Source organism: Rattus rattus, chromosome 1 (genome assembly GCF_011064425.1).
Source record: "Rattus rattus isolate New Zealand chromosome 1, Rrattus_CSIRO_v1, whole genome shotgun sequence".
Classification (NCBI taxonomy): Eukaryota; Metazoa; Chordata; class Mammalia; order Rodentia; family Muridae; genus Rattus; species Rattus rattus.
The window spans coordinates 180,558,151-180,846,508 of NC_046154.1; the positions used below are offsets into that span (position 1 = coordinate 180,558,151).

General features: G+C 36.5%; 1 protein-coding gene across 3 annotated transcripts; it reads left to right on the forward strand.

The window, feature by feature from the left end:
- Nucleotides 1-13,582: 13,582 nt before the first annotated feature.
- Nucleotides 13,583-222,608, forward strand: Mgat4c (MGAT4 family member C). 3 transcript variants are annotated; one of them, XM_032911855.1, is made up of 5 exons: nt 13,583-14,508; nt 186,425-186,474; nt 209,367-209,519; nt 216,471-216,618; nt 220,617-222,608. In XM_032911855.1, the coding sequence occupies exons 3-5, from the start codon at nt 209,373-209,375 to the stop codon at nt 221,756-221,758; spliced, it is 1,437 nt and encodes a 478-aa protein (XP_032767746.1). In that variant the 5' UTR covers nt 13,583-14,508; nt 186,425-186,474; nt 209,367-209,372; the 3' UTR covers nt 221,759-222,608. The 3 variants fall into 3 exon arrangements, with proteins under 3 accessions (XP_032767746.1, XP_032767764.1, XP_032767755.1); XM_032911873.1 differs by having other exon boundaries at nt 13,583-14,290; XM_032911864.1 differs by lacking the exon at nt 13,583-14,508 and adding an exon at nt 181,408-181,793.
- Nucleotides 222,609-288,358: the final 65,750 nt, after the last annotated feature.

A 288,358-nucleotide genomic window follows, 5' to 3' on the forward strand; every position in this document is an offset into this window, starting at 1 on the left:
GCCTTTCCTGCATTATCTGGTAACAGCCTCTAGTGGCCTAATTCTAAGACTTGGAGGACTGCACCTTTCTTTATGCTGTAGTAGTTCATTTCTGTTCAATTTCTTGTATATCCCTTACATCAGGGGGAAGCTTATAGATACTACCGTGCAAATGTTAACTACACTAACTTTCAAAAGTCTAGACTAGCCTTATGGGAAAATAGTCATTGGAGTGATTTTTGATTTTTTGTTTTTGTTTTTGTTTTAGGTTTTAAAGGTAACCATGGGGGTTGGGGATTTAGCTCAGTGGTAGAGCGCTTGCCTAGCAAGCGCAGGCCCTGGGTTCGGTCCCCAGCTCTGAAAAAAAAAAAAAAATTAAAGGTAACCATGTATTTCATTATATTAAAATTATTTTAGAACTTTTTTATGTTTGGGGACAGTTGCAACTTACCTCTTATATATTTTTGATGGGCTAGCAGATACAATCTAATATCACAATAAATCTGACCCTCTAGTCTGATCCTCTGAGTCTGAGTATTATATTTAGATATTCCAATTCCCACATTACATATTACATATAAAACCCATTTTACCATGTCTCCTATATGTAGCTTCCCTTACTTTTCATCATAACGAAAACTCTTCAGTTCATCCTGGTGTATGCCTATGAGGATATTCCTCATGTTCCTAAGTATACACTGTTAACAAATATGTATGCAAATATTCACATATTCCATTCTTCTAAGACTGCTGTCATTTATTTAATTCTTACCGACTACCATATACTAATGTAATCATTTAAATGAGGAGCTCCAATGACTTTCCCAAGGTCATGTGGTTGTTAAATGCCAACAACAGAACTTGAAGCCATATTATCTCACTAAAGCATCTTTTCCTTTGCCACGATTTTACAACACTTCTATGAGCCAAATTTTTCATGTTTCACTTGAAAATACAGTTGCCTTACCTATGAGAACCTGAATTCTTTGGCTAGAATAAAATCTTAGAACTTAACTTATACATTTTACATTTTAAAGCATCATATCCGAAATCAATAATTTTAAAAAAAACATTAAGAACTGGGCAATGTTAGAAAGTTGTAATACAAATGGAAGCATTTTCTTCATGACTGAGAGAACATAAAATCAATGGCGGATAATTAGTCAACTTTCTGCTTATCTTCCTTAATGAGATGCCTTGATACTTTAGTGTCAACCTCACCATTACAATCCACGGATGATATTTTGGCATTCTACACATGCTAAAGCCACCATAAAGAGTGTCACCAACTCTTAGTATGTCTCTAAAGTTTTCATGAAAATATTTACATTAGATTTATTCAGAAATTACGTAGATTATTAGGCACAGATGTCTGGCGTAGTCTGCCTTCCATGGAAAACACCTGCAGCAACAAGAGATAGGAGTTTTTCACAGCAATTCTTAGACCAGAGCAATTTATTTTTCAAATCAAGATACGTCTAATTTTTTTTTTGCTTATCTTTGTTCTTCATCTACTTCCACATTATAGACTGAGCAAACTGTTCTAGTTTTCAGACATATTTATTGGTTTCTATTTTATTTTAAATTTCACTCATGTACCCTTCCTTAAGTTATACTGATGTAATCTATATACAAAGTATATGTACTTAAAAGATCATATTTCAATAAAAAACCTATTAATTATCTTCTGAACACAAAAGTTCTTGGAAAATTTTAAATTATATTATTTCCTGAAATATTCACTTCTATGCCCATGTATGCCAAATTTATATTTGTATTTATACATGAGATTTTGCCATTACTTCATAACCTCAGGTTTCAAAAGTCTCACCTATATATCACATCTTAAAAGACAATTCTCTATGAAAATTGTACAACAGAACCGTTAAATATATTCCATTAGTCACAAGAAATGCAAGTATACTAAGGATAACTTTTAAGAAGAATCCTATATGAAAATTAAATTATAGAAATTGAAATATTTAAAAAAGGAAAAGATCTTACCAAAATATAACATACAACATTAACATATGTTTTTCCAATACCGACAGCAGGTGGATACTGCTTTCTGAATTGATTATTATGTAAATGGTGTGAAAAATAAGGACTTTAAAGTATATTGGCCATGATTTTAAGTTAATATACATATTATGTGCACTACACAAAACTTTCAAGTAATTATATTAGTCAATAACATCTGAGTGTTTAACCTTGGGATCCAAAGAAGACAGAATGTTCTCCTTATATCAGACAGTCAAAAAGGAGTGCATTTAATTAAAGAAGTAAATGAGATTCATGAAATAAAGATGGTCAGTTAGGGATGTAAATTGACAACTTTCGAAAGAGGATTCCAGAAGTTAGTCAGAGGATACGTTAGCAGAATAGAAACATATGCAAAGGACCCTTTGGGTTTTTTTTTTTGTTTTGTTTTGTTTTGTTTTATGTTGTTGGTTTTTTTTTTAATGTATGTGAGTAAACTGTCACTATTGTCATACACACCAGAGGAAATGGCTGTGAGCAACTATGTGGTTGCTGGAAATTGTATTCAGAACCTTTGGAAGATCAGCCAGTGCCTTTACTACTAAGCCATTGCTCTAGCCTTGAACCTGGGGGTTGTAAAATACAACATGCTCATAAGAGAAAGTAAGGCATTTGAAATATGTAGAGGTACGAAAACATCCAACAAAAATAAGAAAAGAAAAATGCATTAACATAATCCAGGTGCAAAATACGATCAGAGTATGTCATCAAACACGATAGCCAAATATTTAGGGAAAGACATGACACTAAATATGCTAAGTATGTCATCTGTGATGGAGAAGAGAGGAACAGTAAGGTCTGGAGGCTAATTCAAGGTTGAACTAGAGAGACTGGGGTCAGACAAATAACATAGGAGAATTCCCTTCTCTTTAAGAGTAGAGATGCTTAAAAGATTTCATGCAAAGCCTGAAGGAAGTGGGGGATATGTGCTAAGGAATTGCTTCATTTATATGACAGATTCCGTTCACTGACATTCTAATGCTCTTTCACACAGAACAAAACCCTAAAGTACAACACACTTCTGGCATGCTCTCAATTAATCATGAACTCTATTACATTTAATCAATCCAAGATGATTCACAAGGTACTCTAGTGTCTTGATATGCCTCTTGGTCCTGGTCGTGCATATTGAAAATCAATAGAGTACCATAGACACACAAGCTACAAAATATTGGCCTGAATCAGTCATGGTGTTATTATACATCTTAAAAGTTGCTTTTCTCAGGAAATTGTTTCTAATAGCTTGCTGAAATTTTATTAACTCAAGCAAGAAAGAGAAATATTTGACACTTTAGCCTTATAGGAAAACTTATGCTTGTTTTAACTCACTGATAACAAAATTGCTTCACATTTTTGTTTAATATTACAATTTTCTCCTTGACTAAGAGTCCCTGGAAACCAAAGTGTGAGTCTGTTTATACCTATATAAACAATATCTACTTATATAAGGTCATCAGTATTTGTCACTTAAATAGAAATACATACTAGTATTTGTTTATATATTAAATAATTGATATTTATCAATTCTTCAAATGATTTATACATTTTAATGATATAATATTCTCCACAAGAAAATACGAGAAATTTATTCATTATGTGTCTCAAATAGTGGTGTATATACACACACACAAATATATACATATATATGTATGCATATACATATATATATGTGTGTATGTATACATGTATATATAATTGTCCATCTGGTTCTGTTCAATACTTATGAGTGACTTAAAATACCATTGACTCAAGTCTTCTATGATGAAAAATAGTACTCTATGATTTTTCTTTATTTCAAAGATTATTCAGTAATATAGGTGACAAATTCATTCCTTATTTAAGAAAGTAGCAAGTGTAAATGATTATCTAAATAACTTATATAGTTTAATTCTCTTTTAGTCAAAATAATAAATCATGGGACCTAATCCAATCACTCTTCACACATAGAGATAGTAAGCAATTCTGTTTCTCATAGGTGACCAGTTTATTCCTTTTCCTGGTGTTAAGAAGTGTAGCACCTAGGCACTGTCAATAGGACAAAACAGCAACCAACAGATTGGGAAAAGATCTTTACCAATCCTACATCCGATACGGAGCTAATATCCAATATTTACAGAGAACTCAAGAAGTTAGACTCCAGAGAACCAAATAACCGTATTAAAAATAGGGTACAGAGCTAAACAAAGAATTCTCAAGTGAGCAATATCAAATGACTAAGAAGCACCTAAAGAAATGTTTAATATCCTTAGTCATCAGGGAAAAGCAAAACAACCATGAGATTCCACCTCACACCAGTCAGAATGGCTAAGATGAAACACTCAGGTAACAACAGATGCTGGCAAGGTTGTGGAGAAAGAGGAACACTCTTCTATTGTTGATGGGAGTACAAGCTGTTACAACCACTCTAGAAATCTACCAAGCAGTTCCTCAGATATTGAACGTAGTGCTACCTGAGGACCCAACTATACCTCTCCTGGGCATATACCCAAAAGATGCTCCAACATATAGCAAGGACATATGCTCCACTATGTTTACAGCATCCTTATTTATAATAGCCAGAAATGGAGAGAACCCAGATGTCTCTCAACAGAGGAATGGATACAGAAAATGTGGTACATTTACATAATGGAGTACTATTCAGCTATTAAAAACAATGACTTCATGAAATTCTTAGGCAAATGGATTGAACTAGAAAATATCATCCTGAGGGAGGTAACCCAACCACAAAAGAACATACATGGTATGCACTCACTGATAAGTGGATGTTACCCCAAAGGCTCGGAATACCCAAGATACAATTTACAGACCACATGAAGGTCAAGAAGAAGAAAGACAAAAGTGTGGATGTTTCAGTCCTTCTTAGAATGGGGAACAAAAATACTCACAGGAGGAATTATGGAGACAAAGTGTGGAGCAGAGAATGAGGGAAAGGCCATCCAGCGACTGCCACAGATGGGGATCCATCCCACATGCAGTCATCAAACACAGTCAAGATTGGCGAGGCCAACAGGTGCATGCTGACAGGAGCTTGATATAGCTGTCTCCTGAGAGGCTCTGCCAGAGCCTGACAAATACAGAGGCAAGTGCTCACATCCAATCATTGGACTGAGAACAGGTTCCCCAATGGAGGAGTCAGAGAAAGGATTGAGGTTTCTGAGTGGTTTGCAATCCCGTAGGGAAAACAACAATATCAACCAACCAGACTTCCCAGGGACTAGAAGACTAACTGAAGATTACACATGGAGGGACCCATGGCTCCAGCCACATATGTAGCAGAGGATGGGCCTTTTCAAGCATCAATGGGAAGAGAGTTCCTTAGTCCTGGAAAGGCTAGATGCCCCAGTGAAGGGGAATGCCAGAGTTGGGAGGTGGGAGGGTGGGGAGTACCCTCATGGAGGCAGGGGGTGGGGTTATGGGATGGGGGTTTCCAGAGACGATCACGTTTGAAATGCAAATAAAGAAAAGAAAAGAAAAAGAAGTGTGTGTAGTACCAATTATAAATCCTAAGAATGTCATTAGAGGACATACTGAATAACTTTTTAAAAATTATCTTAATTTTTTTATTGTCCAGTTATTTATTCCCCTCCTTGTCTGCCCTCCCACAGTTCCTCATTCTATTCCTCCTCCCCAGTCTACAAGAGGATGTCCCTACTCCCCCACTTTACCAGGCCTCTCCACTCCCTGGGGCCTCATGTCCCTTCAGGGTTAGGTGCTTCTCTCTTACTGAGGCCAGACCATACAGTACTCTGCCATATATGTTTTGGGGCCCTCATAGCAGCTATGCTGCCTGGTTGGTGGCTCAGTGTCTGAGAGATTTGGGGATCTAGGTTAGTTGAGACTGCTGGTCTTTCTATGGGGTCACTCTCCTCCACAACTTCTGCCAGCCTTTCCCCAATTCAACAACAGGGTCCCCGACTTCTGTCCATCAGTTGCCTGCATCTGTCTCAGTCAGCTGCTTGTTTAGCCTCTCTGAGGGCAACCATGCTAGGCTCTTGTCAGTAAGCACACCACAGCATCAGTAATAGTGTCAGGCCTTGGAGCCTCCCCTTGAGATGGATCCCAATTCGGGCCTGTCGCCGGACCTCCTGTGCCTCTGTCTCTTCTCCATTTTTGTCCCTGCAGTTCTTTTTAGACAGAAACAATTCCGGGTCAGAGTTGATTGGCAACTTGATTGTATTGTAAAGACCAGTAAAATGTTCCTTTGCTTCTGTCCGTGAAGGTGTTTCTATGGGAAGTCAAAAGGAGGGAAGATCCACCCAGATTACAGGCAACACCACACAGCAGACTAAGGAAGGGAAAGGAGGAGGAAGCCCATTACCTAGCCACTCACATTGCTTTATAGTAGCCCTGACGTGAGATGCTCTGCCACGCAACACACCCTCCCTGCTGGGATTCGATGATTCCATGAAATTGAGACATTTAAGTTAATTTCTCGTTCACATTTTTCTGAGTAATAAAGAACTGAACTGGGGGCAGGAAATGGAGACAAAGGAGGGGGATAAGTTTGGTTTACCTATACCTATGGCAGCATTGATTTCTAATTTTCTAAAAGCAGATTTAACTTTATTGTGGCCCAGTGACTGTAGCATATTAACCTTTAATTATGCATGTCTAGAGCATAGCAATGCTGATGAATAATAAAAAAATCTGCTTCAGAGATGTTCGGTTTTGTCTTACAAAATTTTTACTAAGGAAAGTGTTATTGTACCAACATTGCTGGGGAAAGAATTAAAGAAGTGAAGAAAGGAAGGAAGGAACAAAGAAGAATGGAAGGAAGAAAGGAAGGAAGGAAGGAAGAAAGGGAGGAAGGAAGAGACAAACTAGGTTATCCTTGGCTCTATTAAGTTCTTCCAAAAAAATTTGTTTGTGCTGTTTGGTTTTGATTTTGTTTTGATCATGATATTCCTGTTATCATCTTTGGTCTTTATTTTAGACTGAGAATATTACTACATTTTACACAGAGTAGAGATCTTTCTCCTTTTTTATTTTACAGGGATTTATATCTAACAGTTTGTATCGTTTCTTAGTAGAGACTATACATTTTTTTCCATTTTGATTAGTGTGAGAACTGTTAAAATTATGAAGATATCTGAGATTGGACTAAGGACATTTTCTATTATACAGTGACTATGGGATTTTGTGGTGCTGGGTTATTGTTTAAACTTTTAAAATAGGCATCAGAGGCTTCTGCTTTAAGTATTTTGTAGTTGTTCCTCACTTTGTAACTGTACTGGTAGTGTGTGTATGTGTGTATCTATGTGTGTATGTGTGTGCACATTTGTACATGTGATCAGGAGTGAGGGCACTCATGTGGGTATAAAGGACACTGCTTACTTCAGGGCAACCACAGTGTGAAAGACATAAAAAATTAGAGGGGTTGACTCCAATAATACCTTCAAGGGCACAGATTCGCCTGCCTAAGTTGTTCCCACAGGGGCCCACATAATGTTTCCTCCAATTCCCGAGAGCATGGTTTGTGATCCAATAAACTGTTAATGCTTGTGTTCTAGGCAACGATACCTGCCACACTCTAACACAGCACCAATTATCCCAGAAGGATAATTGTTACTTAGCTCCTTAAAAATCAACCAAAGAACCAACCAAACATTTTATATTTTCGATCTTGGAATCATAGCTCTACAGTAGTGCTGAATAACTGCAGGTGAAGTCTTCAATGGTGTGTGATCAATTATCGACTAATTGCAAAGAAGCGATCAGTTCGCAAATGCAAAGAATTATGTACTAAGGAAGGGTAAAACAAACTTTAAAAAAAATTACTCTAGTTTCATTCTGCTGAAGACAGGGAAGAACTAAGAAAAAGGCTGAAATAAAGTGAGACCTTGCAGCTGAAATACAACTGCTCTGATATGGTACGGTGACACAAAGATACAATTGTTAAACACAAATGTATCCGCATGCTGCATACACACAGAGACACTACATGTATAAATCAGTGTCTTCTCATTTAGAGAGAAAGAATCTGTATTGTGAATGTAGAACTGCACTTGACATAAAAAATGGCATCTATAATAAGAGCTGCTTTAAAAACCTTACCCTACCATGCAAAGATGTTGAGAAATTATACAAATAAATCAGACGATGTAAAAAATGCATAGAACAGCGAGAATCATTCCAAGTACAAAATAATCGCCCGCTGAGTTAGTGGTGGTGGTAACCAGGATGATGCTGATGATATCACTGTTTCATTTATTATTAAATTAATGCCAAGACTGCTTGTGATAATTGGATTGTACTAAATGCTTTAAATACTCTTCGGTTTTACAGGACTAGAATAGGTAAATAAGCATAAAGGTTACTACTATTTCTCAGTGTCTTTCACATGAAAATACCCAGGTGTCTGAAACAAGATTTCATTTTAAGCATAGTGGATTTTCCATGAATGGGCCATATCTTTTGTAGAATATAAAGTAATTTCAATTAAATAATTCTCCTTGAGTATAAATTTTGAACTTTTATTAGACTGATATCGCTATATTTTGTCAAGGCAGATAAAGAAAGCTATGATTTTATCAATTTTCAATAATATGACACATTACAGAACACCAATTGAGATGCAAAATAAAACATATTTTTTTTTGCCAGCAGAGCTTTCTTTCTTCTATATTTCTTTTCTTTTCTTTTCTTTTTATTTACCCTGTAGATTTTATTCCCCTCCAGGTATACCCTCTGACTGTTCTACATCCCATGCCTCCTCCTTCTTCTCTCCTCCTCTTCAGGAGGATGTCCCTAGCCGACCCACCACCCACCCCACCAGACCTCTAAAGTCCAGGGGGCCTCCAGTTTCTTCAGGGTTAGGCTCATCTTCTCTGATTGAACCCAGATCCAGCAATTCTCTGCTGTATAAGTGTTTGGGGCCTCATATTAGCTGGTGTACGCTGCCTGGATGGTGATCCAGTGTCTGAGAGATCTCGGGGGTCCATGTTAATTGAGACTGCTGGTCCTCCTACAGGGTTGCCCTCTTCCTCAGCTTCTTCTTAATTTCTACAAAATATATACTATAAATCAAATAAAATACACTTGATGATGGATGAGCATATAAACACAGGAGACATGCTTGCTCTAAGAACATGATAAGAGCAAGTCTGTGTATCTATGAAATTTCAGTTTTCATTATCACCTAAGACGCTCAAAACATACATTAAACAGGCTAAGTGTGCTGTCACCGTGTCCTATAACAGTGTGCTGAATCATTGAAATCGCATTGGATTCTGCCTTCAGATATGAGGATTTTCCTACCGTTTGCCACTCCTTTAAAGTTATTTCAATTTTTCTAAAATAAAACCTACTGACAGGTAAACACAGTAAGTATCTTTTTATTACCATTATCTGACAAGAAATGTGATGTGCCCCAATATTTCCAAGTGTTTCCAAAAAACTTATCTGCACCTAAAGAAAGATAACAATAATATACTGATACTCTAAACAAAAGAGATTTGGGATAGTCATAAAAAAATAAAAGTGGCTGTGGAAACTATTAATCACTACAAGGGGATTCAGGTGCTCTGAGTAAGTATATGCTCTTATTGAAAATATTATATCTAGAATTTACTAGCTGGGAAATGTGGTTGTTATATTTCTGTGAGGTGAAGCTGGTGCTGTTGGGGTTTCTTTGTTTCAATACTAACTTCGCGTTTTAAAGCAATTCCTTGTTCTGAAACAAAATTGCAGGAAAAAAAACAACTTTTGAGGAGAGAGGCTTCAGAAATTATTTATAATAAAACAATTGGAAATTGAATTGGATAGTCTTCAGTGTTTTAAATTTGCATATTTAAATATGCAAATAATTAGTTTTACTATTCTGACCTTGAGAAACCCCATACTTACATTTATACTTGTGCTATTCACATGGTTTCCATTTTATTATTAGCTAAAACAGGATTGCAATAAGCCCATTAGTGGCCAAATGACCAGAGCTGCCATCTTGTGGATAACCAGGTAATGGGCCAGTCTTTGCTTCAGCATGATGCAGAATGCTACAGTTTAATATTCCTAACTGTTCAAAGTGAGACTGGTTAAAGCAATTTAAAGCTCGTTTGATTTCCTAAGTTCTGCCTGTAAATTATCACCTGAAGGATACGCTCATCTCTTGCAAAGTTAGTATTAACCCAAACCTTATAATATGTAAGATGAGAAACCGTGTAGGATGGTTCCTCTAGTCTAATTAGCCTCCAGTGCTGATTTGTTTTGATAATATAAATAATTAGTTTAACCACAAAATTGATGTAACTGAAATAATTGTCAGGCAATTAAATACTGCAGCGATTTCAGCTCCTGGGAAATATATAGCATGAAGTTATGGTAATAAAACTGAGTGAAATGTACTTGCTTGTACTACAAAATTACATCGGTTTTCTAAGAAATAATTTAGAGCCTCCATATACTTTATATCATGACACACACACATAACACATTTACTAAAAATTAAAAGCCATGTTAATTCCTATAGTGGTTTTCCTTCTTAAGTGCTTTAAACTTAAAATAATTTATGTTCATTGGAACTCAACAGTGCTAAATGGCCGTCACAGCTGGAAGTCAAGAAGTATATTTTAAAGTGCAAAGTTTATCTTCTTTTGATCAAATCTAGCCTTTTTGAATTGCTGAAAGAACCTGTGTTACTATGGCCTGTGTTAATACTAAAATGAGTAATTAAGAAAATGACATGCAGTGAGTATTTTCTTTGCAAAGAACACACATTATTACTCCAGATCATGCGATTGATTTTCACATATGATCAATTATATCCTGGATTTACCTTAAACCCTGAGTATACATAGGTAATTATTTAAAATAAGCCATGGTGTTTATGGGCTGGAATCGTGGCTTAGCAAATAAGCGCTCGTTCTTGCAGAGGAGCGAATTTGGTCCTCATCACTCAAGTCAGCTTACAACTGCCTGTAATGTCAGCTCGGCTGATACCATTACCACTGTCCTCTTCTGGCATCTGTGAGCCCCACCCTATATATTCACCGACCCACACGCAAATACACAGACATTCAAGCAAGCACTCACCCGGGGAAACACACACAGGTAAACACACACATGCACATAGGAAACACGTTACTCCCTAATGTGTTAAAATGAAACTGTGGCCCAAAGGCTCATTTATTACAGCTTGATATTGATATTAAATATTTCCCTTCTGCTTTTCTGCTCTCCATTATTTCTCCTATCAGTTCAAATATAGTCTACTAATTTTACCAATTCACAGAAAACTTTTAAGGTGTAAAATTATTTTTCATGTAAGTGAACATTTCTGAAAATTTAACTCGTCATTTGGTTAAAATATTAAACCTTTGAAAAATATAGGCATTGAGATCTGAACCTAAACGTTATTAACTGTACATTTTGAGACACAAAATCTGTACACTGTACTTAGATATTCACCTATAGATGAACCATGTGCAGAATTAAGGAAACTGATGCAGAATGCCAATGGAGCACTGATAGTACACGGTCTCTAGTCTTTGCTTTGATCTATTTTAAGCCTATTTTAAGTTGCACTGAAATACTATAATAAATGAAAAGCAAAATAAGAAAAAATTATCATTTTTACTCACTTAATTACTGGAATCTACATTTATCATCCCACTTTCTAAATGCCAGATAGTATCTATTTTTTCACTTATCTATCTATGCCATTAAATATTTATTCCATTAGTATTTTATATAAAACATGAAGTATAGGAACATATTATACTTTATAAAGTATATTCTCAATGACATATCGCCCCAGCAGTAACAATACTGTATCTTTATCATTGGTCTACTAGAAATCCAGTTGATATTCCCATTGTCTGAAGTCATCCTTCTGATCTGCAATTCAATTTTATGTCACTCTGCATGGTATACAGACTTCCATCTACAATCTCGTGATTTTATGCAGAAGTAAATGAACAGTGTCTTCCACATTTGCTCAAAGTACACGTTAACAAATAGAATTTTTAATCTAGTTTCTTCTTAGGCTTGACTAAAGCCTTTGATTAAATCCAAAATAATCCTGGGAAGTGCAACAACTTTTAAGAAAAATAAAATCCCTTACAGTGAGTCACTATTTTAAACCCAGCTAATTTGTCATGGTACATTTTTTAGCTGAAATTTAAAAAGTTTAATGTGTTTCTTCTTCATTATTTTGAGAACACCAAGTTCACTTTTCATTTTATCTCTCGTACATGTAACACACTTGGTTCTGTATAACAAGTCTACATATTGCCTTAGCTGATTCCTGTATAATCTTTTCTATGGGCGATAGACTCATAGCTGTTCTTTATAATAGATGTTAATGGACTCGAGTTTATACAGACGGTAAACTATTGCCATGAATCTTGAACTCTATGCAGAAGCCATTACCCTGTAAAACAAACACAGGAGGAGTTAATCCTGTGGTCCTAGTAGTCAGAAACTAATGGGGCTGTAATCAATTTCTTCCTAGTCATTGTAAACTTTAAAAACTCTTATGGTTTAGATCCCCAGGTGGGTCAGGCTCTGAATAGCCATTCTTTTTGGAGGAGTTAGAGAAAGGGTTGAAAGAGCGAAAGGGGTTTACAATCCCATAAGAACAACAATTGCAACCAACCAGAGTTCCCAGGGACTAAAACACTACCCAAAGACTACACATAGACAGACCCAAAACTCCAGCTGCATATGTAGCAGAGGATGGCCTTGTTGGGTACCAATGGAAGGGAATGCCAAGGCTGGATCCCCCAGTGTAGGGGAATGTCAGGGCTGGGAGGCGAGAATGGGGGGGTGGTTGGGGAAGGGGAACAACCTTATAGAAAAAGGGGATTGGGGATGGGATAGGAGACTTATGGCCAGGAAACTGGGAAAAGGAATAACATTTGAAATGTTAATAAAAAAATCCAATAAAAATAAAGGAAAATAAATAAATAAATATTGTGCTGATTTAAACCATAAAAAACAATGTATTGTTGTTGGAAATGGCTTAGGTTATGAGGAGTATTTACCTGGAGTCCATCCTTCAGGAGGGAATGAAGCACAGCAGGCATCAATGGTATTCCCCCTCCCTGAAGGTGGGCGTGGATGAAGTGAATCTCCTTACTCTCTCCCTAGTACTCCTACTTGCTGTTTCCTGAACTGCAAGGCTTTCAAAGGGTTTGCCTTGAGATAAGGCAGCACTGGATTTAGTAGGTGCTTGGTCACTGAATAGCTCTGGTAATTCTTGCATCACACAATGATCCCTCTCACAGCTTCTTTGGGTGGATAAAGCTGATTGTAGTTTTGTCCTCCTGGCAGCAAGCTGCTATAACCAGCTTATACCACTATCCTCCTCTCCCACTGGACATGCGCCTGGGGAGAAACATAGGGCTTTTGTCAAGATAGTAAGACATGGATAATTAGTTCCCATTTGTGTTGAGAAAAAAAAAAAGAATAGTACTATATTGTAAGGTAGCTTTCAATTACTGAAATTGAATTGTCTAGAAATCCAGTGACTTTTAAATTACTCATTTTAAAAGCCAATATTTAATATCATCTTGTAATGTTATTGCCTTTTAGTATCACAGAATTTAAGATCTGCTGCACAAATTTTGAAGTTCTTGTTAAACATTCAGAGACTAAAATGCATTACCATTTTTCTTTTAATAAATACAGATTTTTGTGGACAAATTGATTGCTCAGTTATCTACATTACAGTTTTTCTTAACTTTCTTAAATTTAATTGTCTCATACTATAAAATCGATGCAGAGGATCCTTTAAAAAATTAAACTCCTAATGTGATTACTCTGATCATTTTCTTATCTATTTCTCCAGTGAATCCCCTTTTTAAAGTAACATTTAAAAAAATAAATGCACTTGAGGAATGAAATTCCTCACAAATCATAAATAATTAATTATACAAATAGGGCTTAGCCTACTTGGAGGGCAGCATTTTCAGTATCTCATCCTCCAATAACTTTTTTAGACTCTCCACGCTTCTTTTCAGCAGAAATAATAGCAAGAGAGAAGCGTTTCGCTTTTCAGCTGACAGTTTAGGGTTAAGATATGATTCCAGGTAACAGAAGCCAATGAGAGTACACCCAGTTGATGTTTGTGACATCATCTTCCAGTCGGAGTACACAGAACAGCTGAGGCAGCGTTCAGTTTCAGCCCGAGTGCTATTATGATGGATGTTTACATGTCTTCATTGAGAGCCAATTATCTTGCTTTTGTGTGAGGCCCAAGGATCACTCATGCTGCCAGGCTGCGCAGAGCACTGTTGGATCTAGCTGAACGAATTGTTTTTCTCTGTCTCCGGTAAGAGCCTGTTCCGTTTACCTTCTCATTCGAAACAGAGGTGGAGATGTCTAACGGAGAGAGGAGTGTAAAGACTGAGCAGGGTTACTAACCGGTGAGCTTTTAATCAAAGCAATGTTTAGCATCGTTAAAGAGAGGTAGAGATTTAACAGAGGGGATGGAAAAGAGCTGCTAATGTGTACCTGGCAAACTAATCCGTAGTAGGAAATGGATAGCAGGTATTTTAGCTTTTCTTTAGAAAAAGGAGAGTTAGTGGTACCACAGGACTGCTATGTTCTAAGTGTGTTTTAAATACTTATGTGTCTGAATACCGTTCTGCTTCATTTCTTCCTACTTTGTTAAAGGTAAAAGGATTTGAAGTAGTCAAGCCAATAGTGTTATATGTTTAAAATGATTTCCAAGTTCCTAATTGTTAAATGATAGTTCTTTGGGACAGTTTTGCTAAAGTTGTGCTTGGCCAACAAATAAAAGCATTTACTAAGTAACGAAAAGGGCTGTGTTTTGGGAATCAGCTTGAATCACTTTCTATGGAAACCTACCTTTTAACCAAAATGATATTGAGGAACAGGATAGAGAATTCTTCACCTGATATAAACTTTATTTCACTCACTGCTTTTGGGTGTCCGGGTCATAATGTGTTTGTGTATATATAGTTGTGAAGAGCTTTGTACGTTGCAATCTCAGTATTGATATTTTCACCTGAGGATCTCGTTTTTATGTTATAGCAAGACAGATAAGATTTCAGATACCGAACTGCTCTGGATATGTGATTTGACTCTAACAGGAATCTTTAAAAATAAAAGTGTTTAATTGCCTGGGAATGTTCGGAAGCTCCCCCAGAAAATTCAAAGAACACATTTAACTCTTCGGAGGTCTGTTATGATGGTGTAGATTTTTTAAGTTAAATGAGAGGGTTTTCTTTAGGAGAAAAAGACTGAATATGTGTAACTGAGTTTAACGTGCCTTTTATTTTAAAGAGTCTCTGTCACTTAGGTATAATAAACTTTTGGATAATGACTACTTCATTAGGTTTGATGGGCTTGTGCTCTGAATATATATTATTATTATTATTATCACCATCATCATCATCATCATCATCATCATCATCATCATCATAAAATATCTACCCTGTCTTTCTGAACCAGTAATTTTAATGGTTATAAATCAGGACCTGAGGTGTTCAAGTTGTGCTGAGAAGACAGCAGGGGGTTCTCATCAATGCCTCACTTCTCTCTCTCACCAGCCTGTTCCTGTTTGGCAGCTCTGGCCGTTACTCTTGTTCAATTTGTCTCCTTTATTCTACTCAAGCCTGAACAACTCTGAGCTTATAGTGTCCAAGGTGCATTAACACCATCTAAAGTAGGGGGCTTTTTGTCTCAGTTCAAACAATGTGGAATCAATTAAACTTCAAAAAGTTCCTAAGTGTCCACTGGGAGTTCTTCTTTCTTAGGGAAAGCCAGTGTTTGTCTATCCTGTGAGGTTCAAAAATCACTGAATTTGAAAAGATTCGAAATTAGGATTATAAAAGTTTCGGGCTGTGAATTCAGAGTGTAAGAATATATTATTTGGAAATGAAGATTGCCTTCCTCTCTTTTTCCTTAAGTTCTTTAAAACAGAACTGAATAGCCCACGAGTATGGGTGCTGTTTGGAAGCACTTATTTCCATATGCAATCAGTCTTGACTAAGAGACAGCATCACCTCCCTAACAATTAATTCTCCCAAAAGCTATTTGCATCCTTCTGTCCAGAGTTGACAGAGTCTCTCTCACTCAGTGAGTAGTCTAAACACTAAAGTTGTATTTTGCTGTGTGTGTGGGAGAGCGTTTATCTCAGTTTTAGCCCCTCTGGTCACAACTGCACTGTACTGGTTGAGATCGCTACGATAAGCAATGGGTATACCTAGGACGTGATTTGTCAGTCGATGCACTTCATTAACTGACGCCCTTGACGTTTTATTGCCTTATTTTTTTTTTCTTAAGAGAACGTATCAGTAGGATCACAGCAGTTGGCTTTCCTGCAAACTTCTGAGGACAATATCCCTGTGCAAGCAACATGGGTGAAAGATGTTATGTAGGTTACTAGGCTATGTTTTCCAAGAACAAATACTTGTTCTGTCTGACTTAGGACATTATTAGGACTTTATATTTTTGAATGTGTTTCTCTATTATCTCAAGGTCTTTACGTGTATCACACCAAGTTAATGGTCACAAAGGACTTAAAAAGAGCTAGAATGCATGGAGAGGAACAGGCAGTTTTCTGTGCATTCTGCATTTCCCAGATCCTAGGGAAGAGGAGTTATCACACTTGGAAATACTTCCTTTTGTTACAATTTATCTATTTTAAATATATACTCTCTTTTTTTATTCTTCTGTACACTTCAGTGCAAGTCTTGTCATCAGAATGTACAATACTGTTTAGTTTTCTAACTTTTCAGTTCAGGTACTCAAATAGACCATGAACATTAGGCTTTCTGGTCAACTCTTTACTTAAGCAAAATATAGATACTCTGTGGGTTTCTTAGTTTGATGTTGTAGTGTTTTGAAAACGTGCATATGCAAACACTAAACAGAATAATTGTGTGTTTCAAAATTTAACTTGTGTATTTTACGGAAAACGAACATTTGCTTTTAAAGCCGGTCTGTGATTAAAATATTGTACATCTAAAGAAACAGAAACTTGTAATTTATAGTAGGAATTGTAACTATGCTTCAAAGCTCATACATTCAGTAAACCAATAATAGATGGAAGGGACTTGGATTTACAAATATCAGATAATTGATCAACCAATCAATTCATCCATCACTCTCTTTTCACAGGGTTAGTTTTCTAACCAAGTGTGAACTCTTCTTCTACTCTGTGACAAGGACATTTCTATGTACATAGCATGTACAGTCGAGAAATCTAGAAGAAAATCATACATTTTCTTGCTTTTTATCTGACAAGGTTTTATTGCTAAAGTCCAAAATACATATTTATATTAAAATATGGTGAAGAAAGTTCTTAGAGCTGTCTAGAAAATGAGAGATAAAAGTTGAGGGATAGCCCTATTGATATTTTTTAAGCCACCTAAGTAAGGTACTGGAATCCAAAACAGATTTCTGAATCTTTTATTCAGATTTGTAAATGGATCTCTCAATTACTTTATAATAAGCATTTGACCCTACATGTTTTTAGTGCAATGTGGCAAAGTCCAAAACATTTAACATGGAAAGAATTGTTTAATCATCAGGAATCTCTGGCAAGGCGTTCCTGTGCTTATAAGATACTTCCAGACAAACTAGCCTTTTCATCCCCTGTTTTACAACAGAGCTCTTAGCAGTAAAATACATTGAGTTAATAGTTCTTTTGCTTTGAGTAGGGTTCAGTCACACCAATAGACAATAAAGCATTTGGGACCTTTTTCTTTTGTATTGATAAAAATGCACCTTTCAAGTGGTAGTGCCATTTCTAAAGTATAAAAAAGGAGACAATATGCAACTTAAAATCTATTTTTTCCATAGTGAGAATTCTATTAATATTAGTTCTTCAGATAATTTGATCTAACTCTAATATTTAATAGCTATCAAATTTGTTTGCAGATTTTAAAGAAAAAGATGTGTGAAATGCAACTTCATGAAAGAAAATCAGCCTATCCATAGGACTTATCAGTTGAAGAAACCGGTGTTGGATGGGACTGCTCAATTAGCCACTGAAGAGCCTTTATAACCATACGCATGTAAAATGTGGAATAATTCAAGCTTAAATTAAGCACAAAACATTCCACTTTAGGTAAAGAGTTCATATTTCAAAATAATAACCCTCATCATACTGCCTTTAACAAAGCCCATATGTGGAACATATGTAGAATTGAGTAACAAATTCAATAGCTAAGATTACGATTTTTAAATCTGCTTCTCACCCTAGATGGAGCATCATAGTACAGACTTTGAACTTTCAGAATTGAGTGAGTGATGAGGACTTTCTGGTTTCACTTTCAGAGAGAGTTTCCATGAGACCTGAGAGGGAAGGGAGTCTACTACAGAGGCATTACTGAGTTGGTGCTTTGCCAAAAAGTTTCAGGAGGCACCAGGCCTTGGAATAAATTATCTTCACCTAATAGCATCTCCAAGTTTATTTTTATAATGTTTGCGATGAAGGCAACATAAATTGAGGTCCAAGCACTCTTAGTGTCATATTCTACTGAAAAGAGAGAATTAGCTATTTTATGTGTTATTGTTTTTTTTTTTCAATCTAGGAGTCGGCTAAGGTAAGAAGGTCATCCTGGCCATAGTATTTACAAAAGTCGTGTTCTACTGATGTGAGAGAGCACCCTGCTAAATATTCGAGTGTGCATCCATGGCATTGTGTCTATGTGGGAAATCAGTATTCCTAGAACTGAGCAGAGAAATTCTGATGGCAAGTCAGTCATATGAAACAGTGGGCTGAAATGTGAGATAGAGCAGAATAAAAGATTTCCCATGATTGACAGGAGTATGTATAAATTAAGTTCCACGAACTTTCCTGGGTTTGAAATACAGGATATCCTCTAATCAGGTTAGGGAAGACTTCTGGTCAACCAAGCAAGAAAGTGACAGAGCGATCCTGCAGGCTTCTTTGTTTGCATTCACTGTGGTGAGAGGAGTTCTGCTGCCAGACAATTTGAGTAAAATTGCTTCTCTCGCTCATTTATATTGTTTAGGTTTTCACACAAAAATAAGGACGAAATGCCTACTCCTAGGATTGTTCTTAAAGTTGTACTCTTTAAGTTGTTTGTGCTAATTTTTAAATGCTGAGGATCCCAGGTACATGTAGTAAAAGCTCATTCGTGCCTCTTATTCATATTTTTACTGTTGGCTACATGCTCAGTAGCGTTTTGTGTGTATCTGTGAGTGTTCATATGTTGTGTGTATGTGAATCTTTCTCTTCTCTCCCCCTTCCCACCCCTCCCCTTCCCTCCCTCCCCGTCCCCTCTCCTTTTCCTGTACCCCACATCCCCGTCTTTCTCTATCTCTCTCTTCCCCCTTCACCCTGTGTGTATGCAGGGGGTTGACTATGAGGACTATGAGACCTATGAGGCCTTTTTAAATACTGATTTTACAACCATTTAACTCTTATATAGTATAATAATTCCTAATATTTGAACTAATTATACTAACTATACTGAAAGCAGGGATTTTAATGAACATTGGGAGTAGATAAAAGCTTCTTACTGTATATAAATACACTGATATGATTCTAAAATATATAAGTTAAGACCTGGATTATATGATATATCACATATACATAAAGTTTGAAATGAGTCAATTCTCACCTCAATTGAGTCTATTTATTTATATCACACTATTCTAATTTTCAAAAGCATATTGGTTCATGTAGATAATGAGGTCGATGAAATTAAGCTGATCTCTTTTTTTATTTCGAGCTGCTCCATATGTTAATAAACTTTTAGAGGAAGAATAAGAATTTTTACTTTTAAAAGGAGTTCATACATGCATGTGATATGTGTGCAGATTTTTCTTATTTCTTTTGTGTCAATGAAACATCTACAGGTATCCAAAACTTTTGTGAAGAGTGCCACAAATAGAGATAAAAATAGTCCTCTTTCATAAGTTTGTATCTTAGAGATACAGTGTGGTAAGGAAATTATAAAACATAAAAGAATCATCCAATATTTCAGTTGTTATTCTTTGTATCTTACAGCCCTGATTCAAACCTCCAATTATTTCAGGCTAGACAACACATAGAGTTTGAAGGTATGCACACAATGGCCATGAGTAAGTCTGCTCTGAAGCAGCTGTTGGATTAGAAGACAGGACAAAGTTGTATATAAATACTCATAATATATTGTGTTGCCAAAAGTACTGGGGGAACATAAATAATGAGTACATTATGTTTCCTTGAAAAATAAGAAGAGTTCTAAAAAACAAACTATTGAGTATTTAAAAACAATTAGAAAGATTATCTATGATACACAGTTTATGCTGAAGGGCATCTGATAAATACAAAGTAAAAACTATCAAGAAGAAACACAGTGGGTTCAGACAAAGCCTGCAGTGAAAAAAGAAAGGCATAAAGGGGAATTAAAAGTTAATGTCAATCTATCAAAATAGTTACTGAAGGTTTGCAAAGAAATGGCTGTATATAACTGGTTATAACTGGCCACAAGTGGCTTCTTGGCTGGAAGCTTGTTGGGCTCTTTGATTTCCAAATGCAATAGATAGTTTATGACAAAAATACCTTGCTATAATTTTGAACAAGTGAGAAACGTTTCCTAAAGGAGACCAGATGAAGAATTTTCTTGAAGTGTTTAACTTAATCTGATGTATCAGAGGAACAGGAAAAATTCAAAGAAGATTCTTCATTACAATTCAACTAATGTTATGAGTTGTCTCATCTTATAAATTTATTTGAAATTATGGGTGATAGCCAGTAGCATAGCTAAACACTCAAGAGAGGAGTATAAATTTACTTTGTGACACCGTGATAGGATGACCAAAAGCAACTTTGGAGAAAACCGTGTATTTGGCTTCTGGTGTTCATCACCAGGGAGCCAAGGGCAGAGACTCAAAACGTGGGCCTTGAGGCAGGAACTAAAGGAGAGACCATTGAGCAATTCTGTTCACTTCTTTGTCTTTATTGATTGTTCATCATGCTTTACTTTATAACTCAGGTCCATCTGCCCTGGATAGCCACCTCCTATACTGGGATAGACACTTCCAAATCAATCACAAATAAGAGAAATCTCACAGAATAATGTTGTGCTGGTAATTCCTCAATCAATGTTAAATATTCCCACTTGAATCATGTTAATATCAGGTTGACAAAAACTAACCGAAGGTCGTTTTCTTCTTAGTGTAGGTTTTTTTTTTTTAAATTGCCTTAGTAAGGTAAACCCAAACTTATGTAGGGAGTACAGAGAGTCTACGGCTGCTCTAAAGCATTTCAGTATGAGTTCATCAACTTATACACTAATGTTAGAATCAAATATACATTAGTATTTGACACCCAACAGCAGAAAAATAATATTAAGCATGATCTGTGGCTACCCATACATATAGTGTTTTATCACTGTGTAGGAAAAGACAGATAGAACAGTGGGAAGTTACAATGTTATACTAATAAAATACATATACTGGAGAGGATGGGACAGGTTAGCTCATGAAAAACCAAACCATTCTTCTTGGTTTGAGTAGTTTCTATTTGTTTGTTTCTTTTGTCATCTACGCATGTGGAAGTTTTATGAATTTAGAGGTGAGCATGTGGAGGGCAGATGTTGACATTCCATAAATGTTCCATATTGTACTTCACCTTGTTAGTTATTAATAATTATTTTAATAATAATTTCAATAATAATAATTTTACAAGCTTTATTTTTTAAAAAAAAGTCTATGACTAAATAACACCACATATCAAATTAGGTGAAGATATGGTGTACCAACTCAGTAACATTCTATGCAACTAGAACTAGCATACAGAATGCAAGCTGAGAAGATTAATCATCAATGTTACACTTTTAATATCAAAAATATTGTATATACTTACCTGCTATCTATACTACAAAATTAAATCTAAGACGACAATTAGCTTTACATATTCTTTTATATCTCCCATTTATTACCTGATTTACACCTTTCCTTTCACCCTTATTTTTCACTTTTCTTGTTCTCTTTTCTTCATGTTATAACGAACTCAAAGGTAAATGTCCATTTATATACATGTATTATTAGATTCTGCATATGAGTGAGAACATTTAGTTTCTTCCTTCTGAAACTGTGTGAACTTCACTTAAAATTACACATTCTGAATCTATGAATTTTCCTGAAAAAATTAACTTATTTTTCTATTTAACTGAATTGTGTGTGTTTACAAACACACAGGTACATCTGTGTATATTTATTAATTTACCAAATTGTGATGATGCATTTCTCTGAGTATGGAGTACTAGATTGATTATAATTGTTTCTATAGTAAAGAAAGTAGCAGTAAGCATTGGAGTGCAACTATCTTGTTATACAGAACTACCTGGGTATATTCCCAGGAGTGGAAGGGTAAGATCAGAAGTCAGTTCTAGTTTTCAGTTTTTGACAAATTCAAAGTTAACTGCCACAATAGCTGTATTAATTTGCAATCCCACAATGAATAAAAGTTCCTTTTATCTACATCTTTTTTAACATATGTTCTCAAGACTCATTGGAAATACCTTTCCTGAGGTGAAGTAGTATCTCGAAGTACTTTTAATTTACATTTCTCGATGACTAGGAACATTGAGCATTTTTGGAATGTTATTGCCACTTATGTTTGTTTTTGAAAACTATCAGTTTATTTGCCCATTCATTAACTAGAATTTTAATACTTCTGTGCTTAATTTCTTCAATTATTTCTATATTCTAGATATTAAACCTTGGTTGATAGAATTTCCCCCATTTGTTGGGCTCTCTGTTAATCTCTCTCTCTCTCTCTCTCTCTCTCTCTCTCTCTCTCTCTCTCTCTCTCAACACACACACACACACACACACACACACCACTCCTTCACTCCCTCTCTCTTCCTCTTCCCTTTCCCCCCTCTCTCTTCCCCCCCGGCTATTACAAGTTTCTCTACACCACCATACCCATATCACCCTGACAAACTCAAACTTTTGAAAGTGTAAGCAAAGTATGAAAGGCTGCAACAGAAAAGTTTTTAAAACTGAAGAAGGAGTAGACCTGAAGACAGAAAATGGGACAGACTACAAAGTAACATATTTGCTTGAAGCTATCTCTAATATCTGCCCATAGCTGTATGGTCCTAGGATAGCTTTGAATTCCAACCTAAGGTGTTTATACGAAGTGTTCTGTCAAAATGTTTAGCATCTATTAATGTTCCCTTCTAAATATGTGTGAATTACAGCATAGTTATAAAATACATGTATTTAAAATTTGACATTTGAAACATATAAACTCTAACAAAATATTGGCAATATACCTCTGTAAATCTTGTTATAGATATAGGGATGGAAACTTAGATTGCATAGATAGGAAAGACTATGAAGATGTAAGGAGTCTGCGATCGAAGTGGAGTTGGTGATCATAATACTTGAGGTACGTTATAACTGCAAGTGCTGTAACTGAAAATGTAACTGAGATTGAGGAGGTCAGACATAAGAAAGGCAAAAACAGACTCAAAACCTACGAACGAAGAAAACTGTACTTTAAATTGAAAGAAGGTAACTGGTGGCTTTGAAGTAGACTGAGATGCTAGATGGCCAGGTGTCCAGACGGAAATTGATAGTTAGGAATTGCAGTCATGTTCAGACAATTTAGAATTGAAAGGCAATAAAGACCTGCTAGAGAGAGCTGTCAAGTAATGATGCCTTCCAAGATGAAAAACTTTATTTGGTGGTCAGATGGGTAAAAAAGGAACATTAAAAATTCAGACAGGAGCTTATGTCAGTGATGTTAGCACATGGGAGGGAGCCCAAGACATCAGCATTGCCCTGGGTTCAATAAGCTACACGGAAAAAATCCAGGCTAGCCTGAGATACAAAATGATGTTCTCTTCAAGGAATAACCACAACAAAAGGTAGCATTAATTGTGAAACTTAATCTTCCTAACTTGTATTAATATATCTACAATGATGTTTCATGGAAGATCTCCTTACCTTTGCAAACTGTATCATAGGAAAAGGATTCCCTTATATCTACTAAAGATGGTGAAGATTATTTTACCCAGAGATGGCTTTATACTTAGGAGAATTACTCTGATTTAGTTCCAAGTCATTTCTTAGAACATAAACGAATATCACTTTTTATCTTCTTAAGCAGATAAACAAATTAGGCTTCTGATATTAAGACATAAACCTCACAGAAGGTCATGCAATGCTCAAGGTGTCATATAAAGCACTAGGTTAAATGTGTCGGGTTTTATTTTTATTTGTTTGTGTGTGTGTGTGTGTGTGTGTGCATGTGTGTGTGTGTGTGTGTGTGTGTGCGCGCGTGCGCGTGTGTGTGTCTATGTGTGTATGAGTGGTTCACCTGTGCATGTACACAAAAACATTGAATACAAAGCTTCCTATAACTTAAATTAGACAAATTAAGTGAAAGGAAAAAATAGACATATGATCAGTGTACATTTTCTGATCTATAAAGAAAAATTGAGCTGTAATGAAGATTTTATTGTAAAATGTAACTATATATCACAAGGTTTATCCTTGTAGGCATATGGTGATAAGAGTTCTTAAAATATTTGTTAGAGGAAATCACTTTCTTTACTTATTCTCTTCCTGATTTAGGAAAAGGCAGACCTCCTTTGAACAATTTAGAGAGAAGTAAAACATTATCTGTGCAATTTTCAAAGCAATGTGAAACCTGAACAAGGCAAGATACTCTTAGCCTAGCATCTGACTAAGAAGAAAAATTGTTATGAAGCATGACTGCAGAGAATGTGTGGTCACAGGGTGATCCTGAAACAAGGCCTTGGCATGGCTCTTTATGACAAACCATGGCCTCTCAGGAGTATAGGTCTGTTTTCAAAGCAATATTTGGTAGTCAGACTGAAATACCATCTCTAGACCCCATCAACAAAGCCAGGTACACTTAAAAAGTCAGGCAAGCACAGAACAAATAGAATCAAAGCAGGGTGTGGCTCAAAGTAAGACAGAACACAATATCTATGTATGGTTAATGGGACTAGTCAAGGAGAGTGAACTAAGAAACAGGAGTCTCATTTCCAGGCAGACTAAAATCAGAGCCTCATCCCAGAAAACTTGTACTAAAACTACATTGATACCAAATATGAGCCAACTGGGAGAAAAATGATCCACGACATTCTGCATAAAGATTCTGAAGAAATGTCACAGAACCTAAAGATTCTTTGCAAGCACTGGCTGGATTAGGAGCTCCACTAGAGAAAGGTGGACAACTGGTCTACTTCTACTCACCCTATCCTTTGGTATATTTGGTTGTAGTCTATAGTTTCAGTATTTGTTAAATGTATGTGCTTTAGAATCAGTTGGCTTGGTGATTATTTCTGATTTTCAATGTAATAATGTATCCATGAGGACAAAAAAAAGGAAAGAAGGAAGGAAGGAAGGAAGGAAGGAAGGAAGGAAGGAAGGAAAGAAGGAAGAAGACCTTCTTCAAGCTTCAGTTACCTCTTCAGAGGATTGCTGTAAGGACAAGAGATGACAATTGCAGCTAGTCCATAGATTCCATACTTCAACTGCTCACAAAACACAGCATTAAATATTGGTACATGCTCCCATGTTAGAGCATATCTGACACGTGTCCCAGTTCATAAATTACCATTAGTGACTTCTGTAGAACATTCTCAGCACCTCTTCCGTGGGGTCCAGAATGTGCTTTGGTATTCTGAGAGAACTTGAATGTTGCTCATCATTTATTTCAAATGATCGTTTCCTTCTCTGCATCTTCCATTAGACTCTAAGAGCAATATGTTTGGGAGATTTTGTAAGTTGCATCTACTACTTTTTCAGCAATATTAGCATTGAGTAGAAGCTCATTCAATGCAATTAAATGAAGTATATGGTGAGAGGCATACATCCTCTGGAAAGATTTCTTAAGTTGGGTGATAGTATAGTTAAACCTATAAATATAACTATATTTATAACTATATATAATATAACTATAAATAAAGTTCATTTCACAAGGTAGCAGTGAAACCCTCCCTCCGCTAATCTCTGTTCTCCTCCTGTCCCAGTAATATTGGTAGGAAATTTCATCTTAAAAGAATTTTCCTCTGCCTCACCTGCCATGGCACCATCACTTTGCTAAACATTTCTTTTTTCTTTTATTGGATATTTATTTATTTACATTTCAAATGTTATCTCCTTTCCCAGTTTCCCCCTCAGAAACCTGATATCCCTTCCCCTTCCCCCTGCTTCTATGAGGGTGCTCCCTCACCCACCTACCCACTCCATCCCACCTCCCTGCCCTGTCATTCCCCTACACTGGGTCATAGAGCCTTAACAGAACCAAAGGCTTCTCCTCCCATTGATGCCCAGCAAGGCCATCCTCTGCTAGATATTCGGATAGAACCACAGGGTTAGGATGGTGGTTTAGTCCTTGGGAACTCTGGGAGGAGGGGTCTGGTTGGTTGATATTTTTGTTGTTCTTATGGGGTTGTAAACTCCTTCAGTTTCTTCAGTCCTTTCTCTAACTCTTCCACTGGGGATCCTATTCTCAGTTCAATGGTTGACTGAGCGCATCTATGTCTGTGTTTGTCAGGCTCTGTCAGAGCCTCTAAGGAGACAGCCTGTATCAGTCTCCTGTCAGTGGGCACTTCTTGGCATCTGCAATATTGTCTGGGTTTGGTGTCTGTATATGGAATGGATTCTCTAGGTTGGGCAGTTTCTTGATGGCCTTTCCTTCAATCTCTGCTCTACATTTCTAAAAAACAATCAACAACTTATATTAAGCACCACAATCAAAGCGTGACATTGTAGAAGGTATAGCACATGTGTCAAGCTTGATTGACCATGACCATATGTTATGGTTTGGATGAACTGAAAAAGCTTCTTGTCGATTATTTAGTCCCTAATGATGATATTTTGGACCCTGGCTCATTGGTGCCTTCCTTTCTCATTGTTTCTTGACCCATGGGGTGAGGGTTCTACCCATGTTACCTGCAAAGAATGATCTACTTCACTATATGTCCGGAATCCATACAGCCAAAGGAACATCATGGGGAATTGTAATGAATCTGGAAATATTCTTCCTTTCAGTAAGAATATCTTACTTTCAGAAAGTTTATCTTACTTCCTTTAAGATGGTTTTTGTTTCAGGTGATTTGTCACAGCAAAGAAAATTTGGCTAGCATAACATGCCTCTCGCAAGGCTTTGGTAATGTTCATTTCCATAAATATCTCCTTTAGGTTTCTATTGGCTTAAGTAACTTCTCTTTGGGAAAAAATAATTTCCACAAGCAGCAATGTTTCTGGAGCCTGATTGGAATTTTAAAGAGAAAAAGAATCTGTATATATGAATTTAGAACTGTGGAGAGAGCTTTGAAAATTTTAACCATCCTTTTATTTATTTATTTACTTACTTATTTACTTATTTATTTTGCCCCAGATTCTTCTCAGTATATGGGGTGAGTGTTACTTTATAATAATAAATGAGCATAAATACATTTTTAAAATACCAGACATCTAACAGGACAGCTGTAAAAGCATAACTTAGTATTCAGAACAGTTATTCAGTCTCAGAGACAAAGATGAAGGTCATTAATATTATTAGGGTATATTCCTTTCTAGATTTTGTTGTTGTTGGTTTTCTTTTGTTTTGTTTTGAATGGGATTCTCTTCGGTGTTCCGTTGCCTGAGGCAATGTTTGTTTTACTTTATCTATAAAACGTTCCATGCTGACTCCCTACTGATTAATCATCGGGGGTCAGGATGGTCATCTACATCTATAAGTTGGTTTAACTGCTTGTCAAATATTAACTTATTATTTTACTCCTACCAAGGCAGCCTCAGTCTTAAAAGCTAGCAGAAGATTCTCCAGCTCAAGACAGCTGGGAGAGAGACGTGGATGAGATGACATAATAGTAAGAACTGAGTCTTGACCGTTGACACATTTTATTATCTAAACCAAGCGCGAACCCTCAGCAACTCTCGATGTGAAGTAATTAGACAGACGTGATTCATTGAGAGTCATCTTAGGGTATGTCTACCTGAAGGAACAACCACAGAATATTCTGAGAACCAGGATATAAGTAATTTTCAAAGTTTTCCATCTGAATCATTTCTTAGAAAAATGCTAGTATCAGAGAGTACCGGGAAGAGACAATTTTGATTGAGGAAATGTTTGAGTCAACAAGATAAACAGAAAGGTAGAGGCTGATGAGTTGCTACTGGCCTCTTTCTGTGCGCAAAACAATCACCCTAAAACCTGTCAGATGTTGTGATTGTGGATTTGTAGACCTGGATCTGGAATTATAAGCACTTTACAGTGACTAGATAAGTTAGGCAAACTACTTTTCGGAATACAGGCTTCTCCTACGTAGCTTTTATGAAGAGAAGACTGCTGATATCATTGGAGGCCATTGCAGCTGTTAATCTGCTTGAGAATGCAAAAATCCCAGAGAGGTTCCTGGCTTCTGTACTCTGAGCAGATCAACTCTGTTCTCTTGCACTGCGTTCCCAAGCTATGAGGAATGAACAGAGGCCTTGAAGTGACAGAAATTATGTGATGGTGGTGGTGCTGGTGCTGCTGCTGTTGCTTGTGGTGGTTGTGTGTGTGTGTGCGTGTGTGTAACATAGTATGCCAGAAACGAGATAAGACCACAGAAAGTTAAAATTCCATTGTTTTCTAAACAATGAGATTAAAATATTTTCAGCCTTATAAACCAAAGTCAATACTAATAAACTGAAATTACAGACAGGATGGAAACAGGAGTCCACATGAAGAAATTTAATGGAAGAGACAATGTGTGAAGCATGGGGAGATGAGGGAATTGGTATAAGGTCTCAGGGTTATTATATGGAGATGAAATATCAGAATATAAGTGAAACACCAGCAAGGATGCCCTCATTATCAGAATGAAAGTATGTTAACAGTTGCAAGAATGATGGAAGCTGAGACAACATCTTGTTTGCAATTGTAGACTTTACTTCTACTTAAAGACAGAGCCATGTGTTCCTTGGTTTTTACTTTGTTGACTCCATAACCAGGATTTTTTTTTTCATCTTTGCAGTGGAGTTGATGCTTTGATCAAATTTGGTTTGACCAACATACATTAGACTGTTTTCATTAACTCTTGTCACTTACAAAAACAATGATAAAAATTAGCTTCAACAGTGGGCAAGTTTACTTTGGCTTCACGATCCAGTCTTTGTAATCCTTAATCAGCTATGCCCAGTGATTAGGAGTCTCTGGAGAGTTATCTCAGGAGGCAAGTGTGACATAAAGCTATTCATATACTTTGGCCTGTTTGCCTGCATGTGAACAAAGAAGCAAGGTGAATGAGAATGGACGAAGAGGCAGAGAAGCCATTATTCTTTTCAAAGGCATATCTTGAGTGGCTTCACTCTACTCCACAAGTAACCACTTTTCACATTTTCCACTTCTCAATAGCACCACATTCTTCCGATCAAGTTCATAGTGTGTCGACTTTGAGAATCATTTAACATTCAATTAATTTTACTTGACAAACCCGGGACAGGAGAGATGAATTGGTGGCTTAAAAGCACTTGGTAGCTTTTCCGAGGACTGGTGATGGATTAATTTGTCAGTCCCCATAGTAGGCTTCTCCTAATAGCCTAGAACTGCAGCTCTAAAGAATCTGATGTCCTCTGCAGGCCTCTATGAATACTGCATTCATGCATGCACCAACATAGACACAGACATACATATGCACACACACTCACTCATACACACACACATACACACACACACACACGAGTAAAAGCAAAATTACAAAAATGACTAAAATAAAATGAGCTTGCTTGATAATATATCATGAAAGAGTACAGAATAACTCAGTAGTCCTTAATGATTCTCTCAGACACAACTGTGAACAGTTCAACCATAGGAATGGGGTAGAACAATGAAGGAAGGTGATTGGAAACTGGAAGGAAAACATCTGAAAAACTGAGAAATCAACCCAGGTAAATAGCAAGGATCTTTTCGATCCATTCCTTTCCCCAATTTTCATTAAACAACAACAACAACAACAACAACAACAACAACAACAACAACAACACCATGGACTAATTTTTTCAGGGTAAATTCTGATAAGAGTTAGGCAAATCTCTTATGTGGACCAGCTCTGGGTATTGCCAGGCTTCAGCGACAAAGCTGTCAGCATTGCCAGGCCCCAGTGTAGTAGCACGTGAGCAAGCATCTGGACTTGAAACTGGAGATTCAAGTGACATTTAGTTAACACTTTAGAAGAGCCATTCAAATCTGCGGTCGAAGAACAGCCTTAGATCCATGGCAACCGAACACTTTGCTGTTTGCTGGTAACTTTGTCTTTTGGGGAAGTAAACTCTATCCCTATAATGTGTCCCCCAACACCTATTAAAGGGGCATGACACACTCTGCGAAAATCTCAGAACTGAATTGTGCTGGTAAAGTTATGAAGTAACTGAACTGAACAATATAAAAGCTCACAATAACACAGGTCGAACTGTTAACAGAGAAAATGTGTAGAGAACCAACTGTTAAATGAGAGAAAATAAGATATGGGGAATTCGCTTTTGTATTCATAATAGTATAGTTTCTGTCAGGCAAAAATTGTCAAAGGATATCAAACTTAAGGCAAGATACTGGCTTAAGACAAAATTTATATATTGTAGAGTTTATCTTAGTCCTTGCAAGACAATATTTGTCATTTAATGGACAATTGGACCATAATTCTATTTTCAAATTTAGCACCAACAGTAAGGAGAAAACTGGTATTATAAATTCCAAATTTGATTCCCAGAGATCCTCTGTATTTTTGCCTAGAAAACTTAATATGAAATTAGTTATGGAGACAAATGAAACAAACTCTAAGATAAAATTTTATTAAAAAGTGAACAGAGAAAATTGAATCATCCAAAATCATAAAATGACATAAAAATGAGAAAATTATCAATGACATTAGATAATGTTTCTGATATGATTCAGCCTATAGAGGGGTTTAACTAAACATGCCACCTAATCCTAGATTTTATACCCAAAAGGTAAAACAAATCCCCTAAAGGATGCTTTCAGTCAATAAGTTAATCAGCCCAAAAGTTATTGAAGTTAAATTTTTACTATAGTTACATAAGAGGGCATTATTCATAAGCAATTCTTTTAAAATATGTAGTCTCATGGCATCTGAATCTTGGCTTGACAAGACTGTAGCAGCTGAACTTTGTTGTATAGTATTATCACGGGTTTGAAATAAATTTGAAATTATTTCCCAAACTGAATATTCTGGAATAAATAAAACATTATTATTTACTTTTTAATTCCTTTTAATACTTATACCATAAGGAGCATGTTAAGTTTACTCGTTGATAGAAATACAAGGGCAGACATGTATATGCTCACTTAAATATATGAAAGTATAAATACAAAAAAGTAGCCCCATGCACCTGGGTCAGGGTCTCAATATCTGAAAGACAAAAAATCTATTTAGGAATGACTAACTTTCCATAGTATTTGAATGGGAAAATGCACTTATAGACAATCATCTCATTCAATTTAATAGATATACTCCAAAGATTGGCCAAGCAATGCAAATAGTTTTAAAGGAGCACATATTCATCTTTGGAGGCAGTGGGTAAAATCTATAAACATTATAAAATAAAGTATTTTTTAAATTAAACTAAAGCAATATGAATTCACAGCTCTAGGCCTATACCTTATTTTCTCAAATTTACTCTCTTTATTACAAACTCTTTCTGTTGTTCCTTATATTGTAGCAGGGGCAACAATTATGCTCTCTAAAGATGTTTTGAAAGTTATTTCACCCCCATGGAGATATTTTAAGTTTACTGAAAAGTACATGAAATAAATAGAAAATATGATATTACTATTGTAATCTGTAATACTTCCTTTGAAAATTCATAGAGATAGACAGATACATCCTTAGAAACATTATACATATACATATACCTATACCTATACATACATAGAAATGCATACATAGAAATAAGAAAAAGGCTTTATTAACTCAATTAACTTAAGGCTTTAACTGATACTTGAAAGTTTCTAGCAAATTTTCTTTGTTCTTTTCTCTATAGACTTCCATGAAAAAAAAACCTCTCAGGTTATATCAAAGTCAGATTTATTGAGCCATCTAGAAGTGGTGACATTGGGCCATTGACTGTTTAGTTACTCCACTGAGAGTGTGTCAAGTGTCTGCCATGGTATGAATGACTCTGCTGGGATGAGAACACTTTGAAGAAGGGCATTCCTCTGGAACATTTCCTGCAGGGAAAGATGAACACACTACTATAAAACTATAAAAACAAGCAAAAGTTAAAAAATTACCCTTGGAAAGATGCCAAGTTTCATACTTTAACATTAAAAAAAAACCAAAAACCAAAAAACAAATTCCAACTGGGAGATTCAAACAGACGGCTTAGCATTTCCCATGACAACATGCATTACTTTTATTTGAAAAACTTATATTATTCTAAAGATAGTCCCAGAGCCCAAGACATTCACTAGAAATGAAGCATTTAGATTTTTATCATAACTCTAGAATTATGGAATTACTTACCTTTTTCCAAACCTTCACATTAATTATCTCTCTTGAAAGGTCCCATTCCTTGTCCAGTGGCCTTTTCATTAAATCATATTACCTTTCAAGTAGGGTTCATTATAATTCTCTCCCAGACTGAAAAGGCCACCTTAATTATGATCATAAATAATTCCATGTTTTATGTTGTGCTGGATGAAATATTGATTGTCGGGTAAAAAAGGCTTATCAATGTGAAGAGGGCATGTGTTATAGATGGTAGCCAGATGTTTATTGCCTTCCTTTTCCAGCATATTTTACTTTTGATTCAGTTATCAGACTAAAACCTACTGACTCCACAACTAGGTACACTGAATAGACATAGCTTCTATGGCCATGGACAATGCACACAGAACATTTGCAAAAGGAATTCATTTTTCTTTTATTAAAATTTGAGGTTGTGGTATGAAATACCTGGTCTTATGACACTAGGATGAGAAGACTTTGAAGAAGGGCATTGCCCTGGAACATTTCCTGCAGGGAAAGAAGAGAACACTATTATCAAAACAAACAAAAGTTAAAAATTGCCCATGGACAGATGCCAAGTGTCACACTTTAACATAAACAGATGGCAATTTCCATCTTTGGGAATTTAGAACTATAGAGTGTTTCATAAGAAATATAACACAAAGGGAAGGTCAAGGAATCATTACAATACCAACTTCCTAATTATATCATGGATGCAAAAATTCACAAAAAGTAAAAAAAAAAAAAAAAAAAAAAAAAATGCTATACTGTAGGCAAGCCATTGTATTTATTGACAGCTCACTGTTGATTCTAAAGAATAAAATCTATGTAAATGTAAATAATTCTGTATATTTCAAATGACTTTAACCCACAGACAAGTGAGATTCCTCATCCATAAATTGGACTTCCATTTGTAGGAAAATATGCAAATATATTGCTTTTCCTGTGTGATATAAACAACTCAATTTCTCTAAAATTCTTTGAAATAGATGTATTATACATTTCAGTTTTTACATATAGTGGAAATAAACATCTAAGGTTTACAACAGCAGCTCATATTTATTGTTTTTGTTAATTCAAGACGCTGGTTGTTTAAAGGTTTTAGAGTCGTTATAACCCTGTGATGCACATCTATTTTCTGAAACTAGGGTGTCTACCCACCAAATGAAATGTTTCCATTTCAATGTTTCAGTCAAAGTCAATGGTATGAATCCATCCCTGTGATATTTCTTCTAGCAAATTACCCTACTTAGTTTGTGCTTCACTGTTTTGCTGAAAATCTCATTTAAGACCATCACAAACACCATGGGACTTTCACAGTACTTTCTGGTCACCAGATAAAGCATTGTTAAGAGTTATATAGGACTCAGAAATACATTACTTAGTAGACAAACAGTCCATTTTAAAGGGTTCAAAGCCAGCCTTGTCTACATACCTGAGTTGCAGACTGGTCAAAGCAATATAAGTCTCTGTCTCAGAAATAAAAAGAATAATCAAGATGTAGATGGCTTCTTATTGACTTTTCTAAGTGCTTCTGTATACAATATGGAAAACACAAATTCCATGCTTTTCAGGTTGCAAAATAACACCATTCATGGATTAATTCTGATAGCTAATTTATCTATTGACTGCGAGCAATCAAAAACGATGTTTATCAAGTATACTTTAGAGTAACTGAATAAAGAGATAGTGTGATCTGAACAGAAACCATAGAAAAAGGAAAGGATTAGATGATGAATTGAACAGATTGTGTCAACAGAGCATAAATTATAAAATCGAGTAGATGGACTTGCGCAGATTTCATAGAAAAAACCCTGTTCTTAAAAAGAGAATATAACCTAAATTGTTGTTGTAAAAATATAAAAATGAAAATGCATTGTTTTCTTTTACCTTGCTAGGTCCTGCACTGTGGTGCCCCAAGATACCTGCTAGATATCTTGGCAGAAACACATCCCAACTCTGCAGTGGCCCAGTGTCTCTTGCCGCCACACACTTTCCTACACTCAAACCGTCACATAAAAGAACACACCACACAATAACCTTTGACCCAATTGGTAAGATACAATTGCCTACTTAAACATACAAAGCCCGGTACCATCCATCCTTTGAGAACATTAATAACAACCTGTGAAAACACAGCGGAATCTTTACGTCAGCCTCCATTGTCTTGCAATGGCTTCTCTGCCTCTCCTCTCCCCTCTTCTCCTCTCTGTTCCAGTCTCCTCCTCTTCCTTCAAACTTCTCTCCCGCCCATCCTTCCTTCTCCTCCAATGACAGGCCTCCTTCTATCCTGTACCTGCCCCTCACCTGTATTTTACAAATTCAATGGGGAGACATTTCTGGTGAAGTCACCTGATTCCTGACTAGGCAGCTGTCCTTGAGGCAGTGGAATTAGCATCAAAATACAGATAACTCCAGGGCAAACCACAACACTAAATGAAATGGATGTACTAGTCCCATAACAGAAAAAGAGGTGTGTGTGTGTGTGTGTGTGTGTGTGTGTGTGTGTGTGTGTGTGTGTGTGTGTGTACACGCATGCTCATATGCATGATTGTATGTATGTATTGTAGAAAACTGAAAAGAACAAATATTTTAAAAACCTGACGTAAAAAGAAGTAAAAATAAAGTCAGTTCAATTCCTGAGAGAAAGCAATAGAAATTAACAGAAACTGTATTTTGAAAAGATAGAAAAGTGTTTATAGTTGTCCATTATAATACCAGGTTCATGCTTAGGGACAAAATTTTTAGCAAAAAAGAGAGGTTCTTGGTGACTTCGGGAAAAGTATTTTCAGTACAGTAGTGTGGGAAGAATACAAATGAGAATTGCTTTAGGAATGAATTAGAGGTAAATTAAGAAAGACAAAAACTCAAGCTGCTAATGTGAAGGGAAAGTGCGAGTTCATTAGAGGGGACAACTGGTGCTAGCCAAGAATGCTACGGTGATACATGAGTTGCCAGGCATTCTGATGAGGTACTCAAGGACTGTCCGTGCAAGCCGGGACTTATGCTCGCACACACTGTTCACAGGACACAGATTGCTGCCTGCTTTGCATTTAGAATGATACTGAAACCACAGCCGCCTGCTGAGTCAGCAAAGTGTTTGTACTTGATGGAGAGTTTCTCTCAAGTATGGGTGCGGAGCGCAGTGTTAGACCAACAGCAATTCTTCAATAACTATCCATCCACAAGACACTCTTAAAATCCAGGCGTATAAATCTGGACTATCTTACCATTTTATGCAGTTCAATTCACGTCTGCGGGTTTTTTTGCTTGTAATTCCTTCTCAAAGTGCTGATCATATCAGTGTCAAATGAGAGTAAATCACTTTGAAATACCTCAATTTAAGCACATTATTTTCTAATATCCTTTATATGTTTTGTTACTGCAATGCTCACATGCATTTTTAATGAAAAGCTGAAAAAGTCAGTTTATTAAAAAGGATTTCTATATAATAAATCTATAAAGAAACTGTTGCCCCAGACGTTTTTCTTTAATATTATTATTGTTACCATGATATAACATTGTTTATGACATAACATTAAATTGAAGTTACTTAGTATTGCAAAAGATTAATCTATATAATTTCAGATAAGAATGATTGTTACAAGATTTATATAATGATTAGCTGAAGAAATAGCCCAGTGTTTAAGAACATTTGATGGTTTTGCATAGCATCGGTTTGGCTGTTGTTTCATTCATTAGTCCATGGTAGCTTATAACTGTGTATAGCTTCAGTTTCAGGCTATCCATCAACCTGATCTGGAATACCATACATGTATACAACGTTCATGCATGAATTCAGGCAAAGTACTCATAAATAAAAATAAAATAGCATAAATTTGTATAAAAACTGTTAGGATTTACTAAACTTTTACCAAATCATATAATACTGTTTAGTAAATAATAATAATTTTAATAATAAAACTATAAATAATAAAATTTAATAGTAAACCTGTATACATATTATATATATAATATTCAAAATGAATCACATACTTTTGAAGGAGTAGAATGAAAAGACTGCTTAACACCTTGATTTTGATGGAATTAAATAATATCCATAACATATACATCATTTACATAAGTGTAAATATGTATGTACACATACACATACACATACACATACACATACACATACACATACAAACTTTTATTTCGAGGAAATGTGAAAAATAATTTATCACAAAATCATGGCTCATCTCCCCCAAGTTATAGATGATTTGGATGTTGAGCATAGTTTCTAGAGAGACAGCCCAGAACTTGTGTCTCTTCTATTCCATCTTATGACGCAAGTTTGCTTCATAGCACACACAATTCATCGCTCACAATTACTTGTAAACTCAACTCCTATGATTCTTGCCACTGGGGATACCTGTTCATCGATGTATATATTCCCAGACACACATACACATAGTTACTATAACTAACTAACTAATTAACTAACTAACTAACTGAATGAATGAATTTTCAACTTTTATAAACAAGAGATCCCTAACCAAGTGAAAATGGCCTATTTTATATTTAAAATTTTATATTTAAAATGAATAAGATTAGTTTTGTTAAAATTCTTTCTTCTTAAAATACCTTTCTCTTAGCTAAAGTAAACGGAAATTGTATTGAGGATTATCAAAAAATCACCAAGAATAAGGCAACACTGCTGTAAATCTTAACAGTTTAGAAGATAAAATGTTCCATTCCTGTAGGGAAATGGTAGCACAAACCTCCTGGCACTCTGGATGCAAAGGCAAGCAGATCTCTGTGAGTTTGAGGCCAGCCTCGTCTACACAGCAAATTCTAGGATAACAAAGGTTACATAGAAAAATCCTGTATCAAAAAAAAAATTATTCTTGAAACACTTCTATACCATCACCTAACACTACACAATTTGAGTCCTGGTAATAAATTATGAGGAGTAAAGGAGTAATTTAATATGTCATTGACATCCAAGTGACTGCCAGCCTACAGCACTAGCTCTTCTTAAACATTCTGAGTAAAGATCAGTTGATTTGACACCATGTTTCTGGCTTCTTACTGAGGAAAGCTCTGAAGCATTACAGTAACTTAGTCCTTTGAAAACAGACTTGACTTTAAACCGTTTATGGAGAACGTTATTTTCCACAGGATGTAGCTTTCATTTCAAAACAACCTTCAATGCACAATGAGCATTATAATCATTAAAATCAAAATTCTTAAGATTGAGCTACATGTGATATGAATAAAACTGTATGAAAATTCTAACAGCGATTAACCGCTCCTGTTTAGACAGGATTGTGTATCACACCGCTATCTGGTATTAGCAGAGTCTACCTTTTGTTAAATCCTTATTTACCATTTGACATATGTTAGAGGTACCGCCATGCTCATAATATGGGATGAGAGTGTTTTTCTTCCCATGTAACATCAAAATGCATTTCACGGGACCCACTCACATATTTTCTGTACCACTAAATGATGACATTCCAAGACAAATCCTCACTTCCTCACTTGTGAAATTCATTTTCTCCTCTACTGGGCTGTGAATTCACTCACAATTTCCTCTTTGGTGAACACAAATGTCTACACACATATTCACTGACTTAATCACACATAAGCATGGGGCCAGTCTGTATGGAAGATTCCTTTTCACTAGATTGAAATGTCAAGTAGGAAAGAATAAAAATTGAAGAGTTAGGTTAAACATGTATAGTTTTTAAACAGTTCATCCATAACATAGCCTTCTGTTCTATTTTTAAAATGATCCACGTGTAATTTGTTTGTGTATTTGAACACTTGGTGCTTTTGTTTTTGAGGTGTTAGTACTTTTGGGGGAAAGTTGGACAAACTTTGAGAATACAGCTAACATATTAGAACTAGCAACTAGGGGAATCTTTGACAATACCTAACTCTGCTTCTGATCCAAGTTTCTGATTCTTGTTGGTACAGCATAAGATGCCCCTGCCAACATAGAATAATTCAATTAGCTTTAATGCCTTCCTTTATCACAGTGGACTGTATTATCTCATCCTATGAGCTCAAATGATCTTTTCTTACTTTAAATAATTTTTGTCAAGTATTTTAACAGTGACAAAACAGTGGTCAATACATTTTTCTGACGTAAGTGAAACTTTCCTTGTTCATATAAAAAAGATAGCCTAAAGTTCAGGGGAAAAAATATACATGATCTGAGACCAGATGACCAGGGCAAGTCATAAGCAAAGACATACTTGATCCTCTTGCTTAGAGAACTCCTACCAACTGGTTTGTTACAAAGCTGACCAGAGATGAGGGGTGAGGCTTATGTTAACATATTTGGAGAGCAATTTTTGAGTAGCTTTATGAATTTTGTGTTTCAATCACTGTTGAAAGAACATTGTTAGGAAAAGGGGATTTATCCATATAGAGAAATGGAGAAACTGGACCATCTTAGTGAAGCCAACAAACTTGAAGTTCCACAAGATTTTAAAGGTTTAACACCATAATTTCAAATAAAGGTATCCCTACAGAGGATTGCAGTTGTTATTAAAAACCTATTCATTTCCAAAACTGGATTATTATTTACCAATGAAACTATCTCTCAAGGAAAGCCTTTCTAAAAGTAAAAAAGAAAGTCAGATTGGCAGATGACTAGAAAGTCAAAACAAAACTCACTGGGTAGATATACACCCATATTAAACCCATTCTCATATATTTTAAGGTTGTGAAAATTCACACAAGAATTAAAATATTTTAATATAACTTTCCTAACACTGTCTGTTTTGGTTTAAGCATTGCTCTATTTCAGAAACAATATCTTGTCAGCATGTAAAAAATCATTTCTGCCAAAAAAACCACCTTGCAGAATGTTTTTAGATAGCCACTTTAGCGAGAAAGCCACTATTAGGGAGAAAAATCAGATTATATCTCCATAGATTTCTAACATGACAGATTTGATTACTGGACTATCAAAATTCTTAAAATTTCAGACATGCACATTCTGTTACAGATTTAATCCACCTTGACCAAATTTTGTGTTTCCTGAAGCATAAGAGGTGTTCATTCTTGTTGATGACCCCAAGAGCACACAATAAAAAAGAGGGAATTGGTCATCATGGAATGTATCTTTGACCAGGTAGAACATAAATTAGGAAGCAAGTTAGAAAGGAGGAATAGGGAAAGTATAGAGTCACCTGTTAAAGGTCAAATTTGCGGAGTATCTCTACTACCCAACTGAGGAAAATTATTAGTAAAAATTCTTTGCTTTTCCCTGAAATGCCAGAAGTGAATAATTTTTGGGTTAATCAGGGCTTTTCTCTGTGCAGAGATGAGAAAGTGCAGGGTGTTACATATTTTTATTCCTTTTCTGGTCAGAATGACTAGTGATACATTGTGAATATCAGCTTCTCCTTCCTAAATTCATACCTCATAATTAGACAACCTACACTGGGGACATTCTGTTTTTCCCCAAAGACAAAATTGAATTGAACTAGTTGCACTGAAAGTATTTATGAAAGCACTGTAATCTAAGCGGTAATGATGACTTTGAGTTAAAGGATGGATGGGATTGAAAAGGTCAAGAAAATCTACTTGACTTTCTGTAAACATTTGATAGCTTATTTATTTCATTTTCTTTTATTTCAAATGTCAAGACATTTCACATTTTTCATGGACGTTGTAGGCCACTTCATTACTGTCTGCTGTTGTCTGTTATTGCAAAAACACTAAATATCTCCCAGTATATAAAGGAGTTTATGAAAGTTAATTAAATGGAAGTGCTGAGCTTCGGACCTCACAAGGATGAAGGGTAAAAGCATCACCTACCATTCAAGAAATAGTCATGATTTTAGTGCTTCTTCTTACATTCAATGCACATGTATAAAATGCCCGTCAAATATAGGATATAAATAAAATCTACAAAGTCCATATCTTCCTGAATATTTTCCATCCTAGTATGTTCCAAGTAGCAAAGCCTTAGAGGATCACGGTCCTGTTTTCCTATGGGAATACAAATGGACACAATACAACAGGCAGGAGGGAGTATGGAGCCTGGAGTCCTTCCTGCTTGCAAAAGTGAATAATTTCATCTTCCTGACATTAAAATGTAATCTGTGAAGTCGCAGTTTGATGTTTTTGTATGCTGCTTTCCTACAAATTATTCATAACCATGCTTTGGGTATAAAGCCAAATGCTATTTTCTAACATGTGTATTACGTTCTGCAGTAAGTTTCCCAAGGTCCTTTCTGTGACTGCTCTTGACACCTGTTTCATTTCACTTTAGAATTCAACCCTTTACAAAAATGTATCCTTACAATACCTACATATCCCTTCACTTTTATGTAACTATGTGGTTCCTTCCTTTTCATTTCTTTAGGTTTTTTCATTTCAAAAACCTAATTATTGAAAAGAGACTTTACAACATTTGTCACTTCATTATATCTCAGTCCTAACAATGACATGTGCCACAACAAAAGCAAGTTGTGTATTTGTTTGAAATATAACCAGTGTAAATTTACAATGTAAACGAAACTCATACTTGAACTCAGTATTCTCAAATCCTGCTTGAATTTTAACATAATTCAGAATCACATATTCTGGTCCAAAAAGCATTTTAATACTTTTCATATTATTTCCATGTATTAAATACATAACTACAGGATCCTATTTATATAATTGGAGCATTTGATTCTGATAGCAAAGACAAAGTATTATTAAAATATTGTTACATTATTATAAACAGGATATTTTAAGCCTCACTTAATTTGGGTTTTATTGCTGTGATGAGACAACATGACCATGACAATTCTTATAAAGGAAAACATTTCCTTGAAGTTGGCTTATAGAGTCTTAGTTTCAGTCCTTTATTGTCCGGAGAGAAAAATGGCACCATGCAGACAGAAATGGAACTGGAACCGGAAATGAGATTTTTGTATCTTGATCTTCAGGAGCCAAAGGAGACTAGGTGCTAGCCACACTGGGAGTTGCATGAACATGTAAGACCTCAAAGTCCACCTCCACAGCGACATAACTCCACCAACAACACCACTCCTCCTAGTGGTGGCACTCACTGTGGGCAAGCATTCAAACACATGAATCTGTGGGCCATTGTTACTCAAATCACCACATTCTACTTGTAGCCCATTGACTTGTAGCCTTAACATAATACAAAAATGAATTCAATCTAACTTCTAAAGTCCCAATAATCTATAACAGTTTAAAACTTGTTTGTAAGTTTGAAATTCAAAATCTCTTTTGAGATTAATGCAATCTTTTAATTGAAATCCTCTGTGAAATCAAAGAGCAGATCACATATTTTCAATATAGAACAGCACAATTTTATATATATATATAAACCAGGGGGGTCATGTTACAGTGCCAGCAAAAAGCAGAACATGGCAGGTTCAGCCACATGGTTCTGGCTTTAGAGTCAAAGATAGAAGAAGGAGAAGGGAGGAAATACTGAAACAAAGCAAGATAGAAATTCAGCTGGACAAACCCCAAATTCTGCATCTCCATGTCTGATGTTAGAAGGATCTTTAGGTCTCCAACTCCATTCAGCTTTGGTGACTAAAACACACTTCTTTCCCTTGGGCTGGTTCCACTCCTTGTTTGAAGTTTTCCTCATGAGGTGTCCTATGGCTCTGACATCTCTAACCTCTTGGGGTCTCCAGGGCAATTTTGACTTCACCTTCACTGCTTCACACAGAGTCCTTATGGGCCTCCATGCACGAACACCCCTGTCAATTGCCAGGCCTTGTTGATGTTCATTAGTCCTTTAGGGAGATTCCAAAACTCCTCCTTCTGGCTGAACCCACCAAGTTCTGCTTTTTGCTGGCACCGTAAATGACCCCCTGGTTCAATTACTTCTTCACTAGCTTTCTGGTTATGATGATTTTCTCTACTCCTTAAGTGTTCCTGTCCTGGAACTTGTTCTGTATACCAGGCAGACCTTGAGTTCAGAGATCTTCATGCTTCTGTCTCCTGAATGCTGGGATAAAGGCATATACCACCAAATCTAGACCTAAACTGTTTTTTATTCCTTTTCACAAGATGGAAGCTTAACCGGGTAGGATCTTGCCCTGAGATCACCTCTCCTAATATCTTGAATCTGTTTATTTTCTCGAATACAGGATTTATCTCCATTCTATTTCTTGGTGCCCCTTTGTTCCTCAAAACATTCATTTTGTATTTTTCCTATTTAGCTTTCCATTTTCATCACAATGCTCCTCATTAGAGTGAACATTAATAACCACAAAATAGGGTCTATACTACACTGTTATATGATTTCTTCTACTGATGGAATCAACCCAAAACTCTTCACTTTAGCATTAAGCAGACATTTTGGAAAAGGGCAAGAAAAAAAAAAAACACATTCTTTGCCAAAAAATTCCCCACAAGAACAGTCGCAAGGCTGCATAATAAAAATCTCTGAAATCCCTTGAGGCAGGCCCACACAATTCAAATTGTCCTCAGCATCACTGGCTTCTATGCTTCTACTAGTATGACCCATTAAGTACTGCTTAAAGCATTCTACTACTTTGCTAACCCAAAGTCCCATTGTATTTCTTCAAACAAAAACTTGGCCAGGCAAAAACAAAAGAAAGCAAAAACAAACAAACAAACCAACAAAAAATACCTAAGTCCCTGGTACCAATTCCTTTCTTAGTTTTGGTTTTTATTGCTCTGAAGATACATCTAACCATGACAATTTTTATACAGGAAAAGATTCGCTTGGTTCTGGCTTACATGTTTAGAGATTTAGTCCATTATCATGGCAGGAAAAATGGTAGCATGCAAGCAGGCACTGTGTTGGTGATGGAGCTGAGAGTTCTGTCTCTTGATCAGCGGGAAGCTGAAGGAGATGTGTGCCACCCCAAGCATAACTTGAGCATATGAGACATCAAAGCCCACCTTCACAATGACATAATTTCTCCAACAAATCCACACCTTCTAATAATGCGACATCCTATGGCCAAACATACAAACCCATGAATTTATAGAGGCCATTCTTACTCAAACCAACACAAAGGCTAACCCTTAGACATTTATGTTGTAAGAAAAATTCATTCACAAAGTCATATACATTGACGTGTTTCTGTTAGTATGTTTCTATGTCTTATTAAGAGAAGAAATAACAATAGGAAAATTAACTATTATTTATAATCGTCTTAAACATTTGCCTTCTAATTGCTTCAGACCTTAATGTTCAAGTCGTTCACCAACTTATATGGAATTTTAGTTTTGCCTAGATGAAGGAAAAGCATCAAGATAATTATCTTCCCTTTCTAAATCTGCATGCATTTCATGATCCCTCCAGACATCTGAAGCTTCAAGTTCACATTCTCTTGACAATAGCTTTGATAATCCATGATAGCATTTGCTAGCTTGTGGAGATTAGTTCCCGGAGGAGGTAGTCAGTTGACAGGCTGGTTTTGTTAAGTTTGATTTTGCTGATCCTAACAAGAATTAATTTTCCAAGCTGTGTCGAATATGTAAATATGGGGTCGACACATCTAACTAAGCCTTCCTGCCTGAATGAGTTTTGTCCTGTTTAAAATTGGTCTTGGTAGACATAAAGAGAAACGCTAGAATGCATTGATATAAAATATTTACTTTTTAAAGTGTATTATCTTCCTCCCCCATCACATAGAGAACAATTCGATAATAATACAATGTCTGCTATTCTGTATCACAGAAATGTCTGTAAATGTGAGATTTCTTTTGGTTTCCCAAACCTCTAAACAGACTTGATGTGTTTTCCTTGAGCAGCTAAAAGCTCTAGAAATTACTCTTCGTTCCATAGGATTTTCTTCCTTAAAGCCAGTTTTCTGTTTAAATACACGTCTACCAAAAAAGTCACTTACTTTGTGCATTTGATATTTATTCTTTTAAAGATTTTAAATAAGGTGTCTTGAAATGATCACTCTTCACTACCAGGTCTGCATGCAGACAAAACTTAAAGTGACTGAGTATTTTACATTTTATCATTGTTTCTATACACATCAACTTTCCCCAAGGAACATTTAATCGATTATCTTTAGTGTAATTCTCACTTTCTATTAGATTTCTTTTTCTTTCTCTGTAGCGAGTCAATAGGCAGACGTGGTAGATCTGAATATGCAGTTTGAAAAGGAAACTAAAACAATGTGGCTGAAACCAAAACTATACCCCGTTCAGTCATCTCACACTAATGTCTGATGCAGTGTTTCATGCAGACAGAAATTCAATAAAAATCTGTGGAATTGAACAAGACGTACACGATGGTCATGGACAAGATCTCCTAAAATAAAAGCGACTATAACTCTAATGAGTTATAGTCTGATGAGAAAGGCATTTAAGGGATATCAAAATAAAATCACAGCACAAAAACTTATATGCAGCTCTATTCTAGTATCAAAACAGAAAAGGACCTTGCCTCATACCCTTTCTGAGCTGTATCCCTTTGGGTCTTCAATGGATTGGGAAAGACTAAACTGAAACATTTATTACAGCATCCCTTCCCTCCACCGAGCAGATAAAATTGATTCTACATCAAGGGAACTAGTCTTTGATATATGATATACTGAATTATTTTAAACACGAATGCTAAAGCACTAAACATACGGGCATTGAATTCAAATGTAGACTCATGTAGAGGAGTTATAATTTTTAGGCAATAAGATTCAAGATAATATACATGATCGTAACTATATTTAGCAAGGAATAAACCTTGAAAGAGTTGCATGAAAGTATGTTTTGAGATCATATAAATGCAGGTAACATTATACAAACTGAGCAGGTTGGAGTTCTGCCTTCTGGGGTGTGTGTGTGTGTGTGTGTGTGTGTGTGTGTGTGTGTGTGTGTGTGTGTGTGTGGTGTGTGTGCGTGTGTGTGTGTATGTGTGAGAGTGTGTGTGTGTGTGTGTGTGTGTGTGTGTGTCAGATGCATGCACGTGTGAAAGCACTGAAATCTGAAGCATAATTACAAAGCTGCCATACTGGATATAGCAAGGATTCACATACATGTAAGCCTAAATCACTGGAACACTGGAAAAGCAACAATATCTTCGTGGACCTTATGTCTGTCAGGGAATCCTTTTTAAAGCAGAAGAGTACTTCTGTCCTCACTGAAGTACTGTTGATATTTAGGGTGGGGAAGTGGCATAGGTGATGACCACATGACATTTTCCTCCCTCACTACTAAGTGCTACTTGAATTATGAGCTAAATGCTGTCTCAGTCATGGGAGTTTTAAAATGGAGTCTAAAGCAGGTGTACCTGGGTATAGAAGCTGCTTCTCAGCTGTGTCTGCCTGATGCAGCCTTTAAAAGGCAGTGGGAGTGTCAGGAGTTTTGGTGCAGGCGTCCTCAGATGAATATCACCCAAACTCAGAGAGGGATAACAGAATAGAAGACCACAATGCTGTGAAAATGCACCCAGCCTTAGATGCTTGAATATTCCAATCATGGAGTACAGATGCTTTTGAATTCATGAATTCATATTATTTCATGGGCAAACAAACAAGCTGAGAAGGCACCCGGGAGACTAAAGGTCTTGAAATACATAGGTGAGGATAAATTAGAGAAGACCATTTAACCTGTCCCTACATTAACATGATAAGATGAAACCCAAGGCATACATATCAGATGGCGAAAACCGAAATAAATGACATCAAAGTAGTGATAATATTGTTTCTGTGATGCTGAATGTATTCGACCTGTTTTATTTTCCACTATGACTGTGGTTATATTGACTGGTTACTTTTAAAAATTACCTGTGTTGATCTATATCTTGTAGTGGTGGTAGTGATGATGATGATGGTGGTAATAGTATTATGAGATCCTGGACATGTGACCTTGTGTAAATTAAGCAAGCACTTTGCCAGTGAGCAACATTCTTGCCCATACTTTGATTTTTTTTTAAGAAGGAAACAACCAACATAGTCAAAGCTAGACTAACTCATATATCTTATTATCTGATCCAACTTGATATATTTTTATTATTTTTCTAACATTTTTACTTTTATTTTAAATGGATTATTGTTCCACGTGATATGTCCTGATTATGATTGCTTCTCACTCTATTGCTACAACTTCCTCCCTAATTCCACGCTCATCTGGATCACTTCCCTTTGTCGTTATTCAAAACCAAAGACCTTTCTTAGATATAATAATGAAATGGAACAAAAGCTAACACATCAGGATAGAACACAGCAAATGGAAGGAAAAGAGCCCAGGAGAAGGCACAAGAAATAGATAAGTTTCAGGGACTACTCACTCACATAATTAGCAATCCCATATGAAAAACACTAAAATAGAGGTCATCATATATTCACAAAGGACCTGTAGGATAAAAGAGGAAAGTTGAAGTAAAATATAATAGAGATAAGATATTTTTAGAAAAGAAATTCAAATAAAACTATGACATAACAAGGAACTTTCAACAGTAGATTTTTTGAGGTCATTTTCTGTTGGTCAGCTTTTGGTAAGGATGTACCCTTCCCTTATGAGTATATTATTTACCCAATAAGACTCTCTTGAAGGAAATAAATTCTCATTTACAATTGGTTAGAATGAAATGAATTGGAAGGAGCTTCAGTGGAGGGATATGAGCATGTGTATACGTCCCTTTCATCTCTGGGACTCCATCTATTGCACACTACTGCATGCCTTGTGCATGCTGTCTCAGACTCTGTGAGTTTATATGTTCAATGACCCTGTTGATTTACAGGGCCTTTATAATCGGAAAGAATGATTTCTGTGCTCATGGTAGTTTGACAAATCTAAGCATAAACATTTGAAGCACATTAAAAATAACAAACATAACTTTATTCATTTGGCTGGTGGCAAGTGACAGCTAAATGTTCAGAGTTAGGCAGTCAAACTTCTTTACTATCTGCTGTTTAGTTTGAAAAAATCCCAGGAAGAATGGGTACCAAGGAAGCTGCTTGCCTTACGTTTTGACAGTTGGTCTGCAGAACTCAGGGGAGAGGCTGGAGCCTCAGGATTCCATTTTAGAGCATATTCCCTAGATCTAACTCTCCCTAACAAGGGCCCACTGTTTGAGCATTCTACCAACTCCCATTTGTACCAAACTTTTAACAGCTATATTTAAGCTATAGCCTAGCCATGTTCTTAAATGACGGAGACAGTTGATTAGAAGGCGATGAAAGAAACAGTAACAGGATAGGTCAATGTGCCTGTGATGATTGCACAAAGGATGCTACTGAAAAAAAGAAGAATTGGGGTGCTTATATGGGTGTTGTGGAGATATTGGCTACCATTTACAAACAAAGGAAGGAGAAAACAGAAGGTTATAGACAGGAAGTGGCTCTCTTTCTATGTTTGTTCTTGTGCCTTCACGTTGGGTTTTCCCCCTTCTATTTGTTGGTTGATTGTTGGTTGTTGGTTGGCTGGTAGGTTGGTTTTAACTCATTTCAATATGTTAGATTTTTCTTTTGTGTCATTTTATTTTATTATTAACTTTTCGATGCTGGTTTCTATTCTAATGCAAGACAGAAAAATTGTTGATCTGGATTGGAGAGGTAGAGGAAGGAGCTTACTGGGTAGGGTAGAGGATGATAAAACTGTGCCAGGATAAAATATGTGAGAAAAATATTTTTCCTAAAGGGGAAAAATAATAAAAAAGAAACTATGTTTGAAGAAAAATAAATACAACAATAAGAAGGAGGATGTGGTGGTTAAATGTGTCAATAATTAATTGGGCCAAATCTAGGAAAGGCCAGAGGATTGGCACTGTGGAAAGAAAGGATTTGAAAATTCTCAGTTTAATAATGAAAGCTATGCTTATCCAATAAGGGTCAAAGGAATCCAAAATTCTAAATTCATGCCACCCAAAATTTTAGGGAAGATTGGGGAGTTGATCCCCGTGGTCTGCTACTTATTGAGAAACTACTGGCATCCAGAAGCTGCTAAGAAAGAAGTGATGTTCTTTGAGGGTGGCTAGTGGTTTTCCCATGACACAATGAGCAGCTCCATACCTGGGCAAGTATAGGCAGCATCACTCGGAATTAGTGAGTTATTATCAATAAAATAGCTGATGAAGAAGAAGATAGAAAGAGGTGGAGGAGTAAAAGAAGCTCTGTCCTCAAGTTAGAAAGGGAATATTGGGGAGGTTGCTGTAGGAATTAGAAGGTAGAAAGGGACTGTGTTATATATTTCTATTAGATGTGTCTATAGTATTCTCAAATTAAAAAAAAAAGTAACAACTTCAAGGACAGAGCTACCCTGAGGGTGGTTTAGTCTGCCGAGTGTCTTGAGGTGGAACTTATCGGTAATCTAAAATCTTTCAATTATGTCTTCTTACTCAGGGAAGCAGAAGGTAATTGTCATGTGAGAGGGAGACCGGATGAAATGGAAGTCTAAGAGCAGGGAGAACGAGCTCGCTGCCTCAGAAAGAAGGAATCAGCGAGTTTGAGGAAAGAAAAAAGGTGGCGGAGTTGATAGAGATCTCATCTGCAAATGCTGATTCCCCACATCCCCACATAGTCTTACTCATATGGATAAAGATGAAGCATACAACAAGCCAGACAAATGCTTTCCCTGGCCTTGAAATATGGGCTTACATCTGAGGCCTTCCTCGGGTTACTGTTCTGCTAGGAGAAATCTCAACGTTTAATTGTTCTTTAAATCTCCACTTACAATCGAGAAAGTTTGCCTACCCAAAAATCATATCTTTCATGATATTTCTTGTAATTCTTTCCACCAACAGGACATGCATGTTTTCTTTTCTTTTCTTTTTTTTTTCCCGGAGCTGAGGACCGAATCCAGGGCCTTGCGCTTGCTAGGCAAGCGCTCTACCACTGAGCTAAATCCCGAACCCTCATGTTTTCCATTACACTTGAATGCCTGCAGTAATTGAGGGTAGGATGCTGCACGTTATAATGTCCATAGACTACCACACACACGAGATATTGTTCGCCTACTATCCTCACCAAACTCTTGCTTGGCTCATTTGAAAATTTGTTAAGTCTCCTCAAGCTTGCACAGTCTGGTGATATTTAGAAATACATGTTGTGGGGCTGAGAATACACCTCAATGGTCATGAAGCTGCTTCAGGCAGCTGAGTGGTGAGAATACTTTGTATCTCACTTAAGGCAGACATTACCGTGCACACAAAAGAGAACGGGAGATGGAACAGCTCATTCTCCAGTGTTAAATCACCTTGTAGCATGTATAGGTTTAGAAAGATTAAAAACTTAAATGTGAGAAAGGCTCAAGTATAATAAACCTTAAAAGTTCGTCTGTAGTTTAATCACTTCTGAAGAAATAATACGAATTATAATTCATCTTTCAGGTTACTGAGGTGTTCCATAATTGCCTCAAAGATGTTATTCAAACTTTAGCTTCAGACAAATATAAAGGCATAATTTAAGTGCAGAGAAGGACCTAGTAATACAACAATGTGAAAACAGGAGTGTTTTAAGAATGTCATTCAATGGGAGGGAAACAGAATAGAAAAATCTGTCACTTTTGATGGAGAACAGAGTATAATTAAATTTAATTTAGTCTTATTCGAGACCTCTGTTTCAATTTGATTTTCGCTTAACTAAAGCTCATTGTTTAGTTTAAAAGCAGGTAAATTTGGTTTTCTTCTCTGCACAAAGCAGCACTTCTGAGCACCACACCTGGCTCTTAAAGGCGTGTGTAGTTCCGTGTGGCAGTTCCACAGTGGCTTGATGCAAGTCCCATTTAATCTTAAAGAGGAGGACATTCGTTTCTACCCTTTTCACATGCAGACATACCACACACGAGCACACATGCAAATACACACCCTCAAAGTAGGCGTTGAGAGAAAAAGTAAAACGAGAGAAAGAAAAAAGAGAAAATTATTGTAATTGTGCTCACAAGGTTTGAACTATTCTGTAGATTGTACAATTAGTGGCACTCTGCTTAATGGCATAACATTATTGCAACACTGTATATATATATATATATATATATATATATATATATGAATGAAAATAGAGTGTGCAGACACCCCAGATATTACTAAATATTATTCCTTTACTCAGTGTGGATATAGGCAAGAAATGCTTATTAAAATTCATGATTGAAGAACATACACGTATAAAATATAGAACTTTTAACAGTAGAAAGGGTAGTAAGATGACAGACCCGAAACCCATACATCTATGGATTGCATTTAGCTTAAAATGTATTTATTCTCTTCTGATTGTTCTGCAGTTTATCATAGAGATGCCACACACATCAAAACTTTCTCATGGAGCATGATGTCTATTCTACAACTAATGATATAATGTGTGTCCCTCTAGTATTCAAAATGGAAGTAGCTCGTAAATTATTCGGAACATCATCAAAACAGAGAAAGGATATGTGTATGCAGTTGTGCCTAACTTCAGAGTCAGATGACTGGTTCAAACAGAAAGCAACTTTAGTAACTTATGCTCGTTGATGCTAAATGCTCATATATCCCATGCTGTTCTAGAGACATTGTCCCAGATGCTCCTACAATGCACCTGAGGTTTGTGTGATCATACTTAGAAGCTGATCTTGAGAATGTGGGTAAGCTCTAAGTATAGGACCAGTATATGTTGGAGTAAGTGTAGTTGGAACAAATCACAGAGGCAAAATGCTCTCTCTGGCCTTGCGAGGTATAAGAACAGTATAAGAACAGTCATCTACCAGTCAGGAAAACAGTGCTCACCAGACCTAATTAGCTTGTCCTGTGATTTTAGACTTCCTTCCAGTCTAGAACTATGAGTTTTGCTTTGGATTCCAGTTGCCTAGTTTATGTTGTGTATATAAGGAACATAAATGGATTAGAAAGAAAGAAACTAAATTCACCTTAAGTCTTTCAAAACTCTGAGGGAAGCAGACTTTAATTTAAAAAGAGAGAGAGAGAGAGAAAAGAAAACAGATAATGGCATGCATTCCAAAGAAAGTCATATTGGGCATACAATAGGAACTGTCACAACAAAGATAAAATGCATTAAAGGAAGGCTGATATTGATGTAAACTAAAGACAGAATAGCAATCCTCATCCAAACAAGAATTACTTACACTGAGACTATAAGACTTGTATTGATACTGACATGAGGCTCAGAGAGTTACACGCACAAAGCAGCTATCGCTCTCCCTAGCACAGAGAAGTTGGTTTGATGATTGGAGCTGAGTTCTTGGAGTTGAAAAATAAGAAAAATAAGGTGGAGCCTATAGTCTTTGAGAACAGGAGTCTCATATGGACCTCAGAGGATTATACAACGAGCTTACAGTTTATGTGGGATACTCAGATGTTCAAGGATGATTTTTATGAGAACAGAAAAGCAGGAAGACCACTCACAGTATAAAGAAGGTGGGATATTGATATTAGCCAGGTACACAGTGGTGGAGAAAACAGAATTTATTCTTTTTATTTTTAATTCAAGATAAAATTTTTCTATCATGCAACACATCCCTCTTTTCATTCCTCCCAGCTCTTCCCTCATCCCCACTTTCCCAGGTCTACATCTTTCTCTTTCCCTTCAGAAAAGAACACTCCTTTAAGAAACAACGAACAAACACAGCACAATGAGATACAGTAAGACAAAACTTAAAAAAAAAATCCCCTACATCAAAGCACCCAATAGAAGGAAATAAGTTCCAACCACAAGCAAAAGAGACAGAGACACAACTTTCTCACGTTACGAGTCCCACAGAAACAACAAGCCAACAGTCATAACGTACACAGAGGATCTGGGGCAGATCTGCAAAGGCCTCATGTCTGCTGGTTTCTTCGCTGAGCCTTTATGAATCCTGCTTACTTAATTACTTGGGTAATGTTCTGGTGTTTTGTAATCCCTCTGACTCCTAAAATCTCTCTTTCTCCTCTTCTGTGGTATTCGCCAAGCTCTGAGGTGCTCTGAGATGCTCTGAGGTGCTCTGAGGTGTGGGAGACATGCTTGGTTTTATTTTATTTTCATCTATACCAAATCAATGTTAATTTGAGTTTGTCTCCTTTACCTTTATTTTTTCAAAATTTGTTTTACTGCGGGCCAATCAATACAATAATCGTATGGATTTATGAATTGCCAAACATAATACCTAATTTAAAAATAAAATGTCCTGGTGTGAAACTCGATCACCATAAACTTTTAGAATTGTGATGATTCTTATGAATTTGGAAAAGATCAGACGCTTCCATTTCATAGGGCAAGAGCACAGTATAGTAATAGCCACAGTTTCTCCTCACTGTGAGGTTAAAGCCATTTTACTAAGTGTGAAAATATATGCTTTCATGACTGGTAGATGATTACAACATGCTCTTATCATTACAAATCTCTTTTGCCCCATGCATGCGAACCAATCAACATCCTGCGGTGACTCACAGTGGGGGAGTTCTTGACTAGCCAGAGGTGCATCCGTGGCAGTGGCTTTCACAGTAGGGTTGCCCTGCACAGGCAGAGCAGGAGCACTTCTTGGGAAGCAGTTTAAGGTCTCAAGCTCACCTTTGGAAAGACTATGGCAAACGCCTGTTTCTGTTCCCAATTGATCTGTCAATTTAAGTCACTGATACCAAAACAAAGGGAGGTAACGTTCTCAGGAAATCAAGTGTTAATGAGAACAATCTCCATTAGCTCCAAACTCTGTTGTCCTTCAGCCCACAAAGCTGTTGTTTATCTATTGAGCTAGTAAAGGAGAAGCCGTACTTTAAATTTATGGGGATGTATGCTTACCTGAATCCCCAGACACAGCACTGAATGTTTGCTTTCAAACACAGAGTCACCACAGTAATTTTTTTTTGATAATTTACTAAAACAAAAGCCTCATGGAATGGCGGTGGCCAACGTTTATATTAAACTGATTTTTCACACTTTTGGCAGCTAATCAAAGATCTCATATAACTATTTGCAATATGAATGGACTGGAGAGCCTTCTCAGTGGTTAAAGCATTGGCTTCTTTTCCAGATTACATGGGATCGATTTTCAACACCCACCTGCCAATTAACTCCAGTCCCGAGGTGTGCAATGCATTTGGACCTCAGGCATGTGGTTTCCATATAAGCATTTAGGAAAAAACCTTTACATATAATAATAGATAATGAAACATTGCATGATTAAAGTAGTATTTTGTAAAGAAAAATACGTTTTCAACCTTCTGTCACTATTGATCTTGGCTTCAGACACAAAACTGTCTGGAGATCACAGCTGTGATAATAATTGCACTTACAAACTTTATCAGGATCTCTGAAACATAATGATAAGAGTTTTTTGAAACAGGGTTATGATAGAGTGCTTACCTACCATGTGTAAGGCCATACGTTCAATTTCTAGCATCACAAGTAAATAAGGAAGAAAGCAAGCAAGTAAATAACAATAAAACATGAATTAAAACATAACAGACAAAATATTCTTCAAAAGGCTTAATAACACACCCACTACCCTTGTACGGAGCACATTAGAATGCACTTGAAGTTCTACCCAGAGCAATTAGATAACAAAAGGAGATTCAGGGGATACGAATTGGAGAGGAAAGAGTCAAAGTATCACTATGTGTGGATGATATGATAATATGCATAAGCAACCCCAAAATTCTACCAGAGAACTACACCTGGTAAACAACTTCAGCAAAGTGGCTCGATATAAAATTAAATCAAACAAATCAATGTTCTTCCCTTACACAGATGATAAACAGGCTAAGAAAGAAATTAGGGAAACAACACTCTTCACAATAGCCACAAATAATATGAAATGTCTTGGTGTGATTCTTACCAAGAAGTGAATGTTCTGTCTGACAGGAACTACACATTCTTGAAAAAAAGAAATGGCAGGAGACCTTAGAAGATGGAAAGATTTCCCCCAGGATTAGTAGGATTAACCAAAGCAATCTAAAATACAATGCAATCCCCATCAAAATTCCAACAAAATTCTTCACAGACATGGAAAGAGCAATTCTCAACTTCATATGGAAAAACAAAAACCCAGGATAGTTTAAACAATTGTCAACAATAAAGCTATAAGTTCTAAGTGAGTTTATTTTTCACTCTGATCATTTATTAGTTGCTAAAGTTGATATAATTTGTGAGTAATGAATCTATTATTCAAAAATGCCAAATGCATTGTTAGAATTAGGACAATCAGAGTTAAATTGATGCCAAATATTTTTATTCTGCAAAATGTAATTTTCCTCAGATTTTGGAGAATATAATTAGGATAAGGCAAATTTGCATCAAGCTAAATTTAAACAAAGTTTCCATATATTGTCATATGCAAGAGAAATCAATACATATACTGAAAACTCTGACAAGCAATTCCAAGGAATGGCTTCCAGCTCCCTGACAACGACATTCATATGTTATAAACCTGACAAGAGGCTTTAAAAAAAAATTATGTCTTAAGCGAGCTTGGGAAGACTTTACAAGTTTTCTTAAGTAAATGTTCCGGCAGACAGGAAAGAACACGTGAATTTTGATTCCAGGAATAATAAAGAGGTCAGAAACAGAAACAAAGTGCATAGCTCATAAAAATTTTAAATTATCACAACTAAAAATCCTTTATATTATCATGAATAAATACAAGATTTATAAAATACAAAGTAGTTTTTAGCAATTACCTGAATTTGACATAAATTGAGGGTCAAAATGTTAATATTTTTATTAACTTCAAACAGTATGTTCATTAGCCTGTGTGATAATTTTATAAATATATACATAGAAATTTATACATGGTTAATTTTGATGAGTTATAAATGTTCACTAAGTTTTCATTCTTAGAAAGGCAAAGCTCAAAGATCTTAGCACTGTTTTTCAAAACTATACACAATCTAATTCCTAATATATTTTTGTTTTATTGGGTAATTTTTTATTTGCACGCCAACTGTTACACCCTTTCCAGGTTTCCCGGACATAAGCCCCCTATCCCATCCCCCTCCCCTTCTTCTATACTGGTGTTTCTCTCCACATCCATCCCCCCTCCCCCTCTTCTGGACATTCCCCTGCACTGGGGAGGTCCATCCTTGGCAGGACCAAGGGCTTCTCCTTCCATTAGTACCCAACAAGGCCATCCTCTGCTACATATGCAACTGGAGCCATGGGTCTAACTTTTTAATTCTATATTAAGTGCATTCATTTATTGCATGCTTAAGAGAATTAAACAAATAACAATATTGAATTTACAAGGCGTAATGTCTGTGACATGTATTAGCTGATATTATTCTCGTTCTTTTTCATGTTCTTTCCTTTCTTCATCTATCTCTTTAACACAAGCATTAGTTCTATTATTTTAACTACTGTTTTCATCTAAACTTGGAAATTTATAATTGCTTCTCAGAATGCATACACGGAAAGGGTATTTTTGGCAGACCATGTCTAAGAACTTCATTTAAAGGTAATTGATCTTGTCCTCTTGCTCTCCCGTCCTCTGATGATCATTTCAAGGATTTATAAGGGCTACGTAAATTAAACAAGCAAACAAGGCTACCAGAATGACAAAACAACACAAAGAATAAGAAGAGTTTAAGCATTAACAAAATTCCCATCCTTTTCTCTTTGTTCTGTGCCTGTGAAGATGTTTTTCATATCCTATATTATTCTTTCCTTCAACTCAATGTAGATGTTACATTCTTAATAACCCCAATTAGCTGTAGCTAATTGCTGAGGCAAGAAGTCATCCAAGCCCACTGCATAGCTCTGGCCTGAGAAAGGATCAAAACTGTCACTGAGGTTTGTGTATCTCACATCCTAGTACCAAGCTGGACGCCATTGGTCAAGGTCCACTGGTATACAAAATTCAACTCATAACATTCCTTTTAATATTTCTAAAAAGCATTTTCTTTTCATTTCCTCATTAATAGCTATCTGTTCCATGAGAAGTTAACTGAAAATGGTGATTATGAGTTCTAGTTTTGTTGAGAGAGAAGGAAACTGAGGTGAAGTGAGCAGGGTTTATTTTTCAATATGTGTTTTCTTTCTATAGATTAGTGTTCTTTGCCAGATGCTAGAGCTGAATATCGGAAATGCCACTAAAAGAATTGGCGGGTAGCCTTTGAGGGAGAGGATGTCATTCTTCTATGATCGACTGACCGATTTTTAAGAAGTAATGCATTAAAAAATAAGACATCTATTAGTCCTCTAATCACAACTCATTTTGTTTGATTGTGTTTTTGTTTGTGGCTCCCCGGGTCAAGTGGTTTCTATCTGTTGCAAAGAAAAAAATTGATGGGGATGGAGACTACGATTACCTGTGTATAAAAGGACAAGTGTTTATAGCTTGTTTTAAGGGTTATGTTTGTTTACTAAGGTGGTATTTGTAGATTCTCGTCTTATAACAATGACTTTACTGGCACCGAATGGTTAGCTAGAATTGCGATCCCAACAGTGAATACTATGGCTATTCTCTCACAGGGAACCTTAGGGAACATTGAGAACCAGAAAGATGAATGATTGTAAGAGACAGAGACCAAGGAGGTAGCTGTGAGACTGGATCTTCCAGTAATATCAAAAGGTATATACAAAATAAAGGTATATCCATAAAGTTACACCGATCTAATCAGGAATGACACCAATGAACATCCCAAGCTTGATGCCGAAAATCCCACAAGGCTGAAAACCTACTTAAAGAATTATAAGCAATTAAGAAAAGCTGGGAACACATGAGGTGATCTCTCAGGAAAAAAATGTACCAAGTAGTTGTCCCGTGAGAAACAATTATCCCTGAAAACATACATGCAAGTAACATTAGATGGAATGAGCAAGTCACATTTAGGTATACATCAGTGTATACTTATATGCAGGCAATGATACTTGTTAAATGGCCACAAACTTGAATAAGAGCAGAGAGGTTATATGGGGCAAGAAGATGTTAAAGGCAAAAAGGAAAGGGAGGAATGTAATTATATTATAGATTTAAAAATAATGCTCAAAAATAGAAAGAACATGAAGTTGGAAGGGAGACAGGGTGGAGTTTCAAAGGGCAGATGGAGGAGTTAATCAATGGATATCAATATTCATAGTACAAATGTAAGAATTTCAAAGAATTATTGTATAATAGAAGGTTAAAAATATGGCACATATGCTCATCTCTGAATGCTTCTTTCCCTTCACGAAAAGTTGTTTCAATGAAGGTGAAGTAATGTAGATGGGGATGAAAAGAGTGAGGAAAAGAAAAAATAAAAAGAAAAGGATAGAAAAAAGAAAACAAAAATGAATGAGCATAAAGAGCCATTTTGAATTAATGAAACAAAATTGAAGGGAAAAGGAAAGAGAAATAGAAAAATACATAAAAAACCAACAAAATAAATAGAAGTCAATTTATTTCTACTTTATTATCACACACTGTCTCAGGGCTTTACTGCTGTGACCAGACGCCATGACCAAAGCATCTCTTATAAGGACATCATTTAATTGGGGCTGAATTAAAGGCTTGAGGTTCAGTCCATTATCATCGAGGTTCCAAAGTCAATCAAAAGACTGGCTTCCAGGTAGCTAAGATGTGGGTCATAAAACCCATGTCCTAAGTGACACACTTCCTCCAACAAGGTCAAACCTACTCCTATAAGGACCCACCTCCAAATAGATGTACTCCCTGGGACAAGGGTATTCCAACCACAAATATTTCTACCAAACTTCTAACAACATTTGAAGACTGACACCTAATGCTTCCTGTTAGCTTCTTATCTAGGTAAATCAGTTCTTTATCATTAACATATCACTGAATCTCAACTAATCCTAAACACCCAGTCCACAGTGGAAGTGAAAGCCCAATGGTTAAATTTGTGTCCACATCCAGTATAGTTTCTATATAGAGAGAAGAGCAGATTTTTAAGAATGTAAGTTTAGAAATGTATGTAAAGATTGTTTCTGACAAGTGCACCTCAGAACGTATTTCATTACCCAAACATGTTGTGTGTATTGAAAAATCCTTGCCTTTCTTCTTTATGGCAGGTATTCTGTTACTAGCAAATCAAAGTAAAGTCACAAATCCAATGACTAATGTCAAGAAATGATTTGCTTCTCCAGTAGTGCAAGTTAGTATGTGTATATGAACAAATGAGTGCATGTGTGTTTGTGTGTGTGTGTGTGTGTGTGTTTGTCTGTGTGTCTGTGTGTGTGTGCATGTGTATGTGTGTGGGCGTGTGCATATGTCTGTGTGTTTATATAGGAGTCTGTGTATGTATGCTCCCAGCAATATAATGCTACGCAATACATACATGTATATGTATGCATATTATAAAACTAAGATACAAGTGTAAAAAACTAAAAAACATACCACTGTTACAGCAGTCTGAAAAAAAAATCATATATATTTGTTAATCCCTTTTAATTATAAATTTTAATTTGATCATATTTTAAATCTTCTACTTGATACAATGAAATTTAAATATTTCATAATTTATGAGCAGATTATTTTGTACCTGATTTTATATGCTACCCTCCTGCTTCCTTTTTAAAAGTATTTCCACAAAAAAATTGTGTGGAACTCTTTGTACCTGTAGACATTTGTGCAGAACCAAAGAATTTATGGCATTTAATATTCATTCCTAGTGTTCTTTCAAGAGCTTCTCATTTATTCTTGATATGAAAACATCTTTTGAGATCTTTTGCAAACACGTTCATACATTTTACCATCATACAAGATTGGGTTTATTTAGGGAGCTAAGGCTATTCACATGTCCACCTTTTCTGAGATGAACAAAATGGTAATGTTTAAACACTTTTGTAAATCGATATCACAGAGATTAAGGAAAACTCTTCTTTTCAAATAAAGTTGGATGTGTTGATGCATGCTTTTAATTCCAGCACTAAGATAGGAGGCAGAGGTAGCAGGCTGTCCATAAGTTCAATGTCAAACTAGTTTATATGGAATTCTGGAACTCCCAGGTCGACAAAGTGAGAGCCTATCTCAGAGATGACTCAACAAATAAGAATACAAATGTAAGAACATAGTTTCTAGTGAATATGTGTAATAAAGATAAATATTATCTTTATTCAGGGAGAAAAGAAATTGAAACTATTTTTAATGCCAGGGAGTTGAGGTGGAAGTGGGTGAGTGGAGGGGGAGCATCCTCACAGAAGCAGGGGGAGGGAGTATGGGAGAGTGTGGAACCTGGAAAAGGGATAACATTTGAAATGTAAGTACATAAACTATCCAATAAAAAAAACTACAGTCAGAGAAAATATATGAACAATACAATATTTAATATAATTATGGAAATCACAAATATATAATATATTGGGTGCTTCTGACAGTTGAATATACTTTATAAATCAGTCCTTTTTTGTCAGAGCTGAGGACTGAACCAGGGCCTTGCACTTGCTAGGCAGGCACTGAGCTACCACTGAGCTAAGTCCCCAACCCCAAATCAGTTATTTTTTAATTTCAAAATATATTTGTAGTTTATCTGCATGTGTAATTTGCCTGCATTCTGTAGGTTTAAAGGCATTGAAGGTTCGAAGGCCAGTTACCAATAACGTATGGCTGCCCCAATAAAAAAATAAATAGTAAGTAGTTCCCTCTAGGAGTAAATTAACCAAGAACGAACACACATTGTAATATTTTATTCTTCTCCCTATGTCTGCTGTTGTATTCTGCCTGTCTATTGTATAAGTTTGAATATGTGCCAGCCTGAATGAAGTCTTGTGTTCTAAACCTGTGTTTGTGTTTCCGTGACTATGTCATTTCACTGTATGTCTATCCCCAAAAGAGGTCTATTGGTTTTTATTTATTGAAGAGAACAGAAAGGGTCACATGGAGAAGGAACGAAAGAGAGTTTATACAGTCTTTTACAGAGTTTTACAAGGGACTAAGCTACGGATTCCAACGGATTCTAATGAATGAGATAACAAACAGTGCTATGAGCATCCTTGTTAATCAAGAATTCTGTATGTTGGGTCCCACATTTTTGGTGGATATTCATGTATTTGTAAGTGCCACACATTCTTGCCTCGTGCCCACAGACATCAGATTCAATCAATAGGAGAAACAAGCAGTTGTTAGCAACTATTTGGAAACTGGAAACCTTACAAGGAGACCAAGCATTCCTAAACACTCACTCATCTCTCTGATTTTATGGGTAAATTATAAAACCTTTTTATATGTGAATCAATTTGATAGTTAAGCCATATGTTAAATTAGTCAATTGATTATGGGTAGTAAGCATATCATATGAAAATTCAGTATCACTTTGTGCATGTGGGTTTATGTAGAATAGAAACATTGATTTTAAAATATTAAGATATAAGCAGATGCTACACAAATGTTGGAAATTACATGAAATGTACAATTAATAGTAGAGTTGGTTATTCTTCCTCAATCTTCATATTAAAATATCTCATTTTGAAGAGACAATTTTATACAGTAGAATTTTTAAGATGATATTATTACTTTGAAGACATTCATTTAAAAGACTAGTACTTACAAGCCTAACAAATAAACATAAAATATGAAGTTTTCATTCTTAGTGGAACATTAATTTTGTATGAATTTTAAATTACTCATTCACCTTTGCTTTTTATGTTTCTAACTTCGCATAATAAAATGTTTTTGTATAATTTAAATGCCATCGTGGAGTATACATACTCAAACATTTTGAAATTTCAACTGTGAACATCAATTTTTCCTTCAAAAAATATCCTACATTTTTAAATGTAAATTTCAGCACTTTGATTTCTGTATAGCCAAGATTAGAGAATTAATATGTTAATATTAATATATAAGGTTAGGTATTCTGGGCTGTCTCTATTCTACAAATGCATATATACACAATTAAAACTAATAAAATTTTTAAAAATCAAATAAAAGTCTGACAGCAAAAGTTATTAAAAAATCATAGCAGTATAAAGACCCTTAAAATAATAGTGGTATATAACATTTTCACAAATGTAAGAAAAATATATCGTAGCTTTTCATAAAATAAATTCTGAAACTCTACCATGCTACTGCTTGGTATTTGTCAAGTAGAAACGTGTGTGCATTAAGTCAACCATACACTCTTCTGTAGGCTTTTTCTTGTTCATCCACACACTGGTACTCTCTCATATATCTTGAAAGTCATGTGGTGGTTTGAAAGAAATGGCACCATAGAATCATGAGTTGAAATAAAAGATTTCCAGTTGATGGAACTATTCATGAAGGATTACTGGGTGTGGCCTGTTGGAGGATTTATGTCACTGCCAGTGAGCTTTGAGGTTTCAAAAGCCCATACCTTTCTTAAGCTCACTCTTTCTCCCTCCCTTTCTCTGACCCTGTTTCTCTCTCTGTCTCTGTCTCTCTCTCCTTCAATTCTTTCTAAAAAATGAGAATTGAGCGAACCTTTTGAATATTCAGCTTTCACCTGAAATAAATAATATGAAGCAAAAGTAGAACGTCTTCTTCAGGAGCATGGCAGTTGCTGCTATTTTGCGAAACTCCTTTAACAACATTGCCATCCCAACAAAACCTGCCATTCCTCTTCCATTAGCGACAGCATTACCCATTAAGCCTAAGCCAAGTTTGGTGCCATCTATAGGCTTAGATATTTCATAGCCTATTTTTGAGAAGTTATTCATTGCATTTTTTCCTATGAAGTGAAGACTGGCAAAGACCTGCAAAGAGTAGCAAAGACCTGAGAAGCATTGCAAGGCATAGCAATGCAAGAGTGTCCTTTCACTCTCCATGAGGTTCTACTTATACGCTTTCCCAACATCGTAAGCCCTGTCATGCAAAACATCCTAGCATGTGTTTGTTTCATCAAAACATCCTCTCCCAAGGCAGCCTTTATTCATAGAACAAAGCTCATAGGAGTAATCAACCAATATCTGATTTGATATTATGACCATTCCATGAGATAGAATCCATACCTGACATAACTTGGTTGACCAGAAAATTAAGGCAAGATGGCTCAAGAACCTCAAAAGCAGACAAGCGAATAAAAACAAATACTATTGTTCTTTTAAAACAACAATTCAGTGACCACTAATAGACATTCCGCTATACTCATAGATCTATTTAATCAGAGAAACTCCTGTCTACACTACATGAGAACAAACACAGAGATCCACAGTAAGACATTATGTAGAGCATGAGAGAACTTAGAACATAGTCTTAAATGGGATGTGTCCATCAAATCCTTCTCACTGAGCTCCTACAACCTAGAAGAGCCACCGGGAATGTGGGACACCGAGACCTGGTCAAACTCATATGAATTCACAGAAAGGCTTAAGCAGTGAAGAAACTTATCAAAAAAGAAGCTGAAACAGCATTCATAGAACCTGCAAGTACCTGCATCAGGTCTTTTGAATATAAATTTGCGTATCAAGTTTAATATTTTTATGAGATTTTTGAGTGTCTAAAGAGAGTCTCTGGGGCTGGGGATTTAGCTCAGCGGTAGAGCGCTTACCTAGGAAGCACAAGGCCCTGGGTTCGGTCCCCAGCTCCGAAAAAAAAAAAAAAAAAAAAAAAAAAAAGAATAAAGAGAGTCTCTAAGATGCGTGCTTTCCCTTGGGCTATTTTCTTTTTTGTATAGTTTGTCTAATTCAATGTGTTAGTTTTTGTTTTATCTTTTATTTTATTGCATATATTTTATCTTTTATTATTATCCCTTAGAAACCTATTGTTTTTTTTTTAATTTTTTTTAATGAGAGACAAAAATGAGGTAGATCCAGATGGAAGGAACTGGGAGGAATGAAAGGAAATTATAACCAGAATACAATATGTGATAGAAAATTATTTTCAATAAAAGCCAAAAAATGGCAGGACATTCCATAACCCCCTTCTTCTGTTCTCTGTCTAAAGCTAGAACTTTGTGGTCAAAGCTGCCAAGTTTTGTTGCTTGCTGGATCTAGAACTTGGCTCCCTGTTCAATTATATTTTTATTCATTCTGTTTTTGACAGCGTTCTTCACTGCCTATGCATTTCTTAAGTTGGAAGCTTTGTTGGGTGGAATATTTCTCTGAGGTTGCATCTTTTATTTTATTTAGCTGCAATCCTGTCTTTAAACATTTTATCTCCTTGAGCACAGGACTTAGCTCCATTATATTTCTTGTTCCTTTTCCCCTCAAGATGTACAATTTGTATTCTACCTGCATTAGACTGACAACAAATAACTACATGAAAGACCAAACCAGGCTGTGTTTAAATCTCCTCTAACAATATTATTAATCCAAATTCTTCAATCTATCCCTATGCAGATGTATTTTTCTTTTGACAAGGGCAGAAACTATCCCCATTTGTTGCCAAAATGTCACAAGAACAAACTCTAAGCCACTTACTCATGTAATTCTCCTCTGAAACACCATAAGCCATGTCCCTAACTTCAAATCAACATTGGTGCCATTGTCTTCTATGGTCTTATGGCTGATCAGATACCACTTAAAGTGTTCAGCTGCTTTCCTAATTCAAAAGTTCACATCAAGCATCATGGTAAGGCCTTTCAATAGCAATACCCTGATTCCCGAGTAAAGCTTCTGTCTTAATCATGATCTATTGCTGTGAAGAGATGCTATGACCGTGGCAACTTTTATTAAAGAAAAGCATTGATTGGGCTGTCTTAACGTTTCAGAGGTGTAGTCCATTATTATGACAAGAATCATGGTGGTGTGCATTAATACATGATGCTGGAGAAGTCACTAACAGTTCTAAGTATGAATTGGCAGCTAGTAGGAAAGAGAGACACCCTTCCTGGCTTAAGGTTTTAAAACACAAAGTCTACCCTCTGTGACACACTTCCTCCAACAAGGCCACCTCTCGTAATTCCAAGCAGTACTGCTCCCTGATAACCAAGCATTCAAATATATTAGGCTATGAGCATAATTCTAATTGAAACGTCCACCACCAAGGCCATAAAAGGAAATGGTTTTGTAATGAAGTCTTAAAATTGTGAACAAGGATTTGAAACTGGGTAATGGGTAAAGATCGAAGATATATGAAGTATGTGACAAAAAAAATAACATGAAATGATGCTTGGGAGAGACATGAATGGCAAATAGAGTTTTGGTCTTGACTTGAGAAGACTCTGGCAACTTCTCCCACCTGAAATAAACTATATATACCATCTGAAACAGAGCACTTCCAAAAGTATGACCATAATGTTGCTGATGAAGACTGTGTAGCAGAAGAGAGTAGCATTACTACAAACTGGAAAATATCCTTATTATAAAATAGCAGTGAAGTCGATTCCACTGAGTTCTAGTGTTCTCCTACACGAAGGAGTTCTGAGTGACAAAATTGTGTTTTGAGCAATCTCAAGCAAAGGGTTAAGGTGTACATACTTCTTCCCTCACTAGTTTTGGAAGAAGTGAAAAAGGAAATACAAGCTAAACGTTTGTTGAGCAAGATATAAACAGAATTGAAGAATTGGCAAACTTACGCCCTGTTTAACTTTTAAAAAAAGAAAATCAGAATGGGAAAAATATCCCATTGTTGTGATAACACAAGGGCTAGGATTGGAACAATTAGTCCAACACTGATAAAACCTGGGGATTCAATATTCCTCTTATCTACACACACACACACGCACACACACACACACACACACACACACATGCCAACACACACACACACACACACACATGCACACACACACACATGAATTAAAGCACTAGAACCACTGGAAATAGTCTTTGCAAAATGGGATGGTAAGTCTTGACACAGCGTGATGGGCCTAGGTTCAGACCCCAGCAGAAGCAAGCACAGACAAGCATCCAGCTAAACAAAGAAAAAAAAATGAAAGCAGAAGTAAAGCAGGCCATAATGCTGGTATCTTGGAATCTTCCAGACATAGTATAGTGCATTCAATGGTTCACAAATGATAATGAGTTTATAGAGTTTCAACAGTCATAGGGTCATGACTAAGAGTCTGGTCTTTACCTACTTAGATTCAGAGAATGAAGCCACTTTACAGGTTTCAGAAGAATGATTTAAAACTGTAGTAGCTGGGAATAAACCTACTCTGAAACACAGAGTGGGGACCTTTGTTCAGAGGGGATAGGGCAGGCTGCCTATACATCAGACACGTAAGGCAAAGCAACCAGCCAAAGATCAGCATTTCTGAAACTTAAAAGCTAATAAAATTTGACTTGATTTCATGTTAGCCTTTGGAAATATCTTTTTCTTCTTGTGAATATCCGCCCGACGAAAAGAAGGTATATTTTATACCTATTTCATCATGGTATTTAAGGAACTCATGAGTTGTGTGTTTTTTAAACATGCAGAGATAGAATTTTACCTCAGTATAAATTGTACGTAGAGGCTTGCCCATTTCTGATTTAAGCAATATTTAGAGGAAACTGTGCAGTTGATAATGGAGCTGGTACAAGTAAAGACTGTAGGGTCTATTGAAATATGAATAATGTATTTTTGCATAGAAGACAGGCTTGAACTCTGTGGAGGGCACAATAAAATATACTAAGAAATGAATTATATTCCCTCCAAGAATGTCGTAGAGCCCCTAACTGATAATGCAGCGATATGAAGAGACAAGGCCTTTAGGGAGGTGATGATTCAGATGAAGTAGATTAAGAAATAGGTCCCAATCCAATAGAAATTGTATCCTATTGAAGGAAGGGACAAGAGCTCTCTTGTGCTGGATAAGATCTCTCATGCCTATAATCAAAGCACTCAAGAGGCTGAGCTGGGTAGATTGACATAAATTTAGGCCAGATCATATGACATAGTGAATTACAATACTGCCTGGGTTGTATAGTACAGTCTGCTCTTAAAAAAAGAAAAAAAGAGAGAGAAAGGAAATAATCAAAATATCCTATGCATATTGAATAGCTGTGAGGCACATCAAAATAAGTCATTCTGTAAGCCATAGAGAACAATCACCAAAAACGAATCCTGATCACATCTTAATAGTTAGATTTTAGATTCCAGAATTCTGAAAAACTAAATGTCTCCTATACAATGTACTTAGTTTCTGATATTTTGTGGTGTGATATCTCCTTGTATTTATATATATTTATTTTATATTTTAATAATACGAATATTAGGAGTAATATGACTATGAATTTAAATACATTAGAGAAAGGAGATGTGTTCTCTCTGTGTGTGTGTGTGTGTGTGTGTGAGAGAGAGAGAGAGAGAGAGAGAGAGAGAGAGAGAGAGAGAGAGAGAGAGAGAGAGAGTGTAGCCATTGGTAACTACACCACACATCTAAGCAAAAATTTGACCTGATGGGTTGACAATAGAACACAAAATTCTGTGAGTGGAGAATGAGGAGCCAACTGGGGCTTAGAAAGACTAGGTGTGCCTACAAAATCAGAAAATATTTCAGAATTCCGTGGCTATTATATTTCTCAAATAGTTGATGTCACCTCACAATTAAATTAATCCGACACAATTTTGTCCTTCAAAAGTATCTTTTTCTATTATTAATCATTTTATTTGTTTACATTTCAAATGTTATCCCGCTTCCCTGTCTACCCTCCACGAAACGCCCACCCCACCCTTTGTCTCTAAGAGTTTGCTCCTCCACCCACCCACTCTCCCCTCATCCCTCGAGCATCCTCTTTTCTGCGGCATCAAGCCTCCATAGAGTCATGCGCCGCCGCTCCTACTGATGCCAGATGAAGCAGCCCTCTGCTACATATGTAGCTGAAGTCATAGACTGATCCATGAAGGCTATTTAGTTGATGGTTTAGTCCCTGCGAACTCTGAGGGGTTCAGTTAATTGATACTGTTGTTCTTCCTGTGAGATTTTAAATCCACCTCAACTCCTTTAGCCCTTCCCCTAACTTTTCCATCGGGGTCACTGAGATCAGTCCAATGGTTGACTGTATCTGCATCAGACTTGACTTAGTCAGGGGCTGGCAGAATCTTTCAGAGGACAACCATACCAGGCTCCTGTTCACAAACATATCTTGTCATCAGGGTTTGGGATCTGCAGATAGGATGGATTGCAAAGTGGGGCGGTGTCTGGATGGCCTTTCCTTCAGCCTCCGCTCCTTTTTTGTCCCTGTATTTCCTTTAGACAGGGAGAATTCTGGATTAAAATATTTTAGATGAGTGGGTGGCCCCATCCCTCCGCTACGGGCCATGTCTATCCACTGGAGGTCTCTTCAGGTTGAATCTCCCTGCCGGTGGGTATTTCAGTTAATATCCCCATCAGGTGATAAGAACCTCCCGCATCCCTGGCTTCTGGACCTTCCTAGGAGTTCCCCAAGTTCCCATCCTCCACTGATACTTCTATTTGTTCTCCTGGCACTCTGTACTTCTCTCCTCTCTCTTCCCATACCTGGTCCTTCCTTCCTCTTTTTTTTTCCTTCATCTCTCCTCTCCCATCCTCGTCACTCTTTCTCTCTGCCTCCTGTGATTATTTTGTCCCTCGTTCTAAACGGGTTTGAAGCATGCACACTTTGCCCTTCCTTTCTGTTAAGCTTTACATGTCTGTGAGTTTTATTATGAGCATTCCAAGCTTTTGGGCTAATATCCACTTATCCGTGTGTACATCCCTTTGAGTCTGGGTTACCTCACTCAGGATGATATTTACCAATCACAATGGCTAAGATGGAGAGCTCAGGTGACAGCAGATACTGGGGAGGATGTAGAGAAAACCCTCCTTTGCTGGCGAGACTGTAAGCTGGTACAATCACCTTGGAAAGCAACCTAGTGGTTCCTCAGAAAATTGGCAATAGTTCTACCTGAAGGCCCAGCTCCTGGGCATATATTCAAAGATGATCCAACATATAACAACGACACATGCTCCACTATGTTCACAGTAGACTTTATTTATAATAGTCAGAAGCTGGAAACAGCCCAGGTGACTCTCAACAGAAGAATGGATACAGAAAATGCGGTACATTTACACAATGGAATGCTACTCAGCTATTAAGAATGAGGACTTCACGAACTTTATAGGCAAAATGGTTGGAACTGTGAGGAGAGGTCCATATAAGCTGTTAAGAGCAACTGGGACAACAAAACAAACAAGACAGGGGTTTGATTTTAATGCATTGGAGAATGACTTCATTGGCAGCACTCGAGTAATCAAGATCCTGCACACAACTGTATGAAGAAGGACCCACTTTTCTTTGTATGTTTGCCTTGAGGATTTTTTCAGGGGATAATAGAATGAGAAAGTAATCAGAGAGTGGGCAATCTGTTGAGAAAGACAACATTGACATAAGGATTGGAGGTAAGAAATAGATCAAATCAGCAGAGAACAAGTGTTTGTAATATGCAGTAATTACAAGGTTAAGATTTAGAAAATCAAAGGATGACTGATTGGTCCTCACACTGTAATAGTGAGTGACAGGGACTGTATGTCTTTTGTGCATGACATAAGACTCAGCAGCTCTCCATTTGCTTCTGGTGCTATTGTGTATTAGCTACTCATCTCCCCACAGGACCACTGAGAGCAGAGAAATTCACATTGAATTAGTGGCCTTTCGTATGATGAGCTCTGGAGAATATTTGTTCTTGTCTTCATGCTTGCAGCACAAGTACTTCTGTCTGTTAAGTCACCTCCACAGCCCCCTCTGTATATTTTATTGTATCATCATATGTACACAGTGACTTTATACCTATCATGTTGTAGAAATAATTATCAGAATCTCAAAACTCATCATTAAGTGTCTGTTTCTCAGGAATCATTACCAGTACCAACATTTTTGTTATGATCCCATAGAAAACACCTATCAAACTCAGACAGGATTCTCAAATTGTATTCTTTAGGAAGATTTATTCAGTTTGAGGTATTCAACTGACTAGGTCGTATTCATACACACAGATCAAGGATTAAATCAACTTTAATAGACAAAAATGTTAACACACATGTTTGTAGTAAATATTAATATCAGCAATCTCTAAAGTAGAGGCTGGATAAGTTGATATAATATACCACAATAATAACCACCAAATAATATTTACATACAAGTAAAATGTGAGCTCATTAAATCATCATAAATATAAGAGGATATTATACATGCTATTGAAAAGACAAAAGGAAATTATTACTAAAACATAAGCTGTGAGAATGTGACATGTGAAATTAGGGAAAATGAGTTACTTCCTAGAGCGATCAGTTGAGTGAATACTGCATGATTTTTCCATCATATAGTCTCAGTATTTAAAGATCTTCATGGTAGCAGGTTTTATTGTTACTTCAATACTAAAATCAACAGGACAACCCATCTATAATTTTGCTGAACTGATTATCAAAAAATACTGAAAGAAATTGAAGTTACAAATGGGTGTCGTATCCTAATTATTAAATAATACAGCATTTCTGTCATTTTTTTATGACAACAGAAGAGAAGTTCACACACACACACACACACACACACACAGAGAGAGAGAGGGTATTGAAAATATATCATCCACTCTAACAAAAGAAGATATTGATCATGTGATTTTTGTTAATTATTTTTAAACTTTTTTCCTTAACATATTTTGATTATTGAATTTTCCCCAATTTTTAAGACCTATGTAGAGAAAACTGATCATAAAAATTTGGACGTGAAGAATGACGATTCTACCACATATAATTAAAATTGTAATTATTGGGGGCTGTAGATAGCTGTGAGTTCAATAGCTAGGAGTGCTTGTTGATCTTGCTGTGGACCAGAATTCCAGTCTCAGCCCGGATGTCAGACAACTCACAAGTGCATGCAACTTCTTCAGCACAGGTGACCTACGCTCCCTTCTGATCTCCCTGCCCACGCTTTTTACACTTTTAAATAATGTTAATGATTTTATTCAATGATATTAGTTGTCACTACTACTAAATTATATACCATTTATTTCAAAGACATTGATGTCCTGATATTTCTAATGTTACCACTATAACCACCAAAAATTTTCTTGATTTGTGCTTTTGGAAATTCATTGTGGTTTTGATTTTTTTCTTCCAAGTCAGGCTGCTTCTCTCAATATCATTAAAGGGTTCAGCTGGCCATGAATGTATTGAAACTGAGGAAATTTAAATTTCCCTCATGAGATTTATTATTTTTATGAGAGTTTAGAAGAAGCAAAAAGTCGAATACATTTGTTATGAAAACCTGAGTTATTTGGATATAATGAGGTCTCTCTAAAATATTGAGTAAAGAGAAGGAAACCTAGAATTCTCGTTTTAACATTTTTTCAATGAAAAGGATAAAAGAAAATCATACCTACTCTGGAGGTAAAGAATATTTTATGTAAGTCAGCACAATGGGGAATGAGTGATTCCTAGCCTGAAGCAGAGAAGACTTGTTTGCATTATCCATTCTTCCTCCTCTACTTCTGACAGACATCCTGCTCAGTCTGGTGGACCTAGCTCCTTGAAAAACAATTTTGATGAACAGTCCTCAAAATTCATTCAACATTATTTATAAGTTTTATTGCTAAAATTTAATATCTATTATCTGTACCTTTAAATTTATGAACACTCATTCAAATATTTATTCAATAAGTTGCTATGTTTTTTCTGTGGTTATTCTTTATTTTAATAAACTCGAGTGAATTAAAAACAACATCCTATTCTTTTATCTTATACCGGAGTAAATATTGCAAAATTTAGAGCATTAAATGTGTTCCCCATAGTCTCATGATTCTTAACAGCAGTGAGCAAACCAATTGTTTCTGACTATTCAAATGCAAGTTTAAGCATGCAAGATAATTATTTTTCTTATTTAGAATAACTGGTGGTTACACACTTTGTCCTTTCTCCTGAACATTCAACATTTTGGATTCATTCCTCTGACACATATACTTGTGCTTGTTAAATGCATCCTCAGCTTCTATAGAGAAGGAACCAGAGAGGGAAGAAGTGTAACTCTTGTGATTGTTGCTTTGCCTTTATATGGTATGTATATTTTTTAGGCCGTGTGTTGCTGTCCATAGGTAAGGAAACATAATGGTTACATCTTAGAAAGAATTTTCACTTCTGTCTTGAAGCCTTTGTTTTCATCTACGATTCTGATATGAAAGTACGACATGCAGTTTCCAATTCTATTTTACCACTTGAAAATTCATCAACGGATTTGAGAGGCAACATCAATGTTTTTCCCTTAGGTTGGATGTCAAAATTGGTCATCTTCATCCTTATGCTCAGATGTGTTACACTCCTTTTGACAAACCTCTTCTCTAGCAGAAGTTGGGCAGAGAATTTACCCTAGATGAGATAAATCTCATCTCTACTGAAAGAAATATTGTAGTGAGGTATAAAGTAAAGCCTTGTGTCTGACTTTGAGTGAAATGGATCAGCAAACCATTTGCTATGTTTGGGCCAATCAAAGGAGACTGAGAAATTGTTTTGATACTGTACGAACTTTGAAGCGATGTTGTCTTTTTTAGAGAATCTGCAGTTGGTACTACATGAGAATTTGCAAGTGCGCCGTTCTTGGTCCTGAGACACTCCTGGCAAATCTGGAGTTTTTATTTTAAATTTTGTCTAGCCATGGTCAAAAGAGACTGAGACTCGTGTGGATTATCCGCTCTCCAAGAGCAGAGAGGTCAAGATAACTTTGGATTTTGGAACCTTTCTCCAGCTTCAATTAGCCTTATATAATGTTTGAATAAATGGGTTGAGCTATTTGGGTGTCAGTCTTTCCCAAGGAAGTTGAAATCCTCTTTCAGCACATGAAGATCGACCGCATTCTGGTGAGCTTGTCTCTATATAGAGTCATATATGACCTATATCAGTCAATAAACATAATTTAAAAGAAGCAGTTCCAGCCAGTTCTTTCCACAGCATAGCACCTACGTTATTTCAGTCTTACTGCAACTTGATGTTGATGGTTTGCTATCTGGCTTGAAAAGCATCAAAAACAAAACAAACCAAAAAACCAAAAAACCTACTCTTTTATTTTTCAAGGTAATTACCTCTCCAATTCCAAATCATCCAACAGGCTTTATCAAGATCACTCATTCTCAAGTCATGAGAAATCTCTGCAATGTAATACATATTGAATAAATAGACATATTTTATTTATTTATTTTAATTGGATATTTTTTATTTATATTTCAAATGTTATCCCTTTTCCAGGTTTCCCTTCTGGAAACCCCTTATCTCATTCCCCTTCCCCTGCTTCTATGATGGTGTTCCTCCTCCCATCTACTCACTTTCACCTCAATACTCTGGCATTGCCCTACACAGGGGAAATCAGCCTTCACATATCCAAGGGCTTCTCCTCCTATTGATGCCCGACAAGGCCATTCTCTGCCACATATATGGCTGGAGCCATGGGTCACTCCATCTGCACTCTAGCATCTGAGTGGAAAAAAGATTTTTAAACTAGAAGATGAAGGAACATTGATGTGAGGTAAAATAATACAACTCCCTTTTGTTGCAATTCCAATACTGTTCTCCTATTTTAAGCCCTCTGTAAGCAAAACATGAAGCAGGATTATTGAAATGAGATATTCATAATATTACATGTTTAGAGATGAAAAATATATTAAAATGGTTAATCTACTATTAGTAGCCAAAGATTGGATTTTGAGATGATGGAGACAGAAAAATAAAAGCACTAAATTTTAGGATGGTGATGGTAACAATCTTGTGTATTAGATGGTACCTCCATGGAATGGTTTTTCAGTCACTATATTTATTTATTTATTTGTTTGTTTCTTTATTTATTTATTTGTGTGTGTTATGAAATAGGGTATCACTATATGGTCCAATTTCCTGTCTTCGGACTAGTGATTATCCCTTTACCTCAGCCTCCTGAGTGATGGAATTATAAGTGTTAGACCATACATTTGGCTAAAAATGTTGTGTTCTTTTTCATTTTTATTTTGCTGAGGCAGAGTTTAAGACTGTAACCCTAACTAGGACAAAACTCACAGGATAGCCATGTTTTCCAGAAACTTCATATATAATCCAAATGTACCTTTAACTCCAAAAAATTTTCCTGCCTCAACCTCTAGAGTACTAACATTATAAATATGATTATACGGGTTAATGTAGTTGGAATTTTGGAAGTAGGCAGCAAATGAGTTTGTCAATACAAATATTAAGAACTATAATTATATTTGCCTATAGAAATATATAGTTTAGAGTATTAACTTCTTAACAATTGAAGCCTTATAATTCTCTATCTGCCAGAGCCTCTTGGGGGACAGCTATACCATGCTCCTGTCACCAAGCACTTCTTGGCATCAGCAATAGTGGCTGGGTTTGGTGTCTGCAAATAGGATGGATCCCTAGGTGGGGGCAGTCTCCATCTTAAAACTAGTTTGATGGTTGCAAACAAAACTATTGAATGTGAATTTCCGCAGACTGAAATCTAACTGAACAGCCATTCAGACGCCAATGTCTGCACACATATGGTCAGGAATCTCAAATTGAGAAAGGATAGTGCTGAAAGAAATTTTCACTTTAAGTGGTTGACTATAAACAAAAACGGTAACAATATGAATGTGAAGAATGAACAAGATGTTGTAAGGCAAGAAATGTCATTTTAATCTTCTAAGAACAGGAAAAGAAGCAAGGAGGAAAAATTCAACATTGGGCTGCTGTTAATAGTCTCATCATAACTGTGAGAACACAGGCTTTCAATCTAGAAGCATGGGAATTACAAAGACCCCATCCAGACAGTGTGGGCCATGTAAATTGTAAACTGCATAGTAATTCTTTCCATCTCTGCATGATGTATACTAATATTTTTTTTCTTTTTTTTTCGGGGCTGGGGACCAAACCCAGGGCCTTGCGCTTTCTAGGCAAGCGCTCTACCACTGAGCTAAATCCCCAACCCCGATGTATACTAATTCTGTACTCTTACATTGAAAGCTTAAAATGCATATTATATTCTCAAATTGCATATTATATATTAAATTCTTTTGTTGACTGTTTACATTCTCAAAGCATTACAAGTAAGTAAAAAATCTAAAAAGTTTTAGAAATATGGTTTCCACATATGAGTGTCTGAAAACCTTGTTAAGTGACTTATTTTATTTTATTTTATTATATGAGTACTCTGTAGCTGTCTTCAGACACACGAAGAGGGCATCAGATCCCTTTATGTAGATGGTTGTGAACCACCATGTAGTTGCTTGGAATTGAACTAAGGACCTCTGGAAGAGCAGTCAGTGCTCTTAACTGCTGAGCCATCTCTCCAGTCAAGCCATTAATTTCAAAAGGTTACATTTCTTGAAAGGCTAATTACAATACCATTATCTGTTCTTGTTTCATTTAATTTTTTTTGTTCTTTAATCCTATTTTATAGTCCAGTCTTCATCCCCTCCCAGTCTGTCCCCAAACTGTTCCCCAGCTCTGCATCCCATACCTCCCTCCCTGCCTCAAGGAGGATGTCTCCACCCCCCATATTCTCACCCCAAAAGACCTCCCCACTCCCTGGCGCCTCAAGTCTGTCAAGAATTATATGCATCTTCTCTCCCTGAGACCAGGCCAGGCGGGCCTCATCTGTATATGTGTCATGTCAGGAGCCTCATAACAGCTGGTTGTACGCTGCCTGGTTGATGGCTCAGTGAGAGATCTCAGGAGTCCAGGTCAGTTGAGACTGCTGGTCTTCCCATGGTGCACCCCTCCTCTTCAGCTTCCTCCAGCTTTTCCCCAATTCAACCACAGGGGTCAGTAGCTTCTGTTCATTGGTTGGGTGCTAGTATCTGCATCTGACTCTTTCAGCTGCTTGTTGGGCCTCTCAGAAGGTAGCTCGATCCTGTCTGCAAACACCACTGCATCAGTAATAGTTTCAGGCCTTGCGACCTCCCCTTGAGATGGATCCCAAGTTGGGCCTGTCACTACACCTCCTTTCCCTCAGGCTCTTCTCCACTTTCACCCTGCAGTTCTTTCAGACAGAAACAATTCTGGGTCAGATCTTTTGACTGTGGGATGGCAACCCCATCTCTCCACTTGATGTCCTGTCCCTCCACTGGAGGTGGACTCTACAAGTTACCCCTCTCTACTGTAGAGCGCTTCATCCAAGGTCCCTCCCTTTGAGTGTTGAAAATCTCTCACCTCCCAGGTCTCCTGTACATTCTAGAGGGTTCCCGGCCTCCTACCTCCCGAGGCTGCCTGTTTCCATTCTTTCAGCTGCCCCTCAGGGCTTCAGTCCTGTTCCCCTCCCCCACAAATACCTGATCATGTTAATTATATTTCCACTTTTTTCCTCCTGCTGGCTAAGGATAGTTTTTACAAAATTTCATTTCAGAATATACATACTTCGTACATTGTATGTTATATATAATGTATATCATATAATTATTATATAATAAATTATATTATTATTAAAGCATACACTAATATTAGTAAATATATTATCATGTTGAACAAAAGCTAATTTTTGGCAATATAGATATATCATTATATAAACTACCACAGGTATTTGGGTTTAATTCCCACTGATCCTTTGTTGGCAAACAATGACCATTTGAATAAAAATAAGTAAGTGCTGAATCTTAAGCCAATTATTCTATTATGAGTACTGTTGCTTTAGGTCTGATAATTACAAACCCCATAACAAATTTCTAAAAACACAATATTCTGGCACTACTGGTAGACTCAGTTTGTTCTAGTGATTACCCAAATGTACGTTAATGTTCACATATAATAAATATTGTTGCCCAACATGAAATTTGCTGAGATAGAGATAAGCTAAATGTTCACAGTAATAAAAATCACTATTAAGTGAAGGGTAAATGCGAGCTGCTGTAAGCAACGTGTGAACTGCTGATTAGTCTATTCTCTTCTTTACATAAGGAAGCAATTTAGGATCCCGATCACAATCCATCCCAGCCTGAGCTGCATGGCTCCAGCAGAACATTAGTGCTTCCATTAATGTAGATTTTGCTAGCTACTACTTTTTCTTCATGACAGTTTCATATTCACAACATTATAAGCATGGCCTTCTACACTTATAATTTTATGATTATATTTTAAAAGATAACGATGCTGTAATTTTATACCTAAAAGTCACCAATGACCCTAGTAATAGTAACACATTTAATCATTCATATTATTTATTAAAAATAGATGTAGACTAGACTAAGTCAAATTAACTTTGGTCTGGAACTCTCAGCATATTTTAGAGTGATCCAATTTTTTGTGTATTTAATCATCATTGACAGAATAAAATCGATTATGTCCTAGTGTGTAATTGAAAAAAATTATATTTATTCTATACAGGAACAATTGAAAATCTAACGCATACCTTAGCAAACACTGTGAGATTTACAGATGCTGGATAAACACTATAAATCAAAGTAAGTGGAACATACATTCTGTGTGGCATAAAAATGATGTTTGAGTTTGGACTGAATATGGATTTATCATGCACAATTATTGTAAAATAGTTTATTATGACTGTTTCCCACGTTAAAATATAAGAAACTGACAACATTATCTTTTAGAAACCTTACTCACACTCAATTAACTAACAAACAGCATTAGGTAATATTGCTAGCTAATATTTGTTAAGTAAACAATAAATAAAAGAAAATGTTGGGAATTACATTGATCTAAATCAATAGTGTTTTCAATAATATTAATTTGAAAATATTAGTAATTTTATAGATGAAAATATTTAAATTAGTAAAGAGACATTGTTCTTAAAACTAAGCAGTTGGTGAGAAAGTTTTTAAGAAAAATAGTGTGTGCTTTGAAGCAAAATGTGTAGCAAGAGTCAAGTGCTGTTCTTGGACTTGTAGTTATTTCAACTCATTTCATGTATAGTCACTTTGAGAGAAGGGAAAAACGAAGGACATATAGGAAAGCAGAAAATTATATACACAGAGTGATATGGGCACAGAAGTAAAGACCTAAGTTTATAAAGATGTCTGGTTTAACGGTCTTTCCTATTAACCAACATACCTTGCACCTTCTCAAGACACCCATTCTATTTATGAAATGATGCTCTCAAGTTGCTAGTATAGCCCCAAATAATCATTAGATATGAAAGAAAAAGGTTGCCAGCAGTGCGAATTTCTATAAAAACACAGATTCAAGACTGAAGAGATGGCTCTGTCATCAAATGCCAGCTACACAATCATGGAATTCTGAGTTCTGATCCCCAGAATACACATAAAAAATGTAAGAGACAGTTATGGTTGTAAGCCCAGCACTGGTAGATAATGCTAGGTAGATTCCTGAAGCTTATCACCTGTCAGTTTAGTCAAACTGAGGATTTGGAATCACCAAAAGGAATCAAAGAACCAAATTTCTCTTCCTGTGGAACATCCCTCCAATTCCTACATAAAACTTGACAGTGTGTTTCCTATTCCTTTGTATGTGTACACAAAATTTTGGTACACTTGATTATCCTTGTTTGTTCAAGCACACTCAGGTTTAACATTAAATGTTTTACATCGTTGGAAGTTTCTAGATCGCCTGAAAATTAGACAGCTAGTCACAAGAGCAAGATGCTCAAGCAATACATAAATCCACTAACTAATGATTGACAGGACTTCTGATGTGTGTAACACTTCAGAGAACAAATCCCTCAATTACTTCTTCTGAACTCTGGGATATATTTTGTACCAACTGAGAAATCAAGGGAATTCGCAGGGGAACACAATACTCTGGCTTGAGCAGCTACAAGTGGATTTATTCATTTTTGGGTTTTTTTTTTTCTGTTTACTGGCTTCATTCTCTTGGTCAAGGTTTGATTATCTTACCTAGGGTTGTACTGCTGTGAACAGACACCATAACCAAGGTTTTATCAAAGAACCGAAGGTGTCATGCTCTTGGGCCAAGCAATATTCAAACCACCACATTCCATTCCCTGCCCCAGTAGGCTCATTCAAACATATAAGTCTATGGGGGGGGTCATACCTAGACATAGCATAATGCAAAACACATTTAGTCCAACTTCAAAAGTCCCCATAGTCTATAGTAAGCTCAACAAAGTTAAAAATCCAAAGTTCAAAGTTTTTTCAGAAATTCATTCAGTCACTTAATTGAAGTCAATTAATTTGAAAGTCAAAAAAAAAAAAACAAAAAACAAAAAAACACAGGATATACATGACCCTTCTGAAATGTCATAGTAAGGAAATATCGGAGCAAAGGAAGACCAAAAGCCACCTGGGCAAACTCCAAACCACTCCACTAATAAATTTCATCCCAACTGCAATTTTTTACTTGCAAATTTTTATATCATTATTTGATTTTTTTAAACCGGGAGTCTTCATTTTTACAGCAGATATCCCAGTCCTTTATATCTTTCCTAAATTCTAAATTAGATAAACTCATTTTAGTTCAATTTATGTCTGTCTAATAAGACAATCCTCAGTGAGTCACCACTGTTGCTCTTTTGAAGAACAAATTCACTAAGATGTCCTAAGTCACTCTGCTGTTTTAGGTCCTACCTTCCTGGCCAATTAGCTTGTCTTGCTATCACTTTCTGTTCTAGTGGTGCCCTTTCTAATCCCCAAATGTATCCTCTCACTGTGAGATATAAAAGATGTCTGAGAACATCTCTATTTATAATACTCTGTTCATTGATCATTTACTGACCTGAGGACTCAGTCACTCACCCGGCAAAACTATCCCTATAACCACCAATACAGGCTCACAAAACCATATTTTTTTCCATAGACAGCATGGTTTTCATTAATAAGTAAACATAATAATATGATAATAAGTGAACGTAGCAAGACTCTCTCGCTGTGCTATATTATATCTCCTTGCCAAGCAGAGTTCCCTGGCATAGAATGCATATTCCATAATCATTTGTGGGTTGAATAGATCATTAGCAAGCAAGAAGTATGATTCTTAGCTTTCTGAGTTGTTTTATTTTCAACTTAAGGAACACGATTATCTTGGTGATGTTACTCTGCCAACCATTTACCAACGTCATCATGGCAACATAGAACCTGTAGCATAAACTTGGATCTTGTGGCAAGACAGAAAGCGAACAGAAAGCTCTCCAAAGCAAAGCAGCCTTTAAAATATCTTTAAGATATTTTGCATTTTTCCAAAAGGCTTGTTTTCTCTCAAAAGTGCCCCATATTCTTCTACCTCAGCATGTCTGCGAAACCCGCTTTCCCTCTTTGCTTTTGCAATGTTTGGTTAGCTGGCTGACTTACTGAGATTGATTTATTATGAAATACAATCTCAGTAAATGGGCATCCAGTGGTTTCAAGTTACATCTTATTCTATTTAGTTCAGTAACACTTTGTGGTATCAGATTAAGATCCTGCTTTATTTTTTTCTGAGTGGCATCCATTAAACTTTATCTTGTTCAGAGTGATCTGATTAGAACAGTGGGTTTTTTTTCTCCCAATGTACCACAGATTTGTTTTAACAATTTAAGAGATAAGTCTATTTATTTTGGGTAATGTGGCAAGTGGTGATGAGACAAGTATGTGTGAGACAGGCCTAATGATCTAAGAGCTTTGCCTCTTAAGGATGGCTTGTATTAATTTTCAGACTAGTTTGTCACAGAAAAAAAAAACGTTTTGTGGAGTGATTCTTGTAAGAACTAATGTGATGTCAATGAAGAAGACTACACAGTAAAGATGCTGGGTATTCGTTGATGATGCAGAAACAAGGAAAACAATGGTTGGCAGAATTTAGGTACCGCATACAGAAACTACATGCAAAATCTTGGTAGTCCAGGAATTAAATGTTTATAAAGTTCTTACTGAAAGACACATAACTAGGGCTCAATGCTCTTTCAAAGCCAGAATTAATACAAGCAGATAATAGATTTGAAGTCATCGAAATGAATACAATTATTGTGATTACTAAAAATAAAATATCTAGTAATCATTCAAAGTTCATTGTATGTATCTGTGGGAATCTAGGCAACATTTCATGAAGAATTTTCAGAGATATGTAAACCATTTCAGTATATAAAATGGTAAACAGGAATAATGTTTTTCAATTTTGAAAATAATGGTTTCCAGTTAATAAGAATATCTGACATTAGATTCTCATTTTACTGCACCATTAATTTTAGACCCAAGTATAATATTGTAAATGAATTTAATGCTGTTATGTTGGTCATCTTTCTGCCCCGTGATAAATTATCTGAGATGTTCTAAGTGAAAAGAGGAAGGTTATCTTGCTTCATTGTTTCATACTTCTTCACTTGGCTTTATTGCTCTGTGCCTATGATACAGAGTTGAAAAGCATAGATAGAATAGGAGGCTTCTGTATTCCATGGTGACTAAGAATTAAGAAAGAAAGGGTCCAGAGTCACAATATATCCTAAAAGAGTAAGCCACCAATAACCTAAATTCTTTCCCTTTGGCCTCATCTAATTTCCCAAACAGCACCATCAACAAGTCTGCAATATCTAGCACTCTGGGGACATTCAAGATTGAAATTATTACAGCATTAGGAATGTAATGTTTTTATTGTCAATAGCTACATAATTGTATTAATAATATTTTCTTTTTATATTTAGTATTCGTTATTTTCACTAGTTCATTTTTAATAAACGAGGCACTGACATTTTGAGCATTTTCACTATGCTCTTCACAAATTTTCAATAAATTACTAATTTAAACATTTTTCTATATGATAGGGTATACTTGTTATAGGTTATGATTGCAATGAGAAAAAAAAATCACTCAAAGTAATCAATATGCCTACCACCTCAGATACCATTTTAGTTAAAAAAACAGTTGAAAATTTCTCAGTGTTTTTATTTAATGTGCTTATTGTTAGTGACTATATTAACCAGACAGAGCAATAAATCTCACAGATATAGTTATGATTTGTCTGGATGACTGAGATATTGCATGACTTCACCTTCATAGACTGTTCCTTCCACCTTCTAACCTCTGTATCTAAGCTTCTACTTTATACCTCCTTGAATTTGGTTGTTTTAAATTGTGTGTATTCCTAGCAATATGTAGTATTTGGTCTTCTGTACCTGTTATATTTACTGCAGCATAATAGTTTTCTCTTCTATACAAATAGTTTCAAATAATAGGATTTCCTTCATTTGTAGGTCTACATAGTATTCTTGTGCAGTTTTATATTATATTTTCTTATTCATATTATGTAAGATTTATAGAATAAACTTTAACTTGCACACTGTGGATAGGACCATATTGAGCACAAAGGATTGACAGCTTTGTAACACATTGATTTCAAATATTCCAAAATGAATTATCATCTATGAAACTTATCATGCACTTTGAAATTCCAGTAGAATAAAGAAAATCGGTTGTTTTCATCATGCTGTTAATTTTCATTTTCATTCATGTTTATTTATCACTGCTTCTTGTGTGTGGGGGGAAGCCTTTCCAATTACTTAATGTTCTTTGATACCGATTATCAAAATTATGTGAGTGTTTTCATTGTTTTCCTAAGATACTCAAAAAGTATTTTTGTCTACTCACATAATAAGAATATGCATATATTAAAGTGTGAAGAACATGAAGGCAAATAACATTTTACTAAATTTACATTACATGCCATATTCTTTATGTATGGCTTTATTCTCATTTCAAGTGGAAGTCTTCCCTTGGATAAGTACCATTTTAAATTATCATATTTTAAATTTCAGAGGATATAATTGATTATAGTTTTTATATGAAATTACCCAATGGTCATTATGCATTTTCTTAGAATAATATATCATAAGTTTAAAAGGGGAAATGCAATCTCTCAATAAGTTGATCCACACTTCTTCAGCTAAGAAATATTAAAAATGTAAATGTTAAGAATTTCCCAATGTATATAAATTATTCATTCATTGAATACCCATAAGCATCCTGTGTGCCACAACTGCATGTGGATTTTTTCACTGATCTTTACCTATGAGTTTTGGAAATGGTACTCTCAATAATACAGTTTCAGAAATGCTTCCTCAGCATCTTGAGTGGTTCACACAGAAATCACAGACAAGGATATAGATGGGAAGAAGTGGGAAGGAATTTATGTAAATTGCCCCAATTACTTGCAGAACAACAAACTGAGCCCTTTCCTTGATAGTAGATCGATCTCGCTTTTGTGGAAAAACTATAATATTCACTCCAGTAATTAGGGATTATTTTTATAACATTGTTTTAGAACTTGCGAGCCAATGAGAGAAATTTTAATCTTTCAACCCATAATTATAAAACAGAAAATTGAAGATATCAAAATACTCTAGATTATATTCCCTCTACTCTGAAATCAGAACGTGCTCATATCCTGCCCTTACTTATCAATTTAAGTTATATTATCAGTTTCTTAACTATAATTTACATGTCTGTGCTTCGAAAATTCTTATGATACTTTTGTATCCATAAAATTAATATTAAAAATATCTTTAATAGTTTCATGAAAATATGAAACATATACCAATGGTTCTTTTAAAATTAGCAGTTGATGTTAAAATTATTCAAAACTCACAAATACTAAAATAAATATTAAAATGCGACTCCAATTTTAATAATTTTAAAATGCTACTCCAATTACTTCAAAGAACTCCTGAGAAGTTAAATAAATGCATATATACATACCCATACATATACACATGTACATGTGTGTACACATGCCTGTATAGCATGGAAAGTAGTTTTTAAAAAGTTAACATTTCTGAGTTTGCACTCAAATTTAATTAAATCATATAAAAAATAAATGTTAAATTTTTCGGCCAGAAATTAAATAACTAAGTAATAACATTTGTGCATTAATTGAGCCACGTTTTGGATGCTGGGGGAGGTAAGACTATGAATGTAAGTTGGCATTTATTCAGAATTCTTTAGAATTCAAAATAATAATATCAACACCCCCCTGAAAATGGTGGGAAGTGTACAAGTCAAAGTTTTTCCTACAGAGTTAGAAAATGGACTGGTTTATAAAAAATCCAGCATTGCAGTGAAATAAAAATATCCATTTACAAGTTGGGAAGTTTCTGATAGTTTTACCATTTGCTATAGTCAGAGATATATTCATATGTGTTATGACTATATGCCATATATATATATATATATATATATATTCACAGGTACATGATATCATGTGAATGTAGCCTTTTCTCGTAATTGGCATTTCAGTGTGCTTCCTAGAAATGTCATCGCTATTAACATATTTGAAATGGACATGTCCACAACTTGCTTTTTCCTAGTCTTTCATATGTGTAAAGACTGCAGACAGTTCTCAAGAACCCAAGCCCTGAACGTAAGGATTGTTACTGACTAATTATCCCTTCCTTTTGTACATACGCACTATCAAAATGATGTCCTATTCTATGGAACATAATATCCCATAAATTTGCATTTCTTTGGTTGGTGGTTTAGTGGGTGGGGGAGCACCCTCAGAGAAGCAGGGGGAACAGAAATGAGATAGAGGATTTGCAGAGGGGAAACCAGGAGAGGGGGTAACATTTGAAATGTAAACAAATAAAATATTCAACAAAAAAACGACATTTCTTGGAGAATAAAAGCTTTGCTGCAGTATACACTAACACTTAGCTGTTTTTCCTTTATCTGTCCATGGCTGAAATGTCCGTTAAAATATGTTGTCAAAATAAGTTTGTAACTCTTTCTTTTATAAATTTTATTTAATCTTTTTTTACAGTCCAGATTCTATCCCCCTCCCAGTCCACACTCTGACTGTTCCACAACCCATAGCCAGCCACCTCTCCACGGAGACGTCCCCACCCCTCCATCCCCCACTGCACCAGACCGCCCCACTCCCTGGGACCTCCAGTCTCTTAAGGGTTAGGTGCATGTTCTTTGACTGAGTCCAGACCTGGAAGTCCTCTGCTGTACATGTGTTGGTGGGGCCTCATCTCAGCTGGTATGTGCGGCCTGGTTGGTTGCCTAGTGTCTGAGAGATCTCAGAGGACCGGGTTAGTTGAGACTTCTGGTTGTCCTACAGGGTCGCCCTCCTCCTCAGCTTTTTCCGGCTTTTCCCTAATTCAACCAGAGGGGTCAGCAGCTTCTGTGCATTGGTTGTGTGTAAACATCTGCATCTTTCAGCTGCTTGTTGGACCTTTTGGAAGGCAGTCATGAAAGGCCCCTTTTTGTGAGCACACCATAGCATAGTAATAGTGTCAAGCCTTGGAGTCTCCCCTTGAGTTGGATCCCAATTTGGGCCTGTCGCCGGACCTCCCTTTCCTAAGGTTCTTCTCCATTTTTGTCCCTGTAGTTCTTTCAGATAGGAAAATTTATGGGTCAGAGGTTTTTTATTTTTTTTATTTATTTTTTATTTTTTTGTCTATGGGATGGCAACCCTGTCTCTCACTTGGTGCCCTGTCTTTCTGCTGGAGGTAGGCTCTACAATTCCCTCTGCCCACTCTAAAGTACTTCATCTGAGGTCCCTCCCTTTGAATCCTGAGTGACTTTGTACCTTCCATGCCTCTGGTACATTCTGAAGGGTCTCCCCACCTCCTACCTCCGGAGGTTGCCTATTTCCATTCTTTCTTCTGGCCCTCAGTCCTGTTTCACCAACCAAATACCAGATCATGTTCCCCTCTTCCCTGCCCCTGTCCCCTTTCTCACCCAGGTCCCTCCCTCCCTCCCCACTCCCGTGATTGCTCTCTTCTCCCTCCCAAGTGGGTTTGAGGATTCCTCATTTGGGCCCTTCAGCTTGTTATTCTTTTTGAGTTCTGTGGAAAACACAGAATACCCAGGTTATAATCCACAGAACTTAAAAAGGTTGTAACTCTTTATGAAGCACGTTTACTTTGTAGTGTTTATCAAATTACTTCAATCTGGTGAGACAGGAAACAGAATTATAAGATTCAATAAGCAGGTATATTTCACACCGACAGCAAGAATATCAGAACCCCAAATTCAATGGAAGCCGTCACTCAAAGCTTAGAATGTCTCTCATTGGTCATAATCTTACTACATGTGCCCCGTTGACACCATACGAGTGGCTGATTCAAGTATGACCACCTGGAAGGCAGCATAACATACTGGGATACGCAGAGGTCGGCCCATTTTTAGAAGAGAGTGGAAGAGCTCTGAGACTATCTCTATAAATCCTTCCATCAGGAGATGTCACAATCCCAACGCATCCTACAATGATTACGAAAACCATTCATGAGAAAGCAGAAGGACCTGTGCCACCTGGAGAGCCGACCTGTACTTCTCCTCTTCTTTAGATTACAGCAGAGTTGGGAGTTTACTGAAGAGTGCACGTCAAACACATAGGTCTTAGTGGGAAATTGCGCATTTGGTCTAAACAGGAATCTTTATGGACTGAATGTTGCCATTCAGTATGCTTTGTGCAAATATTCTCTGTTCAACATGTGGAGCATCATCAATGTAGTACCCAGGAAAAGGAATAATAAGGTGAATGTGTCAAGCCTTTAACTGCTGTAGTAGAAAATTTAGAGATAGTGGCTTATTGTGACCTTGTAACAAGATGTGTGTGATGAGACAGATACGGAAATTTTAGAAGATAGACACTGAATGTGTTTTGATTATAGGGTCATGTTCTTATAATTTACATCAGAAAAAATTTTATTGAAGATTTATATTTTAAGTACTTGTTCATTGTGTACTGATATATTAACTTGACAGTAGTTATTTTCCCGGAATGCTTCAGAAGTACATTTGAGATTTCCTACAGGAGCAGGCGACCTGGAGGGCCACATACTAGTTGGATTTACACGTGTTTGTATCAAGAGAGGGCAATTCATTTTGCTAGTCTTTGTTTTTTTCATGGGAAGAGGGCTGTTACTTTTTGTCATTCTCCTTCATGTTACAAACGTACACTGGGACAAAAAGCATTACCTCCATAATCAGGGGTGTAAAATGGGATTCGTGAAGTGGAAAATTTAACACTGTGTACTTGCAGGATCAGAACTCAGATTTCAGCAGAGTGTAAAGTGAGCTGAACTGCATTGGACTAAGCAAATCATTAACATGTAAAATTCCTGAAACACTTGGGAGTCACTTATGTGAAGGCCATTTGTACACAGAGATTTTTCTGTAAATTATGAAAAGGCTAGACCCTTAGTTTGTATTCATATTATGCAAAGACATATACATCAATGTATGTATGCTGGAGCTAGAATTATCCATGTTCATAATTCCCATTGTTTGCACTCAACCTGGTTGTAATGGCTGGTTTTGTGTGTCAACTTCATTCAAACTGGAGTTATCAGAGAAAAGAGCCTCCCCTGAAGAAATGCCTCCATGACATCCAGCTGTAAGACATTTTCTCAATTAAATCATATGGGAAGGGCCTAGCCCATTATGCGTTGTGTTATCCCTGGGCTGGTAGTCTTGGATTCTATAAGAAAGCAAGCTGAGCATGCTAGGGGAAGCAAGCCAGTGAGCAGCATTCCTCCATGGCTTCTCATCCACTCAGTCTATAAGTTCCTGCCCTGTGTGAATTCCAGTCCTGACTTTTTTTGGTGATGAACAGCAATGTGGATGTGTAAACTGAATAAGCCCTTTCCTCCCCAACTTGCTTCTTGATCATGATGTTTTGTGCAGGAATAAAAACTCTGACTATTCAAAAAAACACTAAATACTGAAGATTGCATGTTACTGCACAAATGGTTAACTTATCTCTGGGATATCTTTCAAGAGATTCTCTATCTTGGAAGAGGAACCCATATAACTAACTAAAACTATAAAGGTGATATTTTTTTCTTTTCAATTTCTTCCCAATACTCCTATGTTGAAAATTCAATCACCAGTATGACAGGATTAAGAGAAAGATCATATATAAAGAGATTTTAAGGTATGAAGGTGAACTTGGTATGTATTGTAAGATTATGTTCCTCATGAAAGGGCTCCAAAACACAGGTGTGCTCTCCTCTACTCTTCTACTCTGGCTGGATTCTACTTTGTGCACCTGGAAGTGCGTAGCTCCAAGCTCAATCTTAGAAATAGGGCTTTCTCTAAAATTTTATCACCTATTAGAAAGCTTGATTCTTAACTCAAAAAGACCCAATATAATTTCCTGCACATTATTGCACAGAGTACATAATTTATGAATTTTTAATTTTATGGGTTTTGTTTTGTTTTTGTTGTTGTTGTTTTTAGTTTTTTTTGGTTTTTTCTTTTTTGAAGCAAGAACACAATAGTGCTCAGATTCTGAATGCAAGCATTTCCCTTCCAGAATTTGTAAGCTTTGAAATAAAAAAATAAAATAAAATTAGAAAAGGAAAATAAAAAAAAGACTAGCTTGAGAAATAACATATATGAGGAAAAACACACATGATTTCTGATAAGCATCTAGGAATGTTAGGTGGAGGTGAATGAGGCATGCTCTTTGAGCACCAAGAAATGCTTCCTGGTCCTATAATTTTCTAATCCTCACGATATGTCCTTTACAGGCCTGAACTCACTTAGATGTGAGCTGTATAATTTAGGAGACATTTGCAGACATAGAGTAAACCTAATACTTAGGGAAGTTCAAGGGAGGGGATTGACTTTTTATTTAGGATATTTTCTAGTTGTTGTTTTTTTCCTAAATGGTCTCTTTAATTTTGTAGGTGTCAGATTTATAATCTATTTAAAATACGAGTCATGTGTAATTTTACCTTTAGAGAAATTATTCAATATCGATAGTGTGAATGTCTCTAAATTTTTTATTGCATAATATAATACCCTCAGATTTTGTCTAAGAATTATTTTCTATGATATCATCCCACAGGAGGTATCTATTTAAGCTTCTTTGCAGTTTCCTTTTTCTGGGTGATGTGTTACAATTTAAAATTAGACTTTGTACTTAAAAAAATTAAGATTTATTTATTCTCTCACTTTGTGTGGGGGTTGTGTGTGTGCATGTCTCGTGGTGGAGAACACATGGGCCAGGAGAAGCATGGCATAGTAAAGAACAACTTGTTAAGGTTTGTTCTCTCTGTCCACCATAAGAGGCCCAGGGATGAAACTCAGACTGTGAGGTTTGGCGCCAAGCTCCATTACTCACGGAACCATCTTTCTAGCCCCAGTCTTTGTGCCTTTATTTTTGGCTAAGTATAGAATGCTACGTTAGAAGAGTCATAGTGAAATGATTATGAAGATTGCAATAACCCACTCTAAGGTTGTCCTTTGTAAACTTTTAGGAGTGAACTCGCCTCACAATGGTATAATAAAATAAATTATGTATATATTCATGCATACATATGCATGCACATATATGCAATCAGGGAAGAAAAGGCTATCAGCTGATGAACTAGATGTTGTTGGAGAGAAGAGATTAGGTGGATATGGAGGGAAGAAGAGGAGGGTAAAGTGATACAACTATATTTAAATTAACATGTATAAAAAGATGAGTAAATATAAGAAATTATAATTTTATACAAAATCATAAAATATTTATAAGAAATAACTGATTTCAGAATCTAAACCACTAAATGAATTCTTTGGTCAATTATACTGGAATAATATGTAATTTCCTTTCCATGGTAATCTAAAATGAAATATGAAGGGCATATTTTTCTTTCTTGTGTTACAATTTAAAACTGAAAAATTAGTGTCATCACATCAATTTTTTGATGTGGATTCAATTAAAATACATAAATGTTAAGTACTTTAACATTAAATATTAATGTATCACTATTATGGGATATGAAATTATACTTAAGATTAATAATTTTATACTAAAATGCAGCCTCTAGTCTTTATTTATTTTAAAATCCAGAAACTGCAATTCACTTCTCTCACCTACATGAAATCTTACATCGGACTGTAAAATACCACGTTGAAGACCCTCCCATAGATCTCTCATATCAGAGTTAAACTTTTATTTTTCTTTTCTATAATTGCTCATAAAATGAGATAGAAGGCACAGCAGTGCTTGAGGAGAGATATAAAACCTTAACATTAATTTCCTTCAGATGAGATGATTGGTATGCAAGCTATCAGGCTACAAGCTTATCTCATTACAAGCCCACGGCTGGCTGTGTTTCATCATTTCTCAGATGCCATTAAGTTTAATAATAAGACTGCCTGTATTGTGTGTTAAAAAAATGTGTGTCAGTTCTCAATTCTGTATAATGGCGAAGTGTTTGTGAATATTTATTACCTCATCTTTAGTGCTCTTAACTCTGTTCTAAGTATCGAAGTTAATTGCCTTCGTGGCTTTAATTGCATTGTTCAGAGTGCATTCCGTTCTATCGTCTTCCTCTCCATGTGCTGAGATACTAGGAATTTGTAGATTTCTCTGAAAAGCAATAATTGGCAAGTGAAGTTTTGCACAGGCATATAATTGCTCCCTGAATTAAAGCACGGTGGGTTTACTTGGCCTCTTGCAGGGTCAATTAGCTCTATGCCCTTCAGTCTGGGAATACAAGCCAGCCCTCCTTGCTTTAAACAGTTACAGAGATACGAATTTACATGTACAATTCATTTAAAAACGTTTTTAGGCTAATTTTAAATGACATTAAGTGGAATGATACCAAAAACCTTTTTACAATGGTCAATTAGTCATTCAGTTTAATTCTTTTCAAATTAGTAATTCTATATGGAAAAATTGAATGTAGATTTTTACACTTATTGTTTAGAATCACACTCACTTGTTTTTACGTTGCTGGATCCCAGGAAACAATTTGTTTGTCAGTAAAGTTCTGAAGTAAAGACAAGAAGTTTTAAATGTCTTAGGAAACATTTTTACTGCTATGGTTCTTCCAGTAATCACTGAAAAATAGTCACTTTGTGATACATTAACATATATATTCTTCATGAGAATCATTGATATTAATACTAGTATACCCCAAAATTAATTACATAAATGATTAAGCTTCATATATCTATTTCTCATATTCCATGTGGATGATATATTTCTTGGTCCATTCACATTTATGAATGAAAGCTATAGTAATAGGAAGACTCATACACATATGTATTTATATATGTATATATATATGTATGTGTGTATACTATGTGTATATATGGACACACACATACATATATATGCATACATATTTATAAATATAATTAGATTCTGCTGTTTACCTTCTCACATTTTCCAGCCTCACAGTAATTAGTATCTGCTTCCCCCTTTCCAAGTAATAGTTGAGTGTAAGTTACTTTTTATTGTTGAATAAATACATTATATAATATATATTTCATAAATTATCAAGGCTTTATTACTGTAGGTATTACAAATACAAGAATATAAAGGATCCGAGTTTTTTTTCAATAGACCATTAGTTTAGTCTCTCTTATGAGTACTTTCCTTTTGGAAAATTTTCAATTTATACACTAGTGCAATTTCAAGTAAGATATTGTCAAGTATAAAACCAGTAAAAGTATGAGGAAATAGATATGAAATTACACACACACACACACACACACACACAATTTTATTGAAAAAATAACTAGGGTATATAAAAGAAAAATCATTTAAGGTAGATTTTTATAAATTTTAGATTCTGAACCTCAATTATAATTGATGATGTTAATAGATATTTTTGTTCACAAAAACAGTTATACAGGACATTGTCTTTCTCTCTCCCAATTCCTCCTAGATCATACCCATATCTCAACTGAGTCTATTGCCCAACTTCATGTTCTATCTCTATCACTCTTTCTCTCTCTCCTAGAAATTAACACGTCACAAAAAGTAACAAACAAGAGCAAACATTAGGACTGAAAAACGCTAAGGAACCACAAAAGGAAATAACCAAATAAAATCATGGGTTCTGTTTTGCATTGTTTAATAAATACTCCTAGGCATTAGATTATGAGTGAGGTTAATATTGCCAGAGACACTCCACTGAAGAAAATCCACTCTCTCCCAGCTAGTATCAATTGAAAATAGGACTAAATTTATTTTTTTAATTTATTTTTTATTGGATATTTTTTATTTACACTTCAAATGTTGTTCCCTTTCCTGGTTTCCTATCCATAAGCCCCCTATCCCATTCCCTTCCCCCTTTTTCAAGGGTGTTCCCCCTCCTCAACCATCCCCCTTATCCACCTCCCCACCCTGACATTCCCCTACACTGGTCCGGGGTAGAGTTTCCAGCCTTGGATGGACCAAGTGCTTCTCCTCCCATTGGTGCTCAACAAGGCCATGCTCTGCTACATATGCAGTGGGAGACATGGGTCAGTCTATGTGTAGTCTTTGGGTAGTGGGTTAGTTCCTGGGAGCTCTGGTTGGTTGGTATCGTTGTTCTTATGGGGATTCAAGCCCCTTCAGCTCCTTCTATCCTTTCTCTAACTCCTCCAATGGGGACCCTGTTCTCAGTTTAATTGTTTGCTGCTAGCATTCGCCTCTGTATTTATCACATTCTGGCAGAGTCTCTCAGGAGACAGCTATATCAGGCTTCTGTCAGCATGCACTACTTGGCTTCATCAATATCGTCTAGTTTGGGTGACTGTATAAATATGGGCTGGATCTCCATGTGTGAAAGTCTCTGAATGGCCATTTCTTCAGTCCAGGCTCTAAACTTTGTCTCTATATCCCCTCCTATGAATATTTTTGTTTCCACTTTTAAGAAGGACTGAAACATCTGCACTTTGGTCGTCTTTTTTCTTGTGGTCTGTGGATTGTACCTTGGGTAATTCGAGCTTTTCCACTGACTGAGATGTTCTGTTTGAACCTATGCAAGTGTACATGTGCCATCACAGTCTCTGAGAGTCCCTATTTGTGTCAGTCCTGTTGTGTCTGGAAGGTGTGCTTTCTTTGGATTTTAATCTTTGTTTACATTAGCATTGCAGAACGTATAGACCAGTAAGTAGTATGTATGAGAATAGAAGCACTGCAGTTGCTCCAGAAAAGCAAAACAGATACAAATTCTATCTAGGTACGATGTTTATTTAGAAAAATGCATCAGACACAAGCAATATGATATATCAAGATATAAATAAGAGGAGTCTAAAAGGAAAAAGAACCTTCCCTTTAAAGTATGGAGATCAGCTTTACTAAAAGTGAGAATTAGAGAACAATGGTAATCTCTCAAGTAGAGCATTCCCTATGAAGACTTCCAAACCATAGCGAGGGAGGTAAGTCAGTCCCAAAAGGGCATGCAAGGTACATACTCACTTATAGGTAGGTATTGCACAGACCCAAAGAAGTTAGCTAAGTAGGAAGGAAGGCCCAGGCAAAGAAGCATCATTGTCACTTAGAAGTAGTTTCCAGTATTTTCCAGCAAATAAAATCCTGCTGGCCGCAGCTATACTATAAGCCTAATAGAATAAAACCAACCGTACTATGTCTCCCTGTAAGTATCAATTTTAGAAGCATTCTCAGATCCTTTGTAGAGAAACCAAGGAAGGCAACATTTGTTCAGATACTGCTCCCCATTGATGCAATTCCATTATACGTCTTTTGTGCTTAGGAGAAAACTATATTCCTCACACACTGCTCCTACTATAAAAGGATGCCATAAAGCATATTCGCTCATCATTTAATCGGCTCTATCCTTTAAAAATGTACTTACCTTATTTTACATGTGTAAGTATTTTGCCTATTTGTATGTATGTTGTCCAGGTACATGCCTGGTGTCCATGCAGGTCAGAGCCCGCATGGTTGTGAACCATGTTGGTGCTGGAAATTGCCCCTGGGTTCTCTACAAGAAGAGCAAGTGCTCTTAACTCCTGACTGATCTCTCTGGTTCAGGCTCTATTATTTTTATATAAAAACATCTTTAGGTGCCACCTGGTGGTAATAACCTGATCCTAGGATTTTAGGATCCAATGTGTCCCTAGGTTTCTGAAGTCCCCTATTGGATACTCAGGGATTTTTTTGTTATGGCAGTAAATACTTTGGGAAAGTCTACTTTTGGCATGAATAGTACTGTTTCTAGCTTTTAGAATCACAAGTGTGTGTGTGTGTGTGTGTGTGTGTGTGTGTGTGTGTGTGCGCGTGTGCGCGCGCGCGTGCGCGTGCGCACTTGCAGCACCCATGTGGTGCTGAAGGGAAAGGGACAGATTTATTTCAACTTATACTTAGTGTCCATCATAAAGGAAAGAAGAAGACCATCTCAGGATAGATGGTGAGTACGAACAAAAGCAGAGAACATAGAGAGTCACTGCTTATTAGCTTGTACTCCATCTCTTCTTCAAATGGCTTCTTTAGAACACCAGGACAACTTGCCCATGGGTGGAAACTGCCCACAGTGGGTTAGGCCTTTCCTTAGTAGAGTGTGCTTTCTATGTACCTAAAGTAAGTAATTTCATTGTTGTTGTTGTTGTTGCTCTTGTTTTTCATCACTAGAGAGAAAGAGAGAGAGAGACAGAAACAGAAAGAAAAGAAAATTACCAGCAAATTAACAGGAATCACATTTCTTTTTGTTGTTGTTGTTGTTGATGTTGTTGTTGTTGTTTTTCAATCTCCAAGTCTGAACACAATTAATTTCCCGACATAGTAATCCATAATGAAACACAATTTCTAGAGAAAACACCTTCTGAACACCTGATTATCTCAGGAACATGAGTGTTTTCACAGAATTAAAATGTAATTAGGTCTAGGTTTGGCCAAATTCAGGAGAAGGATTTGAGAATTTGCTACCACGTAATTTATGTCTAATTGTTGGTAATTATGTTGTTTAGCTTCATGCACAACCCAATTTATTTTATTTTTGCAGGAGAGTCCGTGCCAATTATACTCTGGCCACAACTGTCAAGGCCATCAACAAATTAAATACTGATTGCTAAGGCTGCATGATAATGGCCTCTGAACAATTTGCATAAAGTAAGCAGGCTCTTAAGCCAGGAAAAAGCAAGTCTGTGGTGGATGTTGTATCTCCCTTGTCACTTCTAATTACACCCTAATAGCTAGTCTGGCCAGAATTTAATGCACAAGCTGGAGACGGATAGCCATATGAGTACTACAGGTCTATTTCTTACTCTGTTTAAAATATTTAGGGGCAATTTGAAATTCGTATGGCCTGAGAGAAAACGGAACACGATTTGGCATTGAAACGCATCTCAGTCGGCTGTTGCTCATCCTTTGCATTCCTTGGCTGAACTGAATCTTTCCTGGTTTTCTGCTATTGTTTTGTTTTGCTGCAAAACCTTCGGCTCCACAGCAGTCTTGCGAAGTGAAAAGCACGCATATAAAGTTCGGATTGTTTTATCGATTGAATATCATTTTTCATAAAATGCTCCTTAAAGTAGAAACCAATTTAGCATTTCCAAGGACTGGTTTTACAGTTTAACCTATGAGTATTTTAATGTGCTTCATGGTGAGGCAACTTCGATAACTTTGAATACAGGAAGCAAAACATAAAACCTCAAGTCAGCCCCCACTATAACGTTAATTATGCTGCTCTAGCTGATGGCGTACAATAAAGATATGTCGCTGGAAATATGCTACCCGTTGCAGTGGTGATATATAATACTGAGTCTCCCGATGAAAGGATTCCTCATAGTGAGCGTATTTAGGGTTATAATTCATTGGAACAATAGCTTTTAGTACCATCCAGTATATCACAAGAATGACAACTTTGTGATGAAATGTAATACATAATCCCCTCGGTCATACACTTCAATTTTCTTCTGACCTAAGGAACATTTCATCTCTATTTTAATAATAGTACCATTATTCTTTGTGTAGTAAGTAGGTCTGAGCTACACTTGAGGGTATAAGCAGCAATGTGGTTTTGATTAGGGAAACCTATCAGCATCTGCGGTGCACAGAGCTATCAGCGTCTGCAAAGGACAGGACATTTCTGGGAAAAGAAATACTTCACTTGGTTAGACAGAAGAGCATTTATTAGCACAGCCCATGGTGACTGTGTTAAAGCCCAGGAAGAAAAAAAAATATGGGTTGGAAGGCGTGCTATGGGCCAAGCTATGTCAGTCTTTGTTCACACTCATTTCTTCTTGCCTTAGTGGTCTCTTTAAGATACCTACAGTCACTTAGAGGCTTCCTGAAGTGGAAACCCCAGAGTAGAGCTCTATGATGCTCTTCATGTCTATCACTAGAATCTATTGACATAAATTATATGGGAGGCACTGAGTTAGAGGGTGAGTTCAAAATGCTCCCTGTGCTAGAAAGAGTACCATGGAAATGAACCACATAAATTATGATTGCAATGAGGTCCCAATCCTACTATCTTCTTGTGTCCCCACCTTCTTTCCAGTAGTAGTAGCAATATACTAGTATAAATTGGTCTTGCCTAAGAAAACTCTATTTTATGACCTTGGTGCATAGTATTCTTTTATGGATGATGCAGAGTAGTGGCAATCATTCTTAAGCTATGCTACTTCTGACTTATACTACTACCCTACTTTGCTATGCTTTGTGTAATACTTTCATGTAAAGAGTGCCTTGCTTCACATCTTGGAAAACTATCTGTATTGGTTCAAGAGTTAGAGACTATATCATTGACTGGATACTTTATTCAAGGAAAATTTATTTTTCATATTTCTAGAGAACAAGTGTAGTAGCCCACACACTTTGGGTTTCTGTGAGCATTTTTTCTGTCTTCAGGAGCGTAAATCTTGTTGGATTCTCAAGGAATTTGTTCTGTGCTTCAGTGGAGAGAAAGTGAACATTGATGTTTCATGATCTGAGATCTATATTTGTGATCTCATGTAATTTCTTCCTCACAAGCTTTATCTACAAATATAGTTGTATTAGAGGTGAGTATCTCAATGTATGGATACAGGAAATATCCTAGTTCAGTCATCTTAGAAACATTATCTTTTTATCATAAAAATAACTATAGCTTAAATTCCCATAGGTCTAAAACACACGCACTAAAATTCCTTTTCCTTTCCCAGCAGCATAATTATAAAATCATATCTATCTCTCTATATACAATTTTTATTGTATATCAACTGAGAATTATTAGATTAAAGGCACTTCTATTGTCTATTTATTGAAAATTCAGATAGCCAGTTATGGTGTGAAATACCTCAATTTTGGTTAAAGGTAGTGTTGACAAGCAAGTGAACATGTGAACTCTTTTATTTTTTCCCTTACTTCTTCCCTTATTTCTTCCTATATATTTTGGATATTAACTCTGTATTGGATATAGGATTAGCAAAGACTTTTTCCAATCTGTTGGTTGCCATTTTTTTCTATTGACAGTGTCCTTTGCCTTACACAAGCTTTTCAATGTTATGAGGTCCTATTTGCCAATTCTTGATTTTAGAGCATAAGCTATTGGTCTTCTGTTCAGGAAATTTTCCCCTGTGCTCACATGTTCGAAGCTCTTCCCCAACTTTGTCTTCTATTAGTTTAACTTTATCTGGTTTTATGTGGAGTTCCTTGATCCATTTCGAGCTTTTTTTTTTTTTTATTAACTTGAATATTTCTTATATACATTTCGAGTGTTATTCCCTTTCCGGTTTCCGGCAAACATCCCCCTCCCCTCCCTTTTCGTTGGGTGTTCCCCTCCCCACCCCTCCCCCATTGCGCCCCCCCCCAACAATCTAGTTCACTGGGGGTTCAGTCTTAGCAGGACCCAGGGCTTCCCTTCCACTGGTGCTCTTACTAGGATATTCATTGCTACCTATGAGGTCAGAGTCCAGGGTCAGTCCATGTATAGTCTTTAGGTAGTGGCTTAGTCCCTGGAAGCTCTGGTTGCTTGGCATTGTTGTACATATGGGGTCTCAAGCCCCTTCAAGCTCTTCCAGTTCTTTCTCTGATTCCTTCAACGGGGGTCCTATTCTCAGTTCAGTGGTTTGCTGCTGACATTCACCTCTGTATTTGCTGTATTCTGGCTGTGTCTCTCAGGAGCGATCTACACTTCTGCACTTAATTGCTTCATCCATCTTGTCTAATTGGGTGGCTGTATATATATGGGCCACATGTGGGGCAGGCTCTGAATGGTGTTCCTTCAGTCTCTGTTTTAATCTTTTGCCTCTCTTCCCTGCCAAAAGGGTATTCTTTTCCCTTTTAAAGAAGGAGTGAAGCATTCACATTTTGATCATCCGTCTTGAGTTTCATTTGTTCTAGGCATCTAGGGTAATTCAGGCATTTGGGCTAATAGCCACTTATCAATGAGTGCATACCATGTATGTCTTTCTGTGATTAGGTTAGCTCACTCAGGATGATATTTTCCAGTTCCAACCATTTGCCTACAAATTTCATAAACTCGTTGTTTTTGATAGCTGAGTAATATCATTTCGAGCTTTTTATAGGAGATAAGAATGGATCAATTTGCATTCTTTTCCATGCTGACCTCCAGTTGAACCAGCACCATTTGTTGAAAATGTTGTCCTTTCTTCCACTGAATGTTTTTAGCTCCTTTGTCAAAGGTCAAGTGACCATAGGTGTGTGTTTTCATTTCTGGGTCTTCTGTATTCCATTGATCTACCTGCCTATCTCTGTACCAATACCATGCAGTTTTTTATCACTATTGCTCTGTAGTACAGCTTGAGATCAGGGATGGTGATTTCCCTAGATGTTCTTTTATTGTTCAGAGTAGTTTTCAATACTCTTGACTTCTTATGAACAGTCTGAAGTTGAAATTGATTTTGTGAATTGTCTCTGATAATTGAGATAGAGTAGTATGACAAAGCTTATGATTTATATGTATTGAAGTTGATTTCCTTGTTTTTTTTCTGGAAAAAAAAGAGTGGTTCCTATCTGTTGATGGACAAGAAAAGTTCATTTACAGGTGAAAGTATTCAGAATCCTTAAAAATAATTGGGTACTAAAGAAATCATTTTTTCTTTTCTTTAATATGTTCAGAGGGTATCTGGCCAAAGAATGTAAATATATTTGCTAAGGATAATAATGTAAAATCCTAAAATAGTTTTTCACTATCATAAGTCTCATCAAGAATTCTTAAAAATTTTATGGTATGTTAAGAGTTGACAATGATGTATTGCAATAAATAAACTTGATTAAAAACAGGACTGGTTACATGACAAATGATGTTTTATAAGAGCTTGAATTTTATCCATTATGCTCTAAAGTCAACGAATAGTTTTAAGAAGGAGCTTGACAAAGTTATACTGCCAATCATCTCCATGAAAACAGTATAATAACTGATGAAGATACTTGCTCAAAACTTTAGAAGATAGAGAAGATATTATATATTAATATGTGATATTAAATGCTTAGGGCATTAAGAATAGGAAAAAGCATTTTCACTTCTTTTTCTTTTAAGATGTGGTCACTAAAATAAAACATGTTTCAAAAAGAAAAATAAAGGACATTGTACTAAATAAGAACAGGAGTCTATATTTATAAAAGCAGAAACAAGTTACTGACTTACTTAGAAGAATATAAAAAAGCCATTGAAAATTCCCAGTTTTACTTATAAGGGTATATCAGTTGTCTTTGTTCCTTGTGTAATCTCAGAGAGCAAAAATATGAAAATATAATATTGAGGGTCATGTATCTTGGGATACAGCTCAGTGAATCAGAACATTTCATATACAAGCATGAGGCTCTGAGTTGAAATCTTCAGCCTTCGTGAAAAACTCTACACATGGCTGCACATTCCTCTAACCCCTGATGTGAAAGTCAGAGACAGGAGGCAGTAAGAACTTGTTCTTCTAACCTTGCTAAAATCACTGCCTTCTAGTTCAGTGAGAGATTCTGTCTCCAAGTAGTATGGCAGAAGGCTTCTATAGAGGACACATGACATCTTTCTCCAAAGTTTCCACATGCATTTACCTGGGGGCACCTTTATATGCTCATGTCATGGAACATAATCATATACAATGTACAAAGTATGTAAATCGGTATGTAGATTTGGGTTCATGACAGAAATTTATACATCCCAATCTTATTGTAATCATAGCTAAGATAAAGATGCATAAAAGTCCAGCAAATAAAGTCATCTAATGATAGACTATTTTGTAACATATTTCACATTCATGGTGATTATATCAGATACTATTCTAAATATTAAGGATGGGAAACGTCTGTGTGGTTTAACAGCTTGCCTTGTCTGTTAGTATCATTTGTGTGTTGAGTAGCACATGTTTGAAGCCCTCAGGCCCATCTGTTGGTCCTAAAGTATATGATCTCATAATGCTCTATCTTCCTACATTTTTAATCTTCATAACACAAATAATAGCTGACATGTTTATAAATGCATTTACTTTGTATTTTCTGGAGTCAAATATGTAGTCAAATATGACAGTTAATATTTCGATTAACATCTAAACACAAGAACCAATCATTTTGGGGTACTATTTAATTGCTAAAGACATACAAGTTCTAAAGAAATGTATGAATACCATAACCATCAGAGTTCTTATTTGATTACTTTGTAGAATTTACTTAACACAAAAAAACAAACATAACCACAGAATCAAATTTCTTTCAAAGATTAACCACCTATGACAAACTGAATTCATATTCTTTGGCCTTGGTACAAAATTTTCACAGACATTTACTCAGTAAAATATTATTAATCATATCCCAGAAGTGACTTGGTTTATCAATAACATGTTAATTTAGTAGTTATTAATATAATACATATAAAAATAGATAATATATGCCTATGTTTACCTGACACTCAGGGATTAGATTGTTATGTCTTGTTATACATGGGACTTAGGGTTTAGTTTGTTTTATGCCTAACATATACATAATACTCAGATATTAAGTCTGCATCTGCAGAATGCTTAGTTCTTAAGGCTGATATATGCCTGATATTTAGATGCTGTTTTATCAAGGAGAGTACAAGCAATTTAATGAAATTCAAATTTTACTAGTCTCATACTAAATAATATAAGTGAAAGCATTATATCATTATATAGATTCTCAGTATAATTTTGTTATTATTAAAAAAGGAAAAAAGAAAAGTGCAAATGAAAAATTTTCAGAATCCCAGTATACTCCATTATTTCTTCTCTTTAGAGCTTTTTGTTTCCTTCTCATTACTCTCTCTCTCTCTCTCTCTCTCTCTCCCTCTCTCTCTCTCTCTCTCTCTCTCATAGTGCTTTTAGAATATTTCTAGGGTAATCACATGAGTCAGCATCACCTATATCCTTACAATAGAAGAACTGTCAGATTTCATCAATTGTCAGATAACATCCCACTTTAGAAACCTATTTTTGAAATGAAAACAAAAAATATCCAATTTTATTAATACTAAGTAATGGCATCACATTGATAAAAAGACCACTGTCACATGTTGAGAAGCAACTCTATATTTTGCTTCTAGAATTCTTAACTATTTACATGTTGGGTGAAACTTTAAATGGACCCAAATATATTCAGTGATGCAGACATTGTCTTGAAGAGCAGACTTTCACAATGTGAACTAAATGACAGCTTCATGTGGAAGAAAGTTTCTTTTAAGTTCAGCTGAAATACTTCATTGTAGACTAGCCTGTTATTAAATCTCTGCATGTGACAAATGGCTCTCCCTTAGCCATGCTGTCTCTCTACCGTCCATCCTCCCAACCTTGGATATCAGCTCTCTTTTTTGAATGCATTAGTCACTCATGAATAATGGCATAAAAGCTTAGCGATGCTCCAGACAGAGAGCCTTCTATTATACTTTCCTAACAACCATTAATATCTCTAACACTCAGCAGTTTTCTAATTTTCTTTTATAAAGGACAAGCTATAACTGCATGACAGAGTAGCATGAGGTCCAAAACTATTACTAGTTTCATTAGTGAAAGCGAGAAACAGAAAAGAAATGGAGAAAATGGGCTCTACCACAATCAGGCACAAAAAAAAAATGGATTAAAAATAAGAGGGGAGGAAAGGATATTTGAATTTAAAATACAAATTATAAAAAGCATAACAAATCATAAAATAATTTAATTTTTCTTCTAAATCTCTTAGATTATAAGGAATTTCTGGGATAGAGAATTCATATTGACTTTGGGGAACAACATCAAACTTATCTGATTTGTTTTCAATGAGTGGTCAGTAAACTCTGAAGTTCTTTCAAAAGAATAGAATATTAGTAACACTTTCATTGACAAGTAAGGACACAAAGTATTTTTTAAAATGGCATGATTTACATGAGCGATAACTAATTCCATGGGGAATATCACCCTCCCAGTTTCAGCATTTGCCAGTTGCTTTTGTTCTTTGTTGAGGGTGAGGACCCACAAGTTTTCCCTCTTCGTATTAACACATACATCAGTGCATCATTTTTAAAGTCCCGTTTAAACAGCCATGCTGATGTGATTTCATGGGTATCCTGACTGTCATTTCACCATACTTCCCGTTCCTCTTGCTCTTCACGATTTTTCTTCCTTTTCTTCTGCAATGAGCCCAGAGCCTTAGCTGCCAGAATCATGTTTAGGAAACAGAAAGGAGACATTTATCATTTATCTCTACATGGATCACAGTTTGTTGGAATTTTATTCTTTTTATTAGTAAAATTGCATAGACTAAGACAAAGATTCTGGTGAGAGAAAAGGCAATAAAAGGAATTTATACAATATCTGCAGCAAGTTAACTGATTGTAGCCTGAATTTCTCTTGTCAGCATTGATTAATTGACATTACTATGTGACTTTATTTAATAACTATGTAAATGAATGTGATATTTTATGTTAACATATTTAAAGAATTCTCTATGTTAGCATAGTTTTAAAATGTGTATTATGAGCTTTAAGCTTAAAGTTATTTTCCGAGTTCATTAAAGAGAGAAAAATGCTTCATTTGATATTTTGAAAAGTAGAAATCACTGGAATGAACAGGGAAAAAGATAATGGAAAAGGAAGGGCTGTACTGGACTTGGAGTACAGAGTATGGGCTAAAAAAGAAATATGGAGATGGATAATAACACTAAAGACTTGTCAAAAAAGATACATAAAAACTTATTACCATAGAAGCTTAGCAGCTCATTAAAGTAAGTAAATATATATGTGTGTATATATGTAAATACATATACATGTATTTATGTTTTACATACATACATGTGTATTCATATGTACATATACATATGTAAACAATATATATATATTTACACATATCTGACAAAATCAAAGCAGTAGGAAGCTTGACCTCTAATGGTTAGCTTCCCCTGTGCTGTGTGCTGCTATGCACGCTAACAGAAGAGAAGACTAATGATAGCTGGGAACCCTGCAAGCTATGGTATGGACTGACATGCCAAGATATAACCATACATACAATAGTGACAAAGACATTGGGAGAGTGTCTAACCAAACTGATTGTAACTAAGCTCCACTTTACACCAAGAAACACACATTTGGCATCATTTTTGGACAAAGAACCTAAGTGTAGACAGATTATCAGAGTTCATGATGTTATGTAGACATATAATTTCAACTAACTCTTAGTGACTTATTATGCCTATAGATCTGTTGTGTCTCCCAACTCTCATCTGAGAAGCTTATATTTGAAGGTGATAGTGATTTACCCAGAGATCCGAAACTGATTAAGGTGTAGAGAGAGACTCAAAGATGGCAGAATGTTTGGTTCCTAATTAAAAATATATATCCATCTCAAACTTGTCCCCAAGACTCAAAGATCATTGTGGAGTAGAGCAAGAAAAGAATATCAGCATCAAATGTGGAGAATAAATACAAGGAAACATTATCTCTGGACACAGTAGAAAAGCTGTACATGTTAACTGACAGTGCATATGACAGTGTATACAAAATTTGTCCATCCAGGCCAAACCTAGCAGGGAGGAGGGAGTTGGTCATATAATTCCAGAATTAACTGAGGAGTGACTGGCAATTACTAGCTACTGAAAGGAATGATCAATTCTCTCTAAGAGTGTAACCTTTGGTAAGTCAACCGCTCTCTAACTATGGATGCACATCCAGGAATATTTACGTGTCATCTACCATTCTTGAATTATTAAAAAAATTGGTACACAAAGTCGAACTGGTAGGGAAGGGTGTGATCTTGAAAGGGTAGTGGGAAATGAAATGAATATAATAAAAATTTTCATATGAACTTAACAAGTAAAATTAAATATAAAACAATGAATTTTTCTATGTGATTATATACATTCATTGTTAAGATTAATGGAAATTACAAACTCCAAATATCACCGAAATATAATACTAAATTTGTGAATTTAGTCAATATGTTAGAATATTGTATTTTTTTAAAAAATTTTCTCATGTTCTAGGTCGCCCTTTAACTTCATTTTATCTATTTAGTTTTTAATTGAATTTGTTATGTACTAACAGTCTTCATCCAATTTGCTATTGCATGTTCTAAATTATAAATGCTTTTATATCTCTGTTTGCATATTACAGTCTTAAATTATTCTATGTCTTATTTCAACTTTATACTATTATCTATTATATCTATGATTGAGCATGTATCATTTAAAAATCTTTGTACAAGCATTGCTCAAAATCAACCCATTATCAAAGGTTATCATTTAGACTGAGAAAATTATTTCCATTTTAGATTCAAGAAATTACTCCTCAGCACACTGTATTGTAGAAAACAGATTTTATATTTATTTATTTATTTATTTATTTAATGTAAAATCAAAGAGTATTTTATTCTGTAGAAGTCCAGCATGCTGGGGTCTCCCATTCCTAGATGGAGTTGAGATAACCAAGTGAGCTCACAGGCTAATTCTGGGGAGGGTTAGGTGTTAACAACCAGTAGTCCAATTGCCCTTCTTGCCAGCCCCTGTGAACTTGAAGGCAAAGTTGTTACAAAGCCCCCTGGTGATACCCTGATAGTAGCGGGGTTACTGGCTGATGTATCAAAGTTTAAGCAGTAAGCAGAACCAGGAGTTCTAGAGTCACAGTTTCAGTGGATCAACAGGGTGTGGCAGTCTCCCTGGAAGTCTTCTCTGCTGGGACCTTAACTACTGGTCTGTCTCGCTCCTGACAGGCTTAATGTGGGAGGGATTTGTTCACAACCTGATCCCATCCACCTTAACAGCCATAGGCATGGTCGTCATCATGGTATGAGGTCCTTTCCAGTGCAGTTCTAGAGTCTTGTGGTTTTGTTTCTTAATCTAGATGTTATCACCTGGTTCAAAGCAATGGAGGTTAGGGAGAGGAGTGGACTCATAAACCTAGCAGCTGGGAGGCCAGGGTTGCTACTGGACCCTATGAAGGGCTTCCAAGGATTTTAAAAACTCATGTTGACCATATTCAGCTAAGATATCAGACTGGAGGTTAGTCAGCATTTGAGGGGACCTCCTATATAGAATCTCAAAGGGGGAACCTAAAGTATAAGGGGATATTCCTAGCCCTATATAAGGCATAAGGTAGGAGAGATGCCCAGTCACCATCAATTTCAAGGGTTAATTTGGTCAAGGCCTCTTTCCATGTCTGATTGATCTTCTGTACCTGTTCTGAACTCTGGGTCTGATATGCACAATGTGATTTCTGATTGGTTCCCAGAACATGTGTTAGAGATTGAGTCACTTGAGAGATGAATGCTAGTCCATTGTCAGACCCAAGCAGGGTAGGCTAACCATACCTGGATATGATGTTTTCAAGAAGTTTCTTTGTCACTACATTGGCAGTCTCCTTCCTTGTAGGGTAGGCTTCTGCCCATCCTGAGAATGTACTTACAAAACTAGCAAATACTTATTTCCATATGTTCTTGGTTTTATTTCTATATAATCCAAACAGACCCTGGCCATTGACTCCTGATTCTGGTTCCTGGAATGGTTCCTTGATTGGGGCCTGAGGGATTCACAGCCTGGTTGGTGGCACAGTCTTAGATTACCTGATCAACTGAATTCCCTAACACAAATATTTTGTACCATGCCCCTCACAGCAATTCCTTCAGTTTTCATTGACCCAGGTATGAAGCTTGATGAATCTTATGGATGAGTTTTTAGCAAACTACTTAGGTAGGATGGTGCAGCCTTTAGATGTCAGCAACCATCTAGCTCTTCTGTAAACTCCTTGGCTTCTTGTCTGATCTCATTAGTCTCAGCAGTATATTCAGAGATGACTAGGAGTTCAGGGGTCAGCAACACTACCAGGATGTTGGCAGTGGAAGCTTGGGTGACCTTCCTTGCAGCTTTATCAGCTATCCTGTCTCTCTAGCTATTTCTGATGTTCCTTTCTGATGCCTGGAGAAATGGATTATGGCCACTTTGAGAAGAAGCCATAATGCCTCCAATAAAGCAAATATTCTTTCCTTATTTTTGATAAATTTTTCCTTCTGCAGTCAATAATCCTCTCAGTATATAGAGCCATGTACATGTGTCATCGCAAAGGTATGTCTGCTGTCAGTGTGGATGTTAGCTATGGCCCCCTTTGCCAGTTTTAAAGCCTGAGTTAGAGCCTTTATTTCAGCTTTCTAGGCTGACGTTCCTGGCAGCAAAGCAGTTGCCCAAATAACAGAGTCCAAGTCCACTACTGCTGCCCTGGCATACCTGACTCCATTCAGGAAAAAGCTGCTCCCATCTATGTAGTAGATACTTTCTGCTTCTAGCCAGGATATGTCAGTCAACAATGGCATGATGTTGTGCACATGCCCCAGAACTATAGAGCAATCACGTACTTCTGAGTATGGGTGAGGTTGCAGGGTGGAAGGGTTTAAGACAGATGCGAGAGGGATTCAAAAGTAGAGCCTGAAAGTGCACCAGTTTGGGTTGGGACAGCCCCAAATGGATGGATTCTTGAGGGTCCCCTCAATAGCATGGGGATTATGATAACAGGTTCCTGTCCCATGGTTATTTTTCCAACATCCCTGATGAGCAGGGCAGTATCAGCTATGATCCAGAGGTAGGCTGGTCAGTTTTGGGTCACTGGGTTCAGCTTCTTAGATAAATAAGTCACAGGCCTTTTCTAAGGTCACAAAGTTTGGGTGCGCACACCTTTTTGCTATCCTCTTTCTCTTATCCACATAGAGGTAGACAAGTTTGTGAATGTCTGGGAGATCCAAGGGCAGCTCCTCCAATAAAGCTTTTCTTAAAAGCCATGTCCATCTCAGGGGTCCATTCTCTTTTGTCTTTTTGGCCCCTGGTGGCCTCGCATATTAGTTTGGCTATCTCAGTGAACCCTAACATCCAAAGTCTACAATAACCACCAGATCCCAGAAATCCCTGTACTTGCCTTCAGGTTGATGGAATTGGGATGCTAAGGAAGGTTTATTTCCAGGCTTCCCACAGCATGTGTTGGCTAGCCTTCCTTGAATATGTACCCAGATAAGTGACCTCAAGTTGACAAAGATGGGCCTTCTTAGCAGACACTTGGTAGCCAAGTTGACTCAGCTTCTGTACCAGATCTCATATGGACTCCTGACCTGTCTTCAAATCTCATGCTTGCAATCAGAATGTCATCTGAATACTGGAGAATAGTTATTTGGGGGGTGGGCCTGCCAGTACTCACACAAGTCCTCCTCATGCAGTGTCCCTTTAAAGATGGTGGATAAGTTCTTGAGTTCTTCAGGCAGGCATATCTAAGTCAATTGTCCCTTGAAGCCTCTCTGCAAGTCTTGCCATTCAAAGGCAAATAAAGGCTTGCTTTTGGTTGCCAGAGGTAGGCTTCAAAGCCATTCAGTGGCTGAAGCTTCCAGAGGATGTCAGGGGCAGCATGGTTGGCAAAATCCATGTTTACAGCTGACTAGTGCTCTCTGGGTTCTGCATCAAAATGAGTGTAGTTCCTATAGGCTTCAAAAGGTGATGGTAGATATTCCCTGGCATACTCACTCTTTCGCTGCATCATCTGGATCACCTTCAATACATTTGTGGACCATCTGGTGGCCTCTTGGAACACCTCCCATTGGAATCTGACCTAGAGCTTCTTATTACATTCGGCTGTGTTAATATCTCATTTCCTTGAGTCAAAGGAAAGGCTGCATGAATACCAGTCTGGACAAGAATGGGCAGCCCCATTTGCTCCCAGAAAAAATCTCCAGGCAGCTCCCAGAATCCTCTCTCCTCTAAAGAACAGAAAGGAGTGGGCAAGACAGGGGTCTGAGACTGACCCTTCTTTAGAGGAAGAAGGGCGTGGAGTAGCACTTGGTGTGGGTGACCCCAAACCTCATAAACTGAACCTTTACCTTGCAAATGATGGGGAGATGGAATGTCCCCTCCTCAGATCATCCTACTTTATAGGTGGACCATTCATTCTTGCACAAGATGGTTAGTTTGTGTGACCAAACCCCTATACTAGAGTCTTCCTCAGCTTGGCAAAATACATTAAAATGGTTCAGGACCAAGCCCATTGGGGTGTTCTGTGTCTGTCCCATCCTAGAAATCAAAGAAAACTTTATATTGAAAGACAAAAAGCATGAACAGAATATGCACAGACAGACACAGAAGGGCATTCTCAGGAAAACAGAAACAACAACAAAACAAAACAAAACAAAACAAAACAAAACAAAATGTCTGTCCCAGATGGTCTTCCTTCATGCTCATGGGAGTACAACCAGTACAGAATTCAGAGAACTAGCAAAGTTCTCATACTTGTGGTAGGAGGTGGGGAGGGAGCATCCTCCACTGCCCCTGGTTAAGTGACAAAATATATGTCTACTTTGTCCCTTTAGATTAAACACTAAACAGAAACATAGAGACACCTGGGTGCCTAGATTTACCCATTGAAAAAATGCTCCACTACTTGGGTTAGGATTCCCAGTGAATCCCAGACAAGAGCCCCCAATGTAAGGGTCCACGATTTGCCAAAGAATGATACCCTGGACACAAATAGTATGTAAAAGTAAATAGTATTTTATTCTGCTGAAGTCCAGCATACTGGGGTCTCCCATTCCAAGACGGACCTCACATAAGCATAAGAAGAATTACTAGTTCAAGGAATAAACTGAGCCTATTACTATAATGAAATCTATAAATGTTGTCATATACATAGTCTCTACAAATTGTTACCTAATAAGACATATAACACTTGGATCTGTTTGAGAACTGAAAAAAATGGGATTAAATACTACCAATGTTTCATTTGTGTCTTAGTTCCAAGAAGACATTTTTGAATACTTTCTATGATTTAAAAATGTAGAACTCATGAGAGAGTTAGGTTATGAGTTCTTAGGTTGTGAGCTTAGCCTTTAATGGCTGAGCCATCTGTGCAGCTCAGGTTATAAGTTTTGTGGCATGAAATTTCTGAACTTAAGTGAATTTTATAATCCATTAATATGACATAAGAAAGATCACAGTCTAGTTAACAAGACTCCAATTGAATTCCACTAATATCATATCTCATACTTACTTCCATATAAAGCATATATTTAAAATCTTATAGCCAGCAAGAAATTGTTTACCAACTGTTCAATGAATCATTGATAGAAGCTTTAGGATAAAGATAAATAGTTCTTTCTATTTTCTGTATGACTGTCTATATTTTTAAATTTGAGTATCAGAATAAATATTTGCAGACCTTCCCATAATGGTATGTCTAAAATAATGTGATGTTGAGAGCTGTCCAGAGAGAGATTAAATTCTTAACATCAAAAGAAATTATGGAATTATCCCATTGATTTAAATCATTTTGCCATTAAGAATTTTAATGTCTTTAGCATTATCTATCCTGATTTAAAAACCTAACGGACAGTTTTATTCTTATAATTGAATTCAGCAGGGCACAGGATCAGTTATGCTTAAGATGAATACTAATTATTGCTGCTATAATAATGTGTCTAAACTTTAGCTATGTATCATGAAGCCTAATTGATTTAGAAATAACTTTGAGAGTTTTCTTAGTAATTATCTTCCACCCAGCTTCAGGACTGAAGATAAGCATTTCCTATATGTCAAGTCTTTATTTTAGTTTATTTAATTTTGTTTGCCTGTAAATTGTCAATAAACAGTTTAAGTAAGGTAATATAAATGAGTAAATTTAGATACTGATAAGACATACACATGACAATGGAATAGATCATAGAGCTCAGAAATTCACATATGTATATTAACCTAGTGTTTGCAAAGTTGTCAAAATCACATTGAAAAAAAAAGATAGCCTCTTTGGTAAATTGTATTGAAAATCCTGACTATGAAAATTTAGGAGAAAGAAATTAGACCACATTCCTCAAAATATAGGCAAATCAAATAAAAATTGAATAAAGATTTTAGTGTAAGAACTGAAATTTTGTAATTGCTAAGGGAAATAGGTAAATATAGATCTATAAAGAAGAACTTTCCGAAACAGTGATAAATATATAACTTTTGGTTGCTGTAGAATATCCTATTGTTGATGACTATCTATTACCTCAGTCATTATTCAGGTGTCTATATTTCAAGTGAAAAATAATGGCAATGGGAAATGTCTAAAATGTGTCTGCAAAATAATCAGAGAAAAAGTTGGAGAGGTCATTGTTTTCAGAACATTTAAAGGCAGTGATAGTAAGATAATGACCAGAAAGGACCAAATATTAAAAGATGTGTTGCTTACTAAAGACATTATAAAACACATTATATCTAGGTATTTCATTGGAACCTAGGCACAAACAGCTATGAACCTAACACCATGTACTATGTACGAGTTAATGAATATCTTTAGTCTTGAAATCAGCAGCAGAACCTGTAAATAGTATGGTTAGTATGTTGATAAGAAAAAACTTAGTTGTTAGGTCATTTTGATGATAACCACATATATTCAAACTAAATAAAGTTTTAGTTCAGTTTAGCAATTTGAATTAATGTGAGGAATAATTTAAATTTGGGGGATTCTTTATATTTAAAATGAATTCATTATATCTAATTATTAATATAAAATGTCATATTAAATATGGCTGTTGCAGTGTTCAATATTAACTCTTTTAAAGAACATTGGTTAGAACATTGGCTCTATAAGAATTTAATATAAAATGATAATCTTTTATTCTTGTGTACATTACCTGTATGATTTTTGTCAACTCAATTTTAAATAATGACAAAACTTTTCTCACTAGGGTATAATGTTTAAATAACCCTTTGGTATCTACTGAGAAATTTATTGATGTAAATTTCAAATTTAGTGATGCACAAATATTATTCTTCTAAATATATCTACCCCTAGATTATATGATTTCGGATGCAATCTTTGAACACACAATGTTATTTATACCACTGATATTCTACTATAAGCTATTTCACTGCATTTGTCATAGGAATAATTATTTTGATAATTCATCCCTCTCTTTATCTCTTTTTACTTTTTAATTTTGATTTCATTATGACCTAAAGAGTGCTGACAATAGGACAATATTTTAATTGGCTTAATGTCTTTACACTACCCTTAAACTAAATTAAAATGTACTTGTATATTTTAATTTTTGAAGACTTTTTTATAATTGGTTATCTTATTTATTTACATTTCAAATGTTATCCCCCTTCCTGGTCTCCCCTATGCAAAACCCCTATTGCGTCCTCCCTCCCCTTTGCCTCTAAGAGGGTACTTCCCCACCCACTCCAGCCTCATCCCTCTAGCATTCCCCTAAGCTGTGGCAACAAGCCTCTACAGGACCAAGGGCCTCCACTCCCACTGATGCCAGATGAGGCAATTTTCTGGTGAATATGTCGCTGTAGTCATAGACTCATCCGTGTACATTCTTTAGTTGGTGGGTTAGTCCCTATGGGGTTGCAATTGCCTTCAGCTCATTCAGTCCTTCCCCTAATTCCTCCATTGGGGTCCCGCGGCTCAGTTAGATGGTTGGCTCTGAGTATCTGCATCTATCGTTGTCGGATGCTGGCAGAGCCTCTTAAGGCTCCTGCCTGCAAACACTTTGTGCCATCACCAGTTGTGTCCAACAATAGTGTTGGGGTTTGGTGTCTGCCGATGGGTGGATCCCCATGTGTGATAGTCTCTGAATGGTCTTTTCTTCCTTCTGTGCTCCATTTTTGTCCCTGAGTTTTCTTGAGACAGTAACAATTCTTGGTTAAAGATTTTGAGCTGTATCAACTAGGGGTCATGCCTTTTTCTTGGAGGTGGTCTCTTCAGGTTCTATCTCCCATCTGTTGAGTAGTTCAGTTAATATCATCCCTATTGAATGAGAACCTCTCTTTCCTGGAGTCTGGGACTTTCTAATGGTTCCCCAAGTTCCACTTCCCCCACTATTTATTCTCCTGACTCTCTGGACTTCTCTCCTGTCTCTTCCCATACCTGTTTCTGTCCCCACTTTTTCCTTCTCTTCTAGGTCCCTCTCTTCTTCTACCTCCAGTGATTATTTTGTTTTCTCTTCTTAGTAGGATTAAGCAAAGCACTTTGATCTTCGTTGTTATTAACTTTCATATGGTCTACGAGTTGCATTGTGGGTATTCTGAGATTTTGAGCTAATATCCACAGTGACTACAAACAATGAATATCCTTTGGGTCTGAGTTGCCTGCAAAATACAAAAAGTCACCATTTTTAATAGCTGATTAGTACTCTATTGTGTAAATGTACCACATTTTCTGTATCCACTCTTCTGTTGAAGGACATCTGGGTTGTTTCCAGCTACTGGCTATTATAAATAAGGCTGCTATAAACATAGTGGAGCATGTGTCCTTGGAATATAGTGGAGCATCTTTTGGATATATGCCCAATAGTGCTATAGTTCGATCTTCAGTTAGAATTGTTTCCCGTTTTCTAAAGAATTGCCAGATTGTTTTCTAAAGTGGTTTTACCAGCTTGCAGTCTCACCAGCAGTGGAGGACTATACTGCTTTTCTACATTCTCACCAGCATCTGCTGTTGCCGGAATTTTTGATCTTAGCCATTCTTACTGGTATAAGGTGAAATCTCAGGGTCCTTTTGATTTCCATTTCCTGATTATTGAACATTTCTTTAAGTACTTCTCTGCCATTCAAGATTCCTCAGTTGAGAATTCTTCATTTTGCTCTGTATCCCATTATTAAATATTGTTCTTTGGTTCTCTGGAGTCTAACTTCTTTGTGTTCTTTGTATATTTTGGATATTAACCCTCTATCAAATGTAGATCTGGTAAAGATCATTTCCCAGTCTGTTGGGTGGCAGGTTGTCCCTTTGACAGTGTCCTTTGTCTCACAAAAGCTTTTCAATTTTATGAGGTCACATTTGTTAATTGTTGATCTCAGAGCCTGAGCCATTGGAGTTCTGTTCATGAAATTTTCCTCTGTGCAGATGTGTTTTCTTACTAAAAGCGTTCTGATTCTAGAACATCCCTGGCATTCTGATCTGTGCTAGGAGTAGATTTGGACTCTCTTATGGTCATGTGACTTATCTGTTCCAAACAAAATATGATTTGTTTTTAAGTCTTCCTATGACACAAGATAGCTGATAAAGAATTATGTGAAGACTGATATGCAACTCTACGAAAGAAGGATAGTGGGGAGTGGTTGGAAGGTTGAAGAGATTATGAGAGCTCATTGGCAGTAAAGAAAGACTTTATTCATTCCAAAAGAAATTGGTTAGACAGGCAGTTCTTGTCACACTTGCACACAGGTCAAAAGTCCAAAACAGATATAAGTTCAAAGGCCTACAAACAAATACATACAGGCTAGGTCCTAAAGATAAAGGCTTCTCAAGTGCATATTTTACAAAATCATAGACATATAACAGTGCTAAAATAGTTAAAAGATTACATCAAAGTTCATTATGGAGTTTTGGGATATCTGATGTCACCTATTTTGTGCTGTTATAGCCCTCTTTTTCAATCCCATGTCCTGCATCAGATAAATATTCATTGACTCATACCTGATAATTTTTAAGTGTCATATTTTCTGGATATAAATAGTGTTATCTACATATAATTTATAGGTACTTTCTAGAATATTCCTGGGGATTTGAAGTCGATTTCTCTAGATTACCTGTAATAAGATGGTAATATACAGCTGAAATCCAAGTAACTATTCTACCTCCATGGTGGCAGCCACTATGAAAGCCAGTGGCAACGGCTGAATACCCATATTGAACACTCTGAATTTGGACCTGTGAATCAGTCTAGTACATTAATCTTGTTATTAGTTACTTGGGATTTTGGATTGAAAGAAAAGAGATAAAAATAGAGATAAATATACAGAAACAAATGTGTATTGCACAGGACAGCAGGAAAACAAAAGTTTTCTCAGCAGTGTTTGTTGTAGGTTTCTCAAGAGAGTGCCTTGTATATTGAGAACGGCCTTCTAATTTATCTCTGTTACTGATGACCCTGACAAGTAGTTATTTCTATAAAGTAACCTTAGTATCCACTGGATCAACATGGGCTTAAAATCAAAGAAATCCCTTCCCAGTGTTGTTTCTAACATGCTTTATTTGATTTGACTATCCTATATAAACAAATCTATCATTAAAATCTTTAGTCATCAGGGAAATGCAAATCAAAACAACCCTGAGATTTCACCTCACACCAGTGAGAATGGCTAAGATCAAAAACTCAGGTGACAGCAAATGCTGGCGAGGATGCGGAGAAAGAGGAACACTCCTCCATTGTTGGTGGGGTTGCAGACTGGTACAACCATTCTGGAAATCAGTCTGGAGGTTTCTCAGAAAATTGGACATTGAACTGCCTGAGGATCCAGCTATACCTCTCTTGGGCATATACCCAAAAGATGCCCCAACATATAAAAAGACACATGCTCCACTATGTTCATCGCAGCCTTATTTATAATAGCCAGAAGCTGGAAAGAACCCAGATGCCCTTCAACAGAGGAATGGATACAGAAAATGTGGTACATCTACACAATGGAATATTACTCAGCTATCAAAAAAACAACGACTTTATGAAATTAGAGGCAAATGGTTGACCTGGAAAATATCATCCTGAGTGAGCTAACCCAATCACAGAAAGACATACATGGTATGCACTCACTGATAAGTGGTTATTAGCTCAAATGCTTGAATTACCCAAGTTGCCTAGAACAAATGAAACTCAAGACGGATGATCAAAATGTGAAGGCTTCACTCCTTCTTTAAAAGGGGAACAAGAATACCCTTGGCAGGGAAGAGAGAGGCAAAGATTAATACAGAGACTGAAGGAACACCCATTCAGAACCTGCCCCACATGTGGCCCATACATATAGAGCCACCCAATTAGACAAGATGGATGAAGCAAAGAAGTGCAGACCGACAGGAGCCGGATGTAGATCGCTCCTGAGAGACACAGCCAGAATACAGCAAATACAGAGGCGAATGCCAGCAGCAAACCACTGAACTGAGAACGGGACCCCCGTTGAAGGAATCAGAGAATGAACTGGAAGAGCTTGAAGGGGCTTGAGACCCCATATGTACAACAATGCCAAGCAACCAGAGCTTCCAGGGACTAAGCCACTACCTAAAGACTATACATGGACTGACCCTGGACTCTGACCTCATAGGTAGCAATGAATATCCTAGTAAGAGCACCAGTGGAAGGGGAAGCCCTGGGTCCCTAAGAAGACTGAACCCCAGTGAACTAGGACTGTCGGGGGGGGGGCGGCAATGGGGGAGGGTGGGGAGGGAACACCCATAAGGAAGGGGGGAAGGAAGGATGTTTGCCCGGAAACCGGAAAGGGAATAACACTTTAAATGTATATAAGAAGTACTCAAGTTAATAAAAAAAAAAAAAAAAAACAGTGTCATTATGCCTTATTTTAATTGAACTTTTGCTCCCTTTTAAATTCTCCATGGTTTTTCAAGGAAATATAAAATTTTGATATAGGAAAGCTTTAGCATTTTTAAACGTTGGTTTCCTGTTTTAAAACACACGCACGTTGTAGCCACATTAAGAAAATCATAGTGTCTTCAATTATTCCTATTCATGGTTTTGCTCATTTTACTATTCCATACTGCAGCAAGCATCTTCTCCTGAATTAATTGGAAGCTTAATAAAATCACCATGAGTAACTAGATCATCTGCTATGTTGATATTGCTGTAGCATAATGTTTACTTTCTTCATTTATATAATTAACTTAGATGAAACGCTTGTGCAGTGAAGCAGAGATGTTATGGATTAATTACTTATTTAATAGCCAGGATGAAATGTGTCATGTAAATTTTAAATATACAAATATAGGACTTTTTTTTTTGCATTGCTGAACTTAAAATAAACTTGTAAATTATGGATTATCACATAAGGTATATAATATTGAATAAATAATGACAAGAATGTAATTTCAGTAGATTTTTACTTATCAGGATTTTGAATGGAAGACACACATATTTCTATAGTGAAAATTATGGTATTATTAATTTTTCATAAAAGTATTTTATGAGGGCTTTTAGTAATAACAATATTAATGAGGATGATGAGGATATATGAAAACAGTACCTTTTGCTATAACTGACAATTGACATCCCTTAAATTATCAAAAGAACTATGTAACACTTTAAAAACATGTCTGACTTTCAGACAATGGGAGAATAACTCACAATTTTAAAAGGTAAAAATGCTTTAATGGTTTAACTGTGTATCGAATTTTGTGCAAGACCAAAGAGTCGAAAAATAGCCAAAAATAATTATTTCACTAATCATAAATGCATAGTCATTGCTTTTGAGAAGATACCTACAATAAGAAGTGAAATGAATAATATAAACATGAAATCCATTTCAATGATGTAGAAAAATCAGTCATATGTTTATCATATTTAAATACGGTTTGTTTTATTTACAACTATTTTCATATTTTAGAGACAAACTATTGTCTTTTGCTACTTTCTTTTAAATATTAGTGTATGTTTAATTGTAAATTTAAGGTTCTAGAAGTTGAGTTTTTTGAATAATTGTTTTTTGCTGTTGTAGATAAGCATACTACAATTGACAGCTTCTCTTTATATAAAATATCTGAGCCTGACATCATTAAATTTTCTCCTGGGGTACTATTGAGACACTGCCTTCAACATTTACCTAAGCTCCAATTCATATCATTCTAATATTTTTAAAAATAATTGTGCATGCAAATGTAAATTTGCCAAACATCTAAGAGGATAACATTTGGAGAAATGTCTGAGAAATTGTAGTAAGGCATATCATGAAATAATAAATTTAACAAAAATAATAAAACTGTGCGAAAAGATTCTTTTTTTAGCTTTCTGGGTTCCATCCTTTGTAAAATTCCAAGGATTCAAAGATGAAGTAAGATAACATTTCAGACTCATTTTACTAAAAGCTAGTCTTGCTGCAAATAGACATTTCATTTAATATTCTATATCTCCTTTGCCCATAACTTTTGTTCATAACTCATGAAAATTGTGACATTATTTTTGATTGAGCAAATTTGCTTTCCTTGAATTCTATTAAAATAGCTTATTTCATAATTACCACAATTTTCCATGAATAGCAGGAAATGTGTCTAGTTTCATCACTAAAATTTTTCTTTTCTATTCACAAGACAGGATGATCTTAGAATGGTATATTAACCATTTTATATCTTAATAAGATGGTATGAAAATGCTCAAGTATCCCCCAAAGCAGCTAATAATCATATTGTTTTCTAGTTATTTATGGTTTTAGTAATTGGCCAGCATGAACACAATACATTTATTTAATATTTTTTCATTTTATTTCATGTAAGTTTTCAATAATGAAGACTTACCAATTGAATATGTATATTCCCCTGCATTCTTCTGCTACAATGGACAAAATTCAAGATCTGACTCTCAGTTTAATTTTTCTAGATTTTATAAAAAGATATATATATATATATATATATATATATATATATATATAAAACTTGGGTGTTTCCATTAAGGTTCTTTGAAGTGAAAGAATTTTTATGCATTAGATTCTTTCACTGAACATTATTCTTTCTCTTCTTAACTTCTAGAGTCAATCCATGAAAATTAACAAATCCCCAAGGCATACAGTTATGTCTTTCTATCAACATAGCCACAAGAAAACATAGTCTGCCTTTCTCCATGTACATGTCACTTCAATCTATCCATGTGTTTTTCTAGAGCTTGAAAAAAACACCTTATCAGATCCCACCAGTAAGGTCCATTTCACACCCTGAATGGTGGAACTTCCAGTTGCAGTAGTCATAATGAAGACTTGCTTTTACAGCCAATGGAGGAACCAAGATTGTTATTCTGGGTTCAGTAACATTTATAGTAAGTGTTTACTGGGTATACATTCAGAATTAACCTTAAGGAACACGGGAGCCATATTAGAGGACGACAGTTTAGGAAAAGAACATTACATTGCTTTATTGAATTAATGGTATAATTGATAAGAAAGTTTTATTTCACATAGAACTTCAGATAATATGTGAAAAGTCACTGAAAAAGTCGAAAAGTTAATGTTACAGAACAAAATTGACTGTTAAATATCTCTTTATGTTTCTACTAGATCACCTATCTTTCCAATAAACAAAGTTTAGGGATTCCACCGTGTCTATGACATCCACACTCATGAACGTTTCCTGCAACTAGTACAAGCCAGTCTTAAATTTAATATAATAGTAGAATTTTGATTTTACTCTGATGCATGATAACTCAAAAATTTATATATTAGATGAACCAAGTAAAGGGTGGGGCATAACATTGAGTAGGTATTAACATGAGATACATGAGTCCCTGTTTTTGATAAACCATTTACTGCTAATAGTATACTCAGCATAATAACCAAGGGGTCAAATATATGAGCTACTCTTTATTTTTCTCCCATTTTTGTACTATGTATTACTGCAAAATCAATTTTTCTTGTTGTTAAGGTATTTACTTTATAAATGACATTAAAAGGTTTTTTTTTTTTATTACTGGTAGCCAATTTTTTTCCTAAATAGTGAACAGGTTAATACAAAAATAAATGATATATTTTAGGTAACAAGGCTTTCTAACATATTACATTTTAAAATAATGAAATTATGATTGACATTATTTTATTCTTGCTTTTTAAACTGTCTTTGGAAATCGTTGTGTATTTTATACTTAGAGTACACCTCAATTCAGATGAGCTTTGCTTCCAGAGTTCCTTACTTGTCATGTGACCGATGGCTACATAGAGGACTGTACACAAATGGCTCCTGAGGTGGAATCCCAGTTCTCTATAGGAGTTTACGATATGGGGTTCACAAAACAGCAGCCAGAGACACAAATATCACAATAAAATAAGAACGTAAAAGTGGCATCATCAGTAAAAGCCACCTCAGAATATGCCTCTGTAGCTATAAAATGTGTTAATTAGTGGCACTTAATTAAAAGAAAAGTGAAAAAATATTCTGATTTCTTTTGGATGCATAAAAAGAAGGGAGCTGGGCACAAGAATGTGTCAAGCAACTGGGACTGATGCACCTGTTGATTTTAAAATGAAATTGAAGGTATATTAAAAACTAACAAAATTTCTACCCATAATAGAATTATGTTTTTTCTTTTCCCGACTAGGAAATCTTTTTTCTTCTATTAGATATATTTCTTTACTTACATTTTAAATGTTATTCCCTTTTCCAATTCCCTGTCCATAAGTCCCCATCCTCTTCCCCTCCCCCATACGGGTGTTCCCCCATTCTTCCCCCTTACTGCCTCCTCCCACATTCCCCTGCACTGGGGGTTCAACCTTGGCATGACCAAGAGCTTCCCCTTCCACTGGTGCCCCAACAAGGCTATTCTCTGCTACCTATGCACTTGGAGCCCTGGGTCAGTCCATGTATAGTCTTTCGGTAGTGGTTTAATTCCTGGCAGCTCTGGTTGGTTGGCATTGTTGTTCTTATGGGGCGGCAAACCCCTTCAGCTCCTTCAATCCTTTCCCTAATTCCTCAATGGAGATCCTGTTCCCAGTACAATGGTTTGCTGCTAGCATTGACCTCTGTATTCGACATGCTCTGGATGTGTCTCTCAGGAGAAATCTATATCCGGTTCCTTTCAGCAGGCACTTTTTAGCTTCATCAATCTTATCTAGTGTTGGTGACTTTGATGCTAAAAACAAAAACAAACACACAAGCAACAACAATAAAACAACAAAAACACCAGTCTCATTCACTGCTGTCTGTTTCCTGTAGGTGAATGAATCATGATCTCTCTGCTTCTTGACTGGGAGAGAATCTTATTGTTCTGTTGCTAGGCATTCTACCACAATGGATTTTATCCCTTCTAGAATTATAAACCAAAAATCAATGCATTTTCTCTGTCACGTTTGTTTTGTATTATGTACACATGTGCATACAGTATGTAATATACATTACCACTTCATAAGGATACAAATATTTCAGTTATTTCATATCCTATATAATTATCATAGCCATCTTTTCTCTTTGTGTCAAGTAGAAGTTTCACTTCCAAATGATGCCCTTGAGTCTTCACTTTCTTTTAGAGCAAACTTATTCTTTCTAGATGAATCTCTAGACCCTTCTGGAAGAGTCATCCACTTCAGGAACTACATGGGTACTCCAAACCAATTTATCTCCCCAATCCTCAAGTTTTGATTGTGTTTGCTATCTTTGTGACATACTTATCATTAGCTAATATTGCTTCAAGCTACTCATTCCCCACAAACAAAATATAATGAAACCATATAGCAGAAACTATTTTTCTTTAACATATCCTAAACACTTACCTTGAAGGGAAGGATATCATAGCTATTTTGCAAATAATTTCTAGCTAATTAATTTTTCAGGCTTTCCAGAAGAAATATGAATAAAAATTGGGTAAAAAAATCTCACTTTATTACCTTTTACTAAGATACCTTATTTTCAAGCAGTTTCTATAGGGAAAGATGAACTCAGAAAGGACATTAAGCATATACGTAGTATTAAAAAGCTAAAATTATTCTAGAAGGAGAAGGAAGAGGAAACATTACAAAGTATTATTAGGGAATATTGAAATGTCATCTACCTTCAAGGTGAAAGAGATTTTGGTACTAAATGTTGCCATAAACCTGAAGCTCACTTTAATAGCTATTATCTCTGATTATAAGATTTGCCATGCATGAATAATATGCAGACTATTTTGCTTCTCAGTGGTCATTTTCTCCATTGCCTTTATAGGATATTTACCTGTTAACTATCCCAAGTATGGATTCTAATTTTGAACATGTGTAATGATACCATGTATTACCATTACCATATATGTGTATATAAATATATATATGTATATATATACATATATGTGTGTGTGTGTGTGCGCGCGCATATGAGTTTGATATTTTATAGTAGTAGCATTTGCCTGTAGTAATATTTGTCAAGTAGTTCCATTATGAAAATGACTGTTAATACACTTTCAGCCCCGGGTGGCCCTCATTTCTATTTAGAAGTAATTACAGAAAGATTGAAGAGATATTTTGCATTCCACTTGTGGTTGTCTTTTACTGAACTGAGTTAATATAACATGCTTCTGTGATTTTTAGCTTTTAAAGTATAGTCCCCTTGACAGTGTGTTCACAGAAATGTAAGTGTCAAACAAGTGGCCACTCTTGTTAAACTTTTGGATAGTGCTTTTTGTTTTAGTAGAGATTGAAAATCGAAGCTTAGGATTTAGACTTACCTTAACATGCACACTTAACTCCTTCTATTCACATTCACTCATATACGTATGAATATATATATATATATATATATATATGCATACACACATTATAATGAAAGTAAATATATGTATTTAAGTGTATATGTATCTATTTGTGTGTGTGTGTGTAACCAACAATTATTTTATCCATTTAACATATTTGAAAATGTTTGGTTTAAATATTCACAGGTGTGTTTGTTAACCTTAAAAATCTAAAAGCATACCTAACTTTATATATTTTTAAATTTGAGGAGAAAAATTTGTGTCAGAAGTCTTGTATCATGTATCCACTGATCATTTTAATATATACATGCAGCATAAAGAATGTTTACAATTAGTATTTCTTAAATCATTCTACTGTTTGTATCATCAAATAGATAACAATTATTTATTCTGAATACATGAAAAATAAAGTACCTTTACGATCTTAAATTCTAAAAAGGATGTTTTCTAAGAAACACTGTAGTCTCGCTGGCTTCTGCACATTCTGATTTTGTTGGGGTCATATCATTGTGCTCTCTCTGCAGTGCAGTGCTCTGTTAGCTGTAAAAGAGGATTCTATCTCGAGGTCCCTTTATACTTTGCAAGTCTTTCATGGCTATAGACTTTAAATGTTCCACAGCTTGGGAATATATATAAAAATTTGTTTTCAAAAGAAAATTATGTCATTTACTCTTTTTTTGTCTCCCACCCAGTCTTTTCCAGGTCTTTTCCCTCAGCCTCTTTCTTGACTCCCCTCTTCACCTCCTCTCATACCCCTAGAAAAGCTTCTCAGAAAGAAGAGCTAATGTAAGAACAAGATACATATTGAATCCACTTTCTCAAAACTATTAGTAAACAATACCAAAGTTGTGGTCCTTCAAATATTAAGATCAGGGTGTGGATTCACATGCACATACTTAAAATTTGGGGCACATGGCATAGGCCTTTAACACTAAGTGCAGATTGGATGATCATGGGAGCTTGATAGCCACTCAATTTTCTGAATTGGTGAGTGTTAAGATCTATGACTCTATCTCATAAAATATAGTGGAGAGCCACTGAGAAATACATTGAATGTCAACATCCAGCCTGTACAACCATGAGCCGACATAATTATGTATAGACATGTATACAAATAGAGAGAAACACACATGCACATACACACACATGCTATTTGACAGAAAAATTCTGGCTAGTTTGTTATTCTTAATGCTGTGCATTTGCCCAACAGTGACAGTTTGAATCATATGGTGCATAGCCTGACTCTATAGGCTGTTGTCTTTGTTGCACATACAAAATAAGAAAGGTCAACAGTTAATGACTTACCCAACTTTATTCAACTGAATACTAACTTGCATTGAAATAAATTTATTATAGTAGCATTTCCTTAATGACATATGAGAGAATTCCAAAATCCAAAAGTGTTTAGTCAATTTTAATTATGCATAGATATTTTACTTATTTAAAATAAACTACTTCATATAAATAAATTTATTGGAAATCCCCTAGTACCCAAATTACATTAATGTTAATGGCTCCATTAAGAAAACCTACTATTACCTTCTGTTGACTCTGGTACAGGTCAGAAGTGATGACCCATTTATTGAGTTATTTTTATTAAAATGTGGAAATCAATTATCTCAATATTTGTAACAATAACAGATAGCAAACTAGAAGTGCATAAGAAGTCATTAAATAATCTTTACTTTGCTAAAGAGTAGGCTGGTTGCAAAGATGAGGTGGAAAAATACTGACATAATTTTATAATCTGTGATATAAGTGAAGGAATAAGGTTTAGGATTACTCCAAATAAGAAATTTGATATATCATATCATTTGTGTCATATGCTTATGACAACATTACATCTCTGACATTACAGTATTACTTACATTGCAAATAAAAATATATACTGTATAATATGTTCAAGTATTTTACTGTGAAAGAGAATTTAGGCTCTTAATAGAAAAGCTTCTCTTTTACTCTCAGACCCTGTTCATCAATGGAAATGATCTTTGAATGTAGTTTCAGTTAGAGTTTTATTAGCTTTGTATAGTCATGTTTTTGTATTACTAATTCTACTATCCAACTCTTTCCAGACCTATTCCTCATTCTCCACCCACAGAATTTTGTGTTCTATTGTCAACCCATCAGGTCAAATTTTTGCTTGGATGTGTGGTATGAGTTACCAATGGCTACACCTCTCTCTCTCTCTCTCTCTCTCTCATCTCTCTCTCTCTCTCTCTCTCATTTATTTTTTCATTTACATTTCAAGTATTATCCCCTTCCTTGGTTCCCCTCCTGAAACCCCCCATCCCATCCCCCTTCTCCCTGCTTCTATGAGCATGCTCCCCTACTCATGCACCCATCGCTTCCCTTCTCCCTGTCCTGGCATTTCCCCAAACTAGGGCTCGAGCCATCACAGAAACAAGGGCTTCTCCTGCCATTGGAGCCCAGCAAGGTCATCCTCTGCTACAAATGTGGCTGGTGCTATGTGTCACTCCATGTACACTCTTTTGTTGGTGGTTTAGTCCTTGGGAGCTCTGGGGTATCTGGTTGGTTGATATTGTTATTCTGAAATGGTTGCAAACCCCTTAAGCTCCTTTAGTCCTTTCTTTTTTTTTAACATTTTTTTTTATTAACTTGAATATTTCTTATATACATTTCGAGTGTTATTCCCTTTCCCGGTTTCCGGGCAAACATCCCCCTAATCCCTCCGCTCCCCTTCCTTATGGGTGTTCCCCTACCCACCTCCCCCCATTGCCGCCCTCCCCCCAACAGTCTAGTTCACTGGGGGTTCAGTCTTAGCAGGACCCAGGGCTTCCCCTTCCACTGGTGCTCTTACTAGGATATTCATTGCTACCTATGAGGTCAGAGTCCAGGGTCAGTCCATGTATAGTCTTTAGGTAGTGGCTTAGCCCCTGGAAGCTCTGGTTGCTTGGCATTGTTGTACATATGGGGTCTCGAGCCCCTTCAAGCTCTTCCAGTTCTTTCTCTGATTCCTTCAACGGGGGTCCTATTCTCAGTTCAGTGGTTTGCTGCTGGCATTCACCTCTGTATTTGCTGTATTCTGGCTGTGTCTCTCAGGAGCGATCTACACTTCTGCACTTCTTTGTTTCATCCATCTTGTCTAATTGGGTGGCTGTATATATATGGGCCACATGTGGGGCAGGCTCTGAATGGGTGGCCCTTCAGTCTCTGTTTTAATCTTTGCCTCTCTCTTCCCTGCCAAGGGTATTCTTGTTCACCTTTTAAAGAAGGAGTGAAGCCTTCACATTTTGATCATCCGTCTTGAGTTTCATTTGTTCTAGGCATCTAGGGTAATTCAAGCATTTGGGCTAATAGCCACTTATCAATGAGTATACCATGTATGTCTTTCTGTGATTGGGTTAGGCCACCCAGGATGATATTTTCCAGTTCCAACCATTTGCCTCTGAATTTCCTTAAAGTCGTTGTTTTTGATAGCTGAGTAATATTCCATTGTGTAGATGTACCACATTTTCTGTATCCATTCCTCTGTTGAAGGGCATCTGGGTTCTTTCCAGCTTCTGGCTATTATAAATAAGGCTGCGATGAACATAGTGGAGCACGTTTAACTCCTCTATTGGGAAACCCATTTTCAGTCCAATGGTTGGCTGCAATCATCTGCCTCAGTATTTGTCAGGCTCTGGCAGAGCCTCTCAGGCGACAGCTATATCAAGGCCCTGTCAGCATGCACTTTAAGAGACTTCTTTCTACCTTTCCCAACAACCAACTAATTGCCCATAGGAGTAGGAATGGGATTCTGTGTCCACTTCTTATTTCACGCTAATACTCGCTGTGATGTGTCTTTGTACAGATTCTGTGTATGTTCTCACAATACCTGTAAGGTATATATACAGGCTATATCAAATACCTAATGTCCATTTACACCCCCTGATTTTCACACTCCTTCTACTCCCTCTTCTGCAATAACCTCTGAGGCTTTGGAGGAAGAGATTAACTTTTCGTAGTTACTTTTTATTGCTTTAATAAAACAGCGTGACCAAGGCAACTTATAAAATTAAGTGTTTAATTGGGCCTATAAGACCAGAAGATAGAGACCATGATGCCAAAGCAAAGGCATGCCGGCAGGAGCTCACACGGTAGAACACAAGTAGGGATGCAGAAAACACAGTGGGGATGGCAAGAGGATTTTGAAACCTCAAAGTCTGCCCTCAGTGAAACCTTTCCACCAATAATGTCACACAATGTTTAATCTTTCTCCAACAGCCCCACACATTAAATATTCAAACAAATGGGCCTACAAGGACTGTTCTCATTCCAACCACCACAAAAGCATAAAAGATCCATTTAAGCTTGCTCCCTCTTCTCTGTACCTTGCCAGTACTAATGGCCACTGTAAATAGAAAGCTCTCTCAGACAGGGGTTGAGTGTGTTGATCTAGAAGTTTAATAGTAAATCATTAGGAGTCAGTTTAACTCTATGTCCATTTAGTAAATTAGTTGTAGCAGCTTCTCCTGTAGGTTGACAAATATAGATATCAAGTGTCAGCCTAATACTAGTTTCAGAAAGGAGTTTCATTTTGTGATTTGGGACTAAATCCATGGAAAAATGGTTGATTAGTCACCTGACTTGCATGCCCCTATTGCAATTAGCATGACATTTGAACCCAGTCTTTCTTTTAGATATAAGTATTTAGAGATGTGCATGAATGATTATTGCTTTTCTCTATGGAAAAAGGAAGACAACTTCTGAACATTGTGGAATCTAGGTAGTAGAAATGAACCTCCAAGTTCATCATGGACTTGATTTCTGCAGGTTCATTGACAAAAGTGTTAGGTATCTTAAGTAATAGGGTTATGCCATCAAGTTTTTGAGAGAAATCAGGAATAAAGAGAGTATAATTACAATGTTTTGAGGTTACAGAAAATCCTTGTCCAATAACTCAAAAAAAATTAACCATTATTGACAATGAGATTTTCAATAGTTAGCTGTGATCGTATGGGAGAAACATTATTTTTATATTAGATAATAACTCCAGTTTATTTTATTTTTGTATTTTTATTGGATATATTTATTTACATTTCAAATGTTATTCCCTTTCCAAGTTTCCTGTCCATAAGCCCCTTATCCCCTCCCTCTTCCCCTTAAGGCTGCCCCCCATCTACCCCTCCTTACAATCCACCCTGACATTCCCCTGCAGTGGGGGTCCAACCTTGGCAGGACCAAGGACTTCCCCTTCCACTGGTACCCTACAAGGCTATTCTCTGCTACATATGCAGTTGGAGCCCTGGGTCAGTCCATGTATAGTCTTTCGGTAGTGGTTTAGTTCCTGGAAGCTCTGGTTGGTTGGCATTGTTGTTCTTATAGGGTTGCAAGACCCTTCAGTTCTTTCAATCCTTTCTCTAATTCCCCCAACAGAAGTCTTGTTCTCAGTTCAGTGGTTTGCTGCTAACATTCACGTCTGTATTTGACATGATCTGGTTCTGTCTCTGAGGAGAGATCTATTCCGGTTCCTGTCAGGATTCACTTCTTAGCTTCATCAATCTTATCTAGTTTTGGTGGCTGTATTTATATGGGCCACATGTGGGGCAGGCTCTGAATGGCCGTTCCTTCAGTCTCTGCTCTAATCTTAGCCTCCATATCCCCTCTTATGGATATTTTTCTATTATTTAAAACAGTTTTTTAGTGGATATTTTATTCATTTTTTAAAATTTTATTTTTCCTGGATATTTTTATTTTTCTTGGACATTTTATATATTTATATTTAAAATATTATCCGCTTTACCACCTCTCCTATAAAACTCCCACCCCCTGCTCCTATGAGGTTGCCCCAACCCCCACCCACTCACTCCTACCTCAAGACTCTAACATTCTCTTATGTTGGGGGAAATGAGCCTTCACAGGACCAAGGACTTTTCCTCCTATTGATTCTGAGCAATGCCATTCATCTGCTACATATGTGGCTAGAGTCATGGCTCATTTCATGTGTACACATTGCTTGGTAATTTAGTCCCTAGAAACTCTGGTGGGATCTGGTTGGTTGATATTGTTGTTCTTCCTATGGTGTTGCAAACCCCTTCAGCTCCTTCAGTCTTTTCTCTGACTCTTCCATTGGGGTCCCCTTGTTCAGTCCAATGGATAGGTATAGCCATCTTCATCTGTGTCAGTAAGGCTCTGACAGATCCTCTCATGAGAAACCCATATCTGGCTCCTGTTGGAAAGCACTTTTTGGCATCAGCAATAGTGACTGGATTTTGTGGCTGCCTAATGGGATGGATCCTCCACTAGGTGGATGACCTTTTCTTTAGTCCCTGCTCCACTCTTTGTTCCTGTATTTCCTTCTGTGAATATTTTGTTCTCCCTTCTATGAAGGACTGACGCATCCACATTTTGGTCTTCCTTCTTCTTGGGCTTCATGTGATCTGTGAGTTTTTTATTATGTATTCCAAGCTTTTGGGCTAATATTTACTTATCAATGAATGTATACCATATGTGTTCTTTTGTGAATGGGTTACTTCACTTAGGATGATATTTTCCAGTTCTATGCATTCGCCTAAGAATTTCATGATGTCACTGTTTTAATAGCTGACTAGTACTCCATTGTGTACCACATTTTCTGTATCCATTCCTCTATTGAAGGACATCTGGGTTCTTTCCAGCCTCTGGCTATTATAAATGAAGCTGTTATGAAGATAGGGCAGCATCTGTCCTTGTTATATATTGGAGTATCTTTTGGTTTTATGTTCAGAGTGCTATAGCTGGGTCTACAGGTAGTAATATGTCCAATTTTCTGAGTAACTGTCTGATTGATTTTCAGAGTGATTGTAGCAGCTTGCAATCCCACCAACAACGGAGGGTTGTTGTTCTTTCTACACATACTCACCAGCATCAATTGCCACCTGAGTTTAGGTCTTAGCCATTCTGACTAGAATGAGGTGTTATCTCAGGGTTGTTTTGATTTGCATTCCCCTGATTACTAAATATGTTGAACATTTCTTTATTTGCTTCTCAGCTATTCTGTAGTTGAAAATTCTTTGTTTAGCTCTGTACCACATTTTTAAGTATGATTATTTGATACTCTTGAGTCTAACTTCTTGAGTTTTCTGTATACATTAGATATTATCCATCTTTTGGATATAAGATTGGTAAAGACCTTTTCCGAATCTGTTGGTTGCCAATTTGTCCTATTTACAGTATCCTTTGCTTTACAGAAGCTTTGCAATTTTATGAGATTCCATTTGTAAATTCTTTTTCTTAGAGCAAAGCCATAGGTGTTCTGTTAAGGAAATTTTCCTCTGTGCCTCTGTGTTTGAGGCTCTTTGCCATTTTCCCTTCTATTAATTTCAATATACCTGGTTTTATGTGAAGGTCTATGTTCCACTTGGGCTTGAGCATGACATAAGGAGATAAAAATTGGACAATTTGCATTCTTCTCCATCCTGACCTCCAGTTAAACCAACACCAATTGTTGAAAATGCTGTCTTTTTTCCATTAGTTAATTTAAGCTCCTATGTCAAAGATCAAGTGACCATAGGTGTGTGGGTTCCTTTCTGGATCTTCAATTCTATTCCACTTATCTACTTGTCTGTGTCTGAACCAATACCATACGGTTTTTTATCCTGATTGCTCTTTAATACAACTTGAGGTCAAGGATGGTGAATCCCTTACTGTTGAGAAGTTTTTGCTGTCCTCTGTTTTCTGCTTTTTCAAATGAATTTGCAAATTACTATTTCTAACTCTATGAAGAACTGAGTTGGAATTTTGATGGGGATTACATTAAATCTGTAGATTACATTTTTACTATATTAATCCTACCAATTCATGAGCATTTGCGATCTTTCCACGTTCTGAGATCAATATCTTTCTTCAGAGACTTGAAGTTCTTGTCATACAGTTCTTTCACTTGTTGGGATAGAGTCATACCAATGTACTTTATAGTGTTAGTGGCTATTGTGAAGGGTGCAGTTTCCCCAATTTCTTTCTCAGCCTGTTTATCCTTTGAGTAGAGGAAGACTACTGCTTTGTTTCAGTGAATTATATATCCAGCTACTTTGCTGAAGTTGTTTATCAGCAGTAGGAGTTTTCTGGTGAAATTTTTGGGGTCACTTAAGTAGACTATCATATCATTTGCAAATAGTGATATTTTGACTTCTTCCTTTCCAATCTGTATATCCTTTTGACCTCTTTTTGTTGTCCAATTGCTCTGGTTAGGACTTCAAGTTCTATATTGAATAAGTTAGGGAGAGAGTGGGCAGCCTTGTCTAATCCCTGATTTTAGTGGGATTGCTTCAAGTTTCTTTCCGTTTCATTTGATATTGGCTACTGGTTTGCTGTATATTGCTTTTACTATGATTAGGTATGGACCTTGAATTCCTGCTCTTTCTAAGACTTTTAGCATGAAGGCATGTTGAATCTTGTCAGTTGCTTTCTCATCATCTAATGAAATCATCATGTTGTTTTTTTCTTTGAGTTTGTTTATATAGGTGATTGTGTTGCTGGATTCCCACATATTGAACCATCCTTGCATCTCTGCGATGAAGCCTACTTGAGCATGGTGTATGATCATTTTGAGGTGTTCTTGGATTTGTTTCTGTAAGAATTTTCTTTTCTTTTCTTTTTTTTCGGAGCTGGGGACCGAACCCAGGGCCTTGCGCTTGCTAGGCAAGCGCTTTACCACTGAGCTAAATCCCCAACCTCTGTAAGAATTTTATTGAATATTTTTGTGTCAATATTCATGAGGGAAGTTTGCCTGAAATTCTCTTTCTTTGTAGAGTTTTTTTTTTAATTTATATATTTTAATCCCATTATTCTCTTCCAAGTTCATCTAGATCCAATTGCTCCCTATCCTCCCACACCTAACTTTATGGTATTTCTCAAAAAAAGAGAAAAGAGAAAAATATCAATACTACAACAACAAAGTTTCATGTATGGGTACCCAATCCTAATTGAAAATTGATCTGGGCAGCAACTTATCTGCCTCAATGTTCTGGGTTCCCTAATGACAACTCTTATATTTTGATATGCCTAAAACAGCTCATTGACTGGGCCACTTCCTAACCTATATGTGGCTAATCCACCTCCCTCCAAAATTCCCTAAATTTACTAAATCCTGTATTGCATCTAAATCCTATGTCCATCTGAATCCAGTTGAACAACCCTCTTGGGACTCTATCCCCCCAGCCCTACATTGTTGCTGTGCTCTCTGTCCTGCACCTTCTCAGGCATGGCCTCTTTCCTCTCCTCCTCCCAGCATGGCAGATCTTATTCCTCCCCCTTTCTGGTCCCTCCCTCACCAGGGACTCCTAAAGTCCCACCTCTGTCTGCCATTCCCAGCCATTAGCTGCTGGCAACTTTATTTAAGAACCAGAATCAACTGGTGATTTGTTCCCAGAGTTTATTACATGCATAGGTATGGATTCTTGTGCCAACTATTTTGGGGGACCCAAATAAACATGTTACAAGGACCAACATATTCAAACCAAGAAAACAAAATCCAAACAGAAAACAAAACAAATACAACAAAACAAAAAGTATAACCAAATAGAAGCACATAAACAGCGAGGAAAAGCGACAAAAGTAAAATGCTCGGGAGAAGGCACACAAATAAGACACCTACTCACTCACATATTCAGGAATACCGTATAATGGGATTACGTTCGTATACTGGGTCTTATTTCTTCATGTCCTCCATCACCTCTGGCTCTTATAGTCTTTCTGCCTCATCTTTTGAAGCATTACTTGAGCTCTGACAGGAGGATTTTGATCGAGGCATCTTATTTAAGGCTGAATGTCTCAAGATCTCTCACCCTCTGCATAATGTCTGGTTGTGTTTCTGTATACTTGATCCCATCTGCTACAGTAAGAAGCTTCTCTGATGATGGGTAACCAAGGCAACAGTCTATGAATATAATAGACTCTCATGAGGAGTCATTCATCACAATCTTTTTGAACAGTGTTACTTTAGTTTATCCAAGGTCTCTGAGCTATCTAGCATCAGATTCTTGGTGAGAACCTATGCACAGTCAGAAATGGTTTCATTTCTTGTTGTGTAGTGAGTGTAGTGTCATATAGGGTAGTATATTGTCTCTTAGGTCATTGGTTGGTATTCCCACAAGCTTTGTACCGTCATTGTCCTAGAACATCTTCAAGGAAGTACTCCACTGTAGTTTTTTTTTTTTTTTTTTTGGTTTTTTTTTTCGGGGCTGGGGGCCGAACCCAGGGCCTTGCGCCTCCTAGGCAAGCCCCTTAACCACTCAGCTAAATCCCCCACCCCCCCCTGTAGTTTTAAGGTTTATGTTTGACTTAGTATTTACACTCCTCTTTGACAGTGTGCAGAGTACCTTCTTGTACACAAGCTCCACATCTCCATGTGTAAGAAGTTATGTAACTGTTGACTTCAGCAATCTGACCTTGCTGTCAGTTTGTAAAGAGCAACCTACAGTCCTCGCAACAGCCTCCGGTATTTGGGGATTTTCATATGCTCCTTTGGGGCAACAGCTAAAGGGTCAATTAAAGGTAAACAAAGGCTAGATCTGGAAGTTTTTTTAAGATGGCCAGCTGGGACTTTCCCCAGCATTATTAACAATTTAATTTAAATTACCTGTGTATGTGTAGTGTATATATTTTAGGAAGTTTGTACTTTGTGATTCTATACTACTCCTCCAATGACCCTTTATTTTCACTATCTCTATATTTCCTCCTTCAATGCCCTCTTTTCTTCTCCTCTCAACCTCATCCTTTCAATATAGTGCCGCCAATCTATCTGTAATTATTCTATTTTAGTTTCATTGTGAAATCCATCTGTGGTAACTCAATTTTAACTTTTTTCTTTATGAATCTCATCCAGTAGTAGGATTCCATATGAAATTTTAAAAATGTCTTTAATATTGCTCATCATTTCCCAGAATCCTCCTCTAGCCTCCCCTCTCCCACAGAGTTATAACTCTACCTGTTTTATGATTGCCTTTTAACCCTGTATACCGATATTAACCACAGTAGATTCTACCACCTGTCTGATTTCTATGGCCCTTCACTAATATCCTGACCTCTATGGGTGTTGCAAATGATATATACATATCTGAACTCTCACAGGTATCATCCACAGATCTATCTTTCTGAGTCTGGGTTAAACCATTCAGGATTATTGCTTCTATTTCTTCTAAGTCACTTTTCTCAGAAGATACTGACATGTTCCTCCTACATTTGGAGCAAAGACTTGTTTTCATTATTCTTGTTTGTATTTTGGTGATGGGACATGACATGTAAAATTAGCTTATTAGTTGTGCTTCTTGGTTTGGAAATGTAGTCTCTTCTTTATGATTGGACATTAGAAGCATTGTTTTCTGTTATTTCATTTGTTCAGTGATTTATCAGCTATAGTGGGCTTGAGCATCCATCTTTTGCAATTAAGAACTGAAGGTGTTAGTAGTAATGATTCTGTGCAAGCTAGATTAAGTTTCTAATCCTAAAGGAAGACCTCCTACGGTGCTAGAATATTCTCATATCCAAGTGGTGTTGAACAAGTTATTTAGTATTTTCCCAAGTAAAAGATGCTGGTAGAATTGAGAATCTAAGTCTAGTATCACTACTGGAAATAGTGTCGCTGGGGAGGTGGCAGACTGTGGGTCTTGGGAACTTGATTTTCAGCAGTGTCTAAGGGATGGATAGATTGCTGTTTTGCATATAGTGCTCTTCCTTGGAAATACAATCATAGGGCCACAGGGAGAATGGAAATGGTAGCTGGAGCTTAGTGTCTGCCTAAATCAGGAGCCAAGTATTCACAAAGACAGTGGATGTAGTTTTCATAGTGGATGTCAACTATAATTTTTGAAGCTTAAATCTTATATAATAAAGAACTTATAGAAGTTTAAGTTCAAAATTAATGTCTATATATGTTATATTATAAAACTACTGAAAAATTCTATATCAACCATAAATTCATTTATAAAGTCAAAGTATAGCAAATTTATTTAGTCATTTCTTTTCAACTAAAGAGAGCACTTAAACTTCAGGTCCACAAAGGTGAAATTTGAGGGTTCAGTTAGCATAGCAAATGAGAGCTCAGCACCAGAGATTTATTAGTACACTATCTGTACAGCCCAGAGCTCATTCTCTTCATAAGACTATGTGAAACATTGACTCTCCTTGTAATTTCTCTGTGAAACGTTACTCTTGATCTATTTCAAATGTAAAATCAGGTATGATTCAACTAAGGGGAATGTATATTATTTTTCAAGATCATTGCAGGAAATTGACCTTAAAAAATACTCTGAAGTGCCTGTCTGCTCTCCTAAGATAATGCATCACTCATAGAAATAAAGACACGCAAGCCAAGCATTTAAACTGCACAGATAAAGCATTTATCACTAATAGCTTACTCAAAGCAAGTGAATGTTTCTCATTAGGAGAAAAATTTCAGTTTAAAAAAAAAGAAATTATAATATCAGAACCATATAAGTTCTCAACCAAAAACTGAAAAACCCAAAAGAATAAATCTAAATCATTATAACCCAGATAATATGCACACACACACACAAACACACACACACACACACACACCCCACACACAAATGGTTACGTGTACACATATATTGTAAAATTTAGAATAATCTTTTAGACAATATTAAGTACTTAAGAATTTATAGGTGAAAGTGGGTTAAAAAAGAGAGTTTTAAAAACCTTTTACTGAAAACAAGGGAGACTTCAGCTATCACTTCATTAAATTTTAGCTATATGGAGGATTTTCTTATTGGTCATACCTTAAATCCAAATCAATTTCCTTCATGTTAGCAAAAATACACTTAAAGTAATATTTATAAAGCAGGTACAAAAAGAAATTATTTTGTGTATTGGCAAGAATGTTTATGTTGGGACTATTTACAGATTTTTCATTACAACCATTCGGTTGTTTTTGTTTGTTGTTCTTGATATCTTGTATACTAGGATATTCTCAATTATTCATTTAGAATAAAGCAAGGCCCTCTAATTCAACACATTAAATCTGATGTGAACTCACAGACACTTAGGCAGTATGCACATGGCCTGCTCAGGTATGCCTCAGATCCTCTGCCTAGATATTGTAGCTTCTAGTTTAGTGTTTTTATGAGAATCCTGAGGGAATGAGTGAGTCTGATTCTGGTGCCTTCTCTTGTGCTTTTTCCTTTACTGTTTGTTTGTCTTGTCCAACTCCTGTGTTTTATCTTTTGTATTTTTTATTATATTTTATTCTTCTTCTTTGGAAGCCTGTTTGTTTTCTAAGAGACAGGAAGGGAGTGGATCCGGATCAAAGGGGAGATGGGAATGAATTGGCAGGAGTAGAGAAGGAAAACTATAAGCAGTATATATTATGTGAGAAGAAAGCATTTTCATTAGAAGGAAAAACAATTTTATCACTGACTACTACTGAAGGGAAAAAAATCATAGTCGGTGAATATAATCCCTATCCCTCATAAAATATATACATCAACTTAGACTTGTGTCAAACACTGAATAATTAGGGAAAGTTCATATACTATGACCACTTGCCTTGAAATACCCTATTTAGCTGCACTAAAATGAGATGTTATACGTTTTATATTGGGTTCTGCCATGACCCACTTCTCTCAGTAGTGCATTATTAGCCAAGTATAAATGGTCTGAGGAGGGATGCGGTGTGACTCAGTGAACCAATCTGATTCCAACTGGGAGCAATAGAATATGTTATGTATGCTCAACTCAAAAGCATTGACAGTCTATTTAAGGAAGGAATCAGGCTTTTCATGTATCATAGAATTTACCTAAGTATTGTGGTATTCCAGTAGCCAAAACCATATAGGAACAAAAATATACATTTGTGACAAGATTATTCTCAGTATAAGAAGTGTGTTATATTTTCTAATTGTGTCTGATTAAGCCATTATTTATAGCCCATTTTATTTATTGAACTGAAATTTTAGTTTATAAACCAGTAATGTGGATGTTGATGGATGAAGATAATAGGAAAATGAACTCTGAGGTATTAACATTTTAAAAGAAGATTAACCTGTAGCTGCCATGTCTGTTTCCTTATTTCCTTCTTTTCAGAAATCTCTTGCTTGGCATTCTTTTAAATCCTCTTTGTTTCTTTCTTTCTTTTTTTTTTTTTACATTTTTGCTGCTATATTTTAAATTTTCATTATTTATTTATTATTATATTATTATTTATTATATTGAAAATAAATCTTCTTTTACACAATATATCCCAACCACAACTTCCCTTCCCTTCGCTCCTCTCACCTCCCCAGGTTCCTTCACCCCAAGATCCACTCCCTTTCTGTTTCCTCTTCTGAAAAGAGCAGACCTCCAATAAATGTCAAACGAACAGGCCAAAATAAGATGAAAAAATATACTAAAAATCATGGGACTTTCTTTCAAAATGGGTCCTATTCTTCCACATTTCATTTTTGAATTCTACTTGTCTAGAAGATTAACATGCTGAGGTGGGAGAAATTTAGACAATTTATTTGGGGATTTGTCCAAATATCCATATATCCATTTTCAATGTTACCATACTTTCAAAGGCATTTCAACAGTTAGAGTAAACCTGGTATAAAAAGGTGATGGGGCAGGGGAGGGTGGGTGAGGTAGTACCCTTGTGCAGGAAGGAGAAAGAAAGGGTTGGTTGGGGGGTTTCCAGAGAGGAAACCAGGAAGGGGGATATCATTTGAAATGTAAATAAACATAATAACCAATAAAATTATGTAACAATAATAATTTAGATAAAGAATTTCATCTGCAAACCATTTTTAAACGTTTGAGTCATGGTTACTAGCGGTGACGGCATGGGAAAAGAATGAATAATCCAGCATGTTTGGACTGAAGGAATCTCTGACCTGGTGCAGGTTTGTACTCTACGTGACCTGTCAGGGCTGAGTGTGTTAGAAATGAATATATGATCAACATTTCTTGAATAAGCACCTGCCTCATTTTTTTTCCATTTTTGGTCTACAAGAATATGACATCTAAAGTTCAAATGAATAAGGTATAGGTAAAATAAGGCATGCTAATTAGAGAGGAAAAAGGAATGGGTTTTAAGTGGTTCCCTGTGCCTGCTCTGACAAACTCATCAAAATGATTGGCTTAAAATAGCAGAAATGCGCTCTTCAGCACTCGTTAGGTTTTAAGTTAGTATTCCTCAAAGATTCACATGGTAATCTTTAACAAAGAGGGGCAATATTGGCTGATGATGTGGACCTTTAGGAAAGGAAGCTTTATAAGAACGATCTCGTAGTCATTAGATACCAGTACTTGAAAACCTGAGTGGAGTTGGTGGAATCTACGTGACAGAAGGAAAGAAACAACTTAATGAATTGTCTTCTGACCACCATAGTCTTGCCATTTACCCACCCAAACATGACCAGACATGTGTGTGCACACACACACACACATGCACACACACATGCACACACACACACATGCACACACACACATGCACACACACACATGCACACATACACACACACACACACACACACACACACACACACACACACACACACACTGAAATAAATTTGAAAAAGAAATTATAAGGACTTTCTTACCTTTGCTCCTTACCAGAGACCAAATCACTCTTTCTTTTGAGTGGATAAAATGGGAATAAAAGAGTAAAAGAGTGATCCCAGATGAGAGTTCCTACTATCTATTCTCTGTTCCCCAGTGTGCCTAGTAGCAGGCAATTGGTGAAACATTCAATTCAGTGAGAAATGGACTTCATATAAAGTTAGTTGCTTTAAACATTTATAGAATAACTTAAAGTTACTTAATCCAGTTCTCTCCGGAGACCAGAAATCCAAACAAGCTCAAGATTACCAATTGTTTATCCAATACCAAAGGGTCGGCCATGGAAACAAATACTAGGACAATTATGGCGACTGACCGTGCCAGTAGACCAGTACACCTACTGTAAGGAGATTATCTGTCCACAAAAAAAGATAGGAAATGAAAGTTTAGAAAGTAGAAGGTGAAACTGTGAAAAAGTTGGGGAATTAGAGATAAGACAGGGTAATATAATCATGATATTTTATATGAAATTCTCAAAGGATTAACATATTAACCAAAATATTACATATACTATTATAATATTTTAATTAATAATTTTTGTTGCTGGCTTATAGCAATCTTTATGTTCCCTTTCCTATGATGCTCCCTGAACATTATGATTGGGGCTTAATTAATAGTTAATATATTAATTGAGATCAGGCATCTATGGTGAATTTATTTCTACATTTTAATGAGTCTAGTTGTGGAGTGCTGTAATTATCTCTATCTGCTACAAAAGGAAGCTTCTTTGAAGAGGGGTTGAGTGCTACTCATAACTGTGCATATAAAAGTAAACATTTAAAATGCAGTTTAGGCATATTCTTGCCTAGGAGCCTGACAATAGTAGTCTCTTCTCAAGGTTCCATGTTCTCATTAGTCATGCATAGTAGGGTTAATTCAGCCCCAGGAATGAACTCCCTCTTATTGAAATGGTCTTGAATACATCTTTTTTTGGCTCTTGGGTATCCCAAGATAAAAGTGACACTACCTTTCCTTTAAGAATGAATACCATGCTTTGATGGTCACTGCCATAGCTCATGGATATTACAGCTAGATAAAACTCCTGATGATTTTTCTCTCTTGTCACCTTGTATAGTCCCTTTAGATGTTTTGAGAGCTAGTCCTCTGAGAATATACTTGTAGAACAGATTCAGATCGATTTTTCCATTGCTGTCTCTCAAGTGTGTGGTGTGTTCTGCAATATGGTCTTCCTTTTTATTCACGAAGGTATCAATGGTAACAATAATGGCCTATCTTGTGGTGAGGTTTCTTGCAAGACCCTGACAAACTATTGAAAATGAAGATTTCCCTGCCTATCTCTGGGATTTTAGTAAGTCTTTAAGAAACACTAATTATTGAGGATAAACTAAATTCTTATATAAATAGAAATATACTTAAAATTTCAAAACAGTGGATACTATTTTTGTATAAATTTAACTGTGTCATTTATCTTAAACAATAAAGCCTAAATTTGCTGTTATAGCAAAACTGAACATTCCTTTTGATTTCTATGTTAATATTCATGGTCCTTTATGATTGTCTTGTCTTTTAGCTTTTCATTTTATAACAGCATATGGCTTCTCTTCCACTAAATAATTTCTGCTCTGATAAAGTATGCTGACTAAATCTTTTAAATGAGATATAAGCAGTCACTATTCATAATTATCTTGTATCTCTTCTCTGCCATCTATGATTTATTAGGCAAACTGACAACCTAGATTTCAAGTTAGAAAAATCACTCATTCAAAGAATATTTTTCATCAGAAAAACATTTTGGGGAAATATTTCTGTTTCTTGACATATGAAAATCAGCAGGAGGTTTTCAATTTAGGAATTTAAGACATTAATTCCATTAATTTTTGTCTATAATGATAAATATATAAAGTACATTCTTCAAAGCGGCATGCACAGTTTCACTGAATTCCTAATCACTTCATGGTATGACAGGGATATATTTATTGTCTGAGGACTTATCTAGGTCATTTCTCTGTTACACATTCTTCATACTCTCCCCACCACTTTCAACTCACACAGCACTTACATGGTGATTATATTTTCTTCATTAATACATAGCTTTGGAGCTCCCACTGTGATTGAAGTCAGCTGAAATAAGTTGTTATGTGTGAAAAGAGTTTTTTATAGTCACATTTAAAATTTAAAAATAAATCATTTTATAAGGTAATTTTACAGTGGAAGTAATGGAATTTGATTTCTACTTTTGAATTAATCTAAATTTGATACATTTTTCAAATCAACTCATAATGTAGGAAAATGGTTTATGATGTTAACCTTGGCAAATAGGAACATGAAGAATCCCTGAGTATACATATCTTTGGGTCTTTCCGTGAAGATGTTTCCAGGAGAATTAACTCAAGGAAGATACATTTTCAGTGTGAAGGACACTATTCCATGCATTCAATAACATTGAAAAGACTCTATATAAAATGGGAAAAATTTAAACAGATAAATACCAAATCTTCTGCTTTTTCCTTTTGGTTTACTAGTTGTAAGTTGTCTCAGCTGAGCCTATGCCTACCACTATGGACTCTGCCGTACCTTCCATTCCATAAAGAACTGTGTCCTTTCAATCCATCAGATAAAATACATTATTTTACCTATCATTTGCTTCTTGTTAAATATGTTGTTGAAACAATTCGAGAAATAGCAAGGATAGTGAACATATGAACATGAAGAACCAGTCTATAGATAAGAAAAACTATGTGTTTTAAGACCTTTGACTCTGGATTATAGACTCTGGATTATAGGGCTCTGGATCGGATAATACTAGAATACAGAGGGTTCAGCATAAAGATTTATGCTGGCATGAGTGAGGCAGATCAGATGGGCGATGAAGGCAGTCAGGAAGGACCATGCTCAGAGTGTTGGGGTAGGAAACAGGGTCACAATTGGGAATTGGCCGATAGTTCATAAATTATTCAAAAAGATCATAAATATTCTAGCAAAGAACCTGGGTAGAGTCTGTCTGTGATCCGCATACAAAATAGAGGAAGTAGTTGAAAGTTGATCAAAAATTTACTAAGTTGTTTGTCAGAGAAGCTTTTGAGCCACCGTAAATTATGAACACAACTTCTACTAAGCTCTTTAGACAGAGACAGAGCAAGAGAAAAAAAAATGGGGTTGGGGATTAGCTCAGTGGTAGAGCGTTTGCCTAGCAAGTGCAAGGCCCTGGATTCGGTCCCCAGCTCAGAAAAAAAAAAGTAAAAAGAAAAAAGAAAAAAGAAAAAACACTGTATAAATCACATAGGAAAAATACTTAAGAGGGGCTTAAAATCAGAGTCAGGGTACACCTGGCAAAAGCAAATTTAACTTTAAAGGACAGTACATTAAATTATATATCCTACTTTTAGCGGGGACATTAGGAAAGATAACTTGAGGACAAAATTCTACCAGTGCTAAACTCCTACTTCTAAATGAGCAAACACATTTAAAAGGAGAAAACTTTTAAAGGAATTCCCTGTTTGTTTGTTTGCTTGTTTGCTTGTATTGTTTTGTTTTGTTTTATGTCTGTGGAAGTTTGTTTTTGCTAGGTTTAACAAAGAAAGCTTCCAAAGGCCACTCTAGGCACAAATAAATGACAGCATGCATACAGTGCAGAATTGATAGTCACCCAATACGCAAGTGTTCCAGTGTCATTGAAGCTCATGCTAAGATTGCAGAAAGCCACCGAGGTCACACAGTGTGTGACAAAGCTGCTTACATGCACCGAGGCCTCAACAGCCTAATATTTGAAGCTCTGGGTGTGAAACCTATGAACCCAGAATTTTCACTATCAGAGGACTGAGAATGTCTAACACAGAAAGTGGTAGGTGCGTAACGGGTGAAAGAGAGAAGTTGAATGTGCTGTGGGGGCTACATAAGCCTGAATAATGAAAACCAAATAAGGCTACCAAGGTTGCAATACATAAGACATGAACACACGAGAGGGTATTTATTTGCCTTGCTCTGTCACTGTCTCTCTGTCCTCCAACATCTCCCTTTTGGAAGAGGAATGCTGGTGCTCTAGCACTGTATATTAGATGGGCGAGGCTTATTTTATTGTATAGTGCCTCTCACTTAATGATTGCTTTAAGTTCAGAAGAGATTTTAGATAGCGTATGGCTTCTCATCCACTAAATAATTTGCTCTGATAAGGTAGGCTGACTAAGATTCTCTTCTGGACACCTAATTTGGAACACTGTCGACAATGTTAAGACTTTGGGGGCTCAGAGAGATACCTAAATATATATTTGTCCTTTGAGATGGTTATGAGAGTTTAGGGGCCAAAAGTGAAATTTTATCGCATAAAGTGACAAGTTTGGACCTCATGTGGCAAGGCAATAGACGTGCCACTGTCTATGTTACTTGTTGTTGTGATCAGATATAGAGAGGAGTCGAAGACACCAGGAGAACAGAGGCCACAGAGTAGCTTATAAGGGCTCAGAGACTGAAGCAGCAATCACGAAGCATGTATGTGTTTGTGCTAGGTCCTCTGCATAATAAGATCTATAGCTTGGTGTTCTTGCAGGATTTCGAACAATGCAAGTGGGGATGTCTGAACTATTTTGTGTGCTTTGGGACCTTTTTACTATTACTAAGTTGCCTCGCCAGAGCCTTAATATTTTTTTGCATAAATTACTTAGATATTGCAGTGTTTGAGTTCCCCGAGAGTCCTTCTCTGTTCTGAAGAGAAATAGAGCAGATATGGATTTGCAGGAAAGGGAAAACGTTTATGGTGGAGATTCGAGGTAGTGGAGGAAGAAGAAACTATGGTTGGGACATGATGTATGAGAGAAGAGTAAATGTAAAAATAAAATGAGAGAGAAAGAAGCAACTATTAGGATAGACATTTTTGTGTGTCGGGTGAAAGGGACTTAGGAAGAATTAGCTGTTTTTGAAACATTACTCCTAATTTGAGAAATACCCAGACCCAGAATACTGGACGGGAATAAACTGCAAGACAGATAGACAGCTGACCACCAGTATTCCTTATGTTCTGGCTCCTAGCCTTGCCCATATGCAATGAGTCCCAGTCTTTTGCAAGCGTCATGATGAACTTCATTTCGCCTTCCATGAAATGATGAATTTTTATTATCTCAACCTGTGAACCAAAGGAATTCTCCTCTTAATTATTCCCTCAGCTACGTGGTCACAACAACATAAGGTAACACATATCTTTGGCCCTACTCTATCTCTGGGTATGTCTTAGAGATTTTATTCCACCATTTAAAAAATATACAGGAAAAAAAAAAGTTCTCAGCCCCTTTCGATGTCCACTAAGAGAATTAGCTTCTAGGTAACTAAGGAGTAATGGTAAATCATTAATGTTCACATGTCCATTTTCCATATTATAGAAATTATCTAAATCATGTTTATGAACATTTAGTAGTCATTTTCCCTATTGCATTAAATACAATTCAATTATCTTGGAGTAGTATCATATCGTGATATCAAATAATGGATATTTTAGAGATTTTCGGGACAGTAGATAGAAAGTGTAACGAGTATTTACAGAAATAAAATCAGAAAGAATAGTTTCTAGATTATAGTTGAGAGATGAACGCAAATATCAGCACTAACAAAAATACCCTTCTAGGTACATAGTTCTCATCACAACACAAACGAAAACCTCTAAATGTTGACAGTGTCGTTTACAACAGTGGCAAGCATCTTAAGGAAGGTCAGCTAATTATCTATGTGGCAATTATCTAGAAATAGCATCCCTTTCACCTTCCTTTCTCTATTGAAACTCAGCAATTGAATTATCATTCTTGCAGATCATTAAGCCTGGAAAGAAACATAAAAAGCATTTACAGTCTTTTATCCCAGCAGTTTTACCTACACATCTAAATATGATTTACATCACTTTGAATCGATGCCCTGAGATGAAAATTAAGTATAATCTTAAGAAAAATCTATGTTTCTCTGTTATACAGATGTACAAAGAGAATAGTTGTGAGCAAAATAGTAGCACAGACCATATATCAACATAATTACTATATTTTTAAAGCTTTTCTGCAGTTTTATTTACAGATACTAAGAGTTGAATGTTGGTTACTAGAGGTATGGAGGAACAGGAATGGAGAATGAATAGGAGGGAGCTTCAGTGTGTATTAGGCTACAGTCATCATAATGTCAGATTACAGAATTAGCATTGGAACCAGAAACATCAAAATTCTTACAAATTTTGGAAATAGTGTTTAGATAATGACTGATACTGGATATGTGATAAAATTTATTTTAACTTTTTTTTTTCCGGAGCTGGGGACTGAACCCAGGGCCTTGCTATTTTAACTTTTTTATGCAAAATAATGGAATGAAAAGTCAATGATCATAACCTGACCAACACAAAATACTGATGTTTAAACCTAATGGAACAATTACAATATTTAGCTATACCTTTGCCCACAAGGAAATTATAATATATATCAAAATATAGAAATTCTACCTTTTGAATTTTCAGGAAAATGACACAAATAAAATTAAGAATATATGGAAGAAAATAAACTGCCAATAATATATAGACACTGCAAATTATCCAAAGGAAAAGCTACCATTTATTTGTTTGTTTGCTTGCTTTTATTTATTTTTTATTTTTTTACACTCCAGATTTTATTCCCTTCCCGGTCTATCCTCTGAATGTTCCACATCCCATGCCTCCTCCCCCTATCCCCATCTCCACGAGGATGTCCCTACCTCAGAGCCAACCCAAGAGAACGCTAAACTCCCTGGGGCCTCCAGTCTCTTGAGGGATAGGTGCTTCTTGTCTGACTGAACATAGATCTGGCAGTCCTCAGCTGTATATGTGTTGGGAGCCTCATCTCAGTTGGTGATCCAGTGTCTGAGAGATCTCGGGGTCCAGGTTAAATTGAGATTGTCGGTCCTCCTACAGGGTCACTTTCCTCCTCAGCTTCCTCCAGCTGTCCCCTAATTCAAACCAGATGGGTCAGCAGCTTCTGTTCCTTGGTTGGGTGCACATATCTGCATCTGACTCTTTCGGCTGCTTGTTGGGTCTTTTGGAGGGCAGTCATGATAGGTCCCTTTTTGTGAGTTCTCCATAGCCTCAGTAATAGTTTCAGCCTTTGGGACCTCAACTTGGGCTGGATTCCACTATGGGCCTGTCACTGGACCTTCTTTTCCTTGGGTTCTTCTCCATTTCCACCCCTGCGATTCTTTCTATCTCTCATTAGAATACAATAGGCTTCTAAGAGATAACCTAACCTGACAAAATAAAGTATAAGAGAAAACAAAAGCTGGGGCGGGAAAAGGTGATGAAAGAGAAGGAAGAGAGAAGAAAGCCCAAATAAAAGACGGAAGAATCAGAGACCGACTCATTCACATGCTCAAGAGGTTGATTCAAATACTAAACGGAAAGCTATTACATCTATGACGATGACCTGGAGCTGACTGACATAGGTTCTTTGCTTAGTGCTTCAGTCTCTGAGTTCATGTAAGCCTGGTTCTCCTGCTTTCTCCCTCCTTCTGGGTCTCACACTCTTTCTACCTCCTCTTCTGAAGGGTTCCCTGAGCTCTGAAGAAAGGGATTCATCTTTAAATGAAATATCTCATTTAGAGCCGTGAATTCCAAGGACTCTCCTCTTTCTCTGATAATATCTGACTGTGAGTTTCTGAATCTGTTCCCATCTGTATAGGAGGAAGCCTCTCTGATGATGAATAAATAAGGCAGTAATCTCCAAGTGTAGTAGACTATCATTTGGAATCATTTTATTGTTAATTTTTTTATATCAGTAGTATTTGGTTTTACCTTAGGCCTCTGGGTTACCTTGTCTCCTGCCCTGGGCCACTCAAGTAGTGCTGGGTAGGATTTTCATCTTATGAGGTGGGTCTTAGTTAAACCAGACGTGATTAGCCACCAGGGCTTGTTGCAGGCAAGACAGATAGCAGGGCAAAATTTTGTGTCTGTGTTGGTATTTATGTTTCTCATTTCAAAGCCTAAAGTACGTCTCCTTTCACCAAAGATACTAGAATGTAGGTGTGAAAAGTTCTGGAACTCAGGGGCATTTGAAAGGTGGTATGGATAACTGGAGCAGTGAAAACTTTGTAAAATATATGAAGGTGATTCTACTGAGGTATCTTTATAATGGGAGAGACAGAGTCCTAATTTACCATCTCTTGCCGTTAAGCAAGGTTTTCTGTTCCAGAACTTGGTTGTATTAAATTGAGTTTTAGGGGGAAATCCCCAAATACCCAGTCTGATGCCAAGACAATGGATTGCTTGCTTCAAACTGACAGTGGGGCCTCACTGCTGAGGGCAACACTTACATAATGCACTGAACATAGAGAAGTAGAACTGGTACCTACATAGAGCTTATGAATTACATTGCTTCTCTTAGGAAACACACACACACACACACACACACACACACAGAGAGAGGGGGGGGGGGGAGAGGGGAGAGGGAGGGAGAGAGAGAGAGAGAGAGAGAGAGAGAGAGAGAGAGAGAGAGTCAGAGTCACAAAGAGGCATTTAGAAAGTACAGAAAGAACTGTACCAACACAAAGTCTAATTGGCAGAGGTTCCTTTTTATTAGACAAAGTGCAAAATGAACAACCTTACCTTCTGTCTTACCAATTTTTTATTGAGATTACTTTCGAAATGAAATGTTAGCTATTTAAAAACACAAAGGTGTTTGCAGGTGAAGGTGGCATACTGGGGATAGATAACGTAAGCACTTCAAGGCAGACATTGGTTCTCTCTTGGTATGGGCCTGGAGTTTTCTATTGTAGGAAACTATTTTAAACGAATTCACCAAAAATTCCTCTTAAATAAGAGAAATGTTAGACTAATTTTCAATGAATGAGTAATGCTTAAATGCACCTTAGTTTCGTTCTTTACTAAGGACTAAAAACCCGACATGAATACTGAATTGAAGTATATGGAATCATGATAAGTAGACATGGTATAAATTTCTAGTCCTTTTGTTAATTTTAGAATTTATCTCTTTCAAACATTTCTACATATTAATTAATCTATTTGGCTAACTAAAACATAATACAAAATTTCACTATGATATTAAAGTAAGATGTAGGAAAGATATGACTAATAGAAAATAATTACTTTTTGCCTTGGGATGAAGATGTGTGGCAGTGATGTCTGCTCTAGTGGTACTCTGAGGAAAATGATGCTGTATTTTAACTTAGAATTACCTCTAAGGAGGAAAATTTTACATTGTCAATACCAATCACTCCTACTTTCTTCGATCCAATCACTCCATTCCAACATTTAGCAAATATGTTACCTAATGTCAGTATGTGCATTACTGGCTGACTTAAATGTAGTACATCCATGTAAGTTGAATTGTTTTATCATTTAAAATCATAAATAATCTTGTTATGAAACATATACAAAAATCTATCGACTAAAAACTATGACAAGTACATTCATTACATTTTTATAGGTATGTTAAAAGTCTAAGAACAATAGGGCTTATGGTTTCCTAGGTTCCATGATACCAGAGCAAAGCCACAATGGAAGGAACAGTTGAGAGTTCATATCTTAATCCACAAGCCAGAAGGAAGAGAGTGTACTGGGAATGCCAAATGCTTGGTAAAACCTTAAAGTCTGTCCCCTGGTGATACACCTCCTTCAACAAGGTCACACCTCCTAATCCTTACCATACAGTTCCACAATCTCAATACTAAATACTTGAACTTGTAAGCCTATAACAGTCTCATTTGAATCTGTCCTTTGGAGTTATTAACCATAATTCCATACCTGTTATTTCAAAAGGTTGCTATGTTATCTATGGAACAGTATTAAGTTTACAATATCAATAGTTTACAAATAAATAAGGGATACTGTCAGAGATTCCTAAATGGATGCATTGGTTGCTCTAGTATGGTCAACTATAAATGAGTTTAGAAGAGAACAGAAGGATAGACATTTAAAAGGGGTTATCTACTGGAAATTTGAGAAGTGAAGTCACAGAGGAAATGGTGTTATGGAAACATAAATATTAGACAGCCCTAGGTAAAAAATGTAAAGGGCTTCCATATAATTTAGAAAATCCACAGATTTATGGGAAGAATAATATGAGCATTTTAATTACATAATCACAAAAAAGGATCATCAGTGAAGCAGATTCCTAAGAAACCTAGGATATATTATAATACAAAATGAGAAGGACAGGGAGAATTGTGGGAGGGACAGAAGATTGCTTAGAGGCAACTTTGAAAGAACATATGAATTTCTTTTTGTTAAAATGCAGACAATAGATGAATAGAGACAAAAATGTAGATAATTTTAAATATAGTTGCCAGACAATATTAAAGGACGAGTCAAGGAAACCAGCATATTCCTCCAAAGTAATATGTTCTTGACATAAGACTTTAGCTACTATGTCTAATGAGCACATAATATACAGGGAAAGTAATTATAGTGCTAAAACCATAATCATCCGCTAAGAGAATGTTTGCTCTTTTGAAATTGCAACATGATATTATTATCTACAAAGTTCATGCTTAAAAATTTACATTTGAATTATAAAAATAAATAAATAAAACACCCTCACAATGTTTTAAGTTTATAATTTTAGGTCAGACTAGGTTCCCATCTATTCTCATATAAATAACACTTACAGACTGCAGGTTTGGTTTGCTTGGGAAACCTTTAAGAGTAACTCCTGGAGTTACTGTTAGATGAGGAAACAGTCCTGAAAATGCATAAAAATAAATGTGTTCCCTGCAAAGTTAGTGGAGTTTCTATAAGCCAGTGCTAAAACTTCCTAGAAACATACATTTTTTTTTTTTACTTATTCTGTTCACAGTGATCATTGTGGGTAAGAAAATTTGACTATAAATTTAAAAGTTAGGGTAATAGTAATGTATTCAACTTTTCTTCCTGATACTTTCAAGTATGGTGCTACAATTTGACCTGTCAGTTTGTCTGTCTGTTTGGTGGTTGGTTGGTTGGATTTTTTGCATACCACCTGGCAATGGAAAAGGTTTTACTCATGGCTTTACATTGACTTATTTTTATTTGAACACTAAGGGCTTGTGTGGTTAACCTGACAGAGTAGTGGTCTGCAAGGCAGGAACCATGAGGCTTTTTGACAGTTTTTCTGTGTATTTTTCCTGTCATATATCAAAGAAAAATGAAGACCCCCAAATTACTACAGGGTGACAGAAAATGCTTTACTTAACTTCCCACTTCAGAGGATGGTGTTAAAAAAAAATTCCTAATCCTATCTGTGATATGTGAGACTATGGCTTAGTGCCTTTGGGTTTCTCTCTGGGTAGTTATTATTAGATAAAGGCAGGCTACTTTCTCGCCCATAATGTCTTTGTGTGTCTGTCAAATGCCAGAGGCAGGTGCTCTCAGACTCCACGATGCTTCTGCAGCAGTACAGAAACATTGCGATGCATTTCAAGGACTCAGTGATGAGTGAAGAAATAAACAGAAACACACCTTTGTGTCAAAGAATGTTATTTTTCATTTTCCTCTACAATTCTATACTGTTGTCACCTTCCAGTAAAGCAGCATAAAGTAAGACTGATGTTGTAAATGTGTATTTCAATTTTTCAATACTTCTTTGAGATTGCTATTTCTTGTTTGTGCAATTCAAAGATCTCATACTCTAGACATGGTATACAGTGTCAGTTTTTGTTTAGTGCTGGCTGCATAGTTAGTCATTTTACATTCTGCCTTCCCTTACATTGGTCTAGTGCCACCAAATGTATGTTTGCTACATGTAAAACAAAAGTATCCAGAGGATTCCCATGAACTATGTTAGCTTTTAGAATCAGTGGAAAAAATGGTAACAACACATAACAATGTTCTTGTTAAATTTTTTCAGCAAGAACACGTTGAGGTTTTATTGTTTTACCTCACTGACTCAATTCTGGACAAATATTTAATATTTGGGAGTAATATTCCTGTTCTTTGTATTTTTGAAAAGAAATATCTGAGACAACACTTTTTTCTTGAGAAGCATTACTATTGACTCACCAATATTTCAATACTTTCAGACTAAAATATAGTTACATTTTAAATACACACACATACACATATATTTATAATTTTCTGTTTCTTCATATTCTATTTAACAAAAATATGCAAGATATATGTTTAACTTGTTTTATAAATTATTCCAACAATAAATCAGGTGAGCTGTCATATCTTTTGTTCTTCTATTTCTTTTTTTTCCATCTTTATTACATTGGGTATTTCTTATTTACATTTCAAATGTTATTCCCTTTCACGATTTCCAGGACAACATCTCTTTAACCCCTCCTCCTCCCCTTCTATGTAGATATTCCCCTCCACATCCTGCCCCCATTAGCACCCTGCAGCAACAATCCTGTTCACTGGGGAACCAGCCTTGGCAGGGCCAAGGGCTTCCCCTTCCACTGGTGCTCTTACTAGGCTATTCATTGCTACCTATGAATTAGAGCCCAGGGACAGTCCATGTCTTTGGGCAGTGGCTTAGTCCCTGGAAGCACTGGTTGGTTGGCATTGTTGTTCAAATAGGGGTCTCAAGCCCCTTCAGCTCTTTCTGTCCTTTTTCTGATTCCTTCAATGGGGGTCCTGTTCTCAGTTCAATGGTTTGTTGCTGGCATTCGACTATGTATTTGGCATATTCTGGCTGTGTCTCTCAGGAGAGATCTACATCCGGTTCCTGTCAGCCTGCCCTTCGTTGCTTCATCCATCTTATCTAGTTTGGTGGCTGTATATGTATGGGCCACATGTGGGGCAGGCTCTGAATGGGTGTTCCTTCAGTCTCTGTTCTAAACTTTGCCTCTCTATCCCATCCTAAGGGTATTCTTGTTCCCCTTTTAAAGAAGGAGTGAAGCATCTGCATTTTAGTCATCCTTCTTGAGTTTCATGTGTTCTGCGCATCTTGGGTAATTCGAGGATTTGGGCTAATATCCACTTATCAATGAGTGCATACCATGTGTGTTTTTCTGTGATTGGGTTACCTCACTCAGGATGATATTTTCCAGTTCCATCCATTTGCCTATGAATTTCAAAAGTCATTGTTTTTGATAGCTGAGTAATATTCCATTGTGTAGATGTACCACATTTTCTGTATCCATTCCTCTGTAGAAGGGCATCTAAATAAGGCTGCTATGAACAGAGTGGAGCATGTGCCTTTGTTGTATGTTGGAGTATCTTTTGGGTATATGCCCAAGAGAGGTATGGCTGGGTCCTCAGGTAGTTCAATGTCCAGTTTTCTGAGGAACCTCTAGACTGATTTCTAGTATGGTTGTACCAGTCTGCAATCCCACCAAAAATGGAGGAGAGATCCTCTTTCTCCACATCCTCGCCATCATCTGCTGTTGCCCGAGTTTTTGATTTAGCCATTCTGACTGGTGTGAGGTGGAATCTCAGAGTTATTTTGATTTGCATTTCCCTTATGACTAAAGATGTTGAAAATTTCTTTTTTTTTTCTTTTTTTCAGTGTGGAGGTGGGACTTTTTTTTTTTTAATTAACTTGAGTATTTCTTATTTACATTTCGAGTGTTATTCCCTTTGGTCCAGGCAAACATCCCCCTAATCCTTCCCCCTCCCCTTCTTTATGGGTGTTTCCCTCAGCCATTCGGCATTCCTCAGCTGTGAATTCTTTGCTTAGCCTTGAACCCTTTTTAATAGGGTGATTTGTCTCCCTGCAGTCTAACTTCTTGAATTCTTTGTATATTTTGGAAATAAGCCCTCTATCAGTTGTAGGATTGGTAAAGATCTTTTCCCAATCTCTTGGTTGCCATTTTGTCCTAACAGCAGTGTACTTTGCCTTACAGAAGCTTTGCAGTTTTATGAGATCCCATTTGTCAATTCTTGATCTTAGAACATAAGCCATTGGTGTTTTGTTCAGGAAATTTTCTCCAGTGCCCATCTGTTTGAGATTCTTCCCCATTTTTTCTTCTATTAGTTTGAGTGTATCTGGTTTGATGTGGAGGTCCTTGATCCACTTGGACTTAAGCTATGTACAGGGTGATAAGAATGGATCAATCTGCAATCTTCCACATGGTGACCTCCAGTTGAACCAACACCATTTGCTGAAAATGCTATCTTTTTTCCATTGGATGTTTTTGGCTTCTTTGACAAAAATCAAGAGACCATAGGTGTGTGGGTTCATTTCTGGGTCTTAATTCTATTCTACTGGTCCCTCTGCCTGTCTCTGTACCAATACCATACAGTTTTTATCACTATTATTCTGTAATACTGCTTGAGTTCAGGGATAGTGATTCCCCCGGAAGTACTTTTATTGTTGGGGATAGTTTTAGCTATCCTGTTTTTGTTTTTGTTTTTGTTTTTTTTTTTGTTATTCCAGATGAATTTGTAAATTGTTCTATCTAACTCTATGAAGAATTGGATTGGAATTTTTGATGGGGATTGCATTGAATCTGTAGATCACTTTTGGTAAAATGGCCATTTTTACTATATTAATCCTGCCCATCCATGAGCATGGGAGATCTTTCCATCTTCTGAGGTCTTCTTTAATTTCTTTCTTCAGAGGCTTGAAGTTCTTATCATATAGATCTTATACTTGCTTGGGTAAAATCACACTGAGGTATTTTATATTATTTGAGACTATTATGAAGGGTGTCATTTCCCTAATTTCTTTCTCGGGTTGTTTCTCTTCTGTGTAGAGGAAGGCTACTGATTTATTTGAGTTAACTTTATACTCAGCCACTTTGCTGAAGGTGTTTATCAGGTTTAGTAGTTCTCTGGTGGAACTTTTGTTGTCACTTAAATATACAATCACATCATCTGGAAATATTGATATTTTGGTTCTTCCTTTCCAATCTGTATCCCCTTGATCTCCTTTTGTTGTCTGATTGCTCTGGCTAGAACTTCAAGAACTATATTGAATAAGTAGGGAGAGAGTGGGCAGACTTGTCTAGTCCCTGATTTTAGTAGGATTTCTTTCCATTTAGTTTAATGTTAGTGACTGGTTTGCTGTATATTGCTTTTACTATGTTTAGGTATGGGCCTTGATTCCTGTTCTTTCCAGAACTTTTATCATGAACGGGTGTTGAATTTTGTCAAATGCTTTCTCAGCATCTAATGAAATGTTCATGTGGTTTTTATCTTTCGGTTTTTTTAAATAGTGGATTACGTTGATAGTTTTCCATATATTAAACCATCCATGCATGCCTGGGATGAAACCTATTTGATCATGATGGGTGATTGTTTTGATGTGTTCTTGGATTCAGTTTGCAAGAATTTTATTGAGTATTTTTGCGTCAATATTCATAAGGGAAATTGGTCTGAAGTTCTCTTTCTTTGTTGGGTCTGTGTGGTTTAGGTATAAGAGTAATTGTGGCTTCATAGAAGGAATTTGGTAGTGCTCCGTCTATTTCAATTTTGTGGAATAGTTTGGATAGTATTAGTATGAGGTCTTCTATGAAGGTCTGATGGAATTCTGCACTGAACCCATCTGGACTTGGACTCCTTTTGGTTGGGAGACTTAATGACTGCTTCTATTTCTTTAGGAGCATGGGGCTGTTTAAATGGTTTATCTGTTCCTTATTTAACTTTGGTACCTGGTAATTGTGTAGGAAATTGTCCATTTCCTGAAGATTTTCAAGTTTTGTTGAACATAGGCTTTTGTAGTAGGATCTGAAGATTTTTTTTAATTTCCCCTGATTCTGTTGTTATGTCTCCCTTTTCATTTCTGATTTTTTAAATTTGGATGCATTCTCTGTGTCCTCTCGTTAGTATGGCTAAGGGTTATCTATCTTGTTGATTTTTTTCAAAGAACCAGCTTTTGGTTCTGTTGATGCTTTGTATAGTCCCTTTTGTTTCTACTTGGTTGATTTCAGCTCTGGGTTTGATTATTTTCTGCCTTCTACTCCTCATGAGTGTTTTTGCTTCTTTTTGTTCTAGAACTTTTACGTGTGCTTTCAAGCTGCTGATATATGCTCTCTCCTATTTATTTACACCGGCACTCAGAACTATGAGTTTTCCTCTTAGCACAGCTTTCATTGTGTCCCATAAGTTTGGGTATGTTGTACCTTCATTTTCATTAAATTCTTAGAAGCCTTTGATTTCTTTCTTTATTCCTTCCTTGAACAGTTTATCATTGAGTAGAGCATTTTTCAACTTCCATGTATATGTGGGTGTTCTTTCCTTACTGTTATTGAAGACCAGCTTTAGCCCGTGGGGTTCTGATAGGACGCACGGTATTATTTCTATCTTTCTGTATCTGTTGAGGACTGTTTTAAAACCGAATATATGGTCAATTTTGGAGAAAGTACCTTGAGGTGGTGAGAAGAAGGTATATCTTTTTGTTTTAGGATAGAATATTCTATAAATATCTGTTAAGTCCATTTGGTTCATAAGTTCTGGAAGTCTATCTATGCCTCTGATTAATTTCTGTTTTGATTATCTGTCCATTGATGCAAGTGGAGTGTTGAAATCTCCTACTATTATTGTGTGAGGTGCAATGTGTGCTTTGAGCTTTAGTAATGTTTCTTTTATGTATGTAGGTGCCCTTGTATTTGGAGCATAGATATTTATGATTGAGAGTTCATCTTGGTGGATTTTTTCTTTGATGAATATGAAGTGTCGTTCCCTATATTTTTTGATGACTTTTGGTTGAAAATTGATTTTATTAGATATTAGAATTGCTACTCCAGCTTGCTTCTTCACACAATTTGCTTGGAAAGTTGTTTTCCAGCCTTTTACTCTGACATAGTGTCTGTCTTTGTCTCTGAGGTGTGTTTCCTGTAGGCAGCAAAATGTTGGGTCCTCATTGCATATCCAGTTTGTTAATCTGTGTCTTTTTATTGGGGAATTGAATCCACTGATGTTGAGAGATATTAAGGAATAGTGATTGTTGCTTCCTGTTGTCTTCGTATTTGGAGGTGAGATTATGGTTTTGTGCTTCTCTTTTCTTCATTTTGTTGCAAAATGATTAGTTTCTTGCTTTTTTAGGGTGTAGCTTGCTTCCTCGTGTTGGGCTTTACCATTTATTATCCTTTGTAGGGCTGGAATTTTAAAAAGATATTGCATAAATTTGGTTTTGTCATGGAATATCTTGGTTTCTTGGTCTATGTTAATTGAGAGTTTTGCTGGATACAGTAACCTGGGCTGGCATTTGTGTTCTCTTAGCATCTGTATAACATCAGTCCAGGATCTTCTGGCTTTCATAGTCTCTGATGAGAAATCTGGTGTAATTCTGATAGGTCTGCATTTCTATGTTACTTGACCTTTTTCCCTTACTGCTTTTAATATTCTTTCTTTGTTATGTGCATTTGCTGTATTCACTATTATGTGACAGGAGGATTTTCTTTTCTGGTCCAATCTATTTGGAGTTCTGTAGGCTTCTTCTAAGTTTATGGGTGTCTCTTTCTTTAGGTTAGGGTAGTGTCCTTCTGTGATTTTGTTGAAGATATTTACTGGTCCTTTGAGCTTGGACTCTTCACTCTCTTCTATACCTATTATCCTTAGGTTTGATCTTCTCATTGTGTCCTGGATTTCCTGTATGTTTTGGGCCAGTAGCTTTTTCCATTTTACATTATCTGTGACCATTGTGTCGATGATTTCTATGGAATCTTCTGCTTCTGAGATTCTCTCTTCTATCTCTTGCATTCTGTTGGTGATGCTTGTATCTATGGCTCCTTGTCTCTTCCTTTGGTTTTCTATATACAGGGTTGTCTCCCTTTGTGTTTTCTTTATTGCTTCTATTTCCATTTTCAATTCCTTCACCTGTTTGATTATGTTTTCCTGTAATTCTTTCAGGGATTTTTGTGCTTCTTCTCTATAGGCTTCTACTTGTTTATTTGTGTTTTCCTATATTTCTCTACTAAGGTAGTTCTTTATGTCTTTCTTGAAGTCCTCCATCATTATGATCAAATGTGATTTAAAATCTAGATCTTGCTTTTCTGTTTTGTTTGAATATCCAGTGTTTTCTTTTGTGGGAGATTTGGGCTCTGATGATGCCATGTATTCTTGGTTTCTGTTGCTTGGGTTCCTGCACTTGCTTCTTGCCATCCAGTTGTCTCTGGTGTTACCTTGTTTTGCTATTTCTAACAGTCTCTTGACCTTCCTCTAGGCCTGTGTGTAAGGAGTGCTCTATACGTGTTTTCCTTTTGTCAATTACGGGAACAGAATGTTCTGCTCTCAGGCATGTAGTCATTCCTGTCCACTGGCTTTCAGCTGTCCTTCTGGGCAGGAACCAGAAAGGCCTGCCCATACTTCTCCTAGGTCCCTGTGAGCAGGGGGCCCAGATGGCACTAGGTGTTTTCCTCTAGAGTCAGAAATGTGGGCAGAGTGTAGTCTCCTTTGGTTTCCTAGGTTTGTCTGCCCCTCTGACCGTCTAGCTCTCCCTCCCACGGGATTTGGGTACAGGGAGCTATTTGACTGGGTCCTTTCAGATCTGATCGCAGTCTGGACTACAGGGCTCCTGCAGCTTGACTGTCCCTATCTTCCTGTTCCCAGAGGCCCTATACAGTTTCCACTTGGGCCAAGGATCTGGGCAAAGGTGGGTAGAAGTGGCAGTCTCTCCTGCCCTCAGTCCCAGGAATGCCCACACGTCTAGGTGATCAGCTTTCTCTCCCATGGGCTTCGGGAGCAGGGAGCTGTGGGCTGGGATCAGCAAGGTTCAGGCACTAGCCAGAAACTGGAAATGTCTGGCCAGCGGAATTTTGCCTTTTTGTGTCCTGAGTCCACCAGGCAGGTCACTTGGAGCAGAAAAGTTGGTCTTGCCTCTGGTCTCAGGCCTGAAGTCTCTCCTCGGGACTGGCTTTCAGCTCTCCATTAGGGCAGCAACCAGAAGGGACTGCCCCTACTCCTGGGTCCCTGTGTGCAGGGGGCCCAGATGGTGCTAGGCATTTTCCTCTAGAGTCAGAAATGTGGGTAGAGAGTAGTTCCCTCTGGTTTCCCAGGCTTGTCTGCCCCTCTGAAGGTCCAGCTCTCCCTCCAACGGGATTTGTGTGCAGGGAGCTGTCTGACTGGGTCCACTCAGATCTGGGCGCAGTCTTGTTCTTCTATTTCTTTTCTTTTCTTTTCTTTCTTTCTTTTTTTTTTTTTAACTTGAGTATTTCTTATTTACATTTGAATGTTATTCCCTTTCCGGTTTCAGGCAAACATCCCTAACCTCCTCTCCCCTTCTTTATGGGTGTTCCCTCCCCATCCTCCCCCATTACCGCCCTCCCCCAACAATCCGTTCACTGGGGTTCAGTCTTATGGGACCAAGGGCTTCTTGTTCTTCTATTTCTTAATGCTGAATTTGATAGTCATTCCGGGTCATTAGGCTTTGAGAAATAGATTTTAGGTTAAATGTAGAAATATAGCAATTCTTTTGCCCATGTTTCTCAATGTGCCAATTAATGCAACTGCTTCTACTAACTCTAATGAGGAACACGATATCAATGACAACACTGCAAACTAATTACCACATTTATTTAACTAATAAATACTATATAATAAAATTTTAAATATGTGGCCATGAGGTTTTCAATAATGATACAATATTATATATTTAGTTCTCCATGAAGCCCTCAAGAAGAGAATGGGCTGAATATGAACTCATAAAACACAGTCATATTGCCTTAGAGTGTTCATCACAATACAGGAGTCTGGCAATATGGGGAGAGTATTTACAGAAATATGAGAGAAAGTACTGAGATACAGGCATGAACATTCAGGGGATAAATCACTTTATTTGAGGGCTAAAAGCACGATACATCAAAATATTTTCACTAAATTGGGACCAATTTTCAGAGCATATCACACTGAAGAGTTCAGAAGATGCATCGCTCCACATATGATAGAATACTTACTCAACTGCATTGCAAAATTAATGAGAAAAGACACAAGTTGAAGTATACTGTGTGTAAGAATGCTATGAACAATGAGATAATTTCAAATTTGTTTTGATTCCAAACAGACAAAACCAATGTGGCCATGTGGAGTTAACATGTGAACAGCTAAAGAGAACGTAATAAGTCTTGTTCAGAAAAGTGTCCTTAAAATGAATGGAGATGAGACGTTCATATTATATTATTTTATTTTTAAAATTATGATTTAGTTTAAGTACAAAGTAAAATATATACAATAAAATTATATCAACTGTATTACTTATGAAAAGGAATTAGTTGAGTAATGTCTAAAGTTAGAAAATGTTTGGACCAATAAATACAAGTCATAAGGTTAGCTACGGAGAAAAATTCCTAAAGCAAAATGGTGACAATATAAGCTTTGGGTGTAAAGTGGCAGACTGTTTAAAATGAAAATAATAGCATTTATGGATAGGAGTTTAAATAATACAAGGATGGGTAATTTTTCAAAAACACATATAAGATGTCAATAGGTTAAGACATAAATTAAATATTTAACAGTACAAAAAGAAATAGTATATCAGGAAGCATAGATTTTTTTCCCCTTATGGATTAATATACTTAAATAGTAGAATGGAGAAAAAAAATACATGAATAATTTGAAATATGTGTGTAGGGGTTGGGGATTTAGCTCATTGGTAGAGCACTTGCCTAGCAAGCGCAAGGCCCTGGGTTCGGTCCCCAGCTCCGGAAAAAAAAAAAAAAAAAAAAAAAAAAAAAAAAAAAAAAAAAAAAATATGTGTGTATACATATACATGAATATATATGAATGCATATATATATCAGGATTGTAGTTCAATCCTAAAATAATATTTACATTATGATTCAGTACTATTTATAAGAAACATAGAACAAATTATATAGCTTCTACAAATGAAATTTTATCATATTAAAATATAGATGCTATAGGATACAGGTTTAATGAAAATACAAAAAAAATTAAGAAGCTTTCAATGTGTATGATCATTCTAATTAAGCTTTTGCTCAAAGATATTTTACTGAACTTTCAATATCTCATTTTCAAACTTAGAGGCTTTCTTTCTTTGCTTCTACAAAGATGACTAAACTTTGGCTTAGGGTGTGTATAGTTCTCTTTAACTTGATTTTGTTGAATATTCATTAGAAATAATAGAAAATTATTCATTATCATGGCCCGATAGGCTTCTCTCCTGTCTACCCCCATACCTAATCCTGTGTCCCTTTCCTGCCTCCATCATCCCTCCCAGATCCCTCCCTCCCTTACCTCCCCATGATTATTTTGTTCCCCCTTCTAAGTGGGACCTCCTTACTGTTAAATTTCTTATGGTCTGTGGATTGCATCGTGTGTATTCTGTACTTTTTGGCTAATATCCACTTATCAGTTTGCACAGACCAAGCATGTTCTTTTGGGTCTGGGTTACCTCACTCAGGATGATATTTTCTAGTTCAATCCATTTGCTTGCAAAATTCCTGATGTTCTTGTTTTTAATGGCTGAATAGTATTTTATTTTGTGTAAATTATCTACAATTTCTGTATCTATTCTTGGGTTGAAGGACATCTGTTTTTTCCAGTTTTTGGTGGGGTTGTGACCACTACTTGGTTTGAGTTATTGTATGTGGATGCTGTCATCTTACAGAAAATTTATCCATGTGCAATTGATTGTAAGCATTTGTCCATCATCTCTTATAGAGTGTGACATTAAGGAATTTGTGAGTGCTAGAGAGGCATTCAGTCACCCAGTGGAATACAAACACAGTTATAATATTTAAAAAAGATAACTTATTCTCCTTTGGCCCATGGTTCCCAAAAGCAACACTTTCAACATCTCTAGAGTAGATGGTACAGTAGATGTATACCACCACGGCAACTGTGCATTGGTGTCCTATTTTTACTCGTGAGCTGCTAAACATGTAGGACTTCTGAATCAGTAGGTTTAGAATGCTGTTATTTATCAGGATAGATGAGAAAGTCAGTAAATGGATTTGGGGGCTTTCAACCACTTAATTGTACATAGAACCAGCAAATTGAGTGAGGCTAGTCATTAAAGTGAAGGTCAGTAGTCAGACACTATCAAGTCATATAAGAGCATGATAATTTTTAGGATTGAGGCCACTGTGAAAGGCCATATAGGTGAAGACTTTAATTAACTAACTAACACACAAAAGCCCTCCATTACTATGTCCGTGACACTAAAAGTCAATGAAAAAAGATACACTCAAATGAAGAAAACATCGGCTGAGTGTTCAGTGCAATTAATGACAAAGAACCAGAGAAATTTACAAGGTTGCAGAGCTCTTGAATAGAGTAACAAGACCAAGAGTAGGCACCAAGGAAAGGTCACAAGAAAGGAGAAGCTGAGCTAATTCATGAGTAAATTGAGATTGAACTTTCTTTCTATAATAAACACAATTATGAAAATGTAATTGTAGCCCATACTCTTTGATACCACTTATTCTAATATTCGTTAGTGACTATGTTCTTAAGAATAATCATTAATCTTATGAAAAAGTTTAGAATGTTCAAAAAGAATATAAAGACAATAATATATGTTAAAATTATTTTTCTATATAATGATTTAAGTTTCCTTGAGCTTATAGAAAAGCTTTTTCACTATTTCCCACACCAGTTTTAGTGTGTGTGTGTGTGTGTGTGTGTGTGTTTGTGTGTGTGTGTGTGTGTGTGTGTGTGTATAGAAGAAGTTATTTTCTGAAGAGCAGCTTTAATGACATTTTATATCATTTCCAATACTTTAAAATTGAAATCATTTTTTCACAGTATAGCATTTTCTTAACAGATTAAACGGCTTTCTTCTAGGTAATTTGTACTGAAATAACAATGTACCATTCGCCTCTTACAACTGTGATAGCTTTATTTTCTTTTCTCCCTGAAGATGGCTAAACTGTGGCTGATGTGTGTTACTATTAAACTCCTGTTAAGTCTATCTCACTCTTGACAAATAGATATACTTCGGATTGTCTCTGAAGAAATACAGTAAGACAAATGAGTTGTGTCTGCCAGTTTCTTTTGCAGTATAAACTTTTACTTTATTTCCTGTTACTCAAAGAAATCCTCCTTCTGGGAAAACAAAGACACATAGCAATGCTGAAAAGAATAACGGAAACTTCAAAGTGAAAAAAAACCTTAGAAATGATTGAACCCTAAGCTTTCATTGTGAAAATAGAGATATTGAGACCAATCAAAGTTTCTACCTATTCAAAGTTATTTCCAGTATTAAGAATGCTGATTTTATTTCTGGCTTGGATTCTAGTATTTGTTTTTGTATTGGTTTTGTTGTTGTTGTTGTTGCTGTTGTTGACATCATTGTTGTGTTGCTGTTGGTTTTGTATGTGTGTGTGTGTGTGTGTGTGTGTGTGTGTGTGTGTGTGTGTGTGTGTGTGTGTACACACTAAGGTCCCATGGTATGACCTTTACAAAAGATTCTCAGAAAGTGTCAATCCCTGATACGATGTGTTTCCAACAGAAACAATCCAGAATTACTGTGACACTAAGAGCTCCCACTGGAGCCCTAGACAGTATATTTCACAGGCTGCGATGTGCTGGAAAAATGTTCTCTTTCTCTGCTGATAGGGAAGCTTCTAGACTTAAGATTTTTTTTTAATGAAGATATAAAGGAAGCATTTCATTTTTCTTCCCTCTGGACTACATCCCCAGAGGCATGACCTACAGTCTGCCATAATCAGAAAGAACATGCTTCAGGACACCTCAGAAAAGTTTTAGGAGAAATGCTCCGGTTTGTTTAGAACATATCCCCCACGCCCTTTCCTCTCATCTCTTCATCAGCTTGACCTTTCAGGTTTTCTTTTTAAACTGAGTAAATGAGCAACATCTCAGTTTACACACTGTATTCATGGCAGGATTGCAAAATGTCAGACATGTTACAATTTTTCTTTTTTATTTAGACATTTTTATTTAATCTTTCTTTATCTGACCAGATTTTGTCCTCCACCCAGTCCACCATCTGATTGTTCCACATCTCATACCTCCTCTCCCCATCTCCACAAGGATGTCTCCCTCAACTCCCACCCCACCAATCCTCCCCACTCCCTGTAGGTTCCAGTTTCTTGAGGTTTAGCCGCATCTTCCAAACCCCACAGTCCTCTGCTGTATATGTGTTGGGAGCCTCATATCAGCTGGTATATGCTGCCTGGTTGGTGGCCTACTGTCTGAGAGATCTCAGGAGTCTAGGTTAGTTGAGATTGCTGGTCCCTCTTCCTCAGCTTCATCCAGCTTTTCCCTAATTCAAACACAGGGGTCAGCAGCTTCTGTCCATTGGTTGGGTGTAAATATCTGCATCTGACTCTTTCAGCTGCTTGTTGGGTCTTTTGGAGGGCAGTCATGATAGGTCCTTTTTGTGAGCACTCCATAGCCTCAGGAATAGTGTCAGGCCTTGGGGTCTCCCCTTGAGCTGGATCCCAATTTTACTTACTACCAGGCTTTATACTACTTGTAATAAGTACCTTCCATTGCCCTTGCCTCAAAACTCTCTTAGTAATATGTCTCCTGCGTTAATTAATTATGTCATACAAAAAACTTTCTCCGTGAAGTTTTGAGAAGTGATACATAGGTAATATCTGTATTTTTATTTTTTTACTACTTTAATTTAATTTTGGAAAATTTTTATACATATAATACATTTTTGTTATAGTCACAATACTCTACCCTTTCTAGTTATTTTAGTGCCACACCAACTACCTGTTTCCTCATAAAAGTTATACCAATATTATTATGTCAATTTATTTTATTTTTATCTACTTTTATTCTATAGAAAAAAGTTTTTATTTTCTGTAGGTTCTGATTATGGTTTCTCCTCTCCTAGGTTTTCCTAACAATCTCCCAGATTGTTCCTAACAATCTTTGTGTCCAAATCCACAAACTTTTTCTTACTCTCTTTAGAAAGCAGACGGGTATCTAAAATAATAAAATAAGATGGAACAAGAAGTAATGAACCAGACTAGAACAAAGCCAGAGAAAAAGCACAAAAAAACTCATGTAGTCACAGAGACAAACATGGTCCCATACAAAATTGGGAACCACCAAAACCTGTAAGGCTTAAAGGAAGAAAAACAAGACAAAATAAAATGAACAAACACACAAAGGAAAAACAATGCCCTTACGAAGAACTATGAGTAAAAGAACACCCAAAAATGTTACTGAAATATTACAAAAACGTTCATTTTCTGTCGGCCATCTACTCCTAGGCTTTCACCCTTCCTGTCCCTACAGTGGTTTGCATCCTATGAAGAGTGATAACCTATTGGAGAAAACTAATTTTTCATTTGAAAGTGATTATAAATGTGTTAGCTGTGTTACGTGTAGGTGCCAGAGACCAGTTCCAGCTGCATGGTTCATGTTTGGAGATCCAGAAGAGGAATCTGCCAAAATGAAGACACAGGCCACCTGTTGCCCTTCAGTGTCTAGGCATTGTGTCTATTAAAACACAAACCTGCTCATCTGTGATCAGTCACATTGTTGGTTATTTTATTTAAAAATATGGTATCATCAGTATTATAAATGCACCATCATTACAAAGAGCTGCTAATATTTTCCTTCCTCCTTCCTCATTCCTCCTTTCTCCTTTCTGCTTCCCCCCCACCCCTACCTCTGAGTCAGTCACTCCTTACCTCATTTTGCATTACAAAATACAACCACAGCAAGCCAAAACTCCATGTCTAGCCAGGCATGTCCTATAGACATGAGCACATCCCCAGCTGGTAAAGTGTGTTTACATAGTTATGCAAGGTGAAAGACAGATTAAATATTTGTGGGTATAGGTCTAGTCATCAAATAGCATTCCTCTTACATAATACATATTTTTCTTTTCTTTTCTTGGATATTTTCTTTATTTACATTTCAAATGTTATCACTTTTCCGGGTTTCCCTTTCTGAAGCCCCCTATCCCTTTGCCCCTGTCCCTACTTCTATGAGGGTGCTCCTGTAAACACCCGCCCACTCCCTCCTGCCTCCCATCCCTGGCATTCCCCTACACTGGGACATCTAGCCTTTACAGGACCTGGGGCCTCTCCTCCCGTTGATGACAAACAAGGCCATTTTCTGCTACATATGGGGCTGGAGTCATTGTTCACTCCATATGTACTCTTTGATTGGTAGTTTAGTCCTGGGGAGCACTGGGAAGTCTGGTTGGTTGATATTGTTCTTCTTCTTATGGGGTTACAAACCCCTTCAGCTCCTTAAGTCCTTTCTCTAACTCCTCCAATGGGGACCCCATTTTCAGTCCAATGATTAACTGCAAGCATCTGCCTCTGTATTTGTCAGGCTCTGGCATAGCCTCTTAGGAGACAGCTATATCAGGCTCCTGTCACCATGCACTTCTTGCCATCCACAATATTGTTTGGGTTTGGTGACTATGTATGGGATGAAACCCCAGGTGGGGCAGTTAATTGCAGGCAGAGATGTAATCATTGTACCAGCAGCCTTTCCTGATATGCACCTATCAATTCTTTATATCATCTTTTCTGGAACCATTTTTTAAGTCTCTACTGACCAGACATGACTTCCCTATTTTCTAAGACTCTGTTGATCAGACATTGTTTCCCCCTTTTTAAGTCTCTGTTGATCATACATAGCTTCCTCAGAACAGTTATGCAAGCAAGGCCCACTGCTCTCCACACCTGCCACTCAGTCTGACTGTTTCCCAAGGGAAATGATTACATGTCCCCCAAAGTACCTAAGGTTAATGGTCACATAAGGAGGAACGAAGGAGTCAAAAAGAGGAGAGGAAGGTTTTACCCTTCGAAAGAATATTGAGAGAAAGAAGCAACCACAGGGCTATCAGCCTGTATGATCTCAAGCTTTCCCATGATTGGCAAAGTGGAACTAAATATCGCTATAGAGAGCATAGCAAAATCAAGGAGACCTTGTATCACATACTAGGCAATAAGCATAGAGGCCACCAAATTTACTGTTGGCCATTGCCCATTGGGAAGGGTTTTCTGTAGTCCTTAGGAGAATGCACGGGGTCTCCCTGGACCTTTGTCTCAGTAGAGCACCATCAGTGAAGCACTCATAAGTGTTCCTTGCAGATGCTACATGGTCACTGTCAGTGGAAATTTGTGTTCACCTCTACTTTCACTGCTGGGACCCCATTAGCTCCACACCTGTAAAGTCCCTGTTCATGCTGCAAGTCTCTGTGCATTCATACATATGCTATGCCTGCTATAAATTTCTTCTTTATTTCATAATATAATGTTTCATCCTTTAATGTTATATGATTTATTCACATTACATTCCAGTCACAGGCCTCCCATCCTCTTCTCCTGAACTTAAAACTCCTTCACCCCTTACCCCTCCCTATCTCCTCAAAGGAGGCGAACCCCTCCTCACTTGGGTGCCATCCCACCAAGGAACATCTAGTCCCAGAAGCACTAAGTACCTCCTCTCCCACTGAGGTCCAACCAAGCATTTGAGTTAGGTGAAAGGAATCCAATGACAGGTAACACAGTCAGATACAGCCCCTGCTCCAATTGTTAGGGGACCCACAGGAAGACCAAGCTGAATCTGTGATAAATGTGGGGGGCACTTGGTCCAACCTCTGCATGCTCTTTGATTTGGGGATCGGCCTCTGTGAGCCCTCATCAGCTCAGATGAGTTGAGTTTGTATGTCTTCTTATGTCCTTGACCCTTTCTACTCTCTTAATTCTATTCCCTTCTCTTCAATAAGCCTCCTTGAACTCTACCTAATATATGGCTATGAGTCTCTGTATCTTTTTCCAAATGCTATGGATGCAGCTTCTGAGGACAAAGCATAGAAGAGTATTATTAACAGTGTCAGGGATTGGCTCTTTCACATTTTATTTATTCATTCTTCAGTTAAGGAATATTTAGATTGTTTCCAGTTTCTGACTATTACAAATAAAGCTGCTATGAATGTATTTGAGCAAGTGTCCTTCTGGTATAGTGGGGGTATCTATGGCTATATATCCAGGAGTGGTATAGCTGGGTCTCAAGGTAGAACTATTCCTGATTTTCTGAGGGACCACCATATTGATTTTTCAAGTGGTTTTAAAGTTTACACTTCTACTATCAATGGAGGAGTATTCCCCTTCCTCCACATCCTCACCAGCATGTACTATTACTTGATTTTTGATCTTAGGCATTCTGAGGGATATAAGGTGTAATCTCAGAGTTTTTATTTGCATCCCCTGATGACTACTGACATTGAACATTTCTTTGAGTTCCTCTTGGCCATTTTAGATTCCTCTGAGAATCCCCAGATTCATCTGAGATTCTGTATACCACTTTCACTGGGTTATTTGGTATGTTGTTGCCAAATTTCTTGATTTCTTTGTATATTATAGATATTATTCTTCTGTCAGATACACGGTTTTTGAAGATCTCCCATTCTGTAGACTGATTTTTTGTCCCTTTAATAACATCCTTAGCGTATAAAAATGCTTCTCAGTTTCACGAGGTCCCACTTATTATTTGTTGTTTGTAGTGCCTCAGCTTTTGGTGTGTACTCAGGAATTTGTCTCAAAGTCCAATGAGTTCAAGGCAGTTCCCAACATTCTCTTTTATTAAATTTAGGGTCTACAGTTTGTTGTTGAGGTCTTTGATCCACGTGGACTGGATTTTTGTTCAGGATGATAGATATGTGTCTATTTTCATTCTTCTACAATTAGATCAGAAGCATTCATTAAAGAAGCTTTCTTTTTTCCATTGTACGCTTTTGGTTACTTTATCAAAAAATCAAGCCTCCATAGGTGTGTGGGTTCATTTCTTAGTCTGTGATTTGATTCTATTGTTCAATGTGTCTATTTCTGTACCAACACAATGCAGTTTTTATCACTATTGCTCTGTAGTACAGCTGGAAGTCACGGATGATGATTCCTCCTGAAGTGGTTTTATTGTTCAGGATTGTTTTGGCTAACCTGGGTTTTTTTTTAATTCTTTGAGACTTGCAAGAGCAAGTGAATGGCCTATGAAAATATTTTGGAAGTTTTTGAGGGATTGACTTGAATCTTTAGATTGCTTTTGGTTTACTAATTCATTGAGAATGCTGGATAATGCATTTTCATTGTATATACACGCACAGTCTCCACTTACTCCTAACAGTGTGTTAATTTTATAGCCCATTATGTCCAATGTGTACTCAGTACATCCTTCAATGTGTCTCATTCCAGTAGAGCAGGGTTGGCATATGACGGGATACACTCTTAGGGTAAATTTTCTCACCCATTCTGAGCAGTTATCAATTGTCAATAGTTTCATCACGAGGGTTGTGACTTTGTGTCCACCTCATCATGCCGTGCTGAGATGTGTTCTACTTTCTTCTTGAACATCTCTTGTTCAAGAAGTTCTCTGTTCACAACTGCTTTGAGTTCGGGTGATCAGAAACTAAAAACTAATGTCATATGAACTATTAAAAATAATGGAATAAATATGAGATTTAAAATTAGTTACCTAATTTCAACCTAATAAACACTTTTTCTCCTATATATCACAGACTTTCAAACTAAAATCATTTTGATTATACTTATTTTCATTGTCCTCCAACGTCTCCATAGCAGTAAATAATGGCGGAGAAAATCATTACTCTTGCCTCACGCTGATTCGTGGGCAGAGCAGGCTTCTGCATATATTACCTGCAGTTTTTTCTTATCTTTCACTGTGGATGCTTTCTTAGTATTACCATATGTGCTTTCTTCATGGTGGATTGGTAAAATGGTTACAATAAAGTGTGTAAACCTCTGTTAACTTGCATTACAGAGAAATTATTTCTATTCACATCACCTGAATCTCATTGACCTTTCATATCTCTTCTCTAGAATAGTATGCAACTCAAATACTTAGAAAAATTGTTATTTAAATATACTATTTATAACCTTGATTATTATATAAATTATTTTAAAGACATTTCTCATACTGATAACATAAGCTTATTTTAACAATTAAATAAGTGAATTACCTTGCTTTTTTATAACACACTAGGAAACTAGCCTAATGAGAAAGCATATTACTTGTAATATATCTTTACTCCACAAATAAGACTTATTTTTCTCTCTATCTACTAGTTTTGCAAAAAATATACTTGTTATTTTTTTTAACAATGAATGTTTCAATAGGCAGAAAAATCTGGTTACCATGATTTATTGCCTAATTAATCCATGATTATTATAGTAAATGATAAGGAGTGTATGTTCTCTGCTTATCTTTGCAATGAGATAGAAACACAAGCCAGTAGAATGGTCCTTCAAGCATTTCCTATTGTATATGAAATAGAAATTACCTTATTACAAATGTTTAAGTCTTTTCTCTGATTTATTGAATATGAAAAATTTGTTGCCTAAGTGACTGTAAAGTTTCAACAGGAAATTCCTACAGCTGATAAACACTTACAGCCAAGTAGCTGAATACACAATTGCCTCACAAAAATAAGCAGCCCTCCAAATGTAGACATAACAGAGATGGAAAATCAGGGGAACTACCTACACAATTCCCTCAAATAATATAAACTCTCTTGGGTAACTCTACCCAAGCAATTGAAAGACTTGAATCATAAAAACTTCAAATCATTGATGTAAGAAATTGAAGAACATATCAGAAGATGGAAAGAACTCCCATGCTCATAGATTGGTAAGATTAATATAGTAAGAATGGCCATTTGAAACATCTAATGATCCAATGGAATCATCATCAAATTCTAACACAGTTCTTCACAGACCTTAAAATGATAATTCCAAGATACTATTGAAAACACAAGGCTCTAAGAAATACTATAGAAAAATGAGATTTCATAAAACCGAAAAGCTTCTGTAAGGTAAAGGACACTGTCATCAGGTCAAAAGGGAACCTACACATTGAGAAAAGATCTTTACCAATCCTATATCCAGTAGGAGACTAATAATATTCAATATATACAAAGTATTCAAAAAGTTAGACTCCAGAGAAACAAGTAAACTTGTTTAAAAAATGAGCAGTTAAACAAGCAATTCTCAACTGAAGACTTTCAAATGGCCGAGGGGCACCTAAAGAAATGTTCAACATACATTTGCATCAGGGAAATGCAAATCAAAGCAACCTTTAGATTCTGCCTCACACCAGTCAGAATGGCTAAGATCAAAAACTCAGATGACAGCAAGGATGTGGAGAAAGAACACTCTACCTTTGCTGGTGGGATTGCAAGCTGGTAAACCACTCTGGAAAAGAGTCTGGAGGTTTCTTAGAAAATTGGACATAGTAATATCTGAGGACCCAGCTATACCACTCCTGGGGATGTTTCCAAAAGATGCTCCAACATATAACACAGACACATGCTTCACTCTGTTCATAGCAGCCTTATTTATAATAGCTAAAGCTAGAAAGAACCCAGATGTCTCTCAACAGAGGAATGGATACAGAAAATGGGGTAAATTTCATAACGGAATCCTACTTAGTTACTAAAAACAATGAGTTCATGAAATTCTTAGGCAAATGGATGGAACTAGAAAATATCATCCTGAGTGAGGTAACCCAATCACAAAAAATGACACACAGTATGTACTCACCGATAAGTGGATCTTAGCCCAAAATCTCAGATTACCCAAGATACAGTCAACAGACCACATGAAGCTAAAGAAGAAGAATGATCAAAGTGCAGATGCTTCAGTCCTTCTTAGAAGAGGGAACAAAAATATTCATAGGAAGAGATATGGAGACAAAGTTTGGAACAGAGAACAAAGGAAAGGCCATCCAGAGACTGTCCCACCTGGGGATCCAGCCCACATACATACAGCCACCAAACCCAGACACTATTGTAGATGTCAAGAAAGGCATGGTGAGAGGAGCCTGATATAGCTGACTCCTGAGAGGCTTTGCCAGAGCATGACAAATATAAATGGGGATGCTCTCAGCGAACCACTGAACTGAGAACAGGGTCCCCGATGGAAGAGGTAAAGAAAGGATTGAAGAAGATGAAAAGATTTGCAACCCCATCAGAGCAACAATACCAACAAACCAGATTTCCCAGGGACTAAACCACTATCCAAAGAGTACACATGGGCAAACCCATAGCTTCAACTGCATAAGTAGCAGAGAATGTCCTTGTTGGGCATCAATGGGAGAAGAATCCCTCGGTCCTACAAAGGCTCAATGCCTCAATGTAGGGAAATATCAGGGCAGGGAGGCAGGAAGGGGTGGGGGTGTGTGTGGGAACACCCTCATAGAAGTAGGGGGAGGATGGATGGGATAGAGGGTTTATGGACATCAAACCAGGAAAGGGGATAACATCTGAAATGTAAATACAAAATATCCAATAAAAAAGTGGGGAAAAGAGGAATGCAAATTAATCCATATTTTATTACCTTGTACAAAGCTCAAGTTCAGCTAGATCAAGGACCTCCACATCAAACCAGATACACTGAAACTAACAGAAGAGAAAGTGGAGAAGAGCCTCACACACATGGGTACATGGGAAAATTTCCTGAACAGAATACCAATGCTTTATGCTCTAAGATCTACAGTTGACAAATGGCACCTTATAAAATTGCAAAACTTCTGTAAGGCAAAGGACACTGTCAATAGGACAAATCAGTAACCAAGGTACTGAGAAAAGATCTTTATCAGTCCTATATCAGATAGAGGGCTAATATCTAATATATACAAAGAACTCAAGAAGTCAGAATCCAGAGAATCAAATAACCCTATTAAACAATCGTGTTCAGAGCTAAACAAAGAATTCTCAACTGAGCAATATCGAATGGTTGAGAAGTACCTAAAGAAATGTTCCACATCCTTAGTCATCAGGGAAAGACAAACCAAAACAACCCTGAGATTGAACCTCACACCAGTCAGAATGGCTAAGATCAAATTAATCCATACTCATAACCAAGCAAAAAACTCAACATCAAATGAATCAAAACATGAACATAAAACGAGATACATACAACCTGACAGAGTATAAAACACGCATATTCTTGAACCCTTTGGCTCAGAAAGAGACTTTCTGAAGAGAAAGTACCCTTAGCAGAGTCAATAAGATCAACAACGAATAAAGGGGATCTCATGAAAATGAGAAGCTTCAGGAAAAATAAAAAAAAGACAAAACCACCGATGTTCAGATAAAGCAGTAGCCTACACAATGGGGAAGACTTGTTGTTGTTGCTGTTGTTGTTGCTGCTGTTGCTGTTGCTTTTTAAAATATTTTTTGTTTATTTTTTCCATTTTTAATTGGGTATTTCTTATTTATATTTCAAATATTATTCCCTTTCCTAGTTTCCTGTCCATCATCCCCCTAGTTCCTCCCCTTCCCCTTCTATAAGGATGTTCCCCTCCCCATCCACCACCCCTCACCACTACCTCACTGACAATCCCCTATACTGGGTGTCTAACTTTGGCAGGACCAAGGGCTTCTCCTTCAATTGGTGCCCAGCAAGGCCCTCCTTTGCTACCTATGCAGTTGGAGCACAGAGTCAGACTTTGGGTAAAGTCCCTGGGAGCTCTGGTTGCTTGGTATTGTTGTTTTAGGGCGTTCTAAGACCCTTCAGCTCTTTTAATCCTTTCTCTAATTCCTCCAGTGGGGGTCCCATTCTCAGTTCAGTGGTTTGTTGCTAGTATTTGCCTCTGTATTTGACATGTTCTGGCTGTGTCTCTCAGGAGAGATCTGAATCCAGTTCCTGTCAGCATGTACTTCTTAGCTTCGTCAATCTTATCTAGTTTTGGTGGCTGTGTATGTATGGGCCACATGTGGGGCAGGCTCTGAATGGCTGTTCCTTCAGTCTCAGCCTTTTTTTTTTTTAATAAACTCCACATCCTTCAAAGGGCTAATATCCAAATTTATAAAGGGCTTAAATTAGATATCAAAAAGTAACCTAATACAGTAGACACTTCCAAAACTATACACATATATGTAGTTGACCTAAACAAAGTTGCCAAATAGTATAGGAGACTGTTCCATCTGGCCATCTCTTGTCACCAAACAAAACTTCCAGTACTGGAACTGGGTTGCATATAATTGACTTGTGGGCCTAAGGTATCCTTGGGCCACATATTGCAGGGTGCTCTCCCTAAACTGACAGCAGGCTCCATTGCTCAAAATAACATCTATGTAACCCATTGAACATGGAGAAGTCAGGCTGGCACCTATATAGTGCCTTCCTCTCTAAATCCTAATGTCTTTGGGACAAGAAGTTACTCTGCTTGCTACCAAAAGAGAAAGACAAACACAAATTCAGCAATCAAAACATAAATGTTTTGATGTACAGTGTTGTCCTGCCTGCAAGATATGCTATAGCAATGGTGGCACAATTATTCTAGAAGTGACCAACTGGTCACTGATTTGACTTTGTGGCCCAGGCCACAAGATGGAACTGATACCCAATAGTGACTGAGTGACCAATAAGCATAAACTAGATAACCAATGGACATAGGGTAAATTAAACAAAATTTCTCTAAATTTAATTACTTAATTAAAAATAGCGATGCAATGAATCCTAATTATTTTCTGCCATGCTCTAAAATCAGTCACTTTTTCAACCAGCACAAGAGAATATGTTACAACAGTTGGGAACAAATACAGAGACTTGTAGGCAGGCATTAACCTGAGATTGAGAGACTTTCGAACACTCATCTTTATTTTCGAATTCTCCATCAAATCCTTCTCCTTTGCGCTCAGGGAACCCTGTGGAAAAGGAGGCAGAAAAAGTATAGGAGCCAGAGAGATAGGTAGACACCAAGAAAAGTGAGGTTCTCTAAATCATATGAACTCAGAGACTGATGTAGCATGCACCAAACCTGCAGGTTTCTGCATGAAATCCTCAGAGTATATATTAGTAAATCAAATTTAATGCTTTTATGGGATTCCTGAGTGGGTAAATGAGTAGATATCTTGTTTGTGTGCCTTCTCTTGGGCTCTTTTCTTTCTATGGGTTTTTCTGTCCAACTTCAATGTGATAATTTTTATGTTATTTTATTTTAATTTTGTTATATTTTATTATTACCTCTTAGAAGCCCATTATTCTCTAATGAGACATAGAAAGAGAGTGTATCCTAATGGGAGGGGTAGTTAGAAGGAATTCCGTGGAGTACAAGGAAAGGAAACCATAATTAGGATAGATTATGTGAGTTAAATAATCTACTTTAATTAAAAAAAGGAAAAATGTGTTGCTTATTTTGTACAGTAACCAAAAATGAAATTTAAAAAATCATAATGAGACCCATGTAATTGTTAAAAGCTGGAGTTCATTACTAGAGTTTAAGGTAATTCATGTAAATTACTACGACATGAAGTACTGCTTTTCCATTACAGAAAATGAGTACATTGTTCTGGGTTAAACAAATAACCAATTAATTGATGCCTAAACACTACAATAAAAGTGAGGAAGTATGGAGAGAGATTAAACAAAGAGAGATAGATAAAGGGAGACAAAGAGAGAAAGAGAGAGAAAGAGAGGAAGGCAGGGAAGGAGGGAGGAAGAAAGGGAGGGTGGGATGGTTTGTATCTGCTTGGCCCAGAGAGTGGCGCTATTAGAAGGAGTAGCCTTGTGGGAATAGACTTTGTCACTGTGGGCATGGACTTTAGTACCCTAGTCCTCCTCCCTAGGAGTGAGTATTCTGCTAGCAGCCAACCACCTGACTGAGCACGGGGACCCCAATGGAGGAGTTAGAGGAAGCACTGAAGGAGCTGAAAGGGATTGCAACTTCAAAGGAAGAAAACAATATCAGCTAACCAGACCCACCAGAGCTCCCAAGGACTAAACCACCAACCAGCTGCATGGACTGTAGCAGAGAATGGACTTATCTGGCATCAATGGGAGAGAAGGCCCTTGGTCCTGTGAAGGCTTGGTGCCCCAGTGTAGGGGAATTCTAGTGTGGAGAAGTAGGAGTAGCTGTGTGGGTAGGGTGGGGGAGTAGCCTCATAGAAGCATGGGAGAGGGGATGGGTTAGGGGGATTGGGAAGGGATATAACATTTAAAGTGTAAATAAACAAAATAACCAATTTCAAAAAAAAAAAAAAAAAAAAAAGGAGCTACCTTGGTCATGTGTCTGTTCACAGCAATAAAACCACTACGATAAAATTGGTACCAAGTACTCTGGGGTATTGCTGTGGTAGGCTTAACCCTGATTTTATTTGGAAGAATATGGATTTGGGGACTTTGGTATAGGAAAACCATGGAATGTTTTAAGTGGGGCTTAATGAGCCATTCTAGTAGGAATATGGAAGACTTTGTTGTTGTGATTTGAACTGTGCAGTCCTAGTCCAAGAGGTTTCAGTGGAGAAGAACTTCACTATGTGACTGTTTTTTGTAGTATTTTGGTGAAGAATGTGGCTGCTTTTTGCTCTTGGCTGAAGAGTCTGCCTGAAGCTAAGGTGGAGAAACTGATTAATTGCATTGACAAAGAAAGTCTCAGAAACGCCCATCATAGACATTTTTCTCAGGTTAAGTCACAAGAAGATCATTTTAAACAAGCATAGCAAGCTTAGAAGGGAAAAATATAAAATATATGGTTGTGGTATTAAAGGGGCTCCAGGAAGTGAAATGGAGGTGAATCCTGTGTTCAAGGATATTAAATTGAATTGGTGAAGTAGTGGTGACTTTGTGGTAAGATCCTAGGTCTAGACATTGCAGAACAAACCTTTAATCCCAGGAGTCAAAGCCAAGCAGATCTCTGAATTCAAGGAAAGCCTTGAACAAGCAGGTGCTAGGTGAAGAATAGCTTAAATCCATGCGTGGTGGTACAGGCCTCTAATTCCAGCATTACAGGAGACAGGCATGCAGATCTCTTGAGTTCAATGTCAATCGACAGACCAAGTTCCAGAACAGCCAAGCTTAAGCAGTGAAGGAATTGCAAAACAAACCTGGTGATAATATAATAGAAAAAGGGACAGCAGAACTCAACAGCTTTGGACATGTGGCTGTGACTTTAGAGTCAAGAATAGAAGTTTCTACTGCAATAGTTGATGCTGGTTAGATGGAGCTAAGAAATTAGTGGTGATTAAGAAGAGGCCAGCGTCACTGAGGTGAAATCTGGGAAGTGTTTTCTGAGAGCACAAGGAAGCTGTGCTCCAGAGGTAGCTAGGGTTGCACCTCATGCTGCAGCTGAACTTGATGTTTAAGAATCAAACAGAAGGTACTAGTGTTGAAGGTATGAAGCAGTTATGGTGAGCAGCTGTAGCTTGGCACTGTAAGAGGCCAGGGAAGGTCATTGGTGAAGGTTAAGTCTTAGTTGCAGTTGACAACTAGGACTGAAGGGGTCATTCAAGGAAGTTGAGGCTTGTCACCATGAAGAGAGCCTATGAGAGGCTATTGATAAAGCCTAGGTGAAGCTGAAGGCCCCAGTGTATTGGAGATGCCAGTACCATGGGAGGATCACCAAGAACAGCAGCTGCAGTGGAGTAGAGTCAGCCAGAGCCTAGAGTACTACAGAGGACAGAGCTGGAGAAGTGATGCCAGCCTTTTGGAAAAGCCTAGAAGATAATGTGTGGATTCCAGACAAGAAGCTGTAGTGTTGAAGTTGCCTGGTAGACCCCAAGATGTTTGAGATGCCACGTCTGTGGTATTATGGCTGAGGAAAGATGCTAAAAAGGAGTGGAAACACCCCAGGACAAGAAAGTTTATTGCACTCACCAAAGATGAAAAGGATGTGGAGATCTGAAGACCACTTTAACATCAGACATGGAGATGCAAAGTTTGGGGTTTGCCCAGTTGGTTTCCTGTCTTGCTTTGGGAATTACAGTTAAATGATTGGATGAGTATCAGAAGAAACTTTGAACTTTGCACTTTTAACATCGTTCAGACTGTTGTGGACTATGGAGACTTTTGATGTTGAACTTAATGTATTTTGCATTATGCTATGTTTAGGTATTATCCTCATAGACTCATATGTTTGAACGAGCCTATGGGGGGGGTGTCCAGAGAGTGGGAAATAGTGGTTTGTATATGCTTGGCCCAGGGGTTGGCTCTATTAGAAGGTGTGGCACTATTGGAGTAGATGTGGCTTTGTTGGAGTAGATGTGTCACTGTGAGCATGGGCTTTAAGACCCTTATCCTAGCTGCCTAGAAGTCAGCATTTTGCTAACAGCCTTTATTTGAAACTGTAGTGTAGAACCCTCAGGTCCTCTTGAACCATGCCTGCAGGGATGCTGCCATGTTCCTACTTTGATGATAGTGGACTGAACCCCTGAAGCTGTAAGCCAGCCCTAATTAAATGTTGATTTAAATAAAATATCTAATTAAATAAAGATAAGACTTGCCTTGGTCATGGTCTGTTAACAGCAGTAAAACCCTAGATAAGAAATATAGGTTTCATAAAGATATTAATAACTAAATATCACCACACAAACATTTAATGTGCTAATTAAAGAACACTTTGATTTGCACTTTATATTTATTTATTTGTTGATTTTTTAAAATTTTATTTACTTTTTTTTTTTACAGTCCAGATGTTTCCCCATCCAGGTCTACCCTCTGACTGTTTCACATCCCACACCTCCTACTCCCACCCCACCCCCACTTGTTTCCACGAGGATATCCCCACTCCCACCTCCACTCCAGGAGACCTTTGTATTTTTGTTCCTCTTTTAATATTAATCTAATCAAAGGTTTATTTGGTATCTAAATAAGGAAGTGAGTCAATGTCAATTTAAATGTCCTCAGATTTTCTGTGTAATGTTCATCATTTAAGAGGTCCATAAAGATCATCCAAGTCAAAAATATATTTTGAATGACAATATATAGAATTCAAGTTTGTTAGTCCTGAAATATTCAATTAGTAGAAACGTGTTATAATAACCCAACTATTTGGCTATCTAGGAAGCAATCATTTTACATCTACTGTATTCTAAACACACAAAAATTCCAAGTCTGAAGCTTCAGATCCTAAAAGTACAGCCACTGGAAAAACAGACTCAAAAGACTTACAGGAGGTGAAATGAACGCTCTAACTTTAAACCTAAAATGAGATTTAAATAATCCTATCAAAGTCCTAGATAGTCTTGAAGAGATGACAGATGATTGGGATCTTATCCAGGAAAACAGATTATAGGTTAAAGGGCTCAGAATCCTGAAGTATATTAACTGCATTTGAAAAATAGCAGTTGATCACTGTGGCTGCCATGGAGAAAGGTCAATTAGAATAGACTGTATCTCTGAGAAACCTGTTCAATCAAATTGAGAATGGGAGAATTTATGTGGTCTGATTTTTGAAAACCCAATGAGATCAGCATCAAAAATGATTTAACTAGGAATGCCTTCTAGTATATTGTTCGGTTAGTGGAGTCACAGAGTTCACTAACCTAATAGAAGATGGACAGACTGGAAGGAAAAGAAAGGTACATTTTGTATAAACAGAAGCATTGCCTAGTGGCTGGAAGCTTAATGCAGATAGTCGAGCTGTCAAAAGTTGATAGCGAAATATAAGGTGGATTTTGGTATCATCATGAACGCTGTCATATCACAAAGAATAATCCAGATGTTGTTCACTTGTTCCAAACTCAGGCCAAGACAAAAGGTAAACAAGATGTCATTTACCCTGTACTCTTCTTCATTCCAAATCTAAAAAAAAGGGTTACAAAGTTTGAAGACTCCAATTGCCATATTGAATCGGAGAAAAAAATAATCTCACAAGAATATGATGATGTCACATTAGCACACATAGTGAATTTTAACTCTCCCCATTCATGAGAACCCTGTGTACTTCTACTACAAATATTATATGCACCTGCATTAGAGGAAAGTTTAGCTGTTTCTTACAGGCAGGTGTAGCTCTCCTGAATAGCTTAACTGTATTATTCTCCAAATATTAGTAAGATTCTGTATCTACATACACAGTACAAGCACAGTGAATCTGTTCTCCTTACATTTAGTAGATCATGGGTTTGCATTATTTTTATGCATATACCATATTCTTCCAACTAGTTGGTTCTGTGAAGCCAAAACATTAATCATAGCACAGAAGATATTTTAGTAACAGGTGATTTCTAAATCAGTAATTTCTATGTGTCAAAACAGTAGCTATACTTTGAATAAGGAATCACTCCTACCCAGGCATTGGTGATGATTATCATATCAGAGAATGCTAGTAGGCACAGATAAAAATGAAAAAAAAATCTTTTAATAGCAACTTAATGGATGCCTACCTCTTGTCAACAGGGAATAAACACTAAGGATACAATATTAAGCCCAAATAAACAAAGTGCTATTTACTACCAGGTAGGGAGAAAGGTATTAAATAATTACATATACTTAAAAATGAGAAGAGAATACTAACAAAAAAGAAAATCAGGACAGAGAGGGAGGGAGGGGAGAGAGAGAGAGAGAGAGAGAGAGAGAGAGAGAGAGAGAGAGAGAGAGAGAGAGAGAGAGAGAGAGAGAGAGAGAGACCAGCAGTCCTGCAGTGAAGGAAAATACCCTTTCAATATCACATTTTTCCTGATTGTGTACTATGGTGTGTCCTGAGCAATTTGGGTCCTAAACCTCTTGCTAGAGACAGTAAGGGAATGAAGAAAGGACAGTCACACAGACTCACATAAGAAAGCTGTGATTAGGTGGGATTCTCTGACCACTACCATAGCAACCTGTAACCTTAGTATGTTTTAGTACAGTAAAGGGAGGAAGGGTTTAGCTAGTCTTTGTTGGTGAACAGTATGAGTCTGTGTAAACCCAGAGGGTGAATCCACAGTTGCAAGTAACTAAACATACTGATGAATCATTCATAAACGTGGACTCCCTAGGAATGCTTTGAAAGCTTCATCCGTCAATCCTCATGAGCCTGGACAATATGCATAACAGCTTTGCCTATTCCTCATGAGTAAAAGCCATTGAGTCCTTGACCGGCCATATTCACACCTAAGTTAAAACACACGTTCACTCACTATTTCATTCACATAGGGCTTCCTCCACTCCCTAAACATCCCCTTTCTTATTTATCGGGTGTTCTTGATGAACCTTCACACTTAGTTCAAGGGTGCTTGCAACTGGACCGTAATAAGAATAAGAAGGAGAAATCTAGCAACGACCATGTCCTACCAAAACAAAGACCCATTTGATCACTGCTTCCTCTGATACCTACAGAACTAAGCACTTTTCTCCACACAAGTTTTCAGCTACACGCAGGAACAGCATGCATCTTTCTATGACTCTAGTTGATTCTGTGGATTATTTATACCCAGAAGAATCACACCCATGGTTAATCTGGCCTTTCATTACTGTTGTTGTTAATTTATGGATCAGCTAATTCATGTTTATAAATCATAACATTTTAGAATATAGACACATTCCATTGTGGAATGGCTACATCAAGTTAAATAATGCATGTATTAACTTAAATGTTTATGTTCTTATTCTCTTAGAAATAGAGGGAGTTGTTGCTATAGCAACCACTATTTAATAAATTTCTTGAAATTATCCCTCAAGTCCAACTAATATCTCATATCCTTTGCTGAACATCTCCTCTAACTTACAGTCCCATGTCACTTCCTGATAACTTGGTTCTTATTGGATGCTTCATACAAATGAAATCATTGCACTTATCTTTTAAGAAATAATTCATTCATTCATGGATGACTTTCAGGTCATGGTGGTTGGATAGAGATCATACATTTTTTTATTGTGATTATTACTCTGTTATTTTCCTAAGGTGTTTCAATGACAAAAATGTTAGTATATTTATTACCTAAAAATAATGTCTATCAATATCTTATATATAATTTTTAAATTTTAGTTTTCTTGGATATTTTATGTATTTACATTTACATTTGGATATTTATGTATGTTATTGCCATTTCCTCCTGCCCCATACCCCCTCCACCTTCCCCTTCTTTGAGGTTGCTCCCACTCGCACGCACCCACTCCCAGCTCAACGCCCTGATATTCCTTACATTGGGGAAAGGATCCTTCACAGGACCAAGGGCTTTTCCTTCTGTTGATGCTGGATAACGACATCCTCTTCTCCATATGTGACTAGAGTCATGAGTCCCTCCATGTGTACATGGTTGGTAGTTTAGTCTCTGGGACCTCTGGTGGGGTCTGGTTGGTTGATATTGCTGTTCTTCCTATGATGTTGCAAACCCCTTCAGCTCTTTCAGTCTTTTCTCTAACTCCTCCATTGGTGTCCCCTTGTTCAGTCAAAAGGTTAGTTGCAAGCATCCTCATCTATATCAGTAGGGCTCTCCCAGAACGTCTCAGGGGACACCCGTATCTGGCTCCTGTCAGCAAGCACTTCTTGGCATCAGTAAGAGGAACTGGTTTTGGTGTCAGCATATAGGAGGGATTCCTAGGTGGGGCAGTCTCTGGATGACCTTTTCTTCATTCTCTGCTCTACTCATTCTCCCTGTATTTTCTCCAGTGAGTATTTTGTTCTACCTTCTAAGAGGAATGAAGCATTCACATTTTGGTATCCTTCTTGAGTTGCACATGACCTGTGAATTTTTTCTTATGTATTTCAAGCTTTGGAGCTAATATCCACTTATCAGCGAGTGCATACCATATGCGTTCTTTTGTGACTGGGTTACCTCACTCAGGATGATATTTTCTAGTTCATTCCATTTGCCTAAGAATTTCATGTTGCCATTGTTTTTAATAGCTGAGTAGTACTCCATTGTGTAAATGTGCCACATTTTCTGTATCCATTCCTCTGTTGAAGGACATCTGGGTTCTTTCCAGCTTCTGGCCATTATAAGTAATGCTGCTATGAACATACTGGAGGATGTGTCCTTGTTTCATGTTGGAGCATCTTTTGGGAGTATTCCCAGGAGTGGTATAGCTGGGTCCTCAGGTAGTACTATGTCCAATTTTCTCAGGAATCACCAGACTGATTTCCAGAGTGGTTGTACCAACTTGCATTACCACTAACAATGGAGGAGCATTCCTAGTTCTTCACATCCTTACCAGCATCTACTGTCATTCGGACTGGTGTGAGATGGTATCTTAGGGTTGCTTTGATTTGCATTTCCCTGATGACTAAGGTTGTTCAACATTGTTTTAGGTGTTCTGTCATTCGGTATTCCTCAGTCAAAAATTCTTTGTTTAGTTCTATATCCCATTTTTTAATTGGATTATTTGATTCTCTGTAGTCTATCCTCTTGAGTTCTTTGTATATGGTAGATATTATCTCTCTATTGGATGTAGGATTGGTAAAGATCTTTTCCCAATCTGTTGGTTGCTGTTTTGTCTTATTGACACTGCCCTTTGCTTTACAGAAGCTTTACAATTTTATGAGGTCCCATTTGTCAATTCTTGATCTTAGAGCATAAACCATTGGTGTTCTGCTCAGGAAATTTTCACCTGTGCCTATGTGTTCAAGGCTGGAAAGAAGGCTCAGCCATTAAAGGCTAGGCACACAACCCAAAATATCAGGGATCATACCCTTACCTTTCCTTTAACCATCTATTCACAGATAGATATATAGGGCGATTGTCTCTGAGCTATTATGTGCCAATGAATATAGGATGGAAAATACCTCTTCAGTTAACTCATGCTTTTAGTTAATTATTTTATTTATTTACATCCTCAATACTGCCACCCATATGTTCTTCTCTCTCAGAGTTCTTTGCCCCATCCTCTTTACCTCTGAGACAGTGCCCTCCCAGGTATCTCCCACCCTGGGGCATCAAGGCTCGACAGGATTAGGCACATCCTTTTTCACTGAGGCCAGACAAGACAGCCTTCTGCTATATATGTGCCTGGGGCCTTATACCAGCCCATGTATGTTCTTTAGTTCATTGTTCAGTCTCTGGTAGCTCCCAGAAGTCCAGGTTAGTTGACACTATTGGTCTTCCTGTGAAGTTGCCATCCTTTCAATTCCTTCAATTCTTTCCCTAACTCTTCCACTGGGGTCCTTCACCTTTGTCCATTCAGTGATTGTGGGTTTTTATATGGGTCTCAGTCAGCTGCTGGGTAAAGTCTCTCAGAGCATGCTAAGCTTCTGTCACATAACATCAGTAATAGTGTCATGCCCGCCATGGGATGGATCCCAAATTTGGCCAGTGATAGGTCAGTCATTCCTTTAGGCTCTGCTCAAATTTATCACTGCAATTCTTTTAGAAAAGAGTTATTTTGGGTCTAAAATTTTGTAGGTGGGTTGGTGTCCCCATCCTTTCACTGAGGTTCCTATCTGCCTACTGGAGGTAGTCTCTCAGGTTCCATATCCCCATTGTCGGCTATTGTGACTAAGGTCTAATGTTACCTATATTGAGTCCTAGGAACCTCCCCCATCCCAGGTCTCTCAGACTTCCTAGAGATTCCCTCTCCTTGGCAGCTGCATGTCTTCATTGACTCTCCTGGCCCTGTTGGCCCTGGGGGCCTCTCTCCTGTCTCTTCCCATAAGGAATCCTGTCACCCTATTCTCCTCCTCCTCCCTTATCCTACACATGTCCTTCCTCCCCCTGCCTCCCATGACTATTTGGTTCACCCTTCTAAGTTGCATTTAAACATCCTTCCTTGGGCCTTTCTTATTGTTTAACTTGTTTGAGTCTGTGGGGTACATTGTCAACACTGTATTTTTTGGCTAATATTCACTTCTCAGGGATATATCTTTTTTAGGGGTTATGTCACTCAAGATGATATTTTCTAGTTACATCCATTTGCCTGCAACATTCATGATGTCCTTGGTTTTTTTTTTTTTTTTTTCGGGGATGGGGACCGAGCCCAGGACCTTGCGCTTCCTAGGCAAGCGCTCTACCACTGAGCCAAATCCCCAACCCCGTCCTTGTTAAAAACTTGTTAAATAGCTGAATTGTATTCCATTGTGTAAATGAACCACATTTTCTATATCCACTCTTAGTTAGGTTGTGGAACACTGGAAAATTGAAAATAGTTTTACCTGAAGACCTAGCTATACTCCTCATGTACATATACCCAAAAGAAACCCCACCATACCCTAAGAACACATACTCCACTATGTTCATCGCACCCTTATCCATAAGAGCCAGAAGGTGGAAACAGCCCAGATGCCCCTTATCTAATTTCCCGAGATTGTAAATGCGTAATAAGATTACTGGATCATATGGCCACTGTATTTTGAAAATTATAGGAGCTTCCATATTGTTCTTCTTAGTAGTTATACTATTGACATTATTACCCACTTTACATTAGAATTCACTTTTCTCTACATCGTCTCTGACATATCATTTTATCATTTTTATGTGACTTTCCTAGTTGATGAGATGTAGTATTTTATAATAGATTTAATCTAAATTTCTCTGATGTTCAGCGATGTCAAGTATTCCCATATATATCTATTGGTAGTTTGTGTGTTATCTTAGAGAAGTATCAAGTCATGTCTTTTTTAATTTATATTTTAATTAGATTACTTTCTTTCAAGATGCTGATGATAAATTGTCTACAAACTCTTTCGACTCTTGACTTTTGTTTTCACCCGACTGCTTGTGAACATTACTGTATAGGAGTCGTTATATTTGGCCTAACTCAGTTTATATAATTTTTGTTTTGTTCTCTATGCTTCTGAAATTTTATATAAGAAATTGCTTTTAGAATCAATGTTATGGAGCTTCACAGTTTCTACTTTCAAAGAAGTTGGGTTTTAGAATCCTCTCTTATTTGGCATTTCTATGTATTAATCACAAGGAATTTAGGCTGGGTGTCACAGATAAGCCTGTACAGAAAACCCAACTTCAAGGGAATGGAAACTCTGCTCAATCAAATCACAAATTAATATCTCTCAATTGGAAGAGTTTGGTGACCATTAATTTGCCATTTATTCATATCTATACTACAGGGAATGGAACTCCAACATTGAGCCAGTGGATTTATTTACAAAATATAATGAAATAATATTCCAGTGATTGCAACTTCTTGTAAAGCTTTGCAAAAAAAAAAAGGGTGTATAACTACTCATCTCTTTTAAAAGTCATTTTAAACAACAGTAGACATTCACAAGTATAGACTGATAAAAGTTGGAAAGGAACTCTCTTCATTGTTCCCCAAAGATCTTTTACTTTGCTTGGCTGACTTTGCAACTGCAGTAAAGTGCAGCCAGACTCCAGTAAAAAGAAATAAAGTGAATACTTTGCTTCGTGATACCTTTGCTGTGGTTTGCATTTCACCGCCAGCTTATAGAGATGGAATCTATTACTCGGCAGACACTGCTTGCACAAATGAAAGATAAATTTTTCTTTTAGATAGGACAGATCACTGAGACTCATAAAATATTAATGATGAAAGCTCTGGGAATTAGATATGTCCCTGACCATAGGTTTCTCTTGACAGTGAGGCAAAGTCAGTTTAACCCATTTTTCTTCCTGTAAGATCCACATCAAGAATGATATGGAAGGAAAGGAATTCAAGATTTAAGAGTCTGATGAGCATAGATTTTTGAGAAAGGTAATCTTTCTCTCTTTCATTTTCTATCATGTTTTGTGTTTCTTATCGGCTGTAAATTCTGCGTAGTGATGTAGCATGGTCGATCTGATGCTTGAAGCACTTCAAGTGCTCAGCAGGGCAATTTTGGCGGAAGATTGCAGGAAGTACATATTTCTTAATGTAATATATATCAATAGACAACATTCATTTCATAGAAGGAATTTGTGTACTCCAAAATTATTATTCAACATTAAGTTTTATTAGTATCTATACGAAGTAATGAGTCTCATTATAGCATTTTCAAAAAATGTAGCATTTTACTTTTAACTAAATTGTCCCTAACTTACTGATTCCCTCTGTCACGACTACTGCCCATGTGATTTCTTCCTCCAACATAAATGTCCCTCTCCTGATTCCATGTCATACATATTTCTTTACTCAATTGGTCAGGTTTGAATATGTATGTAAATATACATATTTATTAATATATATATTAATAAACGACATCACTTCTCCGTGTTTAGTTTTCATGAATTGTTACCACCAGTTCAAAAACTATGACAAATTTACAATGCATGCTTTTTTATATTATCTCTGGTTTATAGAAGGCAATTATAATTATGAATTGTTTTTAACATATTTATGCATGTTTTACACAAAACATTTACATCACTAAGAAACTAAAATTAATAGGACAAATCTATTATGAAATTTTATTAAAATGTATATTATGAACAACTATTTGACTTGAGATAATGTGAGAATATGGAGGGTAACAAAGTCCACATCAAAATTCTTTATCAACTTATTGCTACAAAGATAGGACATAGTGCAGGTTTGGAAACTTCAGCTTTTAACTCTGGCAAACCTTGTCTCTGAGTACTGAGGTTTCAAGGGACCAATTACCTGATAGGATAAGTTTAAAGGTGAATGGATTCTGATGTCCAGAGGCTTGAAATACACTATAGACACAGCCCTCAAGGTGGGTTCTACTCTAAGGGTAGATCCAGTCCCAAGGTCACTATCTATAGGAGCTGAGGTTAAAAATATATCAAAGCACAGGTTCCTGGTCTGTTAAGGTGTCCAAGTTATTCAAGCAATCTCAATATTTAATGTAAAACTCACCAAAATATCAATGACAGTTTTAACAGGACAATAACTATAATTCTAAAATATTAAGGGACCATACAAGTTCATGGATAGACAAAGATTCCTGATCAATAAAAGCAAAGATGGAAGCCCTTCCCACCCTTGTCTATAATAACATAGACATCATAGTAGGGCACAAAAATGGATAGGCAAAACCGAAAAAAAGGATAGATAATCAAGGAATGGATCTATATATTTATAGCCACAGAATATGAGATTTTCTTCTCCCTTCCCCTCCTCTAACTTCCTTGTCTATCTATGGTGATTTGAATGAGAATATCTCCCATAAGCTCAGATGTTTGATACCTTGGTTGCTAGTACATAAAGCTCTTTGGGTAGCTCATCTTTAGGTAGGTATATCTTTAGGACATGTGGCCTTGCTAGAAGAAGTATGTCACTTGGGGGTGTGGTTTTGAGAGTCCAATAGCCTTTTACCATTCTCAGTGCACTCTGTCTCATGCTTGACATTCAAGATGTGAGCCCTAGGTTTCCTGTTCCTATTCTCATGCCTTTGCTCTATCATCATTGATTCTAAGTCTCTGGAACAATAAGCCTAAATTGTCTTGGTCATGATGTTTTATCATACCAATTAGAATAGTAACTAGGACATTCACCAAAATATTCCTTTCCCAGCTTCATGTCTCTTTTTATAAATCACACTAAGTTCTACATGTGTAAGAATGTAGGGCCATCCACTGGAACATGAGACTTGCATATATTCCTATAGCCTCAAAAAGTTATTCTCAGTTGGCAATGAACTGCCAATAGCTTCAGTATAAGGAATGTAACCTAGAGATCATCTATTGTATCCATGTCAGAATTTTGACAGCATGTTTTTTCCCTCCTTTTTCTATTGTTTGAGAAGTCAATTCATATACATATAAAGTATAATAATCAAATCTATCACTAATTCCATCCCCTGAAATTCTTCTCTTGTCCTCCTTGCCACATTTCTCTCCAACTTTCCAGAGGTTTTTAATCCCATGGCATTCACTTAGTGCTCTTTTAAAGTGCTTGGTTGTAGGGCCAGGACATGGGCCATCAAGAGTCATATCCATGAAGAAAACCTCAAGTAGCTTTATTTTATTTCTTTTAACATATGGAATAAGGCTAATTATTTTTCACCTATTTAACCCTATATTTGCTTTCAAGTATGTCACCTCTCATGTACAACCACATGATAACTTCCCTAAGTACATAGAATTATCACTCAACATGCCTTCATATACCATTAAAGGTTCTGAAAGTCGTGGATATTCAACATGTTTCCAGTTGTTGATATTCACACAAGTATGTAACCATAGACTTTTCCACCCATATCCCAGTTCCTGAATAACATCTAGAAGGCTAATTTATATAGGAATAAATGTCTAGGTTATAATCCTGGGCTTATTTCCTGATTATTTAATGACTTATATAACACATTTATTCTATTCTATGTCTGTCACCACGTTGTTAGTTACCCCCCCTTTTCATATGTCCAACTTTCTTAGAGCCCAGTTGTGAAATTCCTTCTTTCTTGATTCTTTCTCACAATTCCATCTCTCTCTTCTGGGTGTCCCACCTTCTATTTCCTGCCTGAGCTAATAGACCATCAGCTTTTTATTGACAGGTGGATGCTTCAACATGATGCATATGAGATTGTCCCTACAAAGAATAAATGGCCATATTCTATATGGTGATTATCAGATATTACTGTGAAAACGAGGTGCTAAAATGCATGTGTATGTGTGTGACTATGTTGTTGATACTGTTGTTGTTGATGAATGATGATGATGGTGGTGGTGGTGGTGGTGGTGGTGATGATGATGGTGATGATGATGATGACTGGAAATGTTTGACTTATGACACAGGTCTATTATAAACCTGTTGTAAAAATATTAAAATAATAATGAGTATTGGTGTCTTTTTACCCACTAGGTCCTCACCACAGTGCCCCAGATATCTGCTAGATATCTTGGCGGAAACACATCCCAGCCGCACTTTCCTACACTCAAACCCCCACATAAAAGAACACACAACACAATAATCTTAGATCCAATTGGTAAGATATAATTGCCCACTTAAACATACAAAGCCCAGTACCATCCATCCCTTGAGAACATTAATAACAACCTGTAAATACACAGAGCAGAATCTTAACATCACCTGCCATGGCTTCTCCCCTCTCTCGTCTCCTCTTCTCCTCCTCTCTCTCCTAGTCTCCTCCTCTTCCTTCAAACTTCTCTCCCGCCCATCCTTCCTTCTCCTCCAATGACAGGCCTCCTTCTATCCTGTACCTGCCTCACCTGTGACATCATCCTACATAAACCAGTTGACCTTGAATAAGAATGATATTGAAATGAGATTTACAATGAAAAAAGGCAATGCAATTTTATCTTAACTGGTAATCATCAGCTGAGAGGAGCCAATGATGCCATTGTAGATAACTAAGCGCATATAAACGTTACAAATGACTGCGGTCTTTATACAGACTTTACAATATGACTTTACAAATTACAAATTAATATTTATTTGAGGTTTTATTGATGAAAACAACCTTTGCTCCTTCTAAGGGATACATTAAAAATCCAGAGCAGTGAATTTTTATTGATATAAAAGTTACTTTTATGTTTATAAGAAAGTGTTAGTGTTAATTAATGCCATATTTGCTTCTTATTCTTCCTTTGGTTAAAGAAAATGCAAAAGACTTTAGAATTAGGCAACCTTTACAGAATGTGTTTCCCATTTTCACTTTAGTACAGCTTTGGATGTCTTGTGAATGCCCTTGTTAACATAGTCTGGCAGACATTCAATAGCAAACTGTGTTCCGGGCAATGAATTTATAATGTTGTAGCAGGAACAATCTTGTGAATGTTGTAAGCCCTTATAGATGATGGAAAAATCAATAACATGGATAAATTTGTAACAAACTACCCTATGCATTTTTAGGTGAAGAAAAACTCTGTACTATGGACCAAAATTACTATCATAGAGAAAATAACCCAAAACATAAATGAAATATTTTCAAGTATAGTTCATTGATTAGCATAAAATCAACATTACTAAGTAATTATATGTGTTACATTTGTGTTGTTCTATTACATGTAATTTAAATTTTTATTTTGACAACTTTTAATGCATATAGTTTAATTCAACAAAAGAAGTCTTATATATAATAAATTATCTAACTATATCCTTTATTTTAGGTCTATTTTTAAAATGTAAATATAAGGATGATTCAGTTGCATGAAAATAGCAATTTTTAAAATTTATTTATTTATTTTTATACTTAAGATTTTATTCCCCTGTTGGTCTACTGTCCTACTGTTTACATCCCATACCTTCTCTCTGCCCCCCACTGTCTCCACTAGGATGTCCCCACCCCACACACCTTGTCAAACCTCTAAACTTCCCGGGGCCTTCCATGAAAATAGCAATTTTTATAGAATCTTATTCTTTTATTTTTAATCACAAATGAGTCATTTAACAATAGTAGTAATATTGAACTTTCTCTCTTCCAGGGTGACAATAGCTTTTATACAGGACAGATTATGTCAGCTTCTTTCTTAAGGTAAGACAGCATTGCACTGCTAATTCTGAGAGAAATATATAAATATACATATATATATAATGTGTATATATATAATATATATATATTTCATTTATAAAATTTGCTGGCAGTGGGTACATTTTGCTAGTGCTTAGGAATCTAACCATTGGTGTTATGTTTGTGATCCTTTTGCTCAACTGTCTTGCTTTCATGATGATAATTCTGACGATGCTTCTAAGACAGCTCCTGAGTAGATTACATGTAGCTTGAATGTTGAATTTTAAAAATGAAATATGTTATCTATTAAAATAGTGTAATTGGGTAAGAATATAATATTGTAAGACATGAAATAAAATTTTACTAAAGTAAGGAAGCCTGGTGAGTCTTTCATAGACATAATATTAATAAATTAAATTTTCCTAAAATCTCAAACATATTAGACTCTAGGTTTTCAGGAACCTCTGGATTTTTCAGTTGATTTCATGGATGGCTTTGCTTCATCTTTATATTGTCACTTATAAGTTGGTTATCCATACCCAATAGACTGGCCAGATTAGAAACACAAGGGTTTTTGCTTTTAAAGCTGCTAATAGTTGAAGCTTCATGTTTTTCAGACAAGCGTAGAAAAAAGTATTTTTCTTTTTTGAATTAAATTCAATAACTAACCTCTGCTAACCCTTATTTCAAATTAGTTTATGACTTCTACAATTTTCAATCTTGCCTTCTGTTGTTATGCTTCCTATTTCTTCCCCTTCCCTACAGCTAGATCTTTCTAGCATGTTAATGTCACCAAACTATTAAGCTATGTCAACAGAGAAAATGGGTATGTAATCTCTGTATTTGGAAAATAAAAGAAGTAATTCATGTTTATCTTTTCAATCTTTTATACTTTTCAAATATTATGAATTTTAATGCTTTTGAGAATCTCGTACTTATCATTATTACATATTTATCATCTATAAAAACAATATATGGAAAGCCTATTTAATTTATGTTCATTTGTAAAATTAAAAATTGGGTTCTTTGAAGATGGGCATGAATAGACATTGGGTATGAATATACATTTTTGCAAGCAGTTTTCTTTTACATTTATATCCCTTCCCAAATTGCCCTGTAGCAAATACAATATGACTTTACCCAAATATTTAATCTAAATATGGTTCACCTTTCCTCTTGTTTTATCTGTGATTTTACTCCATAATTCTTGCCTGCCCACTACTCCGACTAACCAAATCTCAGTCAGGAAGACAATAGCAAAAACACCCAACAAAGAACACTGAATAAATTGAGTTGGGTTTCTCAGGTTGACATAGATTTTCACAAGTGATAGGCATTTCAGAATTCAGTATCAGCTCATTACAAATCTTCATAAACCTGTTATTGAATAGTGACAAGCTCCAAGCTCAAAGTGCATATATTTTGGCCTAAGTACATTATTAAATTATATTAGTAATTCAATTTCCTACATTGTATCATTAGTACAGCCACAAGCTTCTTTCAAGTTCTCGGCCTCTGTGTTTCTGTTACGCAGAAACCATTGCTTTTATATAAAACTAATGGGTTCATGAGCCGGATAAATAAATACCAATAAGTGTTTCATTGTATGCTTTGGAAGTTAAAAAAAATCCCCATTTTAGTGATAAAATAATAAGTTTGAAAATGATAGAACATTTCTCAAAAAATTAGAAGTATGGCTATAGATGACTTCAGTTTTTTCCAGATTTTGAATTTTCCTTCGCGGTCCTCTAGAGAAATCAGTTGCAAGAGACAAAAAGAGTCCATGAAAACATCTTGTCATATCAGAAAGAAACATGTTATCAAATGTAAAGCAACACAGCTCTTGGGATGTGCACACTGTTTTAAACTTCCCATTGTTCATTGCACATTTGTGTATATATGCTCATGATGGTGTTGGTGGCAATCACACTTGCTAAGGCACACATGTAGATGACAGATGACAAAATTTTCTTTGGAGTCAACTGTCTTTAAGTGACTGACTAAAATTTTATTTTATTTTATTTGTTTTTTTTATTGTTTATTTATTTGCATTTCAAATGTTATCCCCCTTCCCAGTTTGCCCTCCACAAACACTCTATCCACGTCCTCTCCCTCTGCCTCTATGAGGGTGCTCCCCCACTTGCCCAACCTCTCCCACCTCAGTTCCCTAGCAGTCCCCTAAGCTGGGTCATTGAGCCTCCATAGGACCAAGGGGCTCCCCTCCCATTGGTGCCAGATCATGATTAGGCACCATATGTAGCAAAGGATTGCTTTATCTGGAGTCAGTTCTCTCTTACCACCATTATGTGACATCCAGGGCTCAAACTCTAGTAGACAGCCTTTCATGACAAGAGCCTTTATCTGCTGAGCCATCTCTGAGCTTACATTCTTAGAAACTGTTAAAGACTCCAATGAATTTTATTCATATGAATCCTTACCCTTTTAATATTTTCTACATTAGAAATAAATTGGAAATTATTAGGTATTTGCTATTACTTTTAACCTAAACTACAAATTATTTACATGTAATATAAACAATGTTTCTTTTGAAAGATAATTACATTTTTTAAAAATATTCTTATTTGGGAGGATAAGAGATAGGTTTTACTGTGAAATTACATACACAGACCTTGTTACACTGCACTATTGTACATCCTATTTTCCCATATTCATTAATTATGCTTCTCTTTTTAACCTTTGGATCAGGAATTCAAAATCATGCACTGTGCTTTTAATTCCAGTGCTCATGAAGTGGACAGAGAGAATTCCTGAGTATACCTTGCTGGACTTCCATCCTAGTACTTGATAAATTGTTCTTTGTCCCCTAGGTATAAATCCAAACTATAAACACAACTTACAGCAACATAAACACACACACACATGCACACACACACACACACACACACACTCAAATTTATTTTCTCCAGATAATTGTGAAATACATATATTTCATCCTTATAACTAGACAAATGCACAAATCATACTGTTGTTTAGATCATCAAAATAAATACCTAGATGCCACGTAAGTAAATATTAAATAAATATAGTGGACGTAATAGTCAAATGGTACAATTTTGACATTGGTGTTTGCCTTCTTCAATCAGAAAGACTTTTTTTTTACAGTATACATAACTCTCCACCTAAAAAAGGATCATTCCATAAGACAAGAATCAATACAATTTTGAAGTTTCCATTCTATTTAATGTCTATATCACTGCTCCATAATTAACTATAGAATAATAGGTATAATGTCAATGAGTAATTAGCAAAATTAGCAAAATGTCAAGACATTTGAACAGGAACAATTTTAGGAAAAGAAAAGATTGTTCCCCTACAAGTTGAAGGAGGTTTTAATTAGATCCAACAAATACTGCAATGTGGGAGTGAGTTATGGCTCTGTATTCTAATATTTACTAGTAGATATTTATCTTGATATTCATCTTTCTTTGTGGAACTTGGGGATTTAAACACCCCAGCTTTTCATCCTTTACGTAGTTGGACAAGTCAATCCTGTAATGTGGACTCTTTATGAAATTTACAGTATTTGAACATAGAGAATGTTACAATAATGCTACGGGGACTTTTGGTCTTTTACCAGCTTTGTAATGATTTGTTATTGATACTAATAATTCTAATAGTCATAAACTACTCTCCTTCCTTCTCTCCCTTTCTTCCTGTATCCCACTCTGAAAATTAAGAGTCCTTAATTATCATGCATTACTATGTAGAAATAACATGCAGATTCACCTTAACTGAATAAATACTTCTGTATAAGTTCATCTACACCAGAATGAGAAGAAAGTTCTAGAAAAAATAATGTGTACAGAAATGTGCAGGCTATTTTGTTCAGTTTCCTCTTCTGTTCTTGCCTGTCATCCTGGGAATGAAACAGATGTGAACCTTCTTTTCTCTGTTATCATTACCCTTAGGGTGAACTTATTACTACATTGAATGTGATTCTGTTATTCACAATGCATGTATTTCTTACATAAGGCTGAAAGTTGATTATATCTGGCACTCAATGGAAAATGCACCATCATGTATGAGCCAGTAATAATCACTGACCACTACAAATCCAATTTAAGGCTCAGTATCAATTTTAGATGTTATATGAAGGTATTATTACTCCGATATTGAAGTGGACATGTTTGGTGCTTTTGTTCATGGCTAAATTTAATGGCTACATGCAAGTCTATAATCTTATACCCTAAGGACAATTTTGTATCCTTTCAAATATACTACAATGGAAGTTGGAAAAGCTATAGCTCGGCTCAGTCCTATCCTTATAAAATTGAGTTAGTTATGTGCACTATTTGGCATTGATTTCATTTCTTCTTGGCATAAAGGTCAGTGAATGATCTTCACCCTTCTTTTCAGTTTGCATGTTCTAACTATGTTTGATTTTATGTCATTTTGAACTTTAATCAGCAATTAATCATACATGATCCACATTGTCAAAGATAGTAACCTCTGTACCACAATGTAACTAATGTTATATATACTAAGAAGCAATGCATATGTGTGTGTGCGTGTGTGTGTGCGTGTGTGTGTGTGTGTGTGTGTGTGTGTGTATTTATTGCATCTAAATCTTGTTCTTTTATTCCCTAATTAAACTCTTTTAATTGAAAGAAGAATGCTACTTAGGGAAGACTCTCTACCTTTTGTAATATATCACCAACACATAACTCCCTTCATAATGTAGCAGCCCAGTGTGTTGTTGGCCCAATAGATTCTCAGCAAGCACTTGAAACCACAGAAAGTTTTTTTGTGATTTTTATTGTTGACTTAAGTCTGTTCAATTTTGTTCATTGTCTTTATTCTATGCATTAAATACAGTAAGTTTCAATAATGCAGGCCTCACTATCATGCATCTTGTTCCATAGTTGAATGACATAGAACCTCGAGTTTTCATACTACAAACTGTTTTCAAGCTCAGTATCATAAACATCAAACAGATTTTTACAATTTTCCTTTTCACCACAATGAGATGTTAATATTTCAAAACATAAGGACATTTGTATAAGGTGAGGATGGCCAATGATTTAAATTACTAAGACTCTTGCATATGAAATTGCCCATGACTTATACCATTCACTGTCAATTTTTTCTTCCTTCTTTTAAGGTATGTCATTCATAATTTGATATAATTTTTAATTTCAGTGTACGACTCTTAAATAGCCATAATAAGCATACTCATGACTCCATTGGGCTCTGTAAATAAGAAATTTGTTGACTGTCATTAGATAAATGCTGTTATACTGTCCCTTACAACAAACACTGTGTAGAGGATTGTTGGGAGGGGCAATAATGGGAGGTAGATGGGGAGGAGAACACTCATAGAGAAGGGGAAGGGACTGGGTTAGGGGACTGAAGAACAGGAAACCTGGAAAGGGAATAACATTTGAAATGTAAATAAATATCCAATTTAATAAAAATGGAAGAAAATAAGAATTTAAGTTAAACTCTAGATATTCCCTTTTCTGAAATAGTTGTTCTTTAATTTCCATTATAATATTAAATAGTGCTACGTACATTTGCTAAAATATGAAGAGGCAAGTCTGGGAAGGAGTTAGTAATTATAATTTTAGTTACAATTGTAGTGTGTCTGTCCTCTGGGATGCTCCATTAGGTCTAAGGAAATTATCCTAACTAACATCATGCATAACCATCGAAGAAGATAAACCGAAGGTTGTAATAATTCATAGCCTTTAATAAATATTAAAGAAGTTTCTAGACTCTCTTTTCTTTAGGGAATTTAAGCTTTTGATAGTCTTTTTAAACAGAAAATTGTGATTACCCAAAGTTGAAAGGGAAAATATGGATTCTTACATACATAAGAGTATTTGCTGTTGTTTGATAGATTTTATAAGAAGAGATCAAGGTGAAAGTTCTTTAGATGTATATAAATTGGCTACCTAAAATATACTAAAATAAACATGATGTCTGTAATCTTTCCCTTGTAGCTATGCTAACTGCTTATTAGTGGCAGCAAATTCAATCCTGTGGTAATGTTACCTGGATGTTAACTTTTATTTTCCAAGGCTCAGTCTACTTTAGAGCTCTTCCTGCTTTGATCTAATACACATTTGCCTTAAACTAGGGTGAATTTTAACAAGGCTGCAAAACTCTCTCCATGGACTCATTCCATTTAATTGATTGACTCGAATGCTAAACACATAAAACTGCATGGTACTAGACAATTAACACAAGTTCAATCCTTTTATAGATAAAGAATTGTTTACTCTTTATGACAAGTGATAAAGAATAAATAAAACCCACACATTTTGTACTCATGTCTAGAAATCACAGTAGAATTCCGTAACATATAATTTTGATATTGATTTTGCTCAGTCATTTCAAAATCTTTTTTCCTGACAATCTATTGGGCATTAATGGTTGCATTTTGAAATCTTTCAGCCAAAATTTTCCACGAGCTCTAAAATAGAAGTGTACATTGCCTAAGATCATTATTATCATGTGAGGAAATAGTTGAAAATTAAACTGATGTGCACATGTACATTTAGCAAACATTTGGTTATATTAACTCAATAAAAATTTTTGCAAGTCAAGTATTGATATAATGAATTTAAATGTTAAAACATGGTATTAAAACTACTACTAGAATTACAAAGTCAGAGTGTTTTCCCCAATGTCATAGGCAACTATATTCTAGCCCTAAGGTTGATGTCAAAAATAAAACGGTATTTGAAGCTATCATGACACATAAATAATAGTTAAGCATTCAAGGAGCATAACATTTTGATTCATAGAGACAATGAAGCAAATAATAAAGAGGATGTTATAATTTAGGAGAGCAAGAGCCTCTTTTGGCTAGATAGTGATTCCTGAGATACAGGCAGGGGTCAACTTCTAACACTTGTAGTAAGGAAAGATAAAGTTTCTATTATTTGCTAAAAGCTTCTATGTGTTTGAGTAGAACTAAGGTAAACCATAGCTTTAACACAGACACCGCTGATATAAGCATGAAGTTGGCACTAAAGGAATAAGTCGTTTTGACTTAGTTTCGAGACAATTAATAAAACCCTGATACTATAGTGATTTCACAATAATTCACAACACATTTTGATCAAAATATTAATCAAGGATATAGGCTTCCGATTTTGACAAACATCTTTCACAATATAGTCTATGATTGTTTAGAGAATGAAATGTGTAACATTTACAATGCTCTTGACCTTGTGTCTGAAAAATGTTGTTGATATAATGGCCAACGGAAGTAAAGGATGGATACCTTATTCTCGCAGGATTTACTACAGGAGAAAAAAATAAATGTCTAAATAAAAGGAAATAAACATGAACAGAACAATGTAAGAAACTATTCTGAGATAAAGAACAATGAGGCTCTGGGTGCTCCAAGTAAAAGGGATAAAGTAAAGAAAATTAGAAGTAGTGGAATGTTTCTCAAACCTAACGCTACACTGCTGAGACTTATCAGTCAGCTAACACTGCAAGTTATTTTTCTATTATAATTAGCCAAATACAAGAACAGGTTTTAAAACACATACAGATCTCACACACAGATCTCTCTCTCTCTCCCTCTCCCTCTCCCTCCCCCCCCTCTCCCCTCTCTCCCTTTGTCCCTCCCTCTCTCTCTCTCTCTCCCTCTCTCTCTCTCTCTCTCTCTCTCACACACACACACACACAGAGAGAGAGAGAGAGAGAGAGAGAGGGAGAGGAGGAAGAAGAGGAGGAGGGAGAGGAAGGGGGGGAGGAGGAAGAGGAGGAGGAGGGGGAGGAGGAGGAGGAGGAGGAGGAGGAGGAAAGGAGGAAAGGGAAAAGAACCACCACACTAGGACAAGAACATACAGAGTCCTGATCTTTGAAAGTTGAAACCTGTCAGAGGTGCTCTTCAATATGGACAAAACGTCTTAAACTTAGTAGAATATTGTATATCTGTAAGTCTAACTCCAGAATTCTAACACTCGCTGAGCGTGGGTTCAGCAAGTTTGTTGTTTAAAAAAAAAAACATGTATTTTGCACATTATAATGTATATGGATCTATAACTGACTTGAAGTGATAATAAATTTCTTTAGCTTTCTATTTCTACTCTAAAAGAACTTCATCATCCCTCAAAGAGAAAGAAATGGTAGATTTTTCTGTTGTTTGTTGTCTTGTTAGGTTATAATTGCCCATGGCGGGAAAGTTTGTGTATCTTAAAGGGGAACAGAGGGGAGACAGTTCCACCAAAGCATAGAAGTGTAATAATGCTACAGTGAAGGCTATAAAGTCTATTTTTTTTTAGCAAAGAATAATGTAGAAATTCTGGAGAGATGGTTCAGTAACCAAAAGGATTTACTACTCCTACAGAGGGAGAGGGGCAAGTTTGGTTCCTATCAGCTCTATGGCTTACACTTGCCATATTGACATTTTCAGGGGGAAACTGAAGGCTCTTCTGGCCTCCAGAGTCCCGCATGAACTTGATTCATACACATACATTTGGGCATCCATGTACATAAAAGAAATAAATTTATTTTTACAAAAATAAAAAAGAAAAGCTTCTTATGTTTTTACCTGTGTTTCTATGTGCAATGACTATATTAGTAATGACTTCACAGCTCACTAGTTTGCTAGGAAGTCTGAATGAATTATACCATTTGTAGTATAGCGCAAACTCCGTGCCACAAGCTTCATGCACTATTAGTACACGATTGGTAATACTGTATAGGAAACTACACAGCCATTCACTAAAATACCTCATCTTGTATTTACTTATATTTCAATGTCATTTGCAAATGTCAATCCCATGATTATCCCAGTGTTCCATAGTGCAGAAAATTAAGAAAATAAAGATAGGGTACTTCGAATTCCAAGTTAAGCATGCAATGGTTAGAGAAGCATCAAAATCACTCAACATGGAGTCGAATAATTAGCAAGTGAGACTAAAATGAATAAACTTAAAGACGTTTTTGAGCTTAACCGGAGTTTTTCTCCTTTACTCAATGCGTTTGATTTAATAGAAATATTCTATTTCCCAGTTTATAGTACCTATATACAGAAGGATCAAAATCATGCCCATACATGATAGTAATCAAAATGTTGCAGTGTGGCTAGAAAACACTTTCTAGAAGTTCCAAAAGTCTCCCCAATATTAGCTAAAGAGAACCCTTTGCCATGTGGTGGAGATGGCTTAGTGGAGAAGGGCTAGCCAGAAGACTGAGTTTGATCTCCAGGGCCCACATAAAAGGTGGGTTCAACAGTGTTCTTACTTTTCCAAAATTATGTAGATAATTATTTAATCATTAAAATTTTTGAATAGAAATGTAACATAAATGAGAATGAAGATTTTAAATCATAAAGAGTGCAGACTGTTTTATATACATGAAATGTAAAATATTAAAATAGAGTTCCCTAGCTAAATAATTCAACATTGTCGCTATGAACTGGTTTTTTGAATGTAAAATAATTCGAGGAAAACATTCAGTACACAGAAAAATATTCAGGATTACAGTAGCACAGGGTTTGACATAGCTCTCTCATCTTCAAAGCTGGACTCTGTCTTCATTTCCTTTAGGGTGAAATGTGATGTCCAATATAAAAATAAAACATATGTACTGATAGTTTCCTAACAATGATTCGTCGCCCATTTTTATTACAATAGTTTCTTTCAAAGTCTGCCATTATTTACTGGCTAAAGGTGATTTTAAAAGTCAGATGTGATGTAGATTAGAGATTTTTCATATTTTTCTCATTACAGATGGCTGTGAGCCACCATGTTGTTTCTGGGAATTGAACTCAGGACCTCTGGAAGATCAGTCAGTGCTGTGCCATCTCTCTAGCCCATCGCCTGTATTTCTTTAAGGGAGTTATTTATGTCCTTCTTAAAGTCCTCTATCATCATCATCATGAGATATGATTTTGAATCTGAATCTTGCTTTTCCAGTGCGCTGGGGTATCTAGTACTTGCTGTGGTGGGAGAACTGGGTTCTGACAATGCCGAGTAGTCTTGGTTTCTGTTGCTTAAGTTCTTGCTCTTGCCTCTTGCCATCTGGCTATCTCTGATGTTAGTTGGACTTGCTGTCTCTGACTGGAGCTTGTCCCTCCTGTATGCCTGTGAGCCTGTGGTCTTAGAGTGAGAGAACTCCTGGGAGACCAGCTCTCTGGGCTGGCTTTGGGTCTGGTAGGCATTGGGACAGCCTTAGCTCTAGGAGAAGATGGAGAATGGATGGATACTGTTCCAGGGTCCCCGTGGTTCCTGTGCCCTATGCAATCCTGTTGGGTCCCTCTTTTGGCAGTTAGTGGAGTGAAAGTGGAGTCTTACCTGTAGGTTTAGAAGTGAGAGCACTCCTTGGAGACCATGCCTCACTGGTCAGGTTTTAGGTAGGGAGGACCTTACCTCTGGGTCCAGATTGAGACTGGAAGCCATAATTTGGATCTTAAATATATTGGATAAGTTATCTAATTGAAATACTCACTATATGCCTAGAATCACTCTAATTTTATATTTATTTCACAGGGATGCTCTACAGGACTAGAGAATGTTGAAAATATCTATCATATATCATTTGCCTGAAATGCTTTCATTAAAATTTGTATAAAGATTAGGTATGAAAGTATGTTATAAATTCTGATAGAGCAGAATTTTCATAAGTTTCTTTAAATATAGAAATTTTTATTTAAAGAGAGGGGCTGATGTGGTGCCTTTCAAACTGATTATTCCACAATTTTATTTTTAACTTTCTTATTTTTATTTTATATGCATTGGTGTTTTGTCTGCATGTAGGTCTGTGTAAAGGTATCAGGTTTTGGAGTTAGAGACAATGGTAGGGCACCATGTGGTTGCTGGGATTTTAACCAGGGACCTGTGGAAGAGCATTAAGTACTCTTAACTGCTGAGCCCATCTCTCCAGGTCTATTTATTTCATAATTTAATGTGCATATGCAGTATATATAAATTTAAAAAATACATATGTTTGTTTAAATACACAAAGAAATAACATCTGTGTACCCACATATGCATAAGCATACACAGAGAAAAATGTTTCTGAAAACTTACATTTTAAGAAAATTATTATTCATATATAAACTATAAAATAAGAGTAAAAAGAATGTTTACAATTACTATTATATACATATGTATGATTGTATACACACACACACACATATGGCTTCTCACAGCATGTGGTTCCTATGTGGCTTAATTTTAATCTTATATTAGAAAAGCCATAACATTTCAAGATAAGTATCATAAATATGTCATTATAACTTCTGAATTTTTATACATATGAAAATACACAAATGTAGATATGTATCTGTGCTAATTCTTCCTAGTTTACAATCACACAAACAAGACAATGAAAAATATCAAAATCTACACATATTCATATACACATACATGTAAGGGATGGGCTGTGGTCAATAATGAGTTAGTTCTAGCGTTTGAGGGAGGCATGAACACATAATAACTAAAAACACAGTAATCAGAGTTGCATAAACCTTTGGTTGGAACTAAAACAGCCTTAAACCCCTCCTAGAACTCATTAAATATTCATTAATCCATTTATTCTTTTTTATAAATAAAAATAAACATATCATTGTCAGTTGTCTGAGTCACAGGAAGATTTAATAAGGGAATGCATTATGAAGTCTTTAAATATAGACCCTTCATGTGAGAAATTTCCATAAAAGTAAAACAATTTAGAGATTTTTATAGCCTTAGTAGATACTTTTAGTCATAATTTCCACACAGTCCTGCAAATACATGTGTAAATATTGTTCTATGAATTTTTCAAGGTAAGATACTTTAGCAAAACCATTTAATTCTCCACTGTCAAACTTAACTATTGACTCTAGTAATGTTAGCATTTTAGTATGATCCCACTAGGAGTTAGCCTTTGAGAGATAAATTTTATGTAATTCTTTCAATTTAATTGATAATCTATAAAATATCACAATTCAGTAATATTTTGATTTCACATGGGAAATGCTGCTAGACAGATTAAATGATGAATGAACGTAGAAAATTGGTTATCACTATTGAGAATATTAATTTTTTTCTAAATTGAGTTTTTCATTACAGATTTTCATTATGCACTCAGACCACAGCTCTCTAATCAATAATGTAATTCATACCATGGGAAATGAAAAAGACTGAAAAGTCAACATAGAAATTATGTTTAAGGGAATATCAATAAATCTACGATAATATTTCATTTTAAATTTATTTTTCTACATTAAAAACAGCTTTATAGCCTCCCACAGAAAATTGTGATTAGGAAAAAAAATGATAAAATGTTGTGCTGTTTCTGATTGTTTTGGATAAACAAATTGAGTTAAAACTGTCATATATCTGTGACTGTCACTGGGATTAATATTGATCTCAACTCTATGAACTAAAAAGGATGAAAATATTGAAACAATTTCTAATTTTAATAACAAAAAATTTAACCAAGTATACTTAAAATGCGGATATGGCATGTCTACCATTTTCTCTAGACTACAGATGCTTCTTGTTTCTAGTCTGTCAAGTAAGTATGAAAATTACTATCTGAACTCACTCAAGTAGTAGGCTAATTTTTTTCCTTTTTTCTTGCTTATATGGAGCCTGAGCTATCTAATTGTGTGTGTGTGTGTGTGTGTGTGTGTGTGTGTGTGTGCTGAATTGCACTTGTAAGCAAATCTTCCATAAAGATATAAGTCAAATTTTTACACAATATGAAAAGAAGCAGAAGAGGAAACTTTATAACAATCATTTGCTACATGAGCAGGTTGACTTCGAACCTACAGCAACGTGATATTAACATATCTTCAAAAATCCCAAAGTAATTGCTCATATTTTAATTCTTGTGTGTATTTGTGTGGTTGTAGTATCATTGCATGTATGCCGTTGTGTGTGTGTGTGTGTGTGTGTGTGTGTGTCTGTCTGTCTGTCTGTGCAGGTTAAGTGTGTGTGTACTTGGATGCTCTGGCATGAGCATCGATGTCAGAAGCAAACTTTAGGTGTCAGTCCAGTCCTTCCATGTTGTTTGAAACAGGATCTTTTGTTGTTCTCTTCTGTGTGAACCAAGCTAGCTATCCCATGGTTGGCAGGAATTCTGTCTTAGCACTCTAGCTTTCTGCTGGGGTTCCCTAGAGTTATTGGCATTTTTTCTCTATTCAGTTGAGCTCTTACATGGTTCATGCTATTGTATAGAGAATTGGGTGGGTTCTGAGGATCTGAAGTCAGGTTATAAGAACTGATAAAGCACTTTCCCCACAGAATCATCATTATAGGTCTGTAATGTTGCTACTTAAAGTACTGCCTAATTGATCTGGTGAGATGATTAGTGGGTAAATGCGTTTTCTGCCAATCCTAAATTTGATTTCTAGAACACACATCATGAAAGGAGAAAGCTGACTCTCAACAGCTGCTTCTTGAACTCCACATGTGAATTACCACATACAAGCACACTCATACAGAAACACACACACACACACACACACACACGCACACATAAATAATAAATATAAATTTAAATTAAAATTTTGCAAAATACAAGATTATAAAGGGGCTGTCTTCACGATTTCTGTAGTATATTAATATGTACTATATGTGTAGTAAGATATTAAATACATAAGAGGAAGTAACTATTTCTGTCAAAAGTGCAGCTTTTAGTTTTCTCTATTTACTGGATCAAAGATTGTAATAATTTTTCCACACATTAATATATATGTTGTGCCTAGTTAAGTCTCAACATATATTTCAAGGGATATGTAGATATAGATATAAGTATAGATATAGACATAGATATAGATATAAACATAGATATAGATAGATATAAATATACATATATATGGATGAATTTTTACAATGAACTTTTCTTAGTTTTAGAATTTAATGACAAACTTCAGAAAATAAGTGCTTACCGAAAGGAAAGCACTATTCTCTAAGTACATTATTTGAACACATAAATATATTTGATTGCATTGTTTCTACAGATATATGTTATTTGGTACTAGTGAATTCAAATTGTTTTACCCGATCCCTTGCCACACAGGCATGTATGGTGAACTTACCAAGAGAGTTTATTTATTTCCTTTTGTACTGTTCTGGAAAGTGAACATACTCATTTTTAGACCTTCATGTGCGGTGATGATAATCTTCTCTCCTGTTTCTTCATGTTAATGGCATAATCTTGGTTACTAATATTATTCAGAATCCACGATGCTAACCATCACATCATGGAAGCTACACATTGATATTATTCAATATTACTCAATTAGCCAAATTTTATCTTGACTTGGAAGCAGTTATTTTGTGGATCTCTGTTATGCTCCTTTTATAAATGAGAGTCCATAAGATAACTTGTGGTTATAACAAGGCACTTATCATACCTGGTGGCATTTTACTCTATTGAACACTGATCTTAAAACTGAAAACGAGCTCCTGTGTTATATACTAAGCATGAATGTTTCTGTTATTCAGAGGCAGTTGGCTGCTGCAGGAGTCGTATGCCAGCAACCTAGGCTCTGTGGTAGTGTTAAGGAAGTTGCAGAACCTGCAAGGCTTGAGGTCAAACAGGAAGTATTTAGGAGATCACATCAGAAGTGATCCAGGTTAGTTGGTAGAGCTAATTTTCTGATGAATACTCCTGGGGTCTGGAGAGCTGACTCAGTGATTAAGAGCACTTAGTCTGCAAAGTACCTGGATTCACTTTTCAAACCCACATGGTGGTGCATAGGTATTCATGATTTTAATTCCGTATGATCCAGTGCCTTCTCCTAGCCTCCCAGGGAATCAGACCTGCACATGGTGCTAAAACACACTTTCAGGCAAAACGCCCATATATAAGAATAAAAAATAAATAAGCCCCAAACCATGAATAAATGTCTCAATAACAACGTCTCAAACGTCACCAAGTGGATCTCAATAAACACAAACAGAAAATGATCTGTTTGATTTTGAATCTTCAGTCTACACCGAATTAAATACATCTTTTTTTTTATGAAACAGGTGTTGAGTATCTTACTATCTAAACAGTAAAGAGAATAATATAAATATAGTATAATAATAACATATTGATTTAATAAGGGCTTAACACAGAGCACAATGCATCCTTTCAAGACAGCTGCTACTGCCTCCAAAATTGTTGCATTACTGACCACCTCAAAGCGGAATAGATTTCATGGTTGTAATGACCCTTGTAACAAACAAAAGCTTGTGTTAAGAAAGTTTTACACTTCTACTATGACTTGCCTTCTATTCAGTTTTTCTTTTTAATTTTGATGATCAAAAGTAGAAATCAATGAGGGAAGGTCATCCTGGAAGGGAAGCTGGGGAAGCGAGTGTAACATTCTTTATTTAGTTAACTTCAGAACTGAAGAAGATTGTCTTGTCTGTACAATTCTGCTCAAACATTTGCTGTTATTATAGTACCTGACAAGGAAACCCCAATCCTGTCAGGGCTACTAGTTTGGTCTACATTGTAACTTAATGTGAGTCGCAGACACAAAATAATAAAAATAATAATACTAAATAAATTGTGCTAGGTATAGCTATGAACCTGGAGGAATGGTGTCGCTGCTGATATTTTTCACCTCACTGCCATCTATAACCATAGCTAGGATTGTCATAGCTAGGGACAATAAAAAAACTCTGAGGGAGAAAAACAATTACATTTGCTGCTATCAGTATTGGAGACTTTTGTACCAAATATAATGATAATCGTGTGTTTTGAAAGTTTCCTGAAGCTTTCGCTATGTCAGCAATGCTCTCTCTATTCATCAGAAAGTATTGACTGCTGCCTGGAGGGCATGTTCAGCCTTCCACAAAGCAAAGGAGAAAAACAAATTGGGCAAGCATTAAAAAAATGCAAGCCAAGCAAGTCGGGGGAGGGTAGTGGGAGGGGGGCACACATGTTAGGGAGATGAACACTTTCACTCTAACGTGTTTTTTTTGTTATATTGTTTGTATTGTTTTGTTTTTGTTGTTGTTTTGGTTGGTTTATTATTTTTTTTGCACGTTTTCCTTGGTGTTATATATAAAACCCAGTATTAGAAAGATGTGATTTGGTTCTGTATTCTGTTAATTTTAACACCTACTAAACAAAGAATAACTTACAGTTCAGTGCCTTGGGCTAGATTAATGTAGCCACATAGGTTTACATGGGTAGGAATTTCATTATTTTTCCCTCCAAACTCCTCATATGAACATAACATATTTTTCACTAGAGAGAAGTGAGAAATATGATATTTTTTCTTTTTACCCAGAGATCTGGAGAGTGACAATAAGACTTCCTTAATACTGAGTCATTTGCTGCAGGTCTCCTGAATTCTACAAATAGGAAGTTGCTGCTACCACACACACAGAGACATCTGCACTGAAGCAAGAGCTCTACAGCGTACAAGTTCGTCTGTCACCTCCTATCAGCCTCAATTCTTTAATAAATGAGTATTTTTCCTGTATTGATGAAAACTGGGGCATAAATTACTATACTGGTAGCTTCCCAAGGGAAAAATATTATGACATTTTTTCCCAGAGAAAGCTTATTTGCTTCCATGAACAATAATTTGACGAATGTTGCACTGATTTCTAATATTCTGTACATAATGAGCATTTCTATATTTACATGTGAATTGATGAAAGCAAGAATAAACTCTAAAAAAAATCTGTCCATACTGTGTGCCTTCTAGAACTTTCTGTAATATTTGGGTTTCAATATTAGAAATATTAAACCACAGAATTAGGGTTTCCAAGTGCAAAGGAATTATTCTGTATTGCTGCTGGTTTCCAAATTACCCACAATTTTGGTGTTATTTTTATCAAGATTTATTTCTTAAATATCCTTTAAAATGTGGTTATAGTAGTTATAAAATATTTCAGTTCACCTAGTAATAAAACTAAATATTGGTATGATTTTCAATTTGTGCCTGAATACTTTATTAGAATTAAAGTTTATGGTGCTTTGTTAGTGATTGAAGTAAAGCTGATATGTCCATTTGTGTTTGTGTTTATAGAGCATAGATATCACATAATAGGTCTGAGACAAAAAGAGGCCTTGGGCAAGCTGTTTAAGGTGACGCTCTAGATTGAGCACGATGACACATATCTGTAATCCCAATGCTCAGGAGGCAGAGGTAGGAGAATGACAAGCTTTTGGAAGGCTTAGGCAGTAGCGTAGGACTCTTTTAAAGAATGGAAACTTAAAATTTAAAGGCTCTTTGGTAAAAAGAAAATGAAATTAAGATTAGCATAGGCTAGTATTTAAACTTTACCTCTAAGTTCATAGAGTTTACACTGTGTGTACAGTGCACCCATATACACATTCACGTTGAAACCGTCTTTGTTAGCATCGTCTATCTTTTACTAAAACCCCTTCAGTAACTCAAGTAATATGCCTGAATCAATTTAAAACAAGTACTATATACTGGAAAGTTCAAATTTCCAAAGAAAAATCAAACACATATGCTCCAAATAGAAGGAATAAGCAGAAAAATCTCAAGAAAGCTAAGAAAGCAGAGTGAAGAGTGAAAAGGGATCAAAATATAGAAACAAACTTTTGTTTTTAGATATTTATTGCCCCCATATTTCCTTTACTTTTTATTTATTTATTTATTTTTACATTCCAAATTGTATTCCCCTCCTGGTCTACCCCTTATTGTTCCACATCCCATACCTCCTCCCTGCCCCCTGCCCCTCCCCCAGTCTCCACAAGGATATCTCCACCCCACCCACTCCACCAGGCCTCTAAACTTCTTGGGACCTCCAAACTCTTGAGGATTAGGTGCCATCTTCTCTGGCTGAACCCAGACACAGCAGTCGTCTGTTGTATATGTGTTGGAGGCCTCATATCAACTGGTGTATGCTGCGTCTGAGAAATCCATGGTGATCCAGTGTCTGAGAAATCTCCGGAGTCCAGGTTAATTGAGACTCCTGGTCCTCCTACAGGGCCTTCCTCCTCAGCTTCCTCTAGCTTCTGTTCATTGATTGGGTGCACATATTTACATCTGACTCTTTTAGCTGCTTGTTGGGTCTGTCGGAGGTCAGTCATGATAGGTCCTTTTTTTGTGAATGCTCCATAGCCTCAGTAATGGTGTCAGGCCTTGGAGCCTCACCTAGAGCTGGAACCCTCTTTGGGCCTGTCGCTGGACCTTCTTTTCCTCAGGCTTTCTCCATTTCCATCCCTGAAGTTCTTTCAGAAAATAAGAATTATGGGTCAGAGCTTTGACTGTGGGATAGCAAACCTATCCCTCACTTGAATGCCCTGTTTTTCTGCTGGACGTCGGTTCAATAGGTTCCCTCTCCCCACTGTAGGGCATTTCATCTAGGGTCCTTCCCTTTAAGTCCTGAGGTTCTCTCACTTCCCAGGTCTCTCGTATATTCTAGAGTGTCTTCCCAACTTTCTTCCTCTTGAGGTCACCTGTTTCTATTTTTTATGCCAGCCTTCAAGGCTTCAGTCCTTTTATCCCACCCAATACCAGATTATGTTCCCCTATTCCCCAACCCCCATCCTCTTCTCCTCCCTATTCTTCCCTCCCTCCCCTCTTGTGGTTGTTCCCTTCTGTCCAAATGGGACTGAAGTGTTCTTTACATTTCAAATCTTATTCCCTTCTAGCTTTTTCTTCCAGAAATCCTCTATTCCATCGCCCCTCCTCCTGCTTCTATGAGGCTGCTCCCCCACCAACCCACCCACCCACCCATTCCCTCCTGCCCTGGCATTTCCCTACACCGGGGCATCGCAGGCCAAGGGTCTCTCCTCCATTGATGCAGGACAAGGCCATCCTTAGCTACATATGTGGCTGGAGCCGTGGGTCACTCCTTGTGTACACTGGTTGGTGATTTAATCCCTGGGAGCTCTGGGCTGTCTGCTTCGTTGATATTGTCCTTCTTCCTGTGGGATTGCAAACCCCTTCAGCTCTTTGAGTCTTTTCTCTAACTTCTCAATTGGGGTTCCTGTGCTAAGTCTGATGGTTAGTTGCAAGCATCTTAATATGTATAAGTAAGGCTCTGGCATAGCCACTAAGGAGATGTTGATATCAGGCTCTTGTCAGGAAACTTTTTTTTGGTATGAGCAATAGTGACTGTAGTGCTAAATTTCTTATTTCCTTAAACAACCAAACTACCAGACTAGCATGTATGAAGCAATGGTTCCAGACATTAGTAGCAAGCAGAACTGTGGGATGAACTTTAATACAAGGAAACAAACAGGGTGATTATGTTAGCTTTCTACCAAGAGGTTCTAAGCTATGTCAAGAAAAGGACTCCCAAGTGCTGATTTCTTGAGCTGAGAAGGTATGAAGACAATTTGCAAACAATGAAAGAGAAAGAAAAGCCACACAGAGAAGTCTAACTCTCCAGAGACACACACATAATAAAACTTCAGAGGACTACAAAGGGATTCCTTCTAGTTTTTTCCTGATAATTTAACACTTCCTATGTGGGACAAAACAACGACAATCAAAATATTAAACACAATAAAGTAAAAAATTTAAGGCACTTCCGGAATGTAGCAATAATAATAATAGTAATTAGATAAATCACTCCAAATCTGATGGCCTGGTTATAAGTTATAGGTTCTTATGGCTAATCGAATAGTAAATCTAATTCCATCAATATACTATCCTGGAGATGTGAAAGTGATTACCCTCCCAGGAAATACGTTATCATTTTGTTGCTGAAAATACTGTGAGAAGTTTGATGTAGACAATGTGGTAATGACAGTGAATGGCTGCTGAATGTTCATTGATAAGTATAGAGAAGTGTGTGTGTGTGTGTGTGTGTGTGTGTGTGTGTGTATTCTCAAACATTAATACTTTATCTCAAACGTTAGCCTGTTTCAAAGACACTAGTCCTATATGTATTTTGATGTTTGTCATCAGCGGAAAACTGAGTTCCAATTACCTTTTAAAAATGACTAAAGTCCCCACTCTTTCTTTGGGCCAATAAAAGATACATATGCATATTACTTTTTCCAATCACCCAGCCATCCACAGTTTTATTTTTTCACTGTATCAAATACTTACCTTCTACTATCCCATAGTATATTTTACATGATAGATATATATTAGCAATCAAGTGTCATTAAAGCTGTGTTCCTGTCTTTTATGTTTACTGAGAGAGATAAATTATTTTCAACTCATTCCTAGTATCCACTGTTTGATCTATCTTTCATCCCAGTAACCAGTTTTCAAAACTCAGCCCTCTTTCCAATGCCTGGGCCCCCAATATTTAGTATAATATTTGAAATGTCTCAGACCATGATAAGACATTTAATTTGATCCAACTTTAGATTCCTCCACTATTTTCCCTCACCCTTTAAATTTATTCTCGCACAGGTTTTATTTATTAGATTTCAGCCCGTGTGAAAAATGCATTATTTCTTTAAGAATATAGTGTTCTTTACAAGCAAAAGACACTGTCATTAAGACAAAACGGCAACCAACAGATTGATAAAAGATCTTTACCAATTCTACATCTGATAGAGGGCTAATATCCAAAATATACAAAGAACTCAAGAAGTTAGACTCCAGAGGGCCAAATAATCCTATTAAAAATGGGGTACAGAGCTAAACAAAACATTCTCAGCAGAGGATTGTCGAATGGCCAAAAAGCACCTAAAGAAATGTTCAACATCCTTAGTCATCAGGGAAATGCAAATCAAAACAACCCTGAGATTCCACCTCACACCAGTCAGAATGGCTAAGATAAAAAACTCAGATGACAGCAGATGCTGGTGAGGATGTGGAGAAAGAGGAACACTCCTCCATTGTTGGTGGGATTGCAAACTGGTATAACCACTCTGGAAATCAGTGTGGAGGTTCCTCAGAAAATTGGACATTGTGCTACCTGAGGACCCAGCTATACCTCTCTTGGGCATATACCCAAAAGATGCTCCAACATACAAAAAAGACATATGCTCCACTATGTTCACAGCAGCCTTATTTATAATACCCAGAAGCCAGAAAGAACTCAGATGCCCTTCAACAGAGGAATGGATTCAAAAAAATGTGGTACATTTACACAATGGAGTACTACCCAGCTATCAAAAACAACGACTTCATGAAATTCATAGGCAAATAGCGTGAACTTGAAAATATCATCCTGAGTGAGGTTACTCAATCACAGAAAAAAACACTTGGTATGCACTCATTGATATGTGGATATTAGCCCAAAAGCTCGAATTACCCAAGATGCAATCCACAGATCACAGGAAGGTCAAGAAGAAGGATGACCGAAATGTGGATGCCCCGACTCCTTCTTAAAAGGGGGAAAATATCCATAGAAGGGGATATGAAAGCAAAGTTTAGAGCAGCGACTCAAAGAATGGCCATTCATAGCCTGACCCACATGTGGCCCATATATATACAGCCACCAAAACTAGACAAGATTGGTGAAGCTAAAAAGTGCAGCTGAAAGGGATCGGATATAGATCTCTCCTGAGAGACACATCTAGATCATGTCGAATACAGAGGTCAATGCTAGCAGCAAACCATTGAACTGAGAATAGGACCCCCTTGGGGTGAATTAGAGGAAGTATTGAGAGTTGAAGGAGCTTGCAACCCTATAAAAGCAACAATGCCGACCAGCCAGAGTTTCCAGGGACTAAACCACGACCGAAAAACTGTACATGGACTGACCCGGATCGTCATCTGCATATGTAACAGAGAATAGCCTTGTTGGGGCACCAGGGGAAGTGGAAGCCCTTGGTCCTGCCAACGTTAGACCCCCAGTGCAAGGGGAATATGTAGGACGGGCAATAAGAGAGATGTATAGGGGGAATACCCATATTGGGGAGGGGAGGGAATGGGTGCTTATGGACAGGAAACCGGGAAGGGGAATAACCTTTGAAATGTAAGTAAAGAAATATATCTAATAAAAAAATTTAAAAATAAATAAATAAATAAATAAATAAATACACATATGCTTTGTTTAATTCACTTTACTAAGTTTACATATATGGCCATTAAATTTATATGCATAAAAATTAATAAATAATATCCATGTTGGTTATGAAGAAAAAAAAGAATATAGTGTTCTTCCTCCTGGCTCCTACTTTTTACGTTACCTTAAGTGCTTTCCAGGGCTTAAAGTGTAGAGGTCAAAAAATGATGATGCTTGGTAGGGACAGGTTTTTAGGGAAACTCACAGACTATCATAATCAGCAACTGCTCCCGTCCAGCCATTATTAGGGAGGGTAGAAAGACAGCCGCTGGTGGGTTTGGGAAGCAAAATGCCTTGTCCAAATGAGACTTTCAGTGTTTCCACTATTCTTGGAAACTTCCACGCCAAATTTCCAGTTCACATTCATTTCCAAACAATGCTTCATTTCAGCATTGTTTCAGGATTGGACTTCCAGTCTAACTCACCCAATCATTGGCGTTTTCTTGATTGTAAGATCTTTCCTTGGACCCTGTTGGCTTTTCTGTTTCTACAATGCAGTGCAACCCAGCACAGAGCAATCAGACGCATGGCCTTCCTCGCCAGCTTCCCTCTGCTTAGATAATGAATTAAAGGTGAACTTTTCCATCACTTGATTTTAGTTACGTGTCACATGGAGAAACTGGAAATAGTTAACATCAAATTAGAAGACAGAGAAACCAGAAAAGTATATCCTAAAAATCAAATTCTATTTTCCTGCATCACCCTCAGTTTTTCTCTTTAATGAGCTCTTGTAATTCCAAGTTCTGAAATTATATTTGATTGGGGAAAATTTATTAAAGAATAGTATATTAAAGTATAGGATATAGTTTACTTCTTTAAAGATACTGAACTAATCAAATGTCTATTACTTCTTTTATTATATTATTAATACACTTGTCTTTATTGTTAGTTTTCAGAAGATAGCTAAATATGAAATTATATTGATAATGTTAGCATTATACATGAATTTTGAAACAAAATTTCAGCTCAAATATTTGAATGATGCAACTATATTATTATTAATTAAATTTTAGTAATTTTGTTTCTTTTTCCCCACAGGAGAGGATGTTTAAATTTTATCAAATGAAATATATTTTTCAAATATTGGATAAAATGAGATGCCTGCGAAAACGTTCTACAGTGTCATTCTTGGGTGTCCTTGTTGTTTTTCTTCTATTCATGAATGTGTTCATTGAAGATAGCTATGTTCTGGTAAGTTTTGCAAACATTATTTTTATTTCAAAATACACCTTCATTCTAATTGTACCCCAACCTTAGGATAATAGGGAGTGTTTGAGCTGAATTAAATATGCATATTTCATTTCTGTATAGGTTTAGCCATATATTATCAACAGTATACTTGCATTATTGTGGGTTTTTTCTTTCTTGTACTACATGGTGGTTGATATATATATATATATGTGTGTGTATATATATATACATATTATCACATGTATATATACATACATATTATCATATGTATATATACATACATATCATATGTATAAACATTATATAGTTATATACTATGTATTATGGAATACTAAGAGTATGTACTGATTTTTATATACATGAAATCATTAAGAATATTGGTCTTAAATATGAAACATATACAGTAAATAATTTTTCCTAATAACATCATTTCTTGTTTCTATATTTTATACACTATTGTTGAAATTTTTAGAAGCATTACTCACTTTGCCATAAATGCATGTTAATATTTAACTCTTATTTTCTTATATTTTGATATGATTTTTAAAAAATATAAATATATTTTGATTATATTCTTCCCCTCTCCAAGTCCTTCAAAAATCTTTCCCCTTCCCTACATATCTAACCTAAAGTTCTTTCTCAAAATTTTCTTTCAAAATGTTATTGACAACACTAAAATAATAAAGATGAACTATGTTGTATTCTACATATTTTACTGCAACGTATACTAAGCCTTCGTATTTTGAATATCCCTAAATCCCAACGTATTCTATATTGATACTCACTGAAAGACACCAAGAGGTAAAGAGACAGAACTGTACAAACATTCAAATACACACTAGAACAGTAGATGATTATATTACATGGTATAAAATATTTAATAAGTATGAGAAGTAAACTTTCACACCCAATTAAGAGGAATCAGTACAATAGCCACTATGGTCTATTACTGTTTCATTATTATTCCAATGATTAAAATGCAAAATTGATATTTTTGACTTTTTTATTTAAAATGGACCAAAAGCACATTTTTTGGTATCATTACTATATTTAAAATATTGATACCTTTGAGTTCACAGAGAATAGGGAATTCTGTCCACAAGCAACAGTCTGATACTATTGATATGTTAGCACAATGGATTTTGACAATAACCACAAGGAATGATTCTCAATAAAATGCTCTTTGGTTATATTTGCTTATGAGCTTTCTAGTATTTGCCATGATATCTTGAGTCAGCTCTAGGACTTCAGCTGACACAGATTCTCCTAAGAGATATTTTGCAGACAAACTTGGTTCTTTCAGTTCTGTTCTTTAATAAACATTTTTTAGAATCCTAGTTCTTTAATTTGTACAGGACTTTTTGTCTTCAAGTAAATATTGATTTTAAAGACCTATAATTATATTATCTAAAGTCAGATCACAGTAGTTGAATGTACCAAATATTGACAAGCTTTACCTAGATATAATTTAGCAAAGCAACAAATCAGAAAATAATGACTATTAGTATGGATTTGTGAATAGTTTAGATTTAAGAGACATCAGATAATGGAAGAAGATCTACACTATGTAGTTATTTGCAGTACTTGATAAAAAATGTGATCAAGAACAAATTCTCTATTTTTTTCATTCTTTCTTTCTTTACTTACTTAATTTTATTATTTTTATTGGCTATTTTGTTCTTTGATGGTTCAGTCATGTGATAAATACATGTTTATTTTATTCTGATAATGGCAAAATTAAATTAAGTCCTGTAAGTTAAGCAAATGTTAATGGTTCAATGTTATTATAATCCATGGAATGTTTTTTACTTGAGAGAAGGTATCTCATGAAATGTTAACTTTTAATTTTCAATGAATCAAACAACCTTTCATATGCAACAGTTACATTGTAATTATAAGATTTCTTTATATTCAAAGTAAAACCAGTAGGAGCAATATGAAGTTGGTGCTCTGTTTTGAGATATTTCATAGGATGTATTTAAAAAATTTCTTATCACTCCTCAAATGCATGTTTCAAAACTTTGAATTCACTGTTTCCTTTTCCCTTTTCTTAAAGCTAATTACAAAGGGATATAATGTTTTATGAATATTTGATACTTTATATGGAAATTTATTTATCTAATGAGCAATATTATATGGATCCTATATGATTAATATTAGTTCTGAATTATACAAATGGAAGTATTTGAAATATTTTGTAGTCGGATATTCTATATATTAAAGAAACCAATATTTAGATATAAATATATCTAGAAACCAATGGAGCATGGTACCTCACATCTGTAGTGTTAGCCCTTGAAAGTTTGAGCCCTTGAAAGTTTGAGGATTGATATGAGTTTGAGGACAGTCAGGTTACACACAAAGGCTCAAATACCAAACCAAAACAAAAAGCAAAAATAAAGATCAGTGTAAAAATAACTACAAGTATCCACAAAAGTAAAGACAAGCTAGATTCAACTCATGAATAAAAGACTAAAAATTTATTTAAATAATTTATAAAATTCCAGTAAATTCACCGGGTGTTTCAGGGTTTTTGTTTGTTTGTTTGATTTGGGTTTATTTTTGTCTTTTTTAATTTAAATTTTATTGGATATTTTTTATTTACATTTCCCCTTTCCCAGGTTTCCTATCCATAAACCTCCTATCCCACCCCTTCCCCCTTCTTCTATGATGATGTTTCCCCACCCATCCACCCACCCCTTCCCAATTCCACCCTGACTTTCCCATAAAGGGGGAGGTCCAGTCTTGGCAGGTCCAAGAGCTTTGCCTCCTATTTGTGTCCAACCAGGCCATCCTCTGTTACATATGCAGTTGGAGACATAGGTCTGTCCATGTGTACTCTTTGGATGGTGGTTTATTCCCTGGAAGCTCTGCTTGGTTGGGTATTTCAGTTTTTATTATCATATCATAGTCTTTATTAAAAGAAATAATAGGTAAACTTTACAGCCGTATTTTGAAATTTGCCTGATGTATTTTATAGAAAGTAAAGTTTCATGGGATGTATTAAAAATCTTGCCATTTGTCAAATACATGGTTCCAACTTTTTTGAATTTACTGTTCCCTTTTTTGAAAGATATTTTGAACAGGGACTAAACCACCAACCAAAGAGTACACAGGAATGGACCTATGGCTCCAACCACATATGAAGCAGAGAATGGCCTTGTTGAGCATCAATGGGAGGAGAAGCCTTTGGTACTGCCAAGGCTGGACTCCCCAGTATAGGGAAATATCAGAGCAGGGAGGTAGGAGGGAGTGGGTTGGTTCAGGAGCACCCTCATAGAAGCCGGGAGAGATAGCAGGTTTCTGGAAGGGAAATTGGGATAGAGGATAACATTTGAAATGTGAATAAAAAAATATCCAATAAAAGAAAGGTGTGCGATGTGTCTTTATTCCAGTTGGATCATACAGACATAGCCCTTTGAATGTAATCTCTTGCCAGAATAGACATATTGCTGGATTAAAATCCTTTACACACTCAGTAACACTCAACAACAGAAATATCACTTGGTACAGGAAAACTAGCCAACCCAGGGCCAGAGAATTCACAGATATTGGAGGAGGACCATGACTGAACTAAAACAGCATAATGTCCAACTGCATTCTAAATGTTTGTCTTTATACTGAGAGTTAAGCATGGTTCTTAGAAGCTCGACAAGAAAACTTCTCATTGCAACATGCAGAGATCATTACAGAACGGTGCGGTCAATCAAAGAGCAGAGCTACAGCATCCAACTTATCTAACCTCAACTCGAATAAACCTCATTAAAACATCTATGTTTAAAATGAGACTATTTATTGAAAACTGACTCTGGTAAAGAATATAATACAGTTTCTGCTTGACATAGTTCCTCTTTAATATTTAATTTTTAATTTTCATAAGCTTATCTCTTTCTGGGTTTTATCTTGCCTCCGTAATGGCATAGTGCATATAGTTTTCTAAGCATGAAGTGCAATGTCTTTCTCTTATAGAGCTGAAACAATACTTGTAATTCAGAGACATCACATGAATAGAATTTGCTGTCTCTAGAGTTACCACATTCAATTCTCTTTCTCCTAGAAAATGTACTTGTGGTTTGAAACTATAGGCATATTAATGGGTTGGTACATTTGGTTTTGTTTTAGAAGGATAAGTGACTTTCAGTTAGAAGGGAAGCCGCACTCACTGGAGGAGACAAATACTTTGACAAGGCAAACTAAGTGGCAAATATCGTATGCCCAATCAACTTAGCCTCTCAGCTGTGAGCATTTTCAAAGTAGCCACCAGGGTATATATTTAGACTGTAGTGAGTCCATTGAATTGCATTACCACCAGAAAATGATTGTCATAAAGCTTTGCCTTATTACTGAGACACACACTATAGCTTAGTTACTGCAGAAAGAAGGTATCCAGGGAGCATGGATGTTCAGCTAGTCGCCTCTGAGAGCAGACAACCAGACAGGCTCAGGTGAAAGTTACATTTTTATTGCTGCTGTAAGCATAAAGAAGCTTGTTCTTGAGAATTGAATTAAGTACTTTCATATCAGTTCTGTTTCATTTTATATTCTGCTACATCCTTCAACCAATATGAGTGCATTCCATTTTATGACAGAAATGGTCTAGACTTTTACATATTCAGAGAAGAATCCATAAAAATACTAAATATCATATGGCTTCTTCAGCATGTAGCACATACATTAACAGAGTTCAAAAATATGTATACAGCACAGAGACTACCGTGTATTTTATAAACATGTCTTTCTGTTTTACACTACTGCACTAATATTGAAAAAAGAGTCAGTGTGATAGTTCATCTAAAATTCCTTTGTAGCAATCCTAAATTAATTGTTTTAATATATTCTGTTTTTATATTTTTGATCTATAAGAATAGATGGAGCTATTTATGTATAAGAGACAAGATAATCAGAATTTGGTGAACACTAACTACTATAAAAGAAATTTTTGCCTAATCTTGCATTTCCAATACTTTGAATGTCTATGGTTTTTGAACATGAAGAATAGCTTATAAACCTTGTTAAAATATCTGCTCAAACTATTTAACTGATATAAACCATAAAAATATGTTAATAGGCACAGATTAAAATTCATGAGAATATTTGTATATTTGAAAAATTTAAAGATTGAATTTTATTAATTTAATAAAGATTTTTAACTCTTCCATTATACCCCAGTATTTCTTATTTTTGTTCTATGAAAAATTCTCTCTATAGATTTAAAGCATAATTATGTCTTTTCCTTCTGAGTCAGCAACTAAGTATTCAGTGTTCTAATAAAGGTAAGACTAGTGTCTGAATCTTATCAAGTCTTTTAGAACAGATATTTAATTAAAGTTGTATTGACCAAAGATAAGTACTCAAGATAAAAGTCATTTGAAGAATTTATTTTTTTCTACAGTCTTAGTGGCTTGCCTTGACTCATTTAAGCACCTAACACAAAAAGCACAAATATGTCCACATTTTAACACCCAGCTAACCAAAAAGAAAGGATGACTGACTTTCAAATCACTTTGCCCTTAAATATAGGATAGTTCATTATAGTATATATTACCAAACAAATCATCCTAATAAGGTATGGTCAATAATGACTTCATCAAATATCAAAATCTACCATTAAATTTGTATCAATGCTCAGAGAAAATGAAAGCAAACATTGAATATTAGCACAGTTAACTTGCATTTGAACATTTTCTGAAAAGTACATTTAAGTGCTTCTGCTGATACAATCACAATAATTCTTCCACCAAGAAAATAAGTGAACGGAATGTAGATGATCTAAATCATCTTCCTCAAAACATGAAACATTCATGGTCATGTATGCAACTATATACAGAGAGAAATTCTACACTAAGAAAGATGAAATGCCAATAAGTTCTCAGCTTATTCTGCTGATCAGGTACAAATGTATTCTAATTGATGGTAATAGAGGGCATTTTAGACAAGGAATTCCACATCAAAAAGATGATAGCTAATCGTTCTCAAAAATTTCAAATTATATGGCTGTCTTAATGGACATTCTATTGCTATAGAAAGACACCATGGCAACAGCTGTTCTAGTGTAGGAAAGTATTTCATTATGACTGATAGGCTCAGAGATTTAGTCCATTGTCATTGTGATGGAAACCACAGTGGCATGCAGGCTGACCAAAGAGATACCTGAGGGTTCTACATCCTGATCTGCAGGTGGCAGGCAGAGAAAGCAACACTTGTCCTGAATTGAACATTTGAAACCTCAATGTCCACTCTTAGTAACACAGTATCTCCAACAAGTGGGTATGTCCTCTGCTCCTAATAACAGGACTCCCTGTGGGTGTATGGTGGTCATTTTCATCCAATCCCCCACAATGGCCCTTTATGGTCATCTATAATGAATCAATAAAACTTTGTAACAAATGTATCTTAACCCAAATAGTTTATCATTAAATCTCCATACACATTCTTTAGATATTATCAACACTTGTTTTTCTCTTCCATTTGAATGTATTTGTAAAAGAGTAAGTACAATAATATGTATCAAAAATTTGGAGAATGTAATCAGAATCAGCATCAGATGAACGCTCCAAATTCATCACTATTAAACTGTAAAGACATTAACTTTGACAATTTAGAATTTAAATGCTTTGCAAGTAGGGATTTTCAAGTAATGATATATTTGGTGAAATGATGCCATTACTAGTTTGAACTATGGAAATGCAAATGTGTTGCAGAGGTAAGCAAGTAGAAGTAAGAAAGTTTAAAGAGGAAGGTGAGAAATCAGGTGATGTTTACTGACCTTATCGCTATAGGCTAGTAATTGAGGTTTATGTAACTTTCTAATATATGTACCACCGACAATGTACCATTGTGTACCTAACCTGTGACCAACTATTACTTATAAATTTTTCATATATATATTGGTTGACTTTTTTGTTTTGTTTTTTGTTTGTTTGTTTGTTTGTTTTTTTTTTGTGCATTTAGGAAGGCGACAAGCAACTTATAAGGGAAACATCAACACATCAACTTAATTCTGAACGCTATGTTCATACCTTCAAGGATTTATCAAACTTCTCAGGAACTATAAATGTCACCTATCGCTACCTGGCTGCCACACCTTTACAGAGAAAGCGTAAGTATTCTTCAGCTTTTTAACAATAACTGCATAAGACAAATTTAATCAAATTTGCATAGAATAATGATTATATTACAGCATTAGTGTGGCATAAAATATTTAAATATTACTGGTAACTATAGTGTAAAAGCATTCATTTCTTCAAATTTGGAAAATATTTTAGAACCTAGTAACTATTAAAATACCAAATTTTAATGTCAGCCATTTAGAAATTTTATTGGATATTTTCATTTACATTTCACATGTTATTCCCTTTCTCAGATTCCCATCAATAAGCCCCCATTCCCTCCCACTTCACCTTCTTCTATAAGTGTGTTCCCCCTCCTCAATCACCCCCCCTTTGCATCTCCCCACCCTGACACTCTCCTACACTGGTGGGGTCCAGTCTTGGCAGGACCAAGGGCTTCTCTTCCTATTGGTGACCAACCAGTCCATCCTCTGCTACATATGCAGTTGGAGCCATGGGTCTGTTCATGTGTACACTTTGGGTGGTGGATTAGTACTCGAAGATCTGGTTGATTGGTATTCTTGTTCTGTGGGATTGCAGACCCCTTCAGCTCCTTCAATCCTTTCTCTAACTCCTCCAGTGGGGACACAGTTCTCAGTTCGATGGTTTGTTGCTAGCATTTGTTTTCTGTATTTGACATGTTCTGGGTGAGCCTCTCAGGAGATAGCTATATCAGGCTCCTGTCAGAATGCACTTCGTGGCTTCATCAATATTGTCTAGTTTTGGTGGATGTGTTCATGTATATGGGCTGGATCCCCAGGTGGGGCAGGCTCTGAATGGTCATTCCTTCAGTGTCTGCTCCAAACTTTGTCTCCATATCTCCTCCTATGAATATTTCTGTTCCCCTTTCTAAAAAGGAGAGAAGCATCCTCACTTTGGTCATCCTTCTTTGTGTAGTCTGTGGATTATATTTTGGGTAATTTGAGCTCTTGGTCTAATATCCACTTATCAGTGAGTGCATACCATGTGTGCATTTTTGTGATTGGGTTACCTCACTCAGGATTATATTTTCTAGTTCCATCCATTTGCCTATGAATTTCACGAAGTCATTGTTTTAGATAGCTGGGAAGTACTCCATTGTGTTGAAGAGCATCTGTGTTCTTTTCAGCTTGTGTGTGTGTGTGTGTGTGTGTGTGTGTGTGTGTGTGTGTGTGTGTGTGTTTATGGCTGCTATGAACATAGTGGAGCATGTGTCTTTGTTGTATGTTGGGGCATCTTTTGGGCATATGCCCAGAAGTGATATAGCTGGGGCCTCAGGTAGTACTATGTCCAATTTTCTGAGGAACCTCCAGACTGATTTCCAGAGTGCTTGTAACAGCTTGCAATCTCACCAATAATAGAGGAGTGTTCCTCTTTCTCCAGATCCTTTTCAGAATCTGTTCTCACCTGAGTTTTTGATCTTAGCCATTCTGACTGGTGTGAGGTGGAATCTCAGGGTGGTTTTGATTTGCATTTCCTGACGACTAAGGATGTTGAACATTTCTTTCTTCTCAGCCATTCGATATTCTTCTGCTGAGAATTCTTTCTTTAGCTCTGTACCCCATTTTTAATAGAGTTATTTGGCTCTTTGGAGTCTAACATTTGAGTTATTCGTATATATTGGATATTAGACGTAGGATTGGTAAAGATCTTTTCCCAATCTGTTGATTGCTGTTGTGTCCTAGTGACAGTGTTCTTTGCCTTACAGAAGCTTTGTAGTTTTATGAGGTACCATTTGTTGATTGCCAATCTTCAAACATAAGCCATTAGTGTTCTGTTCAGGAAAATTTCCTCAGTGCCTATGTGTTCAAGGCTCTTCCCACTTTTTCTTCTATTAGTTTGAGTGTATCTTATTTTATGTGGAGGTCCTTCATCCACTTGGACTTAAGCTTTTTACAGAGCATTTAGAAATTTGTTATAGGGCCATGTATGAGATAAATAATTATCCATTTTCTTTTTTATTTAATTAATTTATTTATTTGAATCAAATGCTGCCTTTCCTCCGTTGGCTTTAAATTTTAAAAGTTTAGCTTATATTCTTATATTTACAATCTTTGATAGTATAGTTTTATAATTTCTAACCAGTGTTGAAAATATATTGAAATTATGTTGAAAGTCTTGGTACTGCTTTATCTTAAAAATAGCTATCTTAGATTATTATACCTAGGGAAAATTTAAAAAAATGGAATTTCTTGTCTCAGGGTTCTGGTTGCCTGTAATTAACATGTATGTACTGTCTCATACTAAATTATGATTGTTCCAAAGGAGATTTGACAATTTAAAAAATAAGTTGAGTCATATTCAAGATGAGAAGGTTTACTCAAGCCACTATGAAGTCCTGGTTGGGAAGAAAATAGATAACAGCCATTCAAAATTAGTACTCCTTATAAATGGTTTCTGAGTGGTTTAGTTTCTAAAGGAACAAGAATAAAAGCACAAGGAATGAACTTCCGTCAGTCATGTGGCTAACACTGCATTGACAAGCACCTGACAGGGTGCTGACTGGTAGTAAATGACTAATGCACATTCCAGATAGGAAGGGCAGAAGAGAAAAAGGACGGTCACTGGGCTTGTTAAACATATATGTGGTATCAGGGGAAGGCCCATACTATCTCCGTAATTTCACACATGTGAACATATTTTCTATTTTACACACTGCCTACTTTAAAATTACATTTAATCTTAGTGACGTGAAATTAGATCTTAGAAAGACATGTAGTGCTTGTCAGAGGTAGATAGTTTGCACTTGGGATTATTTCTTTCTTTAAAAATATAGAGCTCTCACATTTTTACTTAAATGTAAGAAAATTTTTTCAAGAGGCTATAGCTGTAAAATATCTTTCCCTTTTTATCTTTTTCTTTTTTTCTGTTTTCTTTCTTTTTCTTTAGATGTTTTCTGACCCTACTCTTTTTTTTATTGGATATTTTATTTACATTTCACATTTTATCTCCTTTACCGGTTTTCCCTCTGGAAACCCCCTATCTTACTTCCCTCCTCTATGAGGGTGCTCCCTCTCCTACACACCCACTCCTACCTCCCTGCCCTGCATTCCCCTACACTGGGGCAGTCAGCCTTCACAGGACCAAGGGCCCCTCCTCTCATTGATGACAGACAATGCCATCCTCTGCTACAAATGTTGCTGGAGTCATGGGTTCCTCCATGTGCACTCTTTGGTTGGTGGTTTAGTCCCTGTGTAAAATATCTTACAAAAAAGGGAACAGTAAATTTATAGCTTGGAACCATGTATTTGAGAAACGATAAGAAATTTAAAAAAAAAAATTAAAAGAAACTATTTTCTATAAAACACATCAGACAAATTTCAAAATAAGGCTGTAGAGTTTACCTATTAATTCTTTTAATAAAAACCATGATATGATAATGAAAATTGAAATACCCAGTGAATTCACTGGAATTTTAAAAATGATTTAACAAAATTTTCAGTCTTTTATTCATGAGTTAAATCTAGCTTGTCTTTACTTTTGTGGATACTTATAGATATATTTACACTGATCATTTATTTTTGCTTTTTGGTTTGGTTTGGTTTTTGTATCTTCATGTGTAACCAGACTGTCCTCAAACTCATGGAAATCCTTTTGGCTCAAACTTCCAAGTGCTGACAGGTGTGAGGTACCATGCTCCATTGGTTTATTGATATATTTATAACTAAACATTGGTTTCTTCAATATATAAAATATCAGGTAACAAAATATTTTAGAATAATCTCACTTTTATAATTCAGAACTAATATTAATCATATAGGATCCATATAATATTGCTCATTATATATAATTTTCCATATAAAATGTTAAATATACATAAAACACTATATACCTGTGTAATTCGTTTTGAACTCTAATCTTAAAAAATTCAATACATAATCATATATCAGATGTACTTAATATAATTGCAGACTTAACATAAAGAAATCTTGGAATTTTTATTCCTATTTTTGTTTAATTCAAAGCCTATTAACATTTAATTTGTCTTCCTCTGATTTCTTTTGCTCAGGATATCTCACAATTGGACTTTCATCAGTGAAACGGAAAAAAGGAAATTATTTACTTGAGACAATCAAGTCAATTTTTGAACAGTCCAGCTATGAAGAACTAAAAGAAATTTCAGTTGTAGTGCATCTAGCAGACTTTAATTCATCATGGCGTGATGCCATGGTCCAAGATATTACACAGAAATTTGCCCATCATATTATTGCAGGAAGATTAATGGTTATACATGCTCCTGAAGAATATTATCCAGTTCTGGATGGTCTTAAAAGAAATTACAATGACCCAGAAGATAGAGTCAGATTTCGCTCCAAGCAAAATGTAGATTATGCTTTTCTGCTAAATTTCTGTGCCAATACTTCTGACTATTATGTAATGCTTGAAGATGATGTCCGGTGTTCCAGAAATTTCTTAACTGCCATCAAGAAAGTTATCGCATCCTTAGAAGGAACATACTGGGTAACTCTTGAGTTCTCTAAACTTGGCTACATTGGAAAACTCTATCATTCTCATGATCTCCCACGTCTGGCCCATTTCTTATTAATGTTTTATCAAGAAATGCCTTGTGACTGGCTATTGACTCATTTCCGAGGGCTGTTGGCTCAGAAAAATGTGATTCGATTTAAACCTTCTCTCTTTCAGCACATGGGGTATTATTCATCCTATAAAGGAACGGAGAATAAACTGAAGGATGATGACTTTGAAGAGGAGTCATTTGACATCCCTGATAACCCCCCAGCAAGTCTCTACACCAACATGAATGTCTTTGAAAATTACGAAGCAAGCAAGGCTTATAGTAGTGTTGATGAGTACTTTTGGGGAAAGCCACCTTCAACGGGGGATACGTTTGTTATTGTATTTGAGAATCCTATTACAATTAAAAAAATTAAAGTGAATACTGGAACAGAAGACCGGCAGAATGACATTTTGCATCACGGAGCCCTAGATGTTGGGGAAAAACTCATTTTTAGCAAACAAATAAGACAATGTGAAACTTACTTAAGACTAGGGGAATTCAAAAATGGAAACTTTGAAATGTCAGATGTGAATCAAAAAATTCCCTTTGACATACATTGCATGAGGATATGTGTCACCAAAACTCAGAAAGAATGGTTGATAATTAGGAGCATCAGCATTTGGACTTCCTAGCCAAGTAAATCAGTAGATTAAGTTTCTGAAACAGGTCTTCCTGTTTCAATTTTTGCTATTCCCTCTTTTGCTACTTTTGTCTTTTGGAGGGTAACTAATTGGTGTGCTGTGGCACAAGAACGTTGAGTCATCTCAGCAGTTTTGATTGTAGTTTTACCAAGCACATCTTTGTAATTATTTTCACATTTCAGGTTGAATATCATTCTGTAGTTAAAACTGATTTCACTCATACATTTAAATGTTCATAGTTCCAAATTTCAACTCATTGTGCAAAGAGTTGATAATTTATTTTATGTTTAGAAAGATTCTTAGTAAGAATATATGAGAATATGCAGATTGGTTGCCATCATAAAATGGGATACTTTTTCTTATAAATTTATGCTTTCACTGACTGCTGTATTTCTACAATTAATACCTCCTCATGGAAGTGGTGTCTTTACAACAGATTAGTTGTGTAAGTAGAGCTTTGGAAAAACAGACTTAAAAGTCATCATTCCTTTGGTTATTTCTATGGAAAGGAACATTGCTCATTGTTTTAAAACATTTAATTGAGCACATGTTAATACAATTCCCATGAGAATAAGTCTATTTCTAATTTCCCTTTTGAAAATATATAGTTAAGCTCAATATTTTAAGGTTATATTGGATATCTGTAATTAATAGAGGAAGAGAGATGGCTTACCATTAGTTCATTCATACATTTTCAGTATATGTAGAAAAAACTGAAATTGATGTTTTTACTTTTTGTATTAAAACTCATGTGATTAAAATTGTTGTAATTTATCATATTTGGGGAAGATTAAATGGCTGTCTTATGTGGGAGAAAAGTAAAATTTAAAGTAACTAAGTTCAGTTTTTTGTTGTTTTGTTTATTTTTTTTTGTCTTTCGTTAATGAGTTATTTCGTAACAAATCCAAAATGAAGAATTTGTTTGTTGTTGTTGTTCCGATTACCAGATAACCCTCTTTACTCTTTATGAAAAAATTCTCCCAGAATGGTTTCTTCTTTCTTTCTTTCTCTTTTTCTTTTTTCTTTTTTCTTTTTTCTTTCTTCTCTCTCTCCTTCTTTCCTCCTTTTCTTTCTCTCAATCCTACCTTTATTCCTCTTTCTATTATTTCTTCTTTCTATCTTTCTTCTTTACCGTATGTATGTATTTATTTACTGTTTATTTGTTTGTGCCTCTTGTTTATGTATACCACCTGTGTGTTGCGCCTGCAGAAGCCAGAAGAGGGTTTTAGATACCATGAAACTCAAGTTACCGGATGTTATGAGACACCTTATGTGGGTGATGGGAACCAAACCAGTGTGCTTTGCAAGAGCAGCAAGTGCTCTTAACCACTGAGCCATCACTTTCGTCCCATATTGTATGTGTCTTATTTAGGTTTTAGGTGGTTTGATAGAGTCACTTAAATTTGATAACAAAGTTGGTCCATAAGGCACGTTATCATGCTGTATGATGATTGTAAAATGTTTTAATTGATGCTTTTCTGCTATGTGCATACAAATAGTAATCAAACTTTATTGGGGATTGGTCAGTATGTCTTTTCCATAAAAAAAAATTCAAAACATCAGAGTGGATTCTAAATACATTTGTGTTTCAGAATGTATTCAGTGGTCACATTCTATTTACAGTTTAATAAGCAACCAAATGAAGTGGTTTGTAATGAAGAGAAATATAGAATGTTTCATATGTTTGTGTTCCTGGAAAAAAATCAAGTTCAGGTTAACATATTTATATGGTGATACTTGCACACACACATAAATATGTGTGTGTCTGTGTGTGTATGTGTGTATAATGTGTGTTTGTGTGTGTAGTGTAAAGACTATATTTATTATACTAAAAAAAGAAAAAGAAAAAAAGGAGTATTGTGTCTGGTATTCTTTCCAACGTAAAATACAATCTTATTATAGTCTAAAAGAGATTAGTTTTTTTTATTTTATTCATTCTGTCAAAATCAATTAAATTAGAGAAGCAAATTAAGAGTCAAAATTTTTATTGTTTCTTGATACAGCCACTAAAACACACCCAGCTACACCCATTTCTTAGGATGTTAGAGAAGATACTAAACTTTCTTCAACATGCAAATACTAATAATGTGGAACATATTTAAGTATTAACATAAGAAAATTTAAATACTGCCATGAAACTTATTTGTGTTTTGGGTTCAAGGTTAATGTCATTCACTTAAAAATGTTCCCCTTTCCTGGTGCTTTAGGTAATTATTGTTATTATTACCCAGGTGTCTGTATAGTGTACATGTATCTTAGAACTTGTGGTAACATTTATTTTTTGCATTCCTGCTGATTAGAAGTACACCACTGTATTCTAATACAGAAGATATTTAACTCAGAAATGATCCCTTACAGTAGCCTACAAGCTTATACCTCTAAAGACCTTCTACTCTTATACATGAATTTCTGGAAAATCCTTTAGTAAAGATTGAAACATGTATGAGGTTGGGGTTGCAGATCTGCTGGAGAACATAAAGATCACCAAAGGTAGATACATTTATCTCAAGTTTCTTTCATCACTAAAACTGACATTGAATAAGTCTCACTGTAATCACACAGGGAGGTTTGTTATGTTTTCATTACAAGTTGATACTGGGGTAACTTATCTTCTTTCTTGTTTTCAATTACCTAACTATATATTTATCTATCTTTCTTTCTATCTGTCTATCATGTATCTTTCTATATCTATTTATTTAAATTACTATTTTTATATTATGTATATCTGGACTTTTTGTCTACGTGTATGTCTGATGTGTACCATGTATATACCTACTGTCCATGGAATTCAGAAAAAAAGTCAGATATTCTGGAACTGGAGATATAGATGATTATGAGACACCATGCAGGTTCTAGAAACAAAACTATCAGCACAGTCAGTGCTCTTAACCACTGACCCATCTCTCCAGGCTACTACCCTCTTCCTTTCATGTTCATTAACTTTTAATTTTCTTTCAACATGCAAAATATTAGGTTTCAGTATGGCACTTTTCCTTTGCAGTTGCTTCTTCTCCCACATGTTGCATTTATAGACAATGACATTTCAATCAATGTAGAAACATGCGATTATAAAATTTTCAGGAAAAAATGTGTGGTTCTAAAAATTGTCACTTGTTGAAGTGACTCACTCAAACAAAAGTCATGTTTTCTCTTATGTGCATATCCTAATTTATAAGGTATTAAACGTATGTAAGTAAGGGGTGTGAAATGAGACAGATGACCATAAGAAGAGACCAGCAGGCTAGCATTTGGTTTTGGGGGCTCAGCAAAAACAGTTAACTTTTTAGGAAAACAATTGCCTTGACAAAGAATGTTTCAGCTATGATTAAAAGGGAGAGCAAGGAACTCTGTGTTCCTTTATCCCTCTCTTATTGAGTTTATTCCAATGCTTAGTTTTAAGATCTCATTTAACCCTTTTATTTCACTTTCACAGTTTGGGAGTTTCACACAAACATATTATATGTTTTATCAACTTCTTCCCAGTTCTCCTAAAATTCCTGTGCAATCAAGTAGCATATTTCCTGTCAATATTTATGTATTCCTTTTGAAAAAAAACCCCACTGAACCCTCTTTGTACTTCATGTGTGTGTATGTGTGTGTGTATTTGTGTGCGTGCGTGTGTGCGTGCGTGTGTGCGTGCATGCATGTGCGTGTATGTATGTGCGTGCATCGTGCGTGTGTGTGTGTGTGTGTGTGTGTGTGTGTGTGTGTGTGTAAGACAATACAAGAGGATATTGATCATTTCCTAGGCCAAATTACCTAAAGAAATATGCCCTCTCCACTCCCATTACACCTGAAGTGTGAATCATTGTTTAACTAGGAATAAATAGGACTTCACGAGCCCCTCCTGTGCTCATACCAGGGTATTTGGTGGTCTGATACGGTGCAGGTCTTATGCAAGCAATCAGAGTCACTGTCAGTTCATGCATGCCATGGTCTGTGCATTTCCAGTAAATCCTTGCACTGTAGAGGTCTACTACATCTGGCTCTTATTTTCTTCCATAAAGATTCATGAATCTTGAGGGGAATCCTGAATCTTTATTTTAGGAAGTTTCTAGCATAGTAAATTTTCATATGTCATTTTCAAAATCTTTTGTGATAAACTCTGACCTCCCATCTTCTTACATCTATAAATTCCTGTTCCCTCCTTTTCTTTATCCCTTCATACTGCCTCCAATACTCTTTCTTTGAAAACTCCTGTACTTACTTACTAGTTTCTGACTTCAAGGTAAGCACATATGTAAAGATATGTTTGAAATATATACATATATTCAATACATATATTTTAAATGTAGATATAGATATAGATATGTATTCAAAACTTCTTCCCACATATGAGAGAAAGTACATGATGTCTGTCTTTCTGGCCTGGATTTATACCTTAGGCAGAACAATTACTTCCAGCCTCACATACTGATGTGAAATTTTTATAGGTTTCTAAATAGCTGAGAAATATTCCATTGAATGTATAAAATAGCTGGTTTTCATCACTCATTATCAGTTGATGAACATCTAGATATTTTCCATTTCCTGGATATTGTGAATAAAGTAAAAGTAAGCCTAGAGGAGCAAGAATATTTGGGGCAGAAATTAAGGCCTTTTATAATCTCTTTCAAAAATGGAAATCACACTAAGCTTTCCCTGTGCCACTAAATCCTGTGTCTATATATTAAAAAGTGCTGAATGAAGCCCAAAGAATATTATTAAAGAGGCATAGAGCCAAAAATAGAGGTGTTATCCATATTCAATCTGTTTATCTTTATGTGATTTTTTCCTTCATAGTTATATATTTGTGCATGAGTGTATGGTGTGTATATATTTAGTCTATATACACACGTACACACACGGATTATTTTCCTTTCTAAGAATACCCATTGAAAACAATCAGAATGAGAAAGGAATAGTTTGTTTTCCATTCATCATGAAAACAAGATGTTGACAGATTTCACGTACAAATTTGAATACACCCTGAGACATTTCTAGAACTTTAACAGGGTACAAATATTTACTTAGTGCTGTGCATGGGTTCTGGAAACATGACTTGTTCACAGGAAGTACCGATTCACAGACAGAAAGAAAAGCTGAAGACTGACATCTTAGAGACAGCTGAAAGAGGAGGAAACAAGTTAAGAAGCCATGGTAGCAGGTGTCTGCAGGGGATAAGGGTCAGGTTACAGCTATCTAGAAGGCTGTGCTTGATAGTTTCTGTACACACTGGCATTAGCTAAAGGTTAATCTTCTTAACATCTGTTCTTGGATGAAAATTAGACTTTGTCTTTCTTCTCAGCATTTCCCAGGGAAGGCTATGCCATTTCCATGGGTCTGAGGCATTGGAGTTCTGCCACGGACATGACCGTACTCACATCAACAATACACATTCATATTCACTCAGTATTTCCTCTACTCACCCGAGATCCGCACTTAAGTTCTGTGAGTAAATGATTCTAGTATTCATGAAAAGAAAAGCACGTAATAAATTACAAAAAATGTTGAAATGTACTTTTGGAAAAATATACACTTTTGCAACAATAACAACATTGGGTATAAAAACATACTTATTAATCATATCAAGTGTTGATAAAGAAGACGTATATTGTCATTGTAAACCATAGCTTCATGCAAATTATAAATTAGATATTGATATTGCCCAGGTATATGGATATAATTTTACAAAAAGAGCATCTCTTTCCCTTCCTACAGCTACAGTTGTGAGATTTGCACACTCCATTTATTGGACCAATAATCCTCTGTCTGGGAGCCTCTCTTTGGTTTGGTGGTGTTGTTAATAGAAGAAATGGGCTAATATACCTAGATGCTTCATCTTTGCTGCTATATTTTAAATTTTTTATTTATTTCAAGATTGCATACCTTTGGTTGATTTTTGCTTTGTTTTGAACCAGGGTATCAGACAGTGTAGACTGATCTCCTTCTTGTAAAACCAAAAATGACCTCAAAGTTTTGAGCCTCTTGTCTCCACCTCCAAAGTGCTGGTATAACATGCATTTACCAACCCGCCCCATGGAGATTATATATCTTTTAACGTTGTTTTATAAAATCATTAGTCTTGCAGCTTTTTATACATGTATTCTATGAAATATGATAGTGTGCTCTTCCTACTTTCAAATTTTAATTTCAAAGTAAATATTCATATTCCATCTATCTCACCTAACCATAACATGGGCCTTTCCAAATTCATCTGTCTCCCATTCTTTGTGTATCTCTATCTATCACACTCTAAATTCAGTTACTGTGGCTCAAATGTGCACTGGGACCAGTGTCCAACTGGTCCAAGACTACCAGTACCAGTGGACACATACTCAACAAACAATGATTGTCTCTCATCCAGCAACTCCCCCACTGACGATAGCTCTTCAGTATGTGAGAGGGCCTGGACATCACCTAACCCATCTATGACCACATTTGGGCTATCCTGATCTTTTGTCAGACTTGTGCACACACTGTAGCACTGTGACTTCATGACTGAAATATTCCTGTCAATATTCCACAGCATCCTTCTCCATGATCTAGCTGTCACACCCTTTCTGCTGCTTATTCTACAATGCCCCTGAGCCGGGGTGTCTAGAGAAGACAGTTTAATATTAAAGTTTAGACATAGGTTTCAGACTGTGTTCTAGATAGCTAAATTGAATCCTTTATGAAAAACATGCATAATTGAAACCAAAATGTTTTTTGGTTTAAATCAAAACACCATCTTTCCTTTTGCCATTCTAGATAGTGATTTGGAAGAGTCACTGTAAAGTTAAGTTCCTTATAAAAGAAAATAAACTTCAGGCATTCAGAAACTTGAAATCATATTAAGAAAATGGCATATTCAATGATCTGAGAATTTTTGATTAAAATATGCACCTAAATATAGCCATGTCTTCAATATAGACAAGCTATAAGGACAATGATGAAATAGATTATGAGCATTTTTACTGAGTGAAATTTTTTTTTTTTTGGTTCTTTTTTTCGGAGCTGGGGACCGAACCCAGGGCCTTGCGCTTCCTAGGTAAGCGCTCTACCACTGAGCTAAATCCCCAGCCCCCTGAGTGAAATTTTTATTGGTTGTATACTCATTAAATATAATAAGCAATTGAATTAATGATATTTGTGTGTAAAAATTACAGTGAATAGGTATAGCTTTTAAACTTTATAAAAAACTGTTTTTCTGTTATTTCACAGTCAGCCTGTATATGTATTTGTATACATTTATATTTGCAGACACACATACACACATACACACACAATAATTCTACTCCAATGATGATAACTATAATCCAAATGTAAGAAAGTCATGTGATAAGTGAAGTAATAGAGTGTGAACCATTGGAGAACATTACAAGATTATTTAAAAATGTGTATCATTTACCTAACTATTGGTTAAGATATTATAAACATTCTGCTCTCCCCATTGCTCATGTTTAAGTCATTAATATTTTTCAAAAATCAAAGAAAACCATATATTAATCAATCTTTTTTTGAAAGACAAGCTTTTATGTTGTATCACAAACAATCCAGTTAAAGAACATTTTCCTGGAACTTTGTTCAATTTTCTTCAACAGAGCATGACATGTTATTTTCGAATAAAACACTTCAAGTCAATTTTCTCAATTCAATACAGCATATTATTTTCAATGGTGTGTTCAAATCATTTAAATTTTTCTTATATCCTTTCTACATAATATACCTATATCAATTTAACTTCCAAAGTTATTTTTTCTATCTCAAACAAGTGTGATCAATGCCCTCTGTGTGTGTATATATTTAGGTGGGTGTTTACATATACATATACAAACAGTATCGTTTACTTTCCTTACTTAGAAGTAAAATGATTTTCTTAGTTCCTTTACCATAATGTACTCTGTTGTCTAGTCTGTCTGCAAGTCACACCCATCATATTACAGGTGTATTTTATGGTCAATACATGCAGTACATACACTGCATACAATGTGTACAATGCATATAATACATAAATTACACACAATACACATATACATATCCACATCAGACAATGTTAAGATGACTGCTAAGAAATAAATTAAAAACTGAAAATTAAATTTAACAGTACTAATGATACGTCCTAAAGATGCACATCTTTCACTATTTTAGATTACACAGGATATTTTCTTGAATTTTCATCCCTTGTCTATAATTTGATAGAGAATTAGAAAAATAATAATGCATATGCAAGAATAATATCCATTGAGTACAACATTCTGGATTTGTAAATTAAAAAAATTTAGTAACTTAAAGAAAAAACAAATGATCTCTGCAAACACAATGAATAGAGTATTTTATCCTAAACAAAATGTCAACTTCAGCTAAATGAAGAATAATGACCTTCATTTCCCTTTCCTTCCCTTCCCATCCTTTCCATTCTAATTCTTTCCCCTCCTTTCCCACCTCCACCCTACCCCTGCTTCTTTCTCTGCTCTTGGGTCTGAACCTAAGCACCTACCTAATGAATGGTTGGTTTATATCACTAGCAATTCATATTTATTTAATCAACCTTTCTTAAGTTCAAAACCATATGTAACTTGGGCAAAATATGTGTATCATTATATACTAATCTGATATCAGTTATTACCACAAATATCAGAAAAAATACTAATTGGCAAATATTTTTAAAAATTAAGTATTTATACAAAGCATTTGGTCTACAATAATTGGCCATATACCCTGTTCAACTGATAAATCAAGTATCCTTACTGTATAATATTCCACTGCTTTGCCAATCTCTCTTATTTGGGGAATGGGTGAGATTGCATTTTAATTAAAGTATATTTCCTTCCCTATGGCCTCTCCAGCCCCTTCCCACACACTCATCTTTAATGTGGAGCACACAAGAAAACTCCATTCAACTTGTTGCAATAATTTCTTGGTCACTTAACTCTACCCATGTCTCATTTCACACACTGGATATAGTGAGACTGCAGATCACCTGGGAAGGGATAAAACATCAAACGGGGTGGTATACACATGACATCCAGGAAGTAGAGAAAAGTCTTTTTTTCCAAGAATTTTCCTATGTAAATTGTCTTTCCTGTCACATGATAAATAGTCAGAGCTCAAATTGTTGACCTGTAGTGCTCTCCAATTTTTTTTATGCAGGTTAAATAAAATCTGACTTCATGAGAATGCCAGAAGTCTTATGAATGTACATTTGTTGATTTTCCTTCCTTCACCAAGATTAAATTTCTTCTGGGCATTGAGGTATCAGATTTTTGAAGGCTGAGATGATAGCTCAATCGATAAAAAGTGCTTCCCCATCATGAGTTCTTGAGTTCAAACTCTCTGGATGCAAACAAAATGCTGACATGGTGAAAATCTTTTGTATTCCAGTTCTAGCTGGGTATGGGGAGAGAATGAGGCAAGAGAATTCTTGAAAGCCCTTGCCCTACCTGCCTTCAAAGATGCCATTGCATTTGGTTTCTGCCAGCCATCTACTACTGCCAATACAGGCTGCCCTTACAATTAATTTATTTCCCAGTAAAACTCCCTGGGACAAAATTAAATTCCCATTTGCTTGTTGTTTATCAATTGGAGATTGTTTAAGGGTTAAGGATGGGGGCACATGTACACTGCTACTTTCAACTCTAAGACACCATCTCTTGCAGAACCATGCAGGCCCTATGAATGTCACTTGACTCTCTATGATGTCATATGATCTTTGTGCATATTGATTTAGAGGGCCTGGTTTTCTCCATTCCCTCTGGCTCTTATAATCATTCTGTATCCCATACTCCATTCTAAAGCCCTGCAGGGAGGCATTTGATGGAGACAGTCCGTTTAAAGCTGAGAATTCCCTTGTCTCACTCTCTGCACAACATCTGCCTATTGGTCTTTGTATTCCTATCTGCTGCAGGTAGAAACTTCTCTGATGATCAGTGAACATGGCATTGATTTCGTTTCTTTTTAACATATATCTTTCAAATTTTTGTACATGTTTATATACAGTGTATATTGATGATATATAACTTTCTATTCTCTTTTCACAAACACACCCCACTCCCTGGACACCATGTCTTCCTCCTAAGTTCATATCCCTTTTTAATTCACACACACACACACACACACACACACACACACACACACACACACACACCACTCAAGAAATTATCTTGTCCACATGTTCACAGGATGTGGCTACTACTCAGAGAAGAATAAATCTTCTCTCAGCAGGCATCAACTGCAAATGGCTTCACAAACAGACAAACTGCCTTGAAACTGGCCCTCCTCCATCCTGGATTTTTAGTCTAGTTTATTCTTATTTAATTTCGTTTGTTTGTATCTTTGTTTGTTTTGACTTTTTGAAGCAGAATTTCTCTGTGTATCCTTGGGTGGCCTGGAACTTGTCAGAGATTCATCAGCCTTTGTCTCCCAAATGCTGTGGCTAAAGACATATACCTCTACTTTCCAGTTGTATTTTGTGTTGTTTTATAGAATTTCATCCAGTGACTTTTGCTAGTCTGAAACTAGCTACACAGAAGAGAAAACAGAGAATGCTGGGATTAAAGGAGTGTGCCAATGTGCTAGGTTTTTCATTCTATAGTTTTTTTTTTATTATTTTATTTATTTACATATCAAATATTGTCATGCTTCCCATTCCCCTCTCCACGAGTCCCCCATCCCATTCCTTCTCCACATTGCCTCTAAGAGGGTGTTCCTCCACCCACCCATCCACTTACACCTCACTTCTCTATCATCCCCCTTCTCTAGGGCATCAAGTCTCCACAGGACCAAGAGCATCCCCTTCTACGGAGGCCAGACATGTCAGTACTGTGCTACATAAGTAGCTGGATCCACCCACTGGCTCGTGAATGTTCTTTGTTTGGTGGCCTAGTCCTTGGGAGCTCTGAGAAGTCCGAATAATTGATACTGTTGTTCTTTCCATGAAGTTTCAATCCCCTTCAGCTCTGTCAAGTCCTTCCCCTAACTCTTCTATTGGGATCCCTGGGCTCAGTCCAATGGTTGCTTGTAAGTATCTGTACCTGACACTCAGCCTCTCAGAAGAAAGACTTGCTAGGCTCCTGTCTTCAAGCAAATCTTAGCATCAGCAATAGTGTCTGGGTTTGGTGTCTGCGGATGGGATGGATCCCCAGTTGGGCTGGTCACTAGGTAGCCTTAATGAAGGTTTATTTCCAAATAATATGAAAGAACCGTAAATTTTGTCACTTTGTGGAAATTTTAAGGTTTTTTCATATAATGGATTGAAAATTAATTAAACCATAAGATCATTCAAAATTTATGATTTGATTGATTCTTTAATGAAACTCCCCATCAATCAATGGTACACATTTAAGTTATAAAATTATATATTACTTGTTATGTGTATAAAGCTACTTGAATTATTTAATTGTGTTTAATCAACTTCAGTGACCTAGGAAACATTTCAATCTGAAAGATATTTCATTTGTTACTTAATCTTAATGAATTCATATATTTTCCTCAGAAATTGAGTAATTAAACCATAATATAATTAATATTTAATTAAGGGCAAAAGTCATAGAGGGAAACAAAGTAATACTGATGAAAAGAACAAGAAACAAATATATTAAATATAATTTATATGTCAATTAATTGCCAGCTCAGTAAGAACAATAAATAAATGATATGTAACAAATAATTTTATATAATCAACTAAATGTGAGACCAATTGAGAGACTGCAAATGTATCTTTCTATTTCATTAAATAGAATAAGCAACTCTCTGAAATAGAAATTTTGACTAGGCATTAAAAGCATTTGTTAAAGTATGATCTCAGTTGAAAATGTTACCCAGCATGCAAGAAGCCCTAGGTTTGATTTCAAGTACTCCTTGAACTGGGCATGGTGATACACACCTATCTTCTCAGCACTCAGAGGGTGAAGACAGGAGGTCCAGCGACCAGGACTGCATAGTGCCATATACAGAACGAAAGCAAAGAAGATATAAGAGGAGGAAGAGGAAGGGGAGGAGGAGGAGGAGGAGGAGGAGGAGGAGGAGGAGGAGGAGGAGGAGGAGGAGGAGGAGGAGGAGGAGGAGGAGGAGAGGGCCAAGGAAGTGTCTTAGCAGATTATAAGAATTTCACCAGACCTGAAGACTTGAGTTCAATTTTGGACCCTACAGTTTAAAGGAAAATGAATAAACTCCCAAGAATTATTTGCTGCTACTTATATATGTATGATGTAGCCTGTATAATGCATGACAACAGAGAGAGAGAGAGAGAGAGAGAGAGAGAGAGAGAGAGAGAGAGAGAGAGAGAGAGAGAGCACTACACCACACATACATAAATGCCAACACACAAAAATGCACAAAACACTCATGCACATACAGGTATGAACACATATACCACACCTCACAAAAAAGAAAAATAAAACTGTTTTAGTGATTTGTCACTGATCACATGACAATCATAACTAGGGGGGGAATTCTCATTCAGATTTAAATACTTAAAATGTATGTTCCTAAATTGTTTATAAACAATAATCCTAAGATTCAAATTTTATTTAAAAACTATCTGACCGTGATTACATGTTCTACCAGATAGAACTATATTAAAATATCATAAAATGGTTAAGTGACTTTAAATAATTAGCTCATTCATGTGAATCATTTTTCTCATTTAGAAAAACTAAACTCACCACTGTTTCCTCTTATTCAACCACTGAAGAAATAAACAGAAAACTATTCATGGATATGAGAACTTTAAAGGCTCCAAAAGGTGCAAATTTTATTTTATTATATGATAGACCTGAAGGGCACCAGTTCCAAATCTGTTAACATGTTACTTTGGCAATTTATAGAACTATTTGGTTTGATAATGAATATTTTAATTTGAACTACTAATCTGGAAATTTGGAAAACATCAATGGACTCTAAAGTTGCAATTATCATTTTAGCTTACATTACTGAGTTCTTAACACATACTTAATAGTCTTTCAATGGGTTGTTTTAATTAGTAAAATCTAATATGGTGTTAGTTATTTAAACATTAAAATGATGCTTATTGAAAGTCATTGTTAAAGAAATCATACCATTTGAATAATTCCCAATGAAGCTGCATGCCAAGCCACTGGAAATAAGTAAAATACACAAAATTTATATTATAAACTACATATTTTTCTTCTTGTGTAGCTATGCTAAGACATGGTATTTTAAATTATTTTAGTATATTCAGTATATTCGATATATTTTAATGGTGTCTGGATTCACTTCAGAACCGCTATACAAAATCACAACAATAGCTCTTAGAAGAGGAATAGATGTCATCACAAAAATACATTAGGCCACTAGGTATGTTATCAATGTAGTTAGAAATCTACCCAGTAGGCAGAAATCCAAACTCAATTCTAACAAAATCCTAAGTCTTTATCTTCTTCTGGTCCTTTCTTTAATCTATTAGTGCTTTAGTGGACATGCTTCATGGAAGGATTGGCCCACTTCTGAGCCCCATATTCAGAGACTTTACCATAGCAATTCCAGCTATGAACATATTAAATCTCTCTTAAAAAGCAACCAGAATAGACAACCAAAATATAGTTCAGAGAGATCATTCCAACATAAAATTGTTTTGGTTTTCTTCCACCCAAGTTGAAAAGCTGTTGTTTAAGAGTTGGAATAATTTCAGAAATTTCAATACATTTAGTGTGACATTGTCTTTTTGATTTACTGTATTTTTATATATAGTTAATAAATGTTATTCATCACTTTACGCCTTCATTTCCCTCCTCCCCACCTCTCCCAATTCCCTTCTCTCCAACTCCTCCATTTCCTTCACTTCAATGAGACTTTGTTTACTGTTCTAACATTTAAAATTAATGCAATTTATACAAGGAGTTAAGAATGGGTCAATTTAGATTCTTCTGCACGCTGACCTCCACTTAAGCCAGAACCATTTGTTTAATATACTATCTTTTCTTCCTCTGGATGCTTTTAGCTCCTTTGCCAAAGATCAAGTGACCATACGTATGTGGGTTCATTTCTGGGTATTCAATTCTATTCCATTGATCTACCTGTCTGCCTCTGTACCAATACTATTTGGTTTTTAATCACTATTGCTCTGTGGTAGAGCTTCAGGTCAGGGATGGTGAAGTTCTCTTTTTGTTGGGAATACTTTTCACTATCCTGGGTTTTTTGTTGTTCCAAATGAATTTGAGAATTGCTCTTTCTATCTCTGTGAAGAATTGCATTGGAATTTTGTTGGAAATTGCATTGAATCTGTAGATTGCTCTTGGTCAGATGGCCACTTTTACAATGTTAATCCTGCTGATCCATGAGCATGGGAGATCTTTGAATCTTCTGAAGTCTTCTTCAATTACTTTCTTAGGAGATTTGCCTTCTAGTCATACAGATCTTTCACTTGTTTGGTTAGAGTCACACCAAGATATTTTTTATTATTTGTGATGATTGTGAAAGGTATCATTTCCCTAATTTTTTTTCTTACCCTGTTTATTCTTTGAGTAGAGGAAGGCTACTGATTTTATATCCAGCCACTCTGCTGATATTGTTTATCAGCTGAACTAGTTTTCTGGTGGAATTTTGTGTGTAAGGAAAGTGAGTTTCATTGTGAAACTTTCCTGCATGCATATGGGTCTTTAACTACATTGCATATTTTAAACTATCAATCTATATTTTATCAGATCAAATCTAACATTGCAATACGAAAGCAAGAAAATAAATAACAATGTATTCATCCCATTATTATAAGCTGCATACTTCATTTCACTATACACTTAAGTCCACTTGTTCAAGAAGAATAAAAGCAACCAATTCTCCAGAGAGGATTGTTTTCTGTATAAAACAAGCAAAAGATGGAGGGAAATGTCAGGATATATGACTTTTTTCATCATGGAAAATGACATCCCAAATCCCCAACTTGTTTGTATTTATTTTTGTTTAGGAACTGGGACAATTACAATATAATTTTCAGGTTTTCAAATCTCAGAATCTTGAGACAGAAAACAAACACACTGGTGTGTTCTGGTTATGTAGAGGGCTCGAAGCAATTTGCCATAACCCTTGATTTATATTCCCAGAAAGGAAATAAATATTTATTTATAAAAACATACAAAATGCCAGAAGTCATAGGGAAGACTTTGTGTTTTAAAAAATAATATGCTATGAGAGTAAATTATGTTCGTGTCAACATGTCCATATCTAGTTCACATGTCCGTACATAATCCACCTTCACACAAAGTTCCAAGGAACTGCTTCATTAATTCTCCTCATATATTCTCAGGATTATGCAAAGTTTCATTGATAATTTTGGAATATAGAAATCATAAGTAACAGTAACCAAATTAGGTAGAAAAACATTATGTCTGATTTGCTACAGACCAGTCTTTAATAGTAGAGTAAAGGACTACTCTTTTTTGTCTGTCATTACTGACATTTGGAATGTTAATGATATGAAAGTATATATGTTATGAATTAGGCTGCAATCACACAATGTAAAGAAGGACATAATGCTTTGTAAGTGACCTGTGAACTTTTTTATTTGAAACTGTCTAACACTCCATGTTCTGGATTTTGTCAGCCAGTTCTTTGCCAGCTACTCAGTATATTCCACTCTCTAGGTGTATCTGTCTCTTTTAGCTATTGTCTTAAAAGTAGATCTCACCTTAGTTAAAGAGACAAGCCATGAAATCTTGTCTACTTTATAAATAAGAAATAATTCAAGTTGGTGAAAAGTTTTCATAAAAGTGAGACAATCACAAGAAACACTGAAAGCCATGATTTCCTAATTAATTCTTAATAGGAATTAATTGAAAAACATAAATATCTATATTATCTTCAGAAAGGACCAACTTTGGATCGAATGGTTTTCAGGGGGGTTGATGTCCTTATCCTTCCAATGGGGTCCTGGCTGGCTACTGTCAGTTGTCTTCTCAGATTCCATATCCCCAGTGTTGAACATTTCGGCTAAGATCACATACAATGAGTCCTGGGTGTCTCCCCCATCCAAGGTCTCTGTGACTTTCTAGATATTCCATCCCACATCCCACACCAGCAACTGCATATTACCATGCATTCTCCTGGCCTTCTTGTCCTCTCTCTTGTCCCTCCCCAAACCTTCCTCCCACTTCCACTCAGGTCTCTTGTTTCCTTTGCATCCCATGACTATTTTGGTCCCCCTTCTAAGTGGCATCCTCACTTGGGACTTCCGTCTTGTATACCTTTTTGGATCTATGTGGCTGTATCATGGATATTCTGTACTTTTTGGCTAATATACTTATCAAATGAGAAGTTACTGTGCATGTTCTTTTGGACCTGGGTTACCTCACTGAGAATATTTTCTAATTTATCCATTTCCCTGCAAAATTCAAAATGGGTGTTCTTGGCTTTAATAGCTGAATAGTATACTATTGTGTAAATGAACCACATTGTCTGTGTCCATCCCTAAATGCAGTGTCTTGCAATGAATTCAATTATCATTCTCTTATTGTCATTATATACACAACTTTTACATGGCATTTATGTATTAATAACTATGATAACTATTTAAAATTTTTTGTATAAATGAATGTATATTTGCACACTTGGTGCAATAGTCTTCTATTTTTCTTTATGCCATCATGTAGTTTAGCCATACCTTTCTGACAAGAATGATTTGTTACCTACATAATATGTGGAACTCTTTATGGAGCAAACATCAAAGTCATTTTCTTCTGTTATCATTAACTTAGTAATTATATAGTTATATGGTGAAATCCTCTTTTTCTTTTTTTTTTCTTTTTTTCTGGAGCTGGGGACCGAACCCAGGGCCTTGCGCTTGCTAGGCAAGCGCTCTACCACTGAGCTAAATCCCTAACCCCATATGGTGAAATCCTATATCATTGACTGCAATTGTTTTTTTTTTTATGATTTCAACCACCATAGTTATTACTGGTTTAGTAATTACACAGTTTAGTCAAAATGGTTGGTAATGTGTTTATACTACAGATCTCAAAATTACTACTCTGATGCAATAGTTAAAATAGAAAATATATGGCAGTACTTTAACAAGTTGCACTGATCTTCAGCTGATAGTTTACAAACTGGGCAAGCTATATCATCTGCATTCTCTTCTATGTAATGGCCAGAGCATATCAAACCCATGATGAGGAAACTTCTTTTGTGAGTAACTTTCAATGTTATCATATTAGATAATAGTTGTGAGTAACAGGTTTTAGGCCGTATAAGAAGAGTTCAAGCCCATACTGTTACTTCATTTGACACATTTCATACAAACAAAAAGATGAGTCCAACTGGACATAGCTCCCTGTCTTACAATCCCAATATGATGATGGGCATTGCTTTTCTCCAATAAACTGCTCAAAAATGAGTTCTTAGTGATTGCTTTTCTCATACAGTAACCTTGAAGTCTTAATACAATTCTGGGACTTCAGAAAGCACTTATAAGCTGTCAAGTCCAAGATTTCTGAATGACTTATATTGTATTATTTGACGATCAATGAAATTTATGCATCAATTTTCTTTAAAAGTCTTTGGAAGTGGGACATTTCAAGTAAGCCAGGTCAGCACAAAATGAAAAATTCTAGAATATAGGATTGTTTTGGCAAGATTTCTTCTTTTGTTATTATTCTAGACATTCCCTTAGGATGATGTTCATCATGACAAGTACATGAGTTACTCTAGAGATAATAAGATGTATTAGGCAAAATAAGATGTGGGAATAATTAAATGGTGCAAAATGACAAGGGTTGGAATTGCAACTAAGCTGTGACTATATATTTAATATTTAATTCCCACAATTATAATCAAAACTCCATATTTCTTATGCCCATTTGTTTAATCTCAAAACATTCCATTTTACTTATTCATTCTGCTCATTCTTTGAGACAAACACAACAGGAAAAGGAGGAGACAGCTCAATGTCCACGCACAACATTTTCATCTGAGTACAGAAAAATCTTACCTGATCATTTAATTTGTTCTCTGTGATCAAACTATAAAATGTTTGGCAGCTAAACAAGGCCCACACAGTTGAGAATCTCAAAATGATTACTGTGTGATGGAGTTAAATGTTATATAGGTCACAATTAGTAAATCTGACTAACGCACAACTATAATGTTAATGAAAGTCAGCAACCATTTTCTTACCTGCTCTCAATTTACAATCCTTGTCCTGGTGACCCATACATTAAGTCAGAATATTATTCTCATTTTTTCATCAGAAAGTCAGTGAAGAGATTATGCTGTTATTCTTCTAATAAATAAAGAGTCCTATCTTATTTGGCAATTCATAATGCCCAGCAAAGAATAGTGATAAAATATTTTAAGTACTTTAAGTTTAGAAAATGAAGTTACATATATCACACAATGAATATTTAAAGGTATGACAATCTAGATTATCATTTATGCTATTTTTCTAGAATATGAAAGATTTAATAAGGATAGATGTAGCACACAGTCATACTACTCTGACTAGATCATGGATAATGACGTTTGACAATGAGATAGAGATCCCCCAAAGCACTAATGGAACATAATCTTTTATTTCAAACTTATATGGATTGTATGTGGGGACTGATTTATGTCTAAAGCCATATGCACCATTATTTATATTATCTTTATCTTACCAATGAGGACAAAATATTTAGTGCTTCAATAAGATTCCAATGTATGATTCCACTTTTTCTACAAATATTTCGGATCATAAAATGGCATGTCTTCACATCACAGGTCTCATTCTGTTGCTCAACAAAAAGTTCATTTATTTGTCATGGTACCCGCTGCCCAGCATAATGACAGGACAAGGATATTTAAAAAACAGATTCCTGTAGGAACTTAGTCTCCATTAATTATGTTTTACCGTAAAAATCAGCATATCATTAACTAGTGTCATATTATGGCCACCAGAATAAGCAAAATACAGTAAATGTAAAATGCTAACAATTGTGAAACAGTTAGTGACAATTAGTGTACACTAACAATAGTCAACCAACAATTTTCTTTGATATTAATTTCATGTTGTAAAACATCTGTATACCAATATCCACAGTACATATTATTGTAAGATAGAAGACTAGATGCTAGTTGTAGAAATGCTGGCTATAATGTAAATTTCCTATTTGGATAGTGTAAATAACTCATTAAGTAATAGAGACATCAGTGTCTTCATTAAATGAAGTTTGATAAAACAACTAAACACATATCAAGTAACTAGCATAAAATGACAAATATTGTTCTAAAATTCCCCCAAGAAGAAGACAGGCAAAAAGCATAAATAATCATGAGAAAAGCATAAACTCAGCCAGTTAGAGATGAGCAGAGACTATTCTAAGAATCAACAGTTATATGTATACTCTATATACAAGGGTTGGTGTCAGACTTAGAAATGATTTTAAAACTTTTGTTAAAAAAAAAAACAATGTTCTTCCACTATCTAAAAAATAAAGTAAAAGTGAAAGTTGTCTACCTCTAATCTAATTTAATTTACAAGACTTGAAGTTACAGCAGCTTTCAAAAACTGTCAAATCTGAGAGGAAGAGAGGAAGAAAAAAAACAGAGCGTGACATAGGCGAAGAAGAGAAGAAGAAGGAGGAGGAGGAGAAGAAGGAGAAGGAGGAGGAAGAGGAAAAAGAAGAAGAAGAAGAAGAAGGAGAAGAGGGAGAAGAAGGAGGAGAAGAAGAAGAAGAAGAAGAAGAAGAAGAAGAAGAAGAAGAAGAAGAAGAAGAAGAAGAAGAAGAAGAAGAAGAAGAAGAAGAAGAAGAAGAAGAAGAAGAAGAAGAAGAAGAAGAAGAAGAAGAAGAAAAAGAAGAAGAAGAAAGTATACAAATCACCAAACTTAAATTTCATACACCCCATTATAAAATACGAAGGAAATTTAAGGAACTGTTAAGATGGAGATCTGTTCTTCAGGAGGTTTTCCAGATTATTTTTTGGCTTCTATTTTGAAATTTCTACTTACAGAGTCTCATTGCTTCAGTTGAAACATGTAATTATAATTAAACAAAGGCATGGAAAAGGTCCTCTTGAACTCATCATATACTTAGGTGAAATTCATGGGGTAAGATGATTTTGTGTTGTCTCGTGTTGAGAAGTGGCTTTCAGAAACCTAAGGCCTTAACGAAAGTAGTACCTATTCTGAATGGACATCTAGTTTCCTTTTTAAAGCCCAGGAGAATATCAAATTTCATAAGATTTTATACAATTTAATAATTTGTTAATTAGTTTGATTCAGTAATAGAAATTAGCTGAGTTTAAAATTCACTGCATTGTTTCCCCTTAATCTTGAATTAATGTAATAATTGAGTAATATAAGGAGCAGTTTTGGATGCTCAATTTAAAATTGTGAATCCTCAAAATTTCTTGTTCTGAATGCATGTTTCCAAGGATCAATGTATACTTTTCAACAATTGTGGAACAAACAGGAAGGGCATTTATGGTAAAATTTTAACTACCACTTCTCATGCATATGTTTATGTTCTCCATGGTATATGATCAATTGTACAATCAGTATAAAACGTATTATTATACTTTCTAACTTTAAGAAAATAAGTTGAATCCAAAGATAATTAAGTGAATTTGAGATAAGAATACATATAAATTCATGATGTGACTGCTGCAACTTATAGTGTATAAAAGATGTTTTAGAAATTAAAGAATTCATGACGTTTTAGAATCATGAATGGTAAGTTACAGGTTTGTCCTAGGTTAAAGATAATCTATTTTCTTAGAATAATGCAGCCCAGCAGAAATAATTTGAGTCAAATAAAGATGATTTAAGTTTACAGGGAAGAAACAGCAGCAGAAGACAAAATCAGTGGTGGTTCCCATCACACTTCTTATCCTTAATCATATAACACTGTCATCAAAGTTTGACTAAAGCCACTGAGTGCAGCAACAACCCCTGAAAGAATTTTTTCCTTCTCTCTCTCTCTTTTTTAAAATTTATTTTTCTTGGATATTTTATGTATTTACATTTCAAATGTTATCCCCTTTCCCCCCGTCCCATACCCCTCTCTCCCTGTGCTTCTATGAGAATGTTTCTATTCCCACCCATCCACTTTAACCTCAACGCCCTGGCATTACCCTACATTGGGGAAACCAGCCTTCACAGGACCTATTGATGCCAGACAATGCCATCCTCTGCTATGTGGCTTGAGTCACGGATCCTTCCATGTGTACTCTTTGGTTGGTGGTTTAGTCCCTGGGAGCTCTGGGGTGTCTAGTTGGTTGATGTTGTTGTTCTTCCTATGTTTGGTCTCTATGCTATGGTTTGTGTTTGGACTCATTCATTTCAAGCTGGTGCAGATTTTCCTTTCTTGTCCAACTCCAGAATGAAAGAAAAATTGATGGCATTCTTTAATATAGCAGCTATTTTTAACTATATTTGGAATTAGCTATTTTCAGCTATATTTAGAATTAGTTTTCTCTGGGGTTGGGGATTTAGCTCAGTGGTAGAGCACTTGCCTAGCAAACACAAAGCCCTGGGTTCAGTCCTCAGCTCCAGAAAATAAAACAAAACACAGAATTAGTACTCTGGATTCAAGGTCTATTTTCCTCTTGCCTCAAAGCTAATATAATAGGATAATAAAATAATGATATCCACTTGACATAAAAACATCTTCTAAAATTTCTGTACAACCCCCCAAGTCATCATTTTCACCTATATGCTGAGATAGATCATGGAAGTGTTGAGATGAAGGCTAGGAAGATATTTTCTGTGCTCACGCCTCCTTCCTAAGCCCTCAAACAGAACTAAATGATAGTCTATTCTCATTGGAGTGGCATGGCCTGTGTAAACAATGAGGTGCAAGATCTTTAATCTTCACCTACTTAACCAGTTTTTCTTTCAAGTTACAGATCTTCCTTCCCATGAATGCACTTGACCTTGCACTTCTTTTACAAACAAAAGATTCATTTATAGATTAAGAAAATCAAAATTAGACAGGAATGCATCCTAGGCACCAACACTCAATCAGATCAGTTAATAATAGAAAATTTCTTAGGAAATTGAGTTCTGGTGAAAATTATTTATGAGGGTCAGTGGTGACAAAATAACAGAGAAGAAAAAATAACAATTTAACAAGCCAAATGTAATAGTTAACGACTATATACATGTGACATTAAGGCAGGAGGATCACCATAAGTTTGGAGGTAGGCAGAGCTACAGTGTGAGATCCTGTCTCTGACAGAAAACCAATTGTATCAATTTTAACCTATGGCCCTGTGAAGGCTTTCACTTATTTCCTGTCATCACTGTACCAGACCCACAAACAATGAGGCACAAAGTGCAACCTTTATGTGAGGCAATTTTCATAATGGGAAGAAAATCACCGAGCAGTTGGGGAACTAATTTCAGCAGAATTTAGCCTATTCTGATATTTTGTGGGTTGTGTAACAAGTGATCATATCTTTCAGTTGAAGTTATTCTAAGCATAATTTAGATCACTATGAGGTAAAACATAGGATTTTGTAGATGGGTGTCCTCTTCTTGTCTGTTTTTTGGATTATGTTTTACACAAAAAGTTCAATCCGAAGTTTACAAAAATACATTAGTATTCTCTATGCCACAGGGGAAATGACCCCTCTGTTCATCCAAACTTTTCAAAATAATAAACCCAACTACATTCTGTGAATCTTCTAAAACCTTGAAATGGGTGTGCTCAAGTCCTATTACAATTGACTTGTCAAAGTGTTTTAACAATACAGAAATTCTTACATTGAAGTAGGTACAATCTGAACACACTATATTTATATTCTGCCTTATTTCAAAACAAAGAAATATCATAGATGCTAAGAAAAGATCTTGGTAGGAAAATGACTCATCTAACCTTTTTTCTGTAAACACAGCTTACACTTTCAATTGACACTTCTGTCAATGTCACTGATGACATGTATATAATTTATTTAAAATATGTTGTTTACATGTTAACATAACAAAAGGTAGCCAATATTTCTTTTTGTCTGAGAAAATACTGTAATTCTTAGTTTTCCCCCACAAAACAGAGGGTTGAATTCAAATTTGTGGGGGAAAAAAGGTCCAATTAATTACAACTGCCTCCCATCTAAATCTGTCATTTTAGAAGAGTGAATTGATTGTGTATTTTATTTAATCAGATTTTGTAAATATATGACTTTTGGTAGCTAGTGTTTAGAGAATTATTATTGTATCTTTTTGTGAATGTGATTCTATAACAAATAGAAATGTTTACTGAGCATTACGAGTGACCATTTTGAGGAAATGACAGATGTTGGTTGATTAGTAATGTGTACGTATGAAACATGTGGGAACTAATGATCATTTCTATGTTATTCTAGTGTGCATTATTGTGTAAATCAGATCATTACTGTATCAGAGTCAAAGTAACGGAAGTGTATAATGAGAAATACCTACCTTTCAAAATAAATATTTCAATAAATTAAAAGCTAACTCAACACATTATGACTCTACTTCTACAAAACGGAATCACTCAGTTTGTGTTGTGAATTCCTAGATTCAGTGCACCATCTAGTGTTAAACTCCACAATCAGCAACATGAATGTCCCAAGAATTTTCTTTTCCTTGCTATTTCAAATTCAATGTTTATTTTACATTTATCACTGCATTTTTAATAGTTTATTTGAACAACATTCCATAGTTGGAAAAATATCTGCTTACAAAGAAAAAGGAAAAATATGAAGTCAATAATTAAATTTCGTTTTGTAGCATTTTTCTTGTTAGAAAAGAGTAATAGTAAAGAAAAACAACCCAGACTTATACAATAATATGAAGTGAACAAATATATACTAAATTGTAAGCGAAATACAACACATTTCTCAATTCTATTACCAATACTAAAGTTTCATTTAGTGATGAAAGATATCCAGGCAGGGTGCTGTCTCCTCTGTAATTAATTTTAATAAAAGATAAATATTAATTATTATGCAAGCTGCTGTGGAGATATGCAAACAGAGTTAGTAATCTACAAAATAATAAAACTATTTAAGAATAATTAATTATAACATCTATTTTGGATAAAGAATTCTCTCCTGAACATGTAAAATAATATTAAATAGTTCAAATGGATATGTCAAGTAGGGGTGAGACACTTAAGGAAGGCAAGGTCATTGTCTTAGAGTTTGACTGCTGTGAAAAGACACCATGACCAAGGCAACTCCTCTTAAAAGGACAACATTTATTGAGGCTGGTGTATAGGTTCAGAGGTTCACTCCACTATCATCAGCATGGGAACATGGTAGCATCCAGACAGTCGTGGTGCAGGAGGAGCTGAGAGTGCAACATCTTCACCTGAAGGCTGCTAGCAGAATACTGGCTTCCAGGCAGCTAGGTTGAGGGTCTAAAAGCCCAAGTGCAGTGACACACCTACTCCAACAAGGCCACACCTCCAAATAGTGCCACTCCCTGGGTCAAGCATATACAAACCATCACATTCCTCTCCCTGGCCCCCATAGGCTTGTTCAAACACATGAGTCTATGGGGACTAAACCTAGCCATAACATAAAAAATGTACATTTATCCCAACTTCCAAAGTCCCCACAGTTTATGTCAGTCTCAACAATATTAAAAATCCAAAGTCCAAAGTCTCTTCTGATATTCAAGCAATCACTTAACTCTAATCTCCAAAGCAAGACAGGAAACCAACTTGGCAAAGTCTAAACATCTCCATGGCTGATATCAAAGTCATCTTCAGAACTTCTTTTTCATCTTTGTTGGCTACAGCAAACTTCTTTCTCCTGGGCTGGTTCCACTCACAGTTAGCATCTTTCCTCAGCAGATAGCCCAAGGCTCTGGCATCTTGAACATCTTGAGGATTCCAAAGTAATGTCAATACTATAGCTTCTTGTTCCAATGTCTGGGATCCACACATGACTTTCTGGGCTCCTCTAAAGGGCTGGCATCACTTCTCCAGCTCTGCCCTCTGTGCGCTCTAAGTTTAGGTCGATCCACTCCACTGTCACTGCTGTTGCTATTGATCACCCCATGGCACTGGCATCTCCAATATGTTGGAGTCTTCCACTGCAACTAGGCGTCACCAATAGCCTCTCATAGTCTCTCTTCATGATTCCAAGTCTCAACATTTTTGCATGTCCCCTTCAGTCCAGTGCCATCAACTGCAACTGAGGCTATACCCTCACCTGTGGCCTTCCATGGCCTCTCACAGTGCCAAGCCTCAGCTGCTCTTCATGACCCCTTATGCCTTCAAAACCAGTACAAGCTGGGTGACGCTTACACGTTAACAATTACAGCTGCAGCACAAAGTACAACCTTGGCTATCTCTGGAAAGCAGCTTCTTTGTGCTCTCAGAAGCCATTTCCCAGAAGATTTTACCTCAATCATGCTGGTCTCTTCTTAATTACCACTAATTTCTTAACTCAGCCAACCAACAATTGTCACAGTAGTCCCTTCCATTCTGGACTTTAAAGCCAGAGCCACATGGCCAAAGTCCACATTATCACCAGCTTTCTGTTTTCCAACTCCTTCACTAAGCTTGACTGTCCTGGATCTTGCTCCATAGACTGACTTTGGACCCAGAGATCTGAATGCCTGTCTCTTAAGCCCTGGGATTAAAGGTGTGGTCCACCAAGCCTGGATTTAAGTTTTTCTTCACCTAGAACTTGCTCTGTGCCAGAATGGCCTTAAACTCAGAGATCTGCTTGTCTTTGCCTCCTGGGATTAAAGGTTTGTACTACCATGCCTGGATCTAAACTTGGCCAGGTGTGATCTTGCCCCAAGTTCAGTGCTTCACAGGATTTAGCTATATTTCACGTCCTAGTGCCCCTTTAATACTCCAACCATATATTTTCTATTTTTCTTTCTCTACTTGCTCCTTTTTCATTAAAATGTTCTTCATAAGACTGAACTTTAGTAACCATGAAATAGAATTTACACAGCTGTTTTGAGATTTCCTTTTTCAAAGCAATTAATCTAAACCTCTTCACCTTAGCCTCAGGCAGACGCTCAGACAATGGCAAAGCACAATCACATTCTTCACCAAAATATCACAGAAACAGTCTCTAGGCCAAATACTGAAATTCTTCTCCACAGAAAACCTAAGAGTCAAGTTGGCCCAGTTCAAATCACAGCTGCAAAGTCTTCCATATTGCTTTTAGGGTAGCCCATTGAACCTCACCTAATGCATTTCAGTGCTTTCCAAATCCAAAGTTCCAAGATCCATATTCTTCCAAAAATAAAAATAAACCATGGTCAGGCCTACCACAGCAATACTCCAGTCCCTGGCACCAGGGACTTCTGCCTTAGTTAGCGTTGTACTTCTGTGAACAGACACTATGACCAAGGCAAGGCAACTCTTATAAGGACAACATTTAATTGAACCAGACTTACAGGTTCAGAGGTTCAGTCCATTATCATCAAGACAGAAACATGGCAGTGTTCAGGCAGGCATCATGCAGGAGGAGCTGAATACTGAAGGCTGCTAGCTGAATGCTGGTTTCGAGGCAGCTAGGATGGGGGTCTTAAAGCCCACACCCACAATAATGCACCTACTGCAATAAGACCACACCTACTCCAACAGGGCCACACCTCCAAATAATGCTACTCCCTGGGCTGAGCATATACAAACCATCACAGGCATGTTCATACTCCTGTTACCTGAAAGTCAGTTCTGGGTGAGTTCCATTCAGGTAGAAGCGTTATAGAGTTCGGAACTTCCTCATTACATAAATGTGGATGAATTTGCATTGGGATTGAGAAACTATAGAATGTCTTACCATGGCACATCAAGTAGGAAATAAAGAACTGTGAAAAAGAAGTTGGTGATAAAAAAAAAAGTCAGTGATAAATACAAATAAAATGATGCTCTTATTTAGTTGGCTACAATATCCAAAAATAATTGGAGAAAAATGAAGTTCTCATAAGTAACAACTCTACAAAACACTAAAACTATTTTCTTTGATTATATCTTTCAATAGAAAGAATAAAATTTATACTACAACTGCCATTAACTAATGAATTCATCTCAAAGAACAAAAAGGAAACGTGAGTTTACTGGTGAAAAATGCTATTAATGAAATGTCAAAGTCAGCATTACTTATTTATCATGATAAATATCAATAATAAATGGGATCTGAAGAAAGTCTATTCTTAAAAAGTTGAAAGCATTTAAGTAAGTAATGCAAATACTTGACAATTATAAATGGCTATTCTTTTTATGTAATATTATATTTATTAATTAATAATGAATAAATATAAAATGGACATTTCACATGGCTATCAAATATGCAAATATTGTTACCAAACACTTCTGATATCTTTAACACAAGTGTCTCAAACAATGATAGTGATGTAAACAAATAAAATGTTTGTGAACTATAATCCACAAATTTGTAAAAGTTCACAAAACTTTATTGTTACTTTGACTTAAAACGAGGAAAAATTGGAAAGGAAGAAGTCAACATATCACTATTTGCAGATGATATGAAATTATACATAAGTGACCCCCAAAATTCTACCAGAGAACTCCTATTCGCTGATATACAACTTCAGCAATGTGACAGATTATAATATTCAATCAAACAAATCAGTAGCCTTCCTTTAAACAAATGATAAAACAGGCTGAAACAAAATTAGGAAAGCAACACCCTTCACAATAGCCACAAATAGTATAAAAAATATTGCTGTAGCTCTTACCAAGCAGAAACATCTGTAATACAAGAACTTCAAATCCCTGAAAAAAAGAAGTCAAAGAAGATCTTAGAAGATGGAAAGATCTCCCATGCTCATGGATTGGTAGGATTAACATAGTGAAAATGACCATTCTATCAAAAGTCATCAAAATTTTCCCATCAAAATTTCAACACAACTCTTCACATACATGGAAAGAGCAATTCTCAACATATGGAAAAACAAAACAAACAAACAAACAGGCAAACAAACAGGTTAGCCTCAGGGAGTAGGAGAGGGGGGGCCCTACAGAAAGTACGAGAGACTGAGGAGGTGAGAGTCTCTCAGGTGACCTTAGCCTGAATGCCCTACATTTGGGGGTGGGGGTGGGGGAGTGGCAACTGGAAAGTCCTCCTCCAGAAGATAGACAGTATCTCAAGCAGATGGATAGGGTTCCTAACCCATGGTCAAAAATTCTGACACAGAACTGCTCCTGTCTAAAAAGAACTGCAGGCTCAAAAATAGAGAAGAGACTGAAGAAAGTCAGTCCAGTGAGCAGACTAATAACTTGATATCCATCTCATGGAAAGGCACGAAGGCCTGACACTATTCCTGATGCTATGAAGGACTTTCAGAGGGAAGTCAGGCATGGCTGTCCCCTGAGAGGCTCTACCAGCAGCTGATTAAGACAGAGGCAGATACTTACACCCAACCATTGAACTGAAATCAGGGACCCGGTATGGTTGAATTAGAAGACAGAATGAAGAAGAAACCCAGAACAACCCCATAGGAAGTCCAGCAGACTCAACTTCCTCAGACACAGGGAGCTCCCAGAGGTTGAGCCACCAACCAGAAGCATTAACAGGCCAGTCAGAGGCCTTTGGCACAGATATAGTAGAGGTCTGCCTGGTCAGGCTTCAGTGGGAGAAGATGCACCTAATCCTGGAGAGACTTGAGGAAGGGGAGGCCTGGTTAGAGGGGTGGAGAACACCCTCTTGAAGTCAAGAGGAAGGAGGAGTGGGATGAGGAACTGTGGGATGGGGGATGGGGAGAGGGGGCAATGAATAGAATGTAAATAAATAAAATAAAAGTAGAGAAAATGTTACCATAAAGGGGAGGGGGTGATTTCCCAGCCAGTATAGTGTACTTCTGACACATCTCGAAGCAAGAGAAATTTATGTGAATAAAATGTAACCCCAAAGACCGAGAGTTTTCCGACTGACAGGTTATTGCTGACAGCTCTGTTGTTGATAAGTCAGGTTTTCTTTCTTCTTCCGGTCTCAATATAAGACTTTTGAGACCTGGGTTGCAGAACAAAGTATTGTATTAGGTTATCATTCCTTATAGTAATTCTATGCACACCATAGAATTAAAATGATAAATAGGGCCTGGAGAGATGGCTCAGCAGTTAAGAGCACTAGCTGTTCTTCCAGAGGTCCTGGGTTCATTTCCTAGCAACCACATGGTGATTCAGGAATATTTATAAAGGAATCTGATTTCCTTTTCTGGCCTGCAGATATAGATAGATAGATAGATAGATAGATAGATAGATAGATAGATAGATAGATAGATAGATAGACAGATAGATAGATAGATAGAGATAGATATATAGATAGAGAGATATATATGCAGCAGAGCACTCATACATAAAAATAGAATGTTTTCAAAAGGAAGGAAGAAAGGAAGGAAGGAAGGAAGGAAGGAAGGAAGGAAGGAAGGAAGGAAGGAAGAAAAGAAGATCCAATGCCAATGCCCTCTTTGGACTTCTGAGGATACAAGGTACACGTGATACACAGGCATACATTCAGGTAAATCATGTAGACAGATAAAATAACAAAGCATAAAATAGTCGCTGGCAACAAGGCATGATAACGCTTTTGCTTTCCATACTGTCATAACCACTGATGACAAGGTATTGCACACAAACCCCCCAGCAAACTAGTGTGATCATGTTACTGGATGTGTTGCTGCTGTTTCTTTAGCTTTATCTTTTAAGATAAATGTTGCTTCACTTTGTCCTTCGCTTTGACACATCTGGACACTGTGAGTTGATATTCAGCCTCTGCACATTCAGTACTTATGGTTGTTAGATAACAAAAAGCTAAGAAAGTTACCTTGTTTTCATATGTTCTTGCTTTCTAGAAATTTCATCAAAATGAGTCTATACACTTTTCACTTAGTAAGTAAGTGTTGGAATTATTGTCCTGATAGCAGAAATGTATGTTGTGCTAAAATTATAATTTTATGTATTACATAAACTTATACAGATATTTTATTGTCGTGTGTGTGTGTGTGTGTGTGTGTTTGTGTGTGTATGTGTGTGTTGGGGACGTGGGTGAAGGTGGTGTTGTATGCTATGTGTGTGCAGATACCCATATAGTCCAGAAGAGCACACTACATCCCTTAAAGTTTGAAATATAGACCTTTGTGAACCATCCAATATGGGTGCTGGGAACTGAGTTCAGGTCATCTACACGATCAGTACACAGTCTTAACTACTCACTCATTTCTCCAGTAGTGCAAACTCATTTTTAAGTTATCATAAATACTCTCCTTTACAAATAAATGAATGGATCATAAGTACAATATTTTCATAAATTCGACCCAGTAAAACAGCACTTTTGCAGATTCAAAAATTAACACTTGAAAAGCTACAAGCACTCCAAGATCAGGCTTGAAGTGCCCAACAGTGATTCAGGCTGAGTTAATTAAGAGAGTCTCCAAGGCTCCAGAATTGTTGAACCTCCTGTTAAATGTTACAGCTCTGAGTGGAAAGGCATCTCCAGCAGAGGTGCAGCAGCTCTGATTGGGGAAGGTTCATCCACAGTTAGTGTTACAAGTCTGAAGGAAAGCTATCCCACAGTCAGAAGCAAACGAAGACTACAGAGTCACACCACTCATCAAAAGTCACAGAAGAGATTTATTGGGAAAGTCACAAGAGGTAGCTGCCTCTGCTAGGGAGAGCAGCAACAGAGTACTGAGCAGAAGGCGGGCTTTCCAGCGGGTTTCTTCTGAGGGTCATGGAATTTTCAAGGGTAGGGACTGGTGGGATTTCAAGCAACACCCAGGGATTGATGGAATTTTGAGCTCAAGGATTGGTAGCTTATGATAAGTTTTCAAACCCAGACGTGGGCTCTGGGTTTAACTTAGACCATCTCTGTGGATAATCACTAGTCTTTCTATTGCATAACAGCATAAAGTAAGACTTGAATAACCTTTTAGGAATACCATAATATTCTTCAGAGTATATCTGTGTTATTACCATCTCTCTTAAAAATACTTCACAACTGTCTATTTCAACCTAACTTTCATTAATATTATTTGTTCGTTCGATTACTTCACATCCAGTTGGCAAACCCCTCCCACAGTTAGTTCACCATCCATCTTCTCCTCTGAGAAGGTATAGGTCCTCCTGGGTGTCCCCTCACCCTGGCATATTAAGTAACTGCAGAGTAAGGCGGTTCTCCCACTGAGGCTACACAAGACAGTTGTGTTGGGGAAACAGATTCTACAGACAGGCAATGTTTTAGGGATAGCCCCAGCTCCAGTTGTTTGGACCCACATGAAGAACAAGCTGTACATCTGATACATATGTGCAAGAAGGCTAGATTCAACCCACATATGCTCTTTGGTTGGTGGTTCAATCTCTGAGAGCCCCCAAGGGTTCAGGTTAGTTGACTTCGTTCGTTTTCCTGTGGAGTCCCTATCCCCTTTCAGGCCCCCAATCCTTCCTCCTATTCTTCCATAATAGTCCCCAAGCTACATCCACTGTTTGCCTGTGATCCTTTACATCTGTCTGAGTCAGTTTCTGGGTGAAGCCTCTGGGAGGACAGTCACCCTGGGCTTCTGTCTGAAAGCATAACAGTATCATTTATAGTGTAAAGGATTAGTGCTTGTCCATGGGCTAGGTCTTTATTTGGGCCAGTTATTTCGTGACCATTACATTCGTCTTTGCTAGCCCCTGTCCTTGCATTTCTTGTAGCAAGACACATTTTGGCATAAAAGTTTTGTAGGGAGTTTGGTGTCCCTATAGCTCCACTAGGGTTCCCACCTAGATACAGGTATTGGTCTATAATGGTTCTTTATCCCCACTGACATGAGTCTCAGCTAAGCTCACCCCCATTGAGTTTTGGAAACATCTGGTGCCTCAGAATTCAAGACTCTTCCCACTTTCTTTTCTAACAGGTGGAGTCAAGCTGGCCTTATGTCTAGATTGTTGATCCATTTGGAGTTTAGCTTTGTGCGGGGTGGTTAGGATGGATCTACTTGACTTATCCATGCAGCTATCCAGCTTGAGGAATACCTTTCTTTTAAATATTGATTTTTTTTTTTGCAGGATGGTAAAATAAAAGATCAGATTACTACAGGTGGGTGGCCTTATGTCTGGGTCTTCAACTCAATTCCATCCATCAACATATTTGTTTTTATGGCAATAATAAAAATATGCTTCTAATTATAACTTTGTAGGTCAACTTGAAATCTACATGCTGATACTGCCAACAGTTCTTTGGTTAGTGAGGATTGTTTTAGCTAGCCTGAGTTTTCTTTTATTGTTGTTTTATTATTATGTCTCTCTCTCTCTCTCTCTCTCTCTCTCTCTCTCTCTTTCTCTCTCTCTGTGTATGTGTGTGTGTGTGTGTGTGTGTGTGTGTGTGTGTGTGTGTATTTATATGATGCTGAAAAAATTTCTATTCAGGTCTGTGAAGATTCATGTTGAAATTTATAGAGTTTGTATTGAATCTTTAGATTGCTTTAGGTAGGTCATTTTAACTATATTAATCCTACCAATCCATGAATACAAGAGATCTTTCCATCTTCTAAAATCTTCAATTTCTTACTTCAGTGTCTTAAAATTTTAATTATACCAGTCTTTTACTTGTTTGACTAGAGCTACACACACACACACACACACACACACACACACAAACTCTTACAAAATAGCTTAAATCAAGAGTTAATTAGATTCCTATCAAAATTAATGTTGTTTTTCAAGTTTGATGCAAAATTTGTTAAAAACAAAAAACTTTCGTGTATTTGAGTGTAAGTCCCTTATTAAACAAAAAATACAAAAGAAATATGAATGGAGACTAAATTTTCTTTCCCATTTATTAAATCGTTGCCTAAATAATGTTATAAATTTGGTAATGCTGTATTGAGGTGTGATTATAATGTTACTCCTTGAATAATCACACATGATATTAAAACTGTACTGCCTGGAAACTTTCGCCTTGTCGTTTTTTACTTAGAATTATATTAGTAAAATTCTAAGTAGCAAGGCTTAGAGATGGCTTGCTGATTGACACTTTTTCTTCTTGCAGATGACCTGCATTCAGCTGCCATCACTTGCATGGTTGTTTCAGGTACAGAGGATCTGACTTCCTCTGACCTCCTTGTGCTACAGCATGCATGTGGTACATATCCATACATTCGGGCACACACATGTACACATACAGCTAAATAAATAAATGCATAATTACATTAATGGTCCAAGTAACAAAACAGAGCAAACCTTTAAAACAAGAGAACATTCACTTTAATTACTGGTAGGCTGATCATAAGACAAAACTAACCATCTCCTGATCACAGCAGAGTCTATATGCTTCTGGTACAATTATTACTGCTATTTTTAGTACTCATTGGCAAAATTCCAGTGAGAAAACAGTAATCTAAGGGGATTTGGAAGTGTAATTCTGATACAGGAAAGAATGATGTGTTAATAAATATTTCAAGTATGAACATCAGAGCTTACCTATGTGCAATATTCCATAAATCTTAGTGAGAATATAACATTCAGTTTCACAGGAAATTAAAAAGTCCATCTCTTTACATTTTACCAGGAAAATGTAGATAATTGAATATGAAACATTTCTTATTTAAATGATTACCACTGTTTCCATTTTACACTCTCTAAAAGTCTCTTTGCAATTTTGAACAAAAGAAAAATTCATTATATGAGGAAATGACATGTAAATTATACACTCATATTCCATTATTTTTGCATCAAGTAAAGAGCATATTCAAATGTTCTTCTCTTGTCCTACAAAGAAAACTTACTACATTCATGCTCATTATCATCACTTTAAATAACTAAGCTCATTATAGTAATAAGATTCTTAGTTACTGTCTATTAAGTGATAATTTACATATAACTCACCCATTACATTTTAAGGCTGAAAATGATCAAGCAAGAATTATTAAAATTGATTATTGAAATATGATTTGGGGAAAATAAGATTCAGAATTCTGTATTATAATTTCAAAACACGCAACCCTAGAATTTAACTTAGTCAGTAGCCAAATGAATAGCCACGTAGAATAATCATGTGAACATAAGATACTGAATTTTTGAAAAATCAAAATGAACGGAGGAATGTAGTCATGATGGGAGCCATGTGAAATATGGAAACATGGCTGAGAATTAACAAGGAGACATTTAAATCGCTGTACATTGAAAATCCAGCAAAGTAGGCGAGAGACCACTTCATTGCTTGTCCTTATCCCTGTACCCAAGTTAAGGCCAAACATAGAATATTTACCTACCTGCCATAGTCATAGCCTAAAGTTAAGATTTATTAAATCATCCTCTGCTTTAAGCTCATTCATTGAGTGTCTTTTGTTAGTATACTACATAATTAAGTAGGAAGTTGCCACAGTAAATACTTGAAATTCTAGTTTGAAAAAAAAAATCCAATATGTGTTTTTTTTTAAGACATCAAATATCATTCATGTATTCAAGTCTCAATTTCATGAATTTTTAGTGGTTGGATTATTTGATTTTTAAGAATTAATTTATTTGTGTATGTGTGTGTGTCTGTGTGTGTGTGTCTGTGTGTGTGTGTGTGTGTGTTTGCACGCACACATGCACATGGTTACACAGATATGGGCCACCAGATGTTGGTCCTGGGAGATCCAATCTTCTATGACTGCAGCAGGTGCTCTTAACCTCAGTGCCATTTCACTAGCACATTATTTATTAATTTGTTTATTTGCTTATGTACATACTTATTCCATGTATGCGTGGGCGTGTGTGTGTGTGTACCTGCATATGTGCACCAGCTTAGGAAAGTCAGAGCACACCTTTGTGCAGTCATTTCTCTCCACTAACGTCATGTGACTCCATGGGATCAAACTCAGGTCATAAAGCATATAGATTTTTTAGTCACACTATCACTTTGTTCCATTTCCATTGAACTTTTCCTCTCCTCTGAACTACAGAAGCTAAGCCTTTGCTGTCCACATTTCCTTCATCAATCTTCTCTTCCAGGCTCTCAGCAGAATAATCCATCAAGCTCTGAGAACCCAGTGACATTTCCAACCCCAAATTCTAAGCACTTCTTTAACTCTCAAATAAAATAGTCCAAATATATAAAACGTGGCATGCTCAGTATCTCTTGTCTGGTTGGTTATGAGGGAAGCATGCAGAATTCATAGCACACTAAGGCTCTTGATTTCTTTTATCCCTCTAGCAGCACACACAGCTTCTTCTAGTGCAGTGAAAGCAACAGAGACGGAGCTTTCTGCTGGTATCAACTTTATTTCTCTATAAACAGTGACCAGAAAGTGGTGTTTTCAAGGATAGGACCTTATAATCTAATTACAGTGGGCAGCAAAAAAACAAACAAACAAACAAACAAACAAAAAAACCAAAAAAGACAGTGATACTTTGGCAACCTGTTTCAGTAACTCCTCTTTCAGTAATTAAACTCTTAAATGAAAACACACACACACACACACACACACACACCACACATACACACATATGCACACACACAAATGTATAATCACACATATGCATATATACACACATATGTACATATACACATACACATATACATATGCAAAGCATAAAATAGCTCTATTTTTGTGCTCCAACATGTAACAAGGGACACATGCTCCACAATGTTCATAGCAGCCTTACTTGTAATAGCCAGAAGCTGGAAACAACCCAGATGTCCCAGATGGATACAGAAAGTGTGGGTCATTTACTACTCAGCTATTAAAAACAATGACTTCATGAAATTCGCAGGCAATTAGATGGACCTAGAAAATATCACTCTGAGTGAAGTTGCCCAGTCACAAAAGAACACCCATGGTATGCACTCACTGATAAGTGCATATTAGGACAAAGCTCACCATGCCCACAATACAACTTAGACAATATGAAGCTCAAGAAGGAAGACCAAAACGTGGATGCTTCAGTCCTACTTAGAAGGGAAAACAAAATAACCATGGGAGGTATAGGGTGGGAGGGACTTGGGATAAAGAGAGGAAAGGGAATGGGGAAAAAAAGGGTAGGATCAGTTGTGGAAGGAGACTGGAGAGATAGATGTACAGGGGAACAGGAAATTGAACAGAGGGGTGTGGCTGTGTAGCAGTGACGTATGAAGAACTGGAGCAGCTACCAGAAAGTGTCAGATGGCACCCAGGATCCAACAGGGATGACATCAGCTGAAATAACCAACAAAGGGGAGAGAGAACCTTTAGAGACCATATCCAGAGGTTAGGTGTGACCCCCAGCTGAGGGGTGGGGTCACCTACCCTTCTCAAAAATTTTAACCCAGAATCCGGATATAAGGGACAAAGTTTGGGTGCAGAGACTGGAGGCCGTCCAAGGGCCCAGCCCACCTGGGGGATCCATCCCACATGCAGCCACCAAGATTCAGTCACTACTGCAATGCCAAAGTAAATGACAGGAGGCTGAGATGTCTTCTGAACCTGATAGATGTTGATTAGCCAGTCATCAAAGAGGACCTCTATGGAGAAGTTAGGGAAGGACTCAAGGGCTGAAGGGTTTGCAACTCCATAGGAAGAACAACAATATCAACCAACCACACTCCTCCCCGAAACTCCCGGGGACTAAACCACCAACTAAAGAATACACGTGGAGGGACCCATTGCTCCAGCTGCTTATGTAGGAAAGGTTGACCTTGGCTGGCATCAATGGGAGTGGAGGCCCTTGGTCCTGTGAAGGCTTGATGTCCCTGTATAGATAGGGTGGTGAAAGGGGTGGGTGGAGGATAGGGGATTTGTGGAGGGGAAGCCGGAAGGGAGGATAACATTTGAAATATAAACCGGTTGAGGGGGACACCAACCCATATCCAAAATTTTAACCCAGAATTGCTCCTATCTAAAGGAAATAAAGGGACAACGAGTGGAACGGAGAGTGAAGGAAAGGCCATCCGCAGACTGCCTCAGGAAGGGAAACATCCCACGTGCAGACACAAAACCCAGACACTATTTCTGGTGCCAAGAAGTGATTGCTGACAGGAGTCTTATACCGCTGCTTGTGAGAAGCTCTAACAGATCCTGACCAATACAGATGCGGATGCTCGAAGTCAACCATCAGACTGATCACAGGCACCTGAATGGAGGAGTTAGGGGAAGGACAGAAGGAGCTGAAGGGATCTGATCCTGCATCAACAGGAGGAGAGACCGTTGGTCCTATGAAGGCTTGATGCCCCAGTGTAGAGGAATGCTAGGGCTGTGAGGCAGGAGTGGATAAGTTGGTGGAGGCCCACTGTCATAGAAACAAGTAAGGGGGGATGGGAATGGGGTTTGCAAAGAGGAAACCAGGAAAGAGGACAATGTTTCAAATGTAAATAAATTAAATATCTGATTTTAAAAATAATTTTAAAAATTAGCACCACTTTTAGTTCCCTGTTCTTCTCCCTTTTAAACCTACCTAGTGATTATGATGTCTTTTCTTTTGCTCATTCTTTATTAAATTTTTCTATGATTTATTAATATATTTTGATAATAGTTCTTCCGTTCCTCTAACTTTTCCCAAATACTCTTGACATCCTTCCTTACCTAACTTCATGATCTCTTCCTCTCTCTCTTTCTCTCTCTCTCTCCTTTCTCCAAAACAAAGAAAAACAACATAAATATTTTAAAATATCATCTTCTTTGTTTGTTTCTTTTAATTTGTTATCACACACACACACACCAATGAACATTTATAGAGATCAGAATAAGATATGCAGGAGCCTGCGGATTTCTCTAAGGGATCAAATCCAGGCTGCTGGGCATGGCTTCAAGTGCCTTTTCCAATTGAACCCATTTCCATGACTTGTTTTTGTTCTCTTTGTAAATTTCACACCTGTGTTTCTCAGTACTTCCACTTAATGTACGTTTTCTAACCTATATTTAACCTTGATAATGTTGCCTGAAGTTGTTTCTAGACTATCTTTAAAATTACCACTGCACTATTTCTTTTCTCCATTCCTGAGTTTTATTAAGTGCAAATCTTTATGGTTGTCATTTTAATTTTACTGACCTGAGCTGATTTTCTCCAGCTGTGTTACTATTTTCTCCGACACATAAAACGCAATTAATTTAAAGTTGCTATAATAGCTGTATTATCAAAGTCTTCTGAGGGGTGCTTTGTGTTGTCTTCCCTTTCGGTTTATTATTCATATCATTCCTTGCTATATTTCCCTCATTGGTTTATGGTAGTCATTTACATTTTTTCAAACTCAAAGAGCTGGATAGTGCACTCATTCTGCATGTGTGCAGTTCCGAGCTTGTTTCGTAGAACCACATAAAACTTCGAGTCCATGCCCCCACCTATAATCCCAACACTCAACAAGGGAAGGCAACATAGCCACAGAGGTAAGATTGTATTTTTGTTCTCTAGATAATGAGTTTGTGGTCCTGAGACAAATAAAACATTGTATCAAGAAGGAAAAAAAAAAGAATTTAAAGATTCCCTGTGACCTAGGGTAAAGTTATCTTCCTAACTACCATGCATATTTACATTAAGTCAAAATGCAAATATTATATTCATGCCTCTACTGCCTTAGATGTATGAGAAATCAAAGATGTTTCAGCATTGAAGTATAACTCCTAAAATGTCTAGTAATTCTCAACTCTCTCTCTTTCAATACATGACCTTCAAAGGTAAGTAACAGCAACTGGGAACATTTTCTGAACATGTTAATCTGTTACTGGATCAACTATCTCACAAATAAACAACTTTAAAAGACAAAAGATGTACTTTACCTCACATTGGAGGTTTAGGTACATGACTTCTTGGCCTCCTGCTTCGGCGACATAGAGAGATGTAACAACTCAGCAGAGGAGGGCACTTATCTCATGTCTAACTGTAAAAGAGAAGACACCGGCACTCCATGGTGCCTTTCCAGGACCTACGCACAATGACCTATTATTTCCTGTACTCTTTATCTCTAATTCTTATTACCACCTCCCAATAGCACCGCTCTGGAAATCAACCTTTAATACGTGGACCTATGGTAGATATTTCAGATTCAACCTGACACTGAATATTTAATAATACACAGGAGTGCAATCCTAATAAATTAACCCTAAAACGGACACCCTTCTTCTAGCACTGATTCATACATCTGTGTTGCATGTGCTGAAATGTTAACTCATTTACAAAATGGGGTTTAATCTGAGTGTGTATTCATAAAAGTAACTTTTATTAGCCAGATGTAATTATCATCTCAGAGGCTGACTGCTGAATAGCTCACTCTTTCTGGTTCTTTCTGAACTCTGCTGGATCAACTCAGCTGTTCATGATTCTCTTGGCTTCTCACTGAATTGCTCTGTTTGGCCTTGTACTAACCCTGGCAATCTGTTCTAATCTTCTAGCTCCTTCTCTTTCTCTGGCTCATTATATCTTCTTCATCTTTGTCCAGCATGATGTCTCTGCAACCTGTTTGTGTAAAAAATTGCCTCAATTCTCTCTCTCTCTCTCTCTCTCTCTCTCTCTCTCTCTCTCTCTCTCTCTCTCTCTCTCTGAGAGTGAATGTGTGTCTGTTCGCATGTGAGTTGGACATATTCTATCTCTCACTCATTCTATCCTATCTTTCTCTGATTCATCCAGTGTTCCCCTGGATTAGACGTGACTTTTAAACATAGCCATTTCCTTCTACAAATTAATTTCACCTTCATTGTTTGGGCTTAAAGGTGTGCATTCCCGCTGAATCACACAGACCAATGAAGTCTTTGAATGTGATCCAATATATTCAAAGTAGGCTAGAACAGAGGCAGGCTTGTAACCTGGAAACCAGGGCCAGGCATCAGCTTGTTGGGGAGTAGCCTGGAAACTGGTTTTAGACACTGGTTTGTTGGGGAATAACCTAGAAACTGTTGTCAGGCACCAGTTTGTAGGGGAGTAACCTAAAAACTGGTGCTAGGGGCTGGATTGTTGTGGGAGTAACCTGGAAACTGGTGCTACCTGCTGGCGTGTTAGTTACCTTGAATTCAATCCTCAGTCAGATTCTCTAATATGGAGTCTGACCCCAAGATCTGGTTATTCACTACTGTGACAAAAGGCTGACCAAAACCAACTTGCAGGGAAAGGGAGTTAATACAGTTTATAGGCTACAATCAGCTACCCCCAGGAAAAGCTGTAACTGGAGCTCAAGGCATTGCTCTGGAGACATGAACTGAGAAGGTGTCCAAGGAGGTAGGCTGCTTGCTGGCTTGCTCTCTGGATTGCTCAGCTAGCTTCCTTAACAGCCCTGTTAAACCTAGGAATGTCACCACCCACAGTGGGCTGGACACTCCTACATCAATTAGCAATGAAGAAAATACCATACAAGCATACCCGCAAGCCTGTCTGATCAAGACAATATCTTTGGCTGAAGTGACTTCTTCCAAGGTAAGTGTAGCTGTTTTGTCAAGTTGCTAACTAAACCTAGTTAATGATGGCGCTTCCAAGGTTTGCCTTTAAACAGTCTCAACAGTAAACATAAAGTAGGTCTTATTTAACTTGTTTTTCTTCACATGCCAAAGGAGATTGCAGCATTGATTTGGCAGTTTATCTATATATTGTTTTTTAAACAAAGATTTAGTAGGGACATCTATTTTTCACATTCTCTGCTAGTGTAACAGATTAACGCTCTTTAGTTCTCATTGTGTTTACATATAGTCACCACAAAACTAGATTTTTCAGTAGAAAACTACTGCAGTTTCTTTCCATTAATCTTCTCTGGAAAATTAAGATTTATCCAAAATTTAAAACAAAAATTATCCTTTAGATAATTAGTCATATTATCTGATTTAGAGATGTCGAATTACTTGATAGGTGACTTGTCATTCAGTTTAATGAGGTCTTTTTCGTCAGTGTCTGATTGTCATTGTCATGATTCAGTTTGCTTTTTAAGGTATACATAGCTCTTAATTTATCAGAGAGAAAACTTTAAAAAGCTTATAACTGTGTATATTTACATGATCACCTCTCACCAATATAGCTGTAGTCATTACAGCCTGAAGAAAGCTATTTTGCTAACATTTCTAATGAATTTCTGCTCTAAAAACTCAATTATATAAATTTTTAATAATTAATGGCCTCTCATTACCCATATACTTGTGTATAAGTAATGGTTCAATATTATTTGAATCGTTGTGTAATATTAAATGAGACACTCTGTGTTTTATAACTTGACTTAAGACAACATGACAAACAATAAAACCGATCATGAAAAATGGTAAACAGATTCAAACCCATTAACATCTGAACATGTGAGAGTTACTATTTAAAACAATGTTAAAGTTTCCATAGTTCTAGTTTTAATGTTTACAGGAGTAAAATGCACTTCTATCATTCAGGTTGCAGTAACTGTATGTTTTTTTAAACAGAAATTTATTCAAATATATATATATATCATTAGTAAATATTTAATATAACCCCTTATATCCTTGTATTTTAAGAATGTGAGTAAAAATGTATTATATAACTTTGAAATTCAGTAGCAAAATTTTTAAGTCAGAAGCTCATCTGTTTAAATATTTCATTAAAAATCAACCCCAAATTAATATTTTATATGGAAATCAGAGGTGGCAGATTGCACATCTATGTGTTAGGCCTACCACCTAGTGGTTAGAAATATTTATACAGCCTTACATCTTCCTTTATTTTATTATTATTAGTTTCTTCATTTACATAGCAAATATTGTGCCCCTTTCTTGTCTTCCCTCCACAAGCCCCTCTACCAGAGTGCCCTTCCCCTTTGCCTATTAGAAGGTGCTCTCCCTCCTACCCAAACACTCCTGCCTCACCCCTCTAACATCTCTCTTTGCTGGGGCATCAAGCCTCCAAAGGACCAAGTGCCTGATCTCTCATTGATATAAGGTAAGTCCATTCTCTGCTACATATGTAGCAGGAGCCATGGACCCACCCATGTACCCTCTTTGGTTGGTGGTTTAGTCCCTGGGAACTCTGAGATGTCAACATTGTTGTTCTTCCTATGGGGTTGCAATCCCCTTCAGCTCCTTCAGTCCTTGGCCTAACTCTTCCATTGGGGTCCCCAGGCTCAGTCTAATGGTTGGTTGTGAGTATATGCATCTGTATTGGTCAGGGGTTGGTAGAGCCTCTCAGGGCACAGCTATATCAGGCTCCTATCAGTAAGCACTTCTTGGCATTAGCAATTGTGTCAGGGTTTGATGTCTGCAGATGGGGTGAATTCCAAAGAACGGGTGTGGGTCTAGATGGCCTTCTCTTTAGTCTCTGCTCCATTTTCTCCAGTCTTTGCATTTCCTTTAGACAGGAACAATTCTGTGTTAAAGATTTTGAGATGAGTGGATGACACCATCCCTCAACTGAGGATCATATCTATCTAACTGAAGGTGACCTCTTCAGGTTCTATCTTCCTGCTGTTGGTATTTCAGCTAATGTCATTCCCCATTGGATCCTAGGAACCTTTTGTATCCCTGCTGTCTGGACTTTCTAGTGGTTCCCCCCAAATTGCCCCCTACATATTTTTATTCATTCTCTTGGCCCTCTGGACTTCTCTCTTCCCATCCTGATCCAGCCCTTTTCCCTCCCCCAAACTTCTGCCATCAAGGTTCCTCCCTCCCTCTGGCAGCCATAATTATTTTCTTCCCCTTAAAGTGGGATTGCAGCAGTCATACTTTTACCTTCTTTCTTGTTAAGCTTCATGTGATTTGTGAGTTGTATCTTTGGAGATCTGAACTTTTGGGCTAATATCCATGTATCAGTGAGTACATACTATGTATGTCCTTTTGGGTCTGGGTTACCTCAGTCAGGATGATGTTTTCTAGTTCCATGCATTAACCTGAAAACTTCATGAAGTCATCGATTTTAAAGCTGAGCAATATTCCATTGTGTAATTGTACTGCATTTTCTATATCTAATCCTCTGTTGAAGGACATCTGGGTTTTTTCTAGCTTCTGGTTATTATAAATAAGGCTGTAGACAACTTAAACTTGCCTGTTTGTGGTTAATTTTTCTCTATGAGTGTACCCTGACTTTCTTTATTATTCTACAGTTTTGAATTTCCAAAGTAAAATAAAGTATCCTAAATCAAGGAAACCACATTCCCTGGTAGGAATGTTCAGAACTGTAGAAGACAATGTATTAGTTGGTTTATGATGGCTGTCAGATTCACAGATCTTTCAGGCAAAACTCTTTTCATGTCTTTGAAGTATTTTGTAGAGTGAGTTAACTTGGATGTTTGTGTCCACCTGGAATATAAGTGGCACCAATTCATGCTCAAGGAATCTGGACTATGTTCAAGATGTAAAATGAAGGTGGGAACTAGAATTCATCTCTCTCTGCTCATCCTGGGCACAGATGGGATGCGTCTGGTTGCTCTCCTTTGGCACGGTTTTCACTCCATGGTGGGCTGAGCCAAAATTACACTCTTCCCTAATTTGTGTTTGCCAGGTACTTTGGCCCAACAATGAAAAAATGTAATTAGTGCCATGTGCAAAGAATATCTACTTTAATTTGTTTCTGAGTGGCATGGGGTACTTTTAATTGCAGATAAATAAAATGCAAAATAGAAGAAGAATTTACCAAAGAATACACTAAACCTAGTAGTGTTTACAATGGTCTATATTTAAGATATCACATTAGGAATGAAATTGGTAACATTTAACATTAAGAAGTATTATAATAATAACTAAGCTACTAACTAATGAGTCCCAGAAATAACTCAGCAATAGAGCACTTGAATAGCTTGCTCAAGGACTTTTAACACTGCAAAAGGTAAGCAATGAAAATAAATTACTTACTCCTGAATTATTGATTTCTAAACAAGAATCATGGTTCTTTGGACTGGATAGTTTTTATTGTCAACTTGACACAATCTCCACTCCACTTAGAAGAAAGAGACTCCATTGAGGAATTGTCGAGATAAGTTTGAAAGTGGGCAGAGCTGTAGTGCATTATTTTGATTGCTATTTGATGGAGGAGGCCAAACCCACTGTGAGTTGGACCTCCCTTAGGCATGTGGACCTGAGATATGTATATTAGCTTAGCCACCCAATAAAAAGGGTTCTGCTATGGTTTCTACCCTCAGGTCCTGCCTTGAACTCCTGACCTGACTTTTTCACTCAGTGATAGATTGTAAACTGGCAGTTTAAGTGAAAGAAACATTTTCCTATTCAATGGACTTCTGTCACATTGTTTATCACAGGAAGCAAACTAGGACATGATCTATGTCAGTTGTAGATATTTCAGTAATCAGATCAATGGAACATGAATATTCCTATTCTATTACAAGTATTCCTTGATTGTGTGAATAATTCAGGATTATCAGAGGATAAACTGAATTTTCTGAGTAAAACTGACATGATTTTAACTATCTTCATAAAATGGAAGATGGGACAAAAAATTGAGAAGCTACATAGTATGGAAATGGATGGTGAGGTTTGAACACAGGCAAGAATCTCTTCAACTGAAGACGAGGAAATGTTGTTCCTGGCATCATCCATTCACTGGAGGGCAGAGAAGCTGGACTCTGTTCAGAGAAAAGGCTTGCCACAGAGCAGCAATGGCAGAAATAGTGTGATAGAAAACAATTGCCAGAAAAACAAAAAAAGGAAACAAGCATGAAGCATGCCTTTCTCCTCCCATCTCCATGTTTCTCTTCTGTATGGAAAGATGTCACCTACCCTAGAAAAGGAACTTTGCCTCTCAGTAACTCCTTCCTGGATTGGCCTCACACATTTGCCCAACTGTGTGTCTTTTTGTTATTGCCAAGTCTAACCACGTTAACAATCAACTAGCCATCACAATTGCTAATGCTGACTTTAGATACCTGGCGTCCATGTCTGAAGCATACAACCCACTCTAATAAGTCATATTTTCTAGTATATACATATATATGTGTATATATGTATATATTTCTAATATATACATATATGTGTATATATGTACATATTTCTAATATATACATATGTATGTATGTATATATTTCATATATATATATATGTCTGGTTCTGGTACACTGAAGAAGTCTAATAGACAAGAATAAATCAAATTAACTGCAAGATGGGTCTTTTGGAGGTTCAAGAGCATCCTGTTTTAAGTGAACAAGTTTGTGAATATTTGATCAATAGAGTATTGATTGAAGATATGATAACTGGCACTTTGCCAGGTGATAGGGCACAGAACTTTAATCCCAGAAGTCTGGAGACAGAGGTAGGAGGATCTCTGAGCTCGAGGCCAGCCTGATATACACACTATGGGCTACAGAGAGACATCCAGAGCTCAGAGAAAGAAAGAAGGAGAGGGAGAGGGGGAGGGAGGGGGGAGGGAGAGGGAGAGGGAGGGGAGGGGAGGGGAGGGGAGGGAGAGGGGAGGGAGAGGGGAGGGAGAGGGGAGGAGAGGAGGAATGAGAGGAGGAGGGAGAGGGGAGGGGAGAGGGAGAGGGGAGGGGAGGGAGAGAATGCTTCATGACTTACAGAGGAACAATTATTTCCAACATATCTTGACATTCCATCATTCTCTGTAAGCAATAATATGTTTAAAATGCATTTTACCTGACTTTTACTCCATCTAAATATAAAATTTCTGTTAATTTTGTTATGAGAAATATTGACAGAATTTCCACTTTATTCTGTGTTAATGCTAGTTTATTTAGTTTATCATTCGTTTAGTTTTGCTTGTTAGAAAAGCTTTACAAATATTCCTCTAAGTTAATTCTTAACATACTTACAATAGAACTATCCAGTGGCTTTTAACCCCCTTTCTATGGCAGTAGTACCGATTTTCAAATATGTTTCATCTATTCATCCATCCATCCATGCATTCATTCATTTAATCTATGAGGGCATTTGGTCAGAAAGTATGTCTGTGCACCATGGGCACCCAGAGTGTCCATAGAGGATAAAAAGGGCATTGAATCCTTCAGAGCTAGAAATATAAATGGTTCTAAGTGCTGCGAATTAATCCTGGGTCCTCTGCAAGATCAGCCAGTGCTTTTAACTCCGGAGTCATCTCTATAGCCATGAGATTCAATTTTCTCCTTTTATTATATTAATTCTATTATATATCTACACTATATCCTTCAATCAATTCTATGGTATCCATTGTGTTAAAGCATGTACAGGAAAAAATGAGAAACAAATAATTAGAGGAAATCTTATGTCAGGACATGTCAAATACTTACCAAAATGAAGGAAATGGATAAATAAACTTAGATGTTCTACAGTGTTGTTTTAAGGGAGGCAATACATTCTTACATATGTACACAGCATAAACATCTTAGCGTTCACAACCTTTTGCATTGTTTTTCTATTTGCGTTCCTTTTACTCACATGTTTGATTTGTTTTCTCTTCTCTAGTATGGATAGTAGGCTGCTTGGTGCTGGGAATTGTTTAAGAAGATATTGGAGACTGCACCTACCTTCTCAGTATTTCTAGAAAAATGCAGAGGAGTTACCCCAGTGGATCTTCATAAAAGTGTGAACAGAGTGGCTTTTTAAAGGATATACTGCCTTCATGGTGATATTAAGAAAAATATTGTCACCTATTCTTAGGATTCTTAGAGAAGAAGAGTTCCTGTGTAGAAGTTTTCCTCTCCACCCATCCATCTCTCCGGTTCACTGCACTATTCTTCCACTTGTTTCATAACTGTTTAATATTTATTAAGCATCTATTTAATATTTATTATGTATTACCGAATTCCATTTTGTTGAACTTTCATCCAATCTTCTTAGCATCTTAGATCACCAGGATTTTTTCTTCCATTTAGCATCCAAAAGGCATCCCTCAAATAGCATTAGAGACAGTATACATTCAGTTTAAAATTAATGACATAATGAGCGCTAAACAATTCTGGCCCGCAAAGTGACAGAAAGAATGGAGTTCCTCTTTTCATATGAGGCAAGAAAGTTCAGTAGGGATTTTCTTGTGGTGATGGTTGTTTTGTTTTGCTTTCCTGGTCCAGTCTGGGAATTCTAGCCCATATTAGAGAATTTATTCAGGCCTATCATCCAAGCCAGAATTACTTAAGGGACTATTAAATACTGCTATTAATCAACTCACACTAACTTAGCTTCATTAACTGCTATCCGAACAGCTAAGTCTTTCGGATCAGGGTTAATAAATGTATTAATCTGTGTGCATAAAATTATGGGCTTAGGAGACATTTTATTGTGTCCACTTAGCAGAATAAGAGGTCTGCTTTCTGGTCTATAACTTAGCCGGGTAATTCGACCAGGTAGAGTTTCATCTTATACAGAAGGTTTTAAAACCAACTAAAAATTGATGGACTAGTCCTACATTTATGCCATTAGTGTACGAGTAGGCATATTTTCCCAGGGGCATTATTACTGCGTTTTGCTGAGTTGACAGATGAATAAGGATATCGATAACCTTTGCCCCATCCACAGTAATATGCGTATCAACTTCTATCGCTGTGAAAGCTAGATAGTCAAGGTGAAGCTTCCAAGTCGGGACTAGCTTCATCCCTCCATGGCCTTTGACCCAAGTATGCAGTGTCTTCAATACTAGGTTGTTGTTTTTGATGAGCAGGGTCGATAACCTTTAATGTCTGGGGGAAGAGTGTATAGAACCCCACTGGCCAACAAATTTAAAAAGAGATTCCCAAACCTGATTCCGAGCTTTGTCCTAATAACACACATTGTTTGGGTGAGTCATTTTTATCCGTGACACAGTAACTGTTTACTTTGTTTTGAAATGTTACATTTTAAAAATATTTAGACACTTGAATTTTCTTTTAAATCCAAACTTGCTTCAATTTACAATACATAGTTTAAAACATCTTCATTTAAAATATCCCTATACGTGTATATGTGTGTGATTGAGAAGGTATCTACAGCAGTGGGTATTCATAAAGGATGTTCAGGTGTCTCTCCACAGTCCTTGCTCTTCCCTGCCCCACAGTCCCTTTCCCCGGTCACCCTTCTGCTCTATTGTTTCTTTTCTTCACTACATACCGCCTGTGATTTATCTCCCCTTCTACGAGCTTTCTGACCATCTGTCTTAGTTACTGCTTTGTAACTAAGGATGGCAGGAGGAGGAGACAGGATGGTGAAGGCGATGCCTATGAAGAAGGCATTTATGGGGAGCTTGGGGAGCTTGCTTACGGTTTCATGATTGCATGGTGGAAAACAGGCAGGAATATGCTGAAGTCATGGCTGAGAGCTTTACATTGCGATCCACAGGAAGCAGGCAATGAAAGAGGGTGAGACGGGGCAGGGTTGGGGGGAGACTAAGACTGGTATTAGCTTTCCAAGCCTCAAGGCTTACCAACATTGACATCTATCTTCCTACAAAGCCATACATTATTCCAACAAGTCCACACCTCTTAATCTTTCACAATCAGTTCCATTAACTGAAGTTCAAGCTCATGGAGATTACTCTATTTCAAACCACCTACTTTCTATGGGTGCTCCAATTTAAGCACCCATATATAACTAGACAAGTCTAGCACCCACCTATATGAGCATGAACATGTAAATATGAATTTTTTGTGTGTTTTATCTTTACCCAATTGCCAAGAGCCATCAAGGAGAAGCTAAAATCTAGGTGATCTTCCTGAGATGGTTCCACCGTAGACTGTCAGTCTATGATGGATTTGTTTCTCTAGGCCAAGGAGATTAAATCTGAAGAAAGATTCCTGCTATGAATATGCTGTCCTTGTTATTTTTAAATATATAACACTCACTAGGTATTGACCCATCCCCTTGAGCAGATTTCTGCAGGCCTACAAAGATGCACTATCTTTTAGTGATGCTATATAGACAAATAGGTAATGATTCTATAGAATTCCTCATTTGATTCAAGTAATTTCAGGAAGAAGGTTTTTAGAGAATGTCGTAGTTGCTAGAAAGATGTAATAAAGTTAGAATCGAGAAGAGTAGGTGCCCACTCCTCATAATAATAAGTAAAGGTTGCTTAAGAAGAAATACGATGAGCTTTTATAATTACACTAAAAAGAGAAATAGGCCTGGGACAAATTTGTGTTCAAGAAAAAACAATTAGGTGCAAGGATAAAGTCACAGGTGTGCACTATGATCAGGCAAGGCCATGTAAAAACTTTCTTTGAACTAATAATGAGAATGTTATAATGAAATACCACTTTGAACTCTTTATCAACATCGTTTTGTAACTCCCATTCTATGCAACATTTATCTCTGAGATAATTTGCTAAAGACCGTTTTGCCTAAGAAGTTATAAAAAAAAAAAAGACCAGGAAAGAAAAGAAATAAAATAGTTGGTTGAATGGTTTGGCTTAGTGAGCTTTGCCCCATCTATCCATCCATCCATCCATCCATCCATCCATCCATCCATCCATCCATCCATCCATCCATCCACCCATCTATCCCTCCAAATGTATATGCTTGTCTATATGTTGTGTGTAGCTATATGTGTATCTATGTAAGCATGCATGAATTCTTGTGGAGTTCATTGTGACAGACCGTGGTGCCCTGCCAGAGTGTGGATGCATGAATCTTTGGATGTATATGTGTCTGTGCATATTTGTCCTTATAAAGCATCTTAATTCTTCTCCTTCCCTTCTTCTCTGGTTCACAACAAATTAACCAGCTTAGCCAGAGAGGCTTCTGACTCACCACAGACAAAAGCACTAGCAATAAATCTTTTTACTCGTTTCCTTGCTACGAAACAGCATGTGTTAATCGCCAGATATTAGCACTTATTAAGACACAAGTAATAAAGAATTAAGTCTTTAGTGCTTACTGTAGCACAGAACAGTAAGAAAGAGTTAACTTTCCCTAGCAGTTATTAAAGCGTAAAGACTTAAACAAAGCTCAGAGAGTTATAATACGTAATAAACCCCAGCGTTAAAGAGAAAAGAAGCCAGAGGTTTTTTAACCATACACTAAACCAGGAAGTTTTTAGGAACATTTACGTTACCAGCAACCACTCAGTACACTTAGAGAAGTAGAGGGCCAGAGACCATTGGTCTTTAGAGCCACATCTGACACTGTGTCCCTCTTCCAGCTCGTTCCAGGTCGGACAGACTCTCAGCACCTAGTCATACTGAATAGCATACAAAAAAGAAATCTAAAAAACAAACAAAAAGGAAAGCAAAGAACAAAATTTACAAGTACTGGTGTAAGTGTGGGTAAAGGGAGACACATTCTGTTGGCCAGAGTACACTCTTTTACAGACCCTTTGGAAATCACTGTGGAGGTTCTAGAAATAGATCTACCGAATTACTTAGGTATATCACACCTGTATGCATACTCAAAGGACTCTATGTCCTATTATAGAGGTACCTACTCCCCCAAATCTATTGTGGCTCAGGTCAAAATAGCCGAGAAATGGACAAACAAAATATGGTACATATTCACAAGGTTTTTTTTTTTTAAGAGTCATTTTTAAAGATTTGTTTTTATATGAATGTAGGCGGGCATGTGCAGGTGCCTGCAGATTCCTGAGGCCTCAGATTTCCTGGAGCTGAAGGTACAGGTGGCCATGACACAACCAGTGTGGATTCTGGGAACTGAATTCAAGATCTCTGTAAAAGTAAACTGTGCTCTTAACTGCTGAGCTATCTCTCCAGCCTGCACAGTGGAATTCCATTCAGCTGCGATGATAAATGAAAGTATAAAATATTCATGTAAGTTAATGAGGCTGGAAATGGTCATTCTGGTTGAGATAACCAGACCCACTGCTCACATTTTTGGGGGTAGATTTTAAATTTTGTTTTGCTTCTGCTATTAAGTTCCCTTTTTTAGATCTTCAGACATCCTATACATCAAGTTGTTATTAGATCTATAGTTTGTCAACTTAAAGTTTCCTTTTCCATTCAAGTTTAACAGTTTGGGCTTAATGTAATCTCATTTATCTGTATTTGATTTTTATTCCTGTCCTTAACAATAGTGTCCAAAATACCTTACTACGTAACAGAACAGACAAGCTCCTCAAGAATTGTCATCATTTTAGCTCTTACTTTTTAAGTCTTTATGTTGTGTTATTCACTCTGTGACTTCCTGCATGAAGGAATTCACACTTTTGGTTTGATTACTGTTCTTACTGCATGTTATTTGTAAAACGACCCTTAAGTTAGACGCTGAATGTCATGAATTGATATATGGTCTGGACAACACAAACCGACATGACTGATTGCCACTGATCCCTTTGCTCTCCAAACCAGCAATTCCTCCAGTTGCCTTTCCTCAAACATGTGCATCAATAACTTTTCCTGGATAACATATATCCTGGGAGCTACACCAGAACTTTTGTTTTCTGTACAAGTTTTGACCACTAGGTGGCAACATAATGCAAAAAATCAACGTTCCAAAAACCTCTGATTTTTTTTCTTCCCACAAAACAGTTGTATGAGTTGTACTGTGCTTCCCTTGAATCTAATCTTTAACTCAAGAATAAAATACTGCCTAGGCATAACTCTGTGATCTAAGTATTCTGGAAGCTGATAAAGAGGTCCTGGCAAAAACACATTAAAAAAAAAGCACAAAACAGACAACAAGATGATAACAAGAACAAATTAGGTGCCTTCTTTTTTTTTTTTCCTTCACTTATATCATTAAGCTTATAAAACTAAAAGAAAAAAAGCATGTATATCATACAGATGAATTCAAGATGTACAATTTACAAACGAAAATTACGGCATTGTTAATTTTTAAATGAATATAAGGTCACACATTACACAGTGCTAAGGGATAAGAGGACGGTTTGTTCTGTAATGCTAGGCATACTAGTGCAAGTATATAGCCCTAGGAGCGATGGTGCTTACTTGCTTGTACCTGTCACGTCAGCTTGACCAGGGAGTGCACAGGCAGACATATGAAGGTCATTTGCCATCCAGCCTAGCTGAGTCCATTAGCTTCAGATTAGGTGAGAGACTCTCTTCTCAAAATATAAAAGTGTAGAGTAATGGAGACACCAGCTCAGGCACATGTCCAAAAGCATCAACATGCATGTGTCATACATATGCACACATCAAAGAAAGAGTGAAGTCGTGGGGAAAGCTTCAAAGTATAAAAATTAGACGAGTTTCCTTTTCTGGATTTATGATTTTATGGAAGCTTGTATTATTGTTTTATTTTTGTTTGGTTTTTTGTTTGTTTTCCTTTTTTCTGTTTTGTTTAGTTCTTTAATTTGTCCTAGGTGACTTTATACATGAATATGATATATTTTGAGCATTCTCTGCCTGGACCCTATTAAAAATTATTGTCTCTAATTCCTAAATAACCTGTTCTCCACCAGTCTCTTCACAGATTCATGAAAGTTTGGTTTGTTGTGTGAAACATTTAGTTTAGCCAAGGCTTTTGCTACGGCTCCTGATGTACCTATCCACTGGAACTTGGTGAAGTCACCACTGAGGAAACATCTGAAGTCAATGGCCCAACTCCCAGATCTCAGTAACGGTAGGAGTCCTGAAGCCCTCTTCCCTTCATGCTTACCCATTTGTAGCAGACCCACTTGCGACTTAGCTACTGTGAGTTCATGATTGCAATGGCTGTCTTGCCCAGTAGATGGCGATTCATAACCCGGCTCCCTATATATCGGATTTTAATTCTTTCAGTCTCCTCTTCTAAAGTGTTCCTTGAGTCTTACAAGGATCGAATGATATATTTTTGATGGTCAAGGATTCATCACTTATTCTCAGATCATTTATATACTTCTTTACCATTTCATAGACTAACCACGTAACATTATTTTCTAACATAATTTTAAAAAGTTATTATTCTCTCCTTTGTTCATCCTTCCTTATGAGAGATTTTCCAAGGTAGACATGTACATGATCCGAGGAGCTCCTCAACATTATCCAAATGAGAGCTAAAACTCAACCCCTCACTTAGGGAGCATCAGAGATTTAAAATTTGCTGGCTGGCCTTAGCCCCTTAATTTATAGGTATATTTTGATAGCCTCTAATAGCATTTTTAGTACTCATCACCTTGACTCTACTTACTTATTATTACTTTAATGTTTTATAAATATTCACTAAAACCTAATTTCATTATTAAAAAAATTGACGTAACAGTAATCTATTTAATATAAATGGCTAGGTTTCTACATCCTATTATAGATGACATAATCTCTCTCTCTCTCTCTCAATACACACACACACACACACACACACACACACACAGAGAGAGAGAGAGAGAGAGAGAGAGAGAGAGAGAGAGAGAGAGAGAGAGAACATAAGCAAATGCTTAGTACTGAAAAATTTGGTAAGTAGAAGAATAAAATCCAATACTCAAAGTGATTTCCAGCTAAGTATACTAACAATTAGCAATATATAATACAGTTTAAGTAAGATCCCTATTGATAACAGTAATGATGTAAAGTATTTAGAATACAATAAGGGCAGGAAGTTTGTACAATATGAAACTTTTCCAGTGAAAATTTGAACAGACCTAAATCAGTGAAAATATTGCCAATATTTTTAGAAGGAAAATATTATTGAGAACTCAATATTACCTAAAGTGACCCACAAATATGAGTACTGTCAATCAAAATATATTTAAACCAAAACTAGAAATTGTACCTAGAACTCATATTGAAATTTCAAGGGAGATCAAATAGCCAAATAAATGTTGGCCAATATTAAATACAGAGGCCTAGCATAGTTTAAAAGTTTGCTAAGGAATAAGATAATTCAGAGATAATCCGGCCTGCATATGGTCCAATGATTTACACAGGGATAAAAGACCATCTCATGGATGGATGTCTTAGTTAGGTTTCAGTAACTGTGAAAAGACACACTGAACCTGGCAACTCTTGTAAAGCCAAACATTTAATGGCAACATCCAGGCAGGCATGGTACAGGAGAAGGAGCTAAGATTTCTACGTCTTGTTCTGAAGGCAAACAGGAGAAGACTATTGTCTTCCAGGCAAGTAAGATGTGGGTCTCAAAGTTCACCCTCATGGTGACACTCTCCCTCCAACAAGGACACATCTCATAGTAATGCCACTTCCTGAGCCAAACATATGGATAAAACATAGACCACCACAATGGATAAAAATAAAGGTGTTTCCTCAAATAATGCTAGATAAATAGTTTGTAGATGGAGGAGACTGAGTTTGTGTTCTTAATCTACCCTTCTGATACCAACGTTTCCACCTAATATAAAAAATAAAGTGAAACTGGAGACAAAAACATAAGAACCAATCCATGACAAGTCTTGGATGGCAACATAGAAGGCAGCTTCATGATAATTAAAGTGACAGGAATGTACTACAAGACACCCCTAGGGAAGGAAAGTCATGCATAGATGTGTTCTTTTTCAAGGAAATGGTCTATTCACAGAGTTCTGCAGTTCAAAATGTATTAGAAAATATTAATTTTATGCTTTACTTACGATGGATGTGGTTCTATTTAAAAGATAATAATAAGGACTATACATGGCCCTAAAATGAAATGAACTGCTTTAATATCTTCCCACGATATGGGTCAGATCACCTTTCACAGAAGTATAGGCAGGAAGGTATTGAGATCAGTGTACTGACAACCCACCACCCCCCAAAAAAAGATGCAAAAATTCATCAAAACATGAAGGACGCATAGACCTGGGGGTTTTCCAAGCACAGTGATCCTTATAGAAGATATGTCGGAGTAGCTGGTACCAAAACCTGCTTTGTTTGAAGTCTCCAGGTTATGAGAAGCTTGGACAGATTTAAGCCTCATTCACTCTTAAACAGGTCAGGATGAAATACCAACATCATTTCGTTAAGTCTAAAATAATACGCTTTTCCAAACACTCTCTCCAAAGCATCGCACGTGAGGTCAATGAGCAACGCATTTTGCTCTGCAGACAGAAGCTACTTCGTATAGACGGATATATTCATGAATCTAAGTCACAAAGCGATAGTAATCTGCAGTGCGATGAGCTGTCCCAAGACCTGCCATTTTGCTTAAGCACAGTATTATGAAGAGTTTCGACTGCAGTAGACCTGGTGAGTCTCTGTTTCCACTGTCAAGCAAACGAAGAAAATCCACTAGTATCCTAAAACCAGAAGCATTGCATAAACACTTGCAAATGCTAGCTCAGAAACGATGATAAATATATTAACAATATTTAAGCAGACATTCTCTATTTGAACCTTAGGTGAACATGCATTGACAATATCCCACTTTTTACCATGTATTTTGTTATTATATAAGTAGAGTTGATTTCAGCTAATGTGTTAATTTTCGGGCCATCACATCAAAGGGATTGGAAACCGTTCATTATTTTGAAAACAATCTTCAAGAATGTAGAGAAGTTTTTATTTTACCGAATTCACTTTTAATACTTTAACATTAAAATGTCTCTATTTTCTGTAGCTAAGTTTTAGGGTGAAAAGGGAAAAAACTGTTATACATTTTAAGATGATAAAATCACCAAGGGGCCCCTTCTTGGCCTTTTGGCTAAGATCAGCTGTAAAAGCACAGTAGTTTCAACCCATGCATATTTATGGCAACCTTTCTGACCCTTGAGCTAGATAATTTAGTTGAAGGTGCAATCATTCTTTCTTTCCCTTGGTTAATGAGTATGACCTTATGGGAACAGGATGCCTCTAGGAGTTGGTTTTTTTTTCCTGGGTTTTAGTCATGAATGGTAGAGGTAACAGGTTTTGCGTCAATTCTAGTTATTCCTCTCAGTGGATGCAGTAGGACAATTGTTTCCATAAAAGCTACATCAAAAATAATTCTGAGAAATTGCCTATTGCTGAAAGGAGACCAAGGATAGGGTGACCTAGATCATAGTAGAGCCCACCTCAATTAGAGAAAGCAATTCGCAAAAGCTGCCCAATACTGTTCTGAGCACTTTCCGTCTTCCTGCCTCGTTGGTGGTACGTGTATGGGTCTCATTGTTTCAAAGACTGTTTGTTTTTTCTGAAAAGGAATCAAAATATCCTTCAAAGCAGGGTTCTTCTGTCAGTTCATAACACTTGCTTTTAGAAATTATATTGGAGCTTTGTAGTTCACATAAATATTCAAAATAAAATTTGCTTCTTCCTCCATAGGGAGTATAACTCTAATATCGCAACTACTTTTTCTATACCAAAGTGAGAAGCAACTAAATAATGAAAGGGGAGATAAAATATTGACTGATAGGTGAGAAAAAATGATTTGCCATAGTATTACAAATATGATCCTCCAGCCTAAGATGTTTTTAAAGTTTTAAAACTGTAGCAATCTGAATTTTCACTTCTCAAACCATATCCATCTGATAAAGATATATGTGCTTACAGCATAATGTAGGGAATTGATTTTTAAATGTATTATAACTGAGATGAGAGAATGTTAAGACAAAAACTCGTACTCTCTCCATAATCAGAGCAATGGTTTTTTAAATTTAAATAATGCTAAAAACACATCCTCTGTCATCTATTACTCCTGAAATTAAAATAAAAACAAAAAAAATGACCAAAATTAAACCAACTCAGAAAGAAATTTTGGACCTGACTTCCTTACACATCTATAACTTTCTCCTCATTTCTATACATTGAACACTGTGGTGATTTGAATATGCTTGCCCCATGGAAAGTAACACTATTAGAATGTGTGGCCTTGTTGGAATAGCTGTGACTTTGTTGGAGGAAATGTGCCACTGGGTAGGCAGGCTTTGAGGTCACCTAGTATTTAAGCCATGCCCAGTCAGAGAGTCTCTCCTGACTGCCTTCAGATTAAGATGTAGAACTCCCAGGACTAAGTCACTACCCAAAGACTATACATGGACTGACCCTGGGCTCCAACCTCATAGGTAGCAATGAATAGCCTAGTAAGAGCACCAGTGGAAGGGGAAGCCCTTGGTCCTGCCAAGACTGAACCCCCAGAGAACGTGATTGTTGGGGGGAGGGCAGTAATGGGGGGAGGATGGGAGAGGAACACCCGTAAAGAAGGGGGGGGCAGAGGAGGGATGTTGGCCGGGAAAACGGGAAAGGCAATAACAATCGAAATGTAAATAAGAAATACCCAAGTTAATAAAGATGGAAAAAAAAAAGATGTAGAACTCCCAGGTCCTCCTCCAGCACCAAGTCTGTCTGAATGCTGCCATGCTTCCTGCCATGATGATAATGGACTGAACCTCTCAAACTGTAAGCCAGCCCCAATTAAACGTTTGCTTTTGAAAGAGTAACCATAAGTAAGATAAACACCAATAATCCCTCCTGTCCTGAGACCTTTAGAAAGCCGTTCTGTGGACCAAGATGGTGCCGAGTTACGTGAAGCCCTCTTTCCCTCACTGTCACGTCAGTGTTAACCCTCTAAGAGCCTCATCACACATCTGTACAAACATTGATTTTTCAATAAAAAGCTTTTGACTCCTTTATAAGCTCTGACACGATTGCTTGATTATTGTATATGATATATTTTCTAGTTCATCTTAAATTAGGTGATAACAAATTTGAAAGTACTTAGTACACTAGTTGGCAGGTAGAAATGCTGAATAAAGGAGAGCACAAATCTTTGATTACAATAATGGCTTAATAGGACTCATTCACTGCTCTCCACATTATATTTTACTTATAATGTTCCATTAGTAAAATCTGCCATAAAAATAAATGTATATGAGAGAGCACAATAAATGAATACAGAGAATAACAGACTGAGGGATACATGGCCTCAGCTGTTACATCTACAGCAAAACCTGAGCATCTAGGTCTCAGGGAACATCATACAGGAAAAGGTAGAAAGAATGTAAGAACCAGAAGACCAGGACATCTAATATGACATATAGATGTGCCAAATACATATATATATATATATATATATATATATATATATGTATATATATATATGCACTGTACCTGTGAAAATTACAACAATATAAAAGATCTAATCTAGTTAAATAATGACAATATGCGGCAAGCCAACAAGGATTGGAAAAGTCTCATGGAACCCAATTTTGGCGTAGAATTACAGGTAACTCATGACTGCCAAAAGAGGGAAAATTAACCTTCTCCAGACATGAATGCCCTAATTGGTCACCCAAAACTAGATGGTTAACCTTCAAACATAAACCTACAAGCAACACTAAATGGATTTAGCCAGTTGTATGTATTTATCTCTATATACACATGTAAATGAAGGTAAAGCATGAGACCATGTAGAGGGCTGGAGAATTCATGGTAGATGTTGGAAGGAGTAAAGGGTAAGTAAGGTAAACACATTACACATACAGAAAAATTGAAAAATAGATTTAATTAAAATCATAATAATGACACATTCTCAAAAGTTCCTTGAATCAGCTTGTGTCAAGTTACAGAAAATAAGAAACTCCAGATCTCTGCTAATGCCTGCTACTTCAGCTACCTCTGTTCAACATAGGAATTTAGAGTAGAAAACTAAGAGCCAACCAAACATAATAAATAAAGTCATGGGACCCAAAGGTTGCAAATAGACTGCATTCAAAATTTAGAGATAAGTCCATGTTGTTAAGAAATATACAAAAATAAGTGGCAGGTAACATATATGACCGTACCCTGCAGATTACACAGTTAATGAAGGAAGGAGAGAAGAGATCTACAATCAAGGATATAAAAACTCTTCAGTATACTGTTGTGACACACTGTCATTTTTATCTCTTTCAGCAGTGCCCAACTTCACACATAAACAACCTTTCTTAGGCCAACCAGATTCCCAAGTGCTTCTTAGTACAAGTGCAATCTTTATTTCCTACATATTGGACAGGGCTATTGTGACCTCATCTCACAGTTGCTTATTATTTAAAGGCCTTAAATGCAAATAGAGTCACATTCTAAGGTACTGTGGACTAGGACACTAGGAAATCTAAAAGTAATGTCTGCCTCCAAAATGAGTTTGTGTCAACATCTCAAAGAGTGGCTCATGTATGTCGACCTTGACAAATCAAACACTTCCTTTACAGGTGACTGTCGTCAGCCAATCACTAAATCACTCTCATTGTGTCTATCAAGTTCCTGGTTTATATGGCTCTAATTTTATAAAGAATTTCTGCAAACTTGGATTTACAATGCCATGCAGTACTAAAGCAATAGATGTAACTGCCACTTATCTCAGATAACCTAAGATATAGAAAAATCTAGAGCAGTGGTTCGCAACCTTCCTTATGTTCCAACCCTTTAATGAGTTCCTCTTGTTGTGGCGATCCCCCAACCATAAAAATGTTTTCATTGTTATTTCATAAGTAACTTTGTAAGTGTACTATTGTTATGAGGTGTAATATAAATATCTGATATGCAAGAAACCTGATGTTTGACCCCCAAATTGGTCCCAAACCACAGATTGAGGTGTGCATAGGTATTTTTATATTTGGTCACATCAACAACTAAGATAAATGAACACAACTCTAGACGTTCTGTAGCTTCTAGCAAGCTTGTCAGTGTCCACAAATACAAAGGTTAATTGTCTTAAAGCAATATTGCACATAAGAAGATAAATGAAATTTCTCTGGCTCTCTGTATATCTCTTTTCCAGAGACTGCTGCATCTTCTCATGTAGTGCCAACCTCATCCCTTAAACACAATGGTAAAGGTATTTGGCCAATTTGGGCACCTGGTTACCAGGGCTACTTCTGGCAATGTGTAAATTGTTGCCATCAACTACATTGACTACATGTTTCAATAGGATTCTTGCTATGGCAAATTCAACAACACGGTTCTGACTGAGAATGGGGAACCCATCACCATCTTCCAGGAGTGAGATCCTGCAATATCAAATAGAGTGATGCTGATGTTGAGTGTGTTGTGGAGTCTACTGGTGTTTTTCATCACCATGGAGAAGGTTGGGGCCCACTTGAGGGGTGGGGCCAAAAGGATTATTATTTCTGCTCTTTTTGCAGATGCTCAATGAGTGTAAACTATAAGAAGTGTGACAACTCACTCAAGATTGTAGGCAATACTTCCTGAACCACCAACTGCTTATCCCCCTGGCCAACATCACCAGTGAAAACTTTGTCACTGTAGAAGGACTCATGACCACAGTACACATCATCACTGCCACCAGAAGAACGTAAATGACCCATTAAAAAAGTTATGGGGTTGGTCAGAACATCATTCCTGCATCCACTGGTGCTGCCAAGTCTGTGGGCAAGGTCATCCCAGAACTGAACTCACTGATATGGCCTTCCATGTTTCTACCCACAACATGTCTATTGTGGATCTGATATGCTGCCTCGAAAGAGTTATCCATTATAATGTCATCATGAATGTGATGAAGCACGTGTCCAAGGTCCCACGAAAGGGCCTCCTGGGCTACACTGAGGACCAGATTATGTCCTGTGAATTTTACAGTGACTCCTATTTTCTACCTTTGATGGTAGAGCTGGCATTGTTCTCAATGACAACTATGTAAAGCTTATTTCCTGGTATGACAATGAATTATGGCTACAGAAACAGGGTGGTGAACCTCGTTACCTCCATGTCCTCCAAGGAATAAAAAGCCCTGGACCACCCATGCTACCAAGGATCTGAGCGGAAGAGAGAGATCCTTGACTTCTGAGGAGTCCCTTTCCCAGCTTAGTCTCAGACCTGAGCATCTATATCCCAGTTTCCTTCCTAGACCCCAGTAATAATGGGAAGACCCTAGATTTTATCCTCTTGAATACCATCAATAAAATTCACTGCATCAACAAAAGAAAGAAAGAAACAAACAAAGGAACAAACAAAGAATCAAAAACAAATAAGTTGGCATTAAGACGGAGGTGCTCTGCCTGCATCTCAGAGGACCAGTTTTTTACTAGACAGATTTACCAGTAATTTTATTCTCTTTCTTTTCTAGGATACAAGTCTTTTTGATGGCGTTGTTTTCTTCATGGAATCTGGTTTTTGTAATCATATCAAATAAAAGGAATTGTTTTTATTGCACACTTAACCTTGTAGGACTTACCCCTCATAATTCTATGTCTGAGTTAATTCACAGTGGCATAATAAAGACATTAGTCATTGTCTTATTACTTCTATTTCTGCTACGGAGAATTCAATTTTTTGTCATCTGTTTATAGGTGACCTGATTCTGTGAAGATAGAATATTTTCACTACCCTGAGGTCTGCTTTTACTTTCATAAAGTCTTACTAAGAACATTTTGGGTTAAATATGTATTTCCCCTTTGGGGAAATCATGAAACTTTCTGTAAAGTATCTTATTTCTTAACTTTCTCATTAAAGTTTTCTGTTTATATTTACACCTAAATAAATTCTTTCACATTTTAATCATTTTGGTTTGTCCTTTTCAAGGGAAGCAAGTGGGAAATGGTCTAATTTATCTGGTAAATAATGTATATGGAAAAGAATATTAGAGGTTGATCTCATTATGGTTTTGATTGTACTAGCCAAATAACTGACAGTACTAAACAGAAAATAATAATTTTTTTTTATTGAATGACTACCTAGAAATGAATGATGTGAAACTACTTAGTCTTCAAGACTCTAAATTCTCCCAGGTTACCATTAAGCCATACAAATATGTTTCCTCCGACTATGTGGTGCAATGGAACACCGACATTTTAGCAGGCAGGATGAAAGAAATGCAAAGAAACAAATAATTAGTTCCAAGGAATTAGTCTATACAATGAACTTATGAGTAATAGCCACATGAAGGCCCTCTTCTATCCCACTGACCAAAATTTATATACGTGAACAAACTACAAGATTTAGAAAGATATTTTTTACAATGCAAACATTATTTGGTCTTAATGAATAAAAAACCAAGACTTATTTGTAACTTAAAAGAATGAGAGAATTTTGATAACTACATTTTTTTTTGTATTTTGAAAAGGGGTCAAATTCTTCAAAAAATTAAATAGTAAAAATAAAAACCTCTTCAAGAGTTCAAATTCCAAAAGAATAAGATTTTAGCAAACAAATTTCAACTTGAGACTTTGCAGGTTATCTTGAAGTTCATTTCTTGGAACTTAACAACAGCAAAAAAAAAAAAAAAAAAAAAGTCGTAATTTCATTATTAGAAAGATACTACAAATAAAGTCTCTATGACATAGTGGAGTATACACATGGTGGTGCATCTTTTGGGTAGATGCCCAAGAATCATATACCTGAATTTTCAAGTAGATCTATTTGCAATTTTCTGAAGAACCTCCAGATTGATTTCTAGAGTGGTTGTACCAGTTTTCAATCCTACCCTCAATGGAAAAATGTACCTCTTTCTCTGCCTCCTTGCCAGAATGTGCTGTCACCTGAATTTTTGATCTTAGCCATTCTGATTGATGTAAGCTAGAATCTCAGGATCACTTTAATTTGCATTTCCCTTGTGATAGCCAGAAGTTGAAAACAACCCAGATGTTCCACAATGGAAGAATGGATACAGAAAATGTGGTTCATTTACACAATAGAATACTATTCAGCTATTAGGAATGAAGACATCATGAGTTTTACAGGCAAATGAATGGGATGAGAAAATATTACCCTGAGTGAAGTAACCCAGTCACAAAAGAACACACATGGTATGTACTCACTGATAAGTGGATATTACCCAAGAACAGTACAGAATGCCCAGGACACAACCCACGGGACTCAATAAGGTTAACCAGCTGAAATACCCAAGTGAGAATGCCATAGTCCCACTTGCGAGGCAGAAGAAAAAAGTTACAGCGGGCAGAGGGAGGAAGGGACCTGGGTGGGAGGGGAACAGGGGAGGAAGGAAGGAGGGAGCATTGTCTGGTATTGTGGGGGATGGGAGGAGACAGGATTGAAGCCTTAAGGGCCAGCAAATAGAATAGAAACAGGCAACCTCTAGAGGTAGGAGGTGGAGGGACCCTCTAGAATGTACTGGAGACCTGGGAGGTGAGAGACTTTCAGGACTCAAAAGAAGGGACCTTGGATGAAGTGCTCTACAGTGGGAAGAGGAACTTGCAGGGTTCACCTCCAGCAAAGGAATAGGACATAAAGGTAGACTGATTGTGTTGCCATCCCATAGTTAAAAGCTCTAAGCCAGAATTGTTCCTGTCTGAAGGAACTGCAGGGACCAAAAATGGAGAAAAACATGAAAGAAAGGTTCAGAGACAGGCCCAAATTAGGATCCAGCTCAATGGGAGGCCCTGACACTATAACTGATGCTGTGGTGTGCTTGCAGACAAGTGCCTATCATGGCTGCCCTCTGAAATGTCCAAGAAGCTAAAAGAATCAGATGCAGATACTAACACCCAACTGATGGACAGAAGCTGGGAACTCCTGTGGTTGATTGGGGAGAAGCAGGAAGAAGCTGAGGAGGGCAATCCCATAGGAGGACCAGCAGTCTCAACTAACCTAGACCCCCGAGATCTCTCAGACACTGAGCCACCAACCAGGCCGCATACAGCAGGTGATATGAGGCCCCAACACATATACAGCAGAGGACTGACTGGTCTGGCCTCAGTGAGCAAAGATACATATAACCCTTGAGAGACTTGAGGCCCCAGGGAGTGGGCAGTTCTGGTAAGTTGGGAGTAGGAAGGCTGGGTACATCCTCTTGAAGACTGGGATAGTAAGGTATGGGAAGGGTAGCAGACAAGGGGGCAGACTGATAAAGGGGTAAAGTCTGGACTATAAAAAAGGATTAAAGAATAAAAGTGATAATAGTAATAATAATAATAATAATAATAATAATAATAATAATAATAATAATAATAATAATAATAAACAAAAGAAAGATACTATAGAAAGAAATAAGTTGAACACTCCTTTATTTGTTCTATCTGTCCTCAGCCTTCCCTTGAAATACTGCTTAGGAACATCTAGGCAGTCATACTGCTTCTGAGAAGGGAATTCAACAGCATAATCCTAACTAGTACAGAAACAGTAAATAGGAATTGGCCTCATAGATAGGACACCAAAGATACTTTAACAGTTACTTAAATTATATCTAAGGACATGCAGGATTTTCATGCAGTGACTTTTCTCTTGTTGGATCGTGTTGTGGTAAATGCAGCTTCATTTGTTGCTTCACACGTCCATAAAAAAATAACTAATAATAATACTGCAAGGTGTGATTAAATCTCCTCACTTATCCCCAATGCCCAGCTGAAAACAGTAAAAACTCTTACTTAGACTCATTTGTATGTATTCCCTGCTGTTGGCACTTCAACTACCTCTGTGGATTGCTCTCTTAAAGTGAAAGCACTTTACAAAATCTAAAGCATTTTACATCAGAACAAGATTAAAAAAAAAAAAACAACTTAGAATCATTTATGAAAACTTTGGAAGCGTTCAAAGATTTTTTCTTTTTTCTTTTCTTTTCTTTTTTTTCCTTTGGTTTCAAGATACTAATCTGCACTTTGGATGCTTCTTTTTAATCAGAAAATAAAAAAAAACCCAAAAAACAAAAGAACAACAACAAAAAAACCCTTTAGTTTGGATAGATTATAGGCTCAGTAGCAATGCCTGGTAAAGGGATTGTACTAATTCACAAAATTATCAGGGCTTAAAATAGAGTTTAAAGGTAGGGAAGTCTTTTCTCAGGGGGCCCTCATGCACCGGGGTCCCAGATGGCTTTAGGTGTTTTCCTCTGGAGTCAGAAATGTGTGCAGAGTGTAGTCTCTTCTGGCTTCCCAGGCCTGTCTGCCCCTCTGAAGGTTTAGGTCTCCCTCCCACAGGATTTGGGTGCAGGGAGCTTTTGATCTGGACCCTTCAGATCCTGGCAGTGTCTGGACCACAGGGGACCTGCCGTTTGAGTGCCCCTATCTTCCAGTTCCCAGAGGTCCTACACTGTTTCCTCTTGGGCAAGAGATGTGGGCAGGGGTGGGCAGTATTCGTGGTCTCTCCTGCTTTGCAGTCTCAGGAGTGCCCACCTGTCCGGGCTTTGAGAAAATCAACAAGATAGATAAATCCTTAGCCAGACTAACCAGAGGACACAGAGAGTGTGTCCAAATTAACAAAATCAGAAATGAAAAGGGAGACATGACTACAGAATCAGAGGAAATTCAAAAACCATCAGATCCTACTACAAAAGCCTATGTTCAACAAAACTTGAAAATCTGCAGGAAATGGACAATTTCCTAGACAGATAAAGTACAGAAGTTAAATCAGGAACAGATAAACCATTTTAAAAAGCCCATAAATTCTAAAGAAATAGAAGCAGTCATTAAAGGTCTCCCAACCAAAAAGAGTCCAGGTCTAGATGGGTTCAGAGCAGAATTCTATCAGACCTTCATAGAAGACCCCATACCTATACTATCCAAACTATTCCACGAAATTGAAACAGATGGAGTGCTACCGAATTCCTTCTAAGAAGCCACAATTACTCTTATACCTAAACCACACAAAGACCCAACAAAGGAAGAGAACTTCAGACCAATTTCCCTTATGAATATCGACGCAAAAATACTCAACAAAATTCTGGCAAACCGAATCCAAGAGCACAGCAAAACAATCATCCATCATGATCAAGTAGGCTTCATCTCAGGCATGCAGGGATGGTTTAATGTACGGAAAACCATCAATGTAATCCATTATATAAACAAACTGAAAGAACAAAACTACATGATCATTTCATTAGATGCTGAGAAAGCATTTGACAAAATTCAACACCCCTTCATGATAAAAGTCCTGGAAAGAATAGGAATTCAAGGCCCGTAACTAAACATAGTAAAAGCCACATACAACAAACCAGTAGCTAACATTAAACTAAATGGAGAGAAACTTGAAGCAATCCCACTAAAATCAGGGACTAGACAAGGCTGACCACTCTATCCCTACTAATTCAATATAGTTCTTGAAGTTCTAGCCAGAGCAATCAGACAACAAAAGGAGATCAAAGGGATACAGATTGGAAAAGAAGAAGTCAAAATATCACTATTTGCAGATGATATGATAGTATATTTAAGTGATCCCAAAAGTTCCACCAGAGAACTACTAAAGCTAATAAACAACTTCAGCAAAGTGACTGGGTATAAAATTAACTCAAATAAATCAGTAGCCCTCCTCTACACAAAAGAGAAACAAGCTGAGAAAGAAATTAGGGAAACGACACCCTTCATAATAGTTCCAAAATATAAAATACCTCAGTGTGACTTTAACCAAGCAAGTGAAAGATCTGTACAATAAGAACTTCAAGTCTCTGAAGAAAGAAATTGAAGAAGATCTCAGAAGATGGAAAGATCTCCCGTGCTCATGGATTGGCAAGATTAATATAATAAAAATGGCCATTTTACCAAAAGCAATCTACAGATTCAATGCAATCCCCATCAAAATGCCAATCCAATTCTTCAGAGAGTTAGACAGAAGAATTTCCAAATTCATCTGGAATAACAAAAACCCAGGATAGCTAAAACTATCCTCAACAATAAAAGGACTTCAGGGGGAATCACTATCCCTGAACTCAAGCAGTATTACAGAGCAATAGTGATAAAAACTACATGGTATTGGTACAGAGACAGACAGATAGACCAGTGGAATACAATTGAAGACCCAGAATTGAACCCACACACCAATGGTCACTTGATTTTTGACAAAGGAGCCAAAACCATCCAATGGAAAAAAGATAGCATTTTTAGCAAATGGTGCTGGTTCAACTGGAGGTCAGCATGTAGAAGTATGCAGATCAATGCATGCTTATCCCCATGTACAAAGTCCAAGTGGATCAAGAACCTCCACATCAAATCAGATACACTCAAACTAATAGAAAAAAAGTGGGGAAGCATCTTGAACACATGAGCACTGGAGAAAATTTTCTGAACAGAACACCAATGGCTTATGCTCTAAGATCAAGAATCGACAAATGGGATCTCATAAAACTGCAAAGCTTCTGTAAGGTAAAGGACACTGTGGTTAGGACAAAACGGCAGCCAACAGATTGGGAAAAGATCTTTACCAATCCTACAGCTGATAGAGGGCTTATATCCAAAATATACAAAGAACTCAAGAAGTTAGACTGCAGGGAGACGAATAACCCTATTAAAAAAA

Bases quoted from the DNA above. Each gene is read 5' to 3' on its own strand.
- Mgat4c (XM_032911855.1), top strand. From the start codon at position 209,373: ATGTTTAAATTTTATCAAATGAAATATATTTTTCAAATATTGGATAAA. The intron at 209,520-216,470 runs GTAAGTTTTGCA...TTGTGCATTTAG, and splicing joins TTGAAGATAGCTATGTTCTG to GAAGGCGACAAGCAACTTAT. The intron at 216,619-220,616 runs GTAAGTATTCTT...TCTTTTGCTCAG, and splicing joins CACACCTTTACAGAGAAAGC to GATATCTCACAATTGGACTT.